The sequence below is a fragment of the Pagrus pagrus genome, assembly GCF_965226575.1.
Source record: "Pagrus pagrus genome assembly, chromosome: 4".
In the NCBI taxonomy this organism is placed as follows: Eukaryota; Metazoa; Chordata; class Actinopteri; order Spariformes; family Sparidae; genus Pagrus; species Pagrus pagrus.
The window spans coordinates 35,450,979-35,739,336 of NC_140188.1; the positions used below are offsets into that span (position 1 = coordinate 35,450,979).

Genomic DNA, 288,358 nt, shown 5'->3' on the forward strand with positions numbered 1-288,358 from the left:
AAGCAAGGTTATTATTGTTTACAGAACATATGTGTTGATCATTTGTGATCAAGTTGTCATGGATTACAAAAGTAAGCCAAAGACATTGGATTTCTTGAGGTCACTTGCAGATCTTTGTATGAAGAGATTTTATTCTGACTGTTTACTTACTTGTGAAGTTATTAAAAGATATGTCTCCGGAAAAGATGCATTTTCTTGCATAGTCTTTTTAAAGTCCTAATACTTATGATGATATGATGCTGATGTGCCAAAAGATTAAGTATCTCCTTGTTTGTGAAACCTATCCTAAAGTACAACTCCACAAAATCCTCCACGGCCCTCATTTTACCAACTGTCTTCCTCTAAAACAACAGGTTAGAATATTATGACTTTATTCTCATAAATTACGACTTTATTCTCGTAATATTACTGCCTTTATTCTCGTAATATTATGACTTTATTCTCGTAATATTATGACTTCATTCTCGTAAATTACGACTTTATTCTCATAAATTACGACTTTATTCTCGAAGTTTGTGATTTTTTTTTTTCCCTCAATGTGGCCCTAATACTCCATCGTATGCCATGGATAATAATAAAGAAAGAAGAAAAAAAGAAAAAGAACTGGTTCAAAAGCACTGCATCAGTCAAAAACATCCTCATAAGTAGAGACTGACAGAGAGAAATATAACAATAAAAATAGAAAATAGCACCAATATGCTCTATAAGTGGAGCAATAAAAATTTACAGACAGTTCACCATACTATAGTCAGTCCCTGGGTAAAATAACAGCAGCATAAATGTTACCTGCTAAATATGAAGCCTATTGCCGCAGAAATACAAACCGAACCAGCAAGCGCTGGAGGATTTCAGAGTCAGTCACTCTCCGGGGCCGGGATTCTGCCTGAGTCTCTTGTTGACGAACTCCAGGGCCAGGTCCGGGTCTTCAAATCTGTAGGACTGGCCGTCGGACATGGTGATGTGTAGAGTAGCCAGGTACCGGAGGCCGAATTTAACGTTAGCACAGGCATGGAGCTCCCTCTTCACCTGGACAAAAGCCGCCCTCCGCTTGGCCACAGTCGGTGTAAAGTCCGGGAAAATGTGTATCCGTTTCCCGTTGTGTAGCAGGGGGGAGCTCTGTCCAGCGCGGCGCAGAATAGCGTTCCTCGTTTAAAATTGTGTCACACTGATGACCATCGGGCGAGGGCGAGGTGGTTCTCCCTCCTTTGGTTTAGCACGCAAAGTGCAGTGGGCCCTGTTAAGCCCGGGCAACCCGTCGAGTCCCAACAAGTCCATTAAACATTTGGCAATAAATTCTGTAGGTTGAGGACAAACCCACTAGCCGAATGTTATGCCATCTTGAGCGTGCCTCCAGTTCTTCACATTTCTTGCCCAGAGACTCCACCGTAGCAGATAGCTTGGTGATATTCACCTGCATGCTAGTTAGCTGGTCTGAGTGCTCGTTAGCGCAGCGCTCCAAGTCACTAATAGTTCCACTTTGCAGGGAGACTTTTTCTTGCAGTGGTTTAAGAGCAGTTGCCACCTCCTTCTTAACTAGCTCTGATATGATTGACTCGAATTTTGTCATAATTTCAGTTTGTTGGTCGTCCATCATTACCTTAATGCTGCGTAGCATCTCCTCATTAGCACTCGGCCTCTCAGGTAATTCGGGCTCCGAGGCCTGTTGCGGCCTGTTTCGCAGACTCATCTGTAGAATCATTTTTCACTCGGCCGCTCGACAAAAATGCTGGTTCAGCTCTCAGGATGCAGGGCTCCTAAAAACCACTTGGTCACCTCGAAGTTGCGGACAGTGGACAAACTTAAAATGATATTAAAACTATATTATAATCACATTCCCGAGGAGCGACAGAAAAACACGTCCTACATCGTTCGCGTCTTCTACTCTAGATTTTCTAAATTAAACTTCAGTGCTCTCCTCTCCTCCCATATGTACTCCATTATCACATATTATACAGATTCAGTTACCCCACTCTGTTCACATTTTCCATCTGCATCTGAATAAGGTGGATAAGTGTCAGCCTGTATTGGAACTCCCAATATTTGCCACTGTTCTCACTTTTATCTTCTTTGAGCATTTTTTTAAACATCATTTTATACAAATTCCACCTTCTTTGTCAAACTCCCAGACAAACTTCAACAATGAAAAATGTTCCTGAAATAAGTATCTGTAAAATAATTAAAATACATTATGTGAGACAGCCATCAACATGTTTTTTTTTATTATCAAAAATATAACTGTCACACAGTATTACAGTCATTTCCACCATATCTTGTGTAGCCTACTTGCACTCCTGGTACAGACTATTACAGTCTGTAATACTTATTCTAAACTGCATATAGTCTTACTTATAATTTATAGGCTATTACCTTTTAATATAGGCTATTTTATGACCATTGTAACTGCTACAGTACAATACAAGAGGTGTTCCCGAACAAAATTTTGTTGTAGCCACTTGTTGCAATGACAATAAAGCTTCTTATATCACTGTTTAAAAAAATTCTATGAGAGATTGTATGGATGGTTTGTATGGCAATGACATCAAAGCAAAGAGCAATTTTCAATTTCATCAACAACTCTTGAAGAAATATCAAGGTAAATATAGCCTACTGTCTGAATTCTACGTAGCCTTTATTTATTTATTTAAAGGTCTAATAAGCAGGGACAATGCACATTAATAAAACATTTTAACAAATGTAAACATGCCAGAATTAGCCAAAAGGCTATTTTACATCTGCTGTCCCTGGACTGATGTTAAGAGTCACCCTAAAAGAGAATAAAATGATTTAATTATCGTCATACAAATAATACATTAAAGGATCAGAAAACTAAATCTGAATAAAGGTTAAAAGGCAGAGAACTAAGCAAAAGTCCATACATACACACACAAGCTAACATAAACTCAGCTCAAACAGCAGCCGCTACACACCAAACAGAAGCAATGTTAAGCAGCAACACCAACATCGACAAAAAAATAATTACACAAGACACAATAACAAACCAGCAGGTCACAAACAAACAAAACATAAACACTAAACACATTAAAAGCCATGCACAAAAAGCAACAGTAATACTAGACGATTAATAAACTGACAGACAACAGGACGGATGGCATCAGAAAGCACCGACAGGCAGAGAAGCAAATGTGGGGAGAAATTAAGCACTAAAATGTAATGTTGGCAGCTTTGACCACTAATTAGCCACTTTTTTAAAAAGTATTTAAAAGAGGCATAGTTTGAAAGATTTCTAATGTGAGTTGGCTAAATATGGCTTCTTCAAGAAGGTTGCTCGGTATACTAATTGCTTTAAGAATATATTTTGTTCACTAGCTATTAAACACCAGTTCATGCTTGCCTATCACACATTCCTCTAATCTCGAGAAGTCATCCTTAGAGGTCACAGATGTCTCAATCATGCCTGTTGATGTCCTTAATGAGGGAGTAATGTCTACTCTAAAGCAGAGATTCCCAGATTCCCAGAGGTTCATATGGCAAAAAACGTGTCTTGCAGTGGTATATGTTACAGTGAGGGGATGCTTATTGTACATGGATCTATAGATGGACTACCTAAATTTAATGAGATCATTAAACTGTGCATTCTTGAAGAGAAGTTGTGTTTTCTAGTGAAATATGTATGTGCTTGGTATATGGAGCATTATGGTGGATTTGAGCTGTCTGCCTCATCCACTAGAGAGGTAGCCCTCATTGAGTTTGGTGATTTGGTAGACCCATATCCCCTTGTGCCTTGTGGAGTACATGGTTGGAGGTTTGCACATGGTAATGTTGAAAAGATTCGTCCTTGTTAAAGGTTAGTGTCATTGTTAAACCCAAATAAGAAATGTTATTTTAATCTCCAAAACAACCCTAATGAATTGGTTTCTTCTTCTCCTTATCCCTTGTTTTTCTACTCTAGATTAAAGGCGTTCGATAATGGCAGGTCCAGCTGTTCTGCGGATCATCTTTGGTGACGAGTCTGACTCAAGAAAACTGCCCCTGGATTCTGGAATTCCAGCAACAGTGGAAGAGCTACATACAATAGCCTAGGTGCACCAATAACGTTCCAAACAACTTCCGGGTCCTTCACCCAGTACAACTACTTCCGGCGTACTTCCAGTACTGTCTTTATTTACGTTCGGAGCGCTAGCTATGGCTACTTGTTTTTACACAAGATCCTTGCAGGATCTCCCCAAGTTAACGGTGGACGATGTCCACCTTATTGTGGACACCTCCTCGCTTGCTCCCACCAGCAAGAGAGAGAAAGGTTTTGAATTCTACATAAGCAGCTACATCAGCAACTATGAAGGTGAGTAACATTAGCTAACATACTGTAATGTGTGCAAGCTAATGTTATCACTATTTTTAGCTGACTTTCTAACCTTGCTACTGGTTTCCGGTAGTAATATAACATTCTTTACTAACATAGTTACTCTGTCTCTTTTTCAGTATCAAACAAAGATAAACGGACAGGCGAAGTGTGTGTCAGGGCGACCTGCTTTAGGTCGATGAGAAAGGGAGAAACCACACCAGCTGACAGTATGTTAAGGAGCCTTAACTGTACTTTACAGCTAACGTTAGCTGACCAAATGTAGTCCCCAGTCATGTTTTGGGGAGTTAATATTGCCAGTTTGGATGTTGAGGAAAACAGCAGTCAATGTTACTTGCATTAAGTGTAGTACAGTATCTCCAGAAAATGGTTGAGGATTTCTGTTCCATTTGAGATGTTCCACACATCATTCAGGGCTGTTACCTTCTCTGCACACACGTCTTCTGCTGCTATCCACATCTTTTCATCGTTCCTTTTAATGAATTACCATAAAAAACATCTTGCTAAAGTCTAATAGCCCTAGCTCAATATATTGCTCTTTCTTACACAAGTCCACTGTTATTATTGAGACAGTTAATTCTACCACTCTTTGCATGGCATGGATGATAAATGAATGAATGAAAAAAAAAATCTGAACATTCCCATTCCCATCACACATTAAGGGCATCGAGGTCTGGCAGGACGCCTTGATAGGCCTTGTAGAGTGTGCTCCTGTGTAAAGTAAGATATGAACCCATACGTGAAGTGATACTAAATAGTGCAAAGGAATTAGATGTTGTAAATATAACACTGCTTTAAACCAGTTAGATTGCTTATGAAAATTGTTCAGAATTTTTTTTTCATTCATTCATTCATTTATCATCCATGCCATGCAAAGAGTGGTAGAATTAACTATACCTCTCAATAATAACAGTGGACTTGTGTAAGAAAGAGCAATATATTGAGCTAGGGCTATTAGACTTACATTAGCAAGATGTTTTTTATGGTAATTCATTAAAAGGAACGATGAAAAGATGTGGGTAGCAACAGAAGACGTGTGTGCAGAGAAGGTAACAGCCCTGAATGATGTGTGGAACATCTCACATGGAACAGAAATCCTCAACCATTTTCTGGAGATACTGTACTACACTTAATGCAAGTAACATTGACTGCTGTTTTCCTCAACATCCAAACTGGCAATATTAACTCCCCAAAACATGACTGGGGACTACATTTGGTCAGCTAACGTTAGCTGTAAAATACAGTTAAGGCTCCCTAACATACTCACAGCTGGTGTGGTTTCTCTCCCTTTCTCATCGACCTAAAGCTGGTCGCCCTGACACACACTTCGCCTGTCCGTTTATCTTATTTGGATACTGAAAAAGAGACAGAGTAACTATGTTAGTAAAGAATGTTATATTACTACCGGAAACCAGTAGCAAGGTTAGAAAGTCAGCTAAAAATAGTGATAACATTAGCTAGCACACATTACGGTATGTTAGCTAACGTAACTCACCTTCATAGCTGCTGATGTAGCTGCTTATGTAGAATTTAAAACCTTTCTCTCTCTTGCAGGTGGGAGCAAACGAGGAGGTGTCCACAATAAGGTGGACATCGTCCACCGTTAACTTGGGGAGATCCTGCAAGGATCTTGTGTAAAAACAAGTAGCCATAGCTAGCGCTCCGAACGTAAATAAACACAGTACCGGAAGTACGCCGGAAGTAGTTGTACTGGGTGAAGGACCCGGAAGTTGTTTGGAACGCTGTTAATGCACCTAGCCTATAATAAAGACATTCTTTCAATTGAAGGAGGACTTCCACACTGAAACTAATTACATTCCTATCTTCTCACCTGTGGAGCCCTGCATCACTTTGTACACAGTAGACTCATTTGATGAGACATCGAGTACCACTTGACCAGAGGCTGAAACCCCTGCTTCGTCATTAGCCTCAATCTGCAGTATCTGATGATACGCTGTACGCATCAACCCTGCATTCATCTCCAGAAACTCAGCCCTCAACGATTGTGTCCCTGGCCCAGGGTTTTTCAGGTCCCTAAATTCACCTGCGAGGCTGAATTTCAGCTTCACCAAAAGAATACAGTTTGAGACAAATGGAAATTACCTCAACCCTGGCCCAAAGCTGAAAGGAGTTATCCTTGATGATCTAGCCCAAGAAATGATGAAATACACAAAATATCCAAAAGACTATCAGTGTGAAGAGATAGCAGCAGCTTTGACAAGGGCCCATCCTTGTCTGGGGCAGCTAGGATCCAAGACAGGATTTTGGGGATGGAAACAGTCACTTAAGTATAAAATGCAAAACTATCGAATGAAGCTCGGGCGACTCCGACATCCTGAAATCCATGTAAACTCCTTGAAGCACAAACGAGAAGGCCAAGGAAAAGCTGCAGCCAACATCAAGAAACCTAGAAAGGCTAAAGTGAACTACCCAAATTGCCCGATAGTCAGAACTGAAAAAGCGAGGCAATGAAGTGGTGATAAAGGTGAAAATGGAAAAAACCTTCTCCCACCGACGACTAGATTGTGGAGCAGAGGCCTATGATAGGCGAGTTCAAAACCAGATGGCCTGCCCTGTTTCAGCAGAGTGAAGTTAGCAAAAGTATATGTTTGTATGTGTTGACATGTTTTTATTATTGTCCGTGATGATTAATGGCTGCACAATCACAATTGCCAACAAACAAGTAACAAATGGATGCATTTCCTTGGTTAATATTTTTCAGGTGAATGCAGAGTTCTTGCGGGTCACCACCAAGCCACTGCAATCAAAGTTCATGTCACAGCTGGACCACTTCTCAGACAAGCTAATGCAGATCTTCAAAAGCAAAGGAGGAGCGAAGGGGAAAAGGATCGAGAATGTTCTGGCGATCAAAGATTTGGTTAGTAGAAATGCATTTTCACTTGCCCTTCACAGTATTTTGGTATTTATTTTAAGGGTTTCTTGTAAGGGGCATTGTTGTATAGGGCTGGGTATCGTTCAAAATTTTTCAATATGATGCCAGTTTTGATACCTTGACTTCGATACCATGTTTTATTTCAACATCAATAAAAAACAAAACTTTTTTTTTCTACCTAGTTGTGAATTAAATCAGTTATTAAAATGTTATCAAAACAAAACCGTTTGCCATAACGTGAACATATTCTAAACAAACAACAGGTCAATATTGAACTAACAGAGAACTAACTAATTTAATGTTTACATTTAACATTTATTTCTCACCCGTTGGTGGGATTTGGACTCATGAGGGTTAAATAACGTGATAGAACAGATTGTGGGAAAATAACAGACAACCAATCGCCGGCAACTTTAGATCCCTACACACAAGTATATTACATGATTATTGGCCTACGGACATCTTTTTTTTAAAAATAATTACACTATTTTTAATCCCACAAGGGGAAATTCTTTTTTTCACTCACATACACAGTGTATAGGGGAGATAAGTGAAGGGGCTGCCACATGCACGGTGCCCAACGAGCAGTGACAGGGGCACCTCAGCAAATGCCCAGGATGTAAACTAGCATTCTCCATTACTAGACCACATCATACTTTTTTGGTCCGAGGGGGACTTGAACTGGTCACCTTTGAGTCCCCAAGCCAAGTCCCTACGGACTGAGCTATTGCCACCCCTCGTCATTAGGGTATCGAAGTTTGGCAGCTAAAAAGAAACACTTTTTTGATACTTGATAGGATCGGGGCTTTTCAGTCGGTGCCATAAAAGGGTTGACGTTTGGTGCCCAGCCCTATTGCTGTATTATGGAACACTGCAGGCCACTGTAGCAAATGTATGCACGTATCTATATAGATGTCGGAGAATGGTGTGTGTGTGGAGAATTTAGTGTGTGTGTTTGTGCAGCTAGAGATACAGAAATTATATTGTATTGTACTGCAGCCACAATTCAGACACACTGGCTAAATTTTGTCTTGATTTTTCACCCCCGCTTTAGTGTGCCAATATCAATACCAGGAGGGATTGCATCCTGAAAAGCCTGGTCATCTGTCTAAATGAAGATCCAGACACTTTCTTTAAGGAATATCTGACCACTGAGGATACAGAGAGGGACATCCAAGAAACAGTGATGGGGATATATGTGGTCTAAAGAGATGGAGATGGGGAGCAAGAAGATGTGGGAGTAGTGATTGAAGGCATCAAAGTCCTGAACAACATGGGCAGTCTCATCGTGGGGTTCATCATGCTGTTTGGGCTCATTTATGCCCTTGATCTTAGCTTTCCAGACAACCTCAAGTACACCTTCGAATTTTGCCAGAAGATCATAATGAATTTGGATGGGCACAAGCTGAATGGAAAGATACAGCAGCTAAAAATAAAGTTGTTTGCATAAGAGGTGAACACCATGTGACAAAGTATGTTGTCAAGTTTCCTCAGATCATTTGGGAGTTTTTGTTAAGTTTTTTATTTTCATCTTCTGCCCAGTCAACATCAATCAATGACCTCATGGATGTTTTCCTTGTTCTGACATTTTCGAAACAAGCGAGTATTGACTCGGCTGCACAGAGGCAAGCCATTGGCATGTCCATTTTTCTCCTCGTCATCTGATTTCATGACTCCCAGCTCGGGTGAAGAGGACCTAAACACAATTCAACACTGTAATATGTGAATGGCCAGAACTCTTTATGCTGCAAGTTACGTATTTACAGATTAAGTTACATTTAAATGACTTGTATGGTTTACTTGTTTAGTAACAATCAAACTCTCTATGATTTATGTTTGTGTTTGCAGCCAAAAAGTGGCCCACGCTACCGGTTTCTCTTAGCACTTATCAATCAATCAAACTTTATTTGTAGAGCACTTTTCATACATGTTAATGTAACTCAAAGTGCTTTACAGAAATTAAAAGCAGCAGCAGCAACAATTAAAACAACAGCCCCCCCCCCACACACACACACACACACACGTGACACACAAGTGAGTAAGAGGAAATAACTAAATAGTGATAAATGAAACAGGGCATTAACAACAGGTATTGCAGAACTGAGGAACTGAGGAACTGAGGAAACGCTATCATCGATGTATTTCACTGAGGAGACACTAGAGGCAGTAAAATAAATAACATACAGATAAAATAATAAAACTCTAAAACTAACTAAAAAAACAAAAAAAAACTAAAAGAGGTTTAAAAGTCTAATAATAAATAAATAAATAAATAATCATAAATAAAGTAAAACAAGATAAAACAAGATTATTAAAATAAATAAATGAATAGAAAGTGAATAGATAAATAGACTAAAACCAGGTTTAAGCAGGATAAAAGACAATAAATAAATAGAATTCAGCTAAAAGCCAGCCTAAAAAGGTAGGTCTTAAGGTTGCTCTTAAAAGTATCAACATTCTCCAGTGCCCTCAGGTCCTCTGGTAGGCTGTTCCACAAACGTGGACCGCGGTATTGAAAGGCGGCCTCGCCTTGAGTTTTTGTTCTCACTTTTGGGATGGTTAAAAGGCCGTGACCAGAGGACCTGAGGGCCCTGGAGGGTTCATACGATAAAAGCAAATCTGATAAATAAGTTGGGCCAAGGCCATTAAGAGCTTTAAAAACTAATAAAAGGATCTTAAAATCAATCCTGAAGCAGACAGGTAGCCAGTGCAGAGACTTTAAAATTGGTGTGATGTGTGCTCTCTTTCTGGTCTTAGTCAACACTTGTGCTGCAGAGTTTTGGAGAAGTTGTAACTGAGCTAAGTTCTTTTTTGGGAGACCAGAAAGTAGAGCGTTGCAATAATCAATGCGGCAGGTGATAAAAGCACGCTTTAGTGTCTCTGTACTGGCTTGGGAGAGCAACGGTCTCACTCTGGCAATGTTTTTGAGATGATAAAAAGCTGTCTTAGTTATGTTTCTAATGTGTGGGTTAAAACTGAGGTCTGAATCGAAAATGACACCAAGGTTTTTTACTTGGTTAGCCGGTTTTAATGCCAGGGCGTTCAATTTTGTATTAATCATCTGTCTTTGAGCTTCAGAACCAATAAATAAGACCTCGGTTTTGTCCTGGTTGAGCTGAAGAAAATGTTTTGCCATCCAGGACTTGGTATCTAAAATAGAGTTAAAAAGGGCACCGATTGGCCCTGGGTCATCAGGAGACACGGCGATATACAGCTGTGTGTCATCAGCATAACTGTGGAAGTTGATCCCGTGCTTCTTGATGACGTTCCCAAGTGGCAGCATGTATAGGTTAAAAAGTGTTGGACCTAAAATTGAGCCTTGCGGGACACCACAGGTAATTTTGTAGCTCTTAGATGAGTATCCCTCCATACTCACGAAAAATGTTCTGTCAGTAAGATAAGATTTAAACCGGTTAAAAACAGTACCAGAGATTCCAACCTGGTTGTGAAGTCTGTCTAAAAGAATTGAATGGTCCACTGTATCAAAGGCTGCACTTAAATCAAGAAGTATTAAAATCGATGGTTTTGTCCTGTCCAAATTTAACCTGAGGTCATTAACACTTTTTACTAGTGCAGTCTCAGTGCTATGGTTTGTCCTAAAACCTGATTGGTAAATTTCATAGATTTCATGGGTTATCATAAAATCATTTAAACTGATTAAAAACAAGTTTCTCTAAAATTTTGCTTAAAAATGGTAGATTGGATCCTGGTCTGTAATTATTAAGTATGGAGGGATCTAAATTGTTTCTCTTCAGAAGGGGTTTCACTGTGGCAGTCTTAAGTGCTGTAGGAAAAACACCCATCTGAAGAGAGTAATTTACAATGTTAAGTAACTCATCCTTAAAAGAGCTATAAAATGTTTTAATAAAGGAAGTGGGAATGGGATCTAAAATGCAGGTTGCTGGTTTTAGTTGGGAAGACACTTTGCCAAGCATCTCAGCATCAACCAGGACAAACTTCTCTAGTGTTTCCTCATGTAAAAACAAAGGTTCTGTAGTGATAAAATTGAGATTCTGGTCTTTGGATAAAAGTGATCTAATGTCATCTATTTTACTTATGAAGTGATCTGCAAAATCTTCACATTTAGAAATGGACGACTCACTGCTAGACGTCATAAAAACAGGGTTAGTAAGATGGTCAATGGTTGTGAATAGGATTTTGAGGTTGTTCCGGTTGTCAGCTATCAGTTTTGAAAAATGTGATTGTCTTGCATCTTTAATTGCTTTATTATAAATGTTCAAATGCTCACGGAAAATTTGGTAGTTCACAGTTAATTTGTCTTTTCTCCACCTTCTTTCTGCTCTTCTGCAGTTTCTTTTTAGCTGTCTAGTGTTTTCATTACGCCAGGGAGGAGTTGGTTTGGTAGTGATCTTTTTCAAAGTGAGTGGAGCAACTGTGTCAGGATTGATCTCATTTTACTGTTAAAACTATCTACTATAAAATCACACGAGGCAGGTAAAATGTCTGCAGGAGTGTCATGTAAAAGATTAATAAAACTTCATTAGTAAGATAGCGTTTCCTGACAGTTCGCTCTGGGATATCCTGTTTTATAAAATCACAGACATTAAAAAAGACACAAAAATGATCAGACAGACCTACATCAATCACTGATGAGATGTACACCAAAGCCTGTTCTTCAATGTAAATGAATAATTGCACTTGTTTGAACTGACAGTGTACTACAAGAAAACAAAACTGTACCGCTGTTGACATGTCTATGCCTTAATGTTTGTACATGCTGATTGCAGAAATTTCTTTTCATCTTTTTTGTTATGGTAATAAGTTCAAGGCCAATGGCTACACTACACTAATGTAATATACTTATGCATAAGGTTTTTGCAGTGAACCTACCTAATGATATGTTCGAGAGCAGTGCAAAGCCTCCACTTTCAAAGCATCTTTGTTGTTTGTGGTGCATGGGATTTGAGATAGCTGGGCCTTAATTTTTCACCATTTGTAGGACCCTTGATGCGGAGCAACATCCTTCTTAAATTGTTCTTTAAAAAAAACATTGTGTTTCTATTACAAAAGTTAAAAAGTTACCTGTCATTGACCTCATTGTTTTTTATTTGGATGGGGTTTTTTTCTTTCTAAAATTTAAAAACAGTGTAAGCTCCACTGTAGATTTTGAGTTTTTCTCAAGTCTTTATTTGTTGCATACAAATACAACTGATCAGTGTATTGTATACGCTAATTGACATCTGTAAAACAAGCCGCACTGTAAAACAAGTGTCATCTATGGTCAGTTTTGTATTTGTTTATATTTGATGATTTTCAATTAAAAAAACAACAACCAGGTTTTGTCTTTTGTGTGTCTTAATGGGGGATCAAATGAAAAATAATTTTACGTAATTTATTTTCAAATCCTTATATTAGTTTGAGTTAGACTAACCTAAAAGTATTTTACATAGGTAATGTCATTATTTTATTTTACCTGTATTTCATAAAAATGCGGTGCACTAACTCAATTAAATGATATTACGTGGATGTACTTAGTTTGAGTTGGAGCTACATATATATTTTGGATGGAAATCCTGGCCACAAATGAATTGAGTTCATCCAATGAGTTATTTTTTTGAGTGTATCTTCCAGAATAAAGAAACAAAGGTTGAGGGAACAACAGAACCTTGAGTCAAAAATGAATAAACTACAATAAGAATAAACAATCAACAGACAAAAAAACACTCAAATTACTTCAAGAAGCCAAAGATGTGCTACTTACCCATAAGGCAGAGGGGGCACTTAGATTTACTAGCAGAATGCTATGAATTGGTAACAGTATAAGTAGGCTGCTTGCCTTCCAGTTGGAGTTGGACTTATGTAGTTACATAAAATTCAGTTGAGTCGAGTGGTACACAAGATTAGACAAGAAATTTCAGATGCCTTTGCAGCTTTTTATACAAACTTATATGATAGTCCAAACTTAGATACCAAGACTGAAAGGATCCAAGAATTTTTGGGACCCCGTAATATGAATCCATCCTCAAACTTAAAAATAACCTGTCTCCGGGAATTGATGGGTTTCCTGGAGAATATTGTAAGACAATTATACATGAACTTACCCCAATATTAGGTAAAACATATAATTTTGCACTAGAAATGGGAGATCCACCTAAATATTGATCTGCTGCTATAATAGAAAAGACCCTTTGTATGGGATACCGACCTATAAGTATTCTATGTGTGGATCTTAACATTTTAACTAGCATCCTAGCTAAAAGAATACAAAAATATATTAAAAAATTAGTTAAACCAGATCAAACTGGATTTATTAATGGCCGCCAAGGTACCAAATTATATTCGGAGGGCATTTAATTTACAGTCATTAGCCATATCTAGCAGATAAACATCAATGCTTCTCAGCTTAGATGCTGAGAAAGCATTTGACAGGGTGAATTGGGTGTATTTGCAGCAGGCACTGATGAGCATGGGTTTCGGGGATAAGTTTCTTAAATGGATTACATTATTTTTATCAGGACCCTAAGTCCAGAGTCAGAGTTAATGGATACTGCTCAAATTTTTTTAAGCTCAAACATGGGACAAGACAGGGGGATGCACTGTCTCCAGTTCTATTTGCACTCAGTATTGAGCCTCTGGCAGAAGTCATCAGGCAGAATCCACAGATTCATGGTATAACGGAGGGAGGAGGAACTCAGCATAAGATAGCACCATTCACGGATGATACATTATTACTTTTACAAAATCCTTTGTCCTCGATCCCTGCACTTATGAGACATCTGCACACATTTGACCCAATCTCAGGCTACAAAGTTAATGAGCGTAAATCCAAGGGAAGGATGTTATCTGGAACCTGGCCCTCACAGCTGAATGATATAGTGACCTTTTGACACTCTCAGCAAGGTTTTAGATATCTGGGAATCACACTCACACTTAGCCCCACACAGTTATTTAAATTGAACTATAACAAGCTATTAAAACAAATAAAAGACTTAACAAGATGGGCGTTTCTTCCACTTCCTTTGTTTGGCAGAATACGAGCGGTGAAAATGAACATACTGCCAAGGCTTTTATATCTATTTCAGTCCTTGCCTATATGGGTCTCCGTGTCTACTTTTACTTTGTAAGATAAACTCATATCCAGGTTTATATGGCAAAATAAAAGACCTAGAGTAAGATTACAAGTATTGTGCTCAACAAAAGAGAAGGGAGGTCTCTATCAAACCTGAAAAAATATTATTGGGCAAGTCAACTTACTGCTGTAACTCAATCAATGTACAATAACCAGGAGACAGGTTGGGTCCAAATAGAACAGTAATCAGTACAGGGGGTTAGTCTATCAGTCTTACCTTTCCTTAATAAAAAACTGCAGATTAAACTTAAAATAAAGAATGTATGGATGAGGCATACTCTGTGGTATGAGATACAAGAGATAGGGGGAGCACTTTCTTTGTCATGAGTTATGCCACTGGCTGGCAACAAAGATGAGATTTTGAGATTTTTTAGGACTCCACTGGTAATTTCAACATTTTACAAAGATTGAATGAGAAGCTCTTTGACAAGGAATGTTCAACTATGTTTGATGTTCAGTGTTATTGACACTGACATTTAAATAAAGTAAAAAAAAAAAAAAAGATAAAAGGAGTGGCACTTTAGTGTCCACAATTGCACTGATATCTTTGTAAACTTTGTAATAAATGGCAAAACATGAAAGACTTTTTGTTTTGACAGTAACTAAAATGAAACATTCCAACCTGCTGGAAAGGCTTTTGTGCCAGCTTCGCTCAAATGTAGATTACAGTGGTTGTTCAGAATGCCAGTTTACAGAGACCTGTGTTTGTTACACCAAAGGAATGAGCTGTTCAATGTATACCTCCAAAAGTTTTGTTTAGCACTTATTGTGTAACAAAAGAATGCAACTGGGCAATGGTGGTTATATGGGTACATAAATACATACATTGTAGTAATTATTTCGGTCTTTACCATTTTTACCATGTGCAATAATGAATTTGCATAGAAACAAATGAAATATACAAGATACATGGCAAAAATGGTTTGAACTAAACCTTGAGAAAGGGAGAAATACTATCCCCTATTCGTTTAATGCAGGTGGCTGGAAATTACAAATAGCTCCTAAGGCTATTTCATTAAAAGCTCAGAGTGCCACCTTATCAAATCTTTAAACCTCAACCTCTTGACAGACATCAATAATGATTTAATAAGATTTCAGTTAAATGAAAATTTAGTATCTGAAAGGGACACAGGGGAGGAGTGAAGTGTCACCTCTGATGACATTACACCCATGTCACCGCCCAGTCTTGAGACTCCTTTAAACAAAGGATTAACTCTCTTCACTGAGATAATAGCAAAAATATGATAGCAAGAAGATATAGCCAAGAGCTAGAATCTACAGGAGCTCTCTTCACCGCCTGACCCCCACCAGGACCTCAGCTGCACGCTGGCAACAAGTGCATGCATGGTGAAAGAACTTGGAGATGTACAGAAACCAAAACAATGATAACGGATAATAATTGAAATATGAATATCAATAATACAGTAATACTACTGTAAAATGACTATTATCTCGATATGAACAATAATAATAATAATAATAATAACATTGATGATGGTGATGATGATAGGAGTCAAGCAGGCCCCGCGGGGGGCGCTGCTGCTGCCTGAGCGTCTCCCGACGTTTGCTCGTGTGCTCGTAACTTTTTGTAGTTCTGTGTAAGTTTTACATGTCATGAGCAAGATAAGAATGTGTTCTCTTAAACTTGCAACTTGGGCGATCCTGATCTTCCTCGTGGGTCCTGCTCTTGGATGTTTAAGACGGGGAGATCAGCCTGCAATTCACCCAGAGAGGCGTGTGTATCCACGGTGCATACTGCTGGAGCTCAAGCCGGCCGGCACTAACACGAACCCGCGACTGACTTCCCTCCTTGTGGATGTCCCTCACCATCTACTGCGGGGACATCTTAACAAGCGGATCCGAAGGAAAAGAGGGTCCAGAGGAGGGATCAGAAACCGCCTGCGGAGACGCGGTAGCAGGCTTCCATTACCTGCAATCACGCTGTCAAATGTCCGGTCGCTGAACAATAAACTAACCGAACTTTCTGCACTCATCCACTATGACTCGGACTACAGACAAACAAGCCTCTTCTGTTTCACAGAATCGTGGCTGTCAGAAGACATTGGTGTACACATTGATGGATTTAACATCATACGGCTTGACAGGGATACGGTGAAAACCAGGAAGGCTATTGGGGGCGGGCTCTGTCTAGCTTTCAACACCAAGTGGGCAACCAACTACACAGTGAGAGAGAGCGAGAGCTGCAGACACTACGAGCTCCTAACTGTGTCCTTCAGACCACATTATTTGCCCCGGGAGTTCACACAGATGACGGTGATACTGGTGCATGTTCCTGGACCTGACTACAACCTGGCGGCAGACCGAATAGCAGACTTCTATCACAGAGCTGTCACCCGGACCGGCGAGCAGCCTGTGTTTCTGCTGGGGGACTTCAACAGATGTGACGTCACCACCGTGTTGCCAAATTTGGAACAATACGTGACATCCCCCACGAGACTGGACAGAATGCTTGACCTCTGCTATGGGAACATACCTGGTGCATATATCTCTAAGGCCCGCCCCCCCCCTCGGTCGTTCAGACCACAATGTCATTCTCTTACTCCCACGATACAGACAAAAACTGAAAACAGACAAAATCCAGACCAAAATCATTAAAACATGGGACAATGACTCAACTGAAACACTCAGGGGCTGCTTGGAACTGACTGACTGGGATGTGTTTTTCAAAAACTCTGATCTGAACCTGGTAACTGACTCAATCTCCTCCTATCTGACTTTTTGCACTGATTCTGTCATTCCATCTAAGCAGGTTAGACTGTACCCCAACAACAAACCCTGGGTTACAAAAGACCTGAAAATATGCCTAAATAAAAAGAAACTGGCATTTTTGAGTGGTGACAGACAGAAAGTTTTTGAGCTAGAGAAAGAGTTCAGACAGAAATCAAGGCTGGCAAAAATCCACTATAAAAACAAAGTGGAGAGGAAATTTACAACATGGAATGTCAGGGAGGCCTGGCAAGGGCTCAATACCATGATGGGCAGAGAGCAGAAGCCTGCCCATATCAAATGCACTGATCCCACTTCTTTTGCAGAGCAGCTTAACGCATTCTACAGCAGGTTTGATAATTCACAACACCCACTGAGAGATAAGACCCCTAGCACTCCAAGCACTCCCAGCCCCTCATACACATCATTTACAGTTACAATAGAGAAAAATAAAGTGGTCCACTTTCTGTCCAGAGTGAACCCACATAAATCATCAGGCCCAGACAAACTACATGGTCGAGTTCTCAAGGAATGTGCCACTCAACTTGGGGATGTCATGACCCAGCTCTTCCAGCTGCTTTTGGACTCAGGTTTTGTTCCTCATGCATGGAAAGAATCCACCATCATTCCAATTCCCAAGACCACAAAAGCTTTGGCCCCCAAAGACTACAGACCAGTGGCTTTGACATCTGTTCTGTGCAAGTGCATGGAACGGGTGGTATGTGACCTGCTGACCTCCTCAGTCGCAGACAAACTGGACCCACTGCAGTTTGCCTATAAAACAAAGCGAGGGGTGGAAGACGCCTGCCTGACACTCTTGGACACTGTTACCAAAACCATGGACCACACTCACTCATGTTCCAGGATTTTATTTATGGACTTCTCCTCGGCTTTTAACACAGTCAACAAGAACACCTTATCAGACTGCCTCACTGAACTACAGGTCAACCCGGCACTGGTTAAATGGATCAGAGACTTTCTACAGGACAGATCACAGCATGTAATGGTCAATGGCAAAATATCCGCCAACACTATCAAAAACACAGGGGTCCCACAAGGTTGTGTCTTCTCACCCATTCTTTTTTTCATCTACACAAACAAGATAACCTGCAACATGGACAATATGACACTTTTCAAATACGCAGATGACATGGCCTTGGTGGCTCACCTGACGGACTCTAACAGCCTAACAGCATATCAGCAACAGGTGGACTCACTCACCACTCTCATTGAGGAGAGCTTCTTAGAACTGAACATCTCTAAGACCAAGGAGCTGTGCTGCTGCAGGAGAGTGACACCTGGTAACTCCGCCCACCCACTACTGCAGCCACTTAAGATCAAAGGGCAGGAGGTGGAGCAGGTGGAGGCGTTCAGGTATCTGGGCATTGAGGTGGACAGAACACTGTCCTTCTCTGTCCACACTGAACACACCTACAAAAAGGCACAACAATGTCTCTTCTTGCTGAGGAAACTGAGAAGTTTTAATGTGAGCAAAGACATTTTAACAGTTGTTTACAGATCACTCATCGAGTCAGTCCTCACTTACAACATCTCATCCTGGTACACCTTTCTTTCCGTCAGAGACAAATCCAAACTGTCGCCCATCATCAAACACGCAAGTAAAATAACAGGCACCACACAGTCCTCCCTCTCAGACCTCCACACACAGGCAGTCAGACCCAAAGCCACCTCCATCATACATGACCCCTCACATCCACTCCACAACTCATTTCAACTCCTTCCTTCAGGCCGTCGCTACAGGGTCCCACTAGCTAGGACAAACTTAGTGAAAAAATCATTCATCCCATCCACCATCAACATCATCAACAATGCACTATAATATCCTTTTTAATGTCCCCATCCTGTATTGTTGCTATTTGCAGGAGACAATAAAGTTTTTCTGATTCTGATTCTTATCCATGCGAACCTGTGATCGATTGATTAATATATATATATATATGTATATATATATATATACAGGTGCTGGTCATATAATTAGAATATAATGAAAAAGTTGATTTATTTCAGTAATTCCATTCAAAAAGTGAAACTTGTATAATGTATACATTCATTCCAAACAGACTAATATATTTCAAGTCTTTATTGCTTTTAATTGTGATGATTATAACTGACAACTAATGAAAACCCCAAATTCAGTATCTCAGAAAATTTGAATATTGTGAAAAGGTCCAATATTGAAGACACCTGGTGCCACACTCTAATCAGCTAATTAACTCAAAACACCTGCGAAGGCCTTTAAATGGTCTCTCAGCCTAGTTCTGTAGGCTACACAATTATGGGGAAGACTGCTGACTTGACAGTTGTCCAAAAGACGACCATTGACACCTTGCACAAGGAGGGCAAAACACAAAAGGTCATTGCTAAATAGGCTGGCTGTTCACAGAGCTCTGTGTCCAAGCACATTAATAGAGAGGCAAAGGGAAGGAAAAGATGTGGTAGAAAAAAGTGTACAAGCAATAGGGATAACCGCACCCTGGAGAGGATTGTGAAACAAAACCCATTCAAAAATGTGGGGGAGATTCACAAAGAGTGGACTGCAGCTGGAGTCAGTGCTTCAAGAACCACCACGCACAGACGTATTCAAGACATGGGTTTCAGCTGTCGCATTCCTTGTGTCAAGCCACTCTTGAACAAGAGACAGCGTCAGAAGCGTCTCGCCTGGGCTAAAGACAAAAAGGACTGGACTGCTGTTGAGTGGTCCAAAGTTATGTTCTCTGATGAAAGTAAATTTTGCATTTCCTTTGGAAATCAAGGTCCCAGAGTCTGGAGGAAGAGAGGAGAGGCACAGAATCCACGTTGCTTGAAGTCCAGTGTAAAGTTTCCACAGTCAGTGATGGTTTGGGGTGCCATGTCATCTGCTGATGTTGGTCCACTGTGTTTTCTGAGGTCCAGGGTCAACGCAGCCGTCTACCAGGAAGTTTTAGAGCACTTCATGCTTCCTGCTGCTAACCAACTTTATGGAGATGCAGATTTCATTTCCCAACAGGACAGGAAGATGCTATACGCCAGACCCAACAATGCAGAAGAGCTGAAGGCCACTATCAGAGCAACCTGGGCTCTCATAACACCCGAGCAGTGCCACAGACTGATCGACTCCATGCCACGCCACATTGCTGCAGTAATTCAGGCAAAAGGAGCCCCAACTAAGTATTGAGTGCTGTACATGCTCATACTTTCCATGTTCATACTTTTCAATTGGCCAACATTTCTAAAAAAACTTTTTTTGTATTGGTCTTAAGTAATATTCTAATTTTCTGAGATACTGAATTTGGGATTTTCATTAGTTGTCAGTAATAATCATCAAATTTAAAAGAAATTATAGCTGCTGCGCAGCGATGGGTCGGGTCCGGGCTATTTTTGGCAAATTTAGGCAACTCTGAGGCTGAGCAACAAAGTGTAGAACAGGAAGACAGACAGTTTACATCATAATGTTCATTTTGCATTAGTTGAGGCTTGAACTTACAACCTTTGACACCTAAGTCCATCTTCTATCTCACTTAATTAACTGGCTAGTGACAGATCATGTGAGGCTTCACAAAGTGAGTAAGCTATACACTGTCATGCAGGCATATTTGTAACCACTGTAAAAGTAAAAAAAAATCTCTGCCTCCACATTTCCTGTCTCTCACTGTATTATCCATATAGGCAAAAATGCCCCCCAAAAAGATTGGTTTGAAATACTGCTCTCTTGATTTAATCTTTGTTTTGCTGTGATTTTTTTATATATATGTTTCCCACTCACTGAACTAGATCACTGATCCTGTCTCCTACTCTCAGCTGGATCAACTGTAAGTGATTCTCCTTCTTCAGTTTAAATGGAGGGTGTCAATCAGCATTAAAGCACATTACCGCCACCTATGTTTGGACTGGAATTACATCACCACAAAACAAACACAAAGTAATAAAAAATTCAGTTATTAGGAAAAAAATCTGAAAATACACATATTGCATCTAGACAGCATGGAGATGTTGGTAATTTGTTTTTTAAAATGATTGATTTGCTCCATAAGTGAATAACTGATGTTTAGCTATGTCATTACTGCATTGACTCCAATTGTTCACATGAAAGAAAAATGTAAAATGCTGTGAAAAATTCAGTTTTTGAGGCTCAATTTTTCATAAATCAAAGGAGGAGAGAGGAAATAGGTTTAAGAAGTTTTACAGTTTTTGAAAAAAAACTGAGTGATGTACTTCATGATTTTTAATAGGTTTAAATGTACAAAAGTTTCTTCAATATTGAGTGCTGAAGCTGCAGCAAGTATGGTTGATTTGTTATGATTTTTCAAAGTTTTGAACTTTAGACGCTTGCTGTAGCACCACCATCAGGACTATTGGCTTGGGTTTACAGCTGAGGTAATCTGGCATGAGACTGGACCTTTGTGCAAAATTTGATTAGCTTTCATCCATGGTCCAGTTCAAGCTATTTGTTTTTATTTAATTTAGAGGCTTGCTGTGATGCCACCATCAGGACAATTGTCTTGTGTTTCATGTTGAGGACATCTGATATTTTGATTTGTTATCATCATCAACCTTGCTGGGTCTTGAACCCACAACCCCTGACACCAAGCACCAGCTCCTATCTCACTGAGCTAATTGGCTGGAAGTGAGACCTGCTGTGTGGCTTCATTTGTCGACTCAGGGAGTCACTGTCCGGGCAGCTGTTGTCAAGGCAGATTTCAAAAATGGTCAAAATGTCAGAAATTCTGTTACCTGAACAAAAATCTGATAATACATAAATTGCATCTTGACAGCATGGAAATGTTGGTGATTTGTTTTTAACTTAAAGTGTTTTGCTTCATAAGAGAAAAATCTGATGTTTAAAAATGCCACTCTTCCATTGACTCCAGTTGTTCCCATGAGAGCAGAATTCAAAATGTTCTCAAAAATTCAGTTCAGTACTGTTTACAGTCAAACATTTTGATGCACTGTAGGCTTAATTTTTGATAAATCGAAAATCCGAGACACAAGTTTTGTGGAGGACGGTCTGAAGATGCTCTCTAGCAAGTTTGGTGACAATTGGGCAAAAATTGTGTGAGGAGATAGGTTTTATAAGTTTTACAGGTTTTGAAAAAAACTGAGTGATGGACTTCATAATTTGTAATGAGTTTAAGTGGACTAAAGTTTCAGCAGTATTGGGGCTACAGTTTGGTGAAAGTTTCAAAACTGTAGCATGTACTGTTGATTTTGTAGGTATTTTTAAAGTTTTTAAATTTAAACGCTTATTGTGCCCCCCCCCCAGGAGGAATATTGACATGTCCTTGGAATTAAGTAAATCTGGCATGGGGCCGGACATTTCTGTAAAGTTTGGTGAGTTTTCGCCCATGGAAAGTATGACTTCCTCGGAAGAAGAAGAAGAAAGAAAGAAAGAAAGAAAGAAAGAAAGAATTCCTAGGAATACAATAGTGTTCTGGCAGCTTAGCTGCCCGGACCCTAATAAACATTTGGAATATATCAGTCTGTGTGTAATGAACTAATATAATATACAAGTTTCACATTTGAATGGAATTACTGACATAAATAAACTTTTTGATGATATTCTAATTATATGACCAGCACCTGTGTGTGTGTGTGTGTGTGTGTGTATGTATATTTCATCACTTTGAGCAAGTCATATATATATATATATATATATATATATATATATATCTTGACATTTACCACAAACATCGTCCCTGCACAATCTCAACTGTACTGTCTCATTAGCTCACTATCATCAGGGGGTTCTTCCTTCCTCTTTGTCACTACATCATTTTCTCCTCTGCTTAAGAAATTCTTGAGGCTCTTAAAAGTCCTCCTGCCTACTCCCAAAAGATTTTCATCTTAGCGGTTTTCTTAAGGGCTAAGATGCTTTGTGAATAATTTTTCTTTTTCAGGACATAGTCTAAATTTTAAGGAAAAAATAGAAAACGCCATAATTCTAACAAGTTTCCTAGATTTTCATCACTTTGAGCAAGTCTAAGTACTGGGAAGCTTTGTGAATACGGCCCCAGATGTCCTGAAAAGTCCACTGGACTGGGTCCAGCCTTGGGGGTTACAGGAAGTTGTAGCTGCCATGTTTGGCTGCTTTGTTGTAGATTGCCTATAGGTTTGCTGCAGATTTTGGCTTGTGTTGCGATGGAACCGAGCTGGAGTACGTTTTTATTCCAAGTAAGTGGCATGGTACAATAATACTCTAAGAAACTGCACAAACATCTTCGAACGGGCGTTAATGTTGTTACCTAAATGTTTTTGTCACCTTATTAAATTATGCAGAGTTAACGCTCGCTAAGCAAAACGAAGATAGCATTAGCCTGCTAGCTAGCTCGGTTTGTTGTAGCAAACTGCTAACCACCTTTATCGAACCCGAGACCTCCGTCTGTGTCTCGTCGTCAGAGACTCTCCGAGGCTGCCTCCTTTGTGTTGGTTAAAGTATCCAATTGTTATACTATATCATATTGTGTGGCTTGTCCCAATTCAATACATAAAAAACACCAAAGGGTGATTTTTGTTGCCACTGCTGTTGATGCGCGTGCGCTAACAAATTAGCTAGGAGGTCGAGCTATTGCTATTACATGAAGGTAAGCTAAGCTAATAGGAAACGGATTAGCTAACCAGGATACTTTCCCTGTCTGCACCTAAGCGATCCTCGCTATTATAACGTTACAGATGACGGCAATTGTTCGGCAGTTTTTATTGTTTTCCTAACTCTGTTGGTGCAGTAAGGCATCTGAAGTGCATTTTCTAACGTTCACGTCACACCACAAATAACTACAATAACAATAAATAAGCTAACGCCAACAGTGCAAATTGAAGACTAACGTTACATAGCACACCGATAGCCGCGATACAAACCTTTGACGTTACTTTTGCACCACAAATCTGGATTCAAGATGCAAAAACCTTCACTCACCATTGACCAGGCACTTAAAACTTCTGTACTTCAGCCATGTATGTTTGTAAACTTGAACGTGTAATGGGGCTTTTTGTTTAGTAAACACAATATTGTATGTGAGACTTGGTTCAAGAACTTTTCTTAATTATGGGAAGACTCATTAGTTTCACACATATCCTGTGTGCAAATAACGCCATGTAACGTACTACAGGAGCAGATTATTTATATATTTTTAAAAGACATGGCAACTACACAGAACTTATTGACGATCTCAAATAAACCAGAATTTCATCAGTAAATCAGCTTTTTATTGCCTGTTGTGTTAACAGAGTTTTGGTTGAAGTCATGCTTCTGACAACAGCTGCTTGTATGATGGTACAAATGGTTTCTGCTTATTGACTAGGGATGGATACCAAACCTGGTTTTATGTGGCTGAATTTAGAAAGACCATGGTATCAAAAAGCTTTAATGTTATGGGTTCTGCTAATGGTATTGAAAAAAATAAGGCATTGGTCTATGATTGATTTTCACTATTCCCAATCCTGAACAGAGATTTGTGTCGGAGCATGTCCTGTGCAGGGGGCAGGGCGGGCTCTGAGCAGCCCTTTGCACACTCACCAATTCTCTGCATTTGTTTGTTCACACAGAACCAAGCAGCTCCGGCTGCCCAAAAAACAAACTCACCTAGTGTTGGTCGCGGTGAAAAAAATCACTGTGACGGTCAGCCCTCCTGACCAAGACTTCAGTGAACTTTCCCCCAGAAAACAGCATCCCTCCCCTAGAGAGAAAGAGTCAGACAGCGTCCTGTTTACTGATGGTGATTATGCAATTATCTAATTTAGAGCGAAAAACGTAACTTTGTCACTTTCCAGGATGTTTGGTGGGTCAGGATCTCAATCACAATGCATTATAACAGCATCCATATGATCATAAACAGTCAGCTGGTAAATGTTTAGATTAACAGGAGGATACCGGGGAGACGCGTTGAAAAAAAACACACGTCATCATCATGACGTGTACCGTCACGCCTCTTTTGGAGCCGCAGCGCCGGCTTTCTGTGTGAATTACAAACTGGTGTGTCTTCACGCCGGAGCTGCTTGGTTCTGTGTGAACAAACAACGGCGGAGAATTGGCGAGCCGCCGCTGCGGCGATAATGCAGCGACTCTGTGTGAAAAAGGCTACGGAAACCACAGTAGAATACAACATAGTGTGTCACTCAGTTTGGTCTTGTGCACCAGTTCAAAACACATCCATGGATGCTGACTGATCACTGTATGACCGGCATGCTTAATCTACTGTGGCAGAGGCATGACAGCAGGTCAGAGGTAGAGCAGAATGGGTCAGTAGTAGGGCTGCACGATTAATCGTTAAAAAATCGCGATCTCGATTCACACATACACGCGATGTCATTTCTACACATGGCGATTCTGAAGCATTTTATATGTCGAGCTGCATCATAAACAAATGCTCCTATTTTCCTCCCGGATTTTTTTCAAGTGGCCCCAAACGCAGCACTGCCGCTGCCTTCTCCCTCAACCTATGGTAAAGCGTCTTTACAACACGTGATTCAGTGGAGGAAGCCCGGCTGCAGTTGAGTGTTTGGAAAGAGTGAGTGAGAGTTAAAGCAAAGGAAAGTCTGCGGTAAGGAGGGTTGAATGGATGGCGACGAAAACCCAAGTGGTAGTGGCGAGAGTCACCCACCCACCCGAACCGACCTCGTTCCCAAAAAAGGTTCGCATTCGGTGGTGTGAAAGTGTTTTGGATTTAAGCCAGACGATGACAAACAGTGTGAGGTGCATTGTAAAGTGTGTTTTGCCGTCGTTGCAGCACCGCATGGCAACACCACAAATCTCTACAATCACCTTAAACGTCACCACAAAGTACAGCATGATGAAGCCGTACAAGGCAAGAAACAAACACAGATGTCAATAACCGGAACCTTGTACAATGCAACGCCATACCCACCAAACTCCAGTAGACATAAGGAGATCACAGCAGCTATCGCATATCACCTAGCCAAAGATATGGCCCCAATAAACACTGTACAACATGAGGGATTTTGGAAGATGATAAACACTCTCGACCAACGGTACTCGATGCCCTCCCACAACTACTTTTCAAACGTTGCGCTCCCTGACATGTACAATAAGCAGCAGGCAGTGGTCGAGGCAGAATTGCAGGAAATCGATAATTTTTCTGCTAAGTCTGATTTATGGTCCAGTCGGATCATGGAGCCGTATTAGAGCCTGACGGTTCATTTTATAGCGCCTGATTTCACTCCTTTATAAAGTCACAACAACAAAAACAATAATGAACTGTATTGTATTTGTATCACCACAACAAAAATGATGGTAATAATAATAATAATTTTAAAAAGGCTAATAAGTTGATGAGGTATTAAGTCCATTTTTAAAATAGTTTCCTTGTAGAGAATACAATGAAAGATTCAAGAGTTGAGCGTTCAATTCTGAAGTGCTATGTTCAGGGCCATATGCTCTAAGTTCTAAGGAAATCAGACTGTTTGATGTGCATATGATGATAAGGGGAAGTTGTTATCAGCCGCATGTCTCAATTTTTTTTTTTTACTTTTGCAAAAATCATTTCTCTTCCAATGATAGAACTACTACTATGCCTCTGCCAAAGCAATGTTTTTTTTTTGTTTTGTTAAAGTTCATCAGTGCAAGAAACATTTTGTGAAAAAAATCGTGCCAGAGAATCGTGATATCAATTCGAAGCAAAAAAAATCGTGATTCTCATTTTTTCCAGAATCGTGCCGCTCTAGTCAGTAGTGGGGCATGTTATTTAGCATTGCTAAATGCTACAAATGGAACACAGTGAACATTTGTGATAGCAGATACTGTGCATGCACACATTGTGATGACAATGCTGAAACAATTTTTTGCAGCTTCAACACCACTTGGACAAAATTATAGGACAGTGGTTCTAAGCCTTTTCAGGGCTATCCATTAACCAGGTCCCTTACCGCCCCCCCATCAATAAGATGTAGGCTAATTGTCTACCCTGAATGTTGATTATTAATCTGTGTAAAATGATGATGATTAATATTATGATTATTACTCTTGCATTATTTATACCATCATATTACATGTATTTTTATTTTCATTATTTGTTTGTTTATATTCTTATTATATTGTTATTATTCTGTGTTAATAAAATTAGAAAGAATAAAAAAGCATGTCATTGAATGCCAAATAACGTATTTGATTTAACTGGACAGGAATGAGTTGTTTATAACATTCGACAGTTACATTCATAGATTTGTTTTTTTAAATAGTTTACTCATTATTAAGACAGCGATGGCCCTAAAACAAATGTATTGCTGGGACCTGATTATTCCCCCTTGATTCAATTAACACATTTCCATTTAAGCTTAACTATGCCCCATTTTGAGTTTAACATTTTCATGTTTTCCTTATTTCCATTGCCATTTACAATTTCACCTTTACAAATGCTTTCACTTTGAGCATTTCCATTTCAACTTTTGCATTTTGCATTGTACTTTTTTCATTTGCTCACCTTAGCTAACATTTTTCAGATTATCATTTTACATTTAAAATTTGCTTTTTCAATTGACTGCTAATTTATAAAGTGATTATTTCTAGTTTTGTAGCACATAAAATAAACTTAAAATTGTATTTATTTTACTTTGTTTTTTATTCAGATTTTTTATAAAATATTAATAATGGCCAAACAATATCTTCCATAAAGAGGAACAGTGAATTTTATGAATAACCATTTGTGATTGAATGTATGAATGCACAATATTTTAAATCCAACCATTCAGAAGTGGAGTAGGATGGTTCTTGTAAGAAGTTGAGTGGGATCCATAATTATACAGGAGAGATCTCTCTTATGGAGTAAAAGGAGCGAAAATACAGCACATACTGCAGCACCCAATAAAAGCATTGACTAAATGTTTTGAAATCTGAGGGGTAATGCTGCCCTCCCTTGCAAGTAGGTGCAAGTTTCAACTTGTCTTGTAAATTCGCAAATGCCCCCCAAGAACACCTCAACTTACCCTTTCAAAATATTACTGACAGTCTCCTAAGTATTCTCCTTGAGGGGCTATACTGACCCCATTGAGAAAAACCACCATAGGAGATCCTATTACCCAATGAAGTCACCATTTTACTAGTTCATGAAATTAGAAATCAAAAACAAAGCCTTATCACATCCAAACTAGAAACTGTTTTTTGTTAGTACTGAATAAAGCTGCAATTCTAACAGAATTTGTTAGAATTCTAACAAAGCTGTAATTCTAACAGACATATAATAAATCCATGGTGTTTGGGGTTACAATGGTCACCCACAACTAGGGATGTAACGGTATGCAGGGTTTCCCCCAGTGTATTATAAGCCTGGCAGGCCACCAGGTCTTACTTGCCCCCCCACCAGGCTAAGCATCGTTTATTTATTTTTTTTAAATCAGTTTTTGCGCTCCATCAACATGTGATCAGGTGTCTTTCTCATCACCTGACAATGTCACAACTTCGTCGCGCATACTGGGACATATCACAGACATCATGCTCATCAGACCGCTGCTACACCAGCTGACCGAGAGGAACGCACCAAGTTGACGTCGACCTCGTAGCCGTTAACGTGAGCCGAGCCGCGGCTGTAGAGGCTTAGCCAGCTGCTGCAGCGGCTAGTAGCTGTTAGCTGTTAGCACATCATCCCCTGCAGCGTCAGAGCTCCGGACTTCTGTGAGCCAAGGTGCTTTCACCAGATGTGAAAATGACAGCTTTTCATTTTTCAGCTCATACGGTTCGCGTTTACACACGTTTGTTTTCTCTGGTCTAAACAGTAGATCACAGAGTATCTTTGGTAGATCCATGATTGTCACGTTTCCATGACGACTGACCGGAAAAAGACGCGTGGTCATGTTTACGTGACTCCAGATTGTAAAAATCTCTGAGGAAAAAAATAAAAATCTCTGGAGACACCAGGCAGTTGTTTTTTAGTTTTTAGTGCAGACAGTTGATATTATTTATCTAAATAGTATTTTTATTATTTATTTATTTTTGTGGTTGGTTGAACAGCATTTCAAGGGTGCAATCTGTAAGACCTGGTGTTACATAAATGTCTTATAATAACACATGATAATGATAATATTTTCAAATTTCCAGTCAACTTTTAACATTGATCTTAAAGGAATAGTTCACTCTAAAACAAAATTCAGTCATTATCGACTCACCCACATGCTGGTGATAAGTCCGGTGTAGTTTCTTATTCTGCAAAGTGCAGCTGGAGACCGGCGGGGGTACTCTCCGACAACGATAATCCATATAACGAGCGTAAGTGGCGACCGGGAGAAAATGTCCATAAAACTACACAAAAACTTCGTAATATTCCTCCATACTGCTCGTCCGCTGCAATCCAAGTGTCCTGAAGTGGCGACATCCAGAGTTTACTCCAAACGACGTCATTTAGTACATTTTCCTAGCCTAAACAGTCACTATGCTATGTTTACACGGAGGCACGCTCCGCGTTCACGCGAGTCTCCCTCACAGCGTTTGCACTACGGAAGCCGCGCCGGACAAGATGAACGAGACTCGCGATAGATACACACCGGTATTTACATGCTGCTGTGAGTTTCAAAGTTGCAAATCACCAGTGCAGCAGATCCCTCTTGTGTTTGTGTGTCACTCGGTGGCTCACAACAGGAAGTAAATACCGCAAGTTCTTCAGAACTTGCCTTCTCTAGTTTGCGAATGTAATTATACTTGAGTCTGAGCGTATCTGAAGGACCGTTTGAATGATGCTTTTACCATGTCAGACAGAATTCATGACCGCATAGCTAAACATTCAGCTGACTAATGGTTACTAATGGCTATCAACCCGTGTTTGTATTATTTTATTTTATATAATTTTATTAAATCTGTGTGGGCTTCTGCCATCATATCATACCTGAAGTACATGGGGCAACGGGAGAGGAACTACGAGCTAGGCTGTTGAAAGCTGTGCATTTCTCCTACTGTATGTGATGCACTTTCGCTAGATGTTTTGAAAGATTGCTTGTGTCCCCGCCCTTACGTGCAAAAGAGCATTGTCTGCATGGATTCTCGTGAAGTATAACCAGACTTTTGAACGTTTGGCTCCCTCCGTCATTGCCACTCAGAGCAGGGTGCCTGTGTCTCTATCTGTGCTGGCATGTGTGTGAAGTGACGGACAGACGGTAGCCCTATTCACACTGCCCTCTGAGTGCGGGAATCATGCGCTGATTCTCCGCATTGTCCTCTGTGTGAAAGTTTAAGATACGGAGAGGGGGGAAGTTTCGCTGCAGCTCTGATTCGCCTCTGGAGTTAGTATCAGAGACGCAGTGGAGGTGAGCCGGCGTCTTTGTGAATGGATAAGCCGGAGGCGCATTGATCCAATGGTGTTCACAGTCTGACAGCTAAACAGATTCACTTCGCTCATCAAATAAAAGAGAAATGACCCACAAAGCAATGTTACATGACCAAACAACAGTAACGTAGTAACTGGTAGTGTCTTTGGCAACTTAAATGAGGAAAAAATACATCAAATTTATATATGGAAAAGCCTCTGTCATCCTGTTTGTCCTGGACTGTACTTTGTCACATTTCTGCCCGAAAAACAGTGTCTGTCCCCAGCAAAAAAACTTGAACTCACCATGTGTTTGTCTCCTTCCACTTTTGTGTTGTTGTAGTTACTGTCTTGAAACATGCTGCAGAAAAATCACTGCGACAGCCCGCCCGACTGAGACTTCAGTGAACTTTCCCCCAGAAAACAGCATCCCTCCCTTCGAGTGAGAAAGTCAGACAGCATCCTATGTAATTATGTAATTTAGAGCAGAAAACATAACTTTGTCACTTTCCAGGATGCATGGTGGGTCAGGATCTCAATCACAACACATTACAACAGTAGTATCCATATGATTATAAACAGTCAACGGGTACATGTTTAGAACAGGTGGACAGTGGGGAAACGCGTTGAAAAAAACAGACGTCAACATCACGATGTGTATAGTCACGCCTCTTTTGGATCCACAGTGCCGGCTTGCTGTATGAATTGACACACTGGTGCGTCTTTACGCTGGAGCTGCTTGGTTCTGTGTGAACAAACAAATGCGGAGAATTGGCGAGCCTTCGCTGCACAGATAATGCAGAGTCTCTGTGTGAAAAGGGCTAGTGAGAACTGCCATGCCCCCTGCAAAGGGCATGCTCCCACACAGATCTCTGTTCAGGATTGGGAATAGTGAGAATCCAACATAGACAAATGCCTTCACTTTTTCAGTACCATAAATGGAACAGATGATGTCGGAGCTTATTGATACCACCACCTTTCTAAATTTAATACCGTGTTTTGGTACCCATCCCCAGTCAAGAAATATTTTTCTGTTCCGTGGTGCATCCTATATGACTCCCTTTCAGATGCAGCTTCTTTGCATAATTCAGCAATAATTCAGTCACTCAGTCCTGGGCAGGAGGTTCTGCGGGTGTCTTCCAGTTCCTGAGTATGATTTGTCATCCAATCATGATAGCAGTCTTTATTATTATTATTATTATTATTAATTTAAGGGGTTGTGGAACACAGACAACACTTTACAGGCTTCTAATATAACTTAGGACGGAGCACAAATTGCCTTTTCATGGCATTGACAAAAATGAATTTTCATCCAATATTGATTATTACCATGTACCAGTGTACCATCATCCATACGACACTTCCAGCTAGTAGCTGAGTCAGAGCCAAGTGTGAAAACTCTATGATATCGTATGACACCCAGATTCCTTTCCCAGAAAAGTCTAAGGGCCAAAACACCTCCATCTCCTCCATATTCCATCTGCATCCTGTGATATTTAGCTGCTTCATGACCTCTACCTAGTGGCTGGAAAGTTTAAGGAGGAGTGTAGACTAGAGATGTTCCAATACTAGGGGTGTCACGATTCTCCAAATCCTTGATTCGATTCTAAGGTCACAGTTCGATTCGATTCTCAATTTTTACATTTATTTTTTTTAAAGCACAGGTTGCTATGCCATTTTTAGACTAGAGTTTTATGCAATATAATATCTGACCTTTGTTAGCAATGTACCACACTACATTGTCAAATTTAAAACATTTATTAACAACATAATGTAACAATAACTTATATCTTCAGTCAATTGGAAACTTATTAAAGTAACCTGCCATCTAGTTTCTCTTTTGTAACTGCAGTCTTCTTCACAGAAGGTGACATTCAAGTTCACAACAAAACAAACAAAAAAATAAAACGGCCATATCCAGTCTTCTCTGAACAATTAAGTGTCTTAACCAGTAGGCGATTTGAGGGGGGATGCCTTCCCCCTTGTTAGCAAAATTACCAAAAAGCATCCCCCTTGTTAACCTGCCATCACTCTCCATCCCCTAGTAGCAGAAAGTGTGTTACAAATCACAAGCGGCTGCGATCAGCTCCGGCGCACAGTGGAGTCAAGCCGTGCACGGCTGCTTTGTGTTCTGGCTGCCTGGTCGATTTTTGACGAAGCCGCAACAAGCTGCACAGAGCAGATCGCGCCGGCAGGAAGTCAGAGACACAGGAACAACATAGAGCATCCGGTCAATTTTCAAAATAAAACACCCAGTGCAGACTCCCGATTATATAAAAACAAAAAATGACCAGGTCAACAAAATCAGGCAGGCCAAAGGCTTGGCTTCTGTTGGGAATGGATAGTAGGGCAGGTGTGGTTATTAGGAATTAATAATTATTGAAAATAATTATCAAAATTAATAAAATAAAATTAATTTTCAAATTGTTAAAAACGGGGCACCACCCTGAAGTCAGGGACCAATAACCAGACCAAAATTAGTCTCATAAAAAGGGTTCACTTTAAATGTAAAATATTTACGATTAAAGGAACAGTGAAGGAGATGAATCCGAGCACTGACCATCACAACCAATAAATGTTACAAAACATATGCACAAAATGACAGAAAACTGCTATGTACAATATAATAGACTTTATCATTGTTAGCAAATTGATTAAATCAATAATACTTTCAATAAGCACAAATCAATTACTCAACCAAAGCAGCTAAACTATGAAACTAAACTACGACAAACTCAAGCACAAATAACAAACAAGCATGGGTGTGTGTGTGTGTGTCAGAGACAAAGAAAGAGGAGCCAAAATGGCCGTTGTAGTCAAAGAAACAAAATGGCGGAGAGCCAAAATGGTGGTCACGCTCATAGATATATGGGTCAATGACATGACATGCATATTTTTGTGTCCGAGTCCATTATTTTTAAAAAACATAATTTAATCTTTTCATGACATCTATCAATTTATTCTATAAAACCTATTTATTTCCATAAATTTTTCAGTAAATTCAAATAATTATATCCGTTTATGTTTTAGCTTCTCAAACCCCTAAAATGTCAGGTGGTGCAACTGTCCGAGCAAGCGAGCAGACTAAGAAAACATTAAAAATGTTATTTTAATAATGATAAATTCAAAATAAAATACTCTGGCATTATTTCATGTTTGAAGTCTTTTGGATAATGTTTTTTTTTTCTAATATCAATAGTTTTAAAGCTGTTAAAATAACTGCAAAACTTTTGTCCAGCAATTTACATTTCCTAAATGTCAGGGTGGCGCAACCATAAACATTGGACTTTTATTTTGAAGTGAAGAGACAATAGTTGTAAACAGGATGTTGCATCAGCCAGAGAACCCAAAGTGACTCTTGGGACTAAGCTAAAAGGTTTGTAGATCTCTGTCAAATACTGATAAAAATAACTACTTTCAACTCATATGTAGGCTGGTACGCTTTCCATGTCAGGTGGTACAACCAATGTAAAACTAGAAAAATGTTATTTTATCATAAAACTCTTTATTTTTTTTGAAAAGTGGTCTGTTTGAACTTCATGACAAGGGCAGAAGCTAATGCTAGCATCCAAACAGAAGTCTGTTTAATTTGAGATTAGTTGCAATAGTCAGGTGGTGCAACCAGTTAGTCAGGTGGCACAACTGCAAGGAATGTCACTATATAATGCTATTCAAAGCTCTAAGATTATCCATGACACTTATAAAATGTTTACTAGTTTTAAATTAAAAGATATTACACACTTTAAAACATTTTACATGATAATTTGTATATTTTAGATGCCACTATCAACTAAAGAAAAATCAGCACGACACAGGGCACGCATTAACAATGATCCAGCTGCAAGGGAAGCATATCTTGCAAAAAGAAAAGAGAGGTAATACATCTAGACACAACACAACAGTTAATTTGAGTTATTATTATATTAAAAATTTCAGATTCTTAAATGGGAATTTGTCAGTTTATTAGTTCTTGTGTTTTATAGTTATCAGAGGAGGAAGAGAGAGGGAAAAATTGTGAAGCCCCCCATCAGCCAACTGTCTAAGCAAGAAAAGGAAAAAATGAAGCAACAGTGGAGGCAAGATCAGAGAAAGCACAGGGACAGGAAAAGGGCCATGGAGGAAATCTTGAATTTCACACCAGAGTCAATAGAACCCCCAGCAGAGCTTGAACCTAACCCTCCCAACAAGGATGATATTGTCAGTGTAGATACACCTAAGGCATCATCAACACCACAAAGAAAAGCAAGCAGTAGATGGAAAAGAGAGAAAGCAAAGTTGCGCAGGAAAATGCAAAAAATGAAACGAGAAGTGGAAGCTGCCAAAAGACAGTCTGAAAAGTTAAGAAAACGAATAGAAAGATTAAAGAAAATGAAGCCTGAAAAGCAAAAGGCTAAATCTAGTTAAGGAGACAGATCAAGTCCAGTGGCCATCCAGAGAAAAGAAAGAGTTGTAGACTTCCTCTGCCGAGATGAGAACAGTCGCTTACTGCCAGGGAGAAAGGACACAGTCACAAAAAACAAAAACAAACAACAGAGACGTGTATTAGTTAAACCCCTCACTGAACTCCACCTGCAGTATAATTCTGAAGTGCAAAAGTCTCACAGGCTGTCTTACAGACAGTTTGTTCGATATTGTCCATTTTTTGTAACACAGCCAAAATTATCAGACAGGAGTACATGTGCATGCTTAGACCATGAAAATGTCAAACTCTTGACCGAAAAACTGCACCAGAAAGGTCTCCTGAAAACTACCAGCATGTCTCAGCTGTTGTCTTCTATTGTATGCAGTCCAGACAACAAGACATGCATGTATCGAGTCTGCCCCAAATGCTGTTACAATGAGGTTGAAATTCCAATACCACAGGCAGAAGAGACCATGAAATGGCATCAGTGGATCAGAAAATCTGTGTCAGAGGGGCCAAAAACATACATGAATTTTGTAAAAGAAACACAAACTGGAACATGTGCTGAACTGTTGAACATTTTCAATCAGAAGCTTGACAGCCTAGCCAAACACCACTACAACTGGTTGCACCAAGCCAAAGAGTGCAGGGCTTTAAAAGAAAGCCTAAGTGAAGATGAAATTGTCCTCCATGTGGACTTTTCAGAGAATTTCTCCTGCAAACTTAATAGTGAGGTGCAGGCTTTTCATTTTGGAGGGAGTCGGAAGCAGGCCACAGTCCACACATGTGTGGCTTATACAGCAGCAGGCTCACAGTCCTATGCAACCATCTCTGCATCCCTTCGGCATGATGAGAGTGAAGCGCACTGCTGACTCTGCTGTCCAAAGGGGTGAAGATGTCCAGACCCCAGAAGATTTTTACAACCTCCTAACAGAGAGGAAATCTGATGTCAAGTTCTTCTGGGTGACTGAGGAGGACATCAGAAGATTTGATGAAGCGGTCCCTGAAGTTGTGCCTCCTGTAAAGGGAACTTTGGCGATGCACCAAGTAATCTCCACTGAACCAGGGAAAGTCACGCACAGAGAGATCTCCTGCTTCTGTAGCAGACCAAATATCTGCCAATGCCACAATCCCATAATGGTCAACCTCCAAACAGCCAGTGCTCAGGCCAGTGCCCAGGCCAGTGCCCATGAGAGCGCCCATGAGAGCATCGATCTAAATGGAAAGTTCATCATGGTGAATTACGAAGGGCAGCCATTTGTGGGGCAGGTCCTTCAAGTAGTTGGGGAAGAGATTGAGGTGAGCTGTATGCAGCAACTGGGAGGAAAAAATGCATTCACTTGGCCCCATCGTGCTGACGTCATTTTTTTCTACGCAGCTGAAGTGCTCAAGGTGATTGCAGAGCCAGAGCCTCTCAATTCACGGCACACACGGCTAATGCAGTCAGACTGGGAATACTTTCATACACAAAAATGAGATGAGATATTGTCTACCAATGTTGACCCAACATTTGAAAATGTTCAGATTTAGTTAAAAGATATTTCATTGTTGCCATTTAGAATAGTGTTATAGTGTTGTATCAAATGTAATCTTATGTAAAGTGTTTTTGATGGGTTAGGGTTAGGTTTAAGTCTCTATTTAAGAAAACTTAAATAGAGACTGATGACAAACACATGTTACTATTTGAAATGAAATTGCATTTTTTTCAGCATATTTCATGTCATAACTAATGTTGTCAGGTGGTACAACCAATATTCGTCAGGTGGTGCAACCAATTTAAACCAATAAATGATAGGTTAAAGTGACCAAATGATTTCTAAATGTAATGTGTGTAGTTATTATACTGAATATATGAATTTGTGTATTTGTGTAATTATTTTCCTGGCTTTTAATGTAAAATTGGATGTTAACGATACTTAAAACCTGACCTACAGAATGCAAAAATCTTAAATTATTGTAAAAAAAACCCACAATGATAAAAAAATAATGTGTTACCTAGTGTAGACACCCTAAGGGATAGTTCCCAAAGAATTAATCTTAAAATAAATATTAGGAATGTATATATTTTTTTAGAAATATTTGGTTGCGCCACCTGACATTTTTTTTGTCGTGAAGTTAAAAATACTGTTAAAAAATGAGTTAAAACAGTTAGAAAATGTATTCAATAAATGAGACTGGTTCAAACACATTGTTCTGGACTCAAAAATATGCATTACATCTATATTGAAAATACTTTTTAAAAATACCTTTTTAGAAGCTTTATTTGTCATTGACCCATATATATAAAGGCTAGATGTCTCGTCCGCGTTGCTGGCCAACGGAGTCGAACGTCCGCACAGGTCGGCCATCTTGGTACAGGTAGCTCGCTCACCCATAACATTGTGTTGGTAATGAAACATGTACTTTTTAAATAACCATAACTTGCTCAATTTTCAACCGATTTTCAAATGGTTTGGTTTGTTATAAACGTCAAAGATGTAGTTATGACACTGCATACTTATGAATAATTATGTTATGTTCTAAAAAATAGAATAATGTTCTAAAATAGGTAGACTACAATAGGCTATACATCAAGAAATGCTGCATGTTGAAATCCCCACCCTGTACAGAGATGTGTTTATGACACTGCATACTTATGAATAATTGAGGCCTTGAGACGAATAACCATACAAGTCCATATTTCCAATTTTGAATGAAAATATTTTAACACAAGAAGAGGTTGAAAGTGGATGAGTTTTGAAGAGGATTTGAGGATTTTCACATTTGCTTCCATATTACTATTATTTTAGAAAAAGCTTAATATTTGAAAAAGTTGAAAAGCTTAAAAGCTGAACAGTTCAAGGCTGAACGAGCTTAAAGAGCTGAACATTTTGATAGCTGAACAGTTTCTATAGCTAAACGTATGCTGAAGCAGTAGTAAAATGAAATTTGAAAAATTCCCCATAAGGATGAATGAGAAAACACCTCCCAAACACCTGCAGGTCTAGACAAAAGTGTAACTGTTATGGCCAAAATATGTATACAGTGAGTAACAGGAGACATTGCTGAACGTGTGATGTGTTTTTTATTTCTATAGAGTGAAAAATGAGGGCACAAGAGCGAGAGACAAAACTGGTACTGTCTGCTCCACTCCAGAAATGTAGGCTCAAAGTTAACACTGCGGCTTATGGGGGAGTTGCTGGAGCGCTTGTCGCTCGAGGGCTTCTACAGCCAAAAGTATAAGTCCTACATCTGAGATAAGACCATCATCCGAAAGCCAACAATATTTCTATGTATATATTGTCTATGTGAAGTAAAAGATGTGGGACCCAAATCAAGCTGAAGAGAGTTTTTTTCTAAAGTTTTTGCAGCTGCTCTCCACTCTAGCGATGATGTCACCCACTCTAGCTCACGCAATACACACCCATTATAAACCCAGAAGACGAGTTAAAAATCCTTTAAACTAAAACTGTGATGATTTCTTCGAAGAGAAAAGATGCGATTTCAACATGTTCAACTATCCAGAATTATAACGACGTTAATGACGTTTGTAAATCCGTCAAGGTTTCAGTGAGATAAGAGTGTTAGCGTTTGTGCAGATCACTGACTTTACCTCAGGTTCCACAGATACAGCCAGAAAGCTAACCTGTACCAAGATGGCCGACCTGTGAGGACGTTCTAGACTCCGCCGTAAGACATCTAGCCTTTATATATATATATATCTATGGTCACGCTCCCTTGGAGGGTGACGTCTCGGGAGTGTTCTGTTGAAAGGACTACAAAAATGGCCGAACAGGAATTGGGGAACTCTGGTCCGTGTGACTACAAAAATGGCCGACATGTGACTTGGAGAAGTCACGCATAGATACGAATTCAAAAGGACAATAGATTTTGCTGAATCATATGTCTGGAATTCCAAAAATGGTGGACGTGAATACGTCACCTAAAGCTAGTCAAATGAACGAACGCGTGAGATTTGAACAACGGCAATGGTTACACCACCGTTGGACTCGTGTGCACTTTGATTGCACAGGAGATGAATTTGTAGGGAATGGGACCTACAGTCCCACAAAAAATGGACGTGCTACCACGAGGCGTCCTTCTCTTAACCCTCTAGGCGCCAAAGTCGCATTATTGCGACAGGCAACATTGCTGAATAAAACAGCCCATATCTTTAAATCTACTGCCTTGTGCTGTTACTGCTTGCTACCACTAGATGGCCACTAGATTCAGCTTCAATCCTGACGTCATTTGTGGGTGTGTTTCTATGCAAAATACCTGAGAGAAAAAAAAGTTTGAAACCCGACACCGGCTGTCAGAGCGGCAGCAGCTAAGCAGCAGAGTGGGAGAGGAGAGAGCCGCGGAGCGGTGGCAGAAGTGTGCTGGACAGATAGAGAGACAGATAGCGATTTTTGTAATAAAAAACAAAATGCCCAAAAGACTTTACAGTGCGGATGAGGTGCTTGCACAGATTCAGAAAGGGACGAGCTGCCCTCTGATGATGATCGCTCGTCAGAGACGAATGACTGACGATGCTGCAGCTGCAGACATTGTCACAGAAGCAACACACACTGATCACGGCGAGAGTGATTAGGAAATTGACTCCTATCAGATTCCTGTTCATTTACTCTGAGGATGAGAGGATGAAAAAAATCTATGAAAAAATGAAATGAAATGAAAAAAAATCTGTGTAAATATGTTCAGAATTCCGTTTTACTGAATTTTACCTGGTGATATACAAATTAGATTAGTAAATTTACTCCAATCAAACTCCTGTTCCTTTATTTTGAGGATGAGATGACGATATAAATATTTTTTTTCTGTGTAAATATGTTCAAAAATCAGTTTTACTGAAAGTTACTTTCAGTCACCTGCTGACGTCACAATATGCAAATTAGATGAGTAAATTTACTCCCATCACAAACTTTAGGTCATTATGAATATTTTTCTCATTTACACTATGGATTTATCTCTCACCACTTCCAAGCTACAGCCTTTTGAAATCTTAAAGTCCAAACGGAATATTTTGCTAAATAAACTCTGGCGCCTAGAGGGTTAAGTCATAAAAGGGAGATATCACGAGACACGCGTATCTTATGTTATAGCTAGGTCATCAACCATAAAGCTTGATTTATGCTTCTGCGTCGCGGCGACGGCGTAGCTACGTCGTCGACGCAGACCCCTACGCAGACCCTGCGCCGTAGCCTGACGTGCGCCTCCAAAAAATCCTGACTACGCGTCGAGACGCGAACGGCAAGGACTGGGATTGGTCCGCTCAGACCGTCATTCCGGCAGTTGCTTTTCCGGTCAACAGTATAACAACACCACCAGTTACTTCTGCTGCTTGCATGCTTGTCTCCTATTGCTTGTGAACTCCATGCTTTGTGAGATCCCAGCAGGACAGGAGGAGTATTGGTGTTGTGCAGCATGTAGCTTGTAGCCCCACACTGTGACCAGAATGCTACACAGCATATCCGCTCTGACCGCAACTGCAGTGCAAGAGAGCAAGAACCCCCCGAAACCAATCCCCCCACCCCCCCTCGCGGCTTGGCGGTGAATTGAACGCGTTCCCTCGACGCAGAACTTCGAATGCTCAATGACGGCGTAGGGTCGACGACGTAGCTCCGCCGTCGCCGCGACGCAGAAGCATAAACTAGGCTTAAGTCTCCAACAGGTCGCCCATAAGATTACGTGTGTGCGCGCGTAACCCCTAATGTGTGTGTACATGTGGGTTAGTTAAAGAGAGGGAGAGAGAGAGAGAGAGAGAGCAAGACAAAGACAAAGGGCCAACGCCCTTAGCGGCGGCTAGGCTAACACTCCCGCTCCACGGCGTGGAGGGGCTCAAATCAACTCGTAATGAGCGAAAAGAGAAAGCAAACGACATGTTTTATCACGTAAAACGAACAGCAATAAAAGAGGGACACGGCGGTCCACAAACTCTCAGAGAACAATGTAGCTCACAAGCATACAATACAGCTAATTTCTAGTATCTGCCCAGACACTAATTAAGCCTCACTTGTAGTCGTGTCTTCCCTAATCCAGCTCGCTTCCTCGGCGTGGATTAAAGGCTGGTTGCAGTTCCTGCATTGGCTGTTAAGACAGCGTAGTCGACGGGCAATAAGAAAACGGGCAAAAGCGGGCGTTTTCTGAGGAAAAATAAAAGTATCCTCCTTCTGCAGGCAGGTAAAGAGAGGCTGGTTGCACAGCATCTTTTCAGGATCCGTAGCGTGTTCGGTGAACACGGCGCAGTTTTGGCTCGTCTGGCGAGATGAAAGACTGCGGCCTAGGCGGGAAAAATAAGTCCAGACATCTGTAGGCCCCCTTCTGAGTAATAGTTGTGTAGCGAAAGCCGATGCTTCCTGCAACACGTAACTCTAGGACTACTAAGACTGATAAGACTGCAAAGACTGAGTTGAAATGAGTCTGCCGCTGTATTCATCTCTTCCGGTGTCGGCGGATGTGGCGCGTTCAGGTGCGCCCGCAGACAATGGGAGATGGGAGTTTCCAACCTGGGGGCTGTGACAAGCAGGTGCCACGTACAGGACATAAGGGTCGTTGCATTTTCCTTTGTTTACCAGGCTTTTATAGTGCAAGGGAGCCGCATCAAAGCATTGAGCTGCACGCGGGCCGATCCGACGTCAGAACCATGTGGACGGTCCCAACACTTCTGAAACGTTCCCGCTGGGTTCTCTTTATACATTCATGGTATAATGCCGTGCGGAGGGCGGAACAAAACCTGGAGCAGACGCGACGTCATAGAGCACCGTCCAGTGGATTCCCAGCGCATCTCTCGTGTAGAGGAGGAGCACAACAAGTTGGCTTGTTTTAAAACTAAAATGTTACTTTTTGTTAGGGTTTTTAGTTTGCCTGGTCAGAACATGGTAGTCTATGTTATGTTGGTTATTGTCATTTTTGTGCTGGTTTATAGTTTAACCATTAGTGAGGTAGCTGTTACATTTCCTGACACCAGCTGTTTTATCCCACATTGAAGCGCACTCTGCTGGACAAACTATTTCATTACACCAATTTTATATTACCCCAAGCATGTTTTTCTCCATTATAGTTTTTAAATATAAGGTTTTCATATCGGTGCATATCGGACAATACACGCCGAAACCAATATATCTGTGAGAGGTTCATATCGGCCGATAAATCAGTCAGACTCTACTATTTTGTATTGTTGTGTGTCCTTCAAGGAATTTAGATGGTAAAAAATTCCAAGGGGTCGTGTGGGTCATGTAACTTAAAATGACCCTGCTTGTAGTATATTGTGAGAAACATGAGGAAACCCTGCCTGAATAAACTCAGTTCACTGCATACAATTTAAAGGTGTATTTACTCATTACCTTAATACAGTTATAAAAAGACAATTGTAGTAGGGAGAGAAGGAAGATAACTGGATAAAATGGAATTGGAGAATTAGAAATGTCACAGTTATGGTTAAGGCGTCCTGCAACAATGTCCTTTGGGAGGTGTACATAGGCCTGTCACGATAGTCAATAAATCAATTAATCGTAGGATAAATTAAAATGAGCTCGATAATTTTGCTGGCCTCGATAATTTCCATTTTAATGCTTGTTTGTTTTCCTCGTGTCTCTCACTAGATCCCTCTTGTCAGTCACTAGCCTCATTCACACAGCCGTTTGCAATTTCGCCTCTGGAGGTATCAGAGGCACAGTATTGGCGAACCGAGCCGGCGGCGCGGAGCAAGGGTGTGTCGATCTGATGGTGTTGGTGTCTGATAACTGTACAGATCCTTCACTCAACAAAATAAAGATAAATGTCCCACAAAGCAACGTTACAGGACCAAACAACAGTAACGTAGTAACTGGTAGTGTCTTTGGCAACTTATATGAGGAAAATAATACCGCAGTTATTCGTGGAGAAGTATCTGTCAGCCTGTCGGTCCGGCCGACACTTCGTCATATTTCTGCCCGAAAAACAGCGTCTGTCCCTGGCAAAAAACTTTAACTCACCAGGTGTTTGTTGTTGGATGATGGTCAGCCCTCCCGACTAAGACTTAATGAACTTCGTGAACTCTGCGAGTGAAATAGTCAGACAGCGTCCTGTTTACTGATGGCGATTATGTAATTATGTAAATTATAGAAAAACGTAACTTTGTCACTTTCCAGGATGTTTGGTGGGTCAGGATCTCAATCACAGCACATTATAACAGCATCATAAGATTATAAACAGACAGCTGGTACATGTTTAGATTAACAGGAGGACACCGGGGAAACAATTTGAAAAAAAAAACGTACGTCATCATCATCACCTCCGCATCACTACAGACAATGGTGCTAACATTGTTGCTGCAATAAGGAATCTTGGCTGGCCACAACCTCCATCTTTATTTATTTTGGATATTTAAAATGTCTTTTTTACATTCCAATGTTAAATATTCTTTAGAAATCAAGGTTTATTGATCTTTGAAAGGGTGTACTTACATTATTATGCCATTATCATTATATTAGTTGAAAAATGGTCTCAAAGTGACAATATTATCGTTTATCGCAATATTTTCTAGGACAATTTATCGTCCAGCAAAATTTGTTATCGTGACAGGCCTAGGTGTACATAGGTGTGTCGGGGCAGGGTGGTGCTCCCATTGTGCCATCCCCCGTTAAAAATTAACAAATCTCCTACTGGTCTTAACAAACTATTTCCGAACAGTTGAACATAAACATGGGGTGCGTAAGGTGTGAGTGGGCGAGCGAGAGTGAGGGAGCGTGCCTACGTGTGGACAGTGAATGAATGGGAGAGGAAGGAGAAGCAAAAGGAGTAGCAGTAGTAGTGACAGCAATAAAGTGTATAATATAGGCTGCAGTTTGGCTGTGAATAAAGGCGACGGCTCCTAAAGATACAGCAAAGCTCCCTGGTATTATTTCCCGACCAGCTTAACACGTGAAAGGTGGTTCACCCTGAAGGTAAACATAAACTTCGGCCCTGGAAGAAATCATCTCCCCTGTGCTTCCTGACAACGGTCCGGCAGCCGCACACCATGCTATTGTTTGACTGGCTGTACAGTGTTTCCTCTAGGATTTTTTTCAGCAGTGGGGGCAGGCTCTCCGGGGAGCCGTGGCGGTGTAAACAAATGACACTTAACTGCAGATTTTACTTTTATGCCCAGCATAATCCCCCTTTTTATTGAATGGCCAATTGAAAATGTCTTTTTAAAGGCTGAATGTAAAAATAAAAAAAAAAATAAAAAAATACAACAATAAAATAAATAAATAAAAACAATAAATAATAATTTCTTGATGGGGCTGTAGAATCAGTGGCAAAGTTTGCACCCAGGCTCAGAACAATGAATTTTTCTGGGTTTTTTATAGAAGAGCTCTAAGGCTCTGTTGTACGTAAATTCTCCGCTGATGCTCAGCAGCATACAAGTCAGTCTTCACCTACAAATAGAAACAATAATGAGATTGCTAGATACTGAGCAAGATAGTTATATACCTCAGCACTCGCGACACCTGACCCAGTGCAGGACTCTGCTGTGAAGGTGGAGACATGAGGCGGCGGTGGTGTAATCGCGACAATTAAAAAAAAAAAAAAAAAAAATTTTGAAGGAGCGGCAGCTATGATTTATGAATGGCGGCCCGCCACTCCTAAATGAATGTAGAGGAAACACTGCTGTAGCTGATAGCTACTGGCTTATTTAGAGGAGGTTGACTCGCAGCACTTCAACACGTGTGTGTTTTTTTTCCCCTTGGCAAGCCGACCGGACGTGACATGGGGGCGTGGCAGCATCGACGATTCTATTTTTTAATTTGAAGTTAGAGATTGTCAATTAATTTCTATCGTTTTCTATAAAAATGAAATCGTGACACCCTTATCCGATAGCATTTTTTCCTTCCCGACACCGATTCGGATACCTGGGGATTTGGGTGTTGGCAAATACAGAGTACCAATCTGACACCAGTGGGTGTTTTAATTAAAAAAAAAAAAAAAAAAAAAAAAATGTATGGATGTGATATGATTGTTGTCATTGTTGTATGGCCTAGCTCAGGTAAAACCTTGCAGAGAATGATTGCCATACAACATTCTTTTATTATCTATTTTGACAGTCATAACCTAAAAAGAACAAATGGAGAAATCTTGGAATAAATAAATATTCCTTTAAAAACTGTTAAAGTGCAGGCACTTTTTTAAATTGAACAGTTTAAAACAGCAGTGCAACAGCAACTTAAATAAATCCAGGAATAAATAGTTCTCTTAAAACTTACTCAAGGAACTCGTTTGCATCGCACTTTGAAGGGCAAATGTTGACCTGTGCAGACTCAGCAAAGACATGGGGCACATGTCGTAGGTCCAAATGTCAGTAGTAAAGTTGATTGCCTGCATGTCTTTCAGCCTACATGAAATGTGTTCCCTCACTGTCTCATAGTTTGGGGAGAGCAGTTTCATCATGCTCTCTCACGTGATGTGTCTTCAAATGCTTTACTGGTTTTACTGGTGGGGTTATCCAGAGCAAAATATTGTCAAATAGCTGACATGTTGCTCGCTTGGTCTGACGTAAAATCAACGTCTTCTTCGCCATTGTTAAAACAGTAGGTGCTAGCGGCAGCACAGTGCAACTTCCTGTATTGGCTTTTACAGCACTGAAGAAGCATTCATTTCTGATGTATAACATTAAGCACAGCTTACAGAGCTAACTGGGAAGTAGCAGGGTCCCGTTTTCTATATTAAGTGATATCGAGTTGGTGCATAGACTCACATACTTGCCAATACTGATACCTGCATTTTCAGCAGTAAAAATAATGTCAAAATATGACTATGTACCCATTACTTTGTACTACTGCTTCTGGTTGGTTATATAATAGACTCACCCATTTAATAAAAATTGCTCTAAAGCCAAACATATCTAAAGGCCTAAAGAAAAATCTACATTCCATCCTATCAAAGGCTTTTTCAGCATCAAGCGAAACAGCAGCAGTTGGTGAATTAGAATTCAAGACTGCCCACATAATATTAATAAAGCATCTAATGTTGTCTGTCGAGCTACGTCAAATCAAATCAAATCAAATCAAATTTTATTTGTATAGCCCAAATTCACAAATCACAGTTTGCCTCAGAGGGCTTTACAATCTGTACAGAGACGACACCCTCTGTCCTTCGACCCTCGATTCGAGTGAGGAAAAACTTGCCCCAAAAAAAGCCCTTTTAACAGGGGAAAAAAAATGCGGAAGAAACCTCAGGAAGAGCCACAGAGGAGGGATCCCTCTCCCAGGACGGACAGACGTGCAATAGATGTCGCATGTGTAATAAAACACGGAATGTCCAGACACGGCTTTAGTTGTTACTTCAACTTTATTGGGAGCTCTCGGGTTCATGTACACAGCATACAGGTGAAGACTAACGTAAAAGCCCCTCCCACTGCCGTAACACCCACTAGAGTAAACAGCAACAGCTACGTACCCGTAAAGCAGAGTACCGTAAGCACTCTAATACTCTGACATCTCCCCTTTTTAGTTCTACTTTCCTCAATAAAGTAAACAGATAAACATTCTGTAAAGAATAATGCTATTCAATAGCAATAAGCAGGAACACATTAAACATCCTGTGAGATGTAAACGGTGTCATTCTTCATTAAATATCAATAAACAACATTCAACCCTTGGTCTGTCTTCTGTAGTACTTATTTTCAATAAACTTTTAGATTATCAAAAGATTATCAAATTACTTTTCACTATAAGATCACAGTTTGCATTCCAGAACTCTTATGATATTAAAACACATCAGTTTACAACATTCTATGGAACTCTTCTTCTTTTTTTTTATGTGGCTTTACCACCTGGAACTCTTTTATGTGGTTTAAAGGTTACCACACCTGGAACTCTTTTCCCTCCCCCCCCCCCCAAGGCCATTAGTGTAAGGTCATGTTAACTCACAAGTCCAGTCTGATGACTGGCTTAAAGATGCTTCCAGACCTGGTCTGTGACAGATTTTCAGCACTAGCATGCATGCTGACACTGGAGTCCCCCTGCTGTTGATTGATGTCCGTGCAAACAGGTAAGACAGGTGCTTTGCCTCCAGGCGGCTGTGGAGCAGGCATCTCCTGGAGGTGGCGCCGGTTTCGCCTGAGTGTTGCCCCCTGGTGCGTCTGGATGATGTAAGAGCGTGGTGTGACACTCTCAGTGGTCACCACTGCAGGAGCTCTCCAGGATTTCTGGTGGTCCAGCTTGGTGAGGACGTTACCACCAGACTGAAGTGGGGGTAGGGGTCTGGCCCCATGGCGTCGGTTGTAGTAGAAGGCTTGCTTCTTCTTCTCTGCCTCGTCCTTCTGCCTGATGCGCTGCTTGTCGGGCCATGAGGGCTGCAGGTTTCTCTCGAGGGTAGGCAGTGTCGTTCGAATCTTCCGGCCCATTAGTAGTTCAGCTGGGCTGGCTCCAGTTGTGCTGCATGATGTTGACCTATAGCACATGAGTGCGATGAGAGGGTCCTTGTGTTTCAATATTCGCTTTGCGGTCTGCACCGCCCTCTCCGCATGACCGTTGCCTTGTGCGTTGTGTGGGCTCGAGGTGACGTGTTCAAAGTCAAGCTCACGGGCTAGGTCTTGAAACTCTGTGCTTGTGAACTGCGGCCCGTTGTCGCTGACGACCACATCTGGAATGCCCTAGCGGGCGCATATAGCTTTCAGCTTCAGAGAGACATGAGCGCTTGTTGTTGTTTTCATATGCAATATCTCGATGTATCTCGATTAGTAGTCTGAGATGATTAAGTAGTTCTGTTTATTATGCTCACATAAATCCAGAGCTATGCGCTGCCATGGTCTGTCGGGGAGCGGGGTAGAGATCAACAGCTCCTTTTGCTGTGCTCTTCTCAACTCACAGCAGGACTGACACGACAACACCTTGTGTTTCAGCTGTGAGGAAATGCCGGGCCACCAGACAGCAGCGTTTGCCCTGTCCCGACACTTTGAGAGCCCTTGATGTCCGTCGTGGACTCTCTCAAAGATGTCTGCCCTCAGCATCCCTGGTATCACGATACGGCTTCCTCTCACAACCATCCCGCCATACTCTGGAAGTTCATCTCTCATAGAGAAGTACTCACGTATGTTACTTGGTACTTGGCATGCGTGTTCTGGCCAGCCTGACCTGTGTACCTGATCACTGTCTGCAGTTTCTTATCAGCTGCAGTAGCTGCTCGGATGTTGTCCACTCTCCGGTGGGTTGAACTTCGCCATGATTTACACTCTTTGCAAAACCACTGGCCACTTCTGACACCATGTAATAAAACACGGAATGTCCAGACATGGCTTGAGTTGTTACTTCAACTTTATCGGGAGCTCTCGGGTTCATGTACACAGCATACAGGTGAAGACTAACGTAAAAGCCCCTCCCACTGCCGTAACACCCACTAGAGTAAACAGCAACAGCTACGTTACGACAGCCGTAAAGCAGAGTACCAGCATGTACAGAGCAGATCAACGAGATCACAATGTATACAATTATAATAGATGGTTGACAGGAATGAAAGTACATAAAGAGGTATTACAGCAATAATAATGAAATGCGCATAATGGAAATGTGACTACTAGTGATAACAGTAGTAGTGGTTAACGGTAAGGATAGTATGTAGTAATGCATTACAATAATAGTAGTGAAACGTATGTAACAGAGATATGACTAATATAGGAGGAGAGAGAAGCTCAGTGTATCATTTGTCCCCCGGACTGGGCCTATAGCAGCATAACTAAGAGCTGGTCCAAGACAGGCCTGGGCAAGCCCTAACTATAAGCTATATCAAAAAGGAAGGTCTTAAGTCTACTCTTAAAGGTAGAGAGGGTGTCCGCCTCCCCGACCAAAACAGGAAGATGGTTCCACAGAAGAGGAGCTTGATAACTGAAGGCTCTGGCTCCCATTATGCTTTTGGAGACTTTAGGAACTACAAGTAATCCTGTGTTCTGGGAGCGTAATGCTCTAGTTGGGTAATAGGGTAGTATGAGCTCCTGGAGATATGATGGTGCCTGACCATTAACAGCTTTGTAGGTGAGGAGAAGGATTTTAAACTCTATTCTTGATTTTACAGGGAGCCAGTGCAGAGAGGCCAATACAGGAGTAATATGATCTCTTTTCTTAGTTCCTGTCAGTACACGTGCTGCAGCATTCTGGACCAGCTGGAAACTCTTTAGAGACTTGTTAGGGCAGCCTGATAATAGAGAATTACAATAGTCCAGCCTGGAAGTAACAAATGTATGGACTAGCTTTTCTGCGTCTTTTTGGGACAGGATGGGCCTGATTTTTGCAATGTTACGTAGATGAAAAAATGCAGACCTTGAAATTTGTTTTATGTGGGAGTTGAAGGACATATCTTGATCAAAGATAACTCCCAGATTCCTGACGGTGGTGCTGGAGGCCAAGTTAATGCCATCCAAACTAGCTATATCATTAGATAATGCATCTCTAAGGTGTTTAGGACCAAGTACTATAACTTCGCTTTTGTCTGAATTTAACAGCAGAAAATTGCAGGTCATCCAGGTCTTAATGTCCTTGAGACATGCATGGAGTTTAGTAAGCTGATTAGTTTCATCTGGCTTTATTGATAGGTATAACTGGGTATCATCTGCGTAAAAATGAAAGTTTATGGAGTGTTTCCGAATTATATTTCCTAGGGGGAGCATATATAAGGTGAATAGTATGGGTCCAAGCACGGAGCCTTGAGGAACACCATGACTAACCTTGGTATACAGGGATGACTCATTATTAACATGTACAAACTGAAATCAATCCAATAAATAGGACTTAAGCCAGTTTAATGCGGGTCCTTTAATGCCAATTAAGTGTTCCAGTCTCTGTAGTAGAATGTGATGATCAATGGTATCAAATGCAGCACTAAGATCTAGCAAGACCAGGACAGAGACAAGTCCTTTGTCAGAAGCGATTAGGAGGTCATTTGTAACTTTCACCAGTGCCGTCTCTGTGCTATGATGTGCTCTAAAACCTGATTGAAAATCCTCATATAAACTATTGTTATGAAGAAAGTCACATAGCTGGTTGGCGACTGCTTTCTCAAGGATCTTGGAGAGGAAAGGGAGGTTGGATATAGGTCTATAGTTGGCTACAGCTTCTGGATCAAGATTAGGCTTTTTAAGGAGCGGTCTAATTACAGCTAGTTTAAAGGACTGTGGTACGCATCCTGTTAATAGAGACAGGTTGATCATTTCTAGTAGAGATGTGCTAATTAAAGGTAAAGTTTCTTTCAGCAACCTAGTTGGGATGGGGTCCAGGAGACAAGTTGTTGGTCTAGATGAAGAAATCATCAAAGTTAGTTGGTGGAGGTCAATGGGAGAGAAGCAGTCTAAATATAAGTCAGAATTTACAACTATTTCTGAGGTTCCTGTGTTTAAAGATACAATAGTGCCAGTTGAGGGCAAGCGATGATGGATTTTGTCTCTAATAGTTAAAATTTTATCATTAAAGAAGCTCATGAAGTCATTACTACTGAGCTGTGACTTTCTGTCAGCCTGGCTACAGTGCTGAAAAGAAACCTGGTGTTGTTTTTATTTTCCTCTATTAATGACGAGAAATAGCTTGCTCTGGCATTGTGGAGGGCCTTCCTATATATTTTAAGGCTATCTTTCAAGGCTAAGCGAGATTCTTCCAAATTGGTGGAACGCCATTTCCTTTCAAATTTCCGTGATGTTTGCTTCAATTTGCGGGTATCCGAGTTATACCAAGGTGATAACCTCCTGTGTTTTATAGGTTTCTTTTTCAGAGGGGCAATAGAGTCCAGTGTTGTTCGCAATGAGCCTGCAGTGCTATCAACAAGATGATCAATTTGTGAGGAACTGAGGTTAGCGGAGGAGTCCTTTATTATATTAAGACATGGCATTGAATTAAGTGCCAGCGGTATAATTTCCTTAAATTTAGATACAGCACTATCAGATAGACATCTAGTGAAGGAGTTTTTGCCTAATGATGTGTAGTGCAGTAATAGAACTTCAAAAGTTATTAAGTGATGGTCTGATAAAAGAGGATTCTGTGGAGAAACTGTTAGATTTTCAATCTCGATACCATAAGCTAGAACAAGGTCAAGGGTGTGGTCAAAACAGTGAGTTGGTTTATGTACACACAGAGAGAAGCCAATAGAGTCTAATAATGAGATAAATGCAGTACTAAAGCTATCATTAACGACATCCACATGAATATTAAAATCACCTACAATAATTACTTTATCTGATTTGAGGACTAGACTTGATAAAAACTCAGAGAATTCGGATAAAAATTCTGAGTAAGGACCAGGTGCTCGATACACTACAACAAATAGAACTGGCTGTAAAGTTTTCCATGTTGGATGTGAAAAACTAAGAACAAGGCTTTCAAATGAGTTATAATTTAATTTAGGTTTAGGATTGATTGACAGACTTAAGTCGTAAATAGCTGCAACACCACCTCCTCGGCCGGAGCCTCGAGGAATGTGATTATTAATATGACTAGGGGGAGTGGATTTATTCAGGCTGACATATTCTTCAGGATGCAGCCAGGTTTCAGTAAGACAGAATAAATCAATATTACAATCTGAAATTAAGTCATTACTAATACAGCTTTCGATGACAAGGATCTGATGTTTAGGAGTCCGCATTTAATTCTCTTGTCTTGTTTTGAAATTGCAGAGTTGCTGTTAATTTTTATTAGATTTTCATGCACAACTCCTCTTCTGCTGACTTTTGATTTGATTAATTTAGGTGGTCGGGGGGCAGACACACTCTCAATAAAGTTTTGGGTGTGCAACTGATCTAATGGAAGCTCAGAGAAGCGTGTAAGACTGCAGCTCTGCCTCCTGGTCTTAACTCTGGGTTGTCAGGCTGGTGGTTGGCTAATAAAATGGGTCAGATTTCTAGAGATGAGAGCCGCTCCGTCCAAAGTGGGATGGATGCGGTCTCTCCTAATCAGACCAGGTTTTCCCCAGAAAATCCGCCAATTATCAACAAAGCCCACATCGTTTGCTGGACACCACCTCGACAGCCAGCGGTTGAATGATGACATGCGGCTAAACATGTCATCACTGGTTAGATTTGGCAGGGGCCCAGAGAAAACTACGGAGTCCGACATTGTTTTGGCATAGGTACACACCGACTCAACATTAATCTTAGTGACTTCCGACTGGCGTAGCCGGGAGTCATTACCGCCGACATGTATTATGATCTTACTATATTTACGTTTAGCTTTAGCCAGCAGTTTCAAATTTGATTCGATGTCGCCCGCTCTGGCCCCTGGGATGCATTTCACTATGGTCGCTGGTGCCGCTAACTTCACGTTTCGTACTATGGAGCTGCCAATAACCAGATTTGGTTTCTCAGTGGGTGTGTCACTGAGTGGAGAAAATCTGTTAGAAACGTGAAGTGGCAGATGGTGTACCGTGGGCTTTGCCTTGGTACTATGCTTCTTACGATTAGTCACCCAGCCGCCCTGCTCTCCCGGCTGCTCGGGAGTTGCCGAGGGACGGCTAACTGAAGCTACGCTAACTGAAGCTACGGTTGGTCGGCCCGCACTAGCTAAGGGGGCCTGGCTTACTGCAGCAGTTACAGTCGGAGTTTCCATGCTGCGGAGCCGAGCCTCCAACTCACTGAGCCTTGCCTCCAACACTACAAATAAACTACACTTAGTACATGTACCAGTATCACTAAGGGAGGCAGAGGTGTAACTAAACATCTGGCACACCGAGCAAGAGAAAAGAGGAGAGCGAGAGGGAGAGAGAGAAGCCATTGCTAGCTGATAGCGGCTAAGCTAGGAAACGATAGATTAGCTAGCAGAGCTAAGAGAGCTACAAACAGCAGTAAGTTTAGCGACTAAGCTATAAACACAGAGTACTGTTGAATGCTTTAGTGGACTAGTACGTGCTTAATTGTAAGCGGGAATTCGGCCGCTTACAACACAACAACAGGTAATGACGCAATGACGCAACACGCTTACCGTAGTACGTAGCAGTCCTACGTTTATGAATAACCAACTTGATCTTCATGCATGAGCGGTCATTAGCTTCTCCAGCCTCTCTGTGAGGACTTAAGACAAAATCTTGGTATCTAATGTATAGGGGTGTCACGATTCTCCAAATCCTCGATGCGATTAAATTTTCGATTCTAAGGTCACAGTTCGATTTGATTCTCGATTTTTACATTTTTTTTAAAGCACAGGTTTCTATGCCATTTTTAGACTAGACTTTTATTCAATATAATGTCTGACCTTTGTTAGCAATGTACCAGACTACATTGTCAAATTTAAAACATTTAATAACAACATAATGTAACAATAACTTATATCCTCAGTCAATTGGAAACTTAAACAAAATAACCTGCCATCTAATTTCTCTTTTGTAACTGCAGTCTTCTTCACAGAAGGTGACATTCAAGTTCACAACAAAACAAACAAAAAAATAAAACAGCCATGTCCATAGTCTTCTCTGAACAATTAAGTGTCTTAACAAACTATTTCCGAACAGTTGAACACAAGGTGCGTAAGGTGTGAGTGGGCGAGCGAGAGTGAGGGAGCGTGCGTACGTGCAGACAGTGAATGAATGGGAGAGGAAGGAGAAGCGAAAGGAGTAGCAGTAGTAGCGACAGCAATAAAGTGTACAATATAGGCTGCAGTTTGGCTGTGAATAAAGGCGACGGCTCCTCAAGATACAGCAAAGCTCCCTGGTATTATTTCCCGACTAGCTTAACACGTGAAAAGGGGTTCACCCCGAAGGTAAACATAAACTTCGGCCCTGGAGGAAATCATCGCCCCTGTGCTTCCCGACCATGGTCCGGCAGCCGAACAGGAATGGTGTAACACCCTGCTATCGTTTGACTGGCTGTAGCTGATGGTTACTGGCTTAGCTAGTAGCTAAGTTAGAGGAGGTTGACTCGCAGCACTTCAAGACGTGTGTGTTTTTTTTCCCCTTGGCAAGCCGACCGGACATGACATGGGGGCGTGGCAGCATCGACGATTCTATTTTTTAATTTGAAGTTCGAGGTTGTGAATTGATTGTCAATTTCGATCGATTTTGATTTAAAATCGAAATCGCGACACCCTTACTGATGTAATAAGTGAATCCAGCTAATAGTTCTTACAGTCGCCTGGATCCTTATTCTTTTTTATGAATAAGTGTAATCAAATCTTTTGATAAAGAAGCTGGTAGCTCCCCCCTTTCAAATGCCTCATTGTACATACTGAGTTTTGAAGTTCTGAGGTCTGAAAAATGTTTCCATATACTCTTCACTGTGTTGAGAGTCTCCACTTTCTGTGACAGAATGCAGTTATAATCATATTTATGTTGAATTGGAGTCATTAGATCCTCAAAATTAAAGTTCCTTTTTAAGTTGAAATTTGAAGTTGAAAGCTGAAATTGAAGACGATTATAAGAAGGTTGACACTGTTTTGCAATACTCTTTTTTTTCTAATGAAGGCATATTGAATGACAAAGCCTCTCAGTACAGCTTTCAGGGCTTCCCAGGCAATCTCTGCAGAGGGTGCTATAGGTTCATTGCTGTATTTTTGCCTCCAAGTCTGCAAAAAATTCATTAAGAGCATTAACATTTGTCAAAATAATCACGTTTCCTTGTATTTCTGCAACTATAATAAGGATATAGAATTGTATCTTCAATTTGCCTGATGCACAGTTTTTTATTAAGTGTTAAAACCCCACATCTTTGGCTAGATCCTACACTGTAATAAACATGGCTCATCCAGTCCACACAATTTCTCTGATTCTTCAGCAGAGAGATGTTTCTCCTGTAAAAACACTACATCAAATTGTTTGGATTTCAGAATAGTAAATATGTCTTTTGTCTTAATTGAATGTCCCAGGCCCACAAACTGTCAAATTTAGCAGCCATAAACAAAAATTTGAAATATACACGAGAAACAGCCACCCCTCAACTATGTGCTTATGATACATAGACCCCTCCAACCTGAAAAACCCTACCACCCAGACATGGCACATAACACTGAACTCTGTGAATACACCAGAATACACCTGGCGGTCCATGATCGTCGACTGACCATGTGACTTACCCCACACAGTACATCATCATAATAACTACATGCAAACATTTTGCCGCAAATAAGATGGTGGTAGACAGGAGGGAGGACAAAGAAAAGCAAAACATACTCCTGCACAGTGTCCAATGTTGATCTCCCCCTTTACTCCCCCTGTCCACTTAATTCAGTTAACTGCCAACTCATATTATCCCAGCATGATTTGACAGTGTTCCACAAAGCCTCTTGTGACGTCGCAGAATGCTCTTTAATCGAGTCCCGGCCCTAATATATATATATATATATATAAATATATATATATATTAGGGCCGGGACTCGATTAAAAAAATTAATCTAATTAATTAGAGGCTTTGTAATTAATTAATCGAAATTAATCGCATTTTTAATCGCATATAAATATTTGACCTGAGAACAGTGAGAAGAAATTTTTTTCATATAGGTTTTAGTATACCATTGAATAATGACTGAATAAAAAAAAAGAAAAGAAAAAAAGTTCCTTTGTAATATTTACAATTTTGGGGATACTGAATTTTAGGTCTTCATTGAATGTTAGCCATAATTATTACTATTAAAATAAACTGAATAAATAAAGACATGGGATGTTTCATTCGGTGTGTAATGGACATATATATAATGTATTAGTTTCACTTTTTGAATTGAATTAGTGACATAGGCCTTAATAAACTCTCCCATGACATTCTCATGCACCTGTACATCAGAAACAATAGGAGTGATAGGTACAGTAGGATATGCAATAATTAACTACTGCGTACATCTTGACAGCTCCACTTTACACTGTTGATTTGTATAATCCCAACAGACATGTCCAGTGATTTTCAGCTTTCTGTGTTTACATTTGTCTGTTCTGATGATACAAGTCAGCGGTCCTGAAATGTGTGTTTCTCTTCTATAAAACACATTCTACATCGCGGAGGCAACGTCTTTCCACTTAAGGCTTCCTTCACCTTTGAAACGGGGCAGAGCTCCGTGGGAAACACCTGACTGACAGCAACGTAGGGAACCGTGCACGTCCGCGGCGCACAGCTCCACGGACATGCACGGGGGGAAAAAACGGCGTCGCCGTCGCACCGAATGCACGCGGCTACGCGCCGCTTTGGGTTGTGAGCGCGCATGTCGCGCGTCTACATTGGAAGCTAATAGGTAGGCTATTATCAGTATAATCAGAGGCAACCATGAATGAGTTCGCCTCAGTTTCACGTGATTGTCACTGTCAGCCTGTTCATTTTACTGACCCGAGCTGAGACGCACCCCAAGTGTCGGCGGCTTTTTAACTCGTTAAATAATTGTGCTCCAGTATAATCGGTACGCCTGAAACTCATCCAGTGAGAAACGTTCCGCGGTGCAAATATAAGTGCGATTAAAATGCGTTAATTTTTTTAACGCGTTAAAGTCCCGGCCCTAATATATATATATATATATATTCTATTTTGAAAACTCACACAAAACACCAATTTGTGTTATTTGTGTACAGTTTATTTTTGTAACTTCTGGGAGAAAAAGGCAGCTGACCTAAGCTTTTATTTAGGCAATTTTATTTATGCAAGTTATTTCTTGTACAATATAAGTTTTTATTTGTTTAGCATGAATAAATGTTACCTTTTTTTAATGTTTGCCTTTGTGTGATTACATCATTGGAATCAGTTTGTTTAAAAATCACATCTTATACAAACTGTATTGTTTTGATGCCATAATTTGCCTTAACACACTACGCACTGTATCAATTTTTTAATCGAGAATCGTTTGAATCGAGAATTGGTTGAATCGAGAATCGATTCTGAATTGAATCGAGAATCGATTCTGAATTGAATCGTGACCCTAAGAATCGGAATCGAATCGAATCGTGAGACACCCAAAGATTCACACCCCTAGTCTGTAGTTGATAAAACAGCCCTTAAATCCACCAAATGGTGCAGTTTTGCATTCTTTGGAGGATTTTTGCCTGCAAGAGAGTCAGGGGCTCCTGGTGCAGGCAAAATTGCGAGGAGATAACCATTTTCCATTTGCAAGTACTGGTTGAAAATATGCAAAGTTCCTGTTTAAATGGTGATTGTCATTTTTGTGTTGTCAGTGATGAATGATAAATAGGGATGGGCATTTCAAGCAGAACTACTATTCGATAATCACAGGGAACTAATCGATTATTTCTCGACTAATATTTATTATCATTATTTCTCGGTTAACCTCCGTTAACCGAGTGTGCAGACTTGCAAGTCTTGCTGTAATGGTTTTTCGGGCTCAACAAATGCCATCAAACTCTGAAAACCCTCACCTTCAAACGAAGCTGATGGGGAGCATGTCTTTTGCAATCATATTTGAAATGAGGGACGTCGTTTGCTCCGCACGTCTGGCATCAAATGTACTTCGTCTAGTGAGATAGCTGGCCATTGACTGTTGCTGTGACGACGAGCCTCCACTTTCTATTGGGTGCTTCGCTCTCATATGACTGTGCATGGCTGTCGTAGACTTGTGATATGCAAGCTTTGCTTCGCAGAGATTACACTGCACCTCTGTTTCATTTGTTTTTTTTAAATAGTTGGGCAATAAGCGGCAACACCCCGCCACCCGAATAAGGAATAAGCAGACATGAAAATGAGATGAGAGAGATGAGATGACATGAGATTTACTAATCGATTATTTATGATTTAACGACTATTCGAATAATCGAAAATCATTGCCCATCCCTAATGATAAATGTGAAGGCCTTTACAAACAGGGTACTCAACAAATAAGTGACACTAAAATGCGAAATACTTTAAAACTATTTACACTGGCAGCAATGAAAATTTGCAGTAGAACGCTCCAGTATGTGATTTTGCGAGATGGGTATATCATCATATTTAAAATAAAACTTACCGAAGACAAACATGGCAGGGACTGGTAGAAAAGCAGTGTCGGCTTGCACAGCTCTGAGGGGGCCATGGCTTGCCGACAGGTAGAGAGACGTTGCATTCACATGGACATCTGAGCTGGCTCCAGTCCAGTCCCCAAGCTGTAAGCCCCGGGATAAGAAAGCATTCACACTGATGCCGTGTTTCCAGTACATCTACCGACCTGGCTCTACTCGGTTTGACTCGGTGCGGCAGCCCTGCCTGGCGCGGCCGGAATTTTGCATTTCCATCACAACATGGCTACCTGCTTGAAGGTGTCTTAAACCAATGACTCACTTATCTCGTACGCTGTATTACTATCGAAGAATCACCAATTACTATAACTTTTTCACAATAAAAGCCTCCCAACATTTAGTCATTTAAAAGCTTTTATTATGAAGCAGCATTACAGGAAACATGTTTTCACCAGCAGCAACTAAACATGACTCATGAAATAGCTGAAAGTGAACACAAAGAAACAGTAAATCAGTTTCAAGTACAAACAAGATGAAAGAAACTAAAGAGATTCAGTTAGAAGATACAGAAGTACTGAGCTTAACAAAGACTTTTAAAAATGTCCTTCTCTCAGGTTTCCTGCACAGACATGAGTTCAGTATCGATTTAAGAAAAGCAAATAAGTGCGGCTTGGTTTGACTTGGAGTGGCCAAAAATGCTAGTGGAAAAAATGGCATGACACATTTCAAAGTGGGCTAACCCCCGACCTAAGCTGAGGCCTTCTGGACCCTGCTCCAGACCAGGGTTAGCCCCGACTTTGTGGGGTTATTCCCTGAAAATCAACAAAGCCTGGGGCTAAGAGTTGCCAGTGTGAAACGGGGCCTATGATGAAAGTAGTATGACAACATTCTAAAATGTTGAGTTTAACTTCAAAGAACTTCGAGGTTGAGATTAACCCTGGGTTAACAATCTGTGTAAAAAAAAAGAAAAAAAAAAAAGAAAGATATGCAGTCTGAAAAGCCCTTATGATTTATTATAGGTTAAAACCAAACCAAAGTTACAAACCAACTAAGCGATCGAGGCAGTGGTAGATCAGGTCCCAAATTCTGCAGCTAAAATTACTGTTTTTTTATCAAAGTCTGGTGGATTTTAAGACCGCATAGCTGGATTTAACAGCATTAGTTCCTCATCCCAAGTCACCCTTGTCACATAATTTTGTCCTTTATTTATTTTAGTTATCAACCTGTCTTATTTGACAACCAACTGGTCCCCCATTCTCATCAGTTGTGATGTCTTTTTCACACAACATTATTGGTTAATACCTTCATTCACGTGGCGAAAGATAAAAAAAACGAAAATGGTAGTGAATGGAGAATGACAATTTTTTTTTACCTGTTTGAATTGTGCCATGAGTCACACATGTTTGTCAATTTAAAAGGAAATGTTCCAAGTCAAGAAAGTTGCAGTTTGTCACAAATTAAGTAAAAGACAATCTAGTTTTGTGTGGAACCACTCAGGGAACTACAAACTCTTGCTCAACTTGTGTCACCAACACAAACATGGCCTCGACGCACAAAACGTGTTAACAAAGGCGAAAATCATAATAAATCTGGTCATATTGACAACAGCAGTTATGTAAAAGGGTAGATTGTTAGTTCTGCGAGTAAGCTAATATGCAGGACCAGCTTAACAATGTTTAATTGTTGGGTGTGTAGTCCTTATAATTCCGTATTTTCACAGTCTTATATTTAATTTGTTTTATGATGAACTGTGGCCTTCTCAACTTAAAAAATGATCTTTTAATCTACCATACAAAGTTTTTCCAAAATAAGGTCCCATGGGGCAAACCGGAAGGGCCGTGACTTCAGCTATTTATGGCTCCTCTCACCTTGTAATATTCACTTTCTGTGTGCAAGTATTCATGACAAAAACATCAGTTCAAAACATTAACGTCCAAACTATTCGCACAAAAAATGTCTACAATGTGTAAATGGCCCAGTTTTCATCATATCACGACTGTTGAATTAATCAAATAAACTGAAAATGTATCTCTCCATTCCAATGATCGTGACTGCGGTCAACCTGTAACAAGCACCCATCTCTGCACTTTTTCAGGCCGGTGCGTTTACAAAGACAGCATTTTTTTGCTCTTGTATTGGTTTGTATATTTAACCATGTCTATGGCTGAAAAGAAGACCTGGTTTTTAACCAGCAGGAGGTCATGGAAATGGTACTTGCTTGTCTGACAGTGAAAACGATTCACAAAGAGAAGCCATGTTTGCTGATGGCCTTGACCACATTTTCGGTGAGTATCTAGAATGATTTTTTTAGTTTTCATCATGAATTAGCCCAGAGTGATATCTAAATGAAAGCCAGAGAGTGCTTGTTTCTGGCTTCCAATGGCCTTTCAAAATGCTTTGTGCTGCTTATTTAGCAATAACTATCCAAAAAGGCTGCCCGTGGTAGCCCGTAACTCACCTTGGTTTTGCATTCAGTGTAAAGTATACAGTAAAAGTTGCTTTTGTGCTTAATAATTTCACTGAAAAAAATATCTTCTCAAGCTTGTAACAGCGTTTTATGTGGATTTTTTCCCTCATTATCTAGATTACATTACACTTTTGATTGAGATAACAAATTATGAATGACCAGATTTTGGGCATACTATTGTGTTTACTCTTCTTTTTCTCATATTTTTCTGCTATTTTTATAGTAATAGATATTTATTTCACAATTGATTTGGCAATTTAAACATCTATTTCACTTTGAATGAACTGAATGTTATGCTTACAACTGTGTATTATATTGTGTTTTACAGGCCATCAGCTGAAGACAGTGGTTCAGACTGGGAGATTGGATGCATACTAATAACGAGTTTGTCTCGATCCCTGCAGTACGACGAAAGAATCACCGCGAATAAAGTGGCTTCATTGATTTGGGTACAAACAGGTTTTATTTTGTATAACTTCTTCACGATAAAGGGGTTAATATGGGTTGTTGTTGTTGTAGTCACTTAAAAGTTTTTAATTGTGAGGCAGCATGACACAAAATGTTGCGTTTTCACCAGCAGTAATTAAACACGACTCCCAAAATGGCTGAAAGCAAACATTTAAACACAGCAGATGTTTCAAAGTACAAACAGGATGAGAGAAACTTAAGAGATTCAGTCAGAAGCTGCAAATCTACTGAGAGCTGAGTGCACAGACGTTTGAGGGAGACACAGTGCTGCTTATGGGTTGGCTGCCATTGCGAGATGTCAGCATAGCTTGCTTGGAGGCGGGGCTGGTGCGACTTGGCTCTAATCCAGAGCAGGTCCATTGATTTGGCACAGAAAAAAGTGCTAGTGGAAAATCACCATTGGAGAGGCGACAAGGGACAAATGCTTAGTACAGAGGGAAGTAAAAACCTAAAACAAACCCCACAAGAATGCAACTGTTAGTGATAAAATTGCAGCCTAGACGACCCGTTCTACCTTCCTCCTTAGTGATAAGTGATTAGTGATAAGTTGTGCATATAGTGGACGGGATAGCAAAATATTTAATATCACTGCAGACAAACCGTTTGATTGATCTGAACACAATTTGACACACTTGTACCATCGAGAGAAGGTCTGTTTGAATTTCGGTACTATTTGAAGCCAGACTTGACACATATCTTTGGAGGGTCGCACAGACCTCCATGTCATAGCCCAACTGCTGTTAGGTACTGGGGGTGAAGTGGTAAATGGTCTGCATTTCTATAGTGCTTTTCCAGTCCTCTCGGACAGCTCAAAGCGCTTTACAATACATGCCACATACACCCACACACACATACGCTGATGCCAGAGGCTGCCATGCAAGGAGCAATTTGCCATGCAAGGAGCAATTTGCAAGAATACTTCGACATGTAGCTGGGGGGAAGCCAGGATTCGAACCAGTGACCTTCCGATCACTAGACGACCCGCTCTACCTCCTGATCTACAGCTCTGCCCTGTGTTCCTCCAGGCAATACCCAGCCTCATGTGGCCAGAGTGTGCAAGCAGTTCCCGGATGACAAAGAAATTCATGCCACTGACCGGCCTTCTCGTTCCCCGGACCTAAACCCAGTTGAGCACCTATGGGATGTTCTGTATCGGTGCATCCAATGCCGCCAAGTACCGCCACTATGGAAGAATTATCCTATCTTTATTCAAGAGCATAGATTTTCAGTTTGAGAGCATGATTTAATTCCTTTTCAGTGACAGCTCCTTCTCGTGCTCAGATTTATTCTCCTCATGCTCACATTTTGTGCTCGCACTGAGATGTTTGCTGCTTTCTTTCAAAATGTGTGCTTGAACTCAAAAATCACATGCTTGTGCTCGTACATCTTCTTGCACACAAAATTTTTGTGCTTTTATTTATGTTTTGTGCTCGCTCAGATCTAAAGTCTGCTCACTCAAATCTAATGTGCACGCACTCAGAACAAGCACCTCCTCTCAGGTTGAGGAGTCTGCTCAGACTCAAGGCTGTCCCTCCCTGCACTTAAAATATTGTGTTTCACCAGCCAATAGGGAGACAGCTAGAGTGTGGACCAATCAAATGACGGATGCCGCCTTGGGTGCGTTCCTTCGCACTTTTTTTGAGTGCTCCGTAGGGGCAGGTATATGGTCTGTTTGTAAAACTGCTTTTCTCAAAATACACCAATTTACCAAATTAGCCAGCTATTTGAATCGTCACCTGTTTAAGACGCCAGCATATTTATGTATAACTCATCTTAAGTAATCCTAAAAACAGTGATTTACCAGATTTACCCTGTTCCAGGGTCATAGGGGCATCAGGTTAAGAAGAGAGGTGAAGGCAGTGATGCACCCATCATGCCCAGTGCCTACCTTACAAGCCTGTGGGGGCAGTGTTATGATCTGGGGTTGCTTCAGTTGGGCAGGTCTAGGTTGAGCAACCCATGTGCCCAAAAAATTAGGTCAGTTGACTACCTGAATATACTGAATGACCAGCTTTTTTTCATCAATCGATTTTTTTCTTCCCTGATGGCACGGGCATATTTCAAGAAGAAAATGCCACGATTCATTAGGCTCAAATGTGAAAGACGGGATCAGGGAGCATGAAACATCGTTTTCAAACATGGATTGGCCACCACAAAGTCCAGACCTTATCCCCATTGACAATCTTCGGAATGTGCTGATGAAAAATTAATGCAACTCTAGCCGGAAATAAATGTGACATTGTATCAGCTTATCAAAACAATGCCATGGGGAATGCGTGCCGTAATCAAAGCTAAAGGTGGTTCAACAAAATATTAGCGTGTGACTTTTTTTTGGCCTGGTAGTGTGTGTACACCGATCAGCCACAACATTAAAACCACTGACAGGTGACATGAATAACATTGATCATCTCATTACAATGCATTGTTCTGCTGGGAAACGTGAATGCCACTTGACACACACCACCCATCCAAACACTGTTGTGGACCAAGTACACCCCCTCATCACATCAACACTATCCAATGACAGTGGTCCCCGCAAACACTGCTCAGGAACAGCTCGAGGAACACAAAAGGCCCAAGGTGTTGACTGGGCCTCCAAATTCCCTAGATCCCAATCTGATCGAGCATCTGTAAGACGTGCTGGAGCAAGGCTGATCCATGGAGACCCCACCCCCCAACATACAGGACCAAGAGGATCCACTATAAAACGCCCTGGTGCCAGACACCACACCACACCCTTGAAGCTCTTAAGTCCATGTCTTGACAGGTCAGAGCTGTTTTGGCTGCACAAGGGGAACCTTCACAATAATAGGCAGGTGGTCATAATGTCATGCCTGATCGGTGTATGTGTGTGTATGTATATGTGTGTATATATATATATGTGTGTGTGTGTGTGTGTATGTATGTATGTGTGTATATGTATACGTGTGTGTATACATGTATACATATCTGTATATATGTGTATATATTTATATATGCGTGTGTCATATGTTATGTTGCAGCCACATGCTGAAATTGTTTAAAATAATTTATTCCCCCAGCAATCTACACCCAATACACCATAATGGCAAAGCAACAACAGAATTTAAGAAATATTTGCAAATTTATTAAAAAGGAAAAACTGAAATATCACATTGACGCAAGTAATCAGACCCTTTCCTACATTGAAGGTCCCCAAGAGCACAGTGGCCTCCATAATTCTTAAATAGAAAATGTTTGGAACAACCAGGACTCCTCCTAGAGGTAGCTGCCCGGCCAAACTGAGCGATCAGGGGAGGTGACCAAGAACCCAATGGACACAATGATCTCCAGAGACATCCTTTGGGGGTGTTTTCAGCGGCAGGGAGTGGGTGGCTGGTCAGGGTTGAGGGAAAGCTGAACGGAGAAAAAGTACAGAGATATCCTTAATGAAAACCTGGTCCAGACCGCTCAGGACCTCAGACTGGGCTGAAGGTTCACCTTCCATCAGGACAATGACCCTTAGCACACAGCCAAGAGCTCAGGAGTGGCTCAGGGATAACTCTGAATGTCTTTGAGTGGCCCAGGCCAAGCCCCGACTTGAACGCAATCGAACATCTCTGGAGAGACCTGAAAATGGCTGTTCCTCGATGGTCCCCATCCAACCTGACAGAGTTTGAGAAGATCTGCAGCGAAGAATGGCAAAAAATACCCAAATCCAGGTGTGCAAAGCTTTTCGCATCATACCCAAGAAGAACTGATGCTGTAATGGCTGCCAAAGGTGCTTCAACTAAGTACTGAGTAATGAGTCTGAATCCTATTGTCAATGCGATATTTAAGTTTTTCCTTTTTAATAAATTTGCAAAATTTCTACAATTCTGTTTCTTCTTTGTCATTGTGTATAGACTGTAGATTGACGAGGGGAAAACATAATTTAAAAACAATTTTAGAATAAGCCTGCAACATAAAATGTGAAGGGGTCTGAAAACTTTCTGAATGCATTGTATGTGTATGTCTGTATAGGTCTACAGTACAGACCAAAAGTTTGGACACACCTTCTCATTCAATGAGTTTCCTTTCTTTTCATGACTATTGACATTGTAGATTCACACTGAAGGCATCAAAACTATGAATTAACACGTGGAAATATGTACTTAACAAAAAAGTGTAAAACAACTGAAAACACGCCTTATATTCTAGTTTCTTCAAAGTAGCCACCTTTTGCTCTGATTACTGCTTTGCACATACTCTGCATTCTCTTGATGAGCTTCAAGAGGTAGTCACCTGAAATGGTTTTCACTTCACAGGTGTGCCCTGTCAGGTTTAATAAGTGGGATTTCTTGCCTTATAAATGGGGTTGGGACCATCAGTTGTGTTGTGCAGAAGTCAGGTGGATACACAGCTGATAGTCCTACTGAATAGACTGTTAGAATTTGTATTATGGCAAGAAAAAAGCTGCTAAGTAAAGAAAAACGAGTGGCCATCATTACTTTAAGAAATGAAGGTCAGTCAGTCCGAAAAATTTGGAAAACTTTGAAAGTGTCCCCAAGTGCAGTCGCAAAAACCATCAAGCGCTACAAAGAAACTGGCTCACATGAGGACCGCCCCAGGAAAGGAAGACCAAGAGTCACCTCTGCTGCGGAGGATAAGTTCATCCGAGTCACCAGCCTCAGAAATCGCAGGTTAACAGCAGCTCAGATTAGAGACCAGGTCAATGCCACACACAGTTCTAGCAGCAGACACATCTCTAGAACAACTGTTAAGAGGAGACTGTGTGAATCAGGCCTTCATGGTAGAATAGCTGCTAGGAAACCACTGCTAAGGACAGGCAACAAGCAGAAGAGAATTGTTTGGGCTAAATAACACAAGGAATGGACATTAGACCAGTGGAAATCTGTGCTTTGGTCTGATGAGTCCAAATTTGAGATCTTTGGATCCAACCACCGTGTCTTTGTGCGACGCAGAAAAGGTGAACGGATGGACTCTACATGCCTGGTTCCCACCGTGAAGCATGGAGGAGGAGGTGTGATGGTGTGGGGGTGCTTTGCTGGTGACACTGTTGGGGATTTATTCAAAATTGAAGGCATACTGAACCAGCATGGCTTCCACAGCATCTTGCAGCGGCATGCTATTCCATTCCATTCTATTAGTTGGACCATCATTTATTTTCCAACAGGACAATGACCCCAAACACACCTCCAGGCTGTGTAAGGGCTATTTGACCAAGAAGGAGAGTGATGGGGTGCTGCGCCAGATGACCTGGCCTCCTCAGTCACCGGACCTGAACCCAATCGAGATGGTTTGGGGTGAGCTGGACCGCAGAGTGAAGGCAAAAGGGCCAACAAGTGCTAAGCATCTCTGGGAACTCCTTCAAGACTGTTGGAAGACCATTTCAGGTGACTACCTCTTGAAGCTCATCAAGAGAATGCCAAGAGTGTGCGAAGCAGTAATCAAAGCAAAAGGTGGCTACTTTGAAGAACCTAGAATATAAGACATATTTTCAGTTGTTTCACACTTTTTTGTGAAGTATATAATTCCACATTTGTTAATTCATAGTTTTGATGCCTTCAGTGTGAATCTACAATTTTCATAGTCATGAAAATAAAGAAAACTCTTTGAATGAGAAGGTGTGTCCAAACTTTTGGTCTGTACTGTATATACGTGTGTATAAACAATGCCTATAAAAAGAATCCACCCCTTAATTGGTTTCCCTTTTATTGCTTATACAAATGGAATAATGGTCAATATAATGTGGCTTTTTTGACAAGAAATAAAAACTCAGTGATGTCAAAGTGAAAACAGGTTTCTACAGAGTAATGTCAGTTAATCAAAAAATATATAATGTAAAATAAGTGATTGTATAAGAATTCACCCCCTTTAAAGTCACTGACCTAGTTCAACAGAGGCCCAGCCAATTGGTGCTAGTAGTTTCACAATTAATGAAATGGGCATCACCTGAGTGCAATGAATGTGTCTCAAGTGATTTGTAGTATGAAAACACTGGTATCTCAAAGGTCCAGTCACTGGTTATTCAGTGTCCCTGGCTACAATTGCACAATGAAGACAAAAGAATACTCCAAGCAACTCCGTGAAAAGGTAATTGAAAAGTATAAGTCGGGATGGATACAAAAAAAATTCCATGTCATTGAACATCCCCTGGAGTTCAGCTAAATCCATCATTAATAAATGGAAAGAATATGGCACATGTGTAAATCTGCCTAGAGCAGGCTGTCCTCACAAACAGTGACTGTGCAAGAAGGAGACTAGTGAGGGAGGCCAACAAGACACCTACAACTACTCGACCAGAGTTCACCCAAAGACATGTGGGAGACTCCAAGGTCAACTGGAAGAAGGTTCTTTGGTCTGATGAGACCAAAATGGAGCTTTTTGGCCATCAGACTAGACACTATGTCTGGCAGACACCAAACACTGCACGTGCTGTTCATGCCTATCCCAGTGCAACCTGACAGAGCTTAAACAGTTTTGCAAAGAAGAATGAGCGTAAGATTACAGTGTCCAGGGGCCTCATGTACTAAGACTTGCGTGGATTTCCTACTGAAACATGGCGTACGCTAGAATCCAGAAACTGTCGTACGCACAAAAAAAATCAGATGTATCAAAGTGTGCGTACGCGTCGATCCAAGCACTTTCCCTTTGTACATCCCAATCAACGTGGAATTGAGCGCACATGTAGAAGTGCTAAACTCCTCCCTGTCCACGCCCTCATTTAAATATGCAAATCAATTTAAATAGGCGGGGATTCCCCTCTCTGCACCATCAGATTTACACCATGAGTAAAGGGAAGAAGCGCAACTTCACCGAGTCTGAGCTCGAAACGCTATTAAAAAAAGTCGAGATGCGAAGATCTGTATTATTTGGTCGCCTCTCGCCAGGGATAAATACCAAAAAAGAAAGAAAAAAAAAAAGAAATGTGAGTGGGAGCGTGTGTGTGAGGCAATTAACGCTGTGGGGTCGGAGCAGCGCACACTCACTGAAATTAAAAATAAAAAATGGTCCGACGTGGCGGTGGAGGTGAAGCGGAGGATTTCTGCCCAATAGCATGTGAAATAGATTTCGTTTCCTTTGTTCATGCACCGCTTGATTGAATCACTATTACTTTTTTCAAAAGGAATAATATATATTTATATATTTATTTTATAATATAAGTGCCACCGTTAGTGGGAAACAAACAGAAGGACAAAACAACTTCATTACAAGGATTGACGAGACGGATCACACTTATATTAATGACTGCAGAAGTGCGTCGTGGCTGCTGCAGTGTGACATTTCCAACTTTACGCACACGTTTAATGACACAAATACTGAACACAAGGAGACAATAAAGGGCTTGTTAGATAGCTCTGCCGCTCTATTTTCACCAGGGAAAAACAAATGCACATATTTGAATGCACGTGCCCAAAGGCATTGTGCTGGTTTACATTCGGGGCGCAATTAAACGGATTTAGTCACCGAGAAGCCACCCATCGCGCACCGTGCCAGCCTCCAGCCTGTTACCAACCATGCTATTGGTAAGAATGAACGAGTCATGTTGAACCAGGCCACCTTGCCACGATGTTGGTGAGCTGCATTTGCGCATCACATATTTGAACATTAATTGAATGAAAATGTTTCCTGTTGACAAAAACAAATTATTCCTTTGATGGCGCTTTTATAGCAACATGTGTGCAGGGAAACCGGCTTTTGCTGCACATTGCGCTTTAATGTTGGCCTGTTCAACAGCATTGTATGGGAATTTGATGTACCGGGATGACATTCTTATGATCCCACACCTGTGTGGGCACGGACAACCCCTGGCTCCTGGCTGTGTTTCGTTCTAGGGCCGGCCGCAGCTCTGCGCACAGCTCCAGTAACACTGGCCTCGGCAACCTAAAACGACTCATGAGCCAGTTGTCGTCATTTGCCAACAGATCTTCCCGTTCTCTAAACACCCTCTCATGTCTGATATTACCATTTGCGATGTCTTCTAACAAGGCCAAGGCTGCCGTTGTTAATGGCATTTTTTCATCACTTTGCGCATGCTTTTGTCATTTATGATCCATATGATTGAAAACGCGTGTGTTAATTGTCCGTCTCTCTGATGTAATGTGCACACATTACTCTGAGGACAAATTGTTTAGACATAATTAACAGTTTCACAGCATCACCTCAGAGTGTCGCCAAAGGAACAATAGCTGTAGAAACGTGCGTACGCCAGCCATGAAGCTGGCGTGGGGCACCGCACATTTCCACGGTCATTTCACTTTTGATACATCTGAACGTTGGCGTGGAAAATGACGTACGCCACTTTTTTGTGCGTACGCAACATTGATACATGAGGCCCCAGGTGTGCAAGCCTGATTGAGACCTACCAAAGGTGCATCTACTAATACTAAATACTGGCTTTGTGCAATCACTTATTTTACATTACATATTTTTTAATTCATTGACATTACTTTTTTAGAAGTCTGTTTTCACTTTGACATTAAAGGCTTTTTGTTTTTGTTTGTTTTTTTACATTTTTTTTTTTTTTCTTTTCAAAAAAAGCTAAATAATATTGACCATTTTTCCATTTATAAAAGCAATAAAAAAGGGAAACGGGGTGATACTTTTTATAGGCACTGTATATTTTCCAGCTCTGCTCCTGCACACCTGAGCTCTATGTCCAGTTGGTCTATTCTATCAGATCTGAGATCGGGAGCAAAGCTGGAACAAGTACTTCCTGACAAGAGTCCCTTGTAAGACTGTGGTTGGAAACACTGGTCTAGTGTGTAATTTTAAATTTTTCTTTTTCTTTTCTCTCTCTCAACACAGGACATGACTTTGGCCACATGAGCATTGGGCGCAGAAAAATAAGTGAGAGTGTGATTTATAGTACCATTATTTGTTTGTTATAAATATCTGCAGAAAAACTTGTAAATAAGTAATATATATGTGTGCATAAAGCCATTCTAAAACTTGTAAAAATGAAAAAGACAAGACATCGAAAAAGTGATTTTCTAAAATAAAAGCATAACTTGCATAACTAAAGAATTTATTTGTATTTTATTTTTTGAGGTAGTAAACTGACACAAATTAACAGTGAACAGTTTTTAATTTACTATAAAAGGTGCTTCTTTATAGTTGCCAGAGGGGTCAGCGTACTTTAATTAATTAACTAAGGGTCTGTAATTCGCCACATGCATCAGCTTGTTAGACAACATTTATTGTCCAGATCTATTTACATAACTTGGCATTTCTGGCAGGTGCACCATGCTGGCTCTCCCAAGTTTGATACATGCTCCTGGTGTTGCTCGCAGATAGTCCATCACATCCAGAAAAACCCCTGGCAGACAGGTGACCACCATTTGCAGCACTTCATCCCTCTTTTCCTGTGACAACTGTTGTAATTGAACAAAAACCTTGTTTTGTATAACTATTCACATTCAATGGGGTTTGTACAATTTTTTTTATATATAACACCAATATATGACTAACCTCCATTTCTGCTGTCCTGGCACTCAGCAGAGCCACCAAAATCTGTCTCCTTCACTTTATAATTAATATTGTCAAACTATTGTCTTTTCCCTTTCTGTGTTTCATCACTTAGTTTTAGTGCCATGTCAGCACTACAGAGTCAGATACAGTGTAGTCTCAAATATAGTTAATTGTCAAGCTTTAACTCATCGGTCAACATGATGCTGGTTCATTCACATCTACATTTACATTTAGGGCATTTAGTAGACGCTTATGTCCAAAGCGATTTACAAGTACATTTGTCACAAGAAAGAAACGAAAAAGTAGAAAAGAAAAAATAGAAACATTTTTCAAGCCCTCATCTGAGCAAAGTAGCTGTTATTTATCAAGGTTCATCACATTGAGCTTCCTGTATCATGTGACTGATGCCCAGGAAGCTTGCTTGTGCTGTTCCCTTCTTGTTGGCCAATCCGAGGCTGTGTTTGAGAAAGTGTGGCAGCTCTGATCTCAAACACACTGCCTTCAGACAGGAGCTTGTAAGTTTTTTAGGCCTGGGTGTGTGTTTAAGGGTGGGTGTATTGGTGTATGGGGTCCTGAACTTTTCACCATTTTTGGTGTTGAATTAATGACTTGTGTCAGCTTGACCTACATCAAATTTTAATTAGTGAAAGTGAAATTAAATACCTGCAGTACTACTGAAGAATCACTGCTAACAAAGTGTCTCCGCTAATTCAGTTTCAAAAACGTTTAATTTACTAAAACTTCTTTTACAATAAAAGCCCCCCATTAGTTTGCCATTTAAAAGCTTTTATTATGAAGCAGCAAAAAGGAAGGTCTTAAGTCTACTCTTAAAGGTAGAGAGGGTGTCCGCCTCCCGGACCAAAACAGGAAGATGGTTCCACAGAAGAGGAGCTTGATAACTGAAGGCTCTGGCTCCCATTCTGCTTTTGGAGACTTTAGGAACTACAAGTAATCCTGTGTTCTGGGAGCGTAATGCTCTAGTTGGGTAATAGGGTAGTATGAGCTCCTGGAGATATGATGGTGCCTGACCAATAACAGCTTTGTAAGTGAGGAGAAGGATTTTAAACTCTATTCTTGATTTTACAGGGAGCCAGTGCAGAGAGGCCAATACAGGAGTAATATGATCTCTTTTCTTAGTTCCTGTCAGTACACGTGCTGCAGCATTCTGGACCAGCTGGAGACTCTTTAGAGACTTGTTAGGGCAGCCTGATAATAGAGAATTACAATAGTCCAGCCTGGAAGTAACAAATGCATGGACTAGCTTTTCTGCGTCTTTTTGGGACAGGATGGGCCTGATTTTTGCAATGTTACGTAGATGACAAAAAGGCAGACCTTGAAATTTGTTATATGTGGGAGTTGAAGGACATATCTTGATCAAAGATAACTCCCAGATTCCTGACAGTGGTGCTGGAGGCCAAGTTAATGCCATCCAAACTAGCTATATCATTAGATAATGCATCTCTAAGGTGTTTAGGACCAAGTACTATAACTTCGGTTTTATCTGAATTTAACAGCAGAAAATTGCAGGTCATCCAGGTCTTAATGTCCTTGAGACATGCATGGAGTTTAGTTAGCTGATTGGTTTCGTCTGGCTTTATTGATAAGTATAACTGGGTATACAGGGATGACTCATCATTAACATGTACAAACTGAAATCGATCCAATAAATAGGACTTAAACCAGTTTAATGCGGGTCCTTTAATGCCAATTAAGTGTTCCAGTCTCTGTAGTAGAATGTGATGATCAATGGTATCAAATGCAGCACTAAGATCTAGCAAGACCAGGACAGAGACAAGTCCTTTGTCAGAAGCGATTAGGAGGTCATTTGTAACTTTCACCAGTGCCGTCTCTGTGCTATGATGTGCTCTAAAACCTGATTGAAAATCCTCATATAAACTATGTTATGAAGAAAGTCACATAGCTGGTTGGCGACTGCTTTCTCAAGGATCTTGGAGAGGAAAGGGAGGTTAGATATAGGTCTATAGTTGGCTAAAGCTTCTGGATCAAGATTAGGCTTTTTAAGGAGCGGTCTAATTACAGCTAGTTTAAAGGACTGTGGTACGTATCCTGTTAATAGAGACAGGTTGATCATTTCTAGTAGAGATGAGCTAATTAAAGGTAAAGTTTCTTTCAGCAACCTAGTTGGGATGGGGTCTAGGAGACAAGTTGTTGGTCTAGATGAAGAAATCATCAAAGTTAGTTGGTGGAGGTCAATGGGAGAGAAGCAGTCTAAATATAAGTCAGAATTTGCAACTGTTTCTGAGGTTCCTGTGTTTAAAGATACAATAGTGCCAGTTGAGGGCAAGCGATGATGGATTTTGTCTCTAATAGTTAAAATTTTATCATTAAAGAAGCTCATGAAGTCATCACTACTGAGCGTTGTAGGAATACGTGGTTCAGTAGAGCTGTGACTTTCTGTCAGCCTGGCTACAGTGCTGAAAAGAAACCTGGTGTTGTTTTTATTTTCCTCTATTAATGACGAGTAATAGCTTGCTCTGGCATTGCGGAGGGCCTTCCTATATATTTTAAGGCTATCTTTCCAGGCTAAGCGGGATTCTTCCAAGTTGGTGGAACGCCATTTCCTTTCAAATTTCCGTGATGTTTGCTTCAATTTGCGGGTATCCGAGTTATACCAAGGTGCTAACCTCCTGTGTTTTATAGGTTTCTTTTTCAGAGGGGCAATAGACTCCAGTGTTGTTCGCAATGAGCCTGCAGTGCTATCAACAAGATGATCAATTTGTGAGGAACTGAGGTTAGCGGAGGAGTCTTCTATTATATTAAGACATGGCATATAATTAAGTGCCAGCGGTATAATTTCCTTAAATTTAGCTACAGCACTATCAGATAGACATCTAGTGAAGGAGTTTTTGCCTAATGGTGTGTAGTCCAGTAATAGAACTTCAAAAGTTATTAAGTGATGGTCTGATAAAAGAGGATTCTGTGGAGAAACTGTTAGATTTTCAATCTCGATACCATAAGCTAGAACAAGGTCAAGGGTGTGGTCAAAACAGTGAGTTGGTTTATGTACACACTGAGAGAAGCCAATAGAGTCTAATAATGAGATAAATGCAGTACTAAGGCTATCATTAACGACATCCACATGAATATTAAAATCACCTACAATAATTACTTTATCTGATTTGAGGACTAGACTTGATAAAAACTCAGAGAATTCAGATAAAAATTCTGAGTAAGGACCAGGTGCTCGATACACTACAACAAATAGAACTGGCTGTAAAGTTTTCCATGTTGGATGTGAAAGACTAAGAACAAGGCTTTCAAATGAGTTATAATTTAATTTAGGTTTAGGATTGATTGACAGACTTAAGTCATAAATAGCTGCAACACCACCTCCTCGGCCGGAGCCTCGAGGAATGTGAGTATTAATATGACTAGGGGGACTGGATTCATTCAGGCTGGTCAGCTGACCTGTGCACTCCCCCTAACGAGCCTGGAGACACTCCGGAAGATGGGTGACCCCGACTGATGCAGCAGGAGACTGGGAGAGAGGCAGAATAGATTGGTGTATTTACACACAACAATACAGCTCAAAAACTGCTGAAAACGGACATTACCACAGCTACTGTTTGAGTTAACAGTCTGAGTGAAGCATAAAGAATGCAACCAACAAAGCCTACCAATCAGAGGTGAAGAAGGACAGGTCTTGTGAGAACTCAGGTGGGATCCATAATAACTAGGGGTGTGATGATACACAGCTCAGGGGACGAGATGATACACGATATTCGCTTTACGAGAATGAGACAAGATTTAACATTATTTTTAAGAAAACTTTGCAACAATGCAGGTCCATTTGAAATGTTTTAACTATTAATCATCTTGTAATGAATGTCGCTTCAGTTCTACTTTCTGACTGAGTATGAATTATCATATGCAGTAAAAGAACCAAACCATATGTAAGCACTGTAAAAGGTTTTGCCACAAATTAATCTGACTGGCTTCTCTCCTGTATGATTTCTCATAAATGTCTTCAGACCTTATAACTGCATCAACTATGTGTGAGCTTCTAACTTTTAATTGAAGCTATTCAATTAATTTCCACAAATTAAAAGGAAATAAAATGGTATAAATAACAAAAATAACACTAAGTTTTTCTTGGTTTTATTTTGTGCGATTTGCACTAAGTGCAACAAGAAGTGGAAACAATAATCAAATTAGTACTCTCTCAATACTTAAAGTGCAAACAGGGACTGACCAAATTTTTCTTCAAGCATGATACAGAGCTGAGAGCTGGCTCCAACTACACTGCCCAGCCTAAGATATGGTCATGTTCTTTTTCAAGAATATAAGCATGTCTGCGTTTTTTGGCAGCATTTGTCTCCTGCAGTTGCAAAGACATGCTTATTTGGAACGGATGTAGCAGGGATGGAAAGCTATGCAATCTTTGTAGAGGTTCTGGACCACTGTGCAAGTAAAATGCGTGCCCGGTTGGTGTACTTCAGTTCTAATGTATGGAGGAGTCGCTGATTTTCCACCATGGAAAATGGCCTCATATGAGCTGCAATGAAACGCTGATGTCTGTCGTTATTGCCATGGCTCTAGCACTTGACTGTGGAAGTTGAGATGCAAAGGCATTTGTCAGTTTTGTCTGGCCTTACAGTGTTTTCTTTACAGGCATGGTTGATTTTAGGTGAACTTGGGTGATTCTGTAGGTGTCTTTGCATAGTGATCGTGCTAGCCGCGGTGTAGGGCACTAGGGCTGTACGATATGGACAAAATATCATATCTAGATATTATTCAAGCCAAATATCTATAGATATACGATAGGACTAGGATTTCACACTTGTTTGAAATTTAAAGTGTAGCAGTGAAAATTAAGCATTTCTTTAAAAAAAACAAAAAAACAGCATAATAATACCAAATGGACATAGTAAATGCAGTTAAAAACTTAAAAAAACATTTTATTGATCAAAACAGACCAATCATTGTCTTAAGCTGCAGTGAATAATAAAAAAAAAAAACAACTTAAAAATGATCAATCAACATTTTTCTGAAAAAAATGTAAATAAATGTAACAACAGTGAAAATTAAGTCTTTGGCTGCATGAAAATAAATAAAAATGAATAAAAAATGTATTGTATTCTGATATCGCGAGACAGATTTTCACCGCAACAAGAAATATCGTCAAGTTTTAATATCGTGTGATCTCGTGGCACAAGATCTCGTCACACCCCTCATAATAACAGGTGTTTGTCTTCTTGACCAGTATGATTGTGCCCTCCACTGTTTAGTAAAACAATGACAATGACAGACAGTAGAATGTTATTATTCTGATTTCCCTTGCTCAATCCATGAGCTTTACGACCAAAATAACCATGTAATATGCTGGTAGTTTTCGTCACTGCCCTGCAATGGCATCCCAACATTTTTTATTGTAATATTGTGAAATTTGATAGTCACATCCATATTATGGTATGTAATTTAGAATATTTGTTGACAGTTCTAGTTTCCCTTAATTTGTAAAGTGGCATATATGGTTTTGTATATATATGTGTTCCGACTGAAGAAGTGCGTTAACATAATTTTATGTGGCTCTGTTTTTCTCATTGCAGCAGGCCAATGAGGCTCTGCATCATCAGCACCAAGTAGCTGGGAACAGTCTCTTGCCTTTGCTCAGTTCTGGAACGGAGCCACCTGATCAGAAACCAGTGCTGCCCATTCCCTTGGACCAGAAACCCCCTGTCAGTGCTGCAGAACTTCTTAAAGACAATGTAGCAAGTGGGACTGGGGGGGTTGGTGATGGAGGGCCTCCAGTAGCTGTTGTCAAAAAGGAACCTAAATCAAAGACGCCCTTCATCTGTGGTTACTGCAACAAGGCTTTCCGGGACAGCTATCACCTGCGGCGGCATGAGTCCTGCCACACTGGCATTAAGATGGTTTCAAGGCCTAAGAAGACACAAACAGCCCTGACTATGGTGCCACTTGTATCCACTGTGCCACGTGAGAATAATGGAAACCCTTCATACATTACTACTGTAGCTGGTATCTTGACCACAGCCACCACATCAACATCTACAGGCACCAGCATCATGACCCCAATGCAACACCAGCATCAGCAGAGCATCCCTAAGAAGCCCCCCAAACCAGTGAAAAAAAATCACGGCTGCGACATGTGTGGTAAGGCCTTCAGAGATGTATATCACCTCAACCGCCACAAGCTGTCGCACTCTGATGAGAAGCCATTTGAGTGTCCCATCTGCCAGCAGAGATTCAAGAGGAAGGATCGCATGACATACCATGTCCGCTCCCATGATGGTGGAGTTCATAAGCCTTACATCTGTTCTGTCTGTGGGAAGGGCTTCTCTAGGTATGTGGACATTCTTTTGAACTTGAATGGTAATGGAAACATGATTGTTGCACTTTGGGGCATTGTATTTGTTGATTTTTAAAAAAGCTCATCAAATTGAACACTTTTTTTATGTGTGAAAAAAGTAATACTTGATAATTGGTGTATTTAATGTTAGATATCATATGAAAATAAGTATTTTTTTATCTTTGTTTTTTTTTTTTTTCACACCCCGATTCTGGTCTTTCAACTAGGGGTTAACAGCTACGTTGTTTTTACAGGGCACTATAGATTACTAGTAACCAAGGAGAAACTCCACAACACAAAATTTGGTTGAAATAACTAAGTGTTTGTTTAATTAGAATAGAACTAGGCAAGGCGAGTTTATTTGTATAGGCACAATTCAGACACAAGGCAACTCAAAGTGCTTTACAGGGGCATAAAAATTACATTTAAAATACATCAAAACAAGTTAAGAAATAGGAAAGTAGGCTCAAAATAGAATAAGTTTAAAAGAGACAAGAATAGAAAATAAAAGTCACAGTGCTGTGATGTGGTCGAAATCCTGATTGGAAGACATCAAAACAGCCATTTATTATTAAGTAATTGTTCAGTTGTTGAAAAACAGCCTTTTCAATGATTTTACTTTGATTTGTTTGGTTTGATATGGGCCTATAATTATTCATTAATGATGTGTCTAGATTGTTCTTCCTCAGGAATGGTTTAATAACTGCAGTTTTCATGGCTTGGGGGAAGACACCTGAGAGAAGAGACATGTTGACAATCTGTAGCAGATCTGAAGTCATGCAGTCTGAAACTTTTTTGAAGAACCCTGCTCGTAAAATATCAAGGCAGCAGGAGGAAGATTTCAAAAGTTGTATTATTTCTTGCAGTTTTTTGTCACTGATTGGATCAAATTGTGTCATGGCAGGGCCGGCTCTAGCCCATTTGGTGCCCTAGGCGAGATTACCCCCCCCCCCCCCAAAAAAACAAAAAAGAACACCACCATACAATTGAATGACAACATCTGAACAATCTGAACACTCACAACAGTTTTATTTGAACAACAACAATGAACTTTCAAGTCACTCTTTCCAGCATGTGTTTCAACTAATTTACAAATAACAGCACATCAGGCAATAAACACATCTGAAGCAAATTCTGAATAACCATAGTATTGTTCAGTAATGTGACTGCAGCTGTAACATGCAATTACATAACTCACCTGCTTCAAGCTGACTTTCAGAGGTGTTTGGTGTGGTTGATGTGGTAGTGCTGCTGCTGCATGACACCTGACTTGTAGCTGTATTCAAACATAGAGTACATCCATACTGTTAAGTTTGTTGTGTCATTCTACTTCATTTAATAAATTAATTAATAAGGTTTGATATGAAGTAGGTACTGTACAAATAAACTTTATTTTCTTTGCCTAAAACCTAAATTTACTGTAATTGCTAACAAGCTTGTACCATTCAGTCACAACAACAACAATAATGATAATAATAATCATAACAACAACAATAATGATAATAATAATCATAACAACAACAACAACAACATAGCAGTGCATAAGAGACCACAAACAATTGGCTAAACTTACATGCTTCAGAGAGTGGTGTGGATGTTGCATCAGAAGGCCCCTCTCCAGCAGCTGTTAGGGGCATCTGGAAATATTTTTTGAGCGCATCTAGAAGGATATAGAGTACATTCACTTATTACTGTACAAACAAAAAAAACTACAGCAGACAGTAGAGGACAAACAACTGTTGCAGCTTGCAGCAGTTATTTGCATAAGTGGTGTGTTCAACATAACATTTATAATTACCTTATAATAAAAGATTCACTACTATTTCACAATAAACAACGCAGAGTACAACCTGCGGCCTCTACTTTGATTCATGATTCATTTATCCTTCTTAGTAGCTATCAGTGTCATTGCTTAGTGTACTAAGCCAGCGTAGCTTTATTTCAACCTAGCTAGCAAGCTAATACAAATGAAACGTCTTCACACAAAACGGCATTTAAAAAAAGATGACATAATGTTACCTTTATATTGGGACTTCTTCTTCTCCTCCTCTTTTCTTCTCTTTCGGTATCGCGCACCCGAGGGCTTTGACGGCTGTTTCATCTCGCAAAATATCAAAACATAACCTGTCTGTCACTTGACGTGACCTGACCTGAACTCTGTGACACCTGTCTGACCCTCTGAGGTGCACAGCCAATGACTTCACGTCACGTGACTCAGCACCACAAGTGAGAAACATGTATATGTTTATCTGTTTCTTTATTTTGTTAATATTTAATATTTTCAAGACAGAACACGAAGGGAGGGCGCCAATGGACATCAAAAATTATTATTATTTTTATTTTTTTCTCCCTCGAGGGTGACTGGCGGCGCCCCTCCAGCAGATGGCGCTCTAGGCGACCGCCTATGTCACCTATGCCTAGAGCCAGCCCTGTGTCATGGTATTAAGAGTTAGAGTTTTAGGTGGACACATGGATAACACACCTCCTGTACCTGGTACGGTGGCACTGACCGCTCGTCTAATTTTATGAATTTTGTCAGTGAAGAAGGATGCAAATTAGGGATGTCCCGATCAGGTTTTTTCTTACCCCGATCCCGATCTGAGTCATTTAATATTTAGTATCTGCTGATACCAAGTCCCGATCCGATACTTAGCCCTTACTAATATTTTCTTAGATAATACAGCTGCATTAAGAAAAAAATCACCTGCATCCAAGCTGTTCTTAATAGCTTTTTTTATTTTGTTGAAACAAAGTAAATACTTTCATATGGCTCTTTCTTATTCTGCATATCCTATTGCAACATTGGTTTACATTAGTTTTATCCAGAGCGATGAATTCAATGACCTTCTCTGTAATAATTGTGGCCATGTCGCTGACTCGAGGATGTTTCTCTTTCCTTTTGAAAGTATCCTCGAGTGTTTGTTGCTTCGGTGCCTTTGCCTGTATTGCTTAAGTGAACTCATGTTTTTGTTTTTTATGTGCCGTATCAAATGTGTAGTATTAAATGCAGCTCTTTTGTTACCAGCTCGCGAAACGGTTGTATTGCAGATGTTACCTGTTGCCGTTGGACTGCTTTCGCTTTCGCTTTCTAATTTGAAATATTTCCACACTGCAGACATTTTATCCACAGGTTCTCCAGACTAACGTTACGAGCACGACTGCATTCTGCCACAAAATGTGCTCTGTTGACGACAGCTGATGTAAAAATAATCGGGCTGGGGTCCACGCTCAAAATTGCCGATCCCGATCAGTGAAAAAATGCCCATATCAGCCCCGATCCCGATCCCGCAATGCAAATTCATTACAGGCCCTGGTAGATAGATGTTCAGAGACTACTGGCACGAGAGGGTTTGTTAGCCTGTCGACAGTAGCAAACGGCACATGCATTATTATTGTTTTTGGTGATAATGTTTGAAAAGAAGGACTGCCTTGACTTTTTCAGTTCTAAATTAAAAATGAAATTCTCTCATTATAAATTTCAAAATGAACCTGGAGATTTGTTTTTCACCCCCTCACTTTGGTGGGTGCAATGGCATCAATAACATTTGTAACTTTAGAACTGAATTGATCTACAAGGTCATTGACAGAGAACCTGGAGAGGGGAGGTGTGGAAGAGAAAGCCTCAATGAATATGTCCCTAGTGTTTTCAGTGATGTAGCGCTTTGAGACGACCTCAGTTTGAACATTTGTGTACACAGATATATCACTCTCAAAGAAAACACAGTAATGATCAGAGAGAGCAACATCAGATACCAGAACCTTAGAAATGTTCAGACCCTTGGAGATAACCAAGTCTAGGATGTGGCCCCTGTTGTGTGTGGGCTGCCGCACATGCTGAGTGAATCCAAAGTTATCAAGGACACAACACTATTCTTTAGTGCATCTGTCCTCAGGTTTGTCGACAACAATTAACACACAATCAAAGTCAGTGCAGATAAGAGACAGTAACTCAACAAAGTTCATCAAAAAAATCCGTACAGTGTTTAGGTGGCCTGTAGAGGTTTAGAAATATAGATTAGATTAGTTTAACTGAAGAGCTACATATTCAAAAGAAGTAAAATTTCCATAAAACATTTGCTTGCATTTGAGTAACTCATCAAACAGAATACTAACACCTCCTCCTTTTTTATGCATTCAAGTGTCATTTATGAAAGAGAAGTTTGGAGGGCTTGATCCAATGTAAACAGCTGCACTGTTATCTTGGTCTAACCATGTTTCAGTTATAAACATAAAATTAAGATTGTGTTTGATGATAAAATCATGTATTAAAAAAGATTTTCCTGCCAGAGACCTGATGTTTAATAGAGCTAAATTTAGAGAGTCAAAACCAGCTGTGCAATTTTTTGCGACAGTTTGTGGCTGACGAGGAATGGGATCTAAATTTAATAGATTGGCAGATTTATTTAGGCACTTCCTGTTTCTCAGCAAATTCACCATTTTTCTATTACCTGTAAACACAGCAATTGAGGAGGCTACCTGAACTCCAAGGGGCCCCCTGGCTTTTCTGGGGGGAAGACATTAATGATATCGACACTCGGCATTATCTTAAAACAAAAAAGTGCAGGAAGCTCCCAACAGCATTTCCTCTTCTTCCTATACATGACCTAAGGCATTTGCTTTAGTGCAGGCATGTCCAAACTATTCCACAAAGGGCTGTGTGGCTGCAGGTTTTCGTTCCAACCACCCAAGAGCACACACTTTGACCAATCAGCTGTCTGAAGACTGAGATCAGCTGATTACATGGGTCAGGTCTGGTGTGCTGCTGCTTGGTTGGAAAGAAAACCTGCAGCCACACGGCCCTTTGTGGAATAGTTTGGACATGCCTGCTTTAGTGCAACCATTCTCAATGATAGTTTAGAGAAAGAGAGAGAGAATAAAGGGAGGCGGCTGGCTGACATATGCTTCACATCATTTTTGTTTATTTATTACAGCAGAACTCTTTGGAAAGCTTTTAGTTGGTTTCAGTTATCTAAATGTTAGATTAACATCATCTGATAGGAGGAACCTGTCATTCTAAAAACTTGGCTACTTCATTACTAATTACAATAGCTTAACATGTACAATAGCAAAAGAAGTGACTTTCCATTCTGACAACTGTGCACATCTATGCAATCCATGTATGGATTAACCAGTGGGAGAGCGCTCGGATTTTAGTATTACCACTGTTTAAAAATACTCTGTTACAAGTAAAAATTCTGCATTCACAGTCTTACTGTGTATAAGAGTGTGTGGATAACCATCTCCATCTCAATGTCATCAAGACTAATGAGTTAATAATTGGTCCCCCCTCACCTCAGCATCCCATACTCATTAATAACCAAACAGTTGAAATAGTTAACAGTAGCCCCTTTTAGTTAGAAAATGCGCCACTTTTGCAGCCAGGTAAAGGCTGCAATCTGCCGCCTTGCATATGTGAAACGGAGGTGTAATATTCCTCCTTTGCAAAAAAGCCAGCACTGGGGTAGGCGTAAAGATGTGACGTGACGTGAAGCACGAAGTTGGGCATGAACAGTGACGAGTGATCTGGTTATTGACGATTCTCTCGGCTGTGATGGTTAGCATCTCCCGGATCCCAGCTGCTTTTTCCAGTTGCTCATCTTGACGTCAGCGGATGAAGTGATGAACACAAAACCAAAAGCTTCAATAGAACAGGACATCACACATCCACTCAACACCCACTTTACCCCACCGCCTTCAGGGCAGAGGTACAGAGCAATGAGGTGCAGAAAGGCTCACTTTGGTAAGAGCCTGTTCCCTTTAGCTATAACTTCCCTAAATAACAGGCCTTCCTGAACTGAACTGAGTGTGGCTTGTAATTGCTGTTTGGCTTGCAATTCCTGTTTTGTACTGTGCTTTTAAAATTTTTTTGTTGAATGTATACTGTCTGTTATATGTACAGTCTATCTGATGGGTATGTTGCTGTGAAAAAGAGTTCCCCCCTGGGATAATAAAGTCTAAGGTCCCTAGACGGTCTATGGTGCTTGGTCTAAAGAGCACGGTGCTAGAGCCTTTAGGGCGTGTCCAAGTCAATTTTGTTAGTGAAACGACAGATAATCTGGGCGCAAAGTGAGGCGCATGGCGCAAAGGGGTTGTATTTAGATTCATGCACTCAAAAAACAAATGTCTTGGCTCAACGAAGAATATTAAGGCAACAGTTTGCACTGGTCTTTTTGACTTATGACAACTTCTAATAAAATTGTGTAATGTGCAATGTACTATATTGAGTTACGGGAATTCACTCTTTTAAGTTGTTCCAACTTATTTTTCAACATTATTTAAACAATTTTCTTAAGTGTAATGTACTTAATTACCATAGTTATGAACAGACATTTTTAAATTGACAACTGTTAAAAATTTAATTGCTCCAATTACATTATATTCATTACTTTTACGCTTTTTCATGTTATTGTTAATGCAGCTTTTAAGAAATTAATGCAACAACAAAAGTGTTGAGACAATGAACTTTTTTTATTCTGAACAGCAGTTGTGTTGTATTTTGAACACACTATATTTCAATCTTGAAAAAAAAAAACACATGCCCACAAATTCTAAATGAACAAATTGGCCATATTGCCTTGTGAAATTAAGTAGTAACATACTCAATTAAGCCATCACATCAAACATAAACACCTCTACATATTTAAAATCAAAGTGCCAAATCTGTAAAATCTGTAAAATAATTTAAAATAAATAACTTTTGCACTGGCTTTCAGTCCATTAAGCTCAAGGAACAGCAACACGCAGCATGTTGGGATATCCTTTCGCTCCAGGATTTTGGTTCCGTTGACCACAATGGTTGCCATCTTGTGGTCAGATCCTGGGGTGGACCGGTCACCGATGATGGCAATCTTCATCACTTGCCTATCAAGGCCTGCCTCAAACTCTTCTGCATCCTTGTAAAGCAAATAAAAGGATGGGTTATTGTGTAAGAGATGATGAATTGAATGATTACTGCTGGCATTGTAGACCCATTGTATCGTAAAACTCGATAATGGTAAGATAACACATGCCTGTTATTGCCATGTTATTTAATAATTACTCAGATCTGAAAACCCTGTCCCTGCCCAGTGTGGATTTGATTTTCTTTTCAAGGTGAATTACTTACACTAAACTCCTTGAAAAAGTCCTCTTCCTTCTCTCCAAGGTAGACGACAAGGCAGCAAATGGCTACTTCTCTGCGTATTGTATTGTGCTATTTAAGAAAAAGAAAATGACATAGTATCATTACATCAACTGTTGTTGAAAAAAAGTCTTAGTGTCAGGTAGATAAATGTAGCTCTGTGCGATACTGACAGAATCACATTAGCAATATTTTACACATTATGACATCTTAAGAAAAAATGTAATGCAGGCCTTTAAGACCAGGAAAAATAAAAAAAAACCTTTAAGTTGTATCACAATAGTAACCAAAATCCCAAATAGTTTACAGTACAAATATCATATCTAACATCTCTTTCTGGAGGTTTTATAGATTTATAAAGCAACACTAGATGAAATTAGCAAGAACGTCAAAAAAGAAACACTTCACCTTTGGTACATTTATCCCTCTCACAGAACTATCCACAGTTCAAATGCTGCTAATTTTTATCAAACAGCAATTTGCCTACAGTGAAACTTAAAGGCTATCTATGCAAATGCAAAATTCAATCATGTTTTTCAACCCCACGGCCAAATGAAAAGCCCTCTTTAGCTGAGCAGATTTGTCAAATTAATCCTCTGTTATACACTGTTATGCTAAACTAAAGGGTAGGATGGCCATATTAAACTGTTAAATATGACTAGCGTTAGCTACGTGTAGTAGTACAACATATTTCATCAACAGCATTAGCAGGTGTAGCCTAACCTTCGTACACGAGTCCACTATTGGTCACATCACAATTCAGAGTATGCCTAAATTAATTGCTTAAGTAGAATTTAATTGTAAATGAAATGATACTTACTTTGAAAACGTCCGTTGTATTTGTTCAGCCCCTCCAGGTCCTCTAACACACGGCTAACTGTCTGAACTTGTCCAGGCATGTGAAGTGGGGGAGGGGCCAATTTTATTAAGTTACTACAACTTAAATTTTGTGCTCAATCAATCAACACATTAAATTGAGTTGAAATTACGCACAATTTTCAGTTGTTGTAGTCACTAACATTATTGTGTCAACACAACTCATCAAAATAATGTTTGCAACTTAGAAGTTTTATCTAAATCAATAAATTCGAATTTTTATATTGCCATGCATTTAATTAAGTGGTGGTAACAGGTCCCATGAATTATTATTTAGAGTGGGGGTGTGTTTAGGGCGGAACATAAAAATAAACCAATTCATGTGTCATCTCCCAATCCCTTGAAGAGCCAGGAGCGACAGGACCTAGAGCATCTAATCAGTAGTACTCGGCTGCTGGACCCTCTGCCCTGCCGTTTCACAAACATCTGTCCCCCCATCAACTTTGAAAAAATACACTGATATTTAACTGGAGAGGAGGAGGAGCGCTGCTGTGCGTCCCTCTGTGTGAACGCGGATCCCAGTCCGTGGATCAGGCGGAATGGGTCATAAAAAGTATCCTGATCAATAACGTTCTGTGTTCTTCTACACATGGGAAGGTCACACACACCATCCAGATTCATACAGTAAAATAGTTTGGCACGAAGCAGCTGTCTGAAAATATTTATTTCAGAAGCTAACAGTTTAATTCTGTTTCTTTTGGAGCATTTAAAACTACAGATATTACAAACCCCAATTCCAATGAAGTTGGGGTCAGAATCAGAATCAGAATCAGAATTCCTTTATTTGTCCCGAAAATGGGGAAATTTCTTCGTCACAGCAGCCAAAGGACAGTATTACCCTAAACAATAATAAAAAGTAAAAAATAAACAATATAATAAGAAGATAAGAAATAGAATTAACTCGTATAGTATTTACAATATGAACAGTGTAAGTATAAGTACAGTTTGGTATTTGTATTTACAAATAATAAATAATAAATATGGGTATTAAAAATTGTCCAATTAGTGCAAACCAAAATGTATGTGGATATGTGTAGAGTTTTTTTTTATTGCACAGTGCACATGTGAGGTCTACTGGGAGCAGTGCTGGTTGTACAGGAAGGACCTGTAATGTTGTGTAAAACGTAAATAAAAACAGAACACAATGATTTGCAAATCCTTTTCAACTTATATTCAATTGCATTCACTACAAAGACAAGATATTTAATGTTCAAACTGATAAACTTTTCATTTCATTTTGAATTTGATGCCTGCAACACGTTCCAAAAAAGCTGGGACAGGGGCATGTTTACCACTGTGTTACATCACCTTTCCTTTTGTCAACACGCAATAAGTGTTTTGGAACTGAGGACACGAATTGTTGAAGCTTTGTAGGTGGAATTCTTTCCCATTCTTGCTTGATGTACAACTTCAGTTGCTCAACAGTCTCCGTTGTCGTATTTTGCGCTTCATAATGCGCCACACATTCTCAATGGGAGACAGGTCTGGACTGCAGGCAGGCCAGTATAGTACCCACACTCTTTTACTATGAAGCCACGCTGTTGTAACATGTGCAGAATGTGGTTTGGCATTGTCTTGCTGAAATAGGCAGGGACGTCCCTAAAAAAGAAGTTGCTTGGGTGGCAGCATGTTGCTCCAAAACCTGTATTCTATATTTCAGCAGTAATGGTGCCTTCACAGATGTGCAAGTTACCAATGCCATGGGCACTAACACACCCCCATACCATCAGAGATGCTGGCTTTCGAACTTTGCGCTGATAACTTTGCGATAACTTTGATAACTTTGCGCTGATAACAATCTGGATGGTTCCTTTTCCAAAAACAATTTGAAATGTGTACTCTTCAGACCACAGCACACTTTTCCACTTTGCGTCAGTCCATCTCAGATGAGCTCGGGCCCAGAGAAGCCGGCAACGTTTCTGGGTGTTGTTGATATATGGCTTTCACTTTGCATGTTAGAGTTTTAACTTGCACTTGTAGATGTAGCGACAAACTTTGTTAACTGACAATGGTTTTCCAAAGTGTTCCTGAGCCCACGTGGTAGTATCTTTTCACAGAATGATGCCGTTTTAAATGCAGTGTCGCCTGAGGGATCGAAGGTCACAAGCATTCTATGTTGGTTTTCGGCCTTGCCTCTTACGTGCAGAGATTTCTCCAGATTCTCTGAATCTTTTGATGATATTATGGACTGTAGATTTGGAAGAGAAACGTTCTTAAACTGTTGGACTATTTGCTCACAAAGTGGTGAACCAATCATGACACTCACCTGTTTCCAATCAACCTGTTCACCTGTGGAATGTTCCAAACGTTGAGCATTCCTCAACTTTCCCAGTCTTTTGTTGCCCGTCCCAGCTTTTTTGGAACGTGTTGGAGGCATCAAATTCAAAATGAGTGAATATCTGCAAAGAGTAAAAAGTAAAGTTTATCAGTTTGAACATTAAATATCTTGTCTTTGTAGTGTATTCAGTTGAATATAGGTTGAAAAAGAGACAGAGATAACTATAACAGCATGAGAATATGCCCTCCATTGTAGTCAGCACTGAGTTCAGTCTGTCATTTGCTAAGCGACAGTCATACAGACTGTAAATATAAAAATTACTTCCATCCCGGAGGCATCCCTGAGAAGATCTCTGTTCTTAGCCAACACATTTTCTATTGTTCCTGGGACAATGGGACGCCATTAGTCTCTAGTCCTGTATTGTGTTTAAAGTATCAAATAGCCTGCACCTCGCTAATGTTACAAAAACACTTTTTACACAACTAAAGGACACACTTCAGTAACGTTGCTAGAGTTAACTTTCACAATTGTCAAAATCGATTTTCTAAATGAAACTAGTTATTGGCGTTAACTAGTAACGTGATGTTGACGGAAAGATAAAAAGCGGAACTAACCTGCGAGGGAAGTGATCCTTAGAATATTTACAGTTATCTTGAAGTCCATCTTCGAAAAAGGCAGCGGTGTTTCTTTTATTCAATGACTAGATAATTACTTTTGCAAGGCGAACATTATGCAGGCTACAGTAGGTACTACTTCAAAGTGGCCATTTCACTCGCGGGGAGCGAGATTCACGCAACGCGTGAAATGTCAATGACAACTGTAGCCACTAGGTGGAAGCATAGTACTGAATTGCAGCTGAAACGATTTTGGGACAATTCCACATTTGACCACAATGTAGCTGCAATGGAGAGTGGCGCTGTTTTAGGCTACAGGTAGTGAATGGAGAGGGGGACTGCTAAACCGTATCAGATTGATTCAGACTGATTGTTTCACAGCGGTGGGACACCTCAATTATCTGGGTGACCTTGGATAATCACTTGTGCTTTCTTTGTTTTACAGTAGAGCTAAACTACATTAGTCGTTTTTTAAGGAACATTTGTTTACTGGTAAAATTGCCGACCTGAATTATTGTCCCAGTCCGCCCCCGTGAGCCTATATCACGGCCTGACTGGATGTTGCTTAAATATAAGAATAGCCAATAAAAATATCTGATACCCTAAAGACATCTGAGGTTGTGATTTTGCTCGCTCGCTGCAGCCACGGCTAATAAGCGGAGGCAGAAACAATTACGCACAGCCTACAGAAGTTTCTACGTCCATACAAGCATTTAAGAAATTATTCTTATCAGTTCCATAATTCAGAGAGGATTTTTACTCAACGAAAAAATGTATAAAGATCAGTTTTTAGGTTGAAGACACGACAGCAGCACGTATGTCCAGACGCTGATGTGTGTTATGACTGACGTATAGCTCCCCTGGTAGAGCAGCTCCCTCAGAAAGCAGAATCTTCTGCTGGTATGAGATCGAATCTCTGTATAGGCTGTAACTTTAGTTAATGTGTTTTCTTTTCTCATCATCATTATGATCACATATAGCTCCAAGCGGGGTGTGGGTGCGGGTGTGTGTGTGGGTGTGTTGACGGCCGCGTAGTGCTTTCTACCGATCCAGCACGGATCCACCAGCGAGGGATTGTGGATTGGAATGAGGGTGCCATCCATGGCATGGCGCAGGAGAATCGGTGTCACAGCTGCCACACTCCGTGACACCGATGCCTTGCTGAGGCCAGTGCCATCCCCCACCACCTCCAGAAAGCTCCCCACTGCGTAAAAACGCAGCGCATCCAGGAGCTGCACCTCCGGGCTGAGGGCAAATTTGCAGCGGGTTGCTCTCTGGATGTGTGGGGACACCGAGTGATCAGCCGTTGGCTCTCTGCACGGGGCAGCCGGTACTTTGCCTGGACAGCCCGGTCTGACAGCACGTCCAGTGGGGAGAAGTGCTGACGCACGTATGCTTTTATGTAAACCGTCTGGCTTCGCGCACGGCGACGCTGTTGGTTCGCAGCGAGAATGTGCTGTATTGCAGCCATGGTTTCTCACACGCGCGGACTTTGGCAACGCATTTATATAGAGTAGCAGGTGAAGCCTCTCTGGATGAGGTTCAGCTGAGTTTAATTACATCTGTTTCCTTGATATCTGCGAAATGCCACAGGGTTGTTGTTTTTTATGTGTAGTACTATAAACTCATATGCAGATGTGTGTGGAAAACTTAAACGTGTAATTCAATAACAAGGTTTTTTCTTCTTCTTCTATTAATCTATGTTTCTTGCGCCAGTGGTCCGCAGCTATGAGCGCATTTCAACATTGAGCATTGTTTGATTATTTCGAAAAGTGGAGGATGTAAATTTCCCTGACGCGGCTTGATCACTGAGCATTTGGTCGCTAAGAAGGCTGTTAAGAGTGGGTCAGCTCGATCTTACATTTCCTTCTTAGTGAAAGATCTTCTTGAGCTAAGAGCGACTCTGGGAAACACATCCTTCTTTCACAGCGTTCTTAAGAGCGCGCCTAAGAAGATCTTAGCACTTAAGAGCTTCTTAACGAATCTGGGAAACGCGGCCATTGGCAGGGCCAGACACAGCTTAATGAGCTTCTCCACCTCCGAATGCAGGATGGACACATCCTGGATGGTGCTCACTTCTCGTCCCCTACACACATTCCTCAGTATGGGGGAATGCAAATGTTAAGGCATCTGGAACAAGTTCGCTTAACTGGAAAGACCACATCCATCCCCCACACTTTTGAAAAGCTTGCTACGCCAGCGCCCCCACCCCCACCCCCGCGCGCTGAGGACAGCAAAGAGGTCTGCAACAAATACATTGATCACTTGGCCAAGGGATCTCCTCCTGCAGGGAGACTGCTTCAGGGACTCAGTCCGCTTTAAATAACCTTCTGTATATCCGACTACTGTGAAGCTGCTGATTATGTATTTTAATAAAGCTAGAGAAAACTGTCTGACATGACGTGGCGTCGTTCTTCTTTCTATAAGCCTGTTGTAGAAAATATAAGGAATAGAAAGCACAAATATTTGTGTTAAATTCTGACACCACAACTGAAAGAAAGAAAGCCGGTCACAGACGTCGGAACTCACGCACCCCATCAGCCTCCCTACCCACGGGAAGATACGAGAAGTAAGCACCATCCAGGATGTGCATATGGACCTGGTGCGCTCCGAGGCGGAGCGGCGTTTTGATCAGGAAGGACTCCGCATAGCTGCAGGGCGAGAGCAGGCAGTTCTTGAGGCGGCTCAGGGGAAACGAGTGGATGTGGGTTCCTCGGAACTGACCCCCTTTCCACGAGAGAGGTGGAGAAGCTCATTAAGCTGTGCCTGGCCCTGCCAATATCTGTCGCGGCATCCGAGCGCTCTTTCTCAGCCCTGCGCACGCTGAAAACCTGGCTGCGCACCATGACGCAGGAGAGACTAACACATTTGACCGTTATGAACGCTCACAGTGACCTTATGGATGAAAGCGATGTCTCGACCCTGCTTAAAATCTTCATCAGTGGGTCAACTGAGAGAAGGTCCACTTTTGGATATGCATGAAAGCCCTGAGTCAGGAGCGCAGACTTTTCTTTTTTTCATTCAAGGGTACAAATAATGCCGTTATGTTCCTTAAATGGCTTGATTTAGTGATCAAAGTTTCATTTTCTTAACAATAAAGATGCCGTGTTCATCCATTCTAGTTCTGTTATAACTGCACGCCATTATAAAATAACTTCAAATCAAATCCTTAATCATTGATAAAAGTGCGTGCTTCCCCCGCCCCCCTCTCAGAAAATAGTTCCGACGTCCATGAAGCCAGTGAATCAGATCAATAGAACGTTTTTTTTCTGGTTATCATCTATTGATATTCGGTACGCTACAGTTGTGGTGTCAGAATTTAATGTATTTTATGTACACAAGCAGGAAAGCTGGTGCCGCGGCCGGCGGAGAATTAATGCTCATTTGCTCATTTATTTGCGCAAACTTGGAGCCATATGTGATCATAATGATGATGAGAAAAGAAAACACATTAACTAAAGTTACAGCCTATACTGAGACACGAACTCGTATCAGCGGGTGATTCTGCTTACTGAGGGAGCTGCTCTACCAGGGGAGCTATACGTCAGTCACAATGTGTTTATGTGTCTTATTTATCACCGACCCGCTGCCCCAGCTGACACATCAGCGTCTGGACATATGTGCTGCTGTCGTGTCTTCAACCTAAAAACTGATCTTTATACATTTTTTCGTTGAGTAAAAATCCTCGCTGAATTATGGAACTGATAAGAATCATTTCTTAAATGCTTGTATGGACGTTGAAACTTCTGTAGGCTGTGCGTACTTTAAAAGGCTTCATAGTGAAAAAAATCATTCATCTCATCCGCCATCAACATCATCAACAACAAGTTTGTCCTTGCTAGAGGGCCCCTGTCGCGACAGGCTGAAGGAAGGAGTTGGAATGAGGTGTGCAGTGGGTGAGGTATTATTAGCTACATTCTTGTATTTAAGCAACAACGAACAGAAACATAAATCAGGCAACTCTGTCCATTCCCGTTCATAGTCACTGCTCCCTGCTGCTGCATGTTGTCGTCCTCCTGCTCACAGATGCCACCTGGTGGTTGTTTGGGCACATTGCCGCTTCTCATGAAAACACAATTGATCCGCCACTAAAAAGGTGCGTGATTCTCGCGTGATTCACGCGAGAATCACGTGTGAACTCGGCCACAACGAAGTAGTACCTACTGTACATGTTTGTGAACACTTCTTATGCCATCATGAGGTGTTATGATGTAATGTTAACAGAGTGGAGCAGCGGTCAGCAGTAACAAATGAGACCAGCTGAAAACTGCTAACAAGCTAACAAACAGACACCAAAAAAACCTCTGTTTAAAAACCCTGCTTGGCATTCACAAGAGAACATCTGCCATTGGAACCCCATTCTCTTTAAAGATGAGAGCAGGTTCACACTGAGCACATGTGACAGGCGTGAAAGAGTCTGGAGACACCATGGTGAACGTTATGCTGCCTGTAACATCATCCAGCATGACCGTTTTGGCGGTGGGTCAGTGATGGTCTGGGGAGGCATATACTTGGAGGGTCGTACAGACCTCCTTGTCATAGTGAACGGAACTGTGTCTGCTGTTGGCACCGGGATGAAATCCTCAGAGCGATTGTCAGATCTTACGCGGATGCAGTGGGCCCTGTCTTCCTCCTGGTGCAGGACAATGCCCAGCCTCATCTGGCCACAGTGTGTAGGCAGTTCCTGGATGACGAAGGCACTGATGCCATTGACAGGCCCTCTTGTCCCTCTGACCTAAATCCTATGGAGCATTGAGCATCTATGGGACGTTATGTATTGGTGCATCCAACGCCGCCAAGTACCGCCACAGACTGTCCAGGTGCTCACTGATGCACTGATCCAGGTCTGGGAGGAGATCCCCCAGGACACCATCCGCCAACTCATCAGGAGCATGCCCAGACGTTCTAGGGAGTGCATACAGGCACAGAGGGGCCATACACACTACTGAGTCACAATATGAGTTGCCGAGGTAGAATTACCCCAAGTTGGATCAACCTTTTTTTTCAATCTTTCACTTTGATTTTCGGTGTGATTTTCAATCCAGCCCTCAACGGGCTCATGATTTTGGTTTTCTACTGACCGTTGATACAGCACTTTTTTCTCAACAAATTATACCGTGTATAACAGTATATAATAATAATAATTTGTTGTTCAAGATTGGATGTGTGATTAAAGTGTTCCCTTATTTTTTTTGAGCAGTGTACATTGCACAACCACTCAATAATTTGGGGTCAATTAGAAATGTTATGATATTTTAAAGAAAAGCACAATTTTGTCAGTATAGCATTTGCTACAGTGCTGAGATGTGCTGTTCATTATACCCTGTGTAATAGAGGTTGTGGGTTTAACAGTTTATTAGACTATGTTGCGGATTGTTCATTTACGAATTGCACACTTATAGAAACACTTGATCAGTTTCACTCCCTTTCTCTGCCTTTGTGCGTGTGTTCATGAGTGTGTCGGGGGGTGGGGGGTCGATCTTCGATTAACTGACAGATAGTTCCAGGTGATTATCAAATAGCATTTTTGCTTGATTAGGATTGGGAACCTAGACCTGCCTGTCTACCACAAGGTGTCACTGCTGATGCCCAATGTAACATAAAGTACATTTTTGCGCGTTGGTCAAGTGCATTTTTCATAACGATGATAATCAAAAACCTTAAAGTTAGATTTATTCTTCCTCTGTCCAATATCAAGGTTATTTTGCCCATCTTAATCTTTTGCTTTTGTTTGCCAGTCAAAGATCTGGCTTTTCTTTGCTGCTCTGCCTAGAAGACCAGCATCCTGGAGTCTCCTTACTGTTGACTTTGAGAGAGGTGTTGTGCTAGTGACTATTAATGAAGCTGCCAGTTGAGGTAGTCTAACATGTTAGGGGGTCTGTTTCTCAAACTAGAGACTCTGATGTACTTGTCTTCTGGCTCAGTTGTTGCACCATGGCCTCCAACATCTCTTTCTATTCTGGTTAAAGCTAGATTGTGCTGTACTTTGTAGGGAGTATCACACACAGTTGTATGAGATGCTCAGTTTCTTGGGAATTTCCCACATGGAATAGACTTCAATTCTCAGAAGAAAGTATAGACGAGACGAGTTTCAGAAGTACTTGTTTTTTATCTGGTCATTTTGAGATGAATATCAAACCCAGAAATGCTGATGCTCCTGATACTCAACAAGCCTAAAGGGCCAAAGGCACTGATAGCATCTGACATGTGTTTTGAATTACACCTATTTTTTTAAATGGTCCCAAATGCGCATCAAAAGCATTATGATGCACGAAAAACGGCCTTGGTGCTCGTAATCTAACCATGTTTGTTTGTGGCATCATATGAGGACCCAGTGCCCCAGCTGCACTTCTGCAGCCACGGTACCTGTTTGGAGAGAGCTAAAAGGAAAATAAAGTCTCAGGGTGGGAAGACCATTTCACCCAGTATAACAAAAAGTGTTTCTGAACAGGATTACCAACTATACCTTTAACTGGAGAATGCCACTCCTGACATGAATCCTCCTGTTTTGAATTGCTGGATATACAAAAACACTTCTGGTTGTTCAGTGTTGTTAGAGAGTAGAGGTTCTTGCCTTACAATAGATCCCGTGGCACTGTACAGACATCGGCATGTAGAGACAGCTTTAATCAGACAACAGAAGTTTTATTTTTGGCCTGTAAACATGTTAGTCACAGAATTCACATAATTTGGTGTCTTAAATATGATCTCCTGCTGCCATCAGTCTAAATTTAATCAGTGAAAGCAACAGTTAGTCCTGGATAAAAATGAAGCGGCTAACTGAATGTTTTGTACACAGAGCTAGGGTTGGGTAGGTTTCCAGCTCTGCTGATCGAGACTGGTCAGGTATACAATGAACCACAAGCTATCAGCATAGCTAGCAGGAGTCCCTGGACAGTCAATTGGCTCAGCGCCACTAGTACTTTTGGCTGCGCCAAGTAAAACAGAGCCACGCTGAGTTGCTTTTCCATCATCAGTTTTACTGTGGCGAATTGAGCCGAGCTGCACCTGCAATGGCCCTGCTTCAGAGAAGGGCAAAGCCACGGTTGCCCCCCCGCCTCCAAGCGTGCCGTGGTGACGAACCATAACTGTGACCCACCCATAGCAAGCACCCGTCTCCCCCTAAAATCGATACTCAACTCATGTCTGTGCAGGAAACCTGAGAGAAAGATGTTTTTAAAAGTTTGTGTTAAGCAGCAAGTACTTTTGGAGCTTCTAACTGGAATCTCTTTAGTTTCTCTCATCCTGTTTGTACTTTCAGACATCTGCTGTGTTTTACTGTTTTGTCGTGTTCACTTTCACAACATTTACTGTAATTCTGCTTCATAATAAAAGCTTTAAAATGACTAAATAATGGGGGGCTTTAATTGTGAAGAAGTTAAATTAAATGAATCGTGTTTGTGACTTTATTAGTGGAGCCACTTTGTTGTCAAAGTATGTCATTTCTTTGAGACGCACCTTCAAGCAGGTAGCCCTGCTTGGAAATGGAAAAAAAGCACAAGCCTGAGTGAAGCAAATCCTGTGTCCCTCACACCAGTGCGCACAGATATTTCACATTTACACATACATTTTCACTCTCATGCAAACCAAATACTACTACATTGTAGAGCCTAGCTGTTTTGAAGGTGAGCAGCGCTGCAACAGTAGCAGGCAGAGGTGGACAAAACACAGTAAAGACAGGATCAGATTTTGATCAACTTTTGCCAATTACATTTAAAGGATAACTACCGTTTTTTACAATCTGGACCTTATTTCCAGCAAAATATATGGTCATGTACTCACCCAGATAACTTTGGTGTCATTCGGCGTCGTTCGGACGAAATTAGATCCAGTGTAGCGCCGATATATCCATATAATGCGAGTAACGGGGCATCGACACACAGCCTCTATATAACGCATTATCTACCACGAAACTAGTTCATTTCACCAATATTTTGTTACGATATGCTAGTGCTATTCCCCTCTGAGTCCGGGCTCGTCTGTTGTCAACATCCGGGGTCTGTAGGTTGCCCTACTACCTCTGACCTGGAAGATGTCGTCTCTGAGCTGCGCGCGCACCCGCGACAGCCCAGCTTGTTTACCTGTAGCTGCTACTGCTAGTTTGACCCCGGATGTTGATAACGGACGGGCCCGGACTCAGAGGGGAATAGCACTAGCATATCGTAACAAAATATTGGTGAAATGAACTAGTTTCGTGGCAGATAATGCGTTATAGAGGCTGTGTGTTGATGCCCTGTTACTCGCATTATATGGATATATCGGCGCTACGCTGGATCTAATTTCGTCCGAACGACTTCAAATGACACCAAAGTTATCTGGGTGAGTAAATGACCATATAGTTTGCTAGAAATAAGGTCCAGGTTGTAAAAAACGGTAGTTATCCTTTAAACCAGGACAAGGTATAATTTTTCATTTCACAAAACTGGTAACAAAACAAAATTTATTTGAAGCTCCTTTTGTGCTACAGAAAAACAAACTACTTGGGGGGAATTAATTGGAGTATAAAACAATGGTTTGAGGGTGAGGGTGATCAGACTATGGCTGTGGTGGTTGTTGTCTTATAGTATCTGTTGGGCTCTGTCCAGACATCTCACTTCAGTGATATCACTGAAGCTCGGTAAATGGTTATCAATCATGTCCTGGGCAGTTTTGATCACCCGCAGCGGAACCTTCCTGTCCTAGGCCGTGCACGAGTCATTCTAGCTTGTGTCAGGATGCTTTCTGTTGTTCCTCTGTAAAAGTTGACAGGACTTTAGCCATCCTATATTTCCTTGGGAAGTAGAGCCTTTTCTGTACAATTCATGTATTTATTTATTTATTTATTTTACCTGGGTAAAAAAACAGGGTGTTGTGTGATGACTATGATAGGTTTTCTGTGATGTTGTTTCCCAGGAATCTAAAACTGTTCACCTGCTCCATTGACCAGTAGATTGCTCTCTGTGCACCACTCTGCAAGATTGTTAATTTCCGCCTGATATGAAATCATCGTTTCTAATGCAGTCAATGATGGTGGTGTCGCCTGCATACTTCATAGAGTTTCCTTGATGTTTGGGAGTGTAGTCATGGGTGTACAGTGTGAAGAGGAGTGGACTGAGCAGCCCTGGGGTGCTTCCGTGTTGAACACTACAGCAAAGGAGCTGTACAATCTGAATTGTCTGGGGTCTGTTTGTGAGGAAGTTCAATATCCAATTGCAGAGTGTGGTACCCAAGCCCAGAGTGTAAAGTTTTCCAATCAGCTTCATGGATGAGACTCTATTTAAGAGACTGAGTGGAGGGCAGTGGATAAGGCATCCTCTGTGGATCTGATGTTTCTGAAAGCATACTAGTGAGGGTCCAGGCTGGCAGGGTTGTTGTCTTGATGTGCTAAATAACCAGTTTCTCAAAGCACTTTATCAGGATGGGATGAGTGCCAAAAAACTGTAGCCATTAAGACTTGACACTACTACTACTACAACTACTACTACTACTACAACTTTATAGGTACAGGGACAATGATGGGAACAGTCTCCTGTGAGAGGGAGATATTAGAAATGTCAGTAATAACATCAGCTAGCTGATTGGTATGTTTTGGTGACAAAAACACATGACAAGGTTTATTAACTGGGCAAGAAGCCTTATTTATCTGCTGTGGTTACTGACAGTGGCCGATCCTCTGGAGTAGACTTAGAGCTTGGTCCTGCTTTTGTAGCCTGTGACATTTTCAATCACCTTGCCACACATCTTAAGTGCTGTTTGTGCTGATGTCTCCCCTTTGCCTCCTTAATGCCAGCTTTTAGTCTTGCTCTGGTGGTGTTGTATGCTTCCTTGTCACCTGACCTAAAGGCAGGTGTTTTGGCTCTGGATGGAGCCTTGACCTTTCCATTCATCCCAGCCTTCTGGTTGGATCTGATCTTATTGTCTTTGTGATCACCACATCATTAACAAATGATGTTTATGTTCAATGTACAGACTTAATTAGACTAGTCTTAAACTAAGTTTATGCCACTGGCCCATTGGAATGTCTTCCTCTGGTGGGGATCTGGACATGCTGGTGGAATTTAGGCAAAACAGTTCTGATGTCTGTTTGATTAAAATATCCAATAACCTACAATAAAAATTCCATCTGGTTCTGCATCTGGAGGAATGTTAACAGCAACAATAAAAAAGGGCACATAATATGGTCTACATCTTAACATAAATATTCTGCATCTTGTAACTCTGCCCACCAGTCTGCTACCCAACACTGTAGCAGACTGGACTGCTCCTTTCCTCTCCCTCACAGCAGAGATTGCTGTGAGGGAGAGGAGGAGCTTTGGTAGAGTGGGTGTGGCAAAAGTTATATAGTGAGTGCACACCTGTGGGTGGAAAAAAAACCCAAGAGAGTGCGTGTGAGGACAAGCAGAGACTGGGAGCAGAAGCAGAGGAAGAGGGTCTGGAAAGGAAGGAGTGTTGGGAGATAACCACTGGAGAGACCAAGTCTGAGGACCAAGGTTCACCTATCATCAGAGCGGGTTTGAGAAAGTTTAACTTTTTTGCTGCTGAGGCAGGTGTGAACTACAGCTCCTGACTGTGAGTTTTTAACAGTGGATCATTACTCTTCATTTGGATACTTAGTATTTCCTTTTTGCCCAGAGACTGCCTTCCCTGAATTCACCACTGCTCCCCATTTCACACTAGCCCACATCCCCTTACCCTTTCACAAACCTGGGAAATCTCCCAAGTCTTTTGATTATTATTTAACACAATTCTTTGGACCTTTTGTGGTGTGTCCACTTATTAAGGCCGAAAACCCTGAGGTATATTTTATAAATTTGATATAATTAATGTTATATCTGGCGCCCTATTACGATACTTGTAGGCCTTTATAAGTTATGCTACAACACCAAGCATTACTCATGGAGACACAGAGCCCACCTCCTCTTCTCTTACTGGGAGTCTTGTGTTCTGTCAACTCTGAATGAGGTCCGCCCATCCATTGCAATACCTCGATCCAGGATGTTAGGAGTTGCCACGTCTTGGTGAAGATGTGGGAACAGCAGTCTCTGACTACCCGTTGCTAAGTGAGTCTTAGTCATATGCGCATCCATTTTATTTTCCTTTGACTTGACATTAGCCAGAAGAAGACTTTAGGTCCAAGTTGGTCAGGGTCAGTGCATCTCTGATCCCAGCTTACTTTCCTCTCTTTCTGGGGTGATGACATTGACGTTTTGTGCTGCTGGTCTGGTTGGCCAGTCGGGAGATGCCACTGGCTGAAATTCTCTTGCAGTTTGCTGTGCTTAATCCAAACTCCACACTTCCTTTTCCTATTTTGATGAATGTCTCTCTATTGTAGGGAATATGTGCTTCAGTAGAAAGAGACCAAAAAACAAAACAAAGAGAACAAATTCTAACAAAAAACAAGTTGTAGGGAGCTGCAGTAGAGTTCTCAACGGGTCGGGTCGGCCTGACAAACCCGACGGGACCCACGGGTTCGGGTCGAAAATATAAGCAAGTGACTCGGGTCGGGTCGGACCTCGGGCTTAATTTTTTCCGCTTGGTGAAAAAAACAAAACAAAACACATTTATTAATCATCGCTGCTGTTCACCGTAAAGAAAGTCTGGCTGCTGCGTGCAACGTGCATCATGTTAAAAGGCGTGAACGTTAAAGGTTGATTTGAATTCCCGTCTGCTGGTCATGATAATACGTGTATGAGAAAAGGGGGGGGGGGGCGTCGATGATTCTCCCAGAATCATATTATTAATATATAATAAACATTTTTTGCTTAAGTGTTTGACTTATATGGAGCCCCTAAAAGGACATGTACGTTTCTCATGCGCACGGAAAACTTTCTGGTGCACACAAGAAACTTTCAGGTGAGCACAAGATACTTTCTTGTGCTCACCTTTCTCATGAGAAAGTTTCTCTACTTTTCTCTAGTTTCTCTACTTCTGAGTAGTGTAAAGTTTAAAATGGTTATTACATGGATGTATTTTAACAGTGCAGTCATATGCATTTAAGATAATCACTGGCAATTGTATTTGTGCATCAGTGTGGGGCCGGCCAGTTAAATGATTTCCCTACCGTAACAACTGTCTGTGATGGCACAGAGTTTAAGCCAATGTCACATGTATACATGGCCTTTAACAATCAAATACCAACGTTAGATGATGTGTAACATTATATTACAAATTACCACGATTATTTAAATGATTATTTTTGAGTTTGGAAACATGATGCATTTATTCAGTATTTCTCTCAAAAAATACACAAAATGTTCAAATCGAAAAATACAAAATGTTCAGAATGAAAATAATGTACAAATATGTATCCAACTGTTCTGCAATTTCTATAAAACATTAAAGAATAAAATAAATATACTCAATAATAAAATCAAATAAGACAAACGATAGGGTGCATATCTTTAGCTAAAAAGTATCCAATGGCAGCTGTTATTTTCTTGTGCCTATCCGAATTTGACGGATAAAGAGTCGCATTATACAGTGTGTCTGAGATCGATGTCTGACTCTGTTGATGCTGTGGGGGTTGTGGCCTTGTCTTTGCGAGGGATGAAATTTCACTGCGCCTCTGATGTGCCTCCAGAGGTAGTATCAGAGGCGTAGTATTGGCAAACCGAACCAGCCGGCGGCGCAGAGCGAGCATGTGTCGATCTGATGGTGTTCACTGTCTGATAACTAAACAGATCCTTCACTCAACAATAATAATTATAATAATAAAGAGAAATGTCCCACAAAGCAACGTTACAGGACCAAACAACAGTAACGTAGTAACTGGTAGTGTCTTTGGCAACTTATATGAGGAAAAAATATACCGCAGTTGAAAGTGGAGAAGTGTCTGTCCGACCGACTCTTCATCAAAATTCTTGCTGAAAAACAGCATCTGTCCCTTGCAAAGGGCATCCCTCCCCGTGAGTGACAGTCAGACAGCATCCTGTTGACTGATGGCGATTATGTAATAATGTAATTTAGAGAAAAACGTAACTTGAGTGAGTGCCAGTGAGCAGGGCCGCGTTGAATGCTTTGGGGGAGGGACTGAATTGTGCATGTGCGTCTCTATCAGAAAATCTCTAGGCCTACTGTACAACGAAAAATGCCAAATAAATTGTTTCAGTTCGATTATATTAGTTTGGAGATCGTTTGATCCAAAAATCCAAATCACGATCAAAATTCGATTAATTGCACAGCCCTACTTCTCCCCAACAATGTTTTCCAGTGCCTGCTGGAGTCACAGACTAAATAAGGCTTACAGAACCACAGCATCTGCAAAAAAAAAGAGATGCAATTCTGAGGTTCCCAAACCAGACACTTACCTTACCTTGGGTGCGCCTTGAGATCCTGTCTATCAATATTACAAACAGGATCGCAGTGTTTCCCCTAGGATGGAGTTGTAGCAGTGGAGGTGAGTGTTCGCCCTCGTGCAAAAGCAAAGTGTAAAGTGCAACCTGCCGGGAGGTTTCTATGTGTCTGCCGGCACCAGAGGGGCTCTTTAGGCTTAAGTACATAACAGTACATTTGTGCTAAGTAATGAGCAGGGGAAATGTAGCTATTGTAATGTAATCTAGCTTACATATGAGGTGTCTCAAGCTTTTGGAAAATACACTTTTATTGAACACAATAAAAGTATAATCTTTAAAACAATTATTGACAATAATTTAACAAAAAATATATTAACAACCAACCATATACAGTAAAATCACATGACACAAATACTAGAACAATCCAAAAGGTCTGTGCCTCCAACCCATGCATCTTCCCGCTCCCTCCCCTGTTCCCATCAGAATCCTCCCCTCCACCCATTGTTTACACCTCCTTTGACACCACCTTGACAGCTTTCACGCGTCACAGTGGCCCTGGCGCATAGTAATGCTGCGTTCGAGACAGTAGGAATTTTCTGACCTCCTACTAGAAAAAGTACACTGGAACGCCACTCAAAGTCGGAGTCCTTACTTGTGAACTCTGCACAAATCCATCTACCCCAACTTCATGGAGAATCAGTTATCTGACGCCACACAACAATGGGAATGGCATGCATCTGGAAAGCTTGGAGGTCGGAAATTGGAAATTTCAACTGGGAAATTCCGACCTCTGGTTTTGTCTGGAACGCAGCATAAGGCCCGCTCCAGGAAAAAGTAAACAAACGGTGCATGTGGAATACCTGTGCTGCAACTTCTCCCTATCTCCGAGACAAATTTCTCCCTGGCGGAGACCAATAAAGTAACCTTAACCTTAACCTTAACCTACAATCTTTGTATCAAGATAGATCTTCCAAATGTTGTTTATTTCACAGATAAGCCTATAGGCCTATGTGTTTCCTTGCTATTTCTATCAAATGATTGCGTTTGCTGTAACGTTACTGTGCGATACTCACGTGAAGTTGCAGGACTGTTTTCCCTTCGGCAAATGATAATCCTGAATCCGTGATCAGTGTTGCTTGCTTCATGGTTGACATCTACCCGGTGCTTGTTAAAATCGTGTGCTGACATTATCAAGTAAGCTCAAAGTTTCTTGTTGCACCTTCTCCAAACCTGGCGCTAACGTTACCTCCGTTTTGGTGTATGCTGAGAGACGGTGCAGCGCAGCATGGCACGGAATAGCGGAGTTTAGCGCGGCGCATCACCTGCATCAACCGGTAATGGTATATCTGGATGATATGTATGTAGCGAAGGAGACCGCTTGCAAAGTTTCTTTGACAGGGACAATGATAGTTGCCAAGCAACCAAGATAATGTGACAATAGAACCATGGATACTGGCAGCCAAAATTGTTATAATAAAGTTAATTATTCTAACAGCTGCAAGAAATAGCGTAACAGGCTTCATAGTCTCTATAGGTGGCCCACTGTGGTTCGTGATTTATTTTCATAAATAAAATCGTTTCAAACAGGTGTGTGATTGACCTGGATATGAAGCGTCCATAGCGCAAAATGATATAACGTTAGTTTCTAAAGAGACAAGACTGAGCCCACTCTCCACCTCTCCTCTCCTCGTTCAAAAAAAGCGGTCCGCCACCGCTAGGTGCATATAGGGGAAACACTGGGATTGGGACAAGGAACATGTAAAACTTTGTACCAAGTATACAATTTTGTAATTCAATCGTCGAGTCATCGAGGAGAAGCTTGTTCTAGCTCTGTTGGACTATCCTCAGGTTTATCAGACAAAACCTCTCATAACAGAGACAGAACAGTCCATTTGTGGCAGCAGATTGTACACTAAATGTTGCTGGTGAGAGTTGTGCTTTGATCGCCCTTTGTGTTGGTAGCTTCTTGTTAGCTAACTTTCAGCATTCTTCCTCTCTGTGCACAAGCGCTTCATCCCAGTGTCCCCGAGCGCACTACAAACGTTTTTCGGCCCCATGTTTACTTTTAGCTGTTTCAGAAGTTGTTTCAAGTTACTGCTGGTGGAAAAACGTTTTCTGATTTTGTTATTACATGCTCAAAGCTTTTAAACTAACTACATCATGGGGGACTTTTATTGTAAAGGATAAATAGGAAACGTGTTCATCACCGAATTAGCAGAGCTTTGTTAGCGGCAATTCTTCGACAATTAAACCTTCAAGCAGTTAGCCCTGTTGTAAAATGTGAAATGCAAATCCCTGCGGCACTGGGCTGACACACTAAGTCAAACCATGTCAGGCCGAGCCACTACTCCCTGCCAGCCTGGACCCTCACCAGTACGCTTTCAGAACCAACAGAGGATATATCCATTGCCCTTCACTCAGTCTTCACACACCTGGAGAATAAGAAGAGCTACATTTGAGATGCTGTTTGTTGATTTCAGCTCAGCATTCAACACAATCTCACTCGTGAAGCTGATTGGAAAACTAAACACTCTGGGCTTGAGTACAACATTCTGCAACTGGATTTTGGGTATCCTCACAAGCAGACTCCAGAGAGTTCAGATTGGTTGTCACACCTCCTCTACATTAGTGCTCAACACTGGAGCTCCCTCTTGTTCACAATGTACACCCATGACTGCACTCCCAAACATCAAGAGAACTCTTTCGTGAAGTTATGTGGACTACAGAAGTATCTGCTGCTATACCACCAAACTATGGGGCATCTTCATTCCCCAGGCCGTGAGACTCCTGAACTCATCCTCCACACTCTGTTGTCTAAAATAGATGTAGCAGGACTCAAGGACTAACTCATTATTAGTATTTTTTCAACCCTTGTTTAAAAAATGACAATAAGTGTACCTTTTAGCTTGTACCTTTTTTAAGAAGCAATTTCCCTCTTGCACTAATAGGACAGCCATTGACAAGTACTTTTGTTATGCCATGATGGAGGTCTTTCATCATGTGTGAGAATTACGCATATTCATCAGCCTTTTCTTATTCAAAGTCCCTCTGAGTGGATGCTTCAAAACATATGGAAACATCTAGAATCTCCCTTGGTTCTTTAATCATGATCAAGTTACTTTGCAACTTTTTGCAAAAAAGTCTTCTTTCCCTTTGCACCAACCAGCCTTTCCTTTCATCCTCGCTTTTCAGGAGATTGCGCTACTTGTTATGGTTTTTCATATATTTTTTTCTGAAGAGTCTTGCATTTCCCCACAATATGCCTCATGGTCTCCTATTCTTTACCACACAGTCAACAGTTAAGGGTCCCTTTCTTTTGATTTTTGCCTTTTTTTCAACACTGAAAAGGTGGGAACTGTGCAGCCATTGATGATGAAATACACATGGGGCTTGAGACTTGTTCACCAGGGCCCAGTATTTCAAAACTTGTAATCTGGATCAGAGTAATCCGGATAATGAAATCCTCCTTTTCTCAGTCATGGATCACGGTGATCCTGCTGACTTTATCTGAGTATTTCAAAACACCGGCAGGGTGGATCACCGTGATCCCGACCTGGCCGGATACGGATTTCCAGATCTCAAGTCTCCGCCTCCGGGATCTGAAAACATGGCGGACTACTCCGCAAAAGGAGCAGCTGAGAGCGCGACTTTCACGTCAAAAGTCTGAGTTTACCGTCGTCTAATGTGTAGCGGTTTTAAGACCATACGGACGCCAACCAACATATCATGCAAGCTAACTATTTGAATCGTCACCTCATTCAAACCAGGCCGTAGCGATCTCTAATTGAGCCGCAGCCATGCTAACGGGAGCTAACCCGGCTCCATTGACTTGTGTGTTAAGCAGCTAGCGGGCTGTCGTTAGCGTCACGTCATTGGCAACACAGCAGACTTATAAATAGGCTACATGTGTACAGACCTGCTGCAGTACTTAGAAAACATAACCCTACATAGTATGAGTATTAACTATACGGTTTGCTCAGAAGTGTCAGAGTGCTACAGTAATGCTGGTGATGTTGTCATGTTTTTGTGTACATAAACACAATGTGGGATTGTGGATTAAGATACTCATACACCTTCTACTTTCAGAGTCCACTCACAGCCATGGACCACTCAGCTACAACAGGGCGAGTGCTGGAAATCCCTGGAAATGCTTTAATTGCATTGATACATTTAAGGTTTTCAAGTAATTGGAGTTTGAATAAAGTGCTTGAAACTGCTCAAAATTGTAATAGCATTACTTTCATGGTGTATACCTTGGTCAGTGATTTAAATAAAATTAAAATATTTTACTGTGTTTTAAATTTCTTACAATTACTTTAATTATTTGTTAAAAGTACAACACTGACACTTTAGATTAAGTGTAATGAACATCTTGAGTAACAATATCTGGGAGAAGTGGAGCTGAAACTTTGTCAATCCAAGTCAAATCCACCTCTGAGGTGGGATTCAAATGATCCTGAAATTTTGGTATCAAGTTGATCCAGATATCTGCCTTGTGTTTTGAAATACCCAAATCCAGCCTTTTATCTGGATTCAAGGGAGGATTGGATTACCAGAGCTGGATCCTGATCTTCAGGATCAGGATTCTCTGGATCTGTGTTGAAATACCCAGTTTTCAGATCAGATCTAGATTTAATCCAATCCGACCAGGATAATCCTGTCAGATCACTTTTGAAATACTGGGCCCAGGTGACTACTGAGAGTAATCCTCAATCTTGATCTTGCCATGTGCCAACTAAAGCCCCTTTCACACACACTCTGGATTTATCCAGTGTTTACCTGGAGGAGCTGTATGTGTAAACATGAATATCTAGATTATTCGCCCTGGACCCTGCCAGATCTCTAGTCCTAACTTGGGGGTAGCTGCATGTGTGAATAGAGCAGCCAATTGTCCAGAGTGCATTCACAGTGAGCAAGTGGATTTGAAGATGGTGTAGACTCTTCCATGGTAGTGATGGTTTAATTAGCTGTAACACATACTCAAACATACACTGGGACATGCTCATCATCAGTTCTGTAAAACATCTGCCCAGAATATTTATCCGCTTGGTCTTTGGTGCTTCCATTTGGCCCATTCACACTGCTGCTGGACACAGATCCAAATGCCGCAGCTTTCCTCTGTACGGTCGAATCTTTGTACATGGAGTATAGCTGCTTTATTCCTCTGCTTGCCTATATATTGCTGTTGGGATCCACAGATAAAGTTGTTCATTGTGGTTTCAAAATGGACTCTGAATTGAACTCCCCTAGAATTCTCCAGATTTCACATCTAAGTGCAAAGACTGCACAGAGACCCAGTTTGAGCTACTCTTGGTCAGGGTGACAGACCCCCTGACCAGGTTATAAAAACTCGAGCTCTGTCGTTTGTTCTCTCTCTTTCTCCCACTGAGCCACCTTTCCCCCCAGCTCATCCTCCCGGTCCCCTGCCCTCTGAGCTCCTCTACTCCTGGATCTCCTGAGCTCAACAGCTGCTGAGAGCTGCCAGCTGCAGTTCCAGCAGGCCCACAGGACTTCTTGCCACAGCAGCAACGCACAGTTCTGCTAGTACCCAAGCTCAGTTAGCACCTGTAGCTGGAACACAAAGCTTGATAGCTAACTTCATGAGCAAGAGGGTGAAGTGAACAAAAATTAAACCAGTTATCTCCAATTTTTCCTCGGACTCTGCCCAGCAAGGACAGCAATGTTCAACATTGGGATTACGATGTTCTCCTCCTTGGCTCATTAGCTAAAGATCCACCAGCACCTTTTAATCAAAGACAGGTAATGTTGAATTGGGCCCAGATAGCACACAGCATAGCCTAGCATAGCTAAGCACAGGACCGTTAAACTTTGGTTAATGTAATGCAAATGTGCTTACTCTGTGGTTTGTTCACTGTTTGAGAGTTACTGTGATCTCTGCATAGTCAGGTCATTGGTAGTTGGCTCAGCCACATGGCAAAGATGATGTTAGCTATGTTATGCTTCACACAGACTCATGGTCTTTGCATGCAACTAACCATCTTCTCTAACCTGGCACAACATCACACTCATGTCATACACACACACCTACATGTGATATCAATGAGCACAAGGTGTGAGCGATGACCATTGTTTCTTTGTTTCTCTCTTATCAGAGAAACAAGTGGTGAGCTGCCAATTTGGACCTGAGTCCAACACTCCTTTGCCACTTTGTAGTTCCCTGTGGTCAACAATTTTTGTTTGTTGTTTTTCTTTGGCCATGCCATGTGGCATAGCATCTTAAGCCCTAGCCACCATTTTGAGCTGAGTTCTATACACTGATGAGAGCCTACCTGTCACCACACAAAAGGTAAAACTTTGACCATTAACACTGACTCTGAAAATGCTTTTTGATGTTTACATGCCTCTAGTGTACTGTAGGAAAACATAATTATAATCCCAGGTACACTTGCATTCCAAAATTGTTTTATGAATTGTTAAATGTAGGGCTGCATAATTGATCGATATATTATCAAAACTAGAATATGGCTAAGTGCAATATCCAAATCACAGAAGCAGCATTTTTTAATAAAGATAAAATGTGTGACAAGGTAACAAGGTAAATTTATTGTCATTTTTTAAAACTCAAGGGTTTAAAAAAATGAAACTATGTTTGAGTCCTTTAATCTACATCTATTTTATAAAATGGAGTGTTGATGACAAATTGAATTGTCTCACAGCTGGGGGATTGAAGCTGCTTCATAGTCTGGTGGTATGGCAGCTACTACTTCTGTATCTTTTGACAGATGGAAGCAGGGTGAACAGACTGTGGCTTTGGTCGGTGTTGCCTTTTTAGTATCCTTTGGGCTCTGTGCAGACATCTCATTTCACAGATGTCACTGATGCGCTATAGGTACCAGTGATGCTCTGGGTGGTTTTAATTAGCCGTTGTAGAGCCTTCCTTTCCTGAGCCGTGCACAAATCATGCCAGTTTGTGTTAACAGTTTCATACTTAACAATAGAGTTTCCTTGATGTCTGGGAGTGCAGTCATTGATGTGCAGTGTGAACAGGAGGGGGTAGAGCACACAGACCTGGAGTTGCTCCTGTGTTGAACACTAAAGTAGAGGAGGTGTGTTGGAATTGATGGTAGGGCAGATGTGGTTATTAGAAATTAATAATTATTGAGAATATAAAAATGTAATTAATCAAAATTAATAATCAAATCATTAAAACGGGGCACCACCCTGGAATCAGGGACCAATAACCAGACCAAAAACTGTCTCAAAAGAAGAGTTCACTTTAAATTTAAATATTTGTAAAATATTTAGAATTAAAGGAACGGTGAAGGAAATGAATCCAAGCACTGACCATCACAACCAGTAATTACCACAAAACATATGCACAAAATAATCACAGAAAACTGCTCTGTACAATATAATGGAATTTATTAATGTTAGCAAATTGATCAAATCAATAATACTACATACTAATATAAAATCAATCATTCAACTACAGAAGCTAGTGTGTGTGTGTGTCTGTGTGTTCCTTGTGTGAACAAGGAAAGAGAGCCAAGATGGCGGCTGTAAAGAAAGGGAGCCAAGGTGGCGAAGAGCCAAGATGGCCGACACGATCTCTTGGAAGATGACGTCACGGCGTGTTCAAGCCGGCGCGAGGCTTGAACAAACCATGACGTCATCTTCTCACATGCTCGTTTGAATACACACAAGACACTGTTCCACAAAGGTGGTCATGCTACCACGGGTCAACTGTAACTAATGTTATGGTGGTATACCTTGAGAAACGCGTATCTAAGTGTGGGGTGGAGAGGCTTGAATCAGCGCGTGATGAGCGAAAAGAAAAACAAGCAACAGTGTTTTACAGCGTAAAACTAACAGCAGATAAGGACTGGGCGGTTCACAAACTCACAATGTAAAATGTAAAACAATGTAGCTAAAAGCATACAATACATGCTAATTTCTAGTATCTGCCCAGACACTAATTACGCCTCACTTGTAGTGCGTGTCTTCTTTAATCCAGCTCGCTTCCTCGGCTTGGATTAAAGGCGTTGCAGCATCCTGCGGTGGCTGTTCAAACAGCGGAGTCGACGTGGGCAAAGAAAACGGATCAAAGCAACGTTTTCTGAGGGGAAACCTCATTCTGCAGGAATGAGAGAGCTGGGATTTTGCGCAGCTCTTCTCTGGATCCGGAACGTGTTTGGTAAACACAGGGCAGTTTTCACTTGTTCAGTGAGGTTAAAGACTGCGATTTAGGTGGATGAAATCCAAAACGTTTGTGTACTTCCTTTTAGTAAAAGCTGCACAGACGAAAGCAGATGATTCCAGCAACACGCTACGATGGGACTGCGGTGAACAGGCGTACAGCTGCGGAACTGACGATGTTTTCAGCTGAGCTCTCGGACAATCGGAGATGGGAGTTTTCAAACCTGGGGGAACTGTGACAATCAGGCGCCACCTACTGGACATTAGTGTCGGTGCACCCTCCTATGCTTACCAGGCTTTGTTAATGCAAGGAGGCCGCATTTAAGCTTTGGTCTACCCGCAGGCCGCTCTGTTGTTGGAACCATGTGGCAAGGGTCCGAACAGGTGTCACTGCCAATCAGTACTCTTTGGGGTCTGCTTGTGATGAAGTCCAATATCCAATTGCAGAGTGTTGTGCTCAAGCACAACACTGTTAAGTGTTAAGTGTTTACTGTTAAGTGTTAAGTTTTCCAATCAACTTCATGGACTGTGTTGAATGCTGAGCTGAAGTCAACACAGCATTCTAATGGAGCTGTCCTGAATGGACAATGCTGTTGCCTCGAGCCCTGGCACCAATGGTTTGTTGGCCTGGTTTAAAGAAAAAAATGTGGCCTCACTACATTTATTTTTGAATGTCTTGCTTTTGTTTTATTTAACTTGCCATGTTTGGTTTTGAATCCTAACTCTGTCTTGTTTTGTTTTTTGTTTTTGGTTGTTTTTGTTTTTGTTTTTTTTCTTCTGTAATAGTCAGGCTTTTTGAATCCTGATGATTATTAGTCTCCTGAACACCTGTCTCAAGTCCTGTTACAAATTATATTTTGATAAAACTGCAACTCTATCTGGTCCACCCTATTCAGATTTTTAGAAATTGTAATTGAATATGACTGAGTAGGCTATGGGTGTATACACACAAGCACACACACACACACACACACACACACACTCACACACATACACAGACCAAGTATGTATTGATGAAGAAATACACATTGACCTGTTAATCAAGTCTGAGATTAATCTTCAACCTCTTTGATCTTGCCATTTGCCCACTATGTGTCCTGTCTGCCTCCTGCCCCCTCCTAAGCTGACCCTTTGATCATATCAACTGTGTGGCCCCATGTAGGTCTGAATATAAATGCCGTAAGTGTGCTCCAATTGATTGCACCGATCGTTATCGGCCAATATGCATTGTAAAAATTTTGATCAGTGGTCTCTATAAAGCCCAATCAGGAGAGCAGATCAGATAGGCACTCAAGACAGTTTCTCTATGCGCTGTAAAAATGCCGCACACAACGCAGAATTCTGCTGCTTGTCTGCTGCTAACAGCCTACTAGCTGTCCTTCTGCCAATATCAATATGGACTTTCAGTGCCCTCTTGTTTTAACCAGCACAAAATATTTGCAAGGTCTTGCCAGCCAGCCGTTTCCGACTGAGGGGATAGATGGACTGGTACCCCAGAACAATTGTAACGTTATGGCTTGTGGTGAGAACGAGCCAGTGTTTGTAACTAGTGCTGACACAGTGCGGTGGAAAGGGAGGTGACTATGGTAACAGTATGAGAAGACGTACTCAGTGGCAGTCAGTGTAGCCAGTTCAATTTATCATTTGGGATTGTCTGTTAATAAGTAAATTTTCTGTCGCCCTGAGTGGGAGGACGACCGGCATCGTTTGTTTACGAGCCCTGCGGCATCAGAGCTAATCAGCTGACTGAACTAACAGCTGACTGAGCTTACAGCTTAGTTACAGCGGAACTAAACACACTTGACTGTTTCTGTTCAGAGCAACATAAATGCAGTTAAAGGTATAGTTGGCAATCCTGTTCAGAAACACTTTTTGTTATACTGGGTGAAATGGTCCTTCCACCCTGAGAGTAGTCCATACATAATGTGTTCAGAAAAAGGACTGAAATAAATCAGACCTCTGTGGCAGCTGCAGGCCTGTAAAAACTCTGACCAATCCCTCCCTCTCGGTCCGAGTTGAAGGAACCAATCCGATGCCTTCATGTCTCGTCCTGCCTCCTTTGTTTTGCTTCGGGGGGATTTGTTATTTTCATGAAATACAGTGGGTACTAGTTTCATTTGGAGGATTTCACGCGAGATTCACGCGTGAGTCACGGGAGAGTCACGCGGATTTTTTGTGGAGGAGTAATTGTGTTTTCACCAGAAGCTGCAATGTGCCCAAACAACCGCCAGGTGGCATCTGTGAGCAGCAGGACACCTCCAAAAAGCTTGATTTATGCTTCTGCGTCGCGGCGACGGCGTAGCTACGTCGTCGACGCAGACCCCTACGCGGACCCTGCGCCGTAGCCTGACGTGCGCCTCCAAAAAATCCTGACTACGCGTCACGTCGACGCGTCGAGACGTGAATGGCAAGGACTGGGATTGGTCCGCTCAGACCGTCATTCCGGCAGTTGCTTTTCCGGTCAACAGTATAACAACACCGCCAGTTACTTCTGCTGCTTGCATGCTTGTCTCCTATTGCTTGTGAACTCCATGCTTTGTGAGATCCCAGCAGGGCAGGAGGAGTATTGGTGTTGTGCAGCATGTAGCTTGTAAGCCCCACACTGTGACCAGAATGCTACACAGCATATTCGCTCTGACCGCAACTGCAGTGCAAGAGAGCAAGAACCCCCCGAAACCAATCCCCCCCCACCCCCCCTCGCGGCTTGGCGGCGAATTGCAGACCAACGCGTTCCCTCGACGCAGAACTTCGAATGCTCAATGACGGCGTCGGGTCGACGACGTAACTGAGCTGACAGCTTGTTTCGCGCATGCGCACTGTGACACCGAGTAGTGCAGTTACTGCTAGAGGCTGTGTTTACTGTACAGTAGATGAGCATTTTGAATGGCAAAAAAGCTGTCAGTGGTTCATTTCATCGTGTAGCCTGGTCAAAATGAGTGAAAATATTAATTCTATTCAGTCTTTGCGTTCAGTGCTGTTTTCGCGGAGAACTTTTGAGGAAAAGAAAACTATAATTTCAAGTGGACGGCGCGGTAGAAGTGAAACGATCCGGTCTGACAGTGACATATTGCCTGTTCATTCATGAAAACCATCTCGAAACACTCTCAGTCAAACAAGGTGGGGAATGAGAAATCTGCGGCGCTACCAGCCTAGTTCGATTTGATTGAGAGTGTTGCTGGATGATTTCTCATGAATGAACGGGCAATAGCCTGTGTCACTTTCGGGCTGGGCGATAAAACATAGGATATCCTGAAATAACTTTTCCTCGATAGAAATAGGCAACAAGACGCGGCCAATACAAAGTTGATAGGTTTCATTCATCCATGTTTTGACAGACAACACAAACAGCCAGTGATAATGAGACCGGTGACACCGTCAGCCAGCCGGCCTGTACTGCGAAGGAGTCCAGCTCAAAACCTCAAGCCCCCGTCCGAGTTAACACGGTACTACGAAGCTGGTTATCAACTCAGCCTCATGCTCTGTGCGAGTTCACATCAAAGGAGGCATGTGTGTGTTTTATTGAATGTATGAAAATCGCCATGGACTGCGGAACGCATCTGGACAAGGGGGGTCATAATTTCAAGTCAAGCGGGGAGGGGGGGATCCTTGTACCTGGGTTACTGTTACCAAGGATACGGAAATAAAAGTAGCGAAGCATGCGCAAAACAAGCTGTCAGCTTTCCAGCTTTTCGCAAGCAAAACGGGACAGATTAGAAAACAGTAGAACTAAGGTATTGTATAATTGAACACACTGCCAGATTAATATTTTCAATTATTTTTATTGAAGGGCTTGGGCATGCACTGCATTTATAGCTTATTATGACCGCTCGCCCATGGATTAAAGTAGTATCAACAAAGTCACTGTTAACAAAATCAACATCTAATCTGTCCCTTCAAATTGTGTGTTTGGAGCAGCTGCAGACAGATGTGCATTAATGCTCCGCTCGTGAGTCCAGCCGCATCGGGTCCAGGCTGCTGGCACGAACGAAGCAGCTTAGAAACTGTTTAAACGAGCGATCGTGGGCTATAAGTGGATTGTTACATTCACGAGAACTTGCAGAAAATAGATATGAGACAATTTGCTCGAACTTGGAGCCAGACCCGGCCAGGCTACAGGAGAGATCAAAAATATGGAGGGGGCCAGGACCCCCATGAGAACCACTGATCCTGTTGAACGTAACCACTGTGAAACAATAAAAAACAACAACATTGATTTGATTCACCGGTGTAGCGGTCCCTCTCCCCATTCACTCTCTAGCTCTCTCGACCACAGCTGCGAATGAAGTAGCCTATGGCCTATGAACAGCGCCACTCTCCATTGCAGCTACGTTGTGGTCAAACGTGGAATTATCCTAAAACCTTTTGAGCTGCATTTCAGTACGATGCTTCCACCTAGTGGCTACAATGTGACCTACAATTTCACGCAACGCGTGAATCACGCTTTCCGTGAGGGAAACCACCATTTGAAACTAGTACCCACTGTATGTAACGTTAGCCAACTTAGCTACTTTTGTAGCTTCTATTAGCCCAATGCTAACGGCTCTCCTCTGCCCTGCTGACGGACTGTCTGATGCGCGTTCAAGTTTGTGGGGGCGGGGCTTTGGTCGGAGTACTGACGGGAGGGGGAGAAGGGGATGGAGCTTACACGAGGTGCCACTTTCAAATCTTGCTAGCTCTCCAACATTACCAACTATACCTTTAAATGTGACAACACAACATGTGTACACTAAATAAATGTACCGTAGTACTTCATCGGAGTACAGTTTGGATGTAAAAGTACTTTGAGTTTGGAGTAGACACTACATCTGTGTACATTTTGTCCCCCTCCTTAGTTTGATCTTTTCAGTACCATTCTTTTGAGGGCCTCCATAATGGGTTTATAATTACACCCAGTGACTTCCTTTCTTACTTATTTTGTCAACAGATTCTCTGAACATCCAGGTATAATCAAACCTCTCTGCCTTAGGTGCACAGGACATGCCTAGGGGAATCTCTTTGCCAAGTCACTTGATAAGACTCTTACAATTACCAAGCCTGATGACAGTCATGTAATTCCATTTAACAAACAGCACAAGGTTTGTACAAACTATAGCTACCAGGAAATAAACACACATACTTTGTAGGGTCAGGAGCCCCCCTGCCCAGATTGGTGTACTAAGCATATTTCTTTATTGGCAGACAATAAGCATATTTATTAGAGAAAAAATGCAATTTTCGCAAGGACATATACGCAAATGATATAACGCAGCAATATGAGGCGAAAACTGTGAAAATGCAATAATGAAATCAATGACCTCTCAAGGTTTACCAGAGGTCAGAGAAAAATTGCTTCTGTGTCTGAAATAAAACCTTGGTATGTAGATTATATGCTGAAACTTTAATGCTTCAGCAATAAATTAGTGCACATGCGCCACCGTGCATGCAGCCTGTTGCGGTCGCTCCTGTTTGTTTTTATACTTTACTACTTTTTAACTTCTTATTTAATATATTGTTTTGACTTACTTAAGCCATGCCCTCTCCAAACATGCTGGTGGAGAGAGTTTTGGCCTTTCTTTTTGCTGTGAAAGTACTCCTTTAACTCAGCTGAGCCATTGTTGCACAGCAACTACAGGAAAAACATTCCGAGCAGCCTGCACATCGATCCAAGTCATGTATATGTATATTAATTTTGACAGCTGTATTGACCATCGATCATCGTTCATAGCAAAGTCCAGGCATGTATCTCACACTGCTCAAGGTGTAAAGATGAATATCAGAAGGGAGATGATGACTTCTTAACAGCAACCTTTACTATCAAAAGAGCCATTTTTGCCCCTGTCCCTCACCACAAAAATCTGGTTGGAGCCGCAAAACATATTTGTGTCTTATAATGACGGTAACACAGCCTAGAAAGTCTAACTTAGCCTATCAAAATTATTAAAAGGTCTTGATGAACATTCATTTATATTTTCACATGATGTGGCAACTCTGCAGGGGGCTACTTATGCTTACAGTATAAGGTACTTGAACTTTTCCATTTTTCCATTTCAATGATGCCATGTTTTGGTGCATTTATGAAATAAAAGAACTAACCTACCATTAATAGAAATACAGTAGCAATACAGAACTTTTTATTAGAGGCCGACCGATATATCGGCTGGCTGATATTATCGGCCGATATTAGGCATTTTCCAAACTATCGGTATCTGCATTTATAATGGCCGATAAATAAATATTTAAAAAATAAAATAAAAACGGACGAAACACCCTTCAACCATGTTATGAGTGTTGGCGTTGCATAGTTTGTCCACCAGAGGACACTCTACAATGTCCCTGTTGGCAACACTCGTGTTTAGAATGCCACAAACCCTACAACCAGCTGATCCAGCCAGAGTCGGGCAGTGCAAACCAGTTATCCACGACTGAGATCATCGTTGAAGTGTGTTCATTGTAAGTTGGCAATTGTCATGAGAAATACATTGCTTGATTAACAATTAAAAGAACATCTCCATCAGTTCTCTTAACTCAAATAAGCATGACAAGATTTGCGACTACCATGTCCAGTTTTGCTGCTGTTAGGTGTAAGCCGAGAGTGAAACTGACTTAGCTAGTAATTTTGATGTTCCTCTGTTCTGCTGTGACAATAAAACAAACAAGTTTATTTTTAAACTGCATTATCCTATTATTTCAGTGATGACTCATAAATAACTACAAATAACTAGTGTTACGGAAATCTGTTTGTTTTGTTAGGCGTTTCTGGATTTATTTATATATATATATATATATATACGTATATATATATATACATATATATATATACAGTATATATCGGCCGATATCTCGGAATATCGGATTTTTAAATCACCAAATATTTCTATTGTTATCGGCCTTAAAAATCCTTTATCGGTCAGGCTGTACTTTTTATGCAGACCTGCTTAAGTCCTCCCTGTATTTGTGAAAATGTACAAAACTAAAAAGTAGCCTCATTTGATAATAAATAAAACACATAGTGGCAGGCTAGATTTAAAAACAGTAAAAGTAAAAAAAACAAAAAAAAACAGGACAGCCTAAAGCTTTAGCTCAGGATCATTCAATTAATCACAACTTGATAGAACAGATACAATTTTGTGTGTAGGCTGCACATTTTACTGTCGGAGAATGTAAGAATCACTGTAGGCCCAAAACAGTGATGATGATATAAAAAAAATATTCATTTTCATGTGAAATGTCACACAGGGAGCCGCTGCAGAGGGGCAAAAGAGCTTACCTGTTTGCCAAGATCTGACATCTGCTTCCCTTTCAGATTGATTGCATCGCATGCAGCATATGGTATCACACCACATGTGTTAGTCGTCCATCTACTGAAGGGGACTACTTTTGTAAAGGCTGTGACAGCTAAAATAAAGTCCTACATTACTGACATTACTGTTGTCTTTCCTAATGTAACAATTGTTGGTCACTCTTGCTACTATGTGAGAGGACATAGGGCTTGCATTGTATCTTGAATGTAATATTGTCCACCACGTTGACATATGTTGGATTTGTTTTCTGCTGTAACATAGGGCTGGTGTGTTGGCCGTGGTCTGATTTGGTGGGTGTAAATGATGACAAGTGGGGAATACAGTTAGTAATTCAGGAATATTTTGTTAGGCTTTTTATCGTGCAGCTACTAATCAGGACACAATTATCTTACATTTAACATGCAGGAGGCTCTGCTCTTGTAAAGCGTTGACAGGGTGCTTTCACAGGATTTGCACTGTCTAGTCACTGTCCAATTTAGGCCACACAAATTTGGGATTTTACTCTACCTCGGGGCTCTGCAGCCTTTGGCTCTTTTGCCCCTCTGCAGCGGCTCCCTGTGGCTTTGAAATTTTACATGAAAATGAATATATATATATATATCATCATCAATGTTTTAGGCCTACAGTGATTCTTACATTCTCCAACAGTAAAATGTGCAGCCTACACACAGAATTGTATCTGTTCTATCAAGTTGTGATAAATTGAATGATCCTGAGTTAACAGCATTGTGTTTTATGCTCAAGCCTGAGGGTTGATCACTGTATGTGGCTGAGGATAAAAAAAGAAAGATTAACTCACACTGATATGGACTAAAATAAAATTTAAACTGTCCTGTGTTGTTTTTTTTTAATTACTTTTACTGTTTTTAATCTAGCCTGCCGCTATGTGTTTTATTTATTATCAAATGAGGCTACTTTTTTATTTTGTACATTTTCACAAACACAGGGTAAGTAGACTTAAGTAGGTCTGCATATACTGTATAGTTCTGTATTGCTACTGTATTTCAATTAATGGTAGGTTAGTTCTTTGTTCGTAAGTCAGACTTTCTAGGCTGCATTACCGTCATTGTAAGACACAAATATGTTTTGCGGCTCCAGACAGATTTTTGTGGTGAGGGACGGGGGCCAAAATGGCTCTGTTGATGCTAAAGGTTGCTGACACCTGCCCTAACTTCTGGTAAGAAGTCATACCAGGTTACTTAATAATCAGGTTGTATGACAGAGTACACAGTTTTGACATCGACTTGGCGCCAGCTTAATAGTGATGTATACGGCTGGAAAAGATGACTTTAAGTAACCCAGGGGGTCAGTGTGGACACTGTGGAGGATTATAAGTATCTGGGAGTCAACATTGATTATAAACTGGACAGGGTTAAGAACATTAACGCCCTCTACAGGCAGGGACAGAGTCGTCTCTATTTTCTGAGATGACTGAGGTCATTCAACATCTGCCAGACTCAAACTAGTTATCAAACTGTAATCAAACTGTTCAATTCTTCACTCTGAGTGTCAGACACAAAGTTTTAAACTTTGGTATTTTTTATTGCTCTGTATATATGTATATTTATTCTAGTGTAAAGTATTTCTGATTGTGATTCCTATTCTGATAAAAATGTAAAATTTGTTTGCCTATCTGCAGGAGGCTTGTTCATGCATTGTGCAAAATAGAGGATTCAAGAATTAAGTTAAGAATTAATTAACTTCAGACACATACACTGCCCCTACCATCTGCATTCTGTGTGGAGATAGATTAGATGAAGTGGTTAATGTATCATATCGCTCAAACAAATCTGGGATAGTCACCATCATGACTGAAATGTGTACCTTGATTAAAACTTCTGCCAAATTACCCAGTTCTTAGTATGAACTAAAGAATTTCAATTTTCTTCATCTCCCCTTGCAGACCTGATCACCTAAGCTGTCATGTCAAGCATGTCCATTCTTCAGAGAGGCCTTTCAAGTGCCAAGTTACGGTAAGAATCATGACTGAGAGCAAAAATGATAGCAATATGCAGAAAAGAAAGAGTTAAGTTTAGAGTTGATGATCAACATAATTTAGTTCTAAAGGCTAGTTCAGATTAGACAACATAATCTGCCACCCTGAAACTACCACTTGGACAGCCATTGGTACAAGTCTCGCAGTTGCCATGTAAGTTTCAATATCCTTACTAGTTTCACGTTTCATTCAAGCCTTTTCTTATTTTTGCTTTTGTCTTGTTTCAGAAAGTTTTAAAAAAATGTTTGAACACAAAGATCTTCCATTTGTCTTTATGTTGATGTGAGAATCCCTGAATGTGACAATCTGGTTCCTCGGAAAAAAAATAAAATAACCAGTTTTCTGTCCTAGGCCTGTACCTCCGCCTTTGCTACCAAAGACCGTCTGCGCTCCCACATGATTAGGCATGAAGGCAAAGTAACCTGCAACATATGTGGCAAAATGCTAAGTGCTGCCTACATCACAAGTCACCTCAAGACGCACGGCCAAGCCAGTTTCAGCAATGCATGTAACAATAAAGGTAGGCCACATGTCCCATTTTTCTTCTCTTAAACTCCTCACTACTTTGCTCAGTTTTTCAATGTAACACAGGAACAATAGACATGTTTAAACTATGATGAAAACACTTCATCCACACACCTCTAAACTTCCCAAAAGCCACCAACATATTGGACACATAATTTGTCATGATAGAGATCTGGGTTTTTCAATAGTACACCACTCATCCAGCAGTGATTTGATTTACGGTGGAACTGAAATGTAGACAACCACTGCCTCAATGGCTGCTTCACAAGTCAGTTGTTCCTTTGGTTAGTGCCCTAACTGAACTTTCTACAATCATCCCCTTTGAAGTTTGAATGTGGAATTGTGAAAGTCTGAGACTGACATAGAGTCTGGCTAAGGTGTATGTAAACTTCCTACTTCAACAAATAATCACTTAAAAAAAAACAAAAGACAGACATAGAGGGACATAGATATGTCCTGAGGCAGGATATACATATCACAATTGAACAAATGTAACTTTCAAACATGATAGAATGAAATGACAGAAATCTGTACTGAAAATTTCACAAAATTAAGTGTTTTTATATACACTACTCAGAATTAGTTAGGGATATTGGGTTATTTTAGTGTTTCACTTGATTGTTTATTGTTTATTGTTTTCTGGGCAAGTGTCCAGAGTTGAATTAAATATGCAATAAAAGTCAAAGTGTGGGGTATGTACCCCACACTTGATCATTAGCACATAGTCAAAAACGGGTATTCCCATGACAGCCTGACATCTTTGGCTAATACTCCATGCAAGATGTCGAATATTGTTTTGCGGAATGGCGCTCGTTCTGCGACGACAGCAACTTGGAATTCCTGGAGGTCACATGGTGGTGGGTCATGGGCATAGCCAGAGATGCTCTATGGGGTTCAGGTCTGTTGACATGGCTCAGTTGTGGGGGGAAATGGCCAGCCATTTCATGTGAGGGACACCATCCTTCTGGAGATGCGTGGTGACCACACAAGCATGATGTGGGGGCATGTTGTCATCCATGAACATGAAGTTTGGGGCATACTGGTGCCACTCTGGGATGAGGATGGGCTGGATGATGTCCTGCAGGTATGACTGACCCATGACTCTTCCATTGATAAACACCGGATCAGTTTTACGTCCATCAGTATTCCGGCCCACACTGTTAGGCCACCTCCTCCAGCTCTAAGATTTGGGACCATGTTGACGGCTGCATAGCACTCACCTCTGCTCCTGCTCTCGACAGTAAACATTAGTGACAACAACTGCTGGATGGTCCATTCATGGTGCCTTTCACGCGCTAAACTGGTGTTCTGATTTAGAGAGACCAGTCTGCTAATGACACTGAGACAATTGGAGTTCATTAGCAACATCAATTTGCCTACTCCCTGTCTAGATATTCAGCCAAAGCCAAGTGGCGCTCCTACTCAGTCAGTTTACGTTGGTTGACCATGACCATTTATTATTAAATGGCCACAATGGACACTCAACCATTATCCAGTGCCCTTCATAGCCCCAAAACAAACATTTTTGCTCAATAACAGCTTCAACTATATTTGTGTGAGTTTTGAGTTTGACCCCTCATTCGAGTTATAGCCCCACAACTGCGCTGAAGTGGTTACACAGACAAACAAAACATTTTTTCTTAACTCAGGACCTTGCGAATATATTGTGCTGGTTAAACCAAGACTCCATTGAAAATCTGTATTGATATTGGCAGGAGGGGAGCTAGTGATCTGTTGGCAGCAGGCAAGCAACAGAGTCCTGTGCTCCGTGCAAGGAAGCAAATAAATGTAGTTGAACTTCACCAATTCTGTCTAGTAGTGGTTAAAAATTCGGCCAGAGGACTACCAGAAGCTTCTGGATGGCTATCAAAAGCGCCTAATTGAGGTGAAAATGGACGAGGGACATTTAACCAAATATTAGAATAACTATGTCTACTTTTGACCCAGGAGATTTGGTCACATTTTCAGACCTATAATAAATTCATTATTGAACCAAACTTCATGAATGTTTTGTGACAAAGTAGTATTTGTTCCACTCACTTCATCATGTGTGTATGCGTGTGTGTGTATATATATATATATATATGTATATATATATATATACATATATATATATATATATATATATACATATATATATATACAGTACAGACCAAAAGTTTGGACACACCTTCTCATTCAAAGAGTTTTCTTTATTTTCATGACTATGAAAATTGTAGATTCACACTGAAGGCATCAAAACTATGAATTAACACATGTGGAATTATATACTTAACAAAAAAGTGTGAAACAACTGAAAATATGTCTTATATTCTAGGTTCTTCAAAGTAGCCACCTTTTGCTTTAATTATTGCTTCGCGCACTCTTGGCATTCTCTTGATGAGCTTCAAGAGGTAGTCACCTGAAATGGTCTTCCAACAGTCTTGAAGGAGTTCCCAGAGATGCTTAGCACTTGTTGGCCCTTTTGCCTTCACTCTGCGGTCCAGCTCACCCCAAACCATCTCGATTCGGTTCAGGTCCGGTGACTGTGGAGGCCAGGTCATCTGGCGCAGCACCCCATCACTCTCCCTCTTGGTCAAATAGCCCTTACACAGCCTGGAGGTGTGTTTGGGGTCATTGTCCTGTTGAAAAATAAATGATGGTCCAACTAAACGCAAACCGGATGGAAAAGCATGCCGCTGCAAGATGCTGTGGTAGCCATGCTGGTTCAGTATGCCTTCAATTTTGAATAAATCCCCAACAGTGTCACCAGCAAAGCACCCCCACACCATCACACCTCCTCCTCCATGCTTCACGGTGGGAACCAGGCATGTAGAGTCCATCCGTTCACCTTTTCTGCGTCGCACAAAGACACGGTGGTTGGAACCAAAGATCTCAAATTTGGACTCATCAGACCAAAGCACAGATTTCCACTGGTCTAATGTCCATTCCTTGTGTTCTTTAGCCCAAACAAGTCTCTTCTGCTTGTTGCCTGTCCTTAGCAGTGGTTTCCTAGCAGCTATTCTACCATGAAGGCCTGATTCACACAGTCTCCTCTTAACAGTTGTTCTAGAGATGTGTCTGCTGCTAGAACTCTGTGTGGCATTGACCTGGTCTCTAATCGAGCTGCTGTTAACCTGCGATTTCTGAGGCTGGTGACTCGGATGAACTTATCCTCCGCAGCAGAGGTGACTCTTGGTCTTCCTTTCCTGGGGCGGTCCTCATGTGAGCCAGTTTCTTTGTAGCGCTTGATGGTTTTTGCGACTGCACTTGGGGACACTTTCAAAGTTTTCCCAATTTTTCGGACTGACTGACCTTCATTTCTTAAAGTAATGATGGCCACTCGTTTTTCTTTACTTAGCTGCTTTTTTCTTGCCATAATACAAATTCCAACAGTCTATTCAGTAGGACTATCAGCTGTGTATCCACCTGACTTCTGCACAACACAACTGATGGTCCCAACCCCATTTATTAGGCAAGAAATCCCACTTATTAAACCTGACAGGGCATCCTTGAAAGGGAAAACCATTTCAGGTGACTACCTCTTGAAGCTCATCAAGAGAATGCAGAGTGTGTGCAAAGCAGTAATCAGAGCAAAAGGTGGCTACTTTGAAGAAACTAGAATATAAGGCGTATTTTCAGTTGTTTTACACTTTTTTGTTAAGTACATATTTCCACATGTGTTAATTCATAGTTTTGATGCCTTCAGTGTGAATCTACAATGTCAATAGTCATGAAAAGAAAGGAAACTCATTGAATGAGAAGGTGTGTCCAAACTTTTGGTCTGTACTGTATATATATAAAATTATTACTGCTCTTGTCCCTAACAACTCTTCTAAGTCCTAGATGTAAAAGAACACATGATCCCCTCATGGTCACTGAAATAAGTTGGCACCACTAAGGATTCAACAATATAATGTGTTGTTTTCACATACACATGATCAATTAGTGTGCCGTTTTCTGTTGTTTGTTGTTTCACAAATTGAACAAACCCTTTGTTTGTCATGAATTTGGCAATTGACGATGATTTCAAAATGTCGTTATTGAAATCTCCCATGACGGCGACTGTGTCGCTTTGTGGATTCAGCCAATCAAGTAATTTGCTTAAATTTTGTTTAAACAAAGTCGTGGGATAAGATGGTGGTCTCTAAATTACTGCTATCAATATGCTGTATGTAGTGCAGTGGTAAACCAAACATTCTAAATTTACATTTGGTACCTGGAGAACATTACATGCCAAATTGTCTGCACTATAAAGGCCAACTCCACCATGTTGTTGACCTTGAATTTCTGTCAATATTGGGTTGCTGCTACTGTAGGATAAATTCCTTGGCTGATTATGAAAAACATAACCGTCCATCTTTACAGTTTCAAATGAGGAAACTGCAGGCAGCCATGTTTCTGTAACAGCAATGCAGTTAAGCTGCAAATGCTGTGTACACAATGCCAAATCGGATACATGTTGGGTCAAATTCTGCACATTCATCAAAAACACAGTAAAGGTCTGCGTATTGAATTTGTGCCTTGTAATATTCTCGACCATGAAGGGAGGCATCTGTTCAATTGCATCTTTAATTGCGTCCTTACAATAGATGGCTTTCTCCTTAAAATCCCTGATCACCAACCCTGACAAATCTCTAACCCGACTCAAACCTACATACGCCTGTCCAGCTGCAAAAATCTTTTCAAGGGACACTATCGCTTTATCTACTGTAATGCCTTGTACTTTATGTACTGTACAAGCCCAGGCAAGCTTCAGTGGAAATTGCCTACGCATTCCACCCTTTTTAGTTACCCTATCCTCTTCAGGTCCAATGCCCGTGGAACCCATTTCTACCTCAGAGGCAAATGCACAGCGTTTCCTCTTCTGTACGCCTACCCTATCGTCATCAAATTTGACATACACCGTCTGAGGAAACCTCGTTTCGTCATTCTCTGGATAAACTATGTGTGTGACAGTGCCACAGCCCCATTGACCAGACCGTCCGCTACATCTAAGTTTTTAAACAGCATTACGCGGGCATCTTTCCCTAAAAGCAGCGTCTCATCCAGACATGTGTCGTATGCTCTGGAATGATGTCCGCTTATCAACTCCAGCTTGCCTGTTTTCTTACTGTTCACGTAATCCTGAGCCTGTATCGCAACATAATCCGGACAAGTTATAAACAACCGCTGTAGGTTAAGTACATTTACTTGTCGATTTGTGGGAAATACGTGCAAAGCTGAGCTGACTTCGCCGGTTTCACAACGTTGTAATATTTCAATGTCGCTATCCAACATCGGGGTACCTTTTGAACGAGTTCTAACTCTATTCAACAACTCTGCGAATACCTGATCTTTCTGACAAACAATTGTTTTCAATTCCGCGATCTTAAACAACTGAGACCACAAATCAACACCTACGTCGTCTAAATACAAAGGTTTCCCTTTCACCGGAGGCAACTGATAAAAATCTCCAACTGCAATTACACTAACGTTTCCAAACGAGGAATAGTCACCAGATTGCTTAATTTGTCTTAATCTTCCATGGATATAAGCCAATAGTTTGTGATCAACCATGGAGATTTCATCTATTATCAAAAGCTGCAAGCTACTATATTTAGCACGTAAAGAATTCAGCTTCTCCTCACCCAACGGAGTGTAAGGTAAGCGTACATCTTTACCAATGCTAAACGCATTGTGAATAGTAGCCGCATTTAAATTGTGCGCAGCTATCCCCGTAGGAGCCGTTAGTAGAACGCAAATGATCGCGACACACTCTCGACAACAACCTCATTGCCTCGTACTGTATAGCCCTGATCAAATGGCGCTTACCTGTCCCCGCACCGCCTGTAATAAATACATGTATCGGATCTGGCTTTGATCCACTTACCCTTTGTAAGCACCACTGCCTAATCTGATAAAAAATACACATCTGTGTCTCATTCAGAGACCTAACTAAAGCCAAACCGTCACATCTGCAGAGGACATTGTTCCTCTTTTCTAAATGTGCAACGTCTTTACCGTTTACCGCTAAATCTGGAATGGCATCTACTGGTTTGTCAACTATCTGCTCCGTCTCTCTACGTTCCTCTATACACTCTAAATGCTCCAACTCCTGCTCTGGGCACAGCTCGCACCAGGCATCTTCTAAAACACCGTCACTATCGATTGAATTTTGGATATCGTCTAACTCGTCTGCGTCCCTTTCAAATTTGCATCTGTTCTGAACGACAACCGCTTTAACCGAATGTAGCGATTTATCACCCAATCTCACACGACCGTGACCATAAAACTGCTCAAACGTCTCAAACCCCGCCGGTTTGAGCTGCCCGTCGTTATGATACGGCAGGAACAACTGCAAAATGCTCTGATGGAACAATTCCGGATTCTTAGTCTCCGAAAAGCGCACGTAACGAACAACGGCGGGCTGCGTACGTGTTCTTTTCACAACAAAACCACAATCGTTGTTTAATTTCACCCTATTGACACACATTTCATTTTTACTCAAGACGCGATACTCTGATGCAAATGCTGCCAAACACGTCATTAAACGTACCATCCTTCGGCCTATTCTTGTACCTGTCGACAATATTCCTCATCCACATATCTTCATCGGTAAGATCATGTGATGATGCCTTTTGTTTTAACACGCTTAAAGGCAAACTCATTCTAACTGTATTCTCCCCTACCGGCACAAAAACAACTTTCCTAGAGCACACCTTAAGATGCATGTTTGTCAACCTATACACTGCTTCCTGAGCACAAACATCCCTATTGTGTAAATACACACTTCCTAATTTTTTCAATGCATCTTTAGCACTACTATTACCCTCTTTTTTTTTTTTTTTTTTTTTTCCCCCAGTGTTTTTTAATTTAGATTTTCCAATTCAAAACGCAAGACATACAGACCATACAGACAAAAGACAATACGGTAATACAAACATAAAACAAAAACAACAGAAAACCTACCCACCCAGCCTCCTTCCCTTCCGCCCACCCACCCACCCTGAGGGGAGAATAAGAAGCATAAACATAATTCATTGCATCAGATAATGGTAATGATATTAAAAGCAAGAAAAGAAAAAGAGAGAAAAAAAAAAAGAAAAAAAAAGAAATGTTAGTCCAGCGTAGTAAGAGAACTGATATATGTAAGACATGGGTTCCATATTTTATAAAAACCATTCAATGAGCTTCTAGCTGTGAATTTTATTTTTTCTAGGTGAAGGAATGATGACAGGTCTTTTAACCAGGATGATGAGGAGGGGGGGATAGGGCTCTTCCAGTGGAGCAATATGCGACGTCTGGCTATAAGAGAAGCGAATGCGACCAGATCTTTCTGGTCCCTGTTAAAGTTCAAATTGCCCCCTGCAGGAGACACACCAAAAATAGCGATCAGTGGACAGGGAGAAACTGGGAGACCGAGAACCTTGGATAGGGTGTCAAAAAAGGCTGTCCAATAGGTGGCAAGTTTCGGGCAGAGAAAAAAAGTGGCGTGGTAGAATGTTCATTTTGACTGACTCAATCCTACCCACAAGCGAAAGGGGTAGTTTGTTCCATCTTTTAAGGTCAATTTTAATCCTTTCAAGCAATTTCCCATAGTTCTCCTTATACAATGAGCTGGAAATGTGGGAGATGGAAACACCAAGGTATTTGAAACCGTTTTGAGAAACGTGGAATGGAAACACATCAGAGGGGATGGATTTAGCCAGGCCATTGGCGGGGTAGCACACACTCTTCGGAATATTCAGTTTATATCCCGAGAATTCTCCAAACACCTTAAGCAGATGTTAGATGTTATTAAGGCAGCCTGCTGGATCCTGAACAAATAAAAGTAAGTCGTCTGCGTATAGTGCCACCTTATGCTCAATCCCTCCTCTGGGGATGCCAGCGAACAGTGTGGAACTTCTCAGAGCAATGGACAGGGGTTCTATAACTAGTGCAAACAGTAAAGGTGAAAGAGGGCAGCCCTGGCGTGTGCCGCGTGTGAGGGCGAATGGTGGAGAAATGTCATTATTGGTTTTTACACTAGCTAGTGGGGCAGAATATAAAAGCCGTACCCAGGAAATAAATTTAGAACCGAAGCCAAAACGCTGTAAAACTAAGAATAATTAAAGCTGCAAGCAGCGATGAACGGGCCCTCGCAGTCCATGCGCGTCGGGGCGTGCTGCTGTCGCAGCGTGCTGCTGTCGCTACATGCTGCTGTCGGGGCCATGCTGCTGTCGGGGCATGCTGCTGTCGGGGCTTGCTCATGCAACAACTTCCGTTGAGGAATCAAAAGTGAAGGCAGTCAAGCTGTTCTTTCGTCATTTAGCAATAAAAGCGCCCCCTATTGGCTGATTTGCACCAAATTTTTCACAAACCATCATTGGGCTGTGGAACATAATTAGAAAAACTTTAGTGTTAATTGGACTGTATTTCATGAAGATATGGAAGACTGTCTGTTTGACCACAATGTGCAGGAAATTGTTGTTTTATATTTTGGGCGTTCTTTGGACTATCAGAATTCTTTTAATAAGTTTTTGTCAGGAGGGTCCATAGATTGTCTGTGCAAAGTTTGGTGGAAATGGGATAAATTGGCTAGTAGGAGTTCGAAAAAGTAGGTTTGCGACATTTGGCAAATTTGTGAATGGAAATTTAATGCGAAAGTGGGCGTGGCCTACATGACACAATTCAGCTGAATGCAGGGAACACATAGATATAAGATTTAACATGGTGCGCCATATTACGTGGGAGTTATTAGCAAAAAAGGCATTTGGCTTGATAACAGCGCCACCTGCTGGTGATTTTTGGTGTGTGAGTTACATGGGCCAGTGTATACCACCCCTATGAATTTCATATCCATTACTGTTATGGTGTGGGCACAGTGGCAAATATAAAATAAAACTGCCACCAGAGCGCCACCTAGTGTCGGATTGGTAAGACTTTCGTCAGCTATCCTCAGGAGGGCATTGGCAATGAGTGTACCAAGTTTCATGTTAATCCGAGAAACGGATGTGGAGATATAAATTACTCCAATTTAAAGAGCGCCACCTAGTGGTCATTCGCCAAAACTTTGCACAGAGCCTAAGGGGCTCATGTCGAAGTAGTATCCTGAGTTTCATGTCATTCGGACACACTAATGTGGAGATATGCAACACTTCCTGTTTTGAGGTAAATCTGCAGGAAGTTGTCATTTAATAACTTGGTTATTATTTGGAGTATCAAAATTCTTTTAATAACTTTTTGTCAGAAGTGTCCACAGATGCTGTGTGCAAAGTTTGGTGCAAATCGGTCAAACTGCCTGGGAGGAGTTCGAAAAAGTAGGTTTGCGACATTTTGCGAGCTAGCGGAAAAAAACGGTAGGCGGATATGGGCGTGGCCTATATCAGGAGATTCAGGAGGATTCACTGAACGCGTGGATATAAGGTTTTTGAATGTGCGACAAAGTATGTGGGAGTTATTAGGCAAAACGCACTGTCCTTGATAATAGCGCCACCTAGTTGCGAAAATTCACAATGACAACAGATTATAAAATTTTTCGCCAGGTGTGACGTATATTCTAAGTTTGGTGAGTTTTGAGGTATGTTCAGGCAGTGAAAAATGCGATCATTTTGGCCTAAAAATTATTAAAATTAAAACTGCAAGCAGTGATGAACGGGCCCTCGCAGTCCACGCGTGTCGGGGTGTGCTGCGGTCGGGGCCTGCCAGTTACCCGGCCGCATTGCCCGATTATTGTGTATGTATGTCTTAACTGTCCGTGTGTTAATGGGACTGCATTTGGTCAAGATATGGAAGACTGTCTGTTTGAACAGAATTTGCAGGAAATTGTAATTCTATATTTTGGGTGTTTATTGGAGTATCAAAATTGTTTTAATAAGTTTTTGTCGTGAGCATGTACAGATGCTGTGTGCAAAGTTTGGTGCAAATCGGTGAAATTGCCTGGGAGGAGTTCGAAAAAGTAGGTTTTTCAGTTCGCGCGATTTTGCGAATGGAAATTTGGGGTGAACGTGGGCGTGGCCTACATCAATCACTTCATCTGGATTCAGGGAACACGTAGATATAAGGCTTTGAACTGTGCAACATATTATGTGGGAGTTATTCACGGAAAACGCTTTTCTCTTGATAACAGCGCCACCTGCTGGTCATTTTTGGTGTGTGAGTTACAGGGGCCAGTCTATACCACCCCAATGAGTTTCATATCCATAAGTGTTATGGTGTTGGCACAGTGCCAAATCTAAGATGAAACTGCCACCAGAGCGCCACCTAGTGTCGGATCGGTAACACATTCGTCAGGTATCCTCTGGAGGGCACTGGCAATGAGTGTACCAAGTTTCATGTTAATCCAACAAACGGATGTGGAGATATAAATTACTTAAATTTAAAGAGCGCCACCTAGTGGTGATGTCCCGAAATTTTGCACAGAGCCTTAGGGGCTCATGGGGAAGTAATATCCTGAGTTTCATGTCATTCGGACACACCAATGTGGAGATATGCAACACTTCCTGTTTGGAACGAAATCTGCAGGAAGTTGTAATTTAATAACTTGAGTATTCTTTGGAATATTAAAATTCTTTTAATAACTTTTTGTCAGGAGGGTCCACAGATGCTGTGTGCAAAGTTTGGTGCAAATTGGTGAAATTGCCTGGGAGGAGTTCGAAAAAGTAGGTTTGCGACATTTTGCGAGCTAGCAAAAAAAAACGGTAGGCGGATATGGGCGTGGCCTATACCCAGAGATTCAGGAGGATTCACTGAACGCGTGGATATAAGGATTTAGAATGTGCGACAAAGTATGTGTGAGTTATTAGCCAAAACGCACTTTCCTTCATAATAGCGCCACCTAGTGGCGAAATTTGACAATGACAACAGATTATAAAATTTTTCACCAGGTGTGATCTATATTCCAAGTTTGGCGAGTTTTGGGGTATGTTCAGGCAGTGAAAAATGCGATCATTTGGGATAAATAAAAATAATAATAATAATTAAAGCTGCAAGCAGCGATGAACGGGCCCTCGCAGTCCACGTACGTTGGGCTGTGGCACCGTTGGAGGCCTGTGCGCCCAGTTGTGTGCTTGCCTATTGCCTGTGGAAAAGTCCTACCTAATGTAAATGGGATCCGTGTCACACAAAAGACAACAGTGACATCTTCAGTGACTTCCTGTGTCCAGAGGGTGGCGCTATAGATCTGACACAGTATTGATGCAGAGACGTGTTCAGGGCGAGCCCCTCCACATGTGTGAGCAATTTGATGCTGATGGGAAATTGTATGTTGAAGTTATCAGGACTTCCTGCTTGATGGCGAAGGATTGAATTTGAAGGAAAATGGCGGACTTCCTGTTGGACTGAGGGTATGTGTCCAAGAGGGTTTTTTGTGCGTCTGGTGATGATACATAAGCCTACCCAATTTAGTTCATGTACGTGCATGTAGGAGGCAGGGTTTCAATTTTGAAATATTCCAGGGGGCGCTATGGAGCCATTTAGCGCCACCTGCTCGTCATTTTTGGTGTGTGAGTTACAGGGGCCAGTCTCTAACACCCCAATGAATTTCATATCCATAAGTGTTATGGTGTGGGCACAGTGCCAACTGTAAAATGAAACTGCCACCAGAGCGCCACCTGGTGTCGGATCGGTATGACCTTCGTCAGCTATCCTCAGGAGGGCACTGGCAATGAGTGTACCAAGTTTCATGTCAATCCGACAAACGGATGTGGAGATATAAATTACTTCAATTTAAAGAGCGCCACCTAGTGGTCATTGGCCAAAACTTTGCACAGAGCCTTAGGGGCTCATGTCGAAGTAGTATCCTGAGTTTCATGTCATTCGGACACACCAATGTGGAGATATGCAACACTTCCTGTTTGGAACGAAATCTGCAGGAAGTTGTCATTTAATAACTTGAGTATTCTTTGGAATATTAAAATTCTTTTAATAACTTTTTGTCAGGAGGGTCCACAGATGCTGTGTGCAAAGTTTCGTGCAAATTGGTGAAATTCCCTGGGAGGAGTTCGAAAAAGTAGGTTTGCGACATTTTGCGAGCTAGCGAAAAAAAACGGTAGGCGGATATGGGCGTGGCCTATACCAGGCGATTCAGCAGAATTCACTGAACGCGTGGATATGAGATTTTTGAATGTGCGACAAAGTATATGGGAGTTATTAGGCAAAACGCACTTTCCTTGATAACAGCGCCACCTAATGGTGAAAATTCACAACGACGACAGATTATAAAATTTTTCGCCAGGTGTGACGTATATTCCAAGTTTGGCGAGTTTTGGGGTATGTTCAGGCAGTGAAAAATGCGATCATTTGGGAAAAAGAAAAATAATAATAATCATTACAAAAACAATAGGGACCTCGCAGGTTTCCTGCTCGGGCCCTAATTAAAACTGCAAGCAGTGATGAACGGGCCCTCGCAGTCCACGTACGTTGGGCTGTGGCGCCGTCGGAGGCCTGTGCGCCCAGTTGTGTGCTTGCCCGTTGGCTGTGGAAATGTGGTACCTAATGTAAATGGGATCCGTGTCACACAAAACACAACAGTGACATCTTCAGTGACTTCCTGTGTCCAGTGGGTGGCGCTATAGATATGACACAGTATTGATGCAGAGACGTGTTGAGGGCGAGCCCCTCTACATGTGTGAGCAATTTGATGGCGATAGGAAATTGTATGTTGAAATTATCGGGACTTCCTGCTTGATGGCGAAGGATTGAATTTGAAGGAAAATGGCGGACTTCCTGCTGGACTGAGGGTATGTGTCCTAGAGGGTTTTTTGTGCGGCTGGTGATGATAGATAAGCCTACCGAATTTTGTTCATGTACGTGCATGTAGGGGACAGGGCTTAAATTTTGAAATATTCCAGGGGGCGCTATGGAGCCATTTAGCGCCACCTGCTCGTCATTTTTGGTGTGTGAGTTACAGGGGCCAGTCTCTAACACCCCAATGAATTTCATATCCATAAGTGTTATGGTGTGGGCACAGTGCCAAATATAAAAGTAAACTGCCACCAGAGCGCCACCCAGTGTCGGATCAGTAAGATCTTTGTCAGCCATCCTCAGGAGGGCATTGGCAATGAGTGTAGCAAGTTTCATGTTAATTCGACAAACGGATGTGGAGATATAAATTACTTCAATTTAAAGAGCGCCACCTAGTGGTCATTGGCCAAAACTTTGCACTGAGCCTTAGGGGCTCATGTCGAAGTAGTATCCTGAGTTTCATGTCATTCGGACACAGCATTGTGGAGATATGCAACACTTCCTGTTTGGAGCGAAATGTGCAGGAAGTTGTCATTTAATAAGTTGAGCATTCTTTGGAATATCAAAATTCTTTTAATAACTTTTAGTCAGGAGGGTCCACAGATGCTCTGTGCAAAGTTTCGTGCAAATTGGTGAAATTGCCTGGGAGGAGTTCGAAAAAGTACGTTTATGAGTTTTCGCGATTTTGCGAATGGAAATGTACGTCGAAAGTGGGCGTGGCCTACATCACACAATTCAGCTGAATGCAGGGAACACATAGATATAAGGTTTAACAATGTGCTCCATATTATGTGGGAGTTATTAGCCAAAAACGGTTTTGTGTTGAAAATAGCGCCACCTGCTGGTCATTTTTGGTGTGTGAGTTACAGGGGCCAGTCTATAGCACCCCTATGAATTTCATATCCATAAGTGTTATGGTGTGGGCACAGTGCGAAATATAAAATGAGACGGCCACCAGAGCGCCACCTAGTGTCGGATCTGGAACACATTTGTCAGCTATCCTCAGGAGGGCATTGGGAATAAGTGTACCAAGTTTTGTGATAATCCGACCAACCGATGTTGAGATATAAAACAGTTCAATTTAAAGAGCGCCATCTGGTGGTCATCATCTCAAATTTTGCACAGAGCCTTAGGGGCTCATGGGGAAGTACTATCCTGAGTTTGAAGTCATTCGGACACACCAATGTGGAGAAATGCAACACTTCCTGTTTGGAGCGAAATCTGCAGGAAGTTGTAATTTAATAACTTGAGTATTATTTGGAATATCAAAATTCTTTTAATAACTTTTTGTCAGGAGGGTCCACAGATGCTGTGTGCAAAGTTTCGTGCAAATTGGTGAAATTGCCTGGGAGGAGTTCGAAAAAGTAGGTTTGCGACATTTTGCGAGCTAGCGAAAAAAAACGGTAGGCGGATATGGGCGTGGCCTATACCCAGAGATTCAGGAGGATTCACTGAACGCGTGGATATAAGGATTTTGAATGTGCGACAAAGTATGTGGGAGTTATTAGGCAAAACGCACTTTCCTTGATAACAGCGCCACCTAGTGGTGCAAATTCACAACGACGACAGATTATAAAATTTTTCACCAGGTGTGACGTATATTCCAAGTTTGGCGAGTTTTGGGGTATGTTAAGGCAGTGAAAAATGCGATCATTTGGGATAAATAAAAATAATAATAAACATTACAATTACAATAGGGTCCTTGCAGGTTCCCTGCTCGGGCCCTAATTAAAACTGCGAGCAGTGATGTACGGGCCCTCGCAGTCCACGTACGTTGGGCTGTGGCGCCGTCGGAGGCCTGTGCGCCCAGTTGTGTGCTTGCCCGTTGCCTGTGGAAATGTCCTACCTAAATGGGATTCGTGTCACACAAAACACAACAGTGACATCTTCATTGACTTCCTGTGTCCAGTGGGTGGCGCTATAGATATGACATAGTATTGATGCAGAGACGTGTTCAGGGCGAGCCCCTCTACATGTGTGAGCAATTTGATGCCGATGGGAAATTGTATGTTGAAGTTATCAGGACTTCCTGATTGATGGCAAAAGATTGAATTTGAAGGAAAATGGCGGACTTCCTGTTGGACTGAGGGTATGTGTCCAAGAGGGTTTTTTGTGCGTCTGGTCATGATACATAATCCTACCGAATTTGGTTCATGTACGTGCATGTAGGAGGCAGGGCTTCAATTTTGAAATATTCCAGGGGGCGCTATGGAGCCATTTAGCGCCACCTGCTCGTCATTTTTGGTGTGTGAGTTGCAGGGGCCAGTGTCTAACACCCCTATGAGTTTCATATCCATAAGTGTTATGGTGTGGGCACAGTGGCAAATAAAAAATGAAACTGCCACCAGAGCGCCACCTAGTGTTGGATCGGTAAGACCTTCGTCAGCTATCCTCAGGAGGGCATTGGCAATGAGTGTACCAAGTTTCATGTTAATCCGACAAACCAATGTGGAGATATAAATTACTCCAATTTAAAGAGCGCCACCTAGTGGTCATCGGGCAAAATTTTGAACAGAGCCTTAGGGCCTCATAGGGAAGTAGGATCCTGAGTTTGAAGTCATTCGGACACACCAATGTGGAGATATGCAAAACTTCCTGTTATGAGCGAAATCTGCAGGAATTTGTAATTTAATAAGTTGAGTATTTTTTGGTATATCAAAATTCTTTTAATAACTTTTTGTCAGGAGGGTCCACAGATGCTGTGTGCAAAGTTTCGTGCAAATCGGTGAAATTGCCTGGGAGGAGTTCGAAAAAGTAGGTTTGCGACATTTTGCGAGCTAGCGAAAAAAAACGGTAGGCGGATATGGGCGTGGCCTATACCCAGAGATTCAGGAGGATTCACTGAACGCGTGGATATAAGGATTTAGAATGTGCGACAAAGTATGTGGGAGTTATTAGGCAAAACGCACTTTCCTTGATAACAGCGCCACCTAGTGGTGAAAATTCACAACGACGACAGATTATAAAATTTTTCGCCAGGTGTGACGTATATTCCAAGTTTGGCGAGTTTTGGGGTATGTTAAGGCAGTGAAAAATGCGATCATTTGGGATAAATAAAAATAATAATAAACATTACAATTACAATAGGGACCTCGCAGGTTTCCTGCTCGGGCCCTAATTAAAACTGCGAGCAGTGATGTACGGGCCCTCGCAGTCCACGCGTGTCGGGGCATGCTGCCGTCGGGGCTTGTTCATGCAACAACTTCCGTTGAGTAATGAAAAGTGAAGGCAGTCAAGGGAAAAACGGTTTTGTCTTGATAACAGCGCCACCTAGTGGTAATTTTTGGTGTGTGAGTTACAGGGGCCAGTGTGTACCACCCCAATGAATTTCATATCCATAAGTATTATGGTGTGGGCACAGTGCCAAAAACAAAATGAAACTGCCGCCAGAGCGCCACCTAGTGTCGGAGCGGTAAGACCTTCGTCAGCCATCCTCAGGAGGGCATTTGCAATAAGTGTACCAAGTTTCATGTCAATCAGACAAACGGATGTGGAGATATAAATTACTTCAATTTAAAGAGCGCCACCTAGTGGTGGTCGTCCAAAATTTGGCACAGAGCCTTAGGGGCTCATGGGGAAGTATTATCCTGAGTTTCATGTCATTCGGACACACCAATGTGGAGATATGCAACACTTCCTGTTTTGACCGAAATCTGCAGGAAATTGTTATTTAATAACTTGAGTATTCTTTGGAATATCAAAATTCTTTTAATAACTTTTTGTCAGGAGGGTCCACAGATGCTGTGTGCAAAGTTTCGTGCAAATCGGTCGAACTGCCTGGGAGGAGTTCGAAAAAGTAGGTTTGCGACATTTTGCGAGCTAGCGAAAAAAAACGGTAGGCGGATATGGGCGTGGCCTATACCCAGAGATTCAGGAGGATTCACTGAACGTGTGGATATAAGGTTTTTGAATGTGCGACAAAGTATGTGGGAGTTATAAGGCGAAACGCACTTTCCTTGATAATAGCGCCACCTAGTGGTGAAAATTCACAACGACAACAGATTATAAAATTTTTCGCCAGGTGTGACGTATATTCCAAGTTTGGTGAGTTTTGGGGTATGTTCAGGCAGTGAAAAATGCGATCATTTTGGCCTAAAAATAATAAAAAAAAAAATAATAATAATCACTACAAAAACAATAGGGTCCTTGCAGGTTCCCTGCTCGGGCCCTAATTAAAACTGCGAGCAGTGATGTACGGGCCCTCGCAGTCCACGCGTGTCGGGGCATGCTGCCGTCGGGGCTTGTTCATGCAACAACTTCCGTTGAGTAATGAAAAGTGAAGGCAGTCAAGGGAAAAACGGTTTTGTCTTGATAACAGCGCCACCTAGTGGTAATTTTTGGTGTGTGAGTTACAGGGGCCAGTGTGTACCACCCCAATGAATTTCATATCCATAAGTGTTATGGTGTGGGCACAGTGCCAAAAACAAAATGAAACTGCCGGCAGAGCGCCACCTAGTGTCGGAGCGGTAAGACCTTCGTCAGCCATCCTCAGGAGGGCATTTGCAATAAGTGTACCAAGTTTCATGTCAATCAGACAAACGGATGTGGAGATATAAATTACTTCAATTTAAAGAGCGCCACCTAGTGGTGGTCGGCCACAATTTGGCACAGAGCCTTAGGGGCTCATGGGGAAGTATTATCCTGAGTTTCATGTAATTCGGACACACCAATGTGGAGATATGCAACACTTCCTGTTTTGACCGAAATCTGCAGGAAGTTGTTATTTAATAACTTGAGTATCCTTTGGAATATCAAAATTCTTTTAATAACTTTGAGTCAGGAGGGTCCACAGATGCTGTGTGCAAAGTTTCGTGCAAATCGGTTGAATTCCCTGGGAGGAGTTAGAAAAAGTAGGTTTGCGACATTTTGCGAGCTAGCGAAAAAAAACGGTAGGCGGATGTGGGCGTGGCCTATATCAGGAGATTCAGCAGAATTCACTGAACGCGTGGATATAAGTTTTTTGAATATGCGACAAAGTACGTGGGAGTTATTAGCCAAAACGCACTTTCCTTGATAATAGCGCCACCTAGTGGCGAAAATTCACAATGACAACAGATTATAAAATTTTTCGCGAGGCCTGATGTATTTACCAAATAAAATTGCGTTTTCGTCCATGTTCAGGCAGTGAAAAATGCGATCATTTGGGACAAAGGAAAATAATAATAATAATCATTACAATTACAATAGGGACCTCGCAGGTTTCCTGCTCGGGCCCTAATTAAAACTGCAAGCAGTGATGAACGGGCCCTCGCAGTCCACGCGTGTCGGGGTGTGCTGCGGTCGGGGCCTGCCAGTTACCCGGCCGCATTGCCCGATTATTGTATATGTATGTCTTAACTGTCCGTGTGTTACTGGGACTGCATTTGGTCAAGATATGGAAGACTGTCTGTTTGAACAGAATTTGCAGGAAATTGTAATTCTATATTTTGGGTGTTTATTGGAGTCTCAAAATTGTTTTAATAAGTTTTTGTCGTGAGCATGTACAGATGCTGTGTGCAAAGTTTGGTGCAAATCGGTGAAATTGCCTGGGAGGAGTTCGAAAAAGTAGGTTTTTCAGTTCGCGCGATTTTGCGAATGGAAATTTGGGGTGAACGTGGGCGTGGCCTACATCAATCACTTCATCTGGATTCAGGGAACACGTAGATATAAGGCTTTGAACTGTGCGACATATTATGTGGGAGTTATTCACGGAAAACGCTTTTCTCTTGATAACAGCGCCACCTGCTTGTCATTTTTGGTGTGTGAGTTACAGGGGCCAGTCTTTACCACCCCAATGAGTTTCATATCCATAAGTGTTATGGTGTTGGCACAGTGCCAAATCTAAGATGAAACTGCCACCAGAGCGCCACCTAGTGTCGGATCGGTAACACATTCGTCAGGTATCCTCTGGAGGGCACTGGCAATGAGTGTACCAAGTTTCATGTTAATCCAACAAACGGATGTGGAGATATAAATTACTTCAATTTAAAGAGCGCCACCTAGTGGTGATGTCCCGAAATTTTGCACAGAGCCTTAGGGGCTCATGGGGAAGTAATATCCTGAGTTTGATGTCGTTCGGACACACCAATGTGGAGATATGCAACACTTCCTGTTTGGAACGAAATCTGCAGGAAGTTGTAATTTAATAACTTGAGTATTCTTTGGAATATTAAAATTCTTTTAATAACTTTTTGTCAGGAGGGTCCACAGATGCTGTGTGCAAAGTTTGGTGCAAATTGGTGAAATTGCCTGGGAGGAGTTTGAAAAAGTAGGTTTGCGACATTTTGCGAGCTAGCGAAAAAAAACGGTAGGCGGATATGGGCGTGGCCTATACCCAGAGATTCAGGAGGATTCACTGAACGCGTGCATATAAGGATTTAGAATGTGTGACAAAGTATGTGTGAGTTATTAGCCAAAACGCACTTTCCTTCATAATAGCGCCACCTAGTGGCGAAATTTGACAATGACAACAGATTATAAAATTTTTCGCCAGGTGTGATCTATATTCCAAGTTTGGCGAGTTTTGGGGTATGTTCAGGCAGTGAAAAATGCGATCATTTTGGCAGAAGAAAAATAACAAAAAATAATAATCATTACAATTACAATAGGGTCCTCGCAGGTTCCCTGCTCGGGCCCTAATTAAAACTGCGAGCAGTGATGTACGGGCCCTCGCAGTCCACGTACGTTGGGCTGTGGCGCCGTCGGAGGCCTGTGCGCCCAGTTGTGTGCTTGCCCGTTGCCTGTGGAAATGTCCTACCTAAATGGGATTCGTGTCACACAAAACACAACAGTGACATCTTCATTGACTTCCTGTGTCCAGTGGGTGGCGCTATAGATATGACATAGTATTGATGCAGAGACGTGTTCAGGGCGAGCCCCTCTACATGTGTGAGCAATTTGATGCCGATGGGAAATTGTATGTTGAAGTTATCAGGACTTCCTGATTGATGGCAAAAGATTGAATTTGAAGGAAAATGGCGGACTTCCTGTTGGACTGAGGGTATGTGTCCAAGAGGGTTTTTTGTGCGTCTGGTCATGATACATAATCCTACCGAATTTGGTTCATGTACGTGCATGTAGGAGGCAGGGCTTCAATTTTGAAATATTCCAGGGGGCGCTATGGAGCCATTTAGCGCCACCTGCTCGTCATTTTTGGTGTGTGAGTTGCAGGGGCCAGTGTCTAACACCCCTATGAGTTTCATATCCATAAGTGTTATGGTGTGGGCACAGTGGCAAATAAAAAATGAAACTGCCACCAGAGCGCCACCTAGTGTTGGATCGGTAAGACCTTCGTCAGCTATCCTCAGGAGGGCATTGGCAATGAGTGTACCAAGTTTCATGTTAATCCGACAAACCAATGTGGAGATATAAATTACTCCAATTTAAAGAGCGCCACCTAGTGGTCATCGGGCAAAATTTTGAACAGAGCCTTAGGGCCTCATAGGGAAGTAGGATCCTGAGTTTGAAGTCAGTCGGACACACCAATGTGGAGATATGCAAAACTTCCTGTTATGAGCGAAATCTGCAGGAATTTGTAATTTAATAAGTTGAGTATTTTTTGGTATATCAAAATTCTTTTAATAACTTTTTGTCAGGAGGGTCCACAGATGCTGTGTGCAAAGTTTTGTGCAAATCGGTGAAATTGCCTGGGAGGAGTTCGAAAAAGTAGGTTTGCGACATTTTGCGAGCTAGCGAAAAAAAACGGTAGGCGGATATGGGCGTGGCCTATACCCAGAGATTCAGGAGGATTCACTGAACGCGTGGATATAAGGATTTAGAATGTGCGACAAAGTATGTGGGAGTTATTAGGCAAAACGCACTTTCCTTGATAACAGCGCCACCTAGTGGTGAAAATTCACAACGACGACAGATTATAAAATTTTTCGCCAGGTGTGACGTATATTCCAAGTTTGGCGAGTTTTGGGGTATGTTAAGGCAGTGAAAAATGCGATCATTTGGGATAAATAAAAATAATAATAAACATTACAATTACAATAGGGACCTCGCAGGTTTCCTGCTCGGGCCCTAATTAAAACTGCAAGCAGTGATGAACGGGCCCTCGCAGTCCACGTACGTTGGGCTGTGGCGCCGTCGGAGGCCTGTGCGCCCAGTTGTGTGCTTGCCCGTTGGCTGTGGAAATGTGGTACCTAATGTAAATGGGATCCGTGTCACACAAAACACAACAGTGACATCTTCAGTGACTTCCTGTGTCCAGTGGGTGGCGCTATAGATATGACACAGTATTGATGCAGAGACGTGTTGAGGGCGAGCCCCTCTACATGTGTGAGCAATTTGATGGCGATGGGAAATTGTATGTTGAAGTTATCAGGACTTCCTGCTTGATGGCGAAGGATTGAATTTGAAGGAAAATGGCGGACTTCCTGCTGGACTGAGGGTATGTGTCCTAGAGGGTTTTTTGTGCGGCTGGTGATGATAGACAAGCCTACCGAATTTTGTTCATGTACGTGCATGTAGGGGGCAGGGCTTAAATTTTGAAATATTCCAGGGGGCGCTATGGAGCCATTTAGCGCCACCTGCTCGTCATTTTTGGTGTGTGAGTTACAGGGGCCAGTCTCTAACACCCCAATGAATTTCATATCCATAAGTGTTATGGTGTGGGCACAGTGCCAAATCTAAGATGAAACTGCCACCAGAGCGCCACCTAGTGGCAGATCGGTAACCCCTTTTTCAGCTATCCTCACGAGGGCATTGGCAATGAATGTACCAAGTTTCATGTTAATCCGACAAACCAATGTGGAGATATAAATTACTCCAATTTAAAGAGCGCCACCTAGTGGTCGTCGGCCAAAATTTTGAACAGAGCCTTAGGGCCTCATAGGGAAGTAGGATCCTGAGTTTGAAGTCATTCGGACACACCAATGTGGAGATATGCAACACTTCCTGTTTTGAGGTAAATCTGCAGGAAGTTGTCATTTAATAACTTGGTTATTGTTTGGAGTATCAAAATTCTTTTAATAACTTTTTGTCAGAAGGGTCCACAGATGCTGTGTGCAAAGTTTGGTGCAAATCGGTCAAACTGCCTGGGAGGAGTTCGAAAAAGTAGGTTTGCGACATTTTGCGAGCTAGCGAAAAAAAACGGTAGGCGGATATGGGCGTGGCCTATACCCAGAGATTCAGGAGGATTCACTGAACGCGTGGATATAAGGTTTTTGATTGTGCGACAAAGTATGTGGGAGTTATTAGGCAAAACGCACTTTCCTTGATAATAGCGCCACCTAGTGGCGAAATTTGACAATGACAACAGATTATAAAATTTTTCGCCAGGTGTGATCTATATTCCAAGTTTGGCGAGTTTTGGGGTATGTTCAGGCAGTGAAAAATGCGATCATTTGGGAAGAAAAAAAACTAAAATAATAATAATAATCATTACAATTACAATAGGGTCCTTGCAGGTTCCCTGCTCGGGCCCTAATAATAATCATTACAATTACAATAGGGACCTCGCAGGTTCCCTGCTCGGGCCCTAATTAAAACTGCGAGCAGTGATGTACGGGCCCTCGCAGTCCACGTACGTTGGGCTGTGGCGCCGTCGGAGGCCTGTGCGCCCAGTTGTGTGCTTGCCCGTTGCCTGTGGAAATGTCCTACCTAAATGGGATTCGTGTCACACAAAACACAACAGTGACATCTTCAGTGACTTGCTGCGTCCAGAGGGTGGCGCTATAGATATGACACAGTATTGATGTAGAGACGTGTTCAGGGCGAGCCCCTCTACATGTGTGAGCAATTTGATGCCGATGGGAAATTGTATGTTGAAGTTATGAGGATTCCTGCTTGATGGCAAAAGATTGAATTTGAAGGAAAATGGCGGACTTCCTGTTGGACTGAGGGTATGTGTCCAAGAGGGTTTTTTGTGCGTCTGGTGATGATATATAAGCCTACCGAATTTGGTTCATGTACGTGCATGTAGGAGGCAGGGCTTCAATTTTGAAATATTCCAGGGGGCGTTATGGAGCCATTTAGCGCCACCTGCTCGTCATTTTTGGTGTGTGAGTTACAGGGGCCAGTCTCTAACACCCCAATGAATTTCATATCCATAAGTGTTATGGTGTGGGCACAGTGCCAAATGTAAAATGAAACTGCCACCAGAGCGCCACCTAGTGTCGGATCGGTAAGACCTTCGTCAGCTATCCTCAGGAGGGCACTGGCAATGAGTGGACCAAGTTTCATGTTAATCCGAAAAACAAATGTGGAGATATAAATTACTCCAATTTAAAGAGCGCCACGTAGGGGCCATGAGATAAAATTTAGTACAGAACCTAAGGAGCTCATGTGGAAGTAGTATCCTGAGTTTCATGTCTTTCGGACAAACCAATGTGGAGATATGCAACACTTCGTGTTTGGTGCGAAATCAGCAGGAAGTTGTTATTTAATAACTTGAGTATTCTTTGGTGTATCAAAATTCTTTTAATAACTTTGAGTCAGGAGGGTCCACAGATGCTGTGTGCAAAGTTTGGTGCAAATCGGTGAAACTGCCTGGGAGGAGTTCGAAAAAGTAGGTTTGCGACATTTTGCGAGCTAGCGAAAAAAAAACGGTAGGCGGATATGGGCGTGGCCTATACCCAGAGATTCAGGAGGATTCACTGAACGCGTGGATATAAGGATTTAGAATGTGCGACAAAGTCTGTGGGAGTTATTAGGCAAAACGCACTTTCCTTGATAACAGCGCCACCTAGTGGCGAAAATTAACACTGACAACAGATTATAAAATTTTTCGCCAGGTGTGACATATATTCCAAGTTTGGCGAGTTTTGGGGTATGTTCAGGCAGTGAAAAATGCGATCATTTGGGAAAAATAAAAATAAAAATAATAATAATAATCATTACAATTACAATAGGGTCCTTGCAGGTTCCCTGCTCGGGCCCTAATAATCATTACAATTACAATAGGGTCCTCGCAGGTTCCCTGCTCGGGCCCTAATTAAAACTGCGAGCAGTGATGTACGGGCCCTCGCAGTCCACGCGTGTCGGGGCATGCTGCCGTCGGGGCTTGTTCATGCAACAACTTCCGTTGAGTAATGAAAAGTGAAGGCAGTCAAGGGAAAAACGGTTTTGTCTTGATAACAGCGCCACCTAGTGGTAATTTTTGGTGTGTGAGTTACAGGGGCCAGTGTGTACCACCCCAATGAATTTCATATCCATAAGTATTATGGTGTGGGCACAGTGCCAAAAACAAAATGAAACTGCCGCCAGAGCGCCACCTAGTGTCGAAGCGGTAAGACCTTCGTCAGCCATCCTCAGGAGGGCATTTGCAATAAGTGTACCAAGTTTCATGTCAATCAGACAAACGGATGTGGAGATATAAATTACTTCAATTTAAAGAGTGCCACCTAGTGGTGGTCGGCCACAATTTGGCACAGAGCCTTAGGGGCTCATGGGGAAGTATTATCCTGAGTTTCATGTAATTCGGACACACCAATGTGGAGATATGCAACACTTCCTGTTTTGACCGAAATCTGCAGGAAGTTGTTATTTAATAACTTGAGTATCCTTTGGAATATCAAAATTCTTTTAATAACTTTGAGTCAGGAGGGTCCACAGATGCTGTGTGCAAAGTTTGGTGCAAATCGGTGAAACTGCCTGGGAGGAGTTTGAAAAAGTAGGTTTACGACATTTTGCGAGCTAGCGGAAAAAAATGGTAGGCGGATATGGGCGTGGCCTATACCCAGAGATTCAGGAGGATTCACTGAACGCGTGGATATAAGGATTTTGAATGTGTGACAAAGTATGTGGGAGTTATTAGCCAAAACGCACTTTCCTTGATAATAGCGCCACCTAGTGGCGAAAATTCACAATGACAACAGATTATAAAATTTTTCGCGAGGCCTGATCTATTTACCAAATAAAATCGCGTTTTCATCCATGTTCAGGCAGTGAAAAATGCGATCATTTGGGACAAAGGAAAATAATGATAATTAAAACTGCAAGCAGTGATGATCGGGCCCTCGCAGGGTATGCTCCCGTCGGGGCATGCTGCTGTCGAGGCATGCTGCTGTCGGGGCATGCAGCTGTCGGGGCTTCTTCATGCAACAACTTCCGTTGAGGAATGAAAAGTGAAGGCAGTCAAGCTGTTCTTTCATCATTTAGCAATAAAAGCGCCATCTATTGGCCGATTTGCACCAAATTTAGCACAAACCGTCAGTTGGCCATGGAACACAATAAGTTAAAGTCTTGTGTTAATCGGACTGTATTTCGTCAATATACGCAAGATTGACTGTTTGACCACAATGTGCAGGAAATTGTAATTCTATATTTTGGGTGTTTATTGGACTATCAAAATTCTTTTAATAAATTTTTGTGGTCAGCATCCACAGATGGTGTGTGCAAAATTTGGTGCACATCGGTGAAATTGCCTGGGAGGAGTTCGAAAAAGTAGGTTTGAGACATTGGGGAATGTGCAAATGGAAATGTACCTCGAAAGTGGGCGTGGCCTACATCAATCAATTCATCTGGATTCAGGGAACACGAAGATATAAGGCTTTGAACTGTGCGACATATTATGTGGGAGTTATTCACCGAAAACGCTTTTCTCTTGATAACAGCGCCACCTGCTGGTCATTTTTTGTGTGTGAGTTACAGGGGCCAGTCTATACCACCCCAATGAGTTTCATATCCATAAGTGTTATGGTGTGGGCACAGTGCCAAATCTAAAATGAAACTGCCACCAGAGCGCCACCTAGTGTCGGATCGGTAACACATTCGTCAGCTGTCCTCAGGAGGGCACCGGCAATGAGTGTACCAAGTTTCATGTCAATCAGAGAAACGGATGTGGAGATATAAATTACTTCAATTTAAAGAGCGCCACCTAGTGGTCATGAGATAAAATTTAGTACAGAGCCTTAGGGGCTCATGGGGAAGTATTATCCTGAGTTTCATGTCATTCGGACAAACCAGTGTGGAGATATGCAAAACTTCCTGTTTTGAGCGAAATCTGCAGGAATTTGTAATTTAATAACTTGAGTATTTTTTGGTGTATCAAAATTCTTTTAATAACTTTTTGTCAGGAGGGTCCACAGATGCTGTGTGCAAAGTTTTGTGCAAATTGGTGAAATTGCCTGGGAGGAGTTCGAAAAAGTAGGTTTGCGACATTTTGCGAGCTAGCGAAAAAAAACGGTAGGCGGATATGGGCGTGGCCTATACCCAGAGATTCAGGAGGATTCACTGAACGCGTGGATATAAGGTTTTTGAATGTGCGACAAAGTATGTGGGAGTTATTAGGCAAAACGCACTTTCCTTGATAAGAGCGCCAACTAGTGGCGAAAATGAACACTGACAACAGATTATAAAATTTTTCGCCAGGTGTGACATATATTCCAAGTTTGGCGAGTTTTGGGGTATGTTCAGGCAGTGAAAAATGCGATCATTTGGGAAAAATAAAAATAAAAATAATAATAATAATTAAAACTGCAAGCAGTGATGAACGGGCCCTCGCAGGGTATGCTCCCGTCGGGGCATGCTGCTGTCGAGGCATGCTGCTGTTGGGGCATGTTGCTGTCGGTGCATGCTGCTGTTCAGGCTTGTTCATGCAACAACTTCCATTGAGTAATCAAAAGTGAAGGCAGTCAAGCAGTTCTTTCATCATTTAGCAATAAAAGCGCCATCTATTAGCCGATTTTCACCAAATTTTGCAAAAACCGTCAGTGGGCCATGGAACACAATAAGTTAAAGTCTTGTGTTAATCGGACTGTATTTCGTCAAGATACGCAAGATTGTCTGTTTGACCACAATGTGCAGGAAATAGTAATTCTATATTTTGGGTGTTTATTGGACTATCAAAATTCTTTTAATAAGTTTTTGTCGTGAGCATCCACAGATGCTGTGTGCAAAGTTTGCTGCAAATTGGTGAAATTGCCTGGGAGGAGTTCGAAAAAGTACGTTTATCAGTTTTCGTGATTTTGCGAATGGAAATTTGGGGCAAAAGTGGGCGTGGCCTACATCAATCAATTCATCTGGATTCAGGTAACACGTAGATATAAGGTTTTAAACTGTGCGACATATAATGTGGGAGTTTTTAACCAAAAACGTCTTTGGCTTGATAACAGCGCCACCTGCTGGTCATTTTTGGTGTGTGAGTTACAGGGGCCAGTCTATAGCACCCCAATGAATTTCATATCCATAAGTGTTATGGTGTGGGCACAGTGCCAAATATAAAATGAGACGGCCACCAGAACGCCACCTAGTGTCGGATCTGGAACACATTTGTCAGCTATCCTCAGGAGGGCATTGGGAATGAGTGTACCAAGTTTTGTGTTAATCCGACAAACTGATGTTGAGATATAAAATAGTTGAAATTAAACAGCGCCACCTGGTGGTCATCATCCCAAATTTTGCACAGAGCCTTAGAGGCTCATGGGGAAGTAGTATCCTGAGTTTGATGTCATTCGGACACACCAATGTGGAGATATGCAAAACTTCCTGTTTTGAGCGAAATCTGCAGGAATTTGTAATTTAATAACTTGAGAATTTTTTGGTGTATCAAAATTCTTGTAATAACTTTTTGTCAGGAGGGTCCATAGATGCTGTGTGCAAAGTTTTGTGCAAATTGGTGAAATTGCCTGGGAGGAGTTCGAAAAAGTAGGTTTGCGACATTTTGCGAGCTAGCGGAAAAAAACGGTAGGCGGATATGGGCGTGGCCTATACCGAGAGATTCAGGAGGATTCACTGAACGCGTGGATATAAGGATTTAGAATGTGCGACAAAGTATGTGGGAGTTTTTAGGCAAAACGCACTTTCCTTGATAACAGCGCCACCTAGTGGTGAAAATTCACAACTACGACAGATTATAAAATTTTTCGCCAGGTGTGACGTATATTCCAAGTTTGGTGAGTTTTGGGGTATGTTCAGGCAGTGAAAAATGCGATCATTTGGGATAAATAAAAATAATAATAATAAGAAACATTACAATTACAATAGGGACCTCGCAGGTTTCCTGCTCGGGCCCTAATTAAAACTGCAAGCAGTGATGAACGGGCCCTCGCAGTCCACGCGTGTCGGGGTGTGCTGCGGTCGGGGCCTGCCAGTTACCCGGCCGCATTGCCCGATTATTGTGTATGTATGTCTTAACTGTCCGTGTGTTAATGGGACTGCATTTGGTGAAGATATGGAAGACTGTCTGTTTGAACAGAATTTGCAGGAAATTGTTGTTTCATATTATGGCCGTTGTTTGGACTATCACAATTCTTTTAATAACTTTTTGTCAGGAGGGTCCACAGATGATGTGTGCAAAGTTTGGTGGAAATGGGATTAATTGCATAGGTGGAGTTCGGAGAAGAAGGTTTGTGACATTCCGGAATTTTCAAATGGAAGTGTGACGCGAAAGTGGGCGTGGCCTACATCACACAATTCAGCTGAATGCAGGGAACACATAGATATAAGGTTTAAGAATTCACACCATGTTATGTGGGAGTTATTAGGCAAAAACGGTTTTGTGTTGATAATAGCGCCACCTGCTGGTCATTTTTGGTGTGTGAGTTACAGGGGCCAGTTTATAGCACCCCTATGAGTTTCATATCCATAAGTGTTATGGTGTGGGCACAGTGGCAAATAAAAAATGAAACTGCCACCAGAGCGCCACCTAGTGTTGGATCGGTAAGACCTTCGTCAGCTATCCTCAGGAGGGCATTGGCAATGAGTGTACCAAGTTTCATGTTAATCCGACAAACCAATGTGGAGATATAAATTACTCCAATTTAAAGAGCGCCACCTAGTGGTCATCGGGCAAAATTTTGAACAGAGCCTTAGGGCCTCATAGGGAAGTAGGATCCTGAGTTTGAAGTCATTCGGACACACCAATGTGGAGATATGCAAAACTTCCTGTTATGAGCGAAATCTGCAGGAATTTGTAATTTAATAAGTTGAGTATTTTTTGGTATATCAAAATTCTTTTAATAACTTTTTGTCAGGAGGGTCCACAGATGCTGTGTGCAAAGTTTCGTGCAAATCGGTGAAATTGCCTGGGAGGAGTTCGAAAAAGTAGGTTTGCGACATTTTGCGAGCTAGCGAAAAAAAACGGTAGGCGGATATGGGCGTGGCCTATACCCAGAGATTCAGGAGGATTCACTGAACGCGTGGATATAAGGATTTAGAATGTGCGACAAAGTATGTGGGAGTTATTAGGCAAAACGCACTTTCCTTGATAACAGCGCCACCTAGTGGTGAAAATTCACAACGACGACAGATTATAAAATTTTTCGCCAGGTGTGACGTATATTCCAAGTTTGGCGAGTTTTGGGGTATGTTAAGGCAGTGAAAAATGCGATCATTTGGGATAAATAAAAATAATAATAATAAACATTACAATTACAATAGGGACCTCGCAGGTTTCCTGCTCGGGCCCTAATTAAAACTGCAAGCAGTGATGATCGGGCCCTCGCAGGGTATGCTCCCGTCGGGGCATGCTGCTGTCGAGGCATGCTGCTGTCGGGGCATGCAGCTGTCGGGGCTTCTTCATGCAACAACTTCCGTTGAGGAATGAAAAGTGAAGGCAGTCAAGCTCTTCTTTCATCATTTAGCAATAAAAGCGCCATCTATTGGCCGATTTGCACCAAATTTAGCACAAGCCGTCAGTTGGCCATGGAACACAATAAGTTAAAGTCTTGTGTTAATCGGACTGTATTTCGTCAATATACGCAAGATTGACTGTTTGACCACAATGTGCAGGAAATTGTAATTCTATATTTTGGGTGTTTATTGGACTATCAAAATTGTTTTAATAACTTTTTGTGGTCAGCATCCACAGATGGTGTGTGCAAAATTTGGTGCACATCGGTGAAATTGCCTGGGAGGAGTTCGAAAAAGTAGGTTTGAGACATTCCGGAATGTGCAAATGGAAATGTACGTCGAAAGTGGGCGTGGCCGACATCACACAATTCAGCTGAATGCAGGGAACACATAGATATAAGGTTTAACAATGTGCTCCATATTATGTGGGAGTTATTAGCCAAAAACGGTTTTGTGTTGAAAATAGCGCCACCTGCTGGTCATTTTTGGTGTGTGAGTTACAGGGGCCAGTCTATAGCACCCCTATGAATTTCATATCCATAAGTGTTATGGTGTGGGCACAGTGCGAAATATAAAATGAGACGGCCACCAGAGCGCCACCTAGTGTCGGATCTGGAACACATTTGTCAGCTATCCTCAGGAGGGCATTGGGAATAACTGTACCAAGTTTTGTGATAATCCGACCAACCGATGTTGAGATATAAAATAGTTCAATTTAAACAGCGCCACCTGGTGGTCATCGTCCCAAATTTTGCACAGAGCCTTAGGGGCTCATGGGGAAGTACTATCCTGAGTTTGAAGTCATTCGGACACACCAATGTGGAGAAATGCAACACTTCCTGTTTTGAGCGAAATCTGCAGGAAGTTGTAATTTAATAACTTGAGTATTATTTGGAATATCAAAATTATTTTAATAAGTTTTTGTCAGGAGGGTCCACAGATGCTGTGTGCAAAGTTTGGTGCAAATTGGTGAAATTGCCTGGGAGGAGTTCGAAAAAGTAGGTTTGAGACATTTTGCGAGCTAGCGAAAAAAAACGTTAGGCGGATATGGGCGTGGCCTATACCCAGAGATTCAGGAGGATTCACTGAACGCGTGGATATAAGGTTTTTGAATGTGCGACAAAGTATGTGGGAGTTATTAGGCAAAACGCACTTTCCTTGATAATAGCGCCACCTAGTGGTGAAAATTCACAATGACAACAGATTATAAAATTTTTCGCGAGGCCTGATGTATTTACCAAATAAAATCGCGATTTCATCCATGTTCAGGCAGTGAAAAATGCGATCATTTGGGACAAAGGAAAATAATAATAATAATAATAATAATCATTACAATTACAATAGGGTCCTTGCAGGTTCCCTGCTCGGGCCCTAATTAAAACTGCGAGCAGTGATGTACGGGCCCTCGCAGTCCACGCGTGTCGGGGCATGCTGCCGTCGGGGCTTGTTCATGCAACAACTTCCGTTGAGTAATGAAAAGTGAAGGCAGTCAAGGGAAAAACGGTTTTGTCTTGATAACAGCGCCACCTAGTGGTAATTTTTGGTGTGTGAGTTACAGGGGTCAGTGTGTACCACCCCAATGAATTTCATATCCATAAGTATTATGGTGTGGGCACAGTGCCAAATACAAAATGAAACTGCCGCCAGAGCGCCACCTAGTGTCGGAGCGGTAAGACCTTCGTCAGCCATCCTCAGGAGGGCATTTGCAATAAGTGTACCAAGTTTCATGTCAATCAGACAAACGGATGTGGAGATATAAATTACTTCAATTTAAAGAGCGCCACCTAGTGGTCATTGGGCAAAACTTTGCACAGAGCCTAGGGGGCGCATAGGGAAGTAGGATCCTGAGTTTGAAGTCATTCGGACATACCAATGTGGAGATATGCAAAACTTCCTGTTTTGAGCGAAATCTGCAGGAATTTGTAATTTAATAACTTGAGTATTTTTTGGTATATCAAAATTCTTTTAATAACTTTTTGTCAGGAGGGTCCACAGATGCTGTGTGCAAAGTTTTGTGCAAATTGGTGAAATTCCCTGGGAGGAGTTCGAAAAAGTAGGTTTGCGACATTTTGCGAGCTAGCGAAAAAAAACGGTAGGCGGATATGGGCGTGGCCTATACACAGAGATTCAGGAGGATTCACTGAACGCGTGGATATAAGGTTTTTGAATGTGCGACAAAGTATGTGGGAGTTATTAGGCAAAACGCACTTTCCTTGATAATAGCGCCACCTAGTGGCGAAAATTCACAATGACAACAGATTATAAAATTTTTCGCCAGGTCTGATCTATATTCCAAGTTTGGCGAGTTTTGGGGTATGTTCAGGCAGTGAAAAATGCGATCATTTTGGCAGAAGAAAAATAACAAAAAATAATTAAAGCTGCAAGCAGCGATGAACGGGCCCTCGCAGTCCACGCGCGTCGGAGCATGCTGATGTTGCGGCGTGCTGCTGTCGCTACATGCTGCTGTCGGGGCATGCTGCTGTCGCGGCTTGTTCATGCAACAACTTCCGCTGAGGAATGAAAAGTGAAGGCAGGCAAGCTGTTCTTTCGTCATTTAGCAATAAAAGCGCCCCCTATTGGGCGATTTGCACCAAATTTTTCACAAACCGTCATCGGGCCATGGAACACAATAAAAAAAACTTTAGTGTTAATGGGAGTGTATTTCATCAAGATATGGAAGACTGTCGGTTTGACCACAATGTGCAGGAAATTGTTGTTGCATATTTTGGCCGTTGTTTGGACTATCACTATTATTTTAATAACTTTTTGTCAGGAGGGTCCACAGATGCTGTGTGCAAAGTTTGGTGCAAATCGGAGAAATTGGGTGGGAGGAGTTGAAAAAAGTAGGTTTGAGACATTCCGGAATTTGCAAATGGAATTCTGTCGCGAAAGTGGGGTTGGCCTACATCACAAAATTCAGATGAATGCAGGGAACACGTAGACATAAGGTTTAACAATGTGCACCATGCTATGTGGGAGTTATTAGCCAAAAACGGTTTTGTGTTGAAAATAGCGCCACCTGCCGGTCATTTTTGGTGTGTGAGTTACAGGCACCAGTCTATACCACCCCTATGAATTTCATATCCATAAGTATTATGGTGTGGGCACAGTGCCAAAAAAAAAATGAAACTGCCACCAGAGCGCCACCTAGTGTCGGATCGGTATGACCTTCGTCAGATATCCTCAGGAGGGCATTGGCAATGAGCGTAGCAAGTTTCATGTTAATCCGACAAACGGATGTGGAGATATAAATTACTTCAATTTAAAGAGCGCCACCTAGTGGTCATGAGACAAAATTTAGTACAGAGCCGTAGGGGCTCATGGGGAAGTAGTATCTTGAGTTTCATGTCCTTCGGAAAAACCAATGTGGAGATATGCAACACTTCCTGTTTGGAGCGAAATCTGCAGGAAGTTGTAATTTAATAACTTGAGTATTCTTTGGAATATCAAAATTCTTTTAATAACTTTTTGTCAGAAGGGTCCACAGATGCTGTGTGCAAAGTTTGGTGCAAATTGGTGAAATTGCCTGGGAGGAGTTCGAAAAAGTAGGTTTGCGACATTTTGCGAGCTAGCGAAAAAAAACGGTAGGCGGATATGGGCGTGGCCTATATCAGGAGATTCAGCACAATTCACTGAAGGCGTGGATATAAGGATTTTGAATGTGCGACAAAGTATGTGGGAGTTATTAGCCAAAACGCACTTTCCTTGATAATAGCGCCACCTAGTGGTGAAATTTCACAACAACAATAGATTATAAAATTTTTCGCCAGGTCTGATCTATATTCCAAGTTTGGTGAGTTTTGGGGTATGTTCAGGCAGTGAAAAATGCGATCATTTTGGCCTAAAAATAATAAAAAAAAAAATAATAATAATCACTACAAAAACAATAGGGTCCTTGCAGGTTCCCTGCTCGGGCCCTAATTAAAACTGCGAGCAGTGATGTACGGGCCCTCGCAGTCCACGCGTGTCGGGGCATGCTGCCGTCAGGGCTTGTTCATGCAACAACTTCCGTTGAGTAATGAAAAGTGAAGGCAGTCAAGGGAAAAACGGTTTTGTCTTGATAACAGCGCCACCTAGTGGCAATTTTTGGTGTGTGAGTTACAGGGGCCAGTGTGTACCACCCCAATGAATTTCATATCCATAAGTATTATGGTGTGGGCACAGTGCCAAAAACAAAATGAAACTGCCGCCAGAGCGCCACCTAGTGTCGGAGCGGTAAGACCTTCGTCAGCCATCCTCAGGAGGGCATTTGCAATAAGTGTACCAAGTTTCATGTCAATCAGACAAACGGATGTGGAGATATAAATTACTTCAATTTAAAGAGCGCCACCTAGTGGTGGTCGGCCAAAATTTTGCACAGAGCCTTAGGGGCTCATGGGGAAGTATTATCCTGAGTTTCATGTCATTCAGACACACCAATGTGGAGATATGCAACACTTCCTGTTTTGACCGAAATCTGCAGGAAATTGTTATTTAATAACTTGAGTATTCTTTGGAATATCAAAATTCTTTTAATAACTTTTTGTCAGGACGGTCCACAGATGCTGTGTGCAAAGTTTCGTGCAAATCGGTCGAACTGCCTGGGAGGAGTTCGAAAAAGTAGGTTTGCGACATTTTGCGAGCTAGCGAAAAAAAACGGTAGGCGGATATGGGCGTGGCCTATACCCAGAGATTCAGGAGGATTCACTGAACGCGTGGATATAAGGATTTAGAATGTGCGACAAAGTATGTGGGAGTTATTAGGCAAAACGCACTTTCCTTGATAACAGCGCCACCTAATGGTGAAAAATCACAACGACGACAGATTATAAAATTTTTCGCCAGGTGTGACGTATATTCCAAGTTTGGCGAGTTTTGGGGTATGTTCAGGCAGTGAAAAATGCGATCATTTTGGCAGAAGAAAAAATAAAATAAAAATAACAATAATAATCATTACAATTACAATAGGGTCCTTGCAGGTTCCCTGCTCGGGCCCTAATAATAATCATTACAATTACAATAGGGTCCTCGCAGGTTCCCTGCTCGGGCCCTAATAATAATTAAAACTGCGAGCAGTGATGTACGGGCCCTCGCAGTCCACGCGTGTCGGGGCATGCTGCCGTCGGGGCTTGTTCATGCAACAACTTCCGTTGAGTAATGAAAAGTGAAGGCAGTCAAGGGAAAAACGGTTTTGTCTTGATAACAGCGCCACCTAGTGGTAATTTTTGGTGTGTGAGGTACAGGGGCCAGTGTGTACCACCCCAATGAATTTCATATCCATAAGTATTGTGGTGTGGGCACAGTGCCAAAAACAAAATGAATCTGCCGCCAGAGCGCCACCTAGTGTCGGAGCGGTAAGACCTTGGTCAGCCATCCTCAGGAGGGCATTTGCAATAAGTGTACCAAGTTTCATGTCAATCAGACAAACGGATGTGGAGATATAAATTACTTCAATTTAAAGAGCGCCACCTAGTGGTGGTCGTCCAAAATTTGGCACAGAGCCTTAGGGGCTCATGGGGAAGTATTATCCTGAGTTTCATGTCATTCGGACACACCAATGTGGAGATATGCAACACTTCCTGTTTTGAGCGAAATCTGCAGGAAATTGTTATTTAATAACTTGAGTATTCTTTGGAATATCAAAATTCTTTTAATAACTTTTTGTCAGGAGGGTCCACAGATGCTGTGTGCAAAGTTTCGTGCAAATCGGTCGAACTGCCTGGGAGGAGTTCGAAAAAGTAGGTTTGCGACATTTTGCTAGCTAGCGAAAAAAAACGGTAGGCGGATATGGGCGTGGCCTATACCCAGAGATTCAGGAGGATTCACTGAACGTGTGAATATAAGGTTTTTGAATGTGCGACAAAGTATGTGGGAGTTATAAGGCGAAACGCACTTTCCTTGATAATAGCGCCACCTAGTGGTGAAAATTCACAACGACAACAGATTATAAAAATTTTCGCCAGGTGTGACGTATATTCCAAGTTTGGTGAGTTTTGGGGTATGTTCAGGCAGTGAAAAATGCGATCATTTTGGCCTAAAAATAATAAAAAAAAAAATAATAATAATCACTACAAAAACAATAGGGTCCTTGCAGGTTCCCTGCTCGGGCCCTAATTAAAACTGCGAGCAGTGATGTACGGGCCCTCGCAGTCCACGTACGTTGGGCTGTGGCGCCGTCGGAGGCCTGTGCGCCCAGTTGTGTGCTTGCCCGTTGCCTGTGGAAATGTCCTACCTAAATGGGATTCGTGTCACACAAAACACAACAGTGACATCTTCAGTGACTTGCTGTGTCCAGAGGGTGGCGCTATAGATATGACACAGTATTGATGTAGAGACGTGTTCAGGGCGAGCCCCTCTACATGTGTGAGCAATTTGATGCCGATGTGAAATTGTATGTTGAAGTTATGAGGATTCCTGCTTGATGGCAAAAGATTGAATTTGAAGGAAAATGGCGGACTTCCTGTTGGACTGAGGGTATGTGTCCAAGAGGGTTTTTTGTGCGTCTGGTGATGATAAATAAGCCTACCGAATTTGGTTCATGTACGTGCATGTAGGAGGCAGGGCTTCAATTTTGAAATATTCCAGGGGGCGCTATGGAGCCATTTAGCGCCACCTGCTCGTCATTTTTGGTGTGAGAGTTACAGGGGCCAGTCTCTAACACCCCTATGAGTTTCATATCCATAAGTGTTATGGTGTGGGCACAGTGGCAAATAAAAAATGAAACTGCCACCAGGGCGCCACCTAGTGTCGGATCAGTATGACCTTCGTCAGCTATCCTCAGGAGGGCATTGGCAATGAGTGTAGCAAGTTTCATGTTAATCCGACAAACGGATGTGGAGATCTAAATTACTTCAATTTAAAGAGCGCCACCTAGTGGTCATTGGCCAAAACTTTGCACAGACCCTGAGGGGCTCATGGGGAAGTACTATCCTGAGTTTGAAGTCATTCGGACACACCACTGTGGAGAAATGCAACACTTCCTGTTTGGAGCGAATACTGCAGGAAGTTGTTTTTTAATAACTTGAGCATTCTTTGGAATATTAAAATTCTTTTAATAACTTTTTGTCAGGAGGGTCCACAGATGCTGTGTGCAAAGTTTCGTGCGAATCGGTGAAATTCCCTGGGAGGAGTTCGAAAAAGTAGGTTTGCGACATTTCGCGAGCTAGCGAAAAAAAACGGTAGGCGGATATGGGCGTGGCCTATACCCAGAGATTCAGGAGGATTCACTGAACGCGTGGATATAAGGTTTTTGAATGTGCGACAAAGTATGTGGGAGTTATTAGGGAAAACGTAATTTTCTTATAATAGCGCCACCTAGTGGTGAAAATTGACAATGACAACAGATTATAAAATTTTTCGCCAGGTGTGACATATATTCCAAGTTTGGTGAGTTTTGGGGTATGTTCAGGCAGTGAAAAATGCGATCATTTGGGAAGAAAAACTAAAATAATAATAATAATCATTACAATTACAATAGGGTCCTTGCAGGTTCCCTGCTCGGGCCCTAATAATAATCATTACAATTACAATAGGGTCCTTGCAGGTTCCCTGCTCGGGCCCTAATAATCATTACAATTACAATAGGGTCCTTGCAGGTTCCCTGCTCGGGCCCTAATTAAAACTGCAAGCAGTGATGAACGGGCCCTCGCAGGGTATGCTCCCGTCGGGGCATGCTGCTGTCGAGGCATGCTGCTGTTGGGGCATGTTGCTGTCGGTGCATGCTGCTGTTCAGGCTTGTTCATGCAACAACTTCCATTGAGTAATCAAAAGTGAAGGCAGTCAAGCAGTTCTTTCATCATTTAGCAATAAAAGCGCCATCTATTAGCCGATTTTCACCAAATTTTGCAAAAACCGTCAGTGGGCCATGGAACACAATAAGTTAAAGTCTTGTGTTAATCGGACTGTATTTCGTCAAGATACGCAAGATTGTCTGTTTGACCACAATGTGCAGGAAATAGTAATTCTATATTTTGGGTGTTTATTGGACTATCAAAATTCTTTTAATAAGTTTTTGTCGTGAGCATCCACAGATGCTGTGTGCAAAGTTTGCTGCAAATTGGTGAAATTGCCTGGGAGGAGTTCGAAAAAGTACGTTTATCAGTTTTCGTGATTTTGCGAATGGAAATTTGGGGCAAAAGTGGGCGTGGCCTACATCAATCAATTCATCTGGATTCAGGTAACACGTAGATATAAGGTTTTAAACTGTGCGACATATAATGTGGGAGTTTTTAACCAAAAACGTCTTTGGCTTGATAACAGCGCCACCTGCTGGTCATTTTTGGTGTGTGAGTTACAGGGGCCAGTCTATAGCACCCCAATGAATTTCATATCCATAAGTGTTATGGTGTGGGCACAGTGCCAAATATAAAATGAGACGGCCACCAGAACGCCACCTAGTGTCGGATCTGGAACACATTTGTCAGCTATCCTCAGGAGGGCATTGGGAATGAGTGTACCAAGTTTTGTGTTAATCCGACAAACTGATGTTGAGATATAAAATAGTTGAAATTAAACAGCGCCACCTGGTGGTCATCATCCCAAATTTTGCACAGAGCCTTAGAGGCTCATGGGGAAGTAGTATCCTGAGTTTGATGTCATTCGGACACACCAATGTGGAGATATGCAAAACTTCCTGTTTTGAGCGAAATCTGCAGGAATTTGTAATTTAATAACTTGAGAATTTTTTGGTGTATCAAAATTCTTGTAATAACTTTTTGTCAGGAGGGTCCATAGATGCTGTGTGCAAAGTTTTGTGCAAATTGGTGAAATTGCCTGGGAGGAGTTCGAAAAAGTAGGTTTGCGACATTTTGCGAGCTAGCGGAAAAAAACGGTAGGCGGATATGGGCGTGGCCTATACCGAGAGATTCAGGAGGATTCACTGAACGCGTGGATATAAGGATTTAGAATGTGCGACAAAGTATGTGGGAGTTTTTAGGCAAAACGCACTTTCCTTGATAACAGCGCCACCTAGTGGTGAAAATTCACAACTACGACAGATTATAAAATTTTTCGCCAGGTGTGACGTATATTCCAAGTTTGGTGAGTTTTGGGGTATGTTCAGGCAGTGAAAAATGCGATCATTTGGGATAAATAAAAATAATAATAATAAGAAACATTACAATTACAATAGGGACCTCGCAGGTTTCCTGCTCGGGCCCTAATTAAAACTGCAAGCAGTGATGAACGGGCCCTCGCAGTCCACGCGTGTCGGGGTGTGCTGCGGTCGGGGCCTGCCAGTTACCCGGCCGCATTGCCCGATTATTGTGTATGTATGTCTTAACTGTCCGTGTGTTAATGGGACTGCATTTGGTGAAGATATGGAAGACTGTCTGTTTGAACAGAATTTGCAGGAAATTGTTGTTTCATATTATGGCCGTTGTTTGGACTATCACAATTCTTTTAATAACTTTTTGTCAGGAGGGTCCACAGATGATGTGTGCAAAGTTTGGTGGAAATGGGATTAATTGCATAGGTGGAGTTCGGAGAAGAAGGTTTGTGACATTCCGGAATTTTCAAATGGAAGTGTGACGCGAAAGTGGGCGTGGCCTACATCACACAATTCAGCTGAATGCAGGGAACACATAGATATAAGGTTTAAGAATTCACACCATGTTATGTGGGAGTTATTAGGCAAAAACGGTTTTGTGTTGATAATAGCGCCACCTGCTGGTCATTTTTGGTGTGTGAGTTACAGGGGCCAGTTTATAGCACCCCTATGAGTTTCATATCCATAAGTGTTATGGTGTGGGCACAGTGGCAAATAAAAAATGAAACTGCCACCAGAGCGCCACCTAGTGTTGGATCGGTAAGACCTTCGTCAGCTATCCTCAGGAGGGCATTGGCAATGAGTGTACCAAGTTTCATGTTAATCCGACAAACCAATGTGGAGATATAAATTACTCCAATTTAAAGAGCGCCACCTAGTGGTCATCGGGCAAAATTTTGAACAGAGCCTTAGGGCCTCATAGGGAAGTAGGATCCTGAGTTTGAAGTCATTCGGACACACCAATGTGGAGATATGCAAAACTTCCTGTTATGAGCGAAATCTGCAGGAATTTGTAATTTAATAAGTTGAGTATTTTTTGGTATATCAAAATTCTTTTAATAACTTTTTGTCAGGAGGGTCCACAGATGCTGTGTGCAAAGTTTCGTGCAAATCGGTGAAATTGCCTGGGAGGAGTTCGAAAAAGTAGGTTTGCGACATTTTGCGAGCTAGCGAAAAAAAACGGTAGGCGGATATGGGCGTGGCCTATACCCAGAGATTCAGGAGGATTCACTGAACGCGTGGATATAAGGATTTAGAATGTGCGACAAAGTATGTGGGAGTTATTAGGCAAAACGCACTTTCCTTGATAACAGCGCCACCTAGTGGTGAAAATTCACAACGACGACAGATTATAAAATTTTTCGCCAGGTGTGACGTATATTCCAAGTTTGGCGAGTTTTGGGGTATGTTAAGGCAGTGAAAAATGCGATCATTTGGGATAAATAAAAATAATAATAATAAACATTACAATTACAATAGGGACCTCGCAGGTTTCCTGCTCGGGCCCTAATTAAAACTGCGAGCAGTGATGTACGGGCCCTCGCAGTCCACGCGTGTCGGGGCATGCTGCCGTCGGGGCTTGTTCATGCAACAACTTCCGTTGAGTAAAGAAAAGTGAAGGCAGTCAAGGGAAAAACGGTTTTGTCTTGATAACAGCGGCACCTAGTGGTAATTTTTGGTGTGTGAGTTACAGGGGCCAGTGTGTACCACCCCAATGAATTTCATATCCATAAGTATTATGGTTTGGGCACAGTGCCAAAAACAAAATGAAACTGCCGCCAGAGCGCCACCTAGTGTCGGAGCGGTAAGACCTTCGTCAGCCATCCTCAGGAGGGCATTTGCAATAAGTGTACCAAGTTTCATGTCAATCAGACAAACGGATGTGGAGATATAAATTACTTCAATTTAAAGAGCGCCACCTAGTGGTGGTCAGCCAAAATTTGGCACAGAGCCTTAGGGGCTCATGGCGAAGTATTATCCTGAGTTTCATGTCATTCGGACACACCAATGTGGAGATATGCAACACTTCCTGTTTTGACCGAAATCTGCAGGAAATTGTTATTTAATAACTTGAGTATTCTTTGGAATATCAAAATTGTTTTAATAACTTTTTGTCAGGAGGGTCCACAGATGCTGTGTGCAAAGTTTGGTGCAAATCGGTCGAACTGCCTGGGAGGAGTTCGAAAAAGTAGGTTTGCGACATTTTGCGAGCTAGCGAAAAAAAACGGTAGGCGGATATGGGCGTGGCCTATACCCAGAGATTCAGGAGGATTCACTGAACGCGTGGATATAAGGATTTAGAATGTGCGACAAAGTATGTGGGAGTTATTAGGCAAAACGCACTTTCCTTGATAACAGCGCCACCTAGTGGTGAAAATTCACAACGACGACAGATTATAAAATTTTTCGGCAGGTGTGACGTATATTCCAAGTTTGGCGAGTTTTGGGGTATGTTCAGGCAGTGAAAAATGCGATCATTTGGGATAAATAAAAATAATAATAATAATAATAATAATTAAAACTGCGAGCAGTGATGTACGGGCCCTCGCAGTCCACGCGTGTCGGGGCATGCTGCCGTCGGGGCTTGTTCATGCAACAACTTCCGTTGAGTAATGAAAAGTGAAGGCAGTCAAGGGAAAAACGGTTTTGTCTTGATAACAGCGCCACCTAGTGGTAATTTTTGGTGTGTGAGTTACAGGGGCCAGTGTGTACCACCCCAATGAATTTCATATCCATAAGTATTATGGTGTGGGCACAGTGCCAAAAACAAAATGAAACTGCCGCCAGAGCGCCACCTAGTGTCGGAGCGGTAAGACCTTCGTCAGCCATCCTCAGGAGGGCATTTGCAATAAGTGTACCAAGTTTCATGTCAATCAGACAAACGGATGTGGAGATATAAATTACTTCAATTTAAAGAGCGCCACCTAGTGGTGGTCGTCCAAAATTTGGCACAGAGCCTTAGGGGCTCATGGGGAAGTATTATCCTGAGTTTCATGTCATTCGGACACACCAATGTGGAGATATGCAACACTTCCTGTTTTGACCGAAATCTGCAGGAAATTGTTATTTAATAACTTGAGTATTCTTTGGAATATCAAAATTCTTTTAATAACTTTTTGTCAGGAGGGTCCACAGATGCTGTGTGCAAAGTTTCGTGCAAATCGGTCGAACTGCCTGGGAGGAGTTCGAAAAAGTAGGTTTGCGACATTTTGCGAGGTTGCGAAAAAAAACGGTAGGCGGATATGGGCGTGGCCTATACCCAGAGATTCAGGAGGATTCACTGAACGTGTGGATATAAGGTTTTTGAATGTGCGACAAAGTATGTGGGAGTTATAAGGCGAAACGCACTTTCCTTGATAATAGCGCCACCTAGTGGTGAAAATTCACAACGACAACAGATTATAAAATTTTTCGCCAGGTGTGACGTATATTCCAAGTTTGGTGAGTTTTGGGGTATGTTCAGGCAGTGAAAAATGCGATCATTTTGGCCTAAAAATAATAAAAAAAAAAATAATAATAATCACTACAAAAACAATAGGGTCCTTGCAGGTTCCCTGCTCGGGCCCTAATAATTAAAACTGCGAGCAGTGATGTACGGGCCCTCGCAGTCCACGCGTGTCGGGGCATGCTGCCGTCGGGGCTTGTTCATGCAACAACTTCCGTTGAGTAATGAAAAGTGAAGGCAGTCAAGGGAAAAACGGTTTTGTCTTGATAACAGCGCCACCTAGTGGTAATTTTTGGTGTGTGAGTTACAGGGGTCAGTGTGTACCACCCCAATGAATTTCATATCCATAAGTATTATGGTGTGGGCACAGTGCCAAATACAAAATGAAACTGCCGCCAGAGCGCCACCTAGTGTCGGAGCGGTAAGACCTTCGTCAGCCATCCTCAGGAGGGCATTTGCAATAAGTGTACCAAGTTTCATGTCAATCAGACAAACGGATGTGGAGATATAAATTAGTTCAATTTAAAGAGCGCCACCTAGTGGTCATTGGGCAAAACTTTGCACAGAGCCTAGGGGGCGCATAGGGAAGTAGGATCCTGAGTTTGAAGTCATTCGGACATACCAATGTGGAGATATGCAAAACTTCCTGTTTTGAGCGAAATCTGCAGGAATTTGTAATTTAATAACTTGAGTATTTTTTGGTATATCAAAATTCTTTTAATAACTTTTTGTCAGGAGGGTCCACAGATGCTGTGTGCAAAGTTTTGTGCAAATTGGTGAAATTCCCTGGGAGGAGTTCGAAAAAGTAGGTTTGCGACATTTTGCGAGCTAGCGAAAAAAAACGGTAGGCGGATATGGGCGTGGCCTATACACAGAGATTCAGGAGGATTCACTGAACGCGTGGATATAAGGTTTTTGAATGTGCGACAAAGTATGTGGGAGTTATTAGGCAAAACGCACTTTCCTTGATAATAGCGCCACCTAGTGGCGAAAATTCACAATGACAAGAGATTATAAAATTTTTCGCCAGGTCTGATCTATATTCCAAGTTTGGCGAGTTTTGGGGTATGTTCAGGCAGTGAAAAATGCGATCATTTTGGCAGAAGAAAAATAACAAAAAATAATTAAAACTGCGAGCAGTGATGTACGGGCCCTCGCAGTCCACGTACGTTGGGCTGTGGCGCCGTCGGAGGCCTGTGCGCCCAGTTGTGTGCTTGCCCGTTGCCTGTGGAAATGTCCTACCTAAATGGGATTCGTGTCACACAAAACACAACAGTGACATCTTCAGTGACTTGCTGTGTCCAGAGGGTGGCGCTATAGATATGACACAGTATTGATGTAGAGACGTGTTCAGGGCGAGCCCCTCTACATGTGTGAGCAATTTGATGCCGATGTGAAATTGTATGTTGAAGTTATGAGGATTCCTGCTTGATGGCAAAAGATTGAATTTGAAGGAAAATGGCGGACTTCCTGTTGGACTGAGGGTATGTGTCCAAGAGGGTTTTTTGTGCGTCTGGTGATGATAAATAAGCCTACCGAATTTGGTTCATGTACGTGCATGTAGGAGGCAGGGCTTCAATTTTGAAATATTCCAGGGGGCGCTATGGAGCCATTTAGCGCCACCTGCTCGTCATTTTTGGTGTGAGAGTTACAGGGGCCAGTCTCTAACACCCCTATGAGTTTCATATCCATAAGTGTTATGGTGTGGGCACAGTGGCAAATAAAAAATGAAACTGCCACCAGGGCGCCACCTAGTGTCGGATCAGTATGACCTTCGTCAGCTATCCTCAGGAGGGCATTGGCAATGAGTGTAGCAAGTTTCATGTTAATCCGACAAACGGATGTGGAGATCTAAATTACTTCAATTTAAAGAGCGCCACCTAGTGGTCATTGGCCAAAACTTTGCACAGACCCTTAGGGGCTCATGGGGAAGTACTATCCTGAGTTTGAAGTCATTCGGACACACCACTGTGGAGAAATGCAACACTTCCTGTTTGGAGCGAATACTGCAGGAAGTTGTTTTTTAATAACTTGAGCATTCTTTGGAATATTAAAATTCTTTTAATAACTTTTTGTCAGGAGGGTCCACAGATGCTGTGTGCAAAGTTTCGTGCGAATCGGTGAAATTCCCTGGGAGGAGTTCGAAAAAGTAGGTTTGCGACATTTCGCGAGCTAGCGAAAAAAAACGGTAGGCGGATATGGGCGTGGCCTATACCCAGAGATTCAGGAGGATTCACTGAACGCGTGGATATAAGGTTTTTGAATGTGCGACAAAGTATGTGGGAGTTATTAGGGAAAACGTAATTTTCTTATAATAGCGCCACCTAGTGGTGAAAATTGACAATGACAACAGATTATAAAATTTTTCGCCAGGTGTGACATATATTCCAAGTTTGGTGAGTTTTGGGGTATGTTCAGGCAGTGAAAAATGCGATCATTTGGGAAGAAAAACTAAAATAATAATAATAATCATTACAATTACAATAGGGTCCTTGCAGGTTCCCTGCTCGGGCCCTAATTAAAACTGCGAGCAGTGATGTACGGGCCCTCGCAGTCCACGCGTGTCGGGGCATGCTGCCGTCGGGGCTTGTTCATGCAACAACTTCCGTTGAGTAATGAAAAGTGAAGGCAGTCAAGGGAAAAACGGTTTTGTCTTGATAACAGCGCCACCTAGTGGTAATTTTTGGTGTGTGAGTTACAGGGGCCAGTGTGTACCACCCCAATGAATTTCATATCCATAAGTGTTATGGTGTGGGCACAGTGCCAAAAACAAAATGAAACTGCCGCCAGAGCGCCACCTAGTGTCGGAGCGGTAAGACCTTCGTCAGCCATCCTCAGGAGGGCATTTGCAATAAGTTTACCAAGTTTCATGTCAATCAGACAAACGGATGTGGAGATATAAATTACTTCAATTTAAAGAGCGCCACCTAGTGGTGGTCGTCCAAAATTTGGCACAGAGCCTTAGGGGCTCATGGGGAAGTATTATCCTGAGTTTCATGTCATTCGGACACACCAATGTGGAGATATGCAACACTTCCTGTTTTGACCGAAATCTGCAGGAAATTGTTATTTAATAACTTGAGTATTCTTTGGAATATCAAAATTCTTTTAATAAGTTTTTGTCAGGAGGGTCCACAGATGCTGTGTGCAAAGTTTCGTGCAAATCGGTCGAACTGCCTGGGAGGAGTTCGAAAAAGTAGGTTTGCGACATTTTGCGAGCTAGCGAAAAAAAACGGTAGGCGGATATGGGCGTGGCCTATACCCAGAGATTCAGGAGGATTCACTGAACGCGTGGATATAAGGATTTAGAATGTGCGACAAAGTATGTGGGAGTTATTAGCCAAAACGCACTTTCCTTGATAACAGCGCCACCTAGTGGTGAAAATTCACAACGACGACAGATTATAAAATTTTTCGCCAGGTGTGACGTATATTCCAAGTTTGGCGAGTTTTGGGGTATGTTCAGGCAGTGAAAAATGCGATCATTTCGGAAGAAAAAAAACTAAAATAAGAATAATAATAATAATCATTACAATTACAATAGGGTCCTTGCAGGTTCCCTGCTCGGGCCCTAATTAAAACTGCGAGCAGTGATGTACGGGCCCTCGCAGTCCACGTACGTTGGGCTGTGGCGCCGTCGGAGGCCTGTGCGCCCAGTTGTGTGCTTGCCCGTTGCCTGTGGAAATGTCCTACCTAAATGGGATTCGTGTCACACAAAACACAACAGTGACATCTTCAGTGACTTGCTGTGTCCAGAGGGTGGCGCTATAGATATGACACAGTATTGATGTAGAGACGTGTTCAGGGCGAGCCCCTCTACATGTGTGAGCAATTTGATGCCGATGTGAAATTGTATGTTGAAGTTATGAGGATTCCTGCTTGATGGCAAAAGATTGAATTTGAAGGAAAATGGCGGACTTCCTGTTGGACTGAGGGTATGTGTCCAAGAGGGTTTTTTGTGCGTCTGGTGATGATAAATAAGCCTACCGAATTTGGTTCATGTACGTGCATGTAGGAGGCAGGGCTTCAATTTTGAAATATTCCAGGGGGCGCTATGGAGCCATTTAGCGCCACCTGCTCGTCATTTTTGGTGTGAGAGTTACAGGGGCCAGTCTCTAACACCCCTATGAGTTTCATATCCATAAGTGTTATGGTGTGGGCACAGTGGCAAATAAAAAATGAAACTGCCACCAGGGCGCCACCTAGTGTCGGATCAGTATGACCTTCGTCAGCTATCCTCAGGAGGGCATTGGCAATGAGTGTAGCAAGTTTCATGTTAATCCGACAAACGGATGTGGAGATCTAAATTACTTCAATTTAAAGAGCGCCACCTAGTGGTCATTGGCCAAAACTTTGCACAGACCCTTAGGGGCTCATGGGGAAGTACTATCCTGAGTTTGAAGTCATTCGGACACACCACTGTGGAGAAATGCAACACTTCCTGTTTGGAGCGAATACTGCAGGAAGTTGTTTTTTAATAACTTGAGCATTCTTTGGAATATTAAAATTCTTTTAATAACTTTTTGTCAGGAGGGTCCACAGATGCTGTGTGCAAAGTTTCGTGCGAATCGGTGAAATTCCCTGGGAGGAGTTCGAAAAAGTAGGTTTGCGACATTTCGCGAGCTAGCGAAAAAAAACGGTAGGCGGATATGGGCGTGGCCTATACCCAGAGATTCAGGAGGATTCACTGAACGCGTGGATATAAGGTTTTTGAATGTGCGACAAAGTATGTGGGAGTTATTAGGGAAAACGTAATTTTCTTATAATAGCGCCACCTAGTGGTGAAAATTGACAATGACAACAGATTATAAAATTTTTCGCCAGGTGTGACATATATTCCAAGTTTGGTGAGTTTTGGGGTATGTTCAGGCAGTGAAAAATGCGATCATTTGGGAAGAAAAACTAAAATAATAATAATAATAATTAAAACTGCGAGCAGTGATGTACGGGCCCTCGCAGTCCACGCGTGTCGGGGCGTGCTGCTGTCGGGGCATGCTGCCGTTGTGGCTTGTTCACGCACCAACTTCCGTTGAGGAATCAAAAGTGAAGGCAGTCAAGGCAAAAACGCCTTTGTCTTCATAACAGCGCCACCTGCTGGTCATTTTTGGTGTGTGAGTTACAGGGGCCAGTCTATACCACCCCAATGAGTTTCATATCCATAAGTGTTATGGTTTTGGCACAGTGCCAAATCTAAGATGTAACTGCCACCAGAGCGCCACCTAGTGTCGGATCGGTAACACATTCGTGAGGTATCCTCAGGAGGGCATTGGCAATGAGTCTACCAAGTTTTGTGTTAATCCGAATAACAGATGTTGAGATATAAAATAGTTGAATTTAAACAGCGCCACCTGGTGGTCATCATCCCAAATTTTGAACAGAGCCTTAGGGCCTCACGTGGAAGTAGGATCCTGAGTTTGAAGTCATTCGGACACACCGACGTGGAGATATGCAACACTTCCTGTCTGGAGCGAAATCTGCAGGAAGTTATAATTTAATAACTTGAGTATTTTTTGGCATATCAAAATTCTTTTAATAACTTTCTGTCAGGAGGGTCCACAGATGCTGTGTGCAAAGTTTGGTGCAAATTGGTGAAATTGCCTGGGAGGAGTTCGAAAAAGTAGGTTTGCGACATTTTGCGAGCTAGCGAAAAAAAACGGTAGGCGGATATGGGCGTGGCCTATACCCAGAGATTCAGGAGGATTCACTGAACGCGTGGATATAAGGATTTAGAATGTGCGACAAAGTATGTGTGAGTTATTAGCCAAAACGCACTGTCCTTCATAATAGCGCCACCTAGTGGCGAAATTTGACAATGACAACAGATTATAAAATTTTTCGCCAGGTGTGATCTATATTCCAAGTTTGGCGAGTTTTGGGGTATGTTCAGGCAGTGAAAAATGCGATCATTTTGGAAGAAGGAATAAAATAAGAATAATAATAATAATCATTACAATTACAATAGGGTCCTTGCAGGTTCCCTGCTCGGGCCCTAATAATCATTACAATTACAATAGGGTCCTTGCAGGTTCCCTGCTCGGGCCCTAATCATTACAATTACAATAGGGACCTTGCAGGTTTCCTGCTCGGGCCCTAATAATAAACATTACAATTACAATAGGGACCTCGCAGGTTTCCTGCTCGGGCCCTAATTAAAACTGCGAGCAGTGATGTACGGGCCCTCGCAGTCCACGCGTGTCGGGGTGGCTGCTGTCGGGGCATGCTGCCGTTGTGGCTTGTTCACGCAACAACTTCCGTTGAGGAATCAAAAGTGAAGGCAGTCAAGGCAAAAACGCTTTTGTCTTCATAACAGCGCCACCTGCTGGTCATTTTTGGTGTGTGAGTTACAGGGGCCAGTCTATACCACCCCAATGAGTTTCATATCCATAAGTGTTATGGTGTGGGCACAGTGCCAAATACAAAATGAGACGGCCACCAGAGCGCCACCTAGTGTCGGATCTGGAACACATTTGTCAGCTATCCTCAGGAGGGCAGTGGCAATGAGTGTACCAGATTTTGTGTTAATCCGACAAACTGATGTTGAGATATAAATTACTTTAATTTAAAGAGCGCCACCTGGTGGTCATCATCCCAAATTTTGAACAGAGCCTTTGGGCCTCATAGGGAAGGAGGATCCTGAGTTTGAAGTCATTCGGACACACCAATGTGGAGATATGCAAAACTTCCTGTTTTGAGCGAAATCTGCAGGAATTAGTAATTTAATAACTTGAGTATTTTTTGGTATATCAAAATTCTTTTAATAACTTTTTGTCAGGAGGGTCCACAGATGCTGTGTGCAAAGTTTTGTGCAAATTGGTGAAATTCCCTGGGAGGAGTTCGAAAAAGTAGGTTTGCGACATTTTGCGAGCTAGCGAAAAAAAACGGTAGGCGGATATGGGCGTGGCCTATACCCAGAGATTCAGGAGGATTCACTGAACGCGTGGATATAAGGATTTAGAATGTGCGACAAAGTATGTGGGAGTTATTAGGCAAAACGCACTTTCCTTGATAACAGCGCCACCTAGTGGTGAAAATTCACAACGACGACAGATTATAAAATTTTTCGCCAGGTGTGACGTATATTCCAAGTTTGGCGAGTTTTGGGGTATGTTAAGGCAGTGAAAAATGCGATCATTTGGGATAAATAAAAATAATAATAATTAAAACTGCGAGCAGTGATGTACGGGCCCTCGCAGTCCATGCGTGTCGGGGCATGCTGCCGTCGGGGCTTGTTCATGCAACAACTTCCGTTGAGTAATGAAAAGTGAAGGCAGTCAAGGGAAAAACGGTTTTGTCTTGATAACAGCGCCACCTAGTGGTAATTTTTGGTGTGTGAGTTACAGGGGCCAGTGTGTACCACCCCAATGAATTTCATATCCATAAGTATTATGGTGTGGGCACAGTGCCAAAAACAAAATGAAACTGCCGCCAGAGCGCCACCTAGTGTCGGAGCGGTAAGACCTTCGTCAGCCATCCTCAGGAGGGCATTTGCAATAAGTGTACCAAGTTTCATGTCAATCAGACAAACGGATGTGGAGATATAAATTACTTCAATTTAAAGAGCGCCACCTAGTGGTGGTCGGCCAAAATTTGGCACAGAGCCTTAGGGGCTCATGGGGAAGTATTATCCTGAGTTTCATGTCATTCGGACACACCAATGTGGAGATATGCAAAACTTCCTGTGTTGAGCGAAATCTGCAGGAATTTGTAATTTAATAACTTGAGTATTTTTTGGTATATCAAAATTCTTTTAATAACTTTTTGTCAGGAGGGTCCACAGATGCTGTGTGCAAAGTTTGGTGCAAATCGGTGAAATTACCTGGGAGGAGTTCGAAAAAGTAGGTTAGCGACATTTTGCGAGCTAGCGAAAAAAAACGGTAGGCGGATATGGGCGTGGCCTATACCCAGAGATTCAGGAGGATTCACTGAACGCGTGGATATAAGGTTTTTGAATGTGCGACAAAGTATGTGGGAGTTATAAGGCAAAACGCACTTTCCTTGATAACAGCGCCACCTAGTGGCGAAAATTCACAACGACGACAGATTATAAAATTTTTCGCCAGGTGTGACGTATATTCCAAGTTTGGCGAGTTTTGGGGTATGTTCAGGCAGTGAAAAATGCGATCATTTGGGGATAAGAAAAATAATAATAATAATTAAAACTGCGAGCAGTGATGTACGGGCCCTCGCAGTCCACGCGTGTCGGGGCATGCTGCCGTCGGGGCTTGTTCATGCAACAACTTCCGTTGAGTAATGAAAAGTGAAGGCAGTCAAGGGAAAAACGGTTTTGTCTTGATAACAGCGCCACCTAGTGGTAATTTTTGGTGTGTGAGTTACAGGGGCCAGTGTGTACCACCCCAATGAATTTCATATCCATAAGTATTATGGTGTGGGCACAGTGCCAAAAACAAAATGAAACTGCCGCCAGAGCGCCACCTAGTGTCGGAGCGGTAAGACCTTCGTCAGCCATCCTCAGGAGGGCATTTGCAATAAGTGTACCAAGTTTCATGTCAATCAGACAAACGGATGTGGAGATATAAATTACTTCAATTTAAAGAGCGCCACCTAGTGGTGGTCGTCCAAAATTTGGCACAGAGCCTTAGGGGCTCATGGGGAAGTATTATCCTGAGTTTCATGTCATTCGGACACACCAATGTGGAGATATGCAACACTTCCTGTTTTGACCGAAATCTGCAGGAAATTGTTATTTAATAACTTGAGTATTCTTTGGAATATCAAAATTCTTTTAATAACTTTTTGTCAGGAGGGTCCACAGATGCTGTGTGCAAAGTTTCGTGCAAATCGGTCGAACTGCCTGGGAGGAGTTCGAAAAAGTAGGTTTGCGACATTTTGCGAGCTAGCGAAAAAAAACGGTAGGCGGATATGGGCGTGGCCTATACCCAGAGATTCAGGAGGATTCACTGAACGTGTGGATATAAGGTTTTTGAATGTGCGACAAAGTATGTGGGAGTTATAAGGCGAAACGCACTTTCCTTGATAATAGCGCCACCTAGTGGTGAAAATTCACAACGACAACAGATTATAAAATTTTTCGCCAGGTGTGACGTATATTCCAAGTTTGGTGAGTTTTGGGGTATGTTCAGGCAGTGAAAAATGCGATCATTTTGGCCTAAAAATAATAAAAAAAAAAATAATAATAATCACTACAAAAACAATAGGGTCCTTGCAGGTTCCCTGCTCGGGCCCTAATAATAATTAAAGCTGCAAGCAGCGATGAACGGGCCCTCGCAGTCCCACGTACGTTGGGCTGTGGCGCCGTCGGAGGCCTGTGCGCCCAGTTGTGTGCTTGCCTGTTGCCTGTGGAAATGTCCTACCTAATGTAAATGGGATCCGTGTCACACAAAACACAACAGTGACATCTTCAGTGACTTGCTGTGTCCAGAGGGTGGCGCTATAGATATGACACAGTAATGATGCAGAGACGTGTTCAGGGCGAGCCCGTCTACATGTGTGAGCAATTTGATGCCGATGGGAAATTGTATGTTGAAGTTATCAGGAGTTGTTGCTTGATGGCGAAGGATTGAATTAGAAGGAAAATGGCGGACTTCCTGTTGGACTGAGGGTATGAGTCCAAGAGGGTTTTTTGTGCGTCTGGTGATGATACATAATCCTACCGAATTTTGTTCATGTACGTGCATGTAGTAGGCAGGGCTTCAATTTTGAAATATTCCGGGGGGCGCTATGGAGCCATTTAGCGCCACCTGCTCGTCATTTTTGGTGTGTGAGTTACAGGGGCCAGTCTATACCACCCCAATGAGTTTCATATCCATAAGTGTTATGGTGTTGGCACAGTGCCAAATCTAAGATGAAACTGCCACCAGAGCGCCACCTAGTGTCGGATTGGTATGACCTTCGTCAGGTATCCTCAAGAGGGCATTGGCAATGAGTGTACCAAGTTTTGTGTTAATCCGACCAACTGATGTTGAGATATAAAATAGTTGAATTTAAACAGCGCCACCTGGTGGTCATCATCCCAAATTTTGAACAGAGCCTTAGGGCCTCATGTGGAAGTAGGATCCTGAGTTTGAAGTCATTCGGACACACTGATGTGGAGATATGCAACACTTCCTGTCTGGAGCGAAATCTGCAGGAAGTTATAATTTAATAACTTGAGTATTGTTTGGAATATCAAAATTATTTTAATAACTTTTTGTCAGAGGAGTCCACAGATGCTGTGTGCAAAGTTTGGTGCAAATCGGTGAAATTGCCTGGGAGGAGTTCGAAAAAGTAGGTTTGCGACATTTTGCGAGCTAGCGAAAAAAAACGGTAGGCGGATATGGGCGTGGCCTATACCCAGAGATTCAGGAGGATTCACTGAACGTGTGGATATAAGGTTTTTGAATGTGCGACAAAGTATGTGGGAGTTATTAGGCAAAACGCACTTTCCTTGATAATAGCGCCACCTAGTGGTGAAAATTCACAACGACAACAGATTATAAAATTTTTCGCCAGGTGTGACGTATATTCCAAGTTTGGTGAGTTTTGGGGTATGTTCAGGCAGTGAAAAATGCGATCATTTCGGAAGAAAAAAAACTAAAATAATAAAAATAATAATAAACATTACAATTACAATAGGGACCTCGCAGGTTTCCTGCTCGGGCCCTAAATAATCATTACAATTACAATAGGGACCTCGCAGGTTCCCTGCTCGGGCCCTAATAATAATTAAAACTGCAAGCAGTGATGAACGGGCCCTCGCAGCCCCACGTACGTCGGGCTGTGGCACCGTTGAAGGCCTGTGTGCCCAGATGTGTGCTTGCCTGTTGCCTGTGGAAATGTCCAACCTAAATGGGATTCATGTCACACAAAACACAACAGTGACATCTTCAGTGACTTCCTGTGTCCAGTGGGTGGCGCTATGGATATGACGCAGTATTGATGCAGAGACGTATTCAGGGTGAGCCCCTCTACATGTGTGATCAATTTGATGCCGATGGGAAATTGTATGTTGAAGTTATCAGGCCTTCCTGCTTGATGGCGAAGGATTGAATTTGAAGGAAAATGGCGGACTTCCTGTTGGACTGAGGGTATGTGTCCAAGAGGGTTTTTTGTGCGTCTGGTGATGATACATAAGCCTACTGAATTTTGTTCATGTACGTGCATGTAGGGGGCAGGGCTTCAATTTTGAAATATTCCAAGGGGGCGCTATGGAGCCATTTAGCGCCACCTGCTCGTCATTTTTGGTGTGTGAGTTACAGGGGCCAGTCTCTAACACCCCTATGAGTTTCATATCCATAAGTGTTATGGTGTGGGCACAGTGGCAAATAAAAAATGAAACTGCCACCAGAGCGCCACCTAGTGTCGGATCGGTATGACCTTCATCAGCTATCCTCAGGAGGGCATTGGCAATGAGTGTAGCAAGTTTCATGTTAATCCGACAAACGGATGTGGAGATATAAATTACTTCAATTTAAAGAGAGCCACCTAGTGGCCATTGGCCAAAACTTTGCACAGAGCCTTAGGGGCTCATGGGGAAGTAATATCCTGAGTTTGATGTCATTGGGACACACCAATGTGGAGATATGCAACACTTCCTGTTTGGAACGAAATCTGCAGGAAGTTGTAATTGAATAACTTGAGTATTCTTTGGAATATCAAAATTCTTTTAATAACTTTTTGTCAGAAGGGTCCACAGATGCTGTGTGCAAAGTTTGGTGCAAATCGGTCAAAGTGCCTGGGAGGAGTTCGAAAAAGTAGGTTTGCGACGTTTTGCGAGCTAGCGAAAAAAAATGGTAGGCGGATATGGGCGTGGCCTATATCAGCAGATTCAGCACAATTCACTGAACGCGTGGATGTAAGGTTTTTGAATGTGCGACAAAGTATGTGGGAGTTATTAGGCAAAACGCACTTTCCTTGATAATAGCGCCACCTAGTGGTGAAAATTCACAATGACAACAGATTATAAAATTTTTCGCGAGGCCTGATGTATTTACCAAATAAAATCGCGATTTCATCCATGTTCAGGCAGTGAAAAATGCGATCATTTGGGACAAAGGAAAATAATAATAATTAAAACTGCAAGCAGTGATGAACGGGCCCTCGCAGGGTATGCTCCCGTCGGGGCATGCTGCTGTCGAGGCATGCTGCTGTTGGGGCATGTTGCTGTCGGTGCATGCTGCTGTTCAGGCTTGTTCATGCAACAACTTCCATTGAGTAATCAAAAGTGAAGGCAGTCAAGCAGTTCTTTCATCATTTAGCAATAAAAGCGCCATCTATTAGCCGATTTTCACCAAATTTTGCAAAAACCGTCAGTGGGCCATGGAACACAATAAGTTAAAGTCTTGTGTTAATCGGACTGTATTTCGTCAAGATACGCAAGATTGTCTGTTTGACCACAATGTGCAGGAAATAGTAATTCTATATTTTGGGTGTTTATTGGACTATCAAAATTCTTTTAATAAGTTTTTGTCGTGAGCATCCACAGATGCTGTGTGCAAAGTTTGCTGCAAATTGGTGAAATTGCCTGGGAGGAGTTCGAAAAAGTACGTTTATCAGTTTTCGTGATTTTGCGAATGGAAATTTGGGGCAAAAGTGGGCGTGGCCTACATCAATCAATTCATCTGGATTCAGGTAACACGTAGATATAAGGTTTTAAACTGTGCGACATATAATGTGGGAGTTTTTAACCAAAAACGTCTTTGGCTTGATAACAGCGCCACCTGCTGGTCATTTTTGGTGTGTGAGTTACAGGGGCCAGTCTATAGCACCCCAATGAATTTCATATCCATAAGTGTTATGGTGTGGGCACAGTGCCAAATATAAAATGAGACGGCCACCAGAACGCCACCTAGTGTCGGATCTGGAACACATTTGTCAGCTATCCTCAGGAGGGCATTGGGAATGAGTGTACCAAGTTTTGTGTTAATCCGACAAACTGATGTTGAGATATAAAATAGTTGAAATTAAACAGCGCCACCTGGTGGTCATCATCCCAAATTTTGCACAGAGCCTTAGAGGCTCATGGGGAAGTAGTATCCTGAGTTTGATGTCATTCGGACACACCAATGTGGAGATATGCAAAACTTCCTGTTTTGAGCGAAATCTGCAGGAATTTGTAATTTAATAACTTGAGAATTTTTTGGTGTATCAAAATTCTTGTAATAACTTTTTGTCAGGAGGGTCCATAGATGCTGTGTGCAAAGTTTTGTGCAAATTGGTGAAATTGCCTGGGAGGAGTTCGAAAAAGTAGGTTTGCGACATTTTGCGAGCTAGCGGAAAAAAACGGTAGGCGGATATGGGCGTGGCCTATACCGAGAGATTCAGGAGGATTCACTGAACGCGTGGATATAAGGATTTAGAATGTGCGACAAAGTATGTGGGAGTTTTTAGGCAAAACGCACTTTCCTTGATAACAGCGCCACCTAGTGGTGAAAATTCACAACTACGACAGATTATAAAATTTTTCGCCAGGTGTGACGTATATTCCAAGTTTGGTGAGTTTTGGGGTATGTTCAGGCAGTGAAAAATGCGATCATTTGGGATAAATAAAAATAATAATAATAAGAAACATTACAATTACAATAGGGACCTCGCAGGTTTCCTGCTCGGGCCCTAATTAAAACTGCAAGCAGTGATGAACGGGCCCTCGCAGTCCACGCGTGTCGGGGTGTGCTGCGGTCGGGGCCTGCCAGTTACCCGGCCGCATTGCCCGATTATTGTGTATGTATGTCTTAACTGTCCGTGTGTTAATGGGACTGCATTTGGTGAAGATATGGAAGACTGTCTGTTTGAACAGAATTTGCAGGAAATTGTTGTTTCATATTATGGCCGTTGTTTGGACTATCACAATTCTTTTAATAACTTTTTGTCAGGAGGGTCCACAGATGATGTGTGCAAAGTTTGGTGGAAATGGGATTAATTGCATAGGTGGAGTTCGGAGAAGAAGGTTTGTGACATTCCGGAATTTTCAAATGGAAGTGTGACGCGAAAGTGGGCGTGGCCTACATCACACAATTCAGCTGAATGCAGGGAACACATAGATATAAGGTTTAAGAATTCACACCATGTTATGTGGGAGTTATTAGGCAAAAACGGTTTTGTGTTGATAATAGCGCCACCTGCTGGTCATTTTTGGTGTGTGAGTTACAGGGGCCAGTTTATAGCACCCCTATGAGTTTCATATCCATAAGTGTTATGGTGTGGGCACAGTGGCAAATAAAAAATGAAACTGCCACCAGAGCGCCACCTAGTGTTGGATCGGTAAGACCTTCGTCAGCTATCCTCAGGAGGGCATTGGCAATGAGTGTACCAAGTTTCATGTTAATCCGACAAACCAATGTGGAGATATAAATTACTCCAATTTAAAGAGCGCCACCTAGTGGTCATCGGGCAAAATTTTGAACAGAGCCTTAGGGCCTCATAGGGAAGTAGGATCCTGAGTTTGAAGTCATTCGGACACACCAATGTGGAGATATGCAAAACTTCCTGTTATGAGCGAAATCTGCAGGAATTTGTAATTTAATAAGTTGAGTATTTTTTGGTATATCAAAATTCTTTTAATAACTTTTTGTCAGGAGGGTCCACAGATGCTGTGTGCAAAGTTTCGTGCAAATCGGTGAAATTGCCTGGGAGGAGTTCGAAAAAGTAGGTTTGCGACATTTTGCGAGCTAGCGAAAAAAAACGGTAGGCGGATATGGGCGTGGCCTATACCCAGAGATTCAGGAGGATTCACTGAACGCGTGGATATAAGGATTTAGAATGTGCGACAAAGTATGTGGGAGTTATTAGGCAAAACGCACTTTCCTTGATAACAGCGCCACCTAGTGGTGAAAATTCACAACGACGACAGATTATAAAATTTTTCGCCAGGTGTGACGTATATTCCAAGTTTGGCGAGTTTTGGGGTATGTTAAGGCAGTGAAAAATGCGATCATTTGGGATAAATAAAAATAATAATAATAAACATTACAATTACAATAGGGACCTCGCAGGTTTCCTGCTCGGGCCCTAATTAAAACTGCGAGCAGTGATGTACGGGCCCTCGCAGTCCACGCGTGTCGGGGCATGCTGCCGTCGGGGCTTGTTCATGCAACAACTTCCGTTGAGTAAAGAAAAGTGAAGGCAGTCAAGGGAAAAACGGTTTTGTCTTGATAACAGCGGCACCTAGTGGTAATTTTTGGTGTGTGAGTTACAGGGGCCAGTGTGTACCACCCCAATGAATTTCATATCCATAAGTATTATGGTTTGGGCACAGTGCCAAAAACAAAATGAAACTGCCGCCAGAGCGCCACCTAGTGTCGGAGCGGTAAGACCTTCGTCAGCCATCCTCAGGAGGGCATTTGCAATAAGTGTACCAAGTTTCATGTCAATCAGACAAACGGATGTGGAGATATAAATTACTTCAATTTAAAGAGCGCCACCTAGTGGTGGTCAGCCAAAATTTGGCACAGAGCCTTAGGGGCTCATGGCGAAGTATTATCCTGAGTTTCATGTCATTCGGACACACCAATGTGGAGATATGCAACACTTCCTGTTTTGACCGAAATCTGCAGGAAATTGTTATTTAATAACTTGAGTATTCTTTGGAATATCAAAATTGTTTTAATAACTTTTTGTCAGGAGGGTCCACAGATGCTGTGTGCAAAGTTTGGTGCAAATCGGTCGAACTGCCTGGGAGGAGTTCGAAAAAGTAGGTTTGCGACATTTTGCGAGCTAGCGAAAAAAAACGGTAGGCGGATATGGGCGTGGCCTATACCCAGAGATTCAGGAGGATTCACTGAACGCGTGGATATAAGGATTTAGAATGTGCGACAAAGTATGTGGGAGTTATTAGGCAAAACGCACTTTCCTTGATAACAGCGCCACCTAGTGGTGAAAATTCACAACGACGACAGATTATAAAATTTTTCGGCAGGTGTGACGTATATTCCAAGTTTGGCGAGTTTTGGGGTATGTTCAGGCAGTGAAAAATGCGATCATTTGGGATAAATAAAAATAATAATAATAATAATAATAATAATTAAAACTGCGAGCAGTGATGTACGGGCCCTCGCAGTCCACGCGTGTCGGGGCATGCTGCCGTCGGGGCTTGTTCATGCAACAACTTCCGTTGAGTAATGAAAAGTGAAGGCAGTCAAGGGAAAAACGGTTTTGTCTTGATAACAGCGCCACCTAGTGGTAATTTTTGGTGTGTGAGTTACAGGGGTCAGTGTGTACCACCCCAATGAATTTCATATCCATAAGTATTATGGTGTGGGCACAGTGCCAAATACAAAATGAAACTGCCGCCAGAGCGCCACCTAGTGTCGGAGCGGTAAGACCTTCGTCAGCCATCCTCAGGAGGGCATTTGCAATAAGTGTACCAAGTTTCATGTCAATCAGACAAACGGATGTGGAGATATAAATTAGTTCAATTTAAAGAGCGCCACCTAGTGGTCATTGGGCAAAACTTTGCACAGAGCCTAGGGGGCGCATAGGGAAGTAGGATCCTGAGTTTGAAGTCATTCGGACATACCAATGTGGAGATATGCAAAACTTCCTGTTTTGAGCGAAATCTGCAGGAATTTGTAATTTAATAACTTGAGTATTTTTTGGTATATCAAAATTCTTTTAATAACTTTTTGTCAGGAGGGTCCACAGATGCTGTGTGCAAAGTTTTGTGCAAATTGGTGAAATTCCCTGGGAGGAGTTCGAAAAAGTAGGTTTGCGACATTTTGCGAGCTAGCGAAAAAAAACGGTAGGCGGATATGGGCGTGGCCTATACACAGAGATTCAGGAGGATTCACTGAACGCGTGGATATAAGGTTTTTGAATGTGCGACAAAGTATGTGGGAGTTATTAGGCAAAACGCACTTTCCTTGATAATAGCGCCACCTAGTGGCGAAAATTCACAATGACAAGAGATTATAAAATTTTTCGCCAGGTCTGATCTATATTCCAAGTTTGGCGAGTTTTGGGGTATGTTCAGGCAGTGAAAAATGCGATCATTTTGGCAGAAGAAAAATAACAAAAAATAATTAAAACTGCAAGCAGTGATGATCGGGCCCTCGCAGGGTATGCTCCCGTCGGGGCATGCTGCTGTCGAGGCATGTTGCTGTCGGGGCATGCAGCTGTCGGGGCTTCTTCATGCAACAACTTCCGTTGAGGAATGAAAAGTGAAGGCAGTCAAGCTGTTCTTTCATCATTTAGCAATAAAAGCGCCATCTATTGGCCGATTTGCACCAAATTTAGCACAAACCGTCAGTTGGCCATGGAACACAATAAGTTAAAGTGTTGTGTTAATCGGACTGTATTTCGTCAATATACGCAAGATTGACTGTTTGACCACAATGTGCAGGAAATTGTAATTCTATATTTTGGGTGTTTATTGGACTATCAAAATTCTTTTAATAACTTTTTGTGGTCAGCATCCACAGATGGTGTGTGCAAAATTTGGTGCATATCGGAGAAATTGCCTGGGAGGAGTTCGAAAAAGTAGGTTTGAGACATTCGGGAATGTGCAAATGGAAATGTACCTCGAAAGTGGGCGTCGCCTACATCAATCAATTCATTTGGATTCAGGGAACACGAAGATATAAGGCTTTGAACTGTGCGACATATTATGTGGGAGTTATTCACCGAAAACGCTTTTCTCTTGATAACAGCGCCACCTGCTGGTCATTTTTTGTGTGTGAGTTACAGGGGCCAGTCTATACCACCCCAATGAGTTTCATATCCATAAGTGTTATGGTGTGGGCACAGTGCCAAATCTAAAATGAAACTGCCACCAGAGCGCCACCTAGTGTCGGATCGATAAGTCCTTCATGAGCTGTCCTCAAGAGGGCACTGGCAATGAGTGTACCAAGTTTCATGTCAATCCGACAAACGGATGTGGAGATATAAATTACTTCAATTTAAAGAGCGCCACCTAGTGGTCATCAGCCAAAATTTTGCACAGAGCCTTAGGGGCTCATGGGGAAGTACTATCCTGAGTTTGAAGTCATTTGGACACACCAATGTGGAGATATGCAACACTTCCTGTTTTGACTGAAATCTGCAGGAAGTAGTCATTTAATAACTTGGTTATTGTTTGGAGTATCAAAATTCTTTTAATAACTTTTTGTCAGGACGGTCCACAGATGCTGTGTGCAAAGTTTGGTGCAAATCGGTCAAACTGCCTGGGAGGAGTTCGAAAAAGTAGGTTTGCGACGTTTCGCGAGCTAGCGAAAAAAAACGGTAGGCGGATATGGGCGTGGCCTATATCAGGAGATTCAGCACAATTCACTGAACGCGTGGATGTAAGGTTTTTGAATGTGCGACAAAGTATGTGGGAGTTATTAGGCAAAACGCACTTTCCTTGATAATAGCGCCACCTAGTGGCGAAAATTCACAATGACAACAGATTATAAAATTTTTCGCCAGGTCTGAACTATATTCCAAGTTTGGCGAGTTTTGGGGTATGTTCAGGCAGTGAAAAATGCGATCATTTGGGAAGAAAAAAAACTAAAATAAGAATAATAATAATCATTACAATTACAATAGGGTCCTTGCAGGTTCCCTGCTCGGGCCCTAATTAAAACTGCGAGCAGTGATGTACGGGCCCTCGCAGTCCACGTACGTTGGGCTGTGGCGCCGTCGGAGGCCTGTGCGCCCAGTTGTGTGCTTGCCCGTTGCCTGTGGAAATGTCCTACCTAAATGGGATTCGTGTCACACAAAACACAACAGTGACATCTTCAGTGACTTGCTGTGTCCAGAGGGTGGCGCTATAGATATGACACAGTATTGATGTAGAGACGTGTTCAGGGCGAGCCCCTCTACATGTGTGAGCAATTTGATGCCGATGTGAAATTGTATGTTGAAGTTATGAGGATTCCTGCTTGATGGCAAAAGATTGAATTTGAAGGAAAATGGCGGACTTCCTGTTGGACTGAGGGTATGTGTCCAAGAGGGTTTTTTGTGCGTCTGGTGATGATAAATAAGCCTACCGAATTTGGTTCATGTACGTGCATGTAGGAGGCAGGGCTTCAATTTTGAAATATTCCAGGGGGCGCTATGGAGCCATTTAGCGCCACCTGCTCGTCATTTTTGGTGTGAGAGTTACAGGGGCCAGTCTCTAACACCCCTATGAGTTTCATATCCATAAGTGTTATGGTGTGGGCACAGTGGCAAATAAAAAATGAAACTGCCACCAGGGCGCCACCTAGTGTCGGATCAGTATGACCTTCGTCAGCTATCCTCAGGAGGGCATTGGCAATGAGTGTAGCAAGTTTCATGTTAATCCGACAAACGGATGTGGAGATCTAAATTACTTCAATTTAAAGAGCGCCACCTAGTGGTCATTGGCCAAAACTTTGCACAGACCCTTAGGGGCTCATGGGGAAGTACTATCCTGAGTTTGAAGTCATTCGGACACACCACTGTGGAGAAATGCAACACTTCCTGTTTGGAGCGAATACTGCAGGAAGTTGTTTTTTAATAACTTGAGCATTCTTTGGAATATTAAAATTCTTTTAATAACTTTTTGTCAGGAGGGTCCACAGATGCTGTGTGCAAAGTTTCGTGCGAATCGGTGAAATTCCCTGGGAGGAGTTCGAAAAAGTAGGTTTGCGACATTTCGCGAGCTAGCGAAAAAAAACGGTAGGCGGATATGGGCGTGGCCTATACCCAGAGATTCAGGAGGATTCACTGAACGCGTGGATATAAGGTTTTTGAATGTGCGACAAAGTATGTGGGAGTTATTAGGGAAAACGTAATTTTCTTATAATAGCGCCACCTAGTGGTGAAAATTGACAATGACAACAGATTATAAAATTTTTCGCCAGGTGTGACATATATTCCAAGTTTGGTGAGTTTTGGGGTATGTTCAGGCAGTGAAAAATGCGATCATTTGGGAAGAAAAACTAAAATAATAATAATAATCATTACAATTACAATAGGGTCCTTGCAGGTTCCCTGCTCGGGCCCTAATAATTAAAACTGCAAGCAGTGATGATCGGGCCCTCGCAGGGTATGCTCCCGTCGGGGCATGCTGCTGTCGAGGCATGCTGCTGTCGGGGCATGCAGCTGTCGGGGCTTCTTCATGCAACAACTTCCGTTGAGGAATGAAAAGTGAAGGCAGTCAAGCTGTTCTTTCATCATTTAGCAATAAAAGCGCCATCTATTGGCCGATTTGCACCAAATTTAGCACAAGCCGTCAGTTGGCCATGGAACACAATAAGTGAAAGTCTTGTGTGAATCGGACTGTATTTCGTCAATATACGCAAGATTGACTGTTTGACCACAATGTGCAGGAAATTGTAATTCTATATTTTGGGTGTTTATTGGACTATCAAAATTGTTTTAATAACTTTTTGTGGTCAGCATCCACAGATGGTGTGTGCAAAATTTGGTGCACATCGGTGAAATTGCCTGGGAGGAGTTCGAAAAAGTAGGTTTGAGACATTCCGGAATGTGCAAATGGAAATGTACGTCGAAAGTGGGCGTGGCCGACATCACACAATTCAGCTGAATGCAGGGAACACATAGATATAAGGTTTAACAATGTGCTCCATATTATGTGGGAGTTATTAGCCAAAAACGGTTTTGTGTTGAAAATAGCGCCACCTGCTGGTCATTTTTGGTGTGTGAGTTACAGGGGCCAGTCTATAGCACCCCTATGAATTTCATATCCATAAGTGTTATGGTGTGGGCACAGTGCGAAATATAAAATGAGACGGCCACCAGAGCGCCACCTAGTGTCGGATCTGGAACACATTTGTCAGCTATCCTCAGGAGGGCATTGGGAATAACTGTACCAAGTTTTGTGATAATCCGACCAACCGATGTTGAGATATAAAATAGTTCAATTTAAACAGCGCCACCTGGTGGTCATCGTCCCAAATTTTGCACAGAGCCTTAGGGGCTCATGGGGAAGTACTATCCTGAGTTTGAAGTCATTCGGACACACCAATGTGGAGAAATGCAACACTTCCTGTTTTGAGCGAAATCTGCAGGAAGTTGTAATTTAATAACTTGAGTATTATTTGGAATATCAAAATTATTTTAATAAGTTTTTGTCAGGAGGGTCCACAGATGCTGTGTGCAAAGTTTGGTGCAAATTGGTGAAATTGCCTGGGAGGAGTTTGAAAAAGTAGGTTTGCGACATTTTGCGAGCTAGCGAAAAAAAACGGTAGGCGGATATGGGCGTGGCCTATACCCAGAGATTCAGGAGGATTCACTGAACGCGTGGATATAAGGTTTTTGAATGTGCGACAAAGTATGTGGGAGTTATTAGGCAAAACGCACTTTCCTTGATAATAGCGCCACCTAGTGGTGAAAATTCACAATGACAAGAGATTATAAAATTTTTCGCGAGGCCTGATGTATTTACCAAATAAAATCGCGATTTCATCCATGTTCAGGCAGTGAAAAATGCGATCATTTGGGACAAAGGAAAATAATAATAATAATAATAATCATTACAATTACAATAGGGTCCTTGCAGGTTCCCTGCTCGGGCCCTAATTAAAACTGCAAGCAGTGATGAACGGGCCCTCGCAGGGTATGCTCCCGTCGGGGCATGCTGCTGTCGAGGCATGCTGCTGTTGGGGCATGTTGCTGTCGGTGCATGCTGCTGTTCAGGCTTGTTCATGCAACAACTTCCATTGAGTAATCAAAAGTGAAGGCAGTCAAGCAGTTCTTTCATCATTTAGCAATAAAAGCGCCATCTATTAGCCGATTTTCACCAAATTTTGCAAAAACCGTCAGTGGGCCATGGAACACAATAAGTTAAAGTCTTGTGTTAATCGGACTGTATTTCGTCAAGATACGCAAGATTGTCTGTTTGACCACAATGTGCAGGAAATAGTAATTCTATATTTTGGGTGTTTATTGGACTATCAAAATTCTTTTAATAAGTTTTTGTCGTGAGCATCCACAGATGCTGTGTGCAAAGTTTGGTGCAAATTGGTGAAATTGCCTGGGAGGAGTTCGAAAAAGTACGTTTATCAGTTTTCGTGATTTTGCGAATGGAAATTTGGGGCAAAAGTGGGCGTGGCCTACATCAATCAATTCATCTGGATTCAGGTAACACGTAGATATAAGGTTTTAAACTGTGCGACATATAATGTGGGAGTTTTTAACCAAAAACGTCTTTGGCTTGATAACAGCGCCACCTGCTGGTCATTTTTGGTGTGTGAGTTACAGGGGCCAGTCTATAGCACCCCAATGAATTTCATATCCATAAGTGTTATGGTGTGGGCACAGTGCCAAATATAAAATGAGACGGCCACCAGAACGCCACCTAGTGTCGGATGTGGAACACATTTGTCAGCTATCCTCAGGAGGGCATTGGGAATGAGTGTACCAAGTTTTGTGTTAATCCGACAAACTGATGTTGAGATATAAAATAGTTGAAATTAAACAGCGCCACCTGGTGGTCATCATCCCAAATTTTGCACAGAGCCTTAGAGGCTCATGGGGAAGTAGTATCCTGAGTTTGATGTCATTCGGACACACCAATGTGGAGATATGCAAAACTTCCTGTTTTGAGCGAAATCTGCAGGAATTTGTAATTTAATAACTTGAGAATTTTTTGGTGTATCAAAATTCTTTTAATAACTTTTTGTCAGGAGGGTCCACAGATGCTGTGTGCAAAGTTTTGTGCAAATTGGTGAAATTGCCTGGGAGGAGTTCGAAAAAGTAGGTTTGCGACATTTTGCGAGCTAGCGGAAAAAAACGGTAGGCGGATATGGGCGTGGCCTATACCGAGAGATTCAGGAGGATTCACTGAACGCGTGGATATAAGGATTTAGAATGTGCGACAAAGTATGTGGGAGTTATTAGGCAAAACGCACTTTCCTTGATAACAGCGCCACCTAGTGGTGAAAATTCACAACTACGACAGATTATAAAATTTTTCGCCAGGTGTGACGTATATTCCAAGTTTGGTGAGTTTTGGGGTATGTTCAGGCAGTGAAAAATGCGATCATTTGGGATAAATAAAAATAATAATAATAAGAAACATTACAATTACAATAGGGACCTCGCAGGTTTCCTGCTCGGGCCCTAATTAAAGCTGCAAGCAGCGATGAACGGGCCCTCGCAGTCCACGCGTGTCGGGGCATGCTGCCGTCGCGGCATGCTGCTGTCGCTACATGCTGCTGTCGGGGCATGCTGCTGTCGGGGCTTGCTCATGCAACAACTTCCGTTGAGGAGTCAAAAGTGGAGGCAGTCAAGCTGTTGTTTGGTAATTTAGCAATAAAAGCGCCCCCTATTGGCCGCTTTGCACCAAATTTTTGACAAACGGTCATCGGGCCATGGAACACAATTAAAAAAACTTTAGTGTTAATGGGAGTGTATTTCATCAAGATATGGAAGATTGTCTGTGTTACCACAATGTGCAGGAAGTTGTTGTTTCATATTTTGGCCGTTCTTTGGACTATCATAAATGTTTTAATAACTTTTTGTCAGGAGGGTCCACAGATGCTGTGTGCAAAGTTTTGTGCAAATTGGAGAAATTGCCTGGGAGGAGTTCGAAAAAGTAGGTTTGAGACATTCCGGAATCTGCAAATGGAATTCTGTCGCAAAAGTGGGGTTGGCCTACATCACACAATTCAGATGAATGCAGGGAACACGTAGATATAAGGTTTAACAATGTGCGCCATATTATGTGGGAGTTATTAGGCAAAAATGCTTTTATGTTGATAATAGCGCCACCTGCTGGTCAAATTTGGTGTGTGAGTTACAGGGGCCAGTCTATACCACCCCTATCAATTTCATATCCATAAGTGTTATGGTGTGGGCACAGTGCCAAATATAAAATTAGACGGCCACCAGAGCACCACCTAGTGTCGGATCTGGAACACATTTGTCAGCTATCCTCAGGAGGGCATTGGGAATAAGTGCACCAAGTTTTGTGATAATCTGACCAACCAATGTTGAGATATAAAATAGTTCAATTTAAACAGCGCCACCTGGTGGTCATCATCCCAAATTTTGAAGAGAGCCTTAGGGCCTCATAGGGAAGTAGGATCCTGAGTTTGAAGTCATTCGGACACACCAATGTGGAGATATGCAAAACTTCCTCTTTTGAGCGAAATCTGCAGGAAGTTGTAATTTAATAACTTGAGTATTCTTTGGAATATCAAAATTCTTTTAATAACTTTTTGTCAGGAGGGTCCACAGATGCTGTGTGCAAAGTTTGGTGCAAATCGGTTAAATTCCCTGGGAGGAGTTCGAAAAAGTAGGTTTGCGACATTTTGCGAGTAACCGAAAAAAAACGGTAGGCGGATATGGGCGTGGCCTATATCAGGAGATTCAGCAGAATTCACTGAACGCGTGGATATGAGGTTTTTGAATGTGCGACAAAGTATGTGGGAGTTATAAGGCAAAACGCACTTTCCTTGATAATAGCGCCACCTAGTGGCGAAAATTAACAATGACAACAGATTATAAAATTTTTCGCCAAGCCGAATTACTTTGCCAAATAAAATCGCGTTTTCATTCATGTTCAGGCATTGAAAACTGCGATCATTTGCGACAAAGAAAAAAAATAATAATTAAAACTGCAAGCAGTGATGAACGGGCCCTCGCAGTCCACGCGTGTCGGGGTGTGCTGCAGTCGGGGCCTGCCAGTTACCCGGCCGCATTGCCCGATTATTGTGTATGTATGTCTTAACTGTCCGTGTGTTAATGGGACTGCATTTGGTCAAGATATGGAAGACTGTCTGTTTGAACAGAATTTGCAGGAAATTGTAATTCTATATTTTGGGTGTTTATTGGACTATCAAAATTGTTTTAATAACTTTTTGTCGTGAGCATGTACAGATGCTGTGTGCAAAGTTTGGTGCAAATCGGTGAAATTGCCTGGGAGGAGTTCGAAAAAGTAGGTTTTTCAGTTTGCGCGATTTTGCGAATGGAAATTTGGGGTGAACGTGGGCGTGGCCTACATCAATCACTTCATCTGGATTCAGGGAACACGTAGATATAAGGCTTTGAACTGTGCGACATATTATGTGGGAGTTATTCACCGAAAACGCTTTTCTCTTGATAACAGCGCCACCTGCTGGTCATTTTTGGTGTGTGAGTTACAGGGGCCAGTCTCTAACACCCCAATGAGTTTCATATCCATAAGTGTTATGGTGTGGGCACAGTGCCAAATGTAAAATGAAACTGCCACCAGAGCGCCACCTAGTGTCGGATCGGTAAGACCTTCATCAGCTATCCTCAGGAGGGCACTGGCAATGAGTGTACCAAGTTTGGCATTAATCGGACCAACCGAAGTGGAGATATAAAATAGTTTAATTTAAAGAGCGCCACCTAGTGGTGGTCGGCCAAAATTTGGCACAGAGCCTTAGGGGCTCATGGGGAAGTAGGATCCTGAGTTTGAAGTCATTCGGACACACCAATGTGGAGATATGCAAAACTTCCTGTTTTGAGCGAAATCTGCAGAAATTTGTAATTTAATAACTTGAGTATTTTTTGGTATATCAAAATTCTTTTAATAACTTTTTGTCAGGAGGGTCCACAGATGCTGTGTGCAAAGTTTTGTGCAAATTGGTGAAATTGCCTGGGAGGAGTTCGAAAAAGTAGGTTTGCGACATTTTGCGAGCTAGCGAAAAAAAACGGTAGGCGGATATGGGCGTGGCCTATACCCAGAGATTCAGGAGGATTCACTGAACGCGTGGATATGAGGTTTTTGAATGTGCGACAAAGTATGTGGGAGTTATTAGGCAAAACGCACTTTCCTTGATAATAGCGCCACCTAGTGGCGAAAATTCACAACGACAACAGATTATAAAATTTTTCGCCAGGTGTGACATATATTCCAAGTTTGGTGAGTTTTGGGGTATGTTCAGGCAGTGAAAAATGCGATCATTTTGGCAGAAGAAAAAATAAAATAATAATAATAATCATTACAATTACAATAGGGTCCTTGCAGGTTCCCTGCTCGGGCCCTAATTAAAACTGCGAGCAGTGATGAACGGGCCCTCGCAGTCCACGCGTGTCGGGGTGTGCTGCGGTCGGGGCCTGCCAGTTACCCGGCCGCATTGCCCGATTATTGTGTATGTATGTCTTAACTGTCCGTGTGTTAATGGGACTGCATTTGGTGAAGACATGGAAGACTGTCTGTTTGAACAGAATTTGCAGGAAATTGTTGTTTCATATTATGGCCGTTGTTTGGACTATCACAATTCTTTTAATAACTTTTTGTCAGGAGGGTCCGCAGATGATGTGTGCAAAGTTTGGTGGAAATGGGATTAATTGCATAGGTGGAGTTCGGAGAAGAAGGTTTGTGACATTCCGGAATTTTCAAATGGAAGTGTGACGCGAAAGTGGGCGTGGCCTACATCACACAATTCAGCTGAATGCAGGGAACACATAGATATAAGGTTTAAGAATTCACACCATGTTATGTGGGAGTTATTAGGCAAAAACGGTTTTGTGTTGATAATAGCGCCACCTGCTGGTCATTTTTGGTGTGTGAGTTACAGGGGCCAGTTTATAGCACCCCTATGAGTTTCATATCCATAAGTGTTATGGTGTGGGCACAGTGGCAAATAAAAAATGAAACTGCCACCAGAGCGCCACCTAGTGTTGGATCGGTAAGACCTTCGTCAGCTATCCTCAGGAGGGCATTGGCAATGAGTGTACCAAGTTTCATGTTAATCCGACAAACCAATGTGGAGATATAAATTACTCCAATTTAAAGAGCGCCACCTAGTGGTCATCGGGCAAAATTTTGAACAGAGCCTTAGGGCCTCATAGGGAAGTAGGATCCTGAGTTTGAAGTCATTCGGACACACCAATGTGGAGATATGCAAAACTTCCTGTTATGAGCGAAATCTGCAGGAATTTGTAATTTAATAAGTTGAGTATTTTTTGGTATATCAAAATTCTTTTAATAACTTTTTGTCAGGAGGGTCCACAGATGCTGTGTGCAAAGTTTCGTGCAAATCGGTGAAATTGCCTGGGAGGAGTTCGAAAAAGTAGGTTTGCGACATTTTGCGAGCTAGCGAAAAAAAACGGTAGGCGGATATGGGCGTGGCCTATACCCAGAGATTCAGGAGGATTCACTGAACGCGTGGATATAAGGATTTAGAATGTGCGACAAAGTATGTGGGAGTTATTAGGCAAAACGCACTTTCCTTGATAACAGCGCCACCTAGTGGTGAAAATTCACAACGACGACAGATTATAAAATTTTTCGCCAGGTGTGACGTATATTCCAAGTTTGGCGAGTTTTGGGGTATGTTAAGGCAGTGAAAAATGCGATCATTTGGGATAAATAAAAATAATAATAAACATTACAATTACAATAGGGACCTCGCAGGTTTCCTGCTCGGGCCCTAATAAACATTACAATTACAATAGGGACCTCGCAGGTTTCCTGCTCGGGCCCTAATAATCCGAGCGAATCCAATAGGTCCTCGCACGAGATTCGTGCTCGGGCCCTAATAATAATCATTACAATTACAATAGGGTCCTTGCAGGTTCCCTGCTCGGGCCCTAATTAAAACTGCGAGCAGTGATGTACGGGCCCTCGCAGTCCACGCGTGTCGGGGCATGCTGCCGTCGGGGCTTGTTCATGCAACAACTTCCGTTGAGTAATGAAAAGTGAAGGCAGTCAAGGGAAAAACGGTTTTGTCTTGATAACAGCGCCACCTAGTGGTAATTTTTGGTGTGTGAGTTACAGGGGCCAGTGTGTACCACCCCAATGAATTTCATATCCATAAGTGTTATGGTGTGGGCACAGTGCCAAAAACAAAATGAAACTGCCGCCAGAGCGCCACCTAGTGTCGGAGCGGTAAGACCTTCGTCAGCCATCCTCAGGAGGGCATTTGCAATAAGTTTACCAAGTTTCATGTCAATCAGACAAACGGATGTGGAGATATAAATTACTTCAATTTAAAGAGCGCCACCTAGTGGTGGTCGTCCAAAATTTGGCACAGAGCCTTAGGGGCTCATGGGGAAGTATTATCCTGAGTTTCATGTCATTCGGACACACCAATGTGGAGATATGCAACACTTCCTGTTTTGACCGAAATCTGCAGGAAATTGTTATTTAATAACTTGAGTATTCTTTGGAATATCAAAATTCTTTTAATAACTTTTTGTCAGGAGGGTCCACAGATGCTGTGTGCAAAGTTTCGTGCAAATCGGTCGAACTGCCTGGGAGGAGTTCGAAAAAGTAGGTTTGCGACATTTTGCGAGCTAGCGGAAAAAAACGGTAGGCGGATATGGGCGTGGCCTATACCCAGAGATTCAGGAGGATTCACTGAACGCGTGGATATAAGGTTTTTGAATGTGCGACAAAGTATGTGGGAGTTATAAGGCAAAACGCACTTTCCTTGATAACAGCGCCACCTAGTGGCGAAAATTCACAACGACGACAGATTATAAAATTTTTCGCCAGGTGTGACGTATATTCCAAGTTTGGCGAGTTTTGGGGTATGTTCAGGCAGTGAAAAATGCGATCATTTGGGATAAATAAAAATAATAATAATAATTAAAGCTGCAAGCAGCGATGAACGGGCCCTCGCAGTCCACGCGTGTCGGGGCATGCTGATGTCGGGGCAGCTGATGTCGCGGCGTGCTGCTGTCGCTACATGCTGCTGTCGGGGCATGCTGCTGTCGTGGCTTGTTCATGCAAGAACTTCCGCTGAGGAATCAAAAGTGAAGGCAGGCAAGCTGTTCTTTCGTCATTTCGCAATAAAAGCGCCCCCTATTGGGCGATTTTCACCAAATTTTTCACAAACCGTCATCGTGCCATGGAACACAATTAAAAAAACTTTAGTGTTAATGGGAGTGTATTTCATCAAGATATGGAAGATTGTCTGCCTGACCACAATGTGCAGGAAATTGTTGTTTCATATTTTGGCCATTGTTTGGACTATCATAAATCTTTTAATAACTTTTTGTCAGGAGGGTCCACAGATGCTGTGTGCAAAGTTTTGTGCAAATTGGAGAAATTGGCTGGGAGGAGTTCGAAAAAGTAGGTTTGTGACATTCCGGAATGTGCAAATGGAAATGTACGTCGAAAGTGGGCGTGGCCTACATCACACAATTCAGCTGAATGCAGGGAACACATAGATATAAGGTTTAACAATGTGCTCCATATTATGTGGGAGTTATTAGCCAAAAACGGTTTTGTGTTGAAAATAGCGCCACCTGCTGGTCATTTTTGGTGTGTGAGTTACAGGGGCCAGTCTATACCACCCCAATGAGTTTCATATGCATAAGTGTTATGGTGTGGGCACAGTGCCATATTTAAAATGAAAATGCCACCAGAGTGCCACCTAGTGGCAGATCGGTAACCCCTTTTTCAGCTATCCTCAGGAGGGCATTGGGAATAAGTGTAGCAAGTTTTGTGATAATCCGACCAACCGATGTTGAGATATAAAATAGTTCAATTTAAACAGCGCCACCTGGTGGTCATCATCCCAAATTTTGCACAGAGCCTTAGGGGCTCATGGGGAAGTACTATCCTGATTTTGAAGTCATTCGGACACACCAATGTGGAGAAATGCAACACTTCCTGTTTGGAGCGAAATCTGCAGGAAGTTGTAATTTAATAACTTGAGTATTATTTGGAATATCAAAATTGTTTTAATAACTTTTTGTCAGTAGGGTCCACAGATGCTGTGTGCAAAGTTTGGTGCAAATCGGTCAAAGTGCCTGGGAGGAGTTCGAAAAAGTAGGTTTGCGACATTTTGCGAGCTAGCGAAAAAAAACGGTAGGCGGATATGGGCGTGGCCTATACCCAGAGATTCAGGAGGATTCACTGAACGCGTGGATATAAGGTTTTTGAATGTGCGACAAAGTATGTGGGAGTTATTAGGCAAAACGCACTTTCCTTGATAATAGCGCCACCTAGTGGCGAAAATTGACAACGACAACAGATTATAAAATTTTTCGCCAGGTGTGACGTATGTTCCAAGTTTGGTGAGTTTTGGGGTATGTTCAGGCAGTGAAAAATGCGATTTTGGGGATGGAACAATAATAATAATAATAATCCTAGCGAATCCAATAGGTCCTCGCACGAGATTCGTGCTCGGGCCCTAATAATAATAATTAAAACTGCAAGCAGTGATGAACGGGCCCTCGCAGTCCACGTACGTTGGGCTGTGGCGCCGTCGGAGGCCTGTGCGCCCAGTTGTGTGCTTGCCCGTTGGCTGTGGAAATGTGGTACCTAATGTAAATGGGATCCGTGTCACACAAAACACAACAGTGACATCTCCAGTGACTTCCTGTGTCCAGTGGGTGGCGCTATAGATATGACACAGTATTGATGCAGAGACGTGTTGAGGGCGAGCCCCTCTACATGTGTGAGCAATTTGATGGCGATGGGAAATTGTATGTTGAAGTTATCAGGACTTCCTGCTTGATGGCGAAGGATTGAATTTGAAGGAAAATGGCGGACTTCCTGCTGGACTGAGGGTATGTGTCCTAGAGGGTTTTTTGTGCGGCTGGTGATGATAGATAAGCCTACCGAATTTTGTTCATGTACGTGCATGTAGGGGGCAGGGCTTAAATTTTGAAATATTCCAGGGGGCGCTATGGAGCCATTTAGCGCCACCTGCTCGTCATTTTTGGTGTGTGAGTTACAGGGGCCAGTCTCTAACACCCCAATGAATTTCATATCCATAAGTGTTATGGTGTGGGCACAGTGCCAAATCTAAGATGAAACTGCCACCAGAGCGCCACCTAGTGGCAGATCGGTAACCCCTTTTTCAGCTATCCTCACGAGGGCATTGGCAATGAATGTACCAAGTTTCATGTTAATCCGACAAACCAATGTGGAGATATAAATTACTCCAATTTAAAGAGCGCCACCTAGTGGTCGTCGGCCAAAATTTTGAACAGAGCCTTAGGGCCTCATAGGGAAGTAGGATCCTGAGTTTGAAGTCATTCGGACACACCAATGTGGAGATATGCAACACTTCCTGTTTTGAGGTAAATCTGCAGGAAGTTGTCATTTAATAACTTGGTTATTGTTTGGAGTATCAAAATTCTTTTAATAACTTTTTGTCAGAAGGGTCCACAGATGCTGTGTGCAAAGTTTGGTGCAAATCGGTCAAACTGCCTGGGAGGAGTTCGAAAAAGTAGGTTTGCGACATTTTGCGAGCTAGCGAAAAAAAACGGTAGGCGGATATGGGCGTGGCCTATACCCAGAGATTCAGGAGGATTCACTGAACGCGTGGATATAAGGATTTAGAATGTGCGACAAAGTATGTGGGAGTTATTAGGCAAAACGCACTTTCCTTGATAACAGCGCCACCTAGTGGTGAAAATTCACAACGACGACAGATTATAAAAATTTTCGCCAGGTGTGACGTATATTCCAAGTTTGGCGAGTTTTGGGGTATGTTAAGGCAGTGAAAAATGCGATCATTTGGGATAAATAAAAATAATAATAATAAACATTACAATTACAATAGGGACCTCGCAGGTTTCCTGCTCGGGCCCTAATAAACATTACAATTACAATAGGGTCCTCGCAGGTTCCCTGCTCGGGCCCTAAAAAACATTACAATTACAATAGGGACCTCGCAGGTTTCCTGCTCGGGCCCTAATAAACATTACAATTACAATAGGGACCTCGCAGGTTTCCTGCTCGGGCCCTAATTACAATTACAATAGGGTCCTTGCAGGTTCCCTGCTCGGGCCCTAATCATTACAATTACAATAGGGTCCTTGCAGGTTCCCTGCTCGGGCCCTAATAAACATTACAATTACAATAGGGACCTCGCAGGTTTCCTGCTCGGGCCCTAATAATAATCATTACAATTACAATAGGGTCCTTGCAGGTTCCCTGCTCGGGCCCTAATAATCATTACAATTACAATAGGGTCCTTGCAGGTTCCCTGCTCGGGCCCTAATAATCCTTACAGATACAATAGGTCCTCGCACGAGATTCGTGCTCGGGCCCTAATAATCATTACAATTACAATAGGGACCTCGCAGGTTCCCTGCTCGGGCCCTAATAATAATCCTAGCGAATCCAATAGGTCCTCGCACGAGATTCGTGCTCGGGCCCTAATAATTACTACAAAAACAATAGGGTCCTTGCAGGTTCCCTGCTCGGGCCCTAATAATAATAATAATAATCATTACAATTACAATAGGGTCCTTGCAGGTTCCCTGCTCGGGCCCTAACTAAATATGGCCACTCGACACGGTCGAATGCCTTTTCGGCATCCAACGATATTATTATCTCAGGCAACTGAGAGGTAGAGGGCGCTAGAACCACGTTCAGGAGCCTACGTACACTAGATGACAGCTGACGACCTGATACAAATCCGGTTTGGTCTTCTGAAATGACACTGGGAAGACACGGATCGAGCCGACCTGCCAACACTTTTGCCAGAATTTTAACATCATTATTCAATAAACTGACAGGCCTATAGCTGCTACACAAATTAGGATCTTTGTCCTTCTTTGGGATTACAGAGATTAGGGCCTGGTTTAAAGTGGGTGGCAAAACTCCTTGTTCTAATGAATGATTAAAAACATCTAAAAGTAAAGGAGCCAGTTGAGTAATAAACTTCTTGTAAAAACAAACAGGGAAGCCATCTGGGCCTGGAGCTTTGTTGCTCTGCATCTTATGGATGCAGGAGGCAATTTCATCCACGGACAATGGCATCTCTAAACGTTGTGATGTAGATTCTGTTATGGTAGGGATGTTCAAATGGTTAAAGAAAGAATCCATGACAGAAGGGTCAGAAGGGGGTTGTGATTTATATAGGTCAGAGTAATAGGAGGAAAACGCCGAATTAATTACACTAGGATCAGTAGTCAAATTATGCGATGAATCATATGTTTGTGTTATCAGGTGTGAAGATGTTTGGTGTTTTAGCTGTGAGGCTAGAAGGCGGCTTGATCTGTTCGTAATATGTGGCTCTCGTCCGCTGAAGTTGATATTCTACCTTACCTGTTGTTAATAAGTCAAATTCAACTTTTAACTGTAAGCGCTTAATAGCCAGGTCTGGACTAGATAAGATTGCCTGTTGCCTATCTACAGCTATAAGGGCATCTAGAAGCTGTTGTTGCTTTATTCTCCTGCTTTTAATTAAGTGAACATTAAATGAAATAATACGTCCACGGATAAAGGCTTTAAATGTTTCCCATAGAAGAGAAGGAGAGACCCGATCGCATCGATTGGTTTCTAAAAAAAAGTTAATGTTATTTGAAACATAATCGCAAAACTCTGTGTTGGCCAACAGACTCGGGTTAAGTTTCCATCCCCCCTGATGTCTAAGTGGACGTGGGAGAAGATTGAGATCAAGTATATGTGGGGCATGGTCTGAAATTACGATGGCTGTGTATTCTGATGATTTAAGGAAGGGTAAAAGAGCCTGGTCAATGAAAAAGAAATCTATACGGGAATATACTTGATGGACAGCGGAAAAGTAGGAGAAATCTTTTGCCGTAGGGTGAAGAAAGTGCCACGGGTCGACACAACCTAAGTATGACATACGGTCTAAAAGAGTTTTCGCCATAGCAGTTGGGGTGAGTGATCTAGATTGGGAGCGGTTGTGATCGCCACCCAGAATTAAATGATGGGTGTCCAAATTTGGGAGACGAGAGATCAATGACGCGACAAAACTAGGGCTATCAGAGTTAGGAGCATAGATGTTACACAGAACAACAGGTGTTTCATGAAGCCTACCTGAGACTATTATATGCCGACCTCCGGGATCCGACAGAATTTGGTCTGGAGTAAATCTAAGCCGTTTATGCATTAAAATAGCAACACCTCTGGACTTACTATTGAAATTGGAATGGAATATTTGCCCCACCCAAGGTTTACGGAGCCTAATGTGGTCGGCTGTGCGGAGGTGTGTCTCCTGTAAAAAGGCAATGTCAGCAGAAAGATTTTTAAGATGTGAAAGCACCTTTGCACGCTTAACCTGTCCCCCCAGGCCTCGAACATTCCAGGTCACAATCCTAACAGGTAGATCAGAGACCACCACAGTAGGTGTTGATAGAATATACAAACATTAAAAATATATATATAATGAATAAAGTGGAGCCTGGCATAGAAACGGAATACCTTAGTTGTAAAATTTCTAAATCAAATAAAGTATAGATATTTGGGCTAAGAGAAAAATTTAATGAATAAATACAAAAATAATAATCTCTCCCCAGGACATTCCCACCCCCCCAAAATAAGACCCACAAACGACAGACCAACTAGACTGACTTGACATAACACAACCTGACAAAATACAAGACAGAACAATACAAATACTCCTTAACCACCCCATCCATCCCACCCCCAGTGAGCCCCAGGTACCTATGCTCATCCTCCCGCCCTGATGAACTGCAGGTAAAAGCCTCTTACTGGCTTCAAGGGTGAAAGTGAAGAACCTACCTCTCTTCTTATTGAGAGGCTCCCAAGTAATATTACATTTTATAAATAAAGACTAACAGGCTTAAACCGAAATTAGAATTGACTTATCTAAAGTAAGATAAGTGTGTGTGTATCAATGCTCCGGATTGGTGTAGGAAATCATATAAAACTATTGATCCTTAGAATGTTTTTTTTTTTTTTTTTTTCTTTTCCCTTCCTCTCCTTTCCCTCCTCTCCCTCTTTTCCCCCATCATCTGAAAGAGCCGTCTTAATTTTTGTCATAATGTTCACTGCAATCTCTTTTTTCATGATCTCTGGTTTTTTCTGACCCTCATTTTTGCATGCACAGCTGTCCAATTTCTGTGCTTTATCTACCTTACATTTACAAGATTCTTTGCCATCCTCTTCACTGACTGGACGTGAAATAAAAGTTTTTGCAGAGGCCGGCTTAGGAAAATTGAAACGACAAACAGTTTTATTCTTTTTACAAGATTTTGAATGTCGTTTTGAATGTTGTTGCACAGATGTTACAACTTCCAATAATGTTTCATCATGTGCTGGTAATTCGCATGTTACATACTGATCAATAAATTGAACTACCTCTTCATCTGTGTTTTTATCAATTATTGGGGCATTCTCTATCCAAAAGAGGCAGTGAACATGTGGTGATCCACGTTGATGGAATTCTACCCTATAAAAATAATCCTTTATTTTGCCAATAGGATTAGATGGAGACATGAGCACCTCTCTCAAAAAACAATGCCAGCGAAAATCAAACATTGTTGCCGCAGTGACCGGATTGCCACGCAAAAGTTGACACCTATCTGCCCATTCTAATTGTTCGGCTGTCTCTGTTCTGCCTGCCTGCTTCAAAATACTATTGAGGAGATTTTTCCACCGCATATCAGCTGAAGAAAACGAACAAAACCACGTGGGAACACCCAGCTGACGAACACAAGCCAACAAATCACGCTGGGCTCCCTGCCAAAAAGATGGGGTACCTCTAATGGGTTTAAGAAAACGAAACCCATCATCAACATGCAACAAGTTTTTCAAGGATTCTTCATCATTCAATAAATGTTTGGTAACTTTTTCAGATCTAGCACCTCCTTTACCCTTTTGCAATGCTATTGATACATTTGACACAACCTGTTCTACCTCAGATAAGTACTGAGCATAAAAGATGTATTCAACATTTTGTGCAAATCTACCATCAGCATGTAAAATCCTGTTATTGAAATAACGCGACAAAGTCAAACGATGCTGTCTATTATCACGATATGTACCAAGTCCCGTAGGAAACAACACTGGGAAGCATTTTGCCTCATTTGTATGATCAGACAACAACCTGACAGGAGAGTTGCCTTCTGCTGGAGCCAAATTCAAGATATCATCAAAAGATTGATCAAGTGTTTCCTGACCAATATCTACAGGCATAAGACAAGTGTCCTGAAACATGCAGTGTTGTTGTCTATCATGCAGAAGCTCATCTTCCCCAACATCCGCAGATGCTTCACCACCACCATTACAATCGGTATCCGGTTCCCTACAAAAATGGTTTATCCACGCTTCATTAAACTCTACATCTTTATAATGGACATTTGTCCCTTTTAAATACTGCAAAGCCTGCCTTACGCGCGTACTATCAACATACTCATAATGTCCTTTATAAGTTAGCTTCCGCTTCAACTTTACCGGCAACAAAGATCCTTCCATTTCTGTACGTGGCAGCAAATTGCTCGTCTGCACAATATTTGCAGGAACGCACGTTACAGGTCCATGTACTCCATTTTGCCCACCTTTAGGCAACGCCAACATCTTCATAAACGGAATATGCATCGCGATCAAATGTCGCTCTAAACTATTCAAACACGCCAATTCTGGTGAAATGGGACAAACCGCCAAATTGTTCAATGCACATTCAGGTGACATGTGCTACAAATCCACAGCTCTCCTCTAGCTGTATCCAACCATTGACACGGCAATACGCAGTCTTCATTACATTTATGTAAATACTCTTCACTAATACATTTATCTGCAATTACACTTATTTCTTTACTTTTTGTATAATTATCTCTTTTACACTTTAAAACCTGATTCTTAAACAACCCTCTGTGACATACACAGCACACAAAATCTGGCCCATCTTTAACTTTATCCCCAAACTGTTCTCTAACATAATCAAACTGCTCTGCCTTTTCTTTATTTTGTTCCCTTTTCAATTTGTTTCCAGCTATAACCTGCTTCTTATGCTCAAGACTTCCATGATATTTACTTGTACTGATAGCTTTTACATGCTGCCTGTGCACTTCACTTTCCCTATATTTCCTCTGACTCATCTCCTTAACTTGCTGTTTATGTACTAAATTTTCCCTATATTTCCTCCGACTCATCTCCTTAACCTTCTGTTTATGTACTAAATGTTCCCTATATTTTCTCTGACTCATCTCCTTAACTTTATGGTTATATACTGCATTTTCCCTATATATCCTTTTAACCGTTTCAATAACTTGATGCTTATGCACTACATTTTCCCTATATTTCCTTTTTTCATTTCAAGAAATTTATACTTATGTATTACATTTTCCCTTTATCGCCTATTATTGATTTCAATGACTTTCATCCTATGCAAATAATTTTCCTGGTATTTTTTCATTATTTTTTACTTCTTTTTACTTTTCATATACTTAGGACTAACATTAGTTGGGTTAAATGTAAATGAAGTCTGCTCCTGCATAGACACAGTACTATCCTGCTGTTCTATAACATTATCTTCAACATCAATAACTTCTTCAGCTACACAACCAGGAGCTACAACTGCACTTGAACTCTCAGCACAAACACTACTCTCTCTACTTTGCCGTCTAAAATTGTACCCTCCGGCACAAGACACGCTCACTTTGCAGTAACCATAACAAGTCTGCATCTGAGGCTGCTTTACACAAACAACAGTCTCATAATGGTTACCGTTGCAATTTTCTAAATACACTGCCTGATTGCACAACTGCTTATTCTTGCAACTGTATTCAAGCCAGCGATCACCACAAAACGTGAAAATATTTACTCCTAAACAATCTGCTGCTGCTTGAATCTCTACTTCAGTGGCCCAACTACCAACATAGCGCATTCTCGATCTACTCAGATAATCCGCCATTGAGGAATACTCGGGACGCAACACATATGCTAGAGGATTGGCCTGTAATTGCTTAAACACAGCAAATCTAATTTTTCTATGATTCTTCTGTGTGCCACACACAGCTTGACTAACGGATCTAAAGAAACAATTACCATCGCCAACTATTGGCTCGTTCCTACAAGGAGCCCCTAATGCACCAACCTCTGTAGACGCTAGATCGACTTTCTCCGACTCCACGTTCAAGTGTTTGTACAAAGCTTGTGCAACGTCACTACGCAGCGGATTAAACTCAAATCTTTTACTCGTCACATCGCTGACAAATACAACATCTGAATTAACCACATTAACATCCCTGCTTTTCAACTTTTTCGATCCACGACTACCCACTGAAATCTTGTGTTTCACGCCTGCCTGACTGCTGCTACTGCCAAGGCTTACCTGTTCAGCCGACACTTTAAGCGGTGGTTGAAGGGGTAAGCTACGACCAAAGTCGACCTCTCTGCTTTCCACAGTTGCACTTTGACTTTTGTGAGTGACACAAACACCGGCAATCTCAAACAGCTTTGGAGTGTTCATTGCGGTGGCAAATTTGCATATGTGATCAAACACACGGTCAAGGCAACTAAGATACACAACAACGCTAAACCCAGTCACATCTACCATGCCATCTGCACCGCGTGCGTGGGAGTCAACTACTGCATACTGCTCATCTCGACCAATGATAGCACACGTGCTTCCACTCACAGTCAGAAAGCATGTGTCATATTTTCTACACATCTTTCCCAAACCATCCCTGAGAGTGGTGTACACACCTGCATCAACAAGCTGTCCCTCAACCACATCAACGTCACCAGAAACGTAGTCACCGTACTCAAACTCAAATTTCTCTCTATCGATAATGGACTCTTTGGGCAAATCTGGAACGCACAGCAGTTCAGACCGCCCACTGATAGACTTACTTTCCCGCAACGACGTGTAGAGCTCGTCCCCTAACTCTACAACCTTATCCAGATCGCCAGACTGCCACGAAAACACAGTATCAATGCTGTGTTTGGCTATAGCTATCAAACTTACAGCCATACACTGAAGCCCTCCGTGCTGGAACCGGTGAAAAGTTCCCCTGATGGAACTTACGTCGGTCTCTGGCCTGACTGAACCACCATCCTCAAGCTTTGCTGCAATGCCGACGTCAACGGTCTCGCCTGCAAACAATGTAGCGCTCTCCCCGTCGTTATCTACTGAACACTCAATGACAGAAATGCCATGCACGGCATACCACTTCGCGCCTAAAGACTCCTGCAAATGACCAATGTGAAGCATCAAGTCATTAAGGCATGTGTTGAACACAGCCACAGATGTGCCAATACCAGATGCCATCCCAGATGCATCATGCGTGCCACAATCAACAACCACGAAATAGCCGTTATGGAGAATAACGGCACTGACCACACCCCCAAGGTTCAACAGACACGCGCCGTGGATAAACAACTGCTCTTGCAGCTTCTCTTACATCGCGGTGTCTCCCTCCAGCCAATTAAAATCGCTACGTGCTGGAGGAGGAATAGCTTCCTGCCACTGCCTGCCAAACACATTGTGCTGTTCGATCAACTTGCACAAGTCCTGTTTATCCTCGCTCTTCTGCCTAGCTTCGATGTAACTGGCCAGTTTGCCACCTTCTACGCCTATGCTATCAACATCTGTCCCTTTCCACGTACACACTGGAGACATGACGTGTTTCATGACCGCTGCAACGCCACATGCCATGGGTGTATTTATGTCGTAAGTGACTGGTGCACTTTTCACACGAACACCAGGAACAACAGACTGAAGGGCCTCTTCACACCTGCAAGGAACGGGGTTAGCGTCACACTTACCTTTGTTGGATCTCAGTGTTGGCGAGACACCGAGATCGACGACAGGCTGAAGGTCCCCGCCCGGCGCAGCGACGACAGGGGTGTCGGCAGCGGCGGTGGCGACCTAGAAGACAAGAAAAACATTAAATGATCTATAAATAAACTATACTACTATTTTTATAAAAAGGTACTAGACGCACAAACTGTACTAACCTCCCTCCTGGCGTCCGCTTTCAGGTGAGCAGTTGCAGGCGGTGGCAGGGGTTTCACCACGGGCAAAGCTCTCGCCGGGACCTAGAGAACATTTTTTTCCAATGATTATCCAATTATTGCCGTAATACTGCAGACGTGAACACAAAAAAAATCCCAATAAGTCAAATATCGAATAAAATCGAGACAAACCTTCTGGCTTGCAGAAGTCCGACGACGATGTTCCACTTTTGGACGCTAATGGAAGAAAAACAAAATACACTTTCTGAAGCCATATTTGGGCAAAAGCCCTTGTGGACAATATTGTGCAGTTTTGCATGTTGTTGTGAGTGTATCAGGAAAAAGGAGATGCTACACAGCCTTCAACAAACCAAGAGATACAACTTGCACGCAGTTTACCTTTGAGCTTCGTGGAACAGCGGTAGAATCAGGGGTAGGAAGATGGGATGGCACAGCAGCATCCATCGCAGCCAACACCGAACTGCTGAACCAAACAGGGTTGGGCTGGATGAGATGGAGTGCGCTTGCACTTGCGTCAACTTGTGAAATGCATATAGAGAACGACTCCTCTGTCAAAACGCCATCATCAAATCGACAATCGTATCCAAAACAGCCTAGGTTAAATCAAGCGTAACATACCTGCTGCTGAACCACCCTCTCTGCACCAGAGGACTGCTCACGTTCCTCAGGTGCTCTCCTCTGTAATGACAAAATAAGATACTTTGTATTAAACCACCAGTCGAACATTGCAGAGGTCAGCTGATCAAAAATACATCAACCGCACCATTACATGTGTAAATAATTACCTTCCCGCCCTTGCCGACGACTGTCCACTCAAAGGGGTTTGATGGACGAGGTACGGCGACCTGTCCCCTAACAACCACCTTTGGGACGACGTGCCTACGAGGAGGCGACGCTCTGGGAGCAGGCTGTAGTTTTGGTGTCGGAGGCTGCAGTTGTTCGAACGCAGCGTTCCACAGCAGCCCGGCTAGAACGGGCATGCCGTCACTATCGCTGAGGTGAACCTGCGAAAATAACGAAAATGAAACAGATTACGCGGTGCAATAAACTTGTCATTCAACTACAAACAAAGTGTAGATGACGCTATGTATTCTACTTACACCATCTCTGCACCACAGCTCACGGCGGTTCATGGGGAAATGCTCAGCTGTAGAGAAGTACCTGACACCTAAAAAAGAAAAATAACATACATTATTTTAACATCTCTATGGGTTATATTTAAAGTTTTACCATAAAGATTATAGAAATTGTAATATTTGTTCAAACGGTCTGCCAAACAACATATGATGCGTTATACGTGGAAATGTACTTCAACTATAGTCTTTTTAAAGCTTACCCATACGTGCTGCCACGCGGCGGAACTCTTGACGCATGAAGTCTTGCTGAAGGACTTGAACGGTCAAACGAGGTACGAAGTCTGCGACACACACCTGGAGAGTAAAGTGGTTGTTAATGACAAAGTAATTTCTTCCTGAAAATGCAGTAACTAATGTCTTATAACTATACATTATTTTGCAACAGTTCATACAACTAAATTAACTGTGGTAATATATCAATGAAAACAATAGAAAATAAACCTACGTTAGACCATCGACTGCAAGCGGCTTGCAGGAACTTGGCGAAGTCCGCCCCTGCCTCGTCGATGGTCTTGCTGGTTGTCAGGTTGTTGCTAGGCGCCATGACCAGGACTGCGTCAGGAGTCCGAGGAACAGCAGCGTGCAGCAACTCAGTCCTCAGCTCCCTCGCGCAGGCCCCGGGCGTGGACATGATGCCAAAGGAGAGTGAGCCCTCTGGCATCGGAACAATGCCATCTGCGAAAGCGCGCAGATGGGAAGCGCCTATGAGAAGAACAAACTGGAAAAAAAGATTACATTGTTATAGAATGAAAATCACTAATTATTATAAGTCTTGTTATTAATATTATTAATTATATTAATATTATCCTTATTGTATTATTTTACCTTCTTGTCAGGTACTTCCGGCGGAATGACCAACTTGTGTTGTTTTCCCGTCAGCGACGAGATTGGCCATTGTCGAACAGCGTGGCGCTGACCGGTGCCAACTAATACACAGAACAAAAAGACACCGAGATACACGCAGTTCATAAAATATTACAAATCATCATCACAAATCATGTAAACGCAACACACCTTGCCACTACCAAAATATACATACACATACAAGGAAAAGATTTACGTACGTGCGACAGAGACATTGGCGGGCTGCTGCGGTTCCACGTCAACCGTTCGCCGTTCTGCCATACGCCGTTTGGCTGCCTCCGAACGGCGATAAGACTTGCCCCGTGGCATCTAGTAACAAGTACACAATTGATTAATATTGACATACAACTCACCTCTAGCCTGCAATAATTGGAAAAAAAAATCTTATACACACGTTTAACAAGCAACCAGTGATGGAAGCAGAAGAATTAAAGTTGTTACTTAAATCAAAGTATTCATACAACACTGACAAATACTAGACTAAAATGCTGATAGTTTACTTTAACCCTTGTGTTATGTTTCTTTGTCCCCCTTTACTTTGGTGTTCCCAGTCAAATTTGACCAGTCTGGTGTAACTGCTCTTACATTAACACAAAAAACAAACATAATCGGCACCAAATTCTATTTAAAACCTTTTAATACTGTACATAATGTATCCAACTACCAGTGAACATCAATAACTGCAGTGAATATCCAAACAATAGACACTGAAAATTATAATAATAATAATAATAATAATAATAATAAAAACACAGACCAAATTCACAGAACATCAGAAAATCAACATAAATAATCACAACAACCACATTTTTATGATATTATGATGTTATAAATCAGTCAGATTTTATGCGAACACCACAGGAGGGTTAAAAACACATTTCATTTCCATGTAGCCATGTAACAATGACCTTCTCCCCAATACATAGCTATATTAATGAAAACAATAATTACTGAAAAGCTGTGTACAGCTAGTGGATTGCCGTTTTACAGTTTGATGATATTGCTAAATTAGGAGTATAGTAGAGGGTACAATCAGTAAGTTGCGTGTTTCTTTTTCTCTATACATTTCTCTTTTACTCTGTCTGTCTGCAGTGAAGCGCTACAACGCCCGCGAAGTTCAAAAATGTACTCCAGCCAATCATGGCGCAAAACGCCTCTAAGTGAAAATTTACTCCCGACACCCACCGCGCGACAACCCCAGAGACATTTCAAATATACTCGCGCCAATCGCAGCGCAATAACGGAGTCGTTTACCAGTGAGCCGATGTGACAGTTGAAATGACTTTTGATATTAAATTAAATGAATATTGTCTAAAGACTGGCATTGCTAGTAGCTTGTAGCTGCTTTAGCAAACACACCAAAGGCACTCATATGCTACCAAACATGTGGTTATAACCTGTGCTAACAGCCAACCAACTCTCCTATGACTACAGGGAAGCTAGTTACAGTAGCTACTGCAGGAGAAGACTCGGTAACTTTTAGCTCGTTTAGAAAAAAACACCCAAAGGTTTCTGCTGCCGAGCGATGCTAATAATGCTTGCTAACTAGCTGTCTCGTGACAGCAGAGTAGCCAACAGTGTTAATAACAGCATTGATAATACTCATTTAGAAACCATACACACGCAATGTACCTTACTGAAGTTAGCAGTATTTTACATACATTCAGAATTATACATTCAAAATTACGGTTCGATGAGGCAGCTAGCATGGATGTTAGCTCGTTGTCCGCTAGCTCGTTGTCCGCTGCACTGACAGAGCAGCCTTCTCTGTGCCGCGATGGGAAACAGCGGCTTTAATCAAGATGAACTTACCGTGTTGAGCAAGGTGAAGGTCCTTGAAGAGAATGCTGCTGTCGTAATCCGAGATATGTGGAAATATCTGCGAGTATCTGTATATATTTGTGTGTATTTGTTGAAAAGTCCGAAGAGCCAAGGTGAAGCAGTCTGCACAGGACGAGAGTCAAGTAACAGACAACCGTTCAAACGTTGCAGCGCTGACGTCAAGTTTTTTTCTCACGACGTGATTGGTTGATGCGTTCAAATCCATGACAAAAGCTAAGTAAAATCAATCTCCGCTGCTTTTTCGCAGCGTTTTCCGTAATCAACAGATATGATATATTGTTGGCTGCCCGGTGGGTATATTAAATCAAATCAAATTTTATTTGTATAGCCCAAATTCACAAATCACAGTTTGCCTCAGAGGGCTTTACAATCTGTACAGAGACGACACCCTCTGTCCTTCGACCCTCGATTCGAGTGAGGATAAACTTGCCCCAAAAAAAAAGGCCCTTTTAACAGGGAAAAAAATGCGGAAGAAACCTCAGGGAGAGCCACAGAGGAGGGATCCCTCTCCCAGGACGGACAGACGTGCAATAGATGTCGCATGTACAGAGCAGATCAACGAGATCACAATGTATTCAATTATAAGCGATGGTTGACAGGAGTGAAAGTACATAAAGATGTATTACAGCAATAATAATGAAATGCACATGGAAATGTGATTACTAGTGATAACAGTAGTAGTGATTAATGGTAAGGATAGTATGTAGTAATGCATTACAATAATAGTAGTGGAACGTATGTAACAGATGTGACTAATATTAGCGACAGTAGTGGTGGGTGTCAGGCAGGGTCATGGCAGTAGGCGCATCCACAATCCGGCAGGGCCATAGCAGTAGGCGCATCCACGATCAGGCAGGGCCATAGCAGTGGGCGCATCCACGATCCACGACCCGGGCGCGGCCAGGATCCATGGGAGCCTGTAGGACTAGAAAGCACAAGGACTCCGGGGAAGAAGTAAGTCAGTGACATGCAGAGATGGGGCATGTATACAGGCATAATGTATACAGATGGAGAGGAGAGGAGGAGAGAGAAGCTCAGTGTGTCATTTGTCCCCCGGACTGGGCCTATAGCAGCACAACTAAGAGCTGGTCCAAGACAGGCCTGGGCCAGCTCTAACTATAGGCTCTATCGAAAAGGAAGGTCTTAAGTCTACTCTTAAAGGTAGGGAGAGGGTGTCCGCCTCCCGGACCAAAACAGGAAGATGGTTCCACAGAAGAGGAGCTTGATAGCTGAAGGCTCTGGCTCCCATTCTACTTTCGGAGATTTTAGGAACTACAAGTAATCCTGCGTTCTGGGAGCGTAATGCTCTAGTTGGGTGATAGGGTAGTATGAGCTCCTGGAGATATGATGGTGCCTGACCATTAACAGCTTTGTAAGTTAGGAGAAGGATTTTAAACTCTATTCTTGATTTTACAGGGAGCCAGTGCAGAGAGGCCAATACAGGAGTAATATGATCTCTTTTCTTAGTTCCTGTCAGTACACGTGCTGCAGCATTCTGGACCAGCTGTAGACTCTTTAGAGACTTGTTAGGGCAGCCTGATAATAGAGAATTACAATAGTCCAGCCTGGAAGTAACAAATGCATGGACTAGCTTTTCTGCGTCTTTTTGAGACAGGATGGGCCTGATTTTTGCAATGTTACGTAGATGAAAAAATGTGATTTTATGTGGGAGTTGAAGGACATATCTTGATCAAAGATAACTCCCAGATTCCTGACGGTGGTGCTGGAGGCCAAGTTAATGCCATCCAATCTCGCTATATCATAGCGAGATTGGATGGCATTATTAGCGCGAGAAAGACACAGATGACCATAAATGCCACCTAATTCTTCAGTCTGAAATATTAAACATTTCACACTGTGCCAATCCCAGAATACTTATGTCAACAAAATTCATCAGTCATATAAACTGGTGACTGTAACTCACACACCAAAAATGACGGGCAGTTGGCTGATGACAGATTTGACATGACATAATATTGACACACAGCCTCACTGCATGCAGACAAGATAACATGCCAACCCCGTTTTATTACTGGTAGCAAAACACAATGTGTTGACAGTAATAAATCACACTTTTTCCTACTGACATTGTATTATTTTGTATGATGTTAGGTTAGATATATTAATACAATGTCAAAATTAAATTATTACTGGAAAACTAATGTAACACCATAAGCACCTTTCTTATCTTGCACTACTTACCATTTCTACCTCTGCCATCCTGTGCAACTACCCAGTACAATACCATTTTCTTTTTCTACATATTTATATTTTCTGTATCTTATTTAAATCTTTTTCCTATATTTGTCAAGTCTACTTCTGTTATCACCTGTACATATTGGATGTCTGTATACCTACTCTTGTATGTATTGTATGTATGTCTACCTGCAAAGTACATTTCCCCAATGTGAGATAAACAAAACTCTCAAATCTAAAATCTAAAGTGAAATTGTGTTTAAAACAATGACACCAAACAAGTCAACATAAACAGCTTTTAAGGAAAAATATAAACTTAGCTTTATACTTCAAATAATGCTTACTTGCCTCCATCAATAATCTTAACTTTTTGATTACAAAACAAACCGACTCTCACAGTCAAACATCACAAAAATTGACTTCCATCTTTTACACACAGAAAGATAACTAATAACTAACAGTAACACATCTGGAATACTTCAAATACTGTGAAAATATGATTATTTCCTGTGTCAAAAGTGAAGACAATTTCAAAGACCCTCAACAGCATACAAAATGTGTACAAAAGAAAACAAACACAAATTTAATTCTGAACAATAACTTTACTAATACACACAAACACAACCATAACCAAAACAACAAGAACAAAATTTAAATGTCGCCAGGACTCCCCCATTCTGCTCCTACACATCACCTACACCTTCTGCTCCTACAGCAAACAACATAAACAACACAGTTCAATAAGTTATTACACTTCAATTACACACTGATATAAAGACAGGGACAAAATGTAACTGACTAACACATTTAAAACTTACCATCTTGGCAGGCCTCGACTAAATCAGCATCGCTGATCTCTGCAGTGTAATAATAACCACAATCACCATTCTGTTACATTCCATATACATATACTGCTGGCTTACATAATGACTGTACTTACCAGTTGGAAGAGGCTGTGCTGCGTTCCGAAGCTGCTCCAGGTCTGCCTGCAGCTGAAGCATATTATTGTCCCTTTTGGTGACTTCATTCCGGAGAGCAGCAACTTGTTTAGACACAGCCTGAGCCTTGCGCTTGTGCCGCAGGGCAAGCTGAATACTCTCCTCGGCCAGAGCAATCGCCTCACGGTACCGATCATCCGGCGGAATGGCGACATCTCGACAACGATACTAAAACCTACAGAAGATACACAAATTTATCTAACATTACTCACAAGTAAAACAACTTGCACGCTAACACACATTACATGCAGTGTTGACCAAGTTACTTTAAAAACATAATGCATTATTTATTTATTACTTGTTACTGTCATTTCGAAGTAATTCATTACATTATAATATTACTGTGTTTGAATTGTAACGCATTACACTACTATTGCATTACTTTTAAGTTACTTTCACCAAAAAAACTGGAAATATGGATTTGGCGTTCTAAATATAATATATATAAAACGCCAAATCCATATTATCTTATTGCACTCAATAGAGTAGCGTTCAAATACAGGTCTTTGCTCAATACCAAATATTCATATCAATAAAAGTGTGTAACCGTGCAATTTTACAACGGTTGACGCGACCGACGAAGGACTGTCCGAAGGACTGTCCGAAGGACCCGGTCTTCGAAGTCCACAAAGGTATGGCACTTCGAAGGATGCAACCCCTGAATTTGAACACAGATATATTCAAAATCACTAGTTCTCTAGCAGTAACAGGAAGTAAACATTTACGAAGATTTTTTCTCCTCTGCTAATCTCGCGGTGTTGGCGAATTTGTATAATAACAACTCAGAACTTAATGACGGCTTTAAAATGCATTGTAACGCGCGTTACTGAAATTTGTACCGAGTAAAATATTAACTTCGGTTTTTGTAATGCCTAACATTACCGCGTTACAGCAAAAAATAATGCATTACAGTAATTGCATCACGTTTGTAACGCGTTACTCCCATCACTGATCACATGACACCTCTTTCACCAAATGCAACACTAAATACGTCTACTTACACAAAAGAGAGTAAACTTCGCTCTCAACGCCTCTATCTCCGGATCCTTACTCTCAGGGAGTTTACTTGGCGAAGGAAGAGCAGCCATTTTCTGTAGAAACATACAACCCATCCACAATTATTACATATCACTCAATCACAGCACTAACGACAACAATATTAATATTACTTCTAAAATGCACGTTTTCATTTGTGTATTCACCCAACGCTAACGTTGCCACTTTGTAGCTGACGTTAGTCAGATAGCTAGCTAACCCACAATAACTTGCAACATCAGTACACACTTTCAACACAATGTCTGAATGGTAAAACAACCTAGCTTGACTATTATCAGTGTTGCTAATATCTATGTTCCGTTATTAACGTTTAATATCGTCATATTAGCTGTCGTCTTACAGGTGAATGAGACGTGAGGTAATTACCTTTCATTCCGCGGAGAAAAGGACCGGCAAAACTCAACTACCGCTGACTTTATAGCCTGCTGATTTATGGGAGGAGAAGTGTTTGAAACAACCTATTAGAAATCTCTAGAAACCATGGAGACAACGTTGACTGACAGTCACGTCACACTTGACGTAACGGCAACATGCAGCCTCACGCAGCCGAATTGTTTTCTTTCAAAACGTGTGTCGAAACTGACTACTTCTGACTATGTAGTCTAGCACTTTTCCGATTTGCTGATAGGCAAACTAAAACCACACTTATGAAAAATGACGTGTACCGTGAAGCATCATTCGGAGGAGAAACGCCAGCTTGATTGCTTAGTTATGCCGGAAATGCTTGAGTATTTGTGTAGAAACAACGGTGGAGAGTCGCCTAACATGCAACTACGGCGAAAATGCAAAGTCTCTAAAAGGGCAACTGTGTGTCTAGTGTAGTGTCTTTAGCGTATTGTGAAGTGTAGTTATTTTTTTGTTTGAAGTGTCATAACAATGTGGCAAAAGCCACAGCCACGCACACACAAGCACACAAGCACACACACAAACACACACACACACACTCATAGACTTTCTGTCACACATAACACAGACATGAATTTGAGTAGCCCTCTTACACATTTCACATGAAAACTACCACTGCTGTGTTCTGGCCGACATGCCACCACCCACTCAAAATAAAAACTCAGCCTCACATCCATCAATCAGACTTTACTTAGATAGCACATTTTATACAAACAACATGTAGACTTAGCTACAAAACTATATGTTCACATTCAAACAGAAGCATCACCATTAAAGAGGAGGCAACACAGATTACAACCTACTGATAAACATGGCCACAGCTTTTTCTGATAGCTAAAATTATCATTTGGACTATTTAAAACAAAGACAAATTATGTGTATTCTTTAATCTGCCATTATATAAAAACTAAAATGTTTATATTTCTATGATGTCACAATAAATGTACTCTTAATAACGACTACATTTTAAAATTACAATCACTAAATACAAAACTGGTGACAATCCCAGCCAAGATTAACACTTAGTAAACTGAATTGCTGTCAGTTTTACATCCAAACCCATTATATCCTATTTCAAGCAGAGAGACAAATGTCAAAGCCTTTTCAGAGGACATTTAAATGCAACAGAAATGCAGAGGAAGCAGAAGTGTTTCCAATACAAACTGCTCTCCTCTGCTAAATATTTTCCACCTTTATTGACATGCATAAGCAAAAAAACAGCATTACATCACATGAAATCGCTGTACAGTAGTTACAGTATAGTAACATAATCAGCCAGTAGGCTACAGTTATTTCATGTATTTGTGATACGTTAATAAAAGCTTGAACTGTATCCGATGGCTGTCTTTTCTGTCAGATGACAGAGCAAGTTTGTGTATCACAAACGCTCTGATCTTGGTTATACTGTGGAAATAAAGCAGAAAAAAAATTCAATAACTGTTGGAAATTACAGAAGTTGTTGTGGATTACAGGATTCTGACAATACTACTTTTAAGACTCTTTAAGCTTTGCTCAAACATTTTGCCAAACATCTATTCACAGCTCAAATAATATTTCTCTTAAATTTTCTAAAGGAAGGATGTGCGCGCCCGACAGCAGCAGGCTGCAACACCGGCATGTCCTGACAGCAGCATGCCCCGACGCGCGTGGACTGCGAGAGCCCGTACATCACTGCTCGCAGTTTTAATTTTTTTGTTATTTTTTTTCTTTGTCCGAAATGATCGCATTTTTCACTGCCTGAACATACCCCAAAACTCACCAAACTTGGAATATATGATAAAATTTTTTATCATCTGTTGTCATTCTCAATTTTCAACACTAGGTGGCGCTATTATCAAGGAAACTGCGTTTTGCCTAATAACTCCCACACTTTGTCGCACATTCAAAAACATCATATCCACGCGTTCAGTGAATTCTGCTGAATCTCCTGATATAGGCCACGCCCATATCCGCCTGCCGTTTTTTTTCGCTAGCTCGCCAAATGTCGCAAACCTACTTTTTCCAACTCCTCCCAGGCAATTTCACCGATTTGCACCAAACTTTGCACACAGCATCTGTGGACCCTCCTGACAAAAAGTTACTAAAAGAATTTTGATATTCCAAAGAATACTCAAGTTATCAAATAACAACTTCCTGCACATTTCGTTCAAAACAGGAAGTGTTGCATATCTCCACATTGGTTTGTCCCAATGACATCAAACTCAGGATACTACTTCCCCATGAGCCCCTTAGGCTCTGTGCTAAATTTTCGCCGACGACCACTAGGTGGCGCTGTTTAAATTGAAGTAATTTATATCTCCATAACCGTTTGTCGGATTAACACAAAACTTGGTACACTCATTGCCCTCCTGAGGACAGCTGACAAACCTGTTCCAGATCCGACACTAGGTGGCGTTCTGGTGGCCGTCTAATTTTACATTTCGCACTGTGCCCACACCATAACACTTATGGATATGAAATTCATAGGGGTGCTATAGACTGGCCCCTGTAACTCACACACCAGAAATGACCAGCAGGTGGCGCTGTTATCAAGACAAAAGCGTTTTTGGTGAATAACTCCCACATAATATGTTGCACAGTTTAAAACCCTATATCTACGTATTCCCTGAATCCAGATGAATTGATTGATGTAGGCCATGCCAACTTTCGCCCAAAATCTCCATTCGCAAAATTGCCAAAACTAAAAAATGTACTTTTTCGAACTCCTCCCAGGCAATTTCACCGATTTGCACCAAACTTTGCACACAGCATCTGTGAATGCTCACGACAAAAACGTATTAAAATAATTTTGATAGTCCAATAAACACCCAAAATACAGAATTACAATTTCCTGCACATTGTGGTCAAACAGACAATCTTGCGTATCTTGACGAAATACAGTCCGATTAGCACAAGAATTTCACTTATTGTGTTCCATGGCCCACTGACGGTTTGTGCAAAATTTGGTGCAAATCGGCCAATAGATGGCGCTTTTTTTGCTTAATGATGAAAGAACAGCTTGACTGCCTTCACTTTTGATTCCTCAGCAGAAGTTGTTGCATGAACAAGCCCTGCTGTCGACAGCAGCATGCCCTGACAGCAGCATGTAGCAACAGCAACACGCCCCAATGCGCGTGGACTGCGAGGGACCGTTCATCGCTGCTTGCAGCTTTAATTATTTATTTTTTTCTGCCAAAATGATTGCATTTTTCAATGCTTTAACATACCCCAAAACTCACCAAACTTGGAATATATGTCACACCTGGCGAATTTTTTTTTAATCTGTTGTCATTGTCAATTTTCACCACTAGGTGGCGCTATTGTATGTATATTGTATGTAACAGAGATATGACTAATATTAGCAACAGTAGTGGTGGGTGTCAGGCAGAGCCATGGCAGTAGGCGCATCCACGATCCACGACCCGGGTGTGGCCAGGATCCATGAGAGCCTGTAGGACTAGAAAGCACAAGGACTCCGGGGAAGAAGTGAAGTCAGTTACATGCAGAGATGGGGCATGTATACAGGCATAATGTATACAGATGGAGAGGAGAGGAGGAGAGAGAAGCTCAGTGTGTCATTTGTCCCCCGGACTGGGCCTATAGCAGCACAACTAAGAGCTGGTCCAAGACAGGCCTGGGCCAGCCCTAACTATAAGCTATATCAAAAAGGAAGGTCTTAAGTCTACTCTTAAAGGTAGAGAGGGTGTCCGCCTCCCGGACCAAAACAGGAAGATGGTTCCACAGAAGAGGAGCTATATAACTGAAGGCTCTGGCTCCCACTCTGCTTTTGGAGACTTTAGGAACTACAAGTAATCCTGCGTTCTGGGAGCGTAATGCTCTAGTTGGGTAATAGGGTAGTATGAGCTCCTGGAGATATGATGGTGCCTGACCATTAACAGCTTTGTAGGTGAGGAGAAGGATTTTAAACTCTACTCTTGATTTTACAGGGAGCCAGTGCAGAGAGGCCAATACAGGAGTAATATGATCTCTTTTCTTAGTTCCTGTCAGTACATGTGCTGCAGCATTCTGGACCAGCTGGAGACTCTTTAGAGACTTGTTAGGGCAGCCTGATAATAGAGAATTACAATAGTCCAGCCTGGAAGTAACAAATGCATGGACTAGCTTTCCTGCGTCTTTTTGGGACAGGATGGGCCTGATTTTTGCAATGTTACGTATGTGTTACGCAATGTTACGTTACGTACAAACTGTCCACTAGGTGGCTATGTTGTGCTGTGGATCACATGCACCTATTTAGGTAGGAACCTTTCCATTGCAGCACACACTGGACACAGGAAGTCAGCCTCATATCAATCAATCAGACGTCATTTATATTGCACATTTCATACAAATACCAGGGTTTCCCCAAGAAAACTTGTTAAGCCCAGTGGTAGGGTGGCCCACTAGCGGCCCACCGGTGCCCAAGCGTGTTTTTTTGTGTCAGGGGCCTGACCCTGCCCAATGACTGATGGCAGGGCCCTATAGGTAACAGATTCATTAATGGAGTAGTATAAGTAGTAGTCTAACTGAGAACTGCACCCCCCCCCCCCCCCCCCCCCCCCCCTTTTTTTAAAATTAATTTATTTATTTTTATTTATTTATTTATTAATTTATTTTATTTTCCCCTCTCCCTTTTAAATACTTACTTATGTGTTTACCTTACTTCAATTGTTAACCTGCTTATTTACTCTTTGCTGTTATTGTTTGCGTGTCCCTCGGTGTGCCTGGGTGTGAGTGTGTTGTCCTTTTATGGGTTCTTTTTCTGTTTTGGGTGGGTGAATTTAGGGTGTTCTGGTGGGTGGGAATTAAGCTGGAACCTTCCTTCAGTACTTTGTTACTGTTGCTGTACCTCAACTATGCACCTGAATGTATTATGGGACCACTCCAGTGTTAAAATCAATAAAGAAATTTTTGGAGAAAAATGTTATATATTTCAATTGGAATTGCATCTGACCCGGGTGCTTTACCTCCAAGCAAGCCAGATATAGCCTCAGATATATTTCCTCAGTTTTAAGATTACGGTCTAGTGGGTCTAGGAATTCTTTATTTACGAGGTCAAAATCTAATGTGTCCAGGAAACCTTTTTGCACATTTGAGGCTGAATCTAAGTATTCAGAGCCATATAATATCTTGTAGAAACATTGAAAAGTATCATTTATTTCTTTTGGGTCTGAGGTAAGCTCCCCTTTATCTGTCAAAATGGAGTTAATTGCCCTCTCTGCCTCAATCTGCTTAATGCGTCAGGCCAACAGTTTACCAGCCCTCTCCCCCTGTTCATAATACGATTGTCTCAATCTCATCAGGCTTTTCGCTGCTTTATTTGTGGACAAAACATTAGTTACCTAATTAATTGTGGACAGGGATTTCGAAAAACTTTCGCCTCAGTTTCTTTATTTGATTTTTCAAGTTTATCCATTTCTAATCTATGAGATTTATTTTTAAAGCTTGTGAAACTTATCATTTGGCCTCTCAAAAAGGCTTTGAAGGCTTCCCACCTCACAGATGCACGTCTGGTCAGTGTTGTTTTCAAAATACAAATCTATTTGTCTTCCAATATACTCTATAAAGCTTGGGTCCTTAAGCCATATTGATTGCAAGCGCCATCTAGGGGGATACAGTGCCAAATTTGAAAATTTAATAAGAAGCCAGGTTGAAGCGTGATCTGAGATTAGGATGCTATCATACCAGCATTTTGAAATTTTTGGCATCAAACTGGCTGAGACCAAGTAATAATCAATTCTAGAAAAACACTGATAGGTGCCAGAGTACCAGGAAAATGTGTGCTTAGAGTGTTTACTTCTCCATACATCCACCAAATTAAAATCTTGTATGCACTGGAGTGGTTCTTCTCTAGTTGGAGTGAGAGGTGTCAACCCCGGTGGATCTATCCAATTCTGGCTGAAGTGTACAATTGAAGTCTCCACCTATGATAAATTGGCCAGGCAAAGCAGCTAGCCTTAAGAAAAGTTGTCTGAAGAAGGTTGGATTATCAGTATTTGTCCCATATATATTACTCAGATTTATTTTGACTGAAAGGTGTTCACCTTCAATAATTAGGTATCTGCTGAGACGGTCATCAGGGACACTTATAAACTGAAAGGGCACAGATTTGTGTATGAGGGTTATTACCCCTCTTGAGTTTGAGCTAAAAGAAGCGGAAAACACCCGACCAGGCCATCTTCTCCTCACCCTAATCACATCTTCTGAGGTCAAATGAGTTTCCTGGAGAAAAATTATTTTGGCTTTTAACTGCCGGAGACTATTCATAACCTGCCTTAAGCTTGACAATCTTATTGAGCCCTCTCACATTCCAGGATGTGAACTAAAATCAGTAGCCATAGATGAGAATTTTCACCTCACTTATGCCCTGATGGATACATACAAAGTAGCTGTAAACAGAAACAATTACACAAGAGAAAATCAAATAAGTAAACAAATCTCCCCACAATGCCAAAGGGGCATCAGAAACAGAACAGAGTGTACTTCCCTTACTGAAATACACCCACCCACCCCAGAGTACACACATCCAAAGGGGCTCAAAACCGAGCCCAACCATGGAGCCGCACTGGTCCACCCGAACAGCGATCATAGGAGGAACAGCATGCATGGTAAAGCCGCGTGGGGCCCTCCGTAGGGCGGTATTGTAGGCAGTAACAGCCAAGCAGTGTTGAGATTTAACCTGAACCATAGTTACATAATGCCACAGGAAAAAATAGAAAATACATAAATAAAATAAATTCAGAAACTAAGACTGGGGACGAAGGCTTTTCTTCGTTTGAGAAGATCCGCAGAAACGTCTGGGAAAAACATGACTGGTTGTCTAGAAGTATGGGTCCCTTCAGTCTAGCAGCTCTCATGATCTGTGTCTTGTCCGTGAAGTTCAGGAGCTTTATTATAACCACCCTGGGCTGGCCGCTTGCTGTGTTTCAGCCCTGCTAGCCTCGTTAGCTTTACTGAGCTGGTGGGCTCACTCAATCAGCACCGGTCCAGGGAAAGTATCTGCACAAAGCACCTCGGGCAGCCACCCCTCGAGAAACATGCACAAGTCAGTCCCATCCTGCTCTTTGGGGATGCCCGCAAGGCGAAGGTTAGACCGGCAACTGCAGTTTTCGAAGTTGTCAACCTTAAACACCAGCTCCTTGATAGTAGCTGCCATGGCCGTGTTCTTCGCTAGCAGGGACACAATGTCATCTTGGTTGGTGCTAATTCTGTCCTCAGCCTCCGTCTGCTTTTGTGGTTTTGGTGCCATTGGAGCAGTCGTTCTGTTAATGGTAAAGTGGGGTATATGCATGAGTTATATAAAACTAAAATTTAAACAAATTCCTTGTATATATTTACATTTAGTGCATTTAGCAGACGCTTTTGTCCAAAGTGACTTACAGTAATTCATACATACAGTCATACACTGATGGCGGTGGCTGCCATGCAAGGTGCTGACCAGCACATCAGGAGCAGTTTGGGGTCCAGAATCTTGCCCAAGGACACTTCGACATGCAGACCAGGGGAATTGAACCAGCGACCTTCCGATAACAAGACGCTGGCTGTTGTTTCTATTATGGACATTAAGTATACAATATGTGTAGTCATGGTCAAAATGTATAAACAATTGTAAAGAAAATGTATATCATTTCAGTCTTGAGTTTCAATGATTTCTACAACTCTCATTTTTCTGTGATGGAATGAGTGGAACAAATACTACCGGTCACAAAAAAACATTCTTGAAGTTCTGAAAATGTGACCCATCACTCTGGAGGAGGGTAAATCTGGACTCATCAGACCACATGACCTTTTTCCATTGCTCCAGTGTCCAATCTTGTCCCTAGCAAATTGAAAAATATACATCAAGTAATTCTAATACTTGGTTAGATTCCCTTGGCTATTTTCACCTCAATTAGGTACTTTTGATAGCCATCCACAAGCTTCTGGTAGTCCTCTACCGTATCTGTGAAGTTAGGTGTTTCTTCAACAGTTTCCACATGTACCCTATGGGGTTGAAGTCAGGACTTTGTGATGGACATTCCAAAACCTCAACTCTAGCCTGATTTAGCCATTCCTTTACCACTTTTGATGTGTGTTTGGGATCATTGTCCTGTTGGAGCACCCAAGTGCACCCAAGACCCAATCTTCTAGCTGATGATTTAAGGTTTTCCTTAAGAATTTGGAGATAATCCTCCTCCTTCATTATTCCATTTACTTTTTTTCCCAAGGTCGCTGGAGGGAAGGCTCTGACTGTTGTTTGTGCGTATGCACTGAACAGTATGTCTTGGACACTCGGGTGAAGAGAGGAGCGGAGTTGTCAACTGATCACCACCTGGTGGTAAGTTGGATCAGGTGGCGGGGGAGGCTACCGGACAGACCTGGGAAACCCAAACGAGTAGTGAGGGTGAACTGGGAACGTCTGGCGGAGGCCCTGGTCCGTCAGGTCTTCAACTCCCACCTCTGGAAGAACTTTTCGCTCATCCCCGGGGGAGACTGGGGACATAGAATCTGAATGGACCATGTTCAGAGCCTCCATTGTAGAGGCAGCCGCTAAGAGCTGTGGTCAGACGGTCATCGGTGCCAGTTGGGGCGGCAACCGAAGGACCCGCTAGTGGACACCAGCGCTGAAGGAAGCCGTCAAGAAGGAGGTCTTTCGGCTTGGCTGGCCCGGGGGTCTCCTGAAACAGCAGACTGGTACCGGGAGGCCAGGAGGGCTGCAGCTTCGGCAGTCACCGAAGCAAAAACCTGGGTGTGGGAGGAGTTTGGTGAGGCTATGGAGAAGGACTTTCGGTCGGCCTCAAGGAAGTTCTGGCAAACCATCCGGCGACTCAGAAAAGGGAAGCGGGCCTCAGCCCAGGCTGTTTTCAGTCGGGGAGGGGACCTGCTGAACCGGACTGGGGATATTGTCGGGCGGTGGAAGGAACACTTTAAAGACCTCCTGGACCCGGCTAACGCGTCCTTTGAAACTGAGGCAGAGCCTGAAGACTCGGAAGAAGACTCGTCCATATCCCTGGCAGAGGTCACTGAGGTAGTCAAGAAGCTCCCCAGTGGCAAGGCACCAGGGGTGGATGAGATTTGCCCCGAGATGCTGAAGGCTCTGGACATTGTTGGGCTGTCATGGCTGACACGTCTTTTCAGTGTCACGTGGAGGTCACGGACGGTACCTCTGGAGTGGCAGACGGGGGTGGTGGTCCCCATTTTCAAAAAGGGGGACCGGAGGGTGTGTTCCAATTATCGGGGTATCACACTGCTCAGCCTCCCTGGGAAAGTTTGTTCCAGGGTGCTAGAAAGGAGGGTCCATCCGATCGTCGAACCTCTGATTCAGGAGGAACAATGCGGATTCTGCCCTGGCTGCGGAACAGTGGATCAGCTTTTTACCCTTGCAGGCTTGCTGGGGGGTCATGGGAGTTTGCCCATCCAGTCTTCATGTGTTTTGTAGACTTGGAGAAGGCCTACGACCGGGTCCCCCGGGGAGTACTGTGGGGGGTACTGAGGGAGTATAGGGTACAGGGGCAGTTGGTACGAGCTATCCGGTCCTTGTACGACCAAAGTGAGAGTTGTGTCCGTATACTCGGCACAAAGTCGAATACGTTTCCAGTGGGTGTTAGACTCCTCCAGGGCTGCCCCTTGTCTCCGATCCTGTTTGTGATATTCATGGACAGGATCTCAAGGCGCAGCCGTGGTGAGGAGAGTGTGCGGTATGGGGACCTCAGAATTGCGTCTTTGCTTTTTGCGGATGAGGTGGTTCTGTTGGCTTCCTCAGCCAGTGACCTCCAGCAGGCATTGGGGCGGTTCGCAGCCGAGGTGTTGACCCTCAGGTCAACACCTCTAAGTCTGAGGTTCTCTGCTGGAAAACGGTGGATTGCCCCCTCCGGTTGGGGAGTGAGCTCCTGGCCCAAACGAAGGACTTTAAGTATCTTGGGGTCTTGTTCACGGGTGACGGGAGAATGGAGCATGAGGTGGACAGATGGCTTGGTGCAGCGTCTGCAGTATTGTGGGCCTTGTACCGGGCTGTCGTGGTAAAGAGGGATTTACCGGTCCATCTATGTTCCAACCGTCACCTATGGCCACGAGCTGTGGGTAGTGACCGAAAGAACAAGATCGCGGATACAAGCAGCTGAAATGAGTTTCCTCCGTAGAGTGGCTGGGCTCAGCCTTAGGGTTAGGGTGAGGAGCTCAGACATCCAAAGGGAGCTCGGAGTAGAGCTGCTGCTCCTTTGCGTCGAGAGGAGCCAGTTGAGGTGGTTCGAGCATCTGATCAGGATGCCTCCTGGGTGCCTCCCCATGGAGGTTTTCCGGGCATGTCCAACTGGGAGTAGACCCCGGGGCAGACCCAGAACCTGCTGGAGAGATTACATATCTCATCTGGCCTGGGAACGCCTTGGGATCCTCCCAGAGGAGCTGGAAAGTGTCGCTGGGGAGAAGGAGGTCTGGAGCTCCCTACTGAGCCTGCTGCCACCGCAACCCGACCCCAGACAAAGCAGAAGATGATGAAGATGAAGATGAAGACTTTCTTTCAAGCACCAGATCCACTGGCAGTAAAACAGCCCCACAGCATAATACTACCACCAGTTGGTTGACAGTTGGTATGGTGTTACTGGGGCTAAAGGCCTCACCTTTTCATATTGCTGCTCATTGTGGCCAAACAACCACAGTTTTGTTTCAACTGACCACAGAGTTTTCCTCCAGAAGGTCTTTGTCTGTGTGATCAGCAGCAGACTTCCGTCAAGATTTAAGTTGTGGGTTGCCCCAGTAGCTCAGTCGGTAGAGCGCGCGACCCACATACAGAGGCTTTATCCTAGCTGTGGCAGGGCAGGGTTCAGGTCCAACCTGCAGCCCTTGGCTGCGTGTCATCATTCCTCTCTCTCATTCCATTTCCTGTCATCACCAAATGACTTATCAAATAAAGCCATAAAACGGCCACAAAGTTGCCACATCTGGAGCAAAATGTTGATGAAGGTTCTCAGTCATCCCGATCATGGTAATTCTAAGGACTGTATCGTAGGCAACTGGACGTGTTTCAGTTTCTTGAAGACGTTTCACCTCTCCTCCAAGGGTCTGTTCAGTTCTAACTAACTGGACCAGCCTTCATGTGGGTTGCTAGGGCTAGGTGAGCCCAGGTGTGAATGGTTGTTAAGTTCTCTGGCCGTTCCATTTCCAACCCTGGCTGGGTTAAGGTTCAACCCTGTTCAATGCAGCCAGGAATGCACAGATTTGTACATTGGGGAGACAAAACAACCTCTCCATAAATGAATGGCACAACACAGGAGGGCCAACTCCTCAGGTCAAGACTCTGCTGTCCACTTACATCTGAAGGAGAAAAATCATGCCTTTGAGGGCAACAATGTAAACATCTTGGCCAGAGAAGACAGATGGTTTCCCTCCCCAGACAGCTTCACAACCATTCACACCTGGGCTCACCTGGCCCTAGCAACCCACACGAAGGCCGGTTGGATCAACGACCCACAAGTGGCCCTAACGACTCTGAGAGTCAGAGCTCACATGTGTCCTTAACGACTCTGTAAGGACACTCCCACACAGAGTTTAAAAGCCTGCAAACTCCCCTCCAGTTAGTTAGAACTGAAGAAGCCTCTTGGATGAGAGGTGAAACGCTTTCAAGAAACTGAAACAAGTCCATTTCCCGATGATACTGCACTTAGAATCTGGAGCAATCTGTCTGTACAACAGCCTCTCAGGCTGTGGCAATGCAAAACACGGTTGACTGTGGACAGTGACACCTGACTTGCTTTTTGGTTGACTCATGACCATCCTGACCAATTTTCCCGAGAACAGCAAAATCATTGGAAAACTAGACTGCCATGATATACATTGCACTTACAAGTGTATAAAAACTTTTGACCACTACTGTATATATTGAGTAATACTGAGTATTATGCGCGAGGATTAAGCATTTCAAGGGGAGGCCGCACCATGAGAATTAATGTAAATGAAATACTGATTGTCAGATAAGGCTTACTTCAGAATAACTATAACTCCTAATTGGCGTGTAGAAGTGTTTTGGGTGGGATCAAACCTGTGATTTTTTTTTTGAAAGATTGGACCATTTACGCAGAAGTTCTAACAATTTTCTATTTCATGGTGAATAATCCCTTGCTACTGTATCAGTGTCCAATGAGAACTCGGAATCTTCAACATATACCATCATGAACGCCTTAAGGATTTTCTGACCAAATTTGTGGTGGATTTGGTCAAGTAGGAGTACATAGAAGTAAAAAAAAAAAAAACATGTTATTTCCTGTTGCCATTAGGTGGTGCTACGAGTGTAAGTGAATACCGAGGTGTTAATTTTTCCATGTAAAGTGGAGTTACAACAACTTCCAGTTTAATGGCAAATCATCAACCTTTGCCATGCTGCCATGGTCATGCCATTCAACTAAAACTCAAGCTCTAAATAACTTTTCATCTAAACGGTTTTAAGATTGGCCTGTGAAAATGTGAAGTTGATTGGGTTAAAGCTGTGGCAGGAGTTCAAATCGCCTAAAATGAGCAGAAAAATTCCAAATGGCTGACTTCCTGTTGGGTTGAGATGGTGGCACCAATCTTCTTTTTATGTAGGTGTGATAGATATGTGCACCAAATTTCATGTGTGCTTGTCAAACTAGCTGTAGGGGCTGTTGTAAGAAGTATAGAAAATAGGTGGTACTATGCCTGTAACGGAATACTGGCATGTCAATGTCTCCAGGCCAGGAGTGAGGTTCGGAGCAGATTCTACTATGTAAGGTGGAGCAATTTTGCGTTAATGGCACCACATCGGCTTTCGCCATACCACCAAGGCCATGCCCTTTCATGAATACTCAGTTTGTTCTCAATACAGCATCATCAAGGTCTTAACTGTGTCTCACTATGTTTGAGGCAGATTTGGTCAACAGGTTAGGAGGGATACATCGCTCCTTAAAAAATGTCATTTCCTGCTGCCACTTTGACTGTTACAAAATATTGGCATGGCAGTACTGGCAATCGTGTTCAGGCCGGTACGCTTACAAAATGTGTGAACTTTGGGGCAGATTTGACCCTGTACACTGGAGTTACAACAACTTCCTGTTTTATAGTGAGTCATAAACTTCGCCGTGCTGCCAACTTTTCATCACTTTTCATCATGTGATCATGGGCAAAACTTATTAAACACATACATTTTCACCACGTATGAGGTGTGTACAACGTTTCAAAGCCAGTGATTTTAATGTTACAAATGCTTTTGAAAGGGATTTAAATATTTGTTTGACGTTTTTGTTCTGACTTTGATTTCAGTGATAACTATCAAAGAAAAGACACATACTTTTTTGTCCTCACCTCACTGGAAACTATAAAGCCCATCAAAAGATGTTCAATATTTAACACCCTATTCCCATGCCATTTACTCACAACTGTTGAAGCTGACTCCCAGTTAATAGCGCTGCTATTCTGTGCTCTTGTAACCCGATCTGTGTCTGTATTTCTGAATAGGCATAAATGACTGGCAGTGGAACCACTCAGTGCCACGAAAAGGTAATCCAGTAGCTGGTAGCCGAAACCCCAAAACACTTGAGTCTGCAAATCTGCAAAACATAAGTGGCCTGTTGTTCATGTACCATGTCATTTAAGCACAGAGGCATTTCTTGTCTCTAAGGACTGTCGTTATCGAGGTTCTTTTGTTTTGAAGATATAGAGTTTTGCTAATGTAAGGTTAAATTTCATGAAGCAGGATCAGTAGATCATTTAAGTTAACCACAAACTGGACAATAAAACAGCTTGATGCACACTACTTGGCCAGAGGTAATCTTATATTGCCGGTAACTTTCATTTCTTTCTGATTTTGACCAGATTGACAGAATCAACCACCTACTCTTAGTGCTACCAATTGTAGTAGCAAACATGTTTGATTAAAATTGGGATGTTCCAGTTTAGTGTGCTAGCATGGGTGGGCAGTGTTGCCTATAGGTTGGCCAAGTACCTGCAAATGACATTGCAACAAGCTTGTACAAAACAACAGTGTAAGTAGGCTTACATTAAAGAAGAGTGATCACATCACAATCAGTTCGTTTACAGGAGGGACATAATCTTTCATCTCTCTGCATCTCTCTCTCTCTCTCTCTCTCTTTTTAATTCTCTCGCTCTCCCTCTCCGTCCCTCTCTTTCTTCGCAAAACATGTGCGATTGTCAGTAGATGGGAGGGGTACCCAAGTAAAGTGTATGTGTGGGAAACACTGGGTGAAACAAGTTGATTATGTCCATGATGTGCTGGCCTGGAATACATTTTGGAAGGTTAAATTTCCAGTCCTGCAGTGTAATGTGCGTCCAGCCTTAGGCATACACAAAGTTCAGGATGTCCTACATAATAGGTCCCTGTTCAAAATGAAAGTTTTAAAATTAAAAACAAATGGACAGTTAGCTGGTTAGTCTATTGATCCTGCTTTTTGAATTTACCCCTCAGGTGAGTTGACGGTAGGAGAGATTTTAAATCACTCCTTCCAAGTCCTAATTGACATCTCTCACAAAGGTAGGTTCCTTCAACAATATTACCACAGTTGACATTATGTATTAATGATGTATTGACATTTACAGTGACCCAGCTAAACAGCCAAGAAGCATATAGGGCATTCTATCGCTGTTTTGGAGGGTAGTATATTTCTACAAAGTTAACTAGCCCTAAATGTACTTGTGTGTCTTTATTAACACAGATGCCAACAATGTGCACAACAATTCAGCCCCGACGACACCAGTCACCAACTCGGCAGCCATCACCTCGGCTGTGAACCGCTGTGGCAATACCAGCAACCCTGTCACCATCGCTGCTCAGATGAACATCGCCACCAGCACGGTCAACATCACATCACCGGTCAACCTGCAGCACCCTGTCACCATCACTGGCCCTGTGAACTTGGCCTCTGTTAATATCCCTACAACGGCACATATGAATATTGCCCATCCTGTGGCCATCACCACTCCCATGCCCATGAATATTACTGGCCCACTCAACATTGCCATGAGGCCTATGGAGAGCATGCCTTTTCTATCCCAAGTTCTGCCCTCCTCCCCTCCTTGGTAGAGCTTTTTTTTGCCCCTGTGGTGCTGATGTTGTTTTAACTGCCTAATAATGGATGAGCTTGTCAAATCTTGGCCCTCTTAATGGGTTGATAGTGTTTTAAACTTAAAAATGTGATAACTAATGTAATACAACCACATAGAGAACCACTAATCACTGTGGCTTAATTTATCAATTTTGAATTTTTTATGTTTCAGATACCCCTAGCCATGATAGAAAATGAATTGTTTGGCTTACAGTCAGTTGTTGTAGAGTGTAGGGCTACATAATACGTGAGATACAGTTGGCTGTCCTTCACAGAAATCAGTCGAATTAACTATTGTAAGGATGGGCAACATGGCTAAACTCTTGTATCATAGTCAGTATTGGGTGGTAACATGTTACAAAGTCTCACATTACTGTAATGACATTACATTGGTCTGTATAGCAGTAATCTAAACCATTAAAGCTCCTAAATTCAGTAATCACATTACAGTTACTAATAACAATTGTGTCTTTACTTGCAGCACATAAGCTCTTCAATCGGTTGTTTGCAGTCACGGGATTCTGGTGGCTTGTGAAATTCAGATTGAGGGCTAAAGGGATGGAGGAGATGGAGGAGATTCAATCATGGTTGCTGTGTGTGTCTGTTTAATTACAGGGGTACAGACTCCAGCAAAGGAAAGAAAAAGAACAATTTCAACCTTACAAAGTTAGGAAACAGCTACATAGTAGCTTCAAAGTCATAAAGCTTAATTTGACAAAGTGGACACTACAGAAGCGAGCACTATGCGACTATCTTCTCCTTATGGCAGATGAAGACTTGGGCAATCATAAACAATGCTAAACATAGGCATTTCGAGAGTTTGTGATTTTGCTTCCTATGTGTCACCAAGGAACCTTGTGTATATGAACATGCATCACTTTGTGTCATAAATCACTTCCTGCCCTCCATCTGCAGTTTACACCATAGCAATGAAATGACGTGACATCATATGCAAACAAGCTATTATCTACATAATGAGTGGATAGAACAAAATCATCAACATGTCGTTTCATGCAAATGCATCGATCGCCTGACCTCTTCTCATATCTCGGACATTCAACCCAGCCAGAAAAAAATTTAGGAGACGCCTTTGTTTGAGTATGTTTGGCACTTTAAATCCAATTCATAAGACATTTAAAGAGCAAAAAAAGAAGATCTTGTGTATGGCATCCTTATTAGAATGGGGCTTATATGTGGGCATATTAAAGGTTCAACAGTATATACTTAACTGGCAATTATATGATAATGCATCTCCGGGTACATTGTGGAGAAACACAAATGTAATGTAACGAGCAGTGTATAACAAATTACTTTCACAAGGAGTAAATAAGTAAAATAATGCATTATTTTTTTGACAAAAGTAACAAAAAATGTTTAATATATTACTTCTTAAACTAATGACCGCAACACTGACAACTACCAATCATGACGATATACAGGCCTAAAAGAGCAAGCAAGTGGCCCTCAGGTTTAGATCATTTTGTCATACTACTGACTACTCCAAGGTCAAGATTGAATTTTCACACTCAGATAAACTGTTTCTTACCTCTTGACTGCCAGAATTACCTGAATATGTCACCGACTGCCGGACACTAGTGCGAATGAAAAATAACTTCTTTCACATGCTAATGACAATGAGCCCATGCAGGTGTGGGTAGATGTTTAAAGGTTGATATTTTGTGCAGGTATTGATTAAATAACATTCATGTTATGCCAAAGATTTTCAAAGTATAGCGTTTCCTCCTGAATGTTATATTATCTTAAAAGATATGGCCCTTATAAACATTTATTTAACAACATCATGGGACACAAAATTATCCTGTGGAAACCCAGATTATGGAATTGGCAACTCCAGCCACCCACCTGTCTTCATGCCTTTGTACTACCACTACGGGAAATGGTATAGGTGATTGTGATGGCTTATTTTGCATTAAAAGCAAACAGGTACTGTCGTTCACAGTAACATTGAATGTTGCATCTTTCCAATTCCAATCTTCCCCATTATTTGTTGCAATAACTATTCAAACTTTTCATAATTGTAATATGTGATAATATGTATACTCATGTTAAATTGCTTGAACTGGAAGTTCATCACATCAGCAGGTTTCATGACATTTTCATGACAAACCAAAATAGTATTTTCTTCTGCTTGACATGTTTTAAAATTATTGGGCAGTTACTACAATATCACGTTCACCCATATTGTGTTGGTATTAATCCCTTGCTCACCCTTTTTTCAAAACTTGAGTAGTTTTTTTCCCAATGCTCATTGCAGCAGTATTGGTATTAAACACATTATATGCTGTGGAGAGGTAAAACCTCCAGGAGCCCTTTTTCCGATTTCTTTCACTTCTTTTTGGCCATTGAAGGACTCAATGTAGGTATTGTGAAGTTGACCAGTTCATTTCCTCAACTATATATCAGACTTCAAACATGGATGATGTATGATACCTGACTATATCTTCGGCATTATTTTACAACTCCTTAAATGGACGTTTATTGCTGGAGTCTTTCTTGAATGCTTCCTCTTAAGGCAAATTTTGTTAATTTTTTTTCTATTGGTCTTTTAGTGGACTCAGTATTTGATAGTTTATGTATTTAAAAGTTTAATTGCAAACAACCATAGCTTCCATTTTTGTGCAGGGTGAATGATATTGTGAATTTCACTGATTGTTCAGAGGCTGCTTGGATCAACCATGAGCACCCCTCATTTCTGTATTTTAAAACAGCTGGAAACCAGTCACTTGTTACTGTGGGATGCTTTATACAAGTTAATTTGACATCTGTTTGGGAAGTTTTATATGGATATATATCGGAACTTGCACTTGAAGGTATAGTCTCATACTGAAAATATGTCCCTTATGTTTTCCCCTAAAATGTCAGTATTTTCAAAAGTCAAGTTAATTTAAATTTTGATTTCTGAGGCCTGTTTAATTGTTGAGGTCAAGAATGCTGCCCAGGGGGGTATGAAGCATACACACGTGTCAGGCTTGGCATCGTCAGCCCAGCGTGGCATAAATGTGCATCTCCATTACAAGAGGGCTACATGCTTGCTTTAAATACTGACGTGGAATCTCACAAAGGTTACAGAGAAAAGACTTTGTTCAACAATTTACACACAGATCAAGTCTTTGTAAATATGAAACACTTTTATTATCCTTTAACCTGTAGCAGTGGGAACCTTTCTTTGCTTACCACAGGACCTATGATGTGGCCATCCATCCAGGAGAGGACAGAGCAATGAGCAGAGACTAATTAAAGGACAAGGCTGGTGTCACTTTCTTTTTATTGTCAACAAATCCCATAAAAAGCCTAAAAACCAACAACTTTTCCTACTAACCAGTATGTGTTATAATAGCGCATGCTGCCAATACAATACTATTGTTGTCCAAAACTATTGAAAACATTCACAGAATTGGACAGAATCCTTTCAGAATAAACACTGATTATGTTATTCCCATTTAATGAACATGTCGCCCAGCACAGCAGTACTGCTTTTGTTTAGTTTTGTATTCATTTATGAAAAACAACAGAGTTCTAACAATAGACCAAAACCACTGCGACATTGTGGTAAAAACAACAATTACTTCTGGGTAGAAAACTTGCCATATAATTGCATTGTGGAGATATGTGAAACAGGCAAAGTTGTTGAATTGGGTCATTTTTTAGCCATAACTGTAACACTTAAAGATATTTAGTAAAATATGGTGACCCAACCTATCTGACTGTGCGCATATTGTCTGTGTTGCTTTGTGTCTTTAACATCTACACAATAGAGACTTATCAGAATATATGCTAGTTTGAACTCAAACTGTCATTTCCTTTAGTCTGTGGCCCAACAGGTAAAGATAAGTAAGATAGGCAAAAGTCTTATTGATGAGATATGAAAGCATCAAACAGACATTTTAGATGAATGAGATGTATACACTTTATAAAGATTATCTTTCAAAGAACAATTAAATTGAATGTGAGCTGATGCATGGATTTCTACACAGAAGTTATTGGAAACAAATTAGTGATGTGATTTCTCTATATCATGCTGTAAATACACAGATCATATTTGTCAGCAGGATAAATTTGTAGTTATTTTAAAATATGATAAAGAGACTCGAACTCCAGCCATTTCCTTTTCTATAGATCTCACTTGCATAGCCCAAGGTGTTATTTTTAGTTATTTTGTTGGGGGTTTTTGTGTGATCACACAGGAGGCGTAATTTTCCACGCAAAGCTCAGGTGTACCTGAAAGAGCACAATGTCAGTGGGTGGGACTAGCATTATTCATGTTGCTAGGCAACATTAGGGTTGAAACCTTGGAACCATGTTGACCTTGCCTGCACAAGTTACAACTCCACACTTCAACTTGTGTTGAATTTGTATACATGTTTCTTTGGAACAACTGAACTAACCGAACCAAATGAACACCCCTTGATTAATTTTGCCCTCTCCTACGGTGGAACCAAAAAAGGGGAAAGGCCCTCTCAAGAGTAATGGTTTGGTTGATCCATTCTGGGCCAGAGTCCTGCACGGGTCCAGTTTTGGAAACCCGCACCCACCCCGCCCGTCAATAAAGGGACCCGTTACCGACCCGCTATCCGTGATTATATTATATATAAGCATCATCCACTGTCTCTGGATTAAGCTGGGTTCTCCATTCTTGAATGACAAATCCAGCGGAAGAAAAGTCTCTTTCACTCGCTGCGCTCGATGCTGGGATGGCAAGCACATTCTGTGCGATCAGGGCAAGGTTAGGAAACGATTCGGCATGCTCCTTCCACCAAGACAAAACATCAAAAGTGCCGTCCTTGTCCTTAGTTGTCTTTAGTTCGATGTAGGCTGCAAACTCATCCAGAGCCTGCACACTTTCGTCGCTGGAGTCCTCCACGTCTGCTAAATCATCAGCTCCTGGACGGGGTCTCTTTTCTGGCGGTGCAGCTGCAGCCACGGCCCGAGTCCGCGGGCCGGAGGAGGTTCCATGGTTGTGTTCTTCAAAATAATATAAAACGAAATTGAAGAAAAATAAATAATAGGATTAGTACTATTGTAAGAGACAAATAAAATAGAGTCAAATAGTTGAAGCGTCATATGGAACGCCAAAACACACATTTAGCGAGCCAAGTTATTACTGTAGCTTATTAAAGTCATATTTTATTACAATTATTCTTACCAACAAGACGTCGTGCTTCGGCATGAACACTTATCACGTCACCCTGGGTCTGGTCTGCAAGCAGCTTGAGGCTTTTAAGTTTGGGATGCAAGAACATGGCCATCTTATGCAGGAGATGCACTTGGAATTTTTCATTTAGTATCCTGAGGCTTTTTTTCTTCAGCGAGGACAGTTTCATGCTGTCAGTGGTAGACGGCTGCAGGTGATTTCTCAGGCGCTCCAACCACACAACGGTCAGGTGAAGAGTCTGGGTTTTTGAAGCCTCCAAGGCCTTGGTGGCTTCTTTGAATCGTGCCAGAAAGGCAACCATGTCACCCAGAGTCTCTGCGCTCAAGTTGGTGAGGCGGTGTTCTTCTCCTCGTTCCTCCAGAAGAGCACAGACTTGTTCAAACTGGTTGTAGATTGAGTCCAGCATTGTGTGAAGCGAATTCCAGCGTGTCTCCACGGCCGCTTTCAGCGTTATCTTCAGACGACTCTGGAGATGTGTATGCTTAAAGTAAGTTACAAGAGACTTCGCAGAATCGATGAGAGCAGACACTTCGTCAAAGAAGTCATCTTCAGCTGCTGGGGTACCACTAAGTGTAGTATGTAGCACTGTGTTCAAGATGTGAGCACCGCAATTAAGCCTGGTGACATTGCGCAGTGCGGCAACTATGTTTGCGCCTCTGTCAGTCACGTAGACCAGTTTCGGGAAGAACTCATCCAGGCTGTATTTGCGTAGTGCTTGCATGATTGCTGGTCTCAAGTTTTCTGCAGTTTTCTGTAACGAACTGTCCCACGCTGTGCAAAGCACGCGCTCAATCAACTCCCACTTCGTGTCGATATAATGCATAGTGACACAAAGATAACCAACTTTTCGGTAGTCATCTGTCCAAAGATCCAACGTAGCTGCAGCGTTGCTTTCAGCCAGCTGCTTCCTCAGCTCTGGGATAAGTTTCTCTCTAATTTCCTCGGCACATTTTGTGAGTCTGCGTGACACAGTTGTTGGATCCGGCAGAAGTTTCACAGCGTCGACTCTGCCAGACCGTGCCCCGACGTCAACCAAGACCTGTGCTAGCTCCTTGAATTCTTCCCCACACAGTTTCAAACGACCTGACATCCCGAGACACAAATTTCACCGCCAACTTGGTTATGGCGTCCTTGGCCGCCCGGTCTGGTGTTGAGAGCTCATTTTTGCTTTTGGAAATGAATCTCTCAATTGACCCAGCAGCGGCTTTCCCACAACAGGTCTCTGCGTGTTTTCTCAGCGACGAAGTACCTAGCTTGCGGGGCTCGAAAGCTAAAGCTTTTTTACACATCTTGCAGACGGCGTAGCCACTAACTACGTTATTTTCTTGGTCTTGAAGCAAACCGAACTTTCCCCAGACGTCCGACTTGGCCCTTGATGATGTATTGTCCACAATTTCATATTCTCCACTCGCCAACTTAAATTTTGTGTCCTCCATTACGCTCACAGCTAACTGGCGCATGCAGCTCAGTGACAGTGGCCGTGACGTTGTTTATGTAGCCGGAATTAGTTAAGTGTCACGCAAGTGTCAAGTCACTGCTTTTTACAATAAAATGATGAAAATAGTTACCCGCCGCCCCGCCCATGTTAGTTCAGTTCCACCCATGCCCGTACCCGTTAATTTATAGAATACATTTTTTAACCATCAGAAACTGTTTTTGCGGGTAACCAGCCGGGTACCCACGGGTACCCGACCCGTTGCAGGACTCTGTTCTGGGCTGCTGTAGAAAAATGGCGGTGCATGGCAGACCCCCATGAAGAGGGTTAGGGGTTAGGGTAGGGAAGGTGATATACACAATTATTAAAACTCATTTTTGTTAACCACTCCACAGATGTCTTGTCAAGAAATTACATATTTTAAAATTATTGTCCTGCTGTTGTCCCACACTCTATCGGCTCGGAACACAGTCTGTTCATCGAGTAAAACAGCTTGATCCGGGAGGTTATAGTGGAGACAGGTCTCTATAAGGATGTAGGCAGTGGTTGTCTCAAAATCTGCTGCTCTTAATCCACAACCAACACTTTCTTCTCCAATGCTGATGAATGTGTTCCTACCATAGGTACTACGTGTTTCTGCAATATAGCAGAAAAAATAACCCTTAATAACAACAATGAAATTTAAAGTATCTGTGTGCGCCACAGTTGCCATAGCATCAATGTGCATGACACAAGAATTTTCATCCAGTCATCCAGGCCATGGTAATTCTTAGTGCTGTATCGTGGGCAACTGGATGTGTTTAAGTTTCAACTAACTGGACAACACCTGGGTCAAAATCAGAACAAGGGAAGTGGAAGCCTTCACAGAAGCCTTATGTTGTGCACAATAACATCAAGTTAACTCGGGGAGAGGTCAGAGGAGACAGCCCTTCTTGGACTGTGCAGTACACATTGAAGAAGACAGACGCTTCAACATTGAGGTGTACAGAAAACCGACACACACAGATCAATACTTGCTGTTTGACTGTCATCACCCACTGGAGCACAAGCTGGGGGTCATCAGAACCCTAAACCATTTGGCTGAGACTGTGCCCACAAAGACAGGGGAAGGAGAAGGAACAGAAGCACATCAGGGGAGCACTTAAAACCTGTGGCTACCCAACTGGACCTTCGTCAAAACCGCTAAAAGATCGAGAGCAGACAGAGAGGAGGAGACAGGAAAATGTAACAACGTCGTCATTCCCTATGTTGCAGGAACATCTGAGAAACTCAGGAGGATCTTCAATAAACATCATATCCCGTTTCACTTTAATCCTACCAACACACTGAGGCAGAAACTTGTCCATCCTAAGGACAAAACACCTAGGCATAAACAGAGTAATGTAGTAAACATGTTCAATGCAGCCAGGAATGCACAGATTTGTACATTGGGGAGACAAAAAAACCTCTCCATAAACAAATGGCACAACACAGGAGGGACTACTCAGGTCAAGACTCTGCTCTCCACTTACATCTGAAGGAAAAACAACATTTATTTGAGGACAACAATGTAAATGTCTTGGCCAGAGAAGACAGATGGTTTGAAAGAGGAGTAAAAGAATCCATCTATGTCAAACTGGAACAACCATCTTTGAACAGAGGAGGTGGCCTACGACATTACTTATCACCCACCTACAACTGGGTTGTTCCCTCGCCACACAGCTTCACAACCATTCACACCTGGGCTCATCTAGCCCTAGCAACCCACATGAAGGCTGGTTGGATCAACGACCCACAAGTGGCTCTAACGACTCTGAAACTCAGAGCTCACACATGTCCTTAACGACTCTGTAAGGACACTCCCACACAGAGTTTAAAAGCCTGCAACTCCCCTTCAGTTAGTTAGAACTGAAAAAGCCTCTTGGATGAGAGGTGAAACGTCTTCAAGAAACTGAAACACATACAGTTGCATATGATACAGCACTTACAACTCTTTCATCATGTTCATCTGTACAAATAATTATATGCAAGTGTAAACACCAAGGTAGCCATCATACCCCTCAGAAAGGATACCAGTCCTGTCTCCTAGAGATGATGTACTTTGGTGGTTAAAGCTTGGTCACAAGTGGGTCCCTCAAAGTTGTGGCAAAATGGTTAAAGGATAACAAAGTCAAGGTATTGAAGTGGCCATCATAAAGCCCTGGACCTAAATCTAACAGAAAATTTCAATCAATCAGTAAATCAATCTTTATTTGTATAGCGCCAGTTCACAACAATAGTCATCTCATGACACCTTCCGAATTGAACAGGACTAAACCATACTCCTTGATTTATTTATTTACAGTGACTCAACATTACCCCCATGAGCAAGCACTTGGTGATGGCGGTTAGAAAAAACTGCCTTTTAACAGGCAGAATACTCAGAGCAGTGCTAGACTCATCTGCCTAGACGAGTTAGGTAGAGCAACCACAATAGTAATAACAGCTTTACTAATTGAGATATGAATATTAATAATACTAAAAGTATAATTATAATAATAATAATAATAATAATAATAATGCTGATGATAGTAGGACTCAAGCAGGACCACAGCAGCAGGACCACCATCCATGGGAACCTGCGAGACGAGAGAGCACAGAGACTCTGGGAAAGAAGCATGTATTAATAAGACATGAATGTGTACAGATAGAGAGAAAGAGAGAGGAGCTCAGTGCATCGTAGGAAATCCCCCGGCAGTCTATACTTATGGCACCATAGCTAAGAGCCTGTGCAGGCCCTAACTATAAGCTTTATCAAAAAGGAAAGTTTTAAGCATCCTCTTAAATGTAGAGAGGGCATCTGCCTCCCAAACAATACTAGAAGATGGTTTGACAGGAGAGGAGCTTGATAGCTAAATGTTCTGCCTCCTATTCTACTTTTGAAGCCTCTCGGAACCACAAGTAACCCTGCATCCTGGGAGTGCAGTGTTCGAGTGGGGTAATAGGGTACTATAAATTCTTTAAGATATGATGGTGCCTGGCTATTAAGGGCTTTGTGTGTGAGGTGGGCAAAATTCTATTCTGGATTTTACAGGAAGCCAGTGCAGAGAGGCTGTTATCGGAGAAATATGTTCTCTAATATGAGTTCTTGTCAGTACACACGCAGCAGCATTCTGGATCAGCTGGAGAGTCTTTAGAGACTTATTGGAGCAGCCTGATAAAAGGGAACTACAATAATCCAGCCCTGAGGTAACAAAAGCATGGATTAATCTCTCTGCATCCTTTTGTGACAGGATGTTCCTGATTTTTGCGATGTTCCATAGGTGGAAGAAGGTAGGCCTTGAAATTTGTTTTATGTGGGAGTTAAAAGACAGATCCTGGTCAAAGATAACTCCCAGATTCATTACAGTGGTGCTGGAGGCCAGAGTAATGCCATCTAGAGGAGCTAGACATTAGATAATGTGTCTCTAAGATGTTTAGGACCCACAATAACTTGTGTTTTGTCTGAGTTCAGTAGCAGAAAATTGGAGGTCATCCAGGTATTTATGTCCATAATAGTGCCTGAAGTTTAGCTAACTGATAAGTGTCATCTGGCTTAATGAAGAAGTATAATTGTATATCATCTGCATAACAATGAAAATTAATGGAGTGTTTTCTAATGATATTCCCTAAAGGAAGTACATATAAAGTGAACAGTACTGGTCCGAGCAAAGAACCTTGTGGCACTCTGTGACTAACTTTGGTATGCAATGAGGATCCATTGTTAACTTGTACAAACTGATATCGATCTGATAAATAGGACTTAAACCAGCTCAATGCAGTTCCTTTAATACCAGTTGTACCAGTCTTTGGGAATGTTAGACATGGGTCTATAGTTGACTAAAACCTCTGGATCAAGTGTCGTCTTTTTAAGTGGTTTAATTACAGCTACTTTAAAGGACTGTAAAAAAAATTGTGGGAGGACATGAAAAAGCATGTGAAAGGGAGGAGGCCTACAAACCTGACTGAGTTACATCAGTTTGTCCGGAGGAACAGGCCAAAATTCCAGAATCTTGTGGAAGGCTTGTTTTGACCATATTAAACACTTAAAAGGCAATGCCTTTAAACACCAAGTGTATGTAAACTTCTGACCCACTAGGAATGCGATAAAAGAAATACAAGTTGAAATAAATCATTTTCTCTACTATTATTCTCACATTTCACACTCTTAAAGTAATGATCTTAAATGACAGGGAATGCCTACTAGAATTTTTATGTCAGGATTTGTGAAAAAACAAGTTTAAACATACTTGGCTGACTCCTGACTTTAACTGTACATGGCATGACATTGTGGAAATTGCCGACATAAATAGGCTTCTGTAGATGGACACCTTGATGCCAGAGATGTCTATAGAGAGGTCTCCCATCATGCATGAACCCACAGAGGACCAGGTATATGTCAATCCTTTAAATAAGTTTGAGATTATGTTGAATACAGTTTCAGTAAAATTCAGTCTCATCACAGAAGGGCTAAAGGTTTGTCACTGTATGTCGTTATAAGAGCCAGAGCTCCACAATCATATTTATTTTTGGGTCACTGACTGCAAACATCTCAGTATACTTCAAAGAAAGAAGGTTGTATGAAATAACATCTGAACATGTGTAATGATAAAAGTGTCTGTGCCCTGGAAGGCCATACCTGTAGGTGGGTTAAAAAGTCTTTCATCAAAACTCCCTCCTGACTTCAATTTACAGCCCTCTCTCTCTCTCTGTCTTTACCAACAAATTATCCTTATGGGGATAAGCCCAGATGTTTGGCCAGTATGCCATTTCATTGTATGAATGCCAACGCTGTCCACCAAAGGTAATGCTCTAACATGGAATTATGGCATTATGATCTAAGAAAATTATTAATTTCCCATCTTTGTTTTTTATTTTCCAATGTTGCTTGTGGATGGCTGAACTTGTCCAGTGTAGGTTTGAGTGCAACAGCATTTATTAGAAGGCTAGTCTCTTTATTAATACAAAACACACAAAAAATTAGGATGAACAGAAGTATGTGTTGTCGTTTGTCCTTCTCCAGTGGCCGAAAACAAGTGTGCCTGAAATACTTTGCAAGACTTTTCCAGAGGATAATTCTTCCCTCTCTAAATGTGCTGTATGATGGAATAGTTTTGTGAAGGAAACTTTCATCAGTTCAGATGGCTGAGGGCCCCCACACAGGTCTGCAGCCAAACTACTTTGTGATTAGATTTTTTTTTTTTTTTCACCAAATGATTGTGAATTTGTCATCTACTACTTCAGGACCAGTATGGAAACATTAAATTATATCTTCAATTAAGTCAACGTCATGTAAATGTATCAGTGACAATTAACCATTTGGTTGCATTTTTTAATTTGACTCCAACCTAATGTGAAAAACAAACCATTTATTTGGCCAAATAATGATTTGCAGAATATTTTTTTTATTTTTTTTATTTTATCTGTGAAGTTTGTATGATGAATTTGGCAGATGTGAAGGCAAATGAATGTATATCTTTGTACAAACTAGTTCAGAGGACATGTTAGTTATGACAGACATGCAAGGGAAAAAAAACCTTTTATAAGTCTTTTTGTATTAGAACATTAACAATGGTATATAATTTTTGTATATAGGAAGGCTACGCTTTCTGATTAGCAGAAAGGTAAAACATTCCTGCATTTTTTAAAATGTATGTCCATTGAGAATAATTATGAAAACGTGTGCAATGTTTTATGTGCCTTTTATTTGGGTTTGTCTAAATAAAAGAAAACAATAAAACATTATTGTGGACTGTCAATGCTGACTCCCACAGAGGAAACTCAACACTGTCTATCTCAGCCAAATCTCCGGAATCACTCCCTTAAATCAGGAGAGATGTATTCCTCTCTTTTATTAGTTAGCTTTAGCAACAGTTTCTGAGAGGCAAAGATGGTTCTGATGTCCTCGGTCTGTGTGAATGCTTCTGATCTTCAGGCTCCTCATTGTCTTCACTGGCTCACAGTTCGCCTGTTCATGACGCTCTGTGACTTTGCTAACTGGAGTGAATTGTGGGGGATTTGTGCCAAATTATGGTCTGTATGTCACAAAACCATTTCAGTGTTTTTTCATTAATTAACTATTAAACATGGAAAATGTGGCAGGCTCTGTGAAGTGTGTCTTTGTTTGACATTCAATGGTTAACTCACTTCTTGAAGGTTTGCTAAACCGTTCCAATAAAGAAATTATTTTCCCAGTTTGTGTGGGCCAGTCAAGTTCTGAACTCATCCCCATCCAATTCATTTAGGATGAACTGGAACGCTGACGGTGAGCCAGACCTTAACACTCAACATCAGTGTTGGATCTCACTCTGGATGCTCTTGAATAGTAAATCCATGTAGCCATGTTCCACCCTCTGATGGAAAGCCAGAAACCCAAGAGTCTGGATGTTATAGCAGCAAATTAGTGCCTATGGTCTCGGTACCACATGTCACACATTGAGGGAATGTTCAGTTTCACATTCAAACATGGTTTCAACATACAGAATACATTTTTACTGAAAAAAAAAGTATACTCATGTTGCTACTGTGCTCTTAAAGTAGTGCCAGAGTTTACAAGTGCAAAGAACAATATTGTATCTAATGATTTACTTTGTATACAGAGGTTGTAAATGTGTGTCTATTATGGACATTGAGTATGCAATATAAACTGTATTTATACCCTGCTTGGACCTACAATTGACAGCAAAGTAGTACTTTATCTTTTGGCAAAGTATATGTTTGTACAGCCTCACAGACTTAATAATAATGCATGCTAAATTATGAGTTGAGATACTGGAAGTGGACCCCCTTCTTTAACTTTTTTTTTTTTTTTTGATCAATTATTTATTGGGTTTTTTTTGCAGACAACTGATAAGGCATGAAAATAACCACAATCGGTGGGGAAACGTATACGGTCTTTGTTGTCTTCGTTTCCACCCCATAAACCCCCTTCCCCCCCACCCTCCTCCCGATAATCAACCAAAAGCAAACAAACAATAATATTTAAAAAAGACACAAACAAAACAACCACAATCAACAACAAAACAAAACCAAACCAATAACATCCCAAAGCACTCACTCATACATCATTCATTCACTCACTCATTCTACCCTAACTCAGAAATCTCATGACCACACACATAGCCAGTATGTCAGTTGCATACACATCTGTACATGTACATTTTATACGTTTTAGTCAGATGGACAAGAACCAGAGTACACAAGAAATACATACAAAATAATCAGTTCACTGCAGAGTCAGAAATAAACAAAATAAAAATAAAATACAGTTCTTACATTAAACTTTCAATTTTTTTTACCAAGTTTGACCAACAGCTGATATTTTGTGTTTTAGCTGAATGTAATCGTGCAGTGGTAAGCTCTAGCTGTGCAATGTCCTTGTATGAAGAAAGCAATTCCTTGATTGACATAACATGTGGGGGTTTCCAGCGGCAAGCAATCATCCTCTTGGCTGCTGTAAGCCCAGCCAACAGAAGACGGCTATTATTTGTTAGTTTCAGAGAGGAAATATCATTAAGTAATAGTAGAGAAGGAGAGCAAGGAACAGTTCTCTCCACTACAACAGACAATATACTTGAAATATTTGTCCACAATCTGTTAACTTCCGGGCACTGCCAAGCTAAATGAAAAAATGTACCAACAGTATTGTCTGAACAAAAATCACAAAATGGGTTGTTTTTGAGTTTCATTTGATGAAGTCTTTGAGGTGTAAAATAAGATCGATGAACAAACTTATAGTTAATCATCTGGGCCCAGTATTTCAAAACTTGTGATCTGGATCAGAGTAATCCGGATAATGAAATCCTCCTTTTCTCAGTCATGGATCACGGTGATCCTGCTGACTTTATCTGAGTATTTCAAAACACTGGCAGGGTGGATCACCGTGATCCCGACCTGGCCGGATACGGATTTCCAGATCTCAAGTCTCCGCCTCCGCGATCTGAAAACATGGCGGACTACTCCGCAAAAGGAGCAGCTGAGAGCGCGACTTTCACGTCTAAAGTCTGAGTTTACCGTCGTCTAATGTGCAGCGGTTAAAAGACCATACGGACGCCAACCAACATATCATGCAAGCCAACTATTTGAATCGTCACCTTATTAAAACCAGGCCGTAGCGATCTCTAATTGAGCCGCGGCCGTGCTAACGGGAGCTAGCCCGGCTCCATTGACTTGTGTGTTGAGCAGCTAGCGGGCTGTCGTTAGCGTGACGTCATTGGCAACACAGCAGACTTATAAATAGGCTCCATGTGCACAGACCTGCTGCAGTACTTAGAAAACATGACGCTACACAGTATGAGTATTAACTACACAGTTTGCTCAGAAGTGTCAGAGTGCTACAGTAATGCTGGTGATGTTGTCATGTTGTTGTGTACATAAACACAATGTGGGATTGTGGATTAAGATACTCACACACCTTCTACTTTCAGAGTCCACTCACAGCCATGGACACTCAGCTACAACAGGGCGAGTGCTGGAAATCCTTGGAAATGCTTTAATTGCATTGATACATTTAAGGTTTTCAAGTAATTGGAGTTTGAATAAAGTGCTTGAAACTGCTCAAAATTGTAATAGCATTGCTTTCATAGTATATACCTTGGTCAGTGATTTAAATAAAATTAAAATATTTTACTATGTTTTAAATTTCTTACAATTACTTTAATTATTTGTTAAAAGTACAACACTGACACTTTAGGTGTAATGAACATCTTGAGTAACAATATCTGGGAGAAGTGGAGCTGAAACTTTGTCAATCCAAGTCAAATCCACCTCTGAGGTGGGATTCAAATGATCCTGAAATTTTGGTATCAAGTTGATCCAGATATCTGCCTTGTGTTTTGAAATACCCAAATCCAGCCTTTTATCTGGGTTCAAGGGAGGATTGGATTACCAGAGCTGGATCCTGATCTTCAGGATCAGGATTTTCTGGATCTGTGTTGAAATACCCAGTTTTCAGATCAGATCTAGATTTAATCCAATCCGACCAGGATAATCCTGTCAGATCACTTTTGAAATACTGGGCCCTGATGATTTGGATTTCTAGATGAGATAGTAATATTTGACCATATGGATTGCCAGTTGATCTCTGAGGAAACATTTATGTCAGTTTTCCAAAGTCTGTTTAAAGGCAGGTGTTTATATGAAGCCTCCACTATCAGTTTGTACAACTCAGAGGCAATACCGTTGTTTTTACCTTTAGTATTCAGTTTAATATGAAAAGGATGATCTTCTAATTTGGAATCCCACGGAACACGTTGAGCACGCATTGCTGCCCGTAACTATAAATAAAAGAAAAAGGAAGTGCCCGGAAGGTCAAAAGTTCTTTGTAATTCCTGGAGTTCAAGGAGACCTTGTTTCCCTATAATGTCCTGGAGTGTATTTACTCCCCCATCACTCCACTGGGGGAAAGAAATAGGTTTCCCGTCTATTAGAAGACTAAAATTATGAAAGATTGGAGACTGACGTAAAAATTTTGTGTGTATTTTTGCAAACTGTTGGACTTTGAGCCACACAGTGAAGAGGTAAGAAATAATTGGTCCAAAGTCACGTTTCACTAGCTTACATGAAATATTAGAATGTATCAGGTTATGCAGGCTATATGGACATGTTGTAACGGGTTTGGTTTGGACCCAATAGCAGCACAAGGACAGGCAGGTATTGTTGGTAACAAACTTTATGAGCTCAGGTGCAGGAAATATTGGCAGTTGACAAACTAGTCCTTTAACTGTCTCTGGTGGGGATTGTAGCTTTAGGCTCAGCCGAACCAAACCAGGATACTGGTGAGTAACGTCCGTGAACTCAGTCTTGTACTCACTCGGTGAAGGAATAATCAGAGTCCATGAACTGCTGGTAGCCACAGAGGAGACTGGAGTGACACTCACTCTGTAGGGCTGAATCAGGTAATCACCAGATAGCCAAGGGAGCCGACAGGCAGAATCCAGAAAGGGACAGGTGAGGATCGTGGTCAGGGACGGAAGGCTGAGGTGATTTCCAGGAGATCGGTCAGGCAGGATAGTCAAGAGGCAGGCAGGGTCGAAACCGGGAGATCAGGCAGATAATCGCTGGAGAGTCTGGTGCAAGCATCGAGAACAATCTGGCAATGAGTGAGTGTGGAGCTGGGGCTTAAATGCAGCCAGAGCAGAGAGCACAGGTGAGTGGAGTTGGCTTGATGAGAGGGGTGTGTCTGATTGGCAGATTGAAGCAGGCAGGTGCAGAGTGGTGAGGCAGAGATGAACTGTGACACATGTTAGTTTCGCCTCAATAGGACGCCATGAAACCTGACTGTTTGGATTTAACCAAACAGCAAGTGGACGTAGGACAAAGCACCACGAGTACCACTCAAAATTGGGCAAGTTCACACCACCTGATGATTTGTGCCTTTGCAATGTAGAGGTTTTAATTCTCGTTTTTTTCTTATTCCAGAGAAATTGATTTATTGTAGAGTGCAATTTTTTCCAATAATTGTTTGGAGGGGCGAGGGGGATCATTGAACTTACAAAATTTACACGTGGCAAAACATTCATCTTGATCACAGATAATCTTGAATTAAAGAAAGTAGGGTTTACCCCATTTCGTTAAATCTTCCTCTATATCCTTCAAAGCCTTGTTATAATTGTTTATGGTTATCAAATCCAAAGAAGGAAAAATAGAAACACCTAAATATTTAAAATGAGTGACAACAGGTATAGGAAGGTTTAAAGTAGGAGTCTGTTCACTTTGCTCACCCAGTAACATTAATGCTGATTTGCTCCAGTTGATTTTATATCCAGAGATATTACTAAAGGCCTCAAATATTTTCATCAGATATGGAAGTGATTCTGCCAGATTCTTTATGAAAATTAAAATATCATCTGCGAATAAAGAAATAGAATGTGGTGTCTCACGTACTGTGATCAGCTCTATAACCTCTGACTGCCTTATTGCCTGAGCTATAGGCTCTAATGACAGTGAGAATAGAAGAAGGGACAATGGGCATCCCTGGCGTGAAGACCTAGAAATTGAGAACCTAGAAGAACAAATATTACCAGTTATCACTACAGCAGAAGGATTAACATACAACAGTCTGATCATGAGAATAAAGTTATCACTAAAGCCCATATGTCGGAGCACAGACCACAAGTAGCACCATTCCAGCCGGTCAAAAGCTTTCTCAGCATCCAAAGAAAGAATAGAACTATTATTTTCTGAACTGGAGGCTGAGTGTATGATGTGAAGTAGTCGGCGGACATTGTCCGAGGCTAGTTTTGATTTAATAAACCTGGTCTGATAATGGTGAACAAGATGGGGCATATAGCGCTCTAACCTGGATGCCAAAACCTTTGCATACAATTTAATTTCACAGTTAAGGAGACTTAGAGGCCTGTAAGATGAACAATCGACAGGAGGCTTATCTTTCTTTAACAGAAGAGATATTATAGCAATATTGGAGCTTGTAGAAAAAGATCCTCTGCAGATAGAAGTATTTATCATATTCAACAAATGAGGTCCGAGCTGAGGCCAAAGAGCCAAATATAACTCCGGAGGTAAACCATCAATGCCTGGTGATCGGCCTTTATTCATTGATTTGATAGCTTGGCCTAGCTCCTCTATAGTGATTGGTGCCTCTAATGAGTGTACAGCATCCAAGGGCAATTTAGATAAAGATAACGAACTCAAAAAATAATTCGAGGTTTTTCGTCATAATCCATCCCCTTCTTTAACTTTGCATGTTTATGTCTCTTTTGTACTGTTTGTAGGCCTGGAATTCCATGTCTGTCCACCTGGTGTCCTTGGGGCACCTTCCTCTGCCTTTGTAACTGATGGCCTTCTTTTGGTCAGCTGCTTTATCTGACAAATTATTAAGACAGACATATCAATACATCATATACCCTTTTAATGAAGAAATAAAATACTGTAAATGTAATTCTTATTTGCAATCAAATAAAAAGAACAGTTATATCTCATTACTGATCAATGAAATAGTGACAAATGAGGTGTCACTGAAACATTTTGGTAATAATCACACAACTTACAACATCCACATGTACCTAATTTCCTGTAGGCCTACATTTCCTGTCTGCAAAAAAGTTTGATACACGAAGGCTTTGGAGCCACTGCTGGGTGAGACAGTGGGAGGAGACCGGAAGCGGAGGAGACTTGGTGAGCAGGTGAGGATTCTCTTTATTTGCTCGTGCAAGTCAGCATTTCTGCTTTGAGACAGCCTTTCTGGTGCAGTTAGATCATTCTATAACTTCTTCATTATAAGAGACTGGTTGATGAAAAGTAGGACTTAAACCAGCTCTGATTTTGAATTTTCTCATTTATTGTTTAGCACATGTTTGTTGTTTTAGGCACTGCTTGCTTCCAAAGTCAAATAGACTGCTACGTTTGAACCTTGATTCAAATTCTGCTACTGGCCTTCCTTGGGAGTGGAAAGAGTGCAGAGTCATAGCATGCTATGTCCTGGTTCCCCTAGACCAGAGACATAATGAGCAGTTGTTTTTTACGTTGTAAAACAAGTCCCCAGCTGCTTCAGTTGTTTAGGAGAATGCTGCAACGTTGTTGTTACTGTGAAGCTCCAGAAATGTTTTTTCCATCAGCATGGGGTAGAGTAGATAATGACTAAATTTTCATTTTTGGATGTACTTATTGTTTAAAGAACTTGTGGAACAGAGTCTCAATAGTTTTAAATAATACTGTGCATATATCACCAAGTACACACAGTTACATACAGTTATTTGTTATAGTTTTTAATGTTTAAATGGCTGCAGTGAACACAACGACTGTCAGTCTGATTGCTGTAAACATATAAATACTGCACTGACACGTGTGTAATGCTGCATGATTGATGCATGCTATATATGACTACATGTGGGCCTGTAGTGGGCGGTATATGACGCTGATAAATGTCCAGACAATTCCAAGGTTTTATAATTCAGGATTTTTTCTGCCTTGCGAATGTTTCCTCATTTGTACGTACCCAAACATTGGTAAAACTGTACAATACGGGTACATTCATTAACATGATTTAATATAGTAACCATTAAATAACAGTCAATTAATAGTTAACTAATTTGTCAAGTAATCATTTACTAGAGGTGTTCGTGCGTCATTCAAAGCCAGCTCACCCAGGACCTCCCAGTACATGTCATGTATTTTCTTGAAAAAGATCATGTTGAAACTTCTATTAAATTCATGGGAATTTTAATTTGGTTACTGCAACTCTTCTGCAACAACTATTGCAATGAATACTGTCAGAGTCCTGTCATTTTGGTTTCATTGTGCGTGTGTGTGTGTTGTTGGAGTCCAAGCCGGCACTCCCCCGGGTCCTTTGATCTAAGAAAAAGAGTCTTAACAGTCAAATGAAGTTATAGCAGTAATCGATTTATTTGCAAAGCTCTTTGGAGAACACAGCAAGTACAGAAAATCTGCTCTTGAGCTAAGCGCCCTGTGTTCTGAGAGTCTTCCGCATGTCCCTGAGTTTTATACCCCTAACTCCTTCCTTTGGGTGGTCCTGTCCTTTCTAATCTAATTCGTTACTTATCTCAATGTGTCTTTGAATGATTGGCTCTCTTTGTCTCTAGGGTGTTTTCCCAAATTGTTGACGTCTATCACCTTTGTGCATCCATATCGGTTCTTGTTTCTTCCAACTTTCTTCTCCTAATTCTCCCTGCTGTCTGGCCCAAACCAGTTCATTCACCCCTGCCCTTCTCCTACACTTCTCCTTTTCCTATGTGTCCTCTCCTGCCCTCCTTCTGCACTTCTCTTTTCCTGTGTGTTTTGCCCCTACTCGGAGACTCCCAGGTCACAGTGTACTTTCCCCTCTTCCTCTCATCAGTTACATGTCATGCATCTTCACAGTTATTTTGCTTACACAGTTGTTTTATGCCAATAACAGCAAGCATAGTAGAGTTCAAGGCTCTTTTTGCAAATATAAAAGACAGTATTGATTATGGAATGATTATAGTAAAAAGACAATATTGATTATAATAAAATCCACAGTGTGTAGTCCACCAGTCTGCTTTCCCTCCACACCTGCTCTGCTTCTCCCTCATTAGCATTTTCCTCACCTGTGTTTCTCCGCCTCACTCCACCTGCACCTCACCCCCTCGTTAGTTTTGTTTGTATTTAAGCCTGTGTGCTCCATGCTATCTTTGTCAGTTCGTCCTGGTTTATCCCCGTGTTTCACCTAGGCCTGTTCCAGTGTCTTCCAGTCTCCTCCAGTGTCTCCCTGTGATATTTGCTAATATTATAAGGAAAGGTGGGACCTGGTTCAACACGAAGTGAGTGCTGGGGTCGAGGAACAGCGTGCAAGCCAGACAGTGGGATTGAAAGAACAGGGCGCATGGACCAGATGGGAAGAAGCCACGAATAGGAAGATCTCGTGGCCTGAGTTGTGGAAGGCAGAACCCTACCGCATCAAATTCCTCATTCAGTCTGTCTATGATGTCCTGCCCAGCCCGTCGAACCTCTTCTGTTGGGGCAAGGTTGAAACTCCAGCGTTTCCCTTGTGCCAAGGAAGAGGAACTCTGGAGCACATCCTCAGCAGCTGTCCTAAAGCACTTGGAGATGGTCGCTATTGCTGGCGCCATGACCAGGTGCTGAAGGTGGTTGCCGAGTCCATCAACACGGCCATTGACCAGAATAAGCGCTTGCAACCATCAAGGCATGAAATTTCATTTGTGCGAGCTGGAGAACAACTACCCTCCCGACCGAAAGCCCAAACAGGCCTCCTGGGAGCAGCGAAGGACTGGCAGCAAGAGTGGACCTGGGAAAACAGCTTTGTTTCCCTGAAAACATCATGGAAACCAGCCTTAGACCAGACGTCGTCCTGCTCTCAGAGTCATCCAAGCAGGTCATTTTGTTGGAACTAACGGTGCCCTGGGAGGAGAGGATGGAGGAAGCCAATGAGAGGAAGAGAGAGAAATACGCGGTGGAGGAGTGCCTCACTCTGTAAGGCCTACAGGCATGTCCAAACTATACCACAAAGGGCCGTGTGGCTGCAGGTTTTCTTTCCAACCAAGCAGCAGCACACCAGACCTGACTCATGTAATCAGCTGATCTCAGTCTTCAGACAGCTGATTGGTCAAAGTGTGTGCTCTTGGGTGGTTGGAACGAAAACCTGCAGCCACACGGCCCTTTGTGGAATAGTTTGGACATGCCAGGCCAACAGCCTCCTGGGCATCACTGGAGCACGCAAAAGAAAAGCCATCAGTGCAGCATCCGAGGCTGCAGAGAAAGCCTCACGATGGCTGTGGATCAGGAGGGACAAGCAGTGGGCGACAGTTTCTCGGACACAGGCCGGGAACTGATCACTCCCGGTCGGGTCGCCAGGGTGAGGGGGTCTGAAGTTGAAAGACCCGAAACCCCCCATGACCCCAGATACTATCACTGAGGATGTGTCCAAGAAACTGCATCATAAGATGTATGTAGCAACCTGTAACATTTTAGGAGCAATTATATCCAATAATATTCATTCCATTCTTCTTCTCCTTCTTTTAATTTTGCACAAGATCAGCAGATTACATTAGAACAGTACAGTACAGTAGTAATTGTTTGGACAAATATATCATTTTCTGCTCAGAAACCCAAAATCATTAACTCCATCTTCACATTTAGTTGACACTCAATCATTTACAGTAATACGTACTCAGTAACCAACAAACAATTGAGCTGGACTGTGGACACTGTATGTACATACATGGTCTAACTATCAGAGTGGCATTTATGGCTTTGTGGAAGCCTGTGGGAAAGTGGACAGTTGACATGTAGCTCAGTTGAGTTCTGATCAGAGAACCTCTGGCCAACTTCTGCACTGTACAATTGCCATATTTTCCTATGGCATATAAACATTGATCACCCATGTCAATAAAGTGTGAGACTGTAAAAATACTTCCATCCTTCAAAAGCACAACAGAGTTGTTTCTCTGTTTTGTTTTGCTGTAGGTATGACCATGAACAACAACACCATTTACAGCAATTCTCTTGTAGTAACTCGCCACAGAGTTTGTGGGAACTTCTCTTACTGTGTGGAGAGAAGCTAGGTCACCAAGAGATATTAATCTCACATTTGGTGGACCAAGGGCAGTCACCTCAGTAAACTTTTTATACTTCTTGGCATGCTGGTTTCCCTGTCTCATTTCATTGCAGAAATCTTTAACTTCTGCTGGTGCATTTGTCAAGAATTGCTTTGCTAAACGGGGGAAAGCACAGGATAATGCCACTTGTTTGCATATTTGTTGTGGAACAGCTTGACTACTTTTTACTTGTTTCAGGAGGTACCTGCTGAAATCTTCAAACATGAAGGCTGAGTGAGCCCACAGAGGACCCCAGTGTTCAAAGCTTTTACTTAAATGCAGTAGTGAATGAACATTAAATGTCATGTGCTCTTTCCCATACAGTGACTGCACACCTCCAACAAAGTACACCAATGCGTCATGTGCATGATTTATCAGCTCAGCATTTAATTCAGACCCCAACAGAATGCTTATGCCCTCTTATCAGTAATGCTTAATGAGAGTGATACCTCTGTGGAAGTATGCCTTTCAGAACTGGCAAGCTGTAGTACAAAAGCCAGTGCTGCCACTCATGGGCTTTCCAAAATCTGCGTTCTGTTAGAGATCTTGGAACACGAGCAACAAAACATTTCCATGTGCATTTCATCATTATTGCTGTAATACATCTTTGTGTACTTTCACTCCTGTCAACCATCGCTTATAATTGAATACATTGTGATCTCGTTGATCTGCTCTGTACATGCGACATCTATTGCACGTCTGTCCGTCCTGGGAGAGGGATCCCTCCTCTGTGGCTCTCCCTGAGGTTTCTTCCGCATTTTTTTTCCCTGTTAAAAGGGCCTTTTTTTTTGGGGCAAGTTTTTCCTCACTCGAATCAAGGGTCGAAGGACAGAGGGTGTCGTCTCTGTACAGATTGTAAAGCCCTCTGAGGCAAACTGTGATTTGTGAATTTGGGCTATACAAATAAAATTTGATTTGATTTGATTTGATTTGAATACTTGGAGGTTTAAATCGTCTTTACTTTTATTTTTCAAGGTCTGATATAAGGTGCCATCACATATGTCCTTTATTACATGCTTTGTACTGGCATCAGCACAAAAACATAGATCCTGCATATCCTGGTGCTCAAGAATATCTTTCAGTTGATCCTTTAATGGTATGCTAATAAAGAAATGCCCTTCCTGTAAACTGGCTTTCACTGTTGTGAATGAGGAACATGACACACATTTGAGTGTTTCTTCCAGAGATTGTGAAGAACCAATGTACTTGGTACAAACTCCACAGTAATAGTGTCGTTCAAACTGATGTGTAATATCAGCTAATGGTTTCTCCAGAAAATACTTGCTTGTTGGAACTGCACTAGTCCGAGCAGAATGCAATTTGAGCAGTTTCAGCAGGTCTTCCATTAATACACCTGTTGTGTTGTGTCGAAATTCAAAGGAGAGAATCGAGATGATGCTTTGCCCTTCCGTTAGTCCATGGGAGGAGTGGACATCATCTACCTCTTGAGGGACATTGTCTTAAATGATAGAAAAAGAAGCACTGCAATGAAACTGATCAGGTTTCACTTGTTTTACTCATAACCTTGTTATGGCAGACTGCACTTAGCATGGAAAATAAACAGAAGCTACAACACATGAGAAAGAAAAAATAAGCTGATGGATGGAAAGTTAACACGTCAATGAACTGCATAATATGTTACAGTTAGTCAAATGACAAATGAATCTAATGTTAAAAAAAATTTAATCAAACTCACGTGAATGCTTAAGTTTTGTCTCACCTGCACCATTGTGAAATATTCTGCTCTCTGTTCTTGTCTTTGGCTTCCATCTTCGTTGTTTTCCTGAAAAAGACAGTAATGAACAACTCATTAAAGTGAAAGAGAGGGATAGCGATGGAGCAGATTATATGACACTGTAGTTTTGTCACCTGTGGCACAGTGAAAGGTTCTGCTCTCTCCTCTTCTCTCTGGCCATCATCTTCATCACTTTCCTAAGAATGACACAAAGAAACAACAGAGATAACTAGAAAAATTGTATTTCCTGTGAAAATACAGTGTGAATGCAAGTGATTTTGCAAAATCTGCTGAATGTGCTGGAAAACACTTGCCTGATGCATTAAAAATGCATGAAACTATGAGAATGAATGGTCAAGAATTTGCAGAAAAAGCTGATTTTTTCAAAAGCTGAAAAGGCAGAAAGGCTGAAAAGTAATAGGTTGAAAGAGCTTAAAAAGCTGAAGATTTTGATAGTTGAACGGTTTCTATAGCTGAACATAAAGCTGAATATTTTAAAAAGCTGAAAAGGTTGAAAAGCTGAAAAGTACAAGGTTGAAACAGCTTAAAAAGCTGAACATTTTGATAGTTGAAGAGTTTCTCGAGCTGAAGATGAAGCTGAATACTTGAAAAGGCTGAAAAGGTTAAAAAGCTGAACATTTTGATAGTTGAAGAGTTTCTATAGCTGAACATAAAGCTGAATATTTGAAAAAGCTGAAAAGGATGAAAAGCTGAAAAGGTTGAAAAAGCTGAAAAGGTTGAAAAGCTGAAAAGGATGAAAAAGCTGAAAAGGTTGAAAAGCTGAAAGTAATAGGCTGAAAGAGCTTAAAAAGCTGAACAGTTTGATAGTTGAACGGTTTCTATAGCTGAACCTGAAGCTGAAGACTTGAAAAAGCTGAAATACAGAAAGCTGAATATTTAAAAAAGCTGAAAAGGTTGAAAAGCTGAAAAGTACAAGTTTGAAAGAGCTTAAAAAGCTGAATATTTTAATAGCTGAACGGTTTCTATAGCTGAACATGAAGCTGAATACTTGAAAAAGCTGTAGAGGCAGAAAGCTGAATATTTGAGAGCTTAAAAAGTTGAAAAGCTGAAAAGTACAAGGTTGAAAGAGCTTAAAAAGCTTAAGATTTTGATAGTTGAATGGTTTCTATGGCTGAACATAAAGCTGAATATTTGAAAAAGCTGAAAAGGTTGAAAATGCTGAACAGTTTGGCAGCCAAACAGTTTCTGTAGCTGCACATATGCTGGAGCAGTAGCAGAACCAAAGTTGAAAATGTCCCCATAAGAATGAATGGGAAAACACCTCCCAAACAGCTGCAGGTTTAGAAAAAAGTGTAATGGTTATGGCCAAAATATGTATACAGTGAGTAACAGGAGACATTGCTGAACCATGTGATGTATTTTTTATTTCTGTAGAGTGAAAAATGAGGGCACAAGAGCGAGAGACAAAACCGGTACCGTCTGCTCCACCCCAGAAATTTAGGCTCAAAGTTAATATTGCGGCTTATGGGGGAGTTGCTGGAGTGCTTGTCGCTCAAGGGCTTCTACAGCCAAAAGTTTAAGTCCTACATCTGAAATAAGAACATCATCTGAAAGCCAACAAGATTTCCTACATTTCTATGTATATATTGTCTATGTGAAGTAAAAGCTATGGGACCCAAATCAAGCTGAAGAGAGTTTTTTCTAAAGTTTTTGCAGCTGCTCTCCACTCTAGCGATGATGTCACCCACTCTAGCTCACGCAATACACACCCATTATAAACCCAGAAGAGGAGCTAAAAATCCTTCAAACTAAAACTGTGATAATTTCAAAACCGTAAAAGATTTTCAAAAACTAAACACATGCCTAATAGTTCAAGGTCTTGTGAATAGTTTAAAGTTGGAATGGTGTCTCTAGCTCAAAGTATGAGGGAGCAGAAGAGGTTCAAAGTGGATGAGTTTTGAAGAGGATTTGAAGATTTTCCCATTTGCTTCCATATTAATTTTTTTTTTGAAAAAGCTGAATATTTGAAAAAGTTGAAAAGCTAAAAAGCTGAAAAGTACAAGGCTGAAAGAGCATAAATAGCTGAACATTTTGATAGTTGAACGGTTTCTATAGCTGAACGTATGCTGAAGTAGTAGCAGAATGAAATTTGAAAAAATCCCCATAAGGATGAATGGGAAAAAAATTTGGTTTTAGTTTTGAAAAAGCTGAATATTTGAAAAAGTTGAAAAGCTAAAAAGCTGAAAAGTACAAGGCTGAAAGAGCATAAAAAGCTGAACATTTTGATAGTTGAACGGTTTCTATAGCTGAACGTATGCTGAAGTAGTAGCAGAGTGAAATTTGAGAAATTCCCCATAAGGATGAATGGGGAAAATTTTGCAGAAAAGGCTGAATATTTCCAAAAGTATAATAGATAGAAATGCCAAATTGACACGCCATCATGTCCTTAATGAGCTGAACATTTTGATAGTTGAATGGTTTCTGTAGCACAAAATTTGTAGGAGTAGTAGCGAGCCAAAAAACGTACGGAAGAAGAATAATAAGAAGAAAAAGTTTAACTAGAAAAATTGTATTTCCTGCGAAAATACAGTGTGAATGCTGAAAGCTGAAGTGATTTCGCAAAATCTGCTGAATGTGCTGGAAAACACTTGCCTAATGCATAAAAAATGCATGAAACTATGAGAATGAATGGTCAAGAATTTGCAGAAAAAGCTGATTTTTTCAAAAGCTGAAAAGGCAGAAAGGCTGAAAAGTAATAGGTTGAAAGAGCTTAAAAAGCTGAAGATTTTGATAGTTGAATGGTTTCCATAGCTGAACATAAAGCTGAAAAGGTTGAAAAGCTGAACAGTCTGACAGCCAGACAGTTTCTGTAGCTGCACAGATGCTGGAGCAGTAGCAGAACCAAAGTTGAAAAAGTCCCCATAAGAATGAATGGGAAAACACCTCCCAAACACCTGCAGGTTTAGAATAAAGTGTAATGGTTATGGCCAAAATATGTATACAGTGAGTAACAGGAGACATTGCTGAACCATGTGATGTATTTTTTATTTCTGTAGAGTGAAAAATGAGGGCACAAGAGCGAGAAACAAAACCGGTACCGTCTGCTCCACTCCAGAGATTTAGGCTCAAAGTTAACACTGCGGCTTATGGCGGAGTTGCTGGAGTTCTTGTCACTCTAGGGCTTCCACAGCCAAAAGTTTAAGTCGCACATCTGAAATAAGATGATCATATGAAAGCCAACAAGATTTCCTACATTTCTATGTATATATTGTCTATGTGAAGTAAAAGCTGTGGGACCCAAATCAAGCTGAAGAGAGTTTTTTCTAAAGTTTTTGCAGCTGCTCTCCACTCTAGCGATGATGTCACCCACTCTAGCTCACGCAATACACACCCATTATAAACCCAGAAGACGAGCTAAAAATCCTTCAAACTAAAACTGTGATAATTTCAAAACCATAAAAGATTTTCAAAAACTAAACACATGCCTAATAGTTCAAGGTCTTGTGACTATTTTAAAGTTGGAATGGTGTCTCTAGCTCAAAGTATGAGGGAGCAGAAGAGGTTCAAAGTGGATGAGTTTTGAGGAGGATTTGAAGATTTTCCCATTTGCTTCCATATTAAATTTTTTTTTGAAAAAGCTGAATATTTGAAAAGGTTGAAAAGTTAAAAGGCTGAAAAGAACAAGGCTGAAAGAGCTTAAAAAGCTGAACAGTTTGATAGTTGAACAGTTTCTATAGCTGAACGTATGCTGAAGCAGTAGCAGAATGAAATGTGAGAAAATCCCCATAAGGATGAATGGGAAAAAATTTTGGTTTTAGTTTTGAAAAAGCTGAATATTTGAAAAAGTTGAAAAGCTAAAAAGCTGAAAAGTACAAGGCTGAAAGAGCATAAATAGCTGAACATTTTGATAGTTGAACGGTTTCTATAGCTGAACGTATGCTGAAGTAGTAGCAGAATGAAATTTGACAAAATCCCCATAAGGATGAATGGGGAAAATTTTGCAGAAAAAGCTGAATATTTCCAAAAGTATAAAAGATAGAGAAAAGAAAAATACACGCCATCATGTCCTTAACGAGCTGGACATTTTGATAGTTGAATGGTTTGTGTAGCTCAAAATTTGTAGGAGGAGAAGCGAGCCAAAAAACGTACGGAATCAGGAATAATAATAATAAAAACTTTAATAAATTCCGGAAGAACAATAGTGTGAATGCTGTGTCAGCATTCACACTAACTAGAAAAATTGTATTTCCTGCGAAAATACAGTGTGAATGCTGATTGCTGAAGTGATTTTGCAAAATCTGCTGAATGTGCTAGAAAACACTTGCCTAACGCAAGCTATAGCTGAACATGAAGCTGAATATTTTGATAGTTGAATGGTTTCTATAGCTGAACATGAAGCTGAATGTTTTGATAGTTGAACAGTTTCTCTAGCTGAACATAAACCTGAATGTTTTGATAGTTGAACGGTTTCTATAGCTGAACATAAAGCTGAATGTTTTGATAGTTGAACGGTTTCTATAGCTGAACATAAAGCTGAATGTTTTGATAGTTGAATGGTTTCTATAGCTGAACATAAATCTGAATATTTTGATAGTTGAATGGTTTCTATAGCTGAACATAAAGCTGAATATTTTGATAGTTGAATGGTTTCTATAGCTGAACATTAAGCTGAATGTTTTGATAGTTGAATGGTTTCTATAGCTGAACATAAATCTGAATATTTTGATAGTTGAATGGTTTCTATAGCTGAACATAAAGCTGAATATTTGAAAAAGCTGAAAAGGTTGAAAAGGCTGAAAAGGTTGAAAAGCTGAAAAGGTTGAAAAGCTGAAAGTAATAGGCTGAAAGAGCTTAAAAAGCTGAACAGTCTGACAGCCAAACAGTTTCTGTAGCAGCACATATGCTGGAGCAGTAGCAGAACCAAAGTTGAAAATGTCCCCATAAGAATGAATGGGAAAACACCTCCCGAACAGCTACAGGTTTAGGAAAAAGTGTAATGGTTATGGCCAAAATATGTATACAGTGAGTAACAGGAGACATTTCTGAACCATGTGATGTATTTTTTATTTCTGAAGAGTGAAAAATGAGGGCACAAGAGCGAGAGACAAAACCGGTACCGTCTGCTCCACTCCAGAAATTTAGGCTCAAAGTTAACATTGCGGCTTATGGGGGAGTTGCTGGAGTGCTTGTCGCTCGAGGGCTTCTACAGCCAAAAGTTTAAGTCGCACATCTGAAATAAGATGATCATATGAAAGCCAACAAGATTTCCTACATTTCTATGTATATATTGTCTATGTGAAGTAAAAGCTGTGGGACCCAAATCAAGCTGAAGAGAGTTTTTTCTAAAGTTTTTGCAGCTGCTCTCCACTCTAGCGATGATGTTCCGCACTCTAGCTCACGCAATACACACCCATTATAAACCCAGAAGATGAGCTAAAAATCCTTCAAACTAAAACTGTGATAATTTCAAAACCATAAAAGATTTTCAAAAACTAAACACATGCCTAATAGTTCAAGGTCTTGTGACTATTTTAAAGTTGGAATGGTGTCTCTAGCTCAAAGTATGAGGGAGCAGAAGAGGTTCAAAGTGGATGAGTTTTGAGGAGGATTTGAAGATTTTCCCATTTGCTTCCATATTAAATTTTTTTTTGAAAAAGCTGAATATTTGAAAAGGTTGAAAAGTTAAAAGGCTGAAAAGAACAAGGCTGAAAGAGCTTAAAAAGCTGAACAGTTTGATAGTTGAACAGTTTCTATAGCTGAACGTATGCTGAAGCAGTAGCAGAATGAAATGTGAGAAAATCCCCATAAGGATGAATGGGAAAAAATTTTGGTTTTAGTTTTGAAAAAGCTGAATATTTGAAAAAGTTGAAAAGCTAAAAAGCTGAAAAGTACAAGGCTGAAAGAGCATAAATAGCTGAACATTTTGATAGTTGAACGGTTTCTATAGCTGAACGTATGCTGAAGTAGTAGCAGAATGAAATTTGACAAAATCCCCATAAGGATGAATGGGGAAAATTTTGCAGAAAAAGCTGAATATTTCCAAAAGTATAAAAGATAGAGAAAAGAAAAATACACGCCATCATGTCCTTAACGAGCTGGACATTTTGATAGTTGAATGGTTTGTGTAGCTCAAAATTTGTAGGAGGAGAAGCGAGCCAAAAAACGTACGGAATCAGGAATAATAATAATAAAAACTTTAATAAATTCCGGAAGAACAATAGTGTGAATGCTGTGTCAGCATTCACACTAACTAGAAAAATTGTATTTCCTGCGAAAATACAGTGTGAATGCTGATTGCTGAAGTGATTTTGCAAAATCTGCTGAATGTGCTAGAAAACACTTGCCTAACGCAAGCTATAGCTGAACATGAAGCTGAATATTTTGATAGTTGAATGGTTTCTATAGCTGAACATGAAGCTGAATGTTTTGATAGTTGAACAGTTTCTCTAGCTGAACATAAACCTGAATGTTTTGATAGTTGAACGGTTTCTATAGCTGAACATAAAGCTGAATGTTTTGATAGTTGAACGGTTTCTATAGCTGAACATAAAGCTGAATGTTTTGATAGTTGAATGGTTTCTATAGCTGAACATAAATCTGAATATTTTGATAGTTGAATGGTTTCTATAGCTGAACATAAAGCTGAATATTTTGATAGTTGAATGGTTTCTATAGCTGAACATTAAGCTGAATGTTTTGATAGTTGAATGGTTTCTATAGCTGAACATAAATCTGAATATTTTGATAGTTGAATGGTTTCTATAGCTGAACATAAAGCTGAATATTTGAAAAAGCTGAAAAGGTTGAAAAGGCTGAAAAGGTTGAAAAGCTGAAAAGGTTGAAAAGCTGAAAGTAATAGGCTGAAAGAGCTTAAAAAGCTGAACAGTCTGACAGCCAAACAGTTTCTGTAGCAGCACATATGCTGGAGCAGTAGCAGAACCAAAGTTGAAAATGTCCCCATAAGAATGAATGGGAAAACACCTCCCGAACAGCTACAGGTTTAGGAAAAAGTGTAATGGTTATGGCCAAAATATGTATACAGTGAGTAACAGGAGACATTTCTGAACCATGTGATGTATTTTTTATTTCTGAAGAGTGAAAAATGAGGGCACAAGAGCGAGAGACAAAACCGGTACCGTCTGCTCCACTCCAGAAATTTAGGCTCAAAGTTAACATTGCGGCTTATGGGGGAGTTGCTGGAGTGCTTGTCGCTCGAGGGCTTCTACAGCCAAAAGTTTAAGTCGCACATCTGAAATAAGATGATCATATGAAAGCCAACAAGATTTCCTACATTTCTATGTATATATTGTCTATGTGAAGTAAAAGCTGTGGGACCCAAATCAAGCTGAAGAGAGTTTTTTCTAAAGTTTTTGCAGCTGCTCTCCACTCTAGCGATGATGTTCCGCACTCTAGCTCACGCAATACACACCCATTATAAACCCAGAAGATGAGCTAAAAATCCTTAAAACTAAAACTGTGATAATCTCAAAACCGTAAAAGATTTTCAAAAACTGAAAATCAAGTTCAATAGTTCAAGGTCTTGTGAATAGTTTAAAGTTGGAATGGTGTCTCTAGCTCAAAGTATGAGGGAGCAGAAGAGGTTGAAAGTGGATGAGTTTTGAGGAGGATTTGAGGATTTTCCCATTTGTTTCCATGTTAAATTTTTTTTTGAAAAAGCTGAATATTTGAAAAAGTTGAAAAGCTAAAAATCTGAAAAGAACAAGGCTGAAAGAGCTTAAAAAGCTGAACATTTTGATAGTTGAACGGTTTCTATAGCTGAACGTATGCTGAAGTAGTAGCAGAATGAAATTTGAAAAAATCCCCATAAGGATGAATGGGAAAAAATTTTGGTTTTAGTTTTGAAAAAGCTGAATATTTGAAAAAGTTGAAAAGTTAAAAAGCTGAAAATTGATAGGCTGAAAGAGCACAAATAGCTGAACATTTTGATAGTTGAACGGTTTCTATAGCTGAATGTATGCTGAAGTAGTAGCAGAGCGAAATTTGAGAAATTCCCCATAAGGATGAATGGGGAAAATTTTGCAGAAAAAGCTGAATATTTCCAAAAGTATGAAAGATAGAAAAAAGAAAAATGGATGCCATAATGTCCTTAATGAGCTGAACATTTTGATAGTTGAATGGTTTCTTAAGCACAAAATTTGAAGGAGTTGAAAAGAGCCAAAAAACGTACGGAATCATGAATAATAATAATAACTAGAAAAATTGTATTTCCTGCGAAAATACAGTGTGAATGCTGATTGCTGAAGTGATTTTGCAAAATCTGCTGAATGTGCTAGAAAACACTTGCCTAACGCAAGCTATAGCTGAACATGAAGCTGAATATTTTGATAGTTGAATGGTTTCTATAGCTGAACATGAAGCTGAATGTTTTGATAGTTGAACAGTTTCTCTAGCTGAACATAAACCTGAATGTTTTGATAGTTGAACGGTTTCTATAGCTGAACATAAAGCTGAATGTTTTGATAGTTGAACGGTTTCTATAGCTGAACATAAAGCTGAATGTTTTGATAGTTGAATGGTTTCTATAGCTGAACATAAATCTGAATATTTTGATAGTTGAATGGTTTCTATAGCTGAACATAAAGCTGAATATTTTGATAGTTGAATGGTTTCTATAGCTGAACATTAAGCTGAATGTTTTGATAGTTGAATGGTTTCTATAGCTGAACATAAATCTGAATATTTTGATAGTTGAATGGTTTCTATAGCTGAACATAAAGCTGAATATTTGAAAAAGCTGAAAAGGTTGAAAAGGCTGAAAAGGTTGAAAAGCTGAAAAGGTTGAAAAGCTGAAAGTAATAGGCTGAAAGAGCTTAAAAAGCTGAACAGTCTGACAGCCAAACAGTTTCTGTAGCAGCACATATGCTGGAGCAGTAGCAGAACCAAAGTTGAAAATGTCCCCATAAGAATGAATGGGAAAACACCTCCCGAACAGCTACAGGTTTAGGAAAAAGTGTAATGGTTATGGCCAAAATATGTATACAGTGAGTAACAGGAGACATTTCTGAACCATGTGATGTATTTTTTATTTCTGAAGAGTGAAAAATGAGGGCACAAGAGCGAGAGACAAAACCGGTACCGTCTGCTCCACTCCAGAAATTTAGGCTCAAAGTTAACATTGCGGCTTATGGGGGAGTTGCTGGAGTGCTTGTCGCTCGAGGGCTTCTACAGCCAAAAGTTTAAGTCGCACATCTGAAATAAGATGATCATATGAAAGCCAACAAGATTTCCTACATTTCTATGTATATATTGTCTATGTGAAGTAAAAGCTGTGGGACCCAAATCAAGCTGAAGAGAGTTTTTTCTAAAGTTTTTGCAGCTGCTCTCCACTCTAGCGATGATGTTCCGCACTCTAGCTCACGCAATACACACCCATTATAAACCCAGAAGATGAGCTAAAAATCCTTAAAACTAAAACTGTGATAATCTCAAAACCGTAAAAGATTTTCAAAAACTGAAAATCAAGTTCAATAGTTCAAGGTCTTGTGAATAGTTTAAAGTTGGAATGGTGTCTCTAGCTCAAAGTATGAGGGAGCAGAAGAGGTTGAAAGTGGATGAGTTTTGAGGAGGATTTGAGGATTTTCCCATTTGTTTCCATGTTAAATTTTTTTTTGAAAAAGCTGAATATTTGAAAAAGTTGAAAAGCTAAAAATCTGAAAAGAACAAGGCTGAAAGAGCTTAAAAAGCTGAACATTTTGATAGTTGAACGGTTTCTATAGCTGAACGTATGCTGAAGTAGTAGCAGAATGAAATTTGAAAAAATCCCCATAAGGATGAATGGGAAAAAATTTTGGTTTTAGTTTTGAAAAAGCTGAATATTTGAAAAAGTTGAAAAGTTAAAAAGCTGAAAATTGATAGGCTGAAAGAGCACAAATAGCTGAACATTTTGATAGTTGAACGGTTTCTATAGCTGAATGTATGCTGAAGTAGTAGCAGAGCGAAATTTGAGAAATTCCCCATAAGGATGAATGGGGAAAATTTTGCAGAAAAAGCTGAATATTTCCAAAAGTATGAAAGATAGAAAAAAGAAAAATGGATGCCATAATGTCCTTAATGAGCTGAACATTTTGATAGTTGAATGGTTTCTTAAGCACAAAATTTGAAGGAGTTGAAAAGAGCCAAAAAACGTACGGAATCATGAATAATAATAATAACTAGAAAAATTGTATTTCCTGCGAAAATACAGTGTGAATGCTGATTGCTGAAGTGATTTTGCAAAATCTGCTGAATGTGCTAGAAAACACTTGCCTAACGCAAGCTATAGCTGAACATGAAGCTGAATATTTTGATAGTTGAATGGTTTCTATAGCTGAACATGAAGCTGAATGTTTTGATAGTTGAACAGTTTCTCTAGCTGAACATAAAGCTGAATGTTTTGATAGTTGAACGGTTTCTATAGCTGAACATAAAGCTGAATGTTTTGATAGTTGAATGGTTTCTATAGCTGAACATAAAGCTGAATGTTTTGATAGTTGAATGGTTTCTATAGCTGAACATAAATCTGAATATTTTGATAGTTGAATGGTTTCTATAGCTGAACATAAAGCTGAATATTTTGATAGTTGAATGGTTTCTATAGCTGAACATTAAGCTGAATGTTTTGATAGTTGAATGGTTTCTATAGCTGAACATAAATCTGAATATTTTGATAGTTGAATGGTTTCTATAGCTGAACATAAAGCTGAATATTTGAAAAAGCTGAAAAGGTTGAAAAGGCTGAAAAGGTTGAAAAGCTGAAAAGGTTGAAAAGCTGAAAGTAATAGGCTGAAAGAGCTTAAAAAGCTGAACAGTCTGACAGCCAAACAGTTTCTGTAGCAGCACATATGCTGGAGCAGTAGCAGAACCAAAGTTGAAAATGTCCCCATAAGAATGAATGGGAAAACACCTCCCGAACAGCTACAGGTTTAGGAAAAAGTGTAATGGTTATGGCCAAAATATGTATACAGTGAGTAACAGGAGACATTTCTGAACCATGTGATGTATTTTTTATTTCTGAAGAGTGAAAAATGAGGGCACAAGAGCGAGAGACAAAACCGGTACCGTCTGCTCCACTCCAGAAATTTAGGCTCAAAGTTAACATTGCGGCTTATGGGGGAGTTGCTGGAGTGCTTGTCGCTCGAGGGCTTCTACAGCCAAAAGTTTAAGTCGCATATCTGAAATAAGATGATCATATGAAAGCCAACAAGATTTCCTACATTTCTATGTATATATTGTCTATGTGAAGTAAAAGCTGTGGGACCCAAATCAAGCTGAAGAGAGTTTTTTCTAAAGTTTTTGCAGCTGCTCTCCACTCTAGCGATGATGTTCCGCACTCTAGCTCACGCAATACACACCCATTATAAACCCAGAAGATGAGCTAAAAATCCTTCAAACTAAAACTGTGATAATTTCAAAAACATAAAAGATTTTCAAAAACTGAAAATCAAGTTCAATAGTTCAAGGTCTTGTGAATAGTTTAAAGTTGGAATGGTGTCTCTAGCTCAAAGTATGAGGGAGCAGAAGAGGTTCAAAGTGGATGAGTTTTGAGGAGGATTTGAGGATTTTCCCATTTGTTTCCATGTTAAATTTTTTTTTGAAAAAGCTGAATATTTGAAAAAGTTGAAAAGCTAAAAATCTGAAAAGAACAAGGCTGAAAGAGCTTAAAAAGCTGAACATTTTGATAGTTGAACGGTTTCTATAGCTGAACGTATGCTGAAGTAGTAGCAGAATGAAATTTGAAAAAATCCCCATAAGGATGAATGGGAAAAAATTTTGGTTTTAGTTTTGAAAAAGCTGAATATTTGAAAAAGTTGAAAAGTTAAAAAGCTGAAAATTGATAGGCTGAAAGAGCACAAATAGCTGAACATTTTGATAGTTGAACGGTTTCTATAGCTGAATGTATGCTGAAGTAGTAGCAGAGCGAAATTTGAGAAATTCCCCATAAGGATGAATGGGGAAAATTTTGCAGAAAAAGCTGAATATTTCCAAAAGTATGAAAGATAGAAAAAAGAAAAATGGATGCCAGAATGTCCTTAATGAGCTGAACATTTTGATAGTTGAATGGTTTCTTAAGCACAAAATTTGAAGGAGTTGAAAAGAGCCAAAAAACGTACGGAATCATGAATAATAATAATAACTAGAAAAATTGTATTTCCTGCGAAAATACAGTGTGAATGCTGATTGCTGAAGTGATTTTGCAAAATCTGCTGAATGTGCTAGAAAACACTTGCCTAACGCAAGCTATAGCTGAACATGAAGCTGAATATTTTGATAGTTGAATGGTTTCTATAGCTGAACATGAAGCTGAATGTTTTGATAGTTGAACAGTTTCTCTAGCTGAACATAAAGCTGAATGTTTTGATAGTTGAACGGTTTCTATAGCTGAACATAAAGCTGAATGTTTTGATAGTTGAATGGTTTCTATAGCTGAACATAAAGCTGAATGTTTTGATAGTTGAATGGTTTCTATAGCTGAACATAAATCTGAATATTTTGATAGTTGAATGGTTTCTATAGCTGAACATAAAGCTGAATATTTTGATAGTTGAATGGTTTCTATAGCTGAACATTAAGCTGAATGTTTTGATAGTTGAATGGTTTCTATAGCTGAACATAAATCTGAATATTTTGATAGTTGAATGGTTTCTATAGCTGAACATAAAGCTGAATATTTGAAAAAGCTGAAAAGGTTGAAAAGGCTGAAAAGGTTGAAAAGCTGAAAAGGTTGAAAAGCTGAAAGTAATAGGCTGAAAGAGCTTAAAAAGCTGAACAGTCTGACAGCCAAACAGTTTCTGTAGCAGCACATATGCTGGAGCAGTAGCAGAACCAAAGTTGAAAATGTCCCCATAAGAATGAATGGGAAAACACCTCCCGAACAGCTACAGGTTTAGGAAAAAGTGTAATGGTTATGGCCAAAATATGTATACAGTGAGTAACAGGAGACATTTCTGAACCATGTGATGTATTTTTTATTTCTGAAGAGTGAAAAATGAGGGCACAAGAGCGAGAGACAAAACCGGTACCGTCTGCTCCACTCCAGAAATTTAGGCTCAAAGTTAACATTGCGGCTTATGGGGGAGTTGCTGGAGTGCTTGTCGCTCGAGGGCTTCTACAGCCAAAAGTTTAAGTCGCACATCTGAAATAAGATGATCATATGAAAGCCAACAAGATTTCCTACATTTCTATGTATATATTGTCTATGTGAAGTAAAAGCTGTGGGACCCAAATCAAGCTGAAGAGAGTTTTTTCTAAAGTTTTTGCAGCTGCTCTCCACTCTAGCGATGATGTTCCGCACTCTAGCTCACGCAATACACACCCATTATAAACCCAGAAGATGAGCTAAAAATCCTTCAAACTAAAACTGTGATAATTTCAAAAACATAAAAGATTTTCAAAAACTGAAAATCAAGTTCAATAGTTCAAGGTCTTGTGAATAGTTTAAAGTTGGAATGGTGTCTCTAGCTCAAAGTATGAGGGAGCAGAAGAGGTTCAAAGTGGATGAGTTTTGAGGAGGATTTGAGGATTTTCCCATTTGTTTCCATGTTAAATTTTTTTTTGAAAAAGCTGAATATTTGAAAAAGTTGAAAAGCTAAAAATCTGAAAAGAACAAGGCTGAAAGAGCTTAAAAAGCTGAACATTTTGATAGTTGAACGGTTTCTATAGCTGAACGTATGCTGAAGTAGTAGCAGAATGAAATTTGAAAAAATCCCCATAAGGATGAATGGGAAAAAATTTTGGTTTTAGTTTTGAAAAAGCTGAATATTTGAAAAAGTTGAAAAGTTAAAAAGCTGAAAATTGATAGGCTGAAAGAGCACAAATAGCTGAACATTTTGATAGTTGAACGGTTTCTATAGCTGAATGTATGCTGAAGTAGTAGCAGAGCGAAATTTGAGAAATTCCCCATAAGGATGAATGGGGAAAATTTTGCAGAAAAAGCTGAATATTTCCAAAAGTATGAAAGATAGAAAAAAGAAAAATGGATGCCAGAATGTCCTTAATGAGCTGAACATTTTGATAGTTGAATGGTTTCTTAAGCACAAAATTTGAAGGAGTTGAAAAGAGCCAAAAAACGTACGGAATCATGAATAATAATAATAATAAATTCCGGAAGAACAATAGTGTGAATGCTTTGAAGCATTCACACTAATAAATTCCGGAAGAACAATAGTGTGAATGCTTTGAAGCATTCACACTAATAAATTCCGGAAGAACAATAGTGTGAATGCTTTGAAGCATTCACACTAATAAATTCCGGAAGAACAATAGTGTGAATGCTTTGAAGCATTCACACTAAAAATAAAAATAAAGAATTCCGTGCGTAGAAGAACATATGTTGTGAATGCCTCCTGCATTCACAACCAATAAAAATAAAGAATTCCGTGCATAGAAGAACATATGTTGTGAATGCCTCCTGCATTCACAACCAACTAGAAAAATTGTATTTCCTACGAAAATACAGTGTGAATGCTGAAAGCTGAAGTGATTTTGGAAATCTGCTGAATGTGCTGGAAAACACTTGCCTAATGCATAAAAAAATGCATAAAACTATGAGAATGAATGGTCAAGAATTTGCAGAAAAAGCTGATTTTTTCAAAAGCTGAAAAGGCAGAAAGGCTGAAAAGTAATAGGTTGAAAGAGCTTAAAAAGCTGAAGATTTTGATAGTTGAACGGTTTCTATAGCTGAACATAAAGCTGAATATTTTAAAAAGCTGAAAAGGTTGAAAAGCTGAAAAGTACAAGGTTGAAACAGCTTAAAAAGCTGAACATTTTGATAGTTGAAGAGTTTCTCGAGCTGAAGATGAAGCTGAATACTTGAAAAGGCTGAAAAGGTTAAAAAGCTGAACATTTTGATAGTTGAAGAGTTTCTATAGCTGAACATAAAGCTGAATATTTGAAAAAGCTGAAAAGGTTGAAAAGCTGAAAAGGTTGAAAAAGCTGAAAAGGTTGAATAGCTGAAAAGGATGAAAAAGCTGAAAAGGTTGAAAAAGCTGAAAAGGTTGAAAAGCTGAAATGGTTGAAAAAGCTGAAAAGGTTGAAAAAGCTGAAAAGGGTGAAAAGCTGAAAGTAATAGGCTGAAAGAGCTTAAAAAGCTGAACATTTTGATAGTTGAACGGTTTCTATAGCTGAACGTATGCTGAAGTAGTAGCAGAATGAAATTTGAAAAAATCCCCATGAGGATGAATGGGAAAAAATTTTGGTTTTAGTTTTGAAAAAGCTGAATATTTGAAAAAGTTGAAAAGTTAAAAAGCTGAAAATTGATAGGCTGAAAGAGCACAAATAGCTGAACATTTTGATAGTTGAACGGTTTCTATAGCTGAATGTATGCTGAAGTAGTAGCAGAGCGAAATTTGAGAAATTCCCCATAAGGATGAATGGGGAAAATTTTGCAGAAAAAGCTGAATATTTCCAAAAGTATGAAAGATAGAAAAAAGAAAAATGGATGCCATAATGTCCTTAATGAGCTGAACATTTTGATAGTTGAATGGTTTCTTAAGCACAAAATTTGAAGGAGTTGAAAAGAGCCAAAAAACGTACGGAATCATGAATAATAATAATAACTAGAAAAATTGTATTTCCTGCGAAAATACAGTGTGAATGCTGATTGCTGAAGTGATTTTGCAAAATCTGCTGAATGTGCTAGAAAACACTTGCCTAACGCAAGCTATAGCTGAACATGAAGCTGAATGTTTTGATAGTTGAACAGTTTCTCTAGCTGAACATAAAGCTGAATGTTTTGATAGTTGAACAGTTTCTCTAGCTGAACATAAAGCTGAATGTTTTGATAGTTGAACGGTTTCTCTAGCTGAACATAAAGCTGAATGTTTTGATAGTTGAACGGTTTCTCTAGCTGAACATAAAGCTGAATGTTTTGATAGTTGAACGGTTTCTCTAGCTGAACATAAAGCTGAATGTTTTGATAGTTGAACGGTTTCTATAGCTGAACATAAAGCTGAATGTTTTGATAGTTGAACGGTTTCTATAGCTGAACATAAAGCTGAATGTTTTGATAGTTGAACGGTTTCTATAGCTGAACATAAAGCTGAATGTTTTGATAGTTGAACGGTTTCTATAGCTGAACATAAAGCTGAATGTTTTGATAGTTGAACGGTTTCTATAGCTGAACATAAAGCTGAATGTTTTGATAGTTGAACGGTTTCTATAGCTGAACATAAAGCTGAATGTTTTGATAGTTGAACGGTTTCTATAGCTGAACATAAAGCTGAATGTTTTGATAGTTGAATGGTTTCTATAGCTGAACATTAAGCTGAATGTTTTGATAGTTGAATGGTTTCTATAGCTGAACATAAATCTGAATATTTTGATAGTTGAATGGTTTCTATAGCTGAACATAAAGCTGAATATTTGAAAAAGCTGAAAAGGTTGAAAAGGCTGAAAAGGTTGAAAAGCTGAAAAGGTTGAAAAGCTGAAAGTAATAGGCTGAAAGAGCTTAAAAAGCTGAACAGTTTGACAGCCAAACAGTTTCTGTAGCTGCACATATGCTGGAGCAGTAGCAGAACCAAAGCTGAAAATGTCCCCATAAGAATGAATGGGAAAACACCTCCCAAACAAGTGCAGGTTTAGAAAAAAGTGCAATGGTTATGGCCAAAATATGTATACAGTGAGTAACAGGAGACATTGCTGAACCATGTGATGTGTTTTTTATTTCTGTAGAGTGAAAAATGAGGGCACAAGAGCGAGAGACAAAACCGGTACCGTCTGCTCCACTCCAGAAATTTAGGCTCAAAGTTAACATTGCGGCTTATGGGGGAGTTGCTGGAGTGCTTGTCGCTCGAGGGCTTCTACAGCCAAAAGTTTAAGTCGCACATCTGAAATAAGATGATCATATGAAAGCCAACAAGATTTCCTACATTTCTATGTATATATTGTCTATGTGAAGTAAAAGCTGTGGGACCCAAATCAAGCTGAAGAGAGTTTTTTCTAAAGTTTTTGCAGCTGCTCTCCACTCTAGCGATGATGTTCCGCACTCTAGCTCACGCAATACACACCCATTATAAACCCAGAAGATGAGCTAAAAATCCTTAAAACTAAAACTGTGATAATTTCAAAACCGTAAAAGATTTTCAAAAACTGAAAATCAAGTTCAATAGTTCAAGGTCTTGTGGATAGTTTAAAGTTGGAATGGTGTCTCTAGCTCAAAGTATGAGGGAGAAGAAGAGGTTGAAAGTGGATGAGTTTTGAGGAGGATTTGAGGATTTTCCCATTTGTTTCCATGTTAAATTTTTTTTTGAAAAAGCTGAATATTTGAAAAAGTTGAAAAGCTAAAAAGCTGAAAAGAACAAGGCTGAAAGAGCTTAAAAAGCTGAACATTTTGATAGTTGAACGGTTTCTATAGCTGAACGTATGCTGAAGTAGTAGCAGAATGAAATTTGAAAAAATCCCCATAAGGATGAATGGGAAAAAATTTTGGTTTTAGTTTTGAAAAAGCTGAATATTTGAAAAAGTTGAAAAGTTAAAAATATGAAAATTGAAAGGCTGAAAGAGCATAAATAGCTGAACATTTTGATAGTTGAACGGTTTCTATAGCTGAACGTATGCTGAAGTAGTAGCAGAGCGAAATTTGAGAAATTCCCCATAAGGATGAATGGGGAAAATTTTGCAGAAAAAGCTGAATATTTCCAAAAGTATGAAAGATAGAAAAAAGAAAAATGGATGCCATAATGTCCTTAATGAGCTGAACATTTTGATAGTTGAATGGTTTCTGTAGCTCAAAATTTGAAGGAGTTGAAAAGAGCCAAAAAACGTACGGAATCATGAATAATAATAATAACTAGAAAAATTGTATTTCCTGCGAAAATACAGTGTGAATGCTGATTGCTGAAGTGATTTTGCAAAATCTGCTGAATGTGCTAGAAAACACTTGCCTAACGCAAGCTATAGCTGAACATGAAGCTGAATATTTTGATAGTTGAATGGTTTCTATAGCTGAACATGAAGCTGAATGTTTTGATAGTTGAACAGTTTCTCTAGCTGAACATAAAGCTGAATGTTTTGATAGTTGAACGGTTTCTATAGCTGAACATAAAGCTGAATGTTTTGATAGTTGAACGGTTTCTATAGCTGAACATAAATCTGAATATTTTGATAGTTGAATGGTTTCTATAGCTGAACATAAATCTGAATATTTTGATAGTTGAATGGTTTCTATAGCTGGACATAAAGCTGAATGTTTTGATAGTTGAATGGTTTCTATAGCTGAACATAAATCTGAATATTTTGATAGTTGAATGGTTTCTATAGCTGAACATAAAGCTGAATATTTGAAAAAGCTGAAAAGGTTGAAAAGGCTGAAAAGGTTGAAAAGCTGAAAAGGTTGAAAAGCTGAAAGTAATAGGCTGAAAGAGCTTAAAAAGCTGAACAGTTTGACAGCCAAACAGTTTCTGTAGCAGCACATATGCTGGAGCAGTAGCAGAACCAAAGTTGAAAATGTCCCCATAAGAATGAATGGGAAAACACCTCCCGAACAGCTACAGGTTTAGGAAAAAGTGTAATGGTTATGGCCAAAATATGTATACAGTGAGTAACAGGAGACATTGCTGAACCATGTGATGTATTTTTTATTTCTGTAGAGTGAAAAATGAGGGCACAAGAGCGAGAGACAAAACCGGTACCGTCTGCTCCACTCCAGAAATTTAGGCTCAAAGTTAACATTGCGGCTTATGGGGGAGTTGCTGGAGTGCTTGTCGCTCGAGGGCTTCTACAGCCAAAAGTTTAAGTCGCACATCTGAAATAAGATGATCATATGAAAGCCAACAAGATTTCCTACATTTCTATGTATATATTGTCTATGTGAAGTAAAAGCTGTGGGACCCAAATCAAGCTGAAGAGAGTTTTTTCTAAACTTTTTCCAGCTGCTCTCCACTCTAGCGATGATGTTCCGCACTCTAGCTCACGCAATACACACCCATTATAAACCCAGAAGAGGAGCTAAAAATCCTTAAAACTAAAACTGTGATCATTTCAAAACCGTAAAAGATTTTCAAAAACTGAAAATCAAGTTCAATAGTTCAAGGTCTTGTGGATAGTTTAAAGTTGGAATGGTGTCTCTAGCTCAAAGTATGAGGGAGAAGAAGAGGTTGAAAGTGGATGAGTTTTGAGGAGAATTTGAGGATTTTCCCATTTGTTTCCATGTTAAATTTCTTTTTTAAAAAGCTGAATATTTGAAAAAGTTGAAAAGTTAAAAAGCTGAAAAGCACAAGGCTGAAAGAGCTTAAAAAGCTGAACATTTTGATAGTTGAACAGTTTCTATAGCTGAACGTATGCTGAAGTAGTAGCAGAATGAAATTTGAAAAAAACCCCATAAGGATGAATGGGAAAAAATTTTGGTTTTAGTTTTGAAAAAGCTGAATATTTGAAAAAGTTGAAAAGTTAAAAAGCTGAAAAGCACACAGCTGAAAGAGCATAAATAGCTGAACATTTTGATAGTTGAACGGTTTCTATAGCTGAAAGTATGCTGAAGTAGTAGCAGAGCGAAATTTGAGAAATTCCCCATAAGGATGAATGGGAAAAATTTGGCAGAAAAAGCTGAATATTTCAAAAAGTATGAAAGATAGAAAAATGAAAAATGACAGCAGTAATGTCCTTAATGAGCTGAACATTTTGATAGTTGAATGGTTTCTGTAGCACAAAATTTGAAGGAGTAGAAGAGAGCCGAAAAACGTACGGAAGAATAATAATAATAATAATAATAATAATAATAATAATAATAATAAATTCCGGAAGAACAATAGTGTGAATGCTTTGAAGCATTCACACTAATAATAAATTCCAGAAGAACAATAGTGTGAATGCTTTGGAGCATTCACACTAATAAATTCCGGAAGAACAATAGTGTGAATGCTTTGAAGCATTCACACTAAAAATAAAAATAAAGAATTCCGTGCGTAGAAGAACATATGTTGTGAATGCCTCCTGCATTCACAACCAATAAAAATAAAGAATTCCGTGCGTAGAAGAACATATGTTGTGAATGCCTCCTGCATTCACAACCAACTAGAAAAATTGTATTTCCTACGAAAATACAGTGTGAATGCTGAAAGCTGAAGTGATTTTGGAAATCTGCTGAATGTGCTGGAAAACACTTGCCTAATGCATAAAAAAATGCATAAAACTATGAGAATGAATGGTCAAGAATTTGCAGAAAAAGCTGATTTTTTCAAAAGCTGAAAAGGCAGAAAGGCTGAAAAGTAATAGGTTGAAAGAGCTTAAAAAGCTGAAGATTTTGATAGTTGAACGGTTTCTATAGCTGAACATAAAGCTGAATATTTTAAAAAGCTGAAAAGGTTGAAAAGCTGAAAAGTACAAGGTTGAAACAGCTTAAAAAGCTGAACATTTTGATAGTTGAAGAGTTTCTCGAGCTGAAGATGAAGCTGAATACTTGAAAAGGCTGAAAAGGTTAAAAAGCTGAACATTTTGATAGTTGAAGAGTTTCTATAGCTGAACATAAAGCTGAATATTTGAAAAAGCTGAAAAGGTTGAAAAGCTGAAAAGGTTGAAAAAGCTGAAAAGGTTGAATAGCTGAAAAGGATGAAAAAGCTGAAAAGGTTGAAAAAGCTGAAAAGGTTGAAAAGCTGAAATGGTTGAAAAAGCTGAAAAGGTTGAAAAAGCTGAAAAGGGTGAAAAGCTGAAAGTAATAGGCTGAAAGAGCTTAAAAAGCTGAACAGTTTGACAGCCAAACAGTTTCTGTAGCTGCACATATGCTGGAGCAGTAGCAGAACCAAAGTTGAAAATGTCCCCATAAGAATGAATGGGAAAACACCTCCCAAACACCTGCAGGTTTAGAAAAAAGTGTAATGGTTATGGCCAAAATATGAGTACAGTGAGTAACAGGAGACATTGCTGAACCATGTGATGTGTTTTTTATTTCTGTAGAGTGAAAAATGAGGGCACAAGAGCGAGAGACAAAACCGGTACCGTCTGCTCCACTCCAGAGATTTAGGCTCAAAGTTAACACTGACGCTTATGGGGGAGTTGCTGGAGTGCTTGTCACTCTAGGGCTTCCACAGCCAAAAGTTTAAGTCGCACATCTGAAATAAGACCATCATATGAAAGCCAACAAGATTTCCTACATTTTTATGTATATATTGTCTATGTGAAGTAAAAGCTGTGGGACCCAAATCAAGCTGAAGAGAGTTTTTTCTAAAGTTTTTGCAGCTGCTCTCCACTCTAGCGATGATGTCACCCACTCTAGCTCACGCAATACACACCCATTATAAACCCAGAAGAGGAGCTAAAAATCCTTCAAACTAAAACTGTGATAATTTCAAAACCGTAAAAGATTTAAAAAAGCTGAATACATGCTAAATAGTTCAAGGTCTTGTAAATACTTTAAAGTTGGAATGGTGTCTCTAGCTCAAAGTATGACGGAGCAGAAGAGGTTGAAAGTGGAGGAGTTTTTGAAAAGGATTTGCAGATTTTCCCATTTGCTTCCATATTAATTTTTTTTCTGAAAAAGCTGAATGTTTGAAAAAGCTGAAAAGCTAAAAAGCTGAAAAGTACAAGGCTGAAAGAGCATAAATAGCTGAACATTTTGATAGTTGAACGGTTTCTATAGCTGAACGTATGCTGAAGTAGTAGCAGAGCGAAATTTGAAAAAATCCCCATAAGGATGAATGGGGAAAATTTGGCAGAAAAAGCTGAATATTTCCAAAAGTATGAAAGATAGAAAAATGAAAAATAGAAGCAGTAATGTCCTTAACGAGCTGAACATTTTGATAGTTGAATGGTTTCTGTAGCACAAAATTTGAAGGAGAAGTAGCGAGCTGAAAAACGTACGGAAGAAGAATAATAACTTTAACTAGAAAAATTGTATTTCCTGCGAAAATACAGTGTGAATGCTGATTGCTGAAGTGATTTTGCAAAATCTGCTGAATGTACTGGAAAACACTTGCCTAATGCATAAAACATGCATAAAACTATGAGAATGAATAGTCAAGAATTTGCAGGAAAACCTGATTTTTTCAAAAGCTGAAAAGGCAGAAAATCTGAACATTTTGATAGCTGAACAGTTTCTCTAGCTGAACATGAAGCTGAATACTTGAAAAAGCTGAAAAGGCAGAAAGCTGAATATTTGAAATGGATGAAAAGGTTGAAAAGCTGAAAAGTACAAGGTTGAAAGAGCTTAAAAAGCTGACGATTTTGATAGTTGAATGGTTTCTATGGCTGAACATAAAGCTGAATATTTGAAAAAGCTGAAAAGGTTGAAAAGCTGAAAGTAATAGGCTGAAAGAGCTTAAAAAGCTGAACAGTTTGACAGCCAAACAGTTTCTGTAGCTGCACATATGCTGGAGCAGTAGCAGAACCAAAGTTGAAAATGTCCCCATAAGAATGAATGGGAAAACACCTCCCAAACACCTGCAGGTTTAGAAAAAAGTGTAATGGTTATGGCCAAAATATGAGTACAGTGAGTAACAGGAGACATTGCTGAACCATGTGATGTGTTTTTTATTTCTGTAGAGTGAAAAATGAGGGCACAAGAGCGAGAGACAAAACCGGTACCGTCTGCTCCACTCCAGAAATTTAGGCTCAAAGTTAACACTGCGGCTTATGGGGGAGTTGCTGGAGTGCTTGTCGCTCGAGGGCTTCTACAGCCAAAAGTTTAAGTCCTACATCTGAAATAAGAACATCATCTGAAAGCCAACAAGATTTCCTACATTTATATGTATATATTGTCTATGTGAAGTAAAAGATGTGGGACCCAAATCAAGCTGAAGAGAGATTTTTCTAAAGTTTTTACAGCTGCTCTCCACTCTAGCGATGATGTCACCCACTCTAGCTCACGCAATACACACCCATTATAAATCCAGAAGAGGAGCTAAAAATCCTTCAAACTAAAACTGTGATAATTTCAAAACCATAAAAGATTTTAAAAATGTAAAAAACAAGTTCAATAGTTCAAGGTCTTGTGAATAGTTTAAAGTTGGAATGGTGTCTCTAGCTCAAAGTATGAGGGAGCAGAAGAGGTTGAAAGTGGATGAGTTTTGAAGAGGATTTGAAGATTTTCCCATTTGTTTCCATGTTAAATTTTTTTTTGAAAAAGCTGAATATTTGAAAAAGTTGAAAAGCTAAAAAGCTGAAAAGCACAAGGCTGAAAGAGCTTAAAAAGCTGAACATTTTGATAGTTGAACGGTTTCTATAGCTGAACGTATGCTGAAGTAGTAGCAGAGCGAAATTTGAGAAATTCCCCATAAGGATGAATGGGAAAAATGTTGCAGAAAAAGCTGAATATTTCCAAAAGTATTAAAGATAGAAAAAAGAAAAATGGATGCCATCATGTCCTTAAAAAGCTGAACATTTTGATAGTTGAATGGTTTCTGTAGCACAAAATTTGAAGGAGTAGAAGCGAGGCAAAAAACGTACGGAAGAAGAAAAATAATAACTAGAAAAATTGCATTTCCTGCGAAAATACAGTGTGAATGCTGACGGCTGAAGTGATTTTGCAAAATCTGCTGAATGTGCTGGAAAACACTTGCCTAATGCATAAAAAAATGCATAAAACTATGAGAATGATCAAGAATTTGCAGAAAAAGCTGATTTTCTCAAAAGCTGAAAAGGAAGAAAGGCTGAAAAGTAACAGGTTGAAAGAGCTTAAAAAGCTGAACAGTTTGATAGTTGAACGGTTTCTATAGCTGAACATGAAGCTGAATACTTGAAAAAGCTGTAGAGGCAGAAAGCTGAATATTTGAGAGCTTAAAAAGTTGAAAAGCTGAAAAGTACAAGGTTGAAAGAGCTTAAAAAGCTTAAGATTTTGATAGTTGAATGGTTTCTATGGCTGAACATAAAGCTGAATATTTGAAAAAGCTGAAAAGGTTGAAAAGCTGAACAGTTTGACAGCCAAACAGTTTCTGTAGCAGCACATATGCTTAAGCAGTAGCAGAATGAAATTTGAAAATGTCCCCATAAGAATGAATGGGAAAACACCTCCCAAACAGCTGCAGGTTTAGAAAAAAGTGTAATGGTTATGGCCAAAATATGTATACAGTGAGTAACAGGAGACATTGCTGAACCATGTGATGTGTTTTTTATTTCTGTAGAATGAAAAATGAGGGCACAACAGCGAGAGACAAAATCGGTACCGTCTGCTCCACTCCAGAGATTTAGGCTCAAAGTTAACACTGCGCCTTATGGGGGAGTTGCTGGAGTGCTTGCCGCTCAAGGGCTACTACAGCCAAAAGTTTAAGTCCTACATCTGAAATAAGACCATCATCTGAAAGCCAGCAAGATTTCCTACATTTCTATGTATATATTGTCTATGTGAAGTAAAAGCTGTGGGACCCAAATCAAGCTGAAGAGAGTTTTTTCTAAACTTTTTCCAGCTGCTCTCCACTCTAGCGATGATGTTCCGCACTCTAGCTCACGCATTACACACCCATTATAAACCCAGAAGATGAGCTAAATATCGTTAAAACTACAACTGTGATAATTTCAAATCCGTAAAAGATTTTCAAATTTTGAAAAACAAGTTCAATAGTTCAAGGTCTTGTGAATAGTTTAAAGTTGGAATGGTGTCTCTAGCTCAAAGTATGAGGGAGCAGAAGAGGTTGAAAGTGGATGAGTTTTGAGGAGGATTTGAGGATTTTCCCATTTGTTTCAATGTTAAATTTTTTTTTGAAAAAGCTGAATATTTGAAAAAGTTGAAAAGCTAAAAAGCTGAAAAGTACAAGGCTGAAAGAGCTTAAAAAGCTGAACATTTTGATAGTTGAACGGTTTCTATAGCTGAACGTATGCTGAAGTAGTTGTAGAATGAAATTTGAAAAAATCCTCATAAGGATGAATGGGGAAAATCTTGCAGAAAAAGCTGAATATTTCCAAAAGTATAAAAGATAGAAACACCAAAAATACAAGCAAGAATGTCCTTAACGAGCTGCACATTTTGATAGTTGAATGGTTTCTGTAGCTCAAAATTTGTAGGAGGAGATAGGTGCTGAAAAACGTACGGAAGCAGGAATAATAATAAATTCCAGAAGAACAATAGTGTGAATGCTTTGAAGCATTCACACTAATAATAACTTTAATAAATTCCGGAAGAACAATAGTGTGAATGCTTTGAAGCATTCACACTAACTAGAAAAATTGTATTTCCTGCGAAAATACAGTGTGAATGCTGACGGCTGAAGTGATTTCGCAAAATCTGCTGAATGTGCTGGAAAACACTTGCCTAATGCATAAAAAATGCATGAAACTATGAGAATGAATGGTCAAGAATTTGCATAAAAAGCTGATTTTTTCAAAAGCTTAAAAGGCAGAAAGGCTGAAAAGTAATAGGTTGAAAGAGCTTAAAAAGCTGAACAGTTTGATAGTTGAACGGTTTCTATAGCTGAACATGCAGCTGAATATTTTGATAGTTGAATGGTTTCTATAGCTGAACATAAAGCTGAAAAGGGTGAAAAGCTGAAAGTAATAGGCTGAAAGAGCTTAAAAAGCTGAACAGTTTGATAGTTGGATGGTTTCTCTAGCTGAACTTAAAGCTGAATATTTGAAAAATCTGAAAAGGTTGAAAAGCTGAAAAGTACAAGGTTGAAAGAGCTTAAAAAGCTGAACATGTTGATAGTTGAACGGTTTCTATAGCTGACTATGAAGCTGAATACTTGAAAAAGCTGAAATACAGAAAGCTGAATATTTTAAAAAGCGGAATACTTGAAAAAGCTGAAAAGGCAGAAAGGCTGAAAAGTAATAGGTTGAAAAAGCTTAAAAAGCTGAACATTTTGATAGCTGAACAGTTTCTCTAGCTGAACATGAAGCTGAATACTTGAAAAATCTGAAAAGGCAGAAAGCTGAATATTTGAGAGCTGAAAAAGTTGAAAAGCTGAAAAGTACAAGGTTGAAAGAGCTTAAAAAGCTTAAGATTTTGATAGTTGAAAGGTTTCTATGGCTGAAAATAAAGCTGAATATTTGAAAAAGCTGAAAGAGCTTAAAAAGCTGAACAGTTTGACAGCCAAACAGTTTCTGTAGCTGCACATATGCTGGAGCAGTAGCAGAACCAAAGTTGAAAATGTCCCCATAAGAATGAATGGGAAAACACCTCCCAAACTCCTGCAGGTTTAGAAAAAAGTGTAATGGTTATGGCCAAAATATGAGTACAGTGAGTAACAGGAGACATTGCTGAACCATGTGATGTGTTTTTTATTTCTGTAGAGTGAAAAATGAGGGCACAAGAGCGAGAGACAAAACCGGTACCGTCTGCTCCACTCCAGAAATTTAGGCTCAAAATTAACATTGCGCCTTATGGGGGAGTTGCTGGAGTGCTTGTCGCTCGAGGGCTTCTACAGCCAAAAGTTTAAGTCCTACATCTGAAATAAGAACATCATCTGAAAGCCAACAAGATTTCCTACATTTCTATGTATATATTGTCTATGTGAAGTAAAAGCTGTGGGACCCAAATCAAGCTGAAGAGAGTTTTTTCTAAACTTTTTCCAGCTGCTCTCCACTCTAGCGATGATGTTCCGCACTCTAGCTCACGCAATACACACCCATTATAAACCCAGAAGAGGAGCTAAAAATCCTTAAAACTAAAGCTGTGATCATTTCAAAACCATAAAAGATTTTCAAAAACTGAAAAACAAGTTCAATAGTTCAAGGTCTTGTGAATAGTTTAAAGTTGGAATGGTGTCTCTAGCTCAAAGTATGAGGGAGCAGAAGAGGTTGAAAGTGGATGAGTTTTGAGGAGGATTTGAGGATTTTCCCATTTGTTTCAATGTTAAATTTTTTTTTTAAAAAGCTGAATATTTGAAAAAGTTGAAAAGCTAAAAAGCTGAAAAGTACAAGGCTGAAAGAGCTGAAAAAGCTGAACATTTTGATAGTTGAACGGTTTCTATAGCTGAACGTATGCTGAAGTAGTAGTAGAATGAAATTTGAAAAAATCCTCATAAGGATGAATGGGGAAAATTTTGCAGAAAAAGCTGAATATTTCCAAAAGTATAAAAGATAGAAACACCAAAAATACAAGCAAGAATGTCCTTAACGAGCTGCACATTTTGATAGTTGAATGGTTTCTGTAGCTCAAAATTTGTAGGAGGAGATAGGTGCTGAAAAACGTACGGAAGCAGGAATAATAATAAATTCCAGAAGAACAATAGTGTGAATGCTTTGAAGCATTCACACTAATAAATTCCAGAAGAACAATAGTGTGAATGCTTTGAAGCATTCACACTAACTAGAAAAATTGTATTTCCTGCGAAAATACAGTGTGAATGCTGACGGCTGAAGTGATTTTGCAAAATCTGCTGAATGTGCTGGAAAACACTTGCCTAATGCATAAAAAAATGCATAAAACTATGAGAATGAATGGACAAGAATTTGCAGAAAAAGCAGATTTTTTCAAAAGCTGAAAAGGAAGAAAGGCTGAAAAGTAAAAGGTTGAAAGAGCTTAAAAAGCTGAACAGTTTGATACTTGAACGGTTTCTATAGCTGAACATAAAGCTGAATGTTTCGATAGTTGAACAGTTTCTCTAGCTGAACATAAAGCTGAATTTTTTCAAAAGCTGAAAAGGCAGAAAAGCTGAAAAGTAATAGGTTGAAAGAGCTTAAAAAGCTGAAGATTTTGATAGTTGAACAGTTTCTATAGCTGAACATATGCTGGAGCAGTAGCAGAACCAAAGTTGAAAATGTCCCCATAAGAATGAATGGGAAAACACCTCCCAAACTCCTGCAGGTTTAGAAAAAAGTGTAATGGTTATGGTCAAAATATGTATACAGTGAGTAACAGGAGACATTTCTGAACCATGTGATGTGTTTTTTATTTCTGTAGAGTGAAAAATGAGGGCACAACAGCGAGAGACAAAACCGGTACCGTCTGCTCCACTCCAGAGATTTAGGCTCAAAGTTAACACTGCGCCTTATGGGGGAGTTGCTGGAGTGCTTGCCGCTCAAGGGCTTCCACAGCCAAAAGTTTAAGTCCTACATCTGAAATAAGACCATCATCTGAAAGCCAACAAGATTTCCTACATTTCTATGTATATATTGTCTATGTGAAGTAAAAGCTGTGGGACCCAAATCAAGCTGAAGAGAGTTTTTTCTAAACTTTTTCCAGCTGCTCTCCACTCTAGCGATGATGTTCCGCACTCTAGCTCACGCAATACACACCCATTATAAACCCAGAAGACGAGCTAAAAATCCTTAAAACTAAAACTGTGATAATTTCAAATCCGTAAAATATTTTCAAAAACTGAAAAACAAGTTCAATAGTTCAAGGTCTTGTGGATAGTTTAAAGTTGGAATGGTGTCTCTAGCTCAAAGTATGAGGGAGAAGAAGAGGTTGAAAGTGGATGAGTTTTGAGGAGGATTTGAGGATTTTCCCATTTGTTTCCATGTTAAATTTTTTTTTGAAAAAGCTGAATATTTGAAAAAGTTGAAAAGCTAAAAAGCTGAAAAGCACAAGGCTGAAAGAGCTTAAAAAGCTGAACATTTTGATAGTTTAACAGTTTCTATAGCTGAACGTATGCTGAAGTAGTAGCAGAATGAAATTTGAAAAAATCCCCATAAGGATGAATGGGAAAAAAATTTGGTTTTAGTTTTGAAAAAGCTGAATATTTGAAAAAGTTGAAAAGTTAAAAAGCTGAAAATTGATAGGCTGAAAGAGCATAAATAGCTGAACATTTTGATAGTTGAACGGTTTCTATAGCTGAACGTATGCTGAAGTAGTAGCAGAGCGAAATTTGAGAAATTCCCCATAAGGATGAATGGGGAAAATTTTGCAGAAAAAGCTGAATATTTCCAAAAGTATGAAAGATAGAAAAAAGAAAAATGGAAGCAAGAATGTGCTTAAAAAGCTGAACATTTTGATAGTTGAATGGTTTCTATAGCTCAAAATTTGAAGGAGTAGATAGGTGCTCAAAAACGTACGGAAGAAGAATAATAACTAGAAAAATTGCATTTCCTGCGAAAATACAGTGTGAATGCTGACGGCTGAAGTGATTTTGCAAAATCTGCTGAATGTGCTAGAAAACACTTGCCTAACGCAAGCTATAGCTGAACATGAAGCTGAATATTTTGATAGTTGAATGGTTTCTATAGCTGACATGAAGCTGAATGTTTTGATAGTTGAACAGTTTCTCTAGCTGAACATAAAGCTGAATGTTTTGATAGTTGAACGGTTTCTATAGCTGAACATAAAGCTGAATGTTTTGATAGTTGAATGGTTTCTATAGCTGAACATAAAGCTGAATGTTTTGATAGTTGAACGGTTTCTATAGCTGAACATAAAGCTGAATGTTTTGATAGTTGAACGGTTTCTATAGCTGAACATAAAGCTGAATGTTTTGATAGTTGAATGGTTTCTATAGCTGAACATAAATCTGAATATTTTGATAGTTGAATGGTTTCTATAGCTGAACATAAAGCTGAATATTTTGATAGTTGAATGGTTTCTATAGCTGAACATTAAGCTGAATGTTTTGATAGTTGAATGGTTTCTATAGCTGAACATAAATCTGAATATTTTGATAGTTGAATGGTTTCTATAGCTGAACATAAATCTGAATATTTTGATAGTTGAATGGTTTCTATAGCTGAACATAAAGCTGAATATTTGAAAAAGCTGAAAAGGTTGAAAAGGCTGAAAAGGTTGAAAAGCTGAAAAGGGTGAAAAGCTGAAAGTAATAGTCTGAAAGAGCTTAAAAAGCTGAACAGTCTGACAGCCAAACAGTTTCTGTAGCTGCACATATGCTGGAGCAGTAGCAGAACCAAAGTTGAAAATGTCCCCATAAGAATGAATGGGAAAACACCTCCCGAACAGCTACAGGTTTAGGAAAAAGTATAATGGTTATGGCCAAAATATGTATACAGTGAGTAACAGGAGACATTTCTGAACCATGTGATGTATTTTTTATTTCTGAAGAGTGAAAAATGAGGGCACAAGAGCGAGAGACAAAACCGGTACCGTCTGCTCCACTCCAGAAATTTAGGCTCAAAGTTAACATTGCGGCTTATGGGGGAGTTGCTGGAGTGCTTGTCGCTCGAGGGCTTCTACAGCCAAAAGTTTAAGTCGCACATCTGAAATAAGATGATCATATGAAAGCCAACAAGATTTCCTACATTTCTATGTATATATTGTCTATGTGAAGTAAAAGCTGTGGGACCCAAATCAAGCTGAAGAGAGTTTTTTCTAAAGTTTTTGCAGCTGCTCTCCACTCTAGCGATGATGTTCCGTACTCTAGCTCACGCAATACACACCCATTATAAACCCAGAAGATGAGCTAAAAATCCTTAAAACTAAAACTGTGATAATTTCAAAACCGTAAAAGATTTTCAAAAACTGAAAATCAAGTTCAATAGTTCAAGGTCTTGTGGATAGTTTAAAGTTGGAATGGTGTCTCTAGCTCAAAGTATGAGGGAGAAGAAGAGGTTGAAAGTGGATGAGTTTTGAGGAGGATTTGAGGATTTTCCCATTTGTTTCCATGTTAAATTTTTTTTTGAAAAAGCTGAATATTTGAAAAAGTTGAAAAGCTAAAAATCTGAAAAGAACAAGGCTGAAAGAGCTTAAAAAGCTGAACATTTTGATAGTTGAACGGTTTCTATAGCTGAACGTATGCTGAAGTAGTAGCAGAATGAAATTTGAAAAAATCCCCATAAGGATGAATGGGAAAAAATTTTGGTTTTAGTTTTGAAAAAGCTGAATATTTGAAAAAGTTGAAAAGCTGAAAAGCTTAAAAGCACAAGGCTGAAAGAGCATAAAGAGCTGAACATTTTGATAGTTGAACGGTTTCTATAGCTGAACGTATGCTGAAGTAGTAGCATAGCGAAATTTGAAAAAATCCCCATAAGGATGAATGGGGAAAATTTTGCAGAAAAAGCTGAATATTTCCAAAAGTATGAAAGATAGAAAAAAGAAAAATGGAAGCAAGAGTGTCCTTAAAAAGCTGAACATTTTGATAGTTGAATGGTTTCTATAGCTCAAAATTTGTAGGAGGAGATAGGTGCTGAAAAACGTACGGAAGAAGAATAATAACTAGAAAAATTGTATTTCCTGCGAAAATACAGTGTGAATGCTGATGGCTGAAGTGATTTTGCAAAATCTGCTGAATGTACTGGAAAACACTTGCCTGATGCATTAAAAATGCATGAAACTATGAGAATGAATGGTCAAGAATTTGCAGAAAAAGCTGATTTTTTCAAAAGCTGAAAAGGCAGAAAGGCTGAAAAGTAATAGGTTGAAAGAGCTTAAAAAGCTGAAGATTTTGATAGTTGAACGGTTTCTATAGCTGAACATGAAGCTGAATATTTTAAAAAGCTGAAAAGGTTGAAAAGCTGAAAAGTACAAGGTTGAAACAGCTTAAAAAGCTGAACAGTTTGATAGTTGAACGGTTTCTATAGCTGAACCTGAAGCTGAATACTTGAAAAAGCTGAAATACAGAAAGCTGAATATTTAAAAAAGCTGAAAAGGTTGAAAAGCTGAAAAGTACAAGTTTGAAAGAGCTTAAAAAGCTGAATATTTTAATAGCTGAACGGTTTCTATAGCTGAACATGAAGCTGAATACTTGAAAAAGCTGTAGAGGCAGAAAGCTGAATATTTGAGAGCTTAAAAAGTTGAAAAGCTGAAAAGTACAAGGTTGAAAGAGCTTAAAAAGCTTAAGATTTTGATAGTTGAATGGTTTCTATGGCTGAACATAAAGCTGAATATTTGAAAAAGCTGAAAAGGGTGAAAAGCTGAAAGTAATAGGCTGAAAGAGCTTAAAAAGCTTAAGATTTTGATAGTTGAATGGTTTCTATGGCTGAACATAAAGCTGAATATTTGAAAAAGCTGAAAAGGTTGAAAAGCTGAACAGTTTGACAGCCAAACAGTTTCTGTAGCTGCACATATGCTGGAGCAGTAGCAGAACCAAAGTTGAAAATGTCCCCATAAGAATGAATGGGAAAACACCTCCCAAACAGCTGCAGGTTTAGAAAAAAGTGTAATGGTTATGGCCAAAATATGTATACAGTGAGTAACAGGAGACATTGCTGAACCATGTGATGTATTTTTTATTTCTGTAGAGTGAAAAATGAGGGCACAAGAGCGAGAGACAAAACCGGTACCGTCTGCTCCACTCCAGAAATTTAGGCTCAAAGTTAACATTGCGGCTTATGGGGGAGTTGCTGGAGTGCTTGTCGCTCAAGGGCTTCTACAGCCAAAAGTTTAAGTCCTACATCTGAGATAAGACCATCATCTGAAAGCCAACAAGATTTCCTACATTTCTATGTATATATTGTCTATGTGAAGTAAAAGCTGTGGGACCCAAATCAAGCTGAAGAGAGTTTTTTCTAAAGTTTTTGCAGCTGCTCTCCACTCTAGCGATGATGTTCCGCACTCTAGCTCACGCAATACACACCCATTATAAACCCAGAAGACGAGCTAAAAATCCTTCAAACTAAAACTGTGATAATTTCAAATCCGTAAAATATTTTCAAAAACTGAAAAACAAGTTCAATAGTTCAAGGTCTTGTGGATAGTTTACAGTTGGAATGGTGTCTCTAGCTCAAAGTATGAGGGAGAAGAAGAGGTTGAAAGTGGATGAGTTTTGAGGAGGATTTGAGGATTTTCCCATTTGTTTCCATGTTAAATTTTTTTTTGAAAAAGCTGAATATTTGAAAAAGTTGAAAAGCTAAAAAGCTGAAAAGCACAAGGCTGAAAGAGCTTAAAAAGCTGAACATTTTGATAGTTGAACAGTTTCTATAGCTGAACGTATGCTGAAGTAGTAGCAGAATGAAATTTGAAAAAATCCCCATAAGGATGAATGGGAAAAAATTTTGGTTTTAGTTTTGAAAAAGCTGAATATTTGAAAAAGTTGAAAAGTTAAAAAGCTGAAAATTGATAGGCTGAAAGAGCATAAATAGCTGAACATTTTGATAGTTGAACGGTTTCTATAGCTGAACGTATGCTGAAGTAGTAGCAGAGCGAAATTTGAGAAATTCCCCATAAGGATGAATGGGGAAAATTTTGCAGAAAAAGCTGAATATTTCCAAAAGTATGAAAGATAGAAAAAAGAAAAATGGAAGCAAGAATGTGCTTAAAAAGCTGAACATTTTGATAGTTGAATGGTTTCTATAGCTCAAAATTTGAAGGAGTAGATAGGTGCTCAAAAACGTACGGAAGAAGAATAATAATAATAATAACTTTAATAAATTCCGGAAGAACAATAGTGTGAATGCTTTGAAGCATTCACACTAATAATAACTTTAATAAATTCCGGAAGAACAATAGTGTGAATGCTTTGGAGCATTCACACTAATAACTTTAATAAATTCCGGAAGAACAATAGTGTGAATGCTTTGGAGCATTCACACTAATAATAACTTTAATAAATTCCGGAAGAACAATAGTGTGAATGCTTTGAAGCATTCACACTAATAAATTCCAGAAGAACAATAGTGTGAATGCTTTGAAGCATTCACACTAATAACTAGAAAAATTGTATTTCCTGCGAAAATACAGTGTGAATGCTGATTGCTGAAGTGATTTTGCAAAATCTGCTGAATGTGCTGGAAAACACTTGCCTAATCCACAAAACATGCATAAAACTATGAGAATGAATAGTCAAGAATTTGCAGGAAAAGCTGATTTTTTTCAGAATCTGAAAAGGCAGAAAGGCTGAAAAGTACAAGGTTGAAAAAGCTGAACATGTTGATAGTTGAACGGTTTCTATAGCTGAACATGAAGCTGAACATTTTGATAGTTGAACGGTTTCTATAGCTGAACATGAAGCTGAATACTTGAAAAAGCTGTAGAGGCACAAAGCTGAATATTTGAGAGCTTAAAAAGTTGAAAAGCTGAAAAGTACAAGGTTGAAAGAGCTTAAAAAGCTTAAGATTTTGATAGTTGAATGGCTTCTATAGCTGAACATAAAGCTGAATATTTGAAAAAGCTGAAAAAGTTGAAAAGCTGAAAGTAATAGGCTGAAAGAGCTTAAAAAGCTGAACAGTTTGACAGACAAACAGTTTCTGTAGCAGCACATGTGCTGGAGCAGTAGCAGAACCAAAGCTGAAAATGTCCCCATAAGAGTGAATGGGAAAACACCTCCCAAACACCTGCAGGTTTAGAAAAAAGTGTAATGGTTATGGCCAAAATATGTATACAGTGAGTAACAGGAGACATTGCTGAACCATGTGATGTATTTTTTATTTCAGTAGAGTGAAAAATGAGGGCACAAGAGCGAGAGACAAAACCGGTACCGTCTGCTCCACTCCAGAAATTTAGGCTCAAAGTTAACACTGCGCCTTATGGGGGAGTTGCTGGAGTGCTTGCCGCTCAAGGGCTACTACAGCCAAAAGTTTAAGTCCTACATCTGAAATAAGACCATCATTTGAAAGCCAACAAGATTTCCTACATTTCTATGTATATATTGTCTATGTGAAGTAAAAGCTGTGGGACCCAAATCAAGCTGAAGAGAGTTTTTTCTAAACTTTTTCCAGCTGCTCTCCACTCTAGCGATGATGTTCCGCACTCTAGCTCACGCAATACACACCCATTATAGACCCAGAAGATGAGCTAAAAATCCTTAAAACTAAAACTGTGATAATTTCAAATCCGTAAAAGATTTTCAAATTTTGAAAAACAAGTTCAATAGTTCAAGGTCTTGTGAATAGTTTAAAGTTGGAATGGTGTCTCTAGCTCAAAGTATGAGGGAGCAGAAGAGGTTGAAAGTGGATGAGTTTTGAGGAGGATTTGAGGATTTTCCCATTTGTTTCAATGTTAAATTTTTTTTTGAAAAAGCTGAATATTTGAAAAAGTTGAAAAGCTAAAAAGCTGAAAAGTACAAGGCTGAAAGAGCTTAAAAAGCTGAACATTTTGATAGTTGAACGGTTTCTATAGCTGAACGTATGCTGAAGTAGTAGTAGAATGAAATTTGAAAAAATCCTCATAAGGATGAATGGGGAAAATTTTGCAGAAAAAGCTGAATATTTCCAAAAGTATAAAAGATAGAAACACCAAAAATACAAGCAAGAATGTCCTTAACGAGCTGCACATTTTGATAGTTGAATGGTTTCTGTAGCTCAAAATTTGTAGGAGGAGATAGGTGCTGAAAAACGTACGGAAGCAGGAATAATAATAAATTCCAGAAGAACAATAGTGTGAATGCTTTGAAGCATTCACACTAATAACTAGAAAAATTGTATTTCCTGCGAAAATACAGTGTGAATGCTGATTGCTGAAGTGATTTCGCAAAATCTGCTGAATGTGCTGGAAAACACTTGCCTAATCCACAAAACATGCATAAAACTATGAGAATGAATAGTCAAGAATTTGCAGGAAAAGCTGATTTTTTCAAAAGCTGAAAAGGCAGAAAAGCTGAATGTTTTGATAGCTGAACAGTTTCTCTAGCTGAACATGAAGCTGAATACTTGAAAAAGCTGAAAAGGCAGAAAGCTGAATATTTGAGAGCTGAAAAAGTTGAAAAGCTGAAAATTACAAGGTTGAAAGAGCTTAAAAAGCTTAAGATTTTGATAGTTGAATGGTTTCTATGGCTGAAAATAAAGCTAAATATTTGAAAAAGCTGAAAAGGTTGAAAAGCTGAACAGTTTGACAGCCAAACAGTTTCTGTAGCTGCACATATGCTGGAGCTGTAGCAGAATGAAATTTGAAAATGTCCCCATAAGAATGAATGGGAAAACACCTCCCGAACAGCTACAGGTTTAGGAAAAAGTGTAATGGTTATGGCCAAAATATGCATACAGTGAGTAACAGGAGACATTTCTGAACCATGTGATGTGTTTTTTATTTCTGTAGAGTGAAAAATGAGGGCACAACAGCGAGAGACAAAACCGGTACCGTCTGCTCCACTCCAGAAATTTAGGCTCAAAGTTAACATTGCGGCTTATGGGGGAGTTACTGGAGTGCTTGTTGCTCAAGGGCTTCTACAGCCAAAAGTTTAAGTCCTACATCTGAAATAAGAACATTATCTGAAAGCCAACAAGATTTCCTACATTTCTATGTATATATTGTCTATGTGAAGTAAAAGCTGTGGGACCCAAATCAAGCTGAAGACAATTTTTTAACAAGTTTTTCCAGCTGCTCTCCACTCTAGCGGTGATGTTCCGCACTCTAGCTCACGCAATACACACCCATTATAAACCCAGAAGAGGAGCTAAAAATCCTTCAAACTAAAACTGTGATAATTTCAAAACCGTAAAAGATTTTCAAAAACTGAAAAACAAGTTCAATAGTTCAAGGTCTTGTGAATAGTTTAAAGTTGGAATGGTGTCTCTAGCTCAAAGTATGAGGGAGCAGAAGAGGTTGAAAGTGGATGAGTTTTGAGGAGGATTTGAGGATTTTCCCATTTGTTTCCATGTTAAATTTTTTTTTGAAAAAGCTGAATATTTGAAAAAGTTGAAAAGCTAAAAAGCTGAAAAGCACAAGGCTGAAAGAGCTTAAAAAGCTGAACATTTTGATAGTTGAATGGTTTCTATAGCTGAACGTATGCTGAAGTAGTAGTAGAATGAAATTTGAAAAAATCCTCATAAGAATGAATGGGAAAAAATTTTGGTTTTAGTTTTGAAAAAGCTGAATATTTGAAAAAGTTGAAAAGCTGAAAAGCTGAAAAGCACAAGGCTGAAAGAGCATAAAGAGCTGAACATTTTGATAGTTGAACGGTTTCTATAGCTGAAAGTATGCTGAAGTAGTAGCAGAGCGAAATTTGAGAAATTCCCCATAAGGATGAATGGGGAAAATTTTGCAGAAAAAGCTGAATATTTCCAAAAGTATAAAAGATAGAAATACCAAAAATACAAGCAAGAATGTTCTTAACAAGCTGCACATTTTGATAGTTGAATGGTTTCTGTAGCTCAAAATTTGTAGGAGGAGATAGGTGCTGAAAAACGTACGGAAGCAGGAATAATAATAAATTCCAGAAGAACAATAGTGTGAATGCTTTGAAGCATTCACACTAACTAGAAAAATTGTATTTCCTGCGAAAATACAGTGTGAATGCTGACGGCTGAAGTGATTTTGCAAAATCTGCTGAATGTGCTGCTGGAAATGCATAAAACTATAAGAATGAATGGTCAAGAATTTGCAGGAAAAGCTGAATATTTTAATAGCTGAACAGTTTCTCTAACTGTACATGAAGCTGAATATTTTGATAGTTGAACAGTTTCTCTAGCTGTACATGAAGCTGAATATTTGAAAAAGCTGAAAAGTACAAGGTTGAAAGAGCTTAAAAAGCTGAACATGTTGATAGTTGAACGGTTTCTATAGCAGAACATGAAGCTGAATATTTGAAAAAGCTGAAAAGTAATAGGCTGAAAGAGCTTAAAAAGCTGAACAGTTTGATAGTTGAACGGTTTCTATAGCTGAATATGAAGCTGAATACTTGAAAAAGCTGAAATACAGAAAGCTGAATATTTTAAAAAGCGGAATACTTGAAAAAGCTGAAAAGCCAGAAAGGCTGAAAAGTAATAGGTTGAAAAAGCTTAAAAAGCTGAACATTTTGATAGCTGAACAGTTTCTCTAGCTGAACATGAAGCTGAATACTTGAAAAATCTGAAAAGGCAGAAAGCTGAATATTTGAGAGCTGAAAAAGTTGAAAAGCTGAAAAGTACAAGGTTGAAAGAGCTTAAAAAGCTTAAGATTTTGATAGTTGAAAGGTTTCTATGGCTGAAAATAAAGCTGAATATTTGAAAAAGCTGAAAGAGCTTAAAAAGCTGAACAGTCTGACAGCCAAACAGTTTCTGTAGCAGCACAGATGCTGGAGCAGTAGCAGAACCAAAGTTGAAAATGTCCCCATAAGAATGAATGGGAAAACACCTCCCAAACTCCTGCAGGTTTAGAAAAAAGTGTAATGGTTATGGCCAAAATATGTATACAGTGAGTAACAGGAGACATTGCTGAACCATGTGATGTGTTTTTTATTTCTGTAGAGTGAAAAATGAGGGCACAAGAGCGAGAGACAAAACCGGTACCGTCTGCTCCACTCCAGAAATTTAGGCTCAAAATTAACATTGCGGCTTATGGGGGAGTTGCTGGAGTGCTTGTCGCTCGAGGGCTTCTACAGCCAAAAGTTTAAGTCCTACATCTGAAATAAGAACATCATCTGAAAGCCAACAAGATTTCCTACATTTCTATGTATATATTGTCTATGTGAAGTAAAAGCTGTGGGACCCAAATCAAGCTGAAGACAATTTTTTAACAAGTTTTTCCAGCTGCTCTCCACTCTAGCGGTGATGTTCCGCACTCTAGCTCACGCAATACACACCCATTATAAACCCAGAAGAGGAGCTAAAAATCCTTCACACTAAAACTGTGATTATTTCAAAACCGTAAAAGATTTTCAAAAACTAAACACATGCCTAATAGTTCAAGGTCTTGTGACTATTTTAAAGTTGGAACGGTGTATCTAGCTCAAAGTATGAGGGAGCAGAAGAGGTTGAAAGTCCATGAGTTTTGAGGAGGATTTGAAGATTTTCCCATTTGTTTCCATGTAAAAAATTTTTTTGAAAAAGCTGAATATTTGAAAAAGTTGAAAAGCTAAAAAGCTGAAAAGTATAAGGCTGAAAGAGCTTAAAAAGCTGAACATTTTGATAGTTGAACGGTTTCTATAGCTGAATGTATGCTGAAGTAGTAGCAGAATGAAATTTGAAAAAATCCCTATAAGGATGAATGGGAAAAAAATTTGGTTTTAGTTTTGAAAAAGCTGAATATTTGAAAAAGTTGAAAAGCTAAAAAGCTGAAAAGTATAAGGCTGAAAGAGCATAAAAAGCTGAACATTTTGATAGTTGAACGGTTTCTATAGCTGAACGTATGCTGAAGTAGTAGCAGGGCGAAATTTGAGAAATTCCCCATAAGGATGAATGGGGAAAATTTTGCAGAAAAAGCTGAATATTTCCAAAAGTATAAAAGATAGAAATACCAAAAATACAAGCAAGAATGTCCTTAATGAGCTGCACATTTTGATAGTTGAATGGTTTCTGTAGCTCAAAATTTGAAGGAGCTGAAGAGAGCTGAAAAACGTACGGAAGCAGGAATAATAATAACTAGACAATTTCCCGTTGGGAAATCGCGAGAGTGGGCTGTGCTCTGTGCAAATTCGCACCCCACGTACGTTGAGAACTTTTAGATCTACCTTTTAAGTAGTTTAGGCTGAAAGAGCTCAAAAAGCCGAACATTTTGATAGTTGAACGGTTTCTGTAGCTGAACTTATGCTGAAGTAGTAGCAGGATGAAATTTGAAAATTTCCCCATAAGGAGTGTGTGTCTGTGTGTCTCTGTGTGTGTCTGTCTGCGTGTGTGTCTGTGTCTGTATGTCTGTCTATCTGTATGTCTGTCTGTGTGTCTGTGTGTGTCTGTCTGTCTCTGTGTGTGTGTGTGTGTGTGTGTGTGTCTGTCTGTCTGTCTCTGTGTGTGTGTGTCTCTGCAGGCCCTGTTCAGCTTGGTTGCCGCGGTTATGGTTGTCGTTAACCCCTAGCAACCACCTGTGACAGCTGATTTGAGAGTGACTTTTGCCTCAAATTTAGGACCTCAAACTAGTGCTATATCTTCAAAACCAAACATGATATCTGAAAATTTTCTTCACCATCAAGCCAGGGAGGCCTTAAAGAACACAGTCATTATTTTTTGTGGCCCTAGCTTCAGAAATGTGGTCATAGGAGCGAGTTAAAAACAGGGGCAATTTGGAAAATCCTGGAAAATCCTCCTCCTGATTAACATTGGGGTAAATGGAGCAGCTGAGAGCTACTCTTGTCGGTTGGAGGCAGATAAATCAAAAACCATAAATCCTACCAATAAAGTGGACACATTGGGAGAAAGAGGACAAGTGTGGCTACAACTTGGTGAAAAAATCACTCTTCTACTGTGTAATTTGTGGCTGTGGTCGTCAGAGAAAGAGAAAAGTTGTGAGAGTTTTTCTGACTCTCCCCCCACTCTGGCAGTTGGCTCTGCACGAACATTCCGCAATACACACCCATTATAAAGTCCTGAATTTTTCCAAAATCACTCGCCATCTTTCAAGGGTCAGAGTTCAAAAACGAGACATCGTGCAAAAAAACTTCAAATACATCTTAAATAGACAAGACCTGTGGCTACATTTTAAAGTTTGAATGGTGTTTCTAGGCCAACGTAGGCCCAAGCAGGAGATGTTTGAAAAACGTTGAAGATTTGCGAAGTTTTTTTTCCTCGTCCCATTCATTCTTATGGGAAATTTTTCGCAGTTTTTCGCGTCTTACGACGCGAAAAATTAATATTCTGGAAAACTGAATAATAGCATACCGAGTCAGAGCGAGCCGCACGTTTTGATATATTTTTTGTTTGCGTGCGCTCAACGGTGCGGGACGAGTTAAGTGCCGAAATATGGCAAAGGGGTGTAGTAATACTAAGATCTGCAGGGCCAGGTCAGCTTGGTTGCCGCGGTGATGGTTGTCGTTAACCCCTAGCAACCACCTGGGACAGCTGATTTGAGAGTGACTTTTGCCCCAAATCTAGACCTCAAACTAGTGCTATATCTTCAAAACCAAACATGATATTGGAAAATTTTCTTCACCATCAAGCCAGGAAGGCCTTAAAGAACACAGCCATTATTTTTGGTGGTCCTAGCTTCTGAAATGTGGTAATAGGAGCGAGTTAAAAACAGGGGCAGTTTGGAAAATCCTCGAAAATCCTCCTCCAGATTAACATTGGGGTAAATGGAGCAGTTGAGAGCTACTCTTGTCGGTTGGAGGCAGATAAATCAAAAACCGTAAATCCTACCAATAAAGTGGACACATTGGGAGAAAGAAGACAAGTGTGGCTACAACTTGATGAAAAAATCACTCTTCTACTGTGTAATTTGTGGCTGTGGTCGTCAGAGAAAGAGAAAAGTTGTGAGAGTTTTTCTGAGTCTCCCCCCACTCTGGCAGTTGGCTCTGCACGAACATTCCGCAATACACACCCATTATAAATCCTGAATTTTTCCAAAATCACTCACCATCGTTAAAGGGTCAGAGTTCAAATACGAAACATCGCACGAAAAAAGTTCAAATACAACTCAGATAGACAAGACCCGTGCCTACGTTTTAAAGTTTGAATGGTGTTTCTAGGTCAATGTAGGCCAGAGCAGGAGATGTTTGAGATTTGCGATTT

General features: G+C 41.0%; 1 protein-coding gene and 2 long non-coding RNA genes across 6 annotated transcripts; 2 read left to right on the forward strand and 1 right to left on the reverse strand.

The window, feature by feature from the left end:
• Positions 1-23,033: 23,033 nt before the first annotated feature.
• On the forward strand, positions 23,034-223,415 carry LOC311255500 (vascular endothelial zinc finger 1-like). Of its 4 annotated transcripts, XM_084350032.1 has the most exons (7): positions 23,034-23,199; positions 75,433-76,187; positions 117,693-117,762; positions 118,137-118,305; positions 221,368-221,409; positions 222,335-222,400; positions 222,582-223,415. In XM_084350032.1, exons 1-7 carry the CDS (start codon positions 23,167-23,169, stop codon positions 222,947-222,949), a joined length of 1,503 nt encoding a protein of 500 aa, XP_084206158.1. In that variant the 5' UTR covers positions 23,034-23,166; the 3' UTR covers positions 222,950-223,415. The 4 variants fall into 4 exon arrangements, with proteins under 4 accessions (XP_084206158.1, XP_084206159.1, XP_084206161.1 ...); XM_084350033.1 differs by lacking the exon at positions 221,368-221,409; XM_084350034.1 differs by lacking the exon at positions 222,335-222,400 and having other exon boundaries at positions 23,036-23,199.
• LOC311255502 lies at positions 34,048-37,701 on the forward strand. The gene is made up of 3 exons (XR_014622379.1): positions 34,048-34,144; positions 34,253-37,319; positions 37,388-37,701. It is a non-coding gene; the product is annotated as an uncharacterized lncRNA (long non-coding RNA).
• A 21,334-nt stretch (positions 223,416-244,749) lies between the features above and the next one.
• LOC311256041 lies at positions 244,750-247,604 on the reverse strand. Its single transcript, XR_014622433.1, has 3 exons — positions 247,498-247,604; positions 247,349-247,411; positions 244,750-247,087 (listed from the first exon to the last, which is right to left on the reverse strand). It is a non-coding gene; the product is annotated as an uncharacterized lncRNA (long non-coding RNA).
• Between the last annotated feature and the right edge of the window lie 40,754 nt (positions 247,605-288,358).

Bases quoted from the DNA above. Each gene is read 5' to 3' on its own strand.
- LOC311255500 (XM_084350032.1), top strand. From the start codon at position 23,167: ATGGAACCGAGCTGGAGTACGTTTTTATTCCAA. The intron at 117,763-118,136 runs GTAAGAATCATG...TTTCTGTCCTAG, and splicing joins CTTTCAAGTGCCAAGTTACG to GCCTGTACCTCCGCCTTTGC. The intron at 221,410-222,334 runs GTAATCCAGTAG...TTTACCCCTCAG, and splicing joins CCACTCAGTGCCACGAAAAG to GTGAGTTGACGGTAGGAGAG.